This window comes from Salvelinus namaycush, chromosome 10 (assembly GCF_016432855.1).
Source record: "Salvelinus namaycush isolate Seneca chromosome 10, SaNama_1.0, whole genome shotgun sequence".
Taxonomy (NCBI): domain Eukaryota; kingdom Metazoa; phylum Chordata; class Actinopteri; order Salmoniformes; family Salmonidae; genus Salvelinus; species Salvelinus namaycush.
The window spans coordinates 33,702,981-33,991,338 of NC_052316.1; the positions used below are offsets into that span (position 1 = coordinate 33,702,981).

The following is a 288,358-nucleotide window of genomic DNA, read 5'->3' on the forward strand; positions in this document are numbered from 1 at the left end:
AGTGTGTGTGTGTAACCCTTTTTAGATCTAGGTTGAACTTTTTTGAGATCCATGTAAAACCCTTTCCACAGAGGGGTTCTACGTAGAATCCAAAAGGATTCTACCTGGAACCAAAAAGGGTTCTACCTGGAAAGGGTTCTCCTATGGGGACAGCCAAAGCACCCTTATGGAACCTTTTTTTCTAAGAGTATATGACTGACCTGGTAAAACAACCCATTTTACTGCACCTGTTCCGTGTACATTATGTGACAAAACTTTTTTTTATTTTTACAAAGAGACTATCATAATATTGATTTCATATTTGTGTTTGTACTCTGAGGTTGCTAGGCACTATGGATAAAGCGTTTCCTCCTGGTATACTAATCCCCCATCCCCAACACCACGGCTTCGCCTCAGTACTATTATCCTTTTTTTTAATCTAACCCTTATTTTACAGGTCCAGGTCTCCCTTGGAAAATAGGTATTTTGACCTCAGTGGTACAACACTGAGGTCAAACTACCTATTTTCCAAAGGAGACCTGGACCTGTTTGGTCATGCATGTCAGTAACAACGTCACCCCGTTTTCAAGTGTATAAAATGTTGCTATTGTCATCATTTGGTTTTGTGAATATCTGGCAGAAACTGTGCAGGTAAAATCTCCATTCTTGAGAAATAATCCAGTCAGAATGTTGTGGTACAGAGAGACAGGTCTGTAATGGCATCTTAGTGTGTTTGATGCCTTCTGTTGTTTCCCTGCAGAATGCCTGGAACAAAGTCAGCATCTTGTACACAAATGGAGGAGAGGAGGGCTCCCATGAGATCTCACTGTTAACAGACAGGCTCTCGCCTCTCACTCTCTCAATTTAATTCAATGGGCTTTACTAGCATGGGAAACATGTGTTTACATTGCCAAAGGAAGGGAAAAACACAAAAGTGAAATAAACCATCCAAAATGTACAGTAAACATTATATGCACAAACGTTTCAGAGGAATAGAGACATTTCAAATGTCATTTTATGGCTATGTACAGTGGTATAACGATGTGCAAATAGTTAATAAATAAACAATGGTGTTTGTTCTTCACTGGTGGCCATTTTCTTGTGTTAACAGGTCACACATATTGCTGCTGTGATAGCACACTGGTATTTCACCCAATAGATGTGAGTTTATCAAAATTGATTTGTTCTCAAATTCTTTGTGGGTTTGTGTAATCTGAGGGAAATGTGTGTCTCTAATATGGTCATACATTTGACAGGAGGTTAGGAAGTATAGCTCAGTTTCCACCTCATTTTGTGGGCAGTGTGCACATAGCCTGTCTTCTCTTGAGAACCAGGTCTGCCTACGGCGGCCTCTCTCAATAGCAAGGCTATGCTCACTGACTCTGTATAGTCAAAGCTTTCCTTAATTGTGCTTTCCTCCTCGAAGCCTACCATTGACAATGTAAAAAATAGATCAGGATCCTTTTCAGTAAATTTAGGCAACAACCGGAGATGGGTTGAGGTCAGTGATAAAGTAGTCTACAGTACTACTGCCAAGGAATGAGCTGTAGGTGTACCTACCATAGGAGTCTCCTCGAAGCCTACCATTGACTATGTACAGACCCAGCGTGCGACAGAGTTGCAGGAGTTTTTTTTCTTCTTTTTCCCCCCATAGTTGTGTCTAGGGGGGCATATTTGGGAGTGAATACTGTCATCTGTAGGTAGGTGAGTGTCAGATTCTTGTCCAGTTATGGCATTTAGGTCACCACAGACTAATACATGTCCCTGGGCCTGGAAATGGTTTATCTCCCCCTCTAGGATGGATAAGCTGTCATCGTTAAAGTATGGTGACAAGCAAGGGAGTCCACATGTTGGCAGTTAACTAACAAAGTATAAATCTACAAAGGAAAACTAACCTGTGAAGTGTGAAAGTGAGGGGTGTAATGGAGATGCATGGATGAAGGTAAAATGTGTGTAGGTGTTGAAGGGTGCACCTAATCAAAAAACATAATAAACCAGATCACAAAACAAAATGGTGCTTGTGGAGAGCACCAGGAACTTTTATCTCCTAGTTGATCCCAAACCCAGGTGCAACTTGTCACCTTAATGACCCAATCAGCTCCACCTGTCCCCAATCTGCAAATACAAGCACAAACATAGAGAAGGAGGCAGGGAGAGTGAGGGGGGGGGGTGTAACAATGGGGAGTCAAGGCCTCCCGAGTGTTGTAGCCGTCTACGGTATTGTAGTGCTTGAGGTATCACTACAGATCCGAGTTCGCACAATTGTCCCAGCGTTGTCTGGGTTAGGAGAGGGTTTGGCCGGTAGGGATGTCCTTGTCCCATCGCACTCTAGCGACTCCTGTGGCGGGCCGGGCGCATGCATGCTGACACGGTCGGCAGTTGTACGGTGTTTCCTCTGACTCATTGGTGCGGCTGGCTTCCGGGTTAAGCGAGCAGTCTGTCAAGAAGCAGTGCGGCTTGGCAGGGTCATGTTTAGGAGGACGCATGGCTCTCGACCTTCGCCTCTCTCGTGTCTGTATGGGAGTTCCAGCGATGGGACCAGACTATAACTACCAATTGGAGAAAAAGGGGTAAAAAAATATTTTTAAAAATAAACGTTTTGGGATTCTTTTGGGGGGCTATAGGTAGCATTTTTAGACATTTTTATCTGAGATAATTTCGTTATTCATTTCTAGCGAGATGTAAAATGTTTCTGTTTTGACTAATTTAATAGAGTGGGTTAAGTCTGCTCTATACCCAAATTAGCGTACCCCCTGAGTCTCTTCCCTGTTTCACACCTGGTAGTTTGGTGGATGGGACTATTAAGGCTGTGATAATTGTGTCCTAGAGGCTGTGATAAATGTAACCTAGAGAGAAACCAGTGGGTCCGTCTCCTCTATACCATGTTTCTTGTTGGATTACAATGTCTGTATTTCCAATTTCTTTGATGAAGTCTGGATTCCTGCTCTTTAGGCCGCTGGCAGATGACCTCAGACCTTGTATATTCCAGGATGAGATATACACTCTCTCTCTCTGTCTCTGTCTCTGTTGGTGCCTCAGCTCAGACATGCAGTTAGTTTTAGTGGAGGCAGCAGCAGCTGTCACACCCACCAGAGTTGACACAATTATCACAGCCTTAATGTGAGGAATAGTTCCCCAATAAAGATGCTCCTTAGTTAAGAGGAGTGGTACAGTAGTGATGATGTTTGTCTGAAGGAAATATATCTCACACTTTGGTATTGCACTCCTATGGATGTTAAAATCAAAAGTTTTAATATTTATTAAACTAGCCAAGTCAGTTAAGAACAAATTATTTTTTACAATGACGGCCTATCTCGGCCAAACCCTAACCTGGATGACACTGGGCTAATTGTGCGCCGCCCTATATGACTCCCAATCACGGCTGGTTGTGATACAGCCTTGAATCGAACCAGGGTCTGTAGTGAAACCTCTAGCACTGAGATGCAGTGCCTTAGACCGCTGCGCCACTCAGGAGTCCTTTTGCATATTGGGTTGTAGAATATACTTAAGCTGGGACTCAAACACATTCAGACATGACCTGTGCACTACAATTAACTTTTAAAAGTGATTTCTGCTGCTTTGTCACACACTTGAATAATACATTGTAACTGAGTCAAATAGTCCTGTATGAAGTCAAACTGTTACACTGAAATTATTTTTTAAAGGGTAAAGGAATGGACCACATTATCCTGGAAATGATTGTTTCTTTTCATTCATCCACTCTGTAGTTCACTCCATTTCATTTCAGACTCTATGTTCGTTCCTATCTACTCTGAACAATCAACAGGGGAACTTTTCCATGGCTGCACTGAACTCTCTTTCATTATCCATGGCTGCACTGAACTCTCTTTCATTATCCATGGCTGCACTGAACTCTCTTTCATTATCCATGGCTGCACTGAACTCTCTTTCATTATCCATGGCTGCACTGAACTCTCTTTCATTATCCATGGCTGCACTGAACTCTCTTTCATTATCCATGGCTGCACTGAACTCTCTTTCATTATCCATGGCTGCACTGAACTCTCTTTCATTTTCCATGGCTGCACTGAACTCTCTTTCATTTTCCATGGCTGCACTGAACTTTCTTTCATTTTCCATGGCTGCATGGGCCTGCAATCATAATGACATTGTCTGCATCCCAAATGGCACCTTATTCCCTATATATACATGTATTTGGTCAGAAATAGTTCACTATATAGGGAATAGGGTGCCATTTGGGATGCTGCCCCTGTCATGAACAATCCTTTGCTGAGTTTCCTGCAGGGGACTGTGTTGGATCTAGTACAGTTTATATGCTTTAAAATAAGGCCCGAGGGGGTGTGGTATATGGCCAATATACCACAGCTAAGGGCTGTTCTTAGGCACATTGCAATGCGGAGTGCCTGGACACAGCCCGTAGCCGTGGTATATTGGCCATATATCACAAACCCCCAAGGTACCTTATTGCTCTTATAAACTCGTTACAAACATAATTAGAGCAATAAAAATAAATGTTTTGTCATACATGTGGTATACGGTCAGATACCACGGCTGTCAGCCAATCAGCATTCAGGGATCGAAACACCCAGTTTATGATGTACTGACTTCACTGTGATGTGGCTAAATAACATGCAGATGTCCCAGCGGCATTGTGTTGTGTTGATGTGTGATGTTTTAATGAGAGAGAAAGAGAGAAAGAAAGATAGAGAGCTGCCTGGAAGGCCCTGCTGCCGTAGCGATGTGATGCTCAACACTGACTTTTCAGTGTTGCAAAATAAGAGACCCATTAATAATGCAGCTCATTAAAGTGTGTAATTAATCCGTGGCTGTGTAACAAGGAAAGACTGGGGCGCACCAGGGGAGAGGCAGGCAGGGAGCTAGAGTTGTGCTCTCCAAGGGTGCAAGAGAGGGAGGAGGGGGAGGCACAAGGGAGGAGACAGGAGCTGTGTAACAGGGAGAGACTGAAGCCTATCGGGAAGGAGGAGGCACAGGGAGGGAAGCACACCGGGGGAGACGGAAAATAGGTTCTGGGACATGTACTAGTCTGTGGCGACCTAAATGCCAGAACTGGACAAGAACCTGACACTCTCAGCACACAGGGGGACAAACACCTGCCTGGAGGTGACAGCATGTGCCCTCCTAGGTCACAACTCCTGCAGCTCTGTCGCACCCTGGGTATGTACATAGTCAATGGTAGGCTTCGAGGGGACTCCTATGGTAGGTACACCTATAGCTCATCTCTTGGCAGTAGTACTGTTGACTACTTTATCACTGACCTCAACCCAGAGTCTCTCAGAGCATTCACAGTCAGCCCACTGACACCCCTATCAGATCACAGCTAAATCCCAGTCTACTTGAACAGAGCAATACTCAATCATGAAGCATCAAAGCCAAAGGAACTGAATAATATTAAGAAATACTATAGATCAGTGGTTCCCAAACATTTTATAGTCCCGTACTCCTTCAAACATTCAACTTCCAGCTGCGTATCCCCTCTAGCACCAGGGACAGCGCACTCTTAAATGTTGTTTTTTTGCCATGATTGTAAGCCTGCCACACACACACTATACAATAGATTTATTAAACATAAGAATGAGTGTGAGTTTTTGTCACAACCCGGCTCGTGGGAAGTGACAAAGAGCTCTTATAGGACGAGGGCACAAATAATAATATAATAATAATCAATCATTTTGCTCATTATTTAACCATCTTACATATAGAACCTTATTTGTTCATTGAAAATTGTGAATAACTCACCACAGGTTAATGAGAAGGGTGTGCTTGAAAGGATGCACATAACTCTGCAGTGTTGGGTTGTATTTGCGAGAGTCTCATCATTAAATCATTTTCCACACACAGTCTGTGCCTGAGGGCCGAGAATCCACTCTCACATAGGTGCGTGGTTGCAAAGGGCATCAGTGTCTTAACAGCATGATTTGTCAAGGCAGTATACTCTGAACACAGCTCAATCCAGAAATCTGGCAGTGGCTTCTGATTAAATTCAATTTTCACAGAACCGCTTGTTGCAATTTTGATGAGGCTCTCTTGTTCAGATATCAGTAAGTGGACTGGAGGCAGGGAATAAAAGGGATAACGAATTCAGTTGTTTGTGTCATCCATTTCGGGAAAGTACCTGCGTAATTGCGCATCCAACTGACTCAGGTGCTTCGCTGTATCACATTTGACATTGTCCGTAAGCTTGAGTTCATTTGCACACAAAAAATCATACAATGATGGAAAGACCTGTGTGGTGTCCTTTTTAATGCAGACAGAGAAGAGCTCCAACTTCTTAATCATAGCCTCAATTTTGTCCTGCACATTGAATATAGTTGCGGAGAGTCCCTGTAATCCTAGATTCTGTTCATTCGGGTGAGAAAAACATCACACAGATAGGCCAGTCGTGGAAGAATCACGTCATCGTGCAAGCAGTCAGACAAGTAAAAATGATGGTCAGTAAAGAAAACTAAGCTCGTCTCTCAATTCAAAAAAACGTGTCAATACTTTGCCCCTTGATAAACAGCCCACTTCTGTATGTTGTAAAAGTGTTACATGGTCGCTGCCCATATCATTGCATAGTGCAGAAAATACATGAGAGTTCAGGGGCCTTGCTTTAACAAAGTTAACCATTTTCACTGTAGTGTCCAAAACGTATTTCAGGCTGTCAGGCATTCCCTTGGCAGCAAGAGCCTCTTGTGGATGCTGCAGTGTACACAAGTGGCGTCGGGAGCAACTGCTTGCACATGCGTTACCACTCCACTATATCTCCCTGTCATGGCTTTTGTGCCATCAGTACAGATACCAACATGAGCAGCAGCTATGTTTGGCAATATACGGACCATTAGTGGAATTCCCGAGAGAGAGTAACGGTTAATGTAATTGGATGTTAATTATTTGACTAGGCTACCTGTATTTGACATTGTGTTGTTATTTTGCTGAACACTAGATGGTTTCATTTTATTTTTGGCAGTGAAACAAGGCTACTCAGGCGAGAGAAAAAACTCACCCAAATGTATAGCCCGTTGGAAATTATAAATGGACTGTTTGAAAATGTGAAGGAAAATTTAAAATAAAAAAATATATATATATAGATTTAAAGAAAAAGTTAAACACATTTTTATTTGGCGTACCCCCAACGGCATTGCTCGTACCCCTGAAGGAATGTAGTGTGGAAACCTACCAAAAACAATTAGGCAACAATAAATTCAATCCCTTTTAGACAACTTCCTGAACAAAAAGTTCCACTGTAATAGTGAAGGTGTAAACTTGGCAGTAGAAAACCTAAACTGTGTATTTGACCTCTCAGCTTCCCTATTAAATGTAAAACTGTCAAACACAAAACTGAAGACAATTAACAACAATGACAAATGGTTTGATGAAGAATGCAAATACCCAAGAAAGAAATTGAGAAACCAAGAACTTAGAGACCCAGAAAACCTGAGTCTACGCCTTCGTAGTGAATCACTAAAACAATCCAGAAATACACTACGGAAAAAGAAGGAACAGCACGTCAGAAATCTGCTCAATATAATTGAAGAATCCATAGACTCTAACCACTTCTTGGAAAATTGGAAAACACTAAACAAACAACAACACAAAGAGTTATCTATCCAAAATGGAGATGTATGGGTAAACCACTTCTACAATCTTTTTGGCCCTATAACAAAGAACAGCTAAAACATGTACATGATCAAAGAAAAATCTTAGAATCAACTACTAAAGACTACCAGAACCCACTGGATTCTCCAATTACATTGAATGAACTACAGGACAAAATAAAAACCCTACAACCCAAAAAGGCCTGTGGAGTTGATGGTATCCTCAATGAAATGATCAAATATGCAGACAACAGTAAGACCAAAATAATGGTGTTCCAAAAAATGTCCAGTTGCCAGGGCCACAAATACAAATTCCATCTAGACACCGTTGCCCTAGAGCACACAAAAAACTATACATACCTCTTCCTGAACATCAGAGCCACAGGTAACTTTGTATTTCTATTTATTTAACTATGCAAGTCAGTTAAGAACAAATTCTTATTTACAATGACGGCCTACCCCGGCCAAACTTGGGGGAAATGTGCGCCACTCTATGGAACTCCTAATGGAACTCCTAATCGTTACAGCATTGTATATAGACATAATATGACATTTGAAATGTCTTTATTCTTTTGGAACTTCTGTGACTGTAATGTTTACTGTTCATTTGTATTGTTTATTTTACTTTTGTTTATTATCTACTTCACTTGCTTTGGCAATGTTAAATCATTCCAATAAAGCCCTTAAATTGAATTCAATTGAAATTTAAATAAAAAATAACAGGGGGAGGAGGGGGAGGAACAGGTGGAGCTCTACCAGTCTCAGATCTACTGATTAGTCTGCAGCTTGCCCAAGCACCATGCTGTGCACATTTACATACTCACTCTTAAGGGGACTCAGGTGTAGCATGAACAGAGACATCTTCAGGCATCACAGACAATCAAGAATGCAGCATGGGCACGACAGTGCAGAGAGCGAGAGGTGTGTTTGAAAGTCTGTGTGTGTGAATGCATGCATGTGCACGTGTATGTGTGTGTGTCCTTGTTCAATAATGAATGTGGGGGAACATGCTTTGCTGTGTCTGTTTGTAATGCATGCTGAAGGTCAGTATATCATTTATAATGTGGATATGGATTTAAAGTAGTTGGGTTAAGAAAATGGGATCTCTGATGTTTTCTCACTTTGGAATCTCTAGAGATATGCTCTCTTGGGACACACAATTACAACATGTTATGTATGTCCTCTGAGTGTACAAAACATCAGAAACATCTTCCTAATATTGAGTTGTACCCCGTTTTGCTCTCAGGACAGCCTCAATTCGTCAGACATGGACTCTATAAGGTGTCGAAAGTGTTCCACAGGGATGCTGGCCCATGTTGACTCCGATGCTTCCAACAGTTGTGTCAAGTTAGCTGGATGTCCTTGGGTGGTGGACCATTCTTGATACACATAGCAACCTGGTGTGCCTGGCACAAACTACTATAGGTGCCAGGAGGGAAGCAAAAGTCATTCCGCTACCTAAGAATGGTAAACCCCCTTAACTGGCTCAAATAGCCGACCAATCAACCTGTTACCAACCCGTAGTAAAGTTTTGGGAAAAATTGTGTTTGACCAGATACAATTTTATTTTACAGTAATCAATTGACAACAGACAGCACACTGATAGGGAAGGACATTCAACAAGCACAGCACTTACACAAATGACTGATGATTGGCTGAGAGAAATTGATGATAAAAAGATTGTGGTGGCTATTTTGTTAGACTTCAGTGCAGCTTTTGACAATATCGATCATAGTCTGCTGCTGGAATAATTGATGTGTTATGGCTTTACACCCTCTGCTATATTGTGGATAAAGAGTTACCTGTCTAACAGAACACAGAGGGTGTTCAACTTAATCCAGGTCTAATCAGGAATTCCCCAAGACAGCCGTCTAGGCCCCTTATTGTTTTCAATCTTTACTAATGACATGACACTGGCTTTGAGTAAAGCCAGAGTGTCTATGTATGCGGATGACTCAACACTATACACATCAGCTACTACAGCAACTGAAATGACTGCAACACTTAACAAAGAGCTGCAGCTCGTTTCAGAATGGGTGGCAAGGAATAAGTTAGTCCTAATATTGTTCTTAAAACTGCATTGTTGGTTAAGGCTTGTAAGTAAGCATTTCACGGTAAGGTCTACGCCTGCTGCATCCGGCGCATGTGACAAATAAAATGTGATTTGATTGATTTGATTTAGTGTATAGCCTATATATAGCTAGCAAGACAATGGGATTACCTAATGCCAAAAGCAATGTGTGTCTGATTGTGTTTGAGCATATACAGTATATACACGATAGCTCATCAATATGCAGCAACACTTCCTGTACCTGATAGGCTTCATTTCAGTAAAGGCTGCAGGCTAGCCGGACTCAGACAGCACCTTAGTTTCCCTCAACTCTTGGACTCAGTCAGCATCCTAGTCTGCCTCTACTCTTGGACTGAGACAGCATCCCAGCCTGCCTCTACTCTCGGACTCAGACAGCATCCCAGCCTGCCTCTACTCTTGGACTCAGACAGCATCCCAGCCTGCCTCTACTCTTGGACTCAGACAGCATCCCAGGCCTGCCTCTACTCTCGGACTGAGACAGCATCCTAGTGTGCCTCTACTCTTGGACTCAAACAGCATCCCAGCCTGCCTCTACTCTCTGACTCAGACAGCATCCCAGCCTGACTCTACTCTTGGACCCAGACAGCATCCCAGCCTGCCTCTACTCTTGGACTCAGACAGCCTCCCAGCCTGCCTCTACTCTCGGACTCAGACAGCATTCCAGCCTGCCTCTACTCTCGGACTGAGACAGCATCCTAGTGTGCCTCTACTCTCGGACTCAGACAGCATCTCAGCCTGCCTCTACTCTTGGGCTCAGACAGCATCCCAGGCTGCCTCTACTCTTGGACTCAGACAGCATCCCAGCCTGCCTCTACTCTCGGACTCAGACAGCATCCCAGCCTGCCTCTTCACTTGGACTCAGACAGCCTCCCAGCCTGCCTCTATTCTCAGACTCAGACAGTATCCCTGCCTGCCTCTACTCTCAGACTCAGACAGTATCCCTGCCTGCCTCTACTCTCAGACTCAGACAGTATCCCTGCCTGCCTCTACTCTCAGACTCAGTCAGCATTCCAGCCTGCCTCTACTCTCTCTCACTCTCACTCACAGGCCCTCATCTGCTCCAGATGTGGACTAATTTACTGCGACTTGGCTAATCATGGTGATTAAGGATTAATTACTGTTAATCACTTTTACATAAACTGGTTGGCAGTAAGAGAGCTGTGCTGGATGAGAAATGCCACCCAAGTGTACACATACTGTGTCCCAAATGGCACCCTATTCCCTTTATAGTGCAGTACTTTTGACCAGGGCCCATAGACATCTGGCAAAAGAATAGTGTACTATGTAACGGGAATAGGGTGCCATTTGGGACCTATCCACAGTCAGATATATGGAATGGTCTGGAACAGATGGAGGAGAGGCAGCCTTGCTCTGCCTGCTGCCGGCGTTTCAGAGAGAGGACGGCGTCTTGTTTCCACTTTACCCATGAACACTCCCCTCACACTCGTGTGACATCTAAAAGACCCTACCCCACACACTCAGGATACCCTTGTAAACGTTATAAGAACCCCCTTACCTTGTGCAGCAGCACTGTCAGTCTGTAAGATATTGGTAATTATTCTATATCATTAGTTGCCTTCAAACCATCTATGGTGTACTTCCTAGTATTCCTAAAGAAGGCTGATCCTTCAGTCTCTGTCATTTTGGGTGCCCAGGGTCAAAGAGACGTATACAGTGCAAGGTTTTGTGACCGTCCACTCACACTGAAGGACAGAGAGGAGAAAGAACCACTTGAGCTCCATTAACTCACACTGACAAGAGGATCACAGAGATCTGGTAGAGGCCAAACATTGGCTGAGTGCTGATCTCTCTGCTTGGTCTCTTTGCTCATGGTGGCAGTGTGCACAGTCACCTTTAGCTGTCTGGCCTGGTTTGGGGCATCAGTGACAGTGACAGTGACATGCTCGTCTGATCTCCTCAAGGAATGGCTTTAATAAGGGATGGCGGTTAGGGAGGGGTGGGGAGGCCAACATGAATGACATGGCCCAGTGACATGCCCCAGTCCTACTCAACACACCCCCTCAGGCCCTTAGATCAGGGCAGGCGCCCCAGTCTGGTGCATGCTCCCTGGACGCTAACGTGGACAACACTACAGAGAGTTGACTGACTGGCTCCTCTATTCACTGGCAACTGGGATATGTTGACATGTAGAAGAGATTTGTTGTATTATATAATCTGTCATCATCATCGTTTGGCTGCAGAACAGTCGACCAACTGTCAATATCAGCTATTATGACGAATAAAAAATAATTTTCTTGATGTTTTGAACAGCCCTTATTAAAGTGTACTGATCAGCCTTTAATTGCTTCTCACTCAAAACCAGTCAACAGGACTGATCAGATGGATAGAATAGATAGTGACTCCTTGCTATTCCCTTGTTTCCTGGACAACGTTGTCACTCTTAAACATCGCTCCATAGATGTTAACATAGCAGGACTCTCCATGAAGCCTCAGGCTTCTTCTTACACCATTAACTCAATCAGATCAGATCAAGCATCCTAAATCATATATTGAAAGCTTCTTCATAAAAGGAAGAGGAGGTAGACAGAACAAATGTATTTGGCCCAAGGCCAAATATATTGTCTCTCCTTTGAATAATGAACACCATTTTTCTTATGAATGCCTTTCACTTAAGATCCCTGCTCAGAGGAGCGGTGGGCCGAGTGTCTATCCACTGCAGCAGGGACATCATTACTACCCTCCCTTAGGCCTGGCTACGGCTACGACTACGGCTTGTACTGATTATAATTACCATTATTAGAGGTGGCTGGGCTGTAAGGAAAGAAGAGGGGGAGCGGTCGCCCCTAACAAAGTGTAGGAATGCATCCCAAATGGCACTCTATTCCCTATATAGTGCATGACCTTGGTCAAAAGAGGTGCTCTATATAGGGAATAGGGTGCCATTTGGGACGCTCACTAAGTATAGCTGGTGCTCGCTGCGATCCACTCACTTTGGAACTGCTGGTCACAAACTTGTGGGACCACACTAAAGGACAAGAAGGCATCAAAGCTAATGGTTAATGCGACGCCTGCCACCTTCTGAAGAGCACAGGGGATTATTCTTGTAATTCAGCCTTTATCTTATGGTACATATCACCGTTAGTTCAACACCTTTCGTGTGTCTGATCTAACATCTTCCTGGATGTGACTAATGGGCATTGAAGTTGCATGAGTAGGCTCTTTCTCTCACTGCTGTTACGTTAGGCCTACTGTACTGTATTTACAATTTAATAAAAGGTAGGCCTTTATGAATTTTAAATCAAATGTGGTACCCTGTAAAACAAATGCTATTGACTAAACATATTTGATCACGATCACGATCATAAATAGAAGTGTTTTATATGTCTGTGTATTTGTATTTTTCATGGATGTATTCTGACTAAATATACTGATGATTAATGTTTTATAAACTATTATCTGCATCACCCATGAGCTGCAGCCTCACCTCTGATAACTGGCTCAGTTTACATGCTTCAGCTTTGATAAAGGCACAGAGAGGGAACAGACCACACTACTAAAGGGTTGGCCTGGCCTGGTCATAACAGGCCTGTCGTTGTCCTCCCGGTGTGTGTTGGTTCCCTTTCCGTTCCACTACCCTCATGACTGAATAATGAATTATGCCGATGTTGAATTAGCATGTAGCTGTCGCTTCAGCTCTGCTGCCTTGTGACAGGCCCACCATAACACCCACTCCTCGCTGGCGTCGGGAGAGAGGGGGGGCTGCTGGAATTTATTAACTGTTAAAGCCACAATGAAGTGTGCCCACTGAATCACCAATGCAAACACATAGGGCACCAGTGGCGTGCCGTGGGCCTGGGGCCTGGGCCTTCAGTGAGGTCCTACACAGTCCCACCTGAATTAATCCACCTCTTATTACCATCATTATGATGCCATGGCTCTAGACACTATACATTTAGACAGAAACGCAATATAACCAGGCGTTGCGTCACCTTGAAATTGCCATTTTTATTCAGAGAATTGCAGGGGAAGAGTACAATACAGTACAGTTCAACTAATAGGCAAGAACACAATCAATGAGTCTTTTCAATATTTCCCTATTTTTCTTCACCTTTTCATTGTGCAGCTCCGTTGCCCTGCGCGCTTGTTCGTTGAGCTGTAGATCCACTCGGGTGTCCCCAAAAGTTTTCAAAAGCACCATTGCTTGTAAGGAGCCTGTGAGCCATCGTAGTTGGAACTTTGAAAGTGGCGAACGAACCCCTTTCCCGCCTGTGACAGGCTTTGTAGCGTCGGCGTCGGGCGACCTCTCCTTACAATGTCTAACTTTTCTTGAAAAGTTCGTCTTGAGAATGGCGTTATAATTATATCCTCGACCAAATCGATATCTTCTCCTCCTTCCGCCATTGTGGATTGAAAAAACAGCTTAGTAGTACGCGAATGAATTCGTTCATCAAATTCAGTTTCCTAGTTCTGAAGTTCTGCATAGACCTGCCCATAGGACCTGCCTCTCAATATTGGTAATCCAATCAAAAGACGTGCACGCACTACGCCTGCTAGCTGGCTCCTGTGTAACACTGGAGCCAGCCAGCAGGCGTACAATAGCCAACTCTAAAGCTGATTGGTTGACACTAAATGTTCATTTCCATTCACTTTAAGCTACAAGCGCCCGCACTGTTGATTCTGAAGGCCTGAGGGCAGATTTTAGACCCCTGGCAACACATGATGGCTGAATATGATTGGATAAAAGATCTAACATAAAGACCAGCCCTCCAAATCTCAACCTGGGGCTGGAAGCAGTGCAACCAAGAGGAAAGCTATGAAATGAAGAGTATAACTCTTACTCTGGGGAATAATTTAATACATATTTGTGGGGAAATCTATTTAAAAAAAAATTATATTCTGATGATGTTTAGGCCAGCAGAGAAGGCCTTGCTGGCCCTGACGGCCCACCACTGTAGGGCACAATGTTGTCACTGTAAATTAATCTAGACAGGCTCACCACACCACAGGCCGACCACACCACAGGCCGACCACACCACAGGCCGACCACACCACAGGCCGACCACACCATAGGCCGACCACACCACAGGCCCACCACACAACAGGCCGACCACACCACAGGCCCACCACACCACAGGCCGACCACACAACAGGCCGACCACACCACAGGCCGACCACACCACAGGCCCAACACACCACAGGCCCACCACACCACAGGCTCACTACACCAAAGGCCCACCACACCACAGGCCCCCAACCACAGGCCCACCACACCACAGGCCCACCACACCATAGGCCCACCACACCATAGGCCCACCACACCACAGGCCCACCACACCACAAAGGGTTAATTATGAAAAAGACCACCATGTTGTATTTAAAAAATATATATATATACTTGATGAAACAGTGATATTTTTATGAGTTGTCTTCAGGAGGGGGAGCAACATTAGGAAACATACACATTATGCCTGTCAATTAAACATTTTTTTATTTGATCCTACATATGCTTTTTTCAAAATGATGCTGACATTTTAAATATATTTTATATTTTTTTGATCTTATCTCTTTTAAACAATTAATATTATATATTATCAAATGGAAAAAATATTTACTCAAAATCATTTGCATATGCAGTACAGTATCACTAATGTGTATAAATTATGTGTATTTACTCTAGTGAACATGACCTGCTTCTTAAACACATCCTCACCCTGTTCTCATAATGCTATCCTCAGCGCTATGTATGCTAACTGTAATGTGCCATACTATGCCCTAATCATTATTCAGTGTGAGTGGCAGAGCAGAGCATAGTCAGTGTTAAGGCCAGACCAGATGAGTATACATACTGTATATGGGGGTGTGGGTGTGTTCAGTGCATGGTGACTAGTATGGGGCATATCTGGACCGGCCAGCCGACGGTCACCTGACTGGTGTTGGGTGTCAGTTCTGGCCGGCTCCCCATGCTGCCGACCCTGACGTAACACGCATATCATGTTACAGTATCTTTATGTAAAATGGAGAGGCTCCAAAGGTGTCTGTCAGTCTGTCATTCTGTCAGTCTGTCTGCCAGCTCATGCAGCTTGAGACCGCTGCACAGCGACTCATCATCTCTGTTAACAGAGGCACCCTGGTCCAGCTTGACCATGCTTCACTCTAACAGTGACTGAACGACCCAACATCATTAATTTAACATCAACGTTTCCCATATCATCAGACTGCCATGGCAGGCTTCCACGCCAACCTTCCCTGTTAACATGTCGGATAAATCTAGAATGGGATTACATATGGTAATAGCTTATGACAGCCCCGCTCGCTGTCATTGGTGTTGGTTTGTCTCCCTCACTTAATCCGATGGATACGATATCTGGACCGCGGATGGTGGTTGGCAGGCAGGCAGGCAGGCAGGCAGGCAGGCAGGCAGGCAGGCAGGCAGGCAGGCAGGCAGGCAGGCAGGCAGGCAGGCAGGCAGGCAGGCAGGCAGGCAGGCAGGCAGGCGCTGTCCTGGAAGAGAGCTAGCTAGAGCTTAATCCCCCTTCCAGAATGCTTTGATACACTCCCAAATATCGTCCAAACACTGACAGAAACAAAGCTAGTATATTTTTGGAGGATAGAAGTTATAACCTCTAATATTCATATGTATTATATTCCCCCAGTTTGTCTATGTTTTTCAATCGAACTATTTTGGATGTCTATTAACTGTTGTAACTGTGATAAAACATGTGAAGGATATTTATTTTGTCAATTAAACATACAGTGGCCTATAGAGTCAAGTAAATATTTCCCTTACTGTACTAGCTGCCTGGTTATACCCTGCCTCATATAGCCTCCCACAGCTGATCTCCTCCTGTCCTCTTCTCCCCTCCTCTCTGACACGCTTCAGTCTCTCAGAAAGAGGAGGGAGATGTGTTCCTTGTCCTTGTTCAATTAAGGCTGGCCCCAAACTCAGGGTTAAGCTGAAATGATCTACTGCTTCATTCTAGCAGTTCAATTTATATTTCAACATCCAACGATGGTGTCATCACAGAAATCCACTAGCCAGTCTGCACCTGGGTCATTTATTAATGGAAAATACGGTGTTCACAAACACAAACACACCCCACAGAGCCCCAAGACAGCAACACAATTAGACCAATCGAGAAAGGCCGCCGTAGGCAGACATGGCTCTCCAGAGAAGACAGGCTATGTGTACACTGCCCACAAAATGAGGTGGAAACTGAACTGCACTTCCTAACCTCCTGCCCAATGTATGACCATATTAGAGACACATATTTCCCTCAGATTACACAGATCCACAAAGAATTCGAAAACAAACCCGATTTTGATAAACTCCCATATCTACTGGGTGAAATAGCACAGTGTGCCATCACAGCAACAAGATTTTTGACCTGTTTCCACAAGAAAAGGTCAACCAGTGAAAAACAAACACCAATGTAAATACAACACATATTTATGCATATTTAGTTTCCCTCTTGTACATTAACCATTTGTACATCGTTACAACACTGTATATATACATAATATGACATTTGTAATGTCTTTATTCTTTTGAAACTTCTGTATGTGTAATGTTAACTGTTAATTTTTGTTTATTTCACTTTTGTATATTATCTACCTCACTTGCTTTGGCAATGTTAACATATGTTTCCCATGCCAATAAAGCCCCTTGAATTGAATTGATAGAGAGAGAGAGAGATAGAGAGAGAGAGATCTGTTTGCCCTCTAGGTTACAGAGAGCTGGTAGTCCCATCCACCAAATTACCAGGTGTGAAACAAGGAAGGGACTCGGGGGCTATACTAATTTTGTATAGAGCAGACCTACAGTTGAAGTCGGAAGTTTACATACACCTTAGCCAAATACATTTAAACTCAGTTTTTCACAATTCCTGACGTTTAATCCAAGTAGAAATTCCCTGTTTTAGGTCAGTTAGGATCACCACTTGATTTTAAGAATGTGAAATGTCAGAATAATAGAGAGAATGATTTATTTCAGCTTTTATTTATTTCATCACATTCCCAGTGGGCCAGAAGTTTACATACACTCAATTAGTATTTGGTAGCATTGCCTTTAAATTGATTACTTGGGTCAAATGTTTCGGGTAGCCTTCCACATGCTTCCCACAATAAGTTGGGGGAATTTTGGCCCATTCCTCCTGACAGAGCTGGTGTAACTGAGTAAGGTTTGTAGGCCTCCTTGCTCGCACATGCTTTTTCAGCTCTGCCCACAATTTTTTTTATAGGATTGAGGTCAGGGCTTTGTGATGGCCACTCCAATACCTTGACTTTGTTGTCCTTAAGCCATTTTGCACACAACTTTGGAAGTTTGCTTGGGGTCATTGTCCATTTGGAAGACCTATTTGCAACCAAGCTTTAACTTCCTGACTGATGTCTTGAGATGTTGCTTCAATATATTGTTATGAGAATTTTGTTATCAATGTTCATTAACTTCAATTAATCTACTCAGTCTGCAACCCAGAGTTTGTAAGATTCTGGTTGAATGATACAGACAAGAGTCCCAGTTTACAATAGTCAAAAATGTTTATTCACGTGAACGTTCTAACATCAAAAATGCAAACCCAGTCTTTATAACACACACAAACAAGTTCAAATCTTAAGCCATGCCTTGCTCAGACAGTCTGTGTTTTTCCACTACACAGATACATTGTTTAATCTGCAACATGTTTCATAATTTTCTGCAAGCCTAACAGTTTCTCCCCTCCATGGGTGAAGACAGAATGTCCTGTAAGGAACACAGTAGTACAACTTGTCTGTCGATAGCTCCTCTGATCATTTGTTTCCCACTTGCACCCTGCTTACATACTAAAAAGGAACAAAAGGTCCTTGTTCTAATTCTGACTAAAACTACACACATCATCAGATTATACACTGCTCAAAAAAATAAAGGGAACACTTAAACAACACAATGTAACTCCAAGTCAATCAAACTTCTGTGAAATCAAACTGTCCACTTAGGAAGCAACACTGATTGACAATAAATTTCACATGCTGTTGTGCAAATGGAATAGACAAAAGGTGGAAATTATAGGCAATTAGCAAGACACCCCCAATAAAAGAGTGATTCTGCAGGTGGTGACCACAGACCACTTCTCAGTTCCTATGCTTCCTGGCTGATGTTTTGGTCACTTTTGAATGCTGGCGGTGCTCTCACTCTAGTGGTAGCATGAGACGGAGTCTACAACCCACACAAGTGGCTCAGGTAGTGCAGCTCATCCAGGATGGCACATCAATGCGAGCTGTGGCAAGAAGGTTTGCTGTGTCTGTCAGCGTAGTGTCCAGAGCATGGAGGCGCTACCAGGAGACAGGCCAGTACATCAGGAGACGTGGAGGAGGCCGTAGGAGGTCAACAACCCAGCTGCAGGACCGCTACCTCCGCCTTTGAGCAGGAGGAGCACTGCCAGAGCCCTGCAAAATTATCTCCAGCAGGCCACAAATGTGCATGTGTCAGCATATGGTCTCACAAGGGCTCTGAGGATCTCATCTCGGTACCTAATGGCAGTCAGGCTACCTCTGGCGAGCACATGGAGGGCTGTGCGGCCCCACAAAGAAATGCCACCACACACCATGACTGACCCACCGCCAAACCGGTCATGCTGGAGGATGTTGCAGGCAGCAGAACGTTCTCCACGGCGTCTCCAGACTCTGTCACGTCTGTCACATGTGCTCATGTGCTCAGTGTGAACCTGCTTTCATCTGTGAAGAGCACAGGGCGCCAGTGGCGAATTTGCCAATCTTGGTGTTCTCTGGCAAATGCCAAACGTCTTGCACGGTGTTGGGCTGTAAGCACAACCCCACCTGTGGACGTCGGGCCCTCATACCACCCTCATGGAGTCTGTTTCTGACCGTTTGAGCAGACACATGCACATTTGTGGCCTGCTGGAGGTCATTTTGCAGGGCTCTGGCAGTGCTCCTCCTGCTCAAAGGCGGAGGTAGCGGTCCTGCTGCTGGGTTGTTGCCCTCCTACGGCCTCCTCCACGTCTCCTGATGTACTGGCCTGTCTCCTGGTAGCGCCTCCATGCTCTGGACACTACGCTGACAGACACAGCAAACCTTCTTGCCACAGCTCGCATTGATGTGCCATCCTGGATGAGCTGCACTACCTGAGCCACTTGTGTGGGTTGTAGACTCCGTCTCATGCTACCACTAGAGTGAGAGCACCGCCAGCATTCAAAAGTGACCAAAACATCAGCCAGGAAGCATAGGAACTGAGAAGTGGTCTGTGGTCACCACCTGCAGAATCACTCCTTTATTGGGGGTGTCTTGCTAATTGCCTATAATTTCCACCTTTTGTCTATTCCATTTGCACAACAGCATGTGAAATTTATAGTCAATCAGTGTTGCTTCCTAAGTGGACAGTTTGATTTCACAGAAGTGTGATTGACTTGGAGTTACATTGTGTTGTTTAAGTGTTCCCTTTATTTTTTTGAGCAGTGTAGTTTTATGATTCTAATAAATTTCATACAATTATATGGTTTCAGAGTGGAATTATTTAATCATTATCTTTAGACATATAAATTATTTTATCATATATCCACATAATTTTCCTTCCTCATGATGCCATCTATTTTGTGAAGTGCACTAGTGTCTCCTGCAGCAAAGCACCCCCACAACATGATGCTGCCACCCCTGTGCTTCACGGTTGGGATGGTGTTTTTCGGCTTGCAAGCCTCCCCCTTTTTCCTCTAAACATAACAATGGTCATTGTTGCCAAACAGTTCTATTTTTGTTTCATCAGACCAGAGGATATTTCTCCCAAAAGTACGATCTTTGTCCCCATGTGCAGTTGCAAACCGTAATCTGGCTTTTTTATGGCGGTTTTGGAGCAGTGGCTTCTTCCTTGCTGAGCGGCCTTTCTGTTTATGTCGATATAGGATTTGTTTTACTGTGGATATAGATACTTTTGTACCTGTTTCCTCCAGCATCTTCACAAGGTCCTTTGCTGTTGTGCTGGGATTGATTTGCACTTTTCGCACCAAAGTACGTTCATCTCTAGGAGACAGAACGCGTCTCCTTCCTGAGCGGTATGATGGCTGCGTGGTCCATGGTGTTTATACTTGCGTACTATTGTTTGTACAGATGAATGTGGTACCTTCAGGTGTTTGGAAATTGCTCCCAAGGATGAACCAGACTTGTGGAGGTATAGAATAATTTTTCTGAGTTTGAAGGTAGGCCTTGAAATACATCCACAGGTACACCTCCTATTGACTCAAATGATGTCAATTAGCCTGTCAGAAGCTTCTAAAGCCATGACACCATTTTCTGGAATTTTCCAAGCTGTTTAAAGGCACAGTCAACTTAGTGTATGTAAACTTCTGACCCACTGGAATTGTGATACAGTGAATTATAAGTGAAATAATCTGTCTGTAAACAATTGTTGGAAAAATTACTTGTGTCATGCACAAAGTAGATGTCCTAACCAACTTGCCAAAACTATAGTTTGTTAACAAGAAATATGTGGAGTGGTTGAAAAACGAGTTTTAGTGACTCCAACCTAAGTGTATGTAAACTTCCGACTGTAACTGGACTGAAATTGATTAAACTCTGGTCTAAGTGTTTATATATTCAAATTGGTTGAAAAACGAGTTTTAATGACTCCAACCTAAATGTATGTCAACTTCCGACTTCAACTGTAACTCACTCCATTAATTTAATCAAAACAAGAACATTTCATATTTGGCTAGAAATTCAAAAGGAAATGATCTTAACATAGAAAAATGTCCTCCTGTGTGCTACCTATATCCCCCCACTAGAATCCCCATACTTTAATGAAGACATCTTCTCCATCCTGGAGGGGGAAATCAATCATTTCCAGGCTCAGGGACATGTACTAGTCTATGGCGACCTAAATGCCAGAACCGGACAAGAACCTGACACCCTCAGCATACAGGGGGACAAACACCTGCCTGGACACTATATATATACATAATATGACATTTGTAATGTCTTTATTCTTTTGGAACTTCTGTGAATGTAATGTTTTCTGTTCATTTTTATTGTTTATTTCACTTTTGTATATTATCTACTTCACTTGCTTTGGCGATGTGAACATATGTTTCCCATGCCAATAAAGCCCCTTGAATTGAATTGAATGGACATTGAGAGAGAGGGCGATAGATAGATAGATACATAGATAGATACATAGATACATACATACATAGACAGGCAGAATATTATACTGTGCAGGTGTCACGTCCTGACCTTAGTTCCTTTTTTATGCCTGATAGGACTGTTTCGATTTTCGTTGTTTCACTTTTGTTATTTTGTATTCAGTGTTCAGTTGTAATAAATTTAACATGGACACGTACCACGCTGCAGTTTGGTCCGATCTTTCCTATTCCTCGTCAGAAGAAGAAGACGATCATTACAGAACTACCCACCACAAACGGACCAAGCAGCGTGGTAAAAATTTTGGGGGGCATCGGGGAGATTGGCGGAGTCAGGCGAGAGACCGTAGCCAACTCCCCGTGCTTACCGGAAGAAGCGTAGTACTGGTCAGGCACCGTGTTATGCGGTGAAGCGCACAGTGTCGCCAGTGCGCGCTCTTAGCCCGGAGCGCTATAGGCCAGCCCCCCGCAAGTGCCATGCAAGAGTGGGCATCCAGCCAGGGTATCCTGCGCCGGCTCTGCGTGCTGTGTCTCCGGGGCGCTGGGAGGGTGCAGTTCGCCCTATGCCTGCGCTCCGCCCGTGCCGGGCGAAAGTGGGCATTGAGCCTAAGGGAGAGGTGCGAGTGATATGCACCAGATCTCCAGTGCTCCCCCACAGCCCGGTTCATCCGGTGCCTCCTCCACGCACCATGCCTCCTGTAGGTCTCCCCAGCCTGGTGGGTCCTGTGGCAGCCCCACGCACCAGGCTGTCTCTCCGTCTCCTCCCTCCAGGTTCTCTCTCCAGTCCGGAGCTATCAGAGCCGCCCGTCAGTCCGGAGCTCCCAGAGCCGCCCGTCAGTCCGGAGCTACCAGAGCCGCCCGTCAGTCCGGAGCTGCCAGAGCCGCCCGCCTGTCCGGTGCTGCCAGAGTCTCCCGCCTGTCCGGCGCTGCCAGAGTCTCCCGCCTGTCCGGCGCTTCCAGAGTCTCCCGCCTGTCCGGCGCTTCCAGAGTCTCCCGCCTGTCCGGCGCTGTCAGAGTCTCCCGCCTGTCCGGCGCTGCCAGAGTCTCCCGCCTGTCGGGCGCTGCCAGAGTCTCCGGCCTGTCCGGCGCTGCCAGAGTCTCCCGCCTGTCCGGCGCTGCCAGAGTCTCCCTCCTATTCGGGGCCCACTGTAAGGGTCCCCAGTCCGGGGTCGGCGGCGAGGGTCGCCACTCCAGAGGCGCCACCTAAGTGGGCCAAGACTAAGGTGGAGTGGGGTCTACGTCACGCACCAGAGCCGCCACTGCGGTGAAATGCCTGCCCAGACCCTCCCCTATAGGTTCAGGTTTTGCGGCTGGAGTCCGCACCTTTGGGTGGGCGGAGGGTACTGTCACGTCCTGACCTTAGTTCCTTTTTTATGTCTCTATTTTGGTTTGGTCAGGGCGTGAGTTGCGGTGGCTATTCTATGTTTTTCATTCTATGTTTTGTTCTGTGTGTTGTATTTCTATGTGTTTGGCCTGGTATGGTTCCCAATCAGAGGCAGCTGTCAATCGTTGTCTCTGATTGAGAACCATTCTTAGGTAGCCTGTTCCCACCTGTGTTTATGGGTAGTTGTTTCCTGTTTTGTGTTGTGTGTCACCTGATAGGACTGTTTCGATTTTCGTTGTTTCACTTTTGTTATTTTGTATTCAGTGTTCAGTTGTAATAAATTTAACATGGACACGTACCACGCTGCAGTTTGGTCCGATCTTTCCTATTCCTCGTCAGAAGAATATGACGATCGTTACAGCAGGCATAAAGGGAGACGCCGGTGGAGAGGAATGCACACACACACACAGACAAACAAACAAACAAACAAACAAACAAACAAACAAACAAACAAACAAACACACACACACACACAAAAAAAAGAAGAAGGAGGAGGGGAGATAGAAGGAGGGGGGGCTAATTGTTTATCCCTCTGAGAACCCTCATTGGTGGCTAAGTAAGTTCAGCAGCACTATTGGACAGGGAGAGGACCCGGGTTCAAATGCTATTTGAAATCTTTCAAATACTTTTATTGTTTGCTTTAGCCTGCCGGGAATTAGCAGTTTTGTGTTGGTCTATTGCGCCTCACAAGCTCAATCATGCCCAGCTAAATTATTTCAAATAGTATTTTAACCCAGGTCTGAAGCAGAGCAGAACAGACCCATGGCTGGGAAACATTAGGATGAATCAATTAGCCTGCCATTAGCCAATAAAGTGGCTCTCATTGACTCGTGTAATTATAACCCACAGCAAAGACGGTTTTACAGAAGCATGTTGTTCCCCCTCCCTTCTTTCTTTTCTTTATTCATTTTATTTGTTTAAGATAATCCATTCCCTGGTTTTAATTATGTGCTTTAGGTTCAGGGCGGAATAAATAAATCACAATTTGCCTCCATCAGGGCAGCATCCTCTTCAGACCAGACAGATGCAGCCAGACACAAGGCATGTCCCAGCTCCCTGGTTCTGCCTGCTGCTCCTATGGGCTTCCTGTCTATGGAAACCAAATACCCAAAGAACTCCAATATTGTCAATTATATTACACATACCTAAATATACTCCAATATCCTTTGAGGCAGACACACACTGCAGCAGGTCCTTTGGTTCTGTCTATCATACTGCCTGATAATGCTCCTCTGGGGTTCCTGGCTGTGTTAACCAAATGGCTAAATAACTCCAAGGTGAAACCAGGAGACAGATATTAAGGGGGAATTAAGGGGTGGAACAGTGACAGTATCGTGTAGCTATTGTATTGCTCCAAAAACAATTATGTCTTTGTAGCTAAAGGAATGTTCAGATTATGCTAACTAAATTTCACATTTTGTATTTATTCATACAAAAATAGTATTATTCATGTCTCCCTAGCCTATAACCTTCCACAAATAAATACTTTCTACTACAGTATCAACTGCATCTTACATTTTTCTGGTGCGTTTTGTTGCCAGACCGTTTTCCTTAGTTCACTCTCTAAATGTGGATCAAGTATTTCCCCTCTATCTTTTTTTCTACGAACAAGATCTTAGAAGCTCTGACCTGCAGTGAAACGGTCGCTATCTTATAAGACTGATGGGGGAAGTACTTCAGGCCAAGTAAAATAAACACTGTGAATGTTAAGCTCGAGACTTGGCAGATGAGAATCGAATCATTGCGTGAACGCAGGAGGGAATTCTTGGTGTGTGTCCCAAATGGCCCCCTATTCCCTATATAGTACACTACTTGTTCTGGTCAAAAGTAGTGCAGTATAAAGTGAATAGGGTGTCATTTGGGACACAGCCTTTATGTTCCATTTTCATTTGACAGTCTAGACATTTTATGACTTTGGGAAGAAATCCGTGAGCCTTAGTTTTCAGCTGCAAACATCTGAGAAGTGGCAAGGAAAAGAGGTTCCTCCCTAGCTTTTGTGTGCTCTTTGAGTCCCGAAATGCTGTTAAATGTGTGATTTAGTGGGAACTCTTTATCCGTGTCCTTTAACCAAGGGACAGGGAGGATCATGTGAACTTGCAGTAAACAAAAGACTTGGTTTAGTCATCCGGGTTTACTCATATTCCAAAATGTATTTTACCTTGCACACAGTAAGTAGTAAAGTATCTATCTGTTCTCTGAATCTTTCACACTATTCCACAAATGTATTCCTGTGGTATGATCCTATGAACAATTATAGGTGACGATATGGTGCTACACATTTTTTCACCGGGTTATAATATTTTACAGTCTTTCAACCCTGTTTCACACTCACTTTACCGATTCAGTATTTATGAGGTGGTGGTAACCACAGGAAATGTGTTGCTCTAGTACACTCCTCAGTGTTACTGTAGTAGGGGAGAAGTACTTATGGTAGGGGAGTAGGACCTGTGGTAGAGGAGCAGGTCCTGTGGCAGGGGAACAGTCCCTGTGGTAGGGGAGCAGGACCTGTGGTAGGAGAACAGTCCCTGTGGTAGGGGAACAGGACCTGTGGTAGGGGAACAGGACCTGTGGTAGGGGAGTAGGACCTGTGGTAGGGGAACAGGACCTGTGGTAGGGGAGCAGGTCTTGTGGTGGGGGGCAGGTCTTGTGGTAGGGGAGCAGGCCCTGTGGTAGGGGAGCAGGTCTTGTGGTAGGGGAGCAGATCCTGTGGTAGGGGAGCAGGTATTGTGGTAGGGGAGCAGGTCCTGTGGTAGGGGAGCAGGTCTTGTGGTAGGGGAGCAGGTCCTGTGGTAGGGGAACAGTCCCTGTGGTAGGGGAGCAGGTCTTGTGGTAGGGGAGCAGGTCTTGTGGTAGGGGAGCAGGTCTTGTGGTAGGGGAGCAGGTCCTGTGGTAGGGGAGCAGGTCTTGTGGTAGGGGAGCAGGTCATGTGGTAGGGGAACAGTCCCTGTGGTAGGGGAGCAGGTCTTGTGGTGGTGGTGGGGGGGGGGGGGGGGGGTCCTGTGGTAGGGGAGCAGGTCTTGTGGTAGGGGAGCAGGTCCTGTGGTAGGGGAACAGTCCCTGTGGTAGGGGAGCAGGTCTTGTGGTAGGGGAGCAGGTCTTGTGGTAGGGGAGCAAGTCCTGTGGTAGGGGAACAGTCCCTGTGGTAGGGGAGCAGTCCCTGTGGTAGGGGAGCAGGTCTTGTGGTAGGGGAGCAGGTCTTGTGGTAGGGGAGCAGGTCTTGTGGTAGGGGAGCAGGTACTGTGGTAGGTGAGCAGGTCTTGTGGTAGGGGAGTAGGACCTGTGGTAGGAGAGCAGGACTTGTGGTAGGGGAGCAGGTCTTGTGGTAGGGGAGCAGGTCTTGTGGTAGGGGAGTAGGACCTGTCGTGGGGGAGCAGGTCCTGTGGTAGGGGAGCAGGCCCTGTGGTAGGGGAGCAGGTCCTGTGGTAGGGGAGTAATACCTGTGGTAGGGGAGCAGGTCTTGTGGTAGGGGAGCAGGCCCTGTGGTAGGGGAGTAGGACCTGTGGCAGGGGAGCAGGTCTTGTGGTAGGGGAGTAGGACCTGTGGTAGGGGAGTAGGTCCTGTGGTAGGGGAGCAGGTCTTGTGGTAGGGGAGCAGGTCTTGTGGTAGGGGAGTAGGACCTGTGGTAGGGGAGCAGGTCTTGTGGTAGGGGAGCAGGGCTTGTGGTAGGGGAGCAGGTCTTGTGGTAGGGGAGCAGGCCTTGTGGTAGAGGAGCAGGTACTGTGGTAGGGGAGTAGGACTTCTACATATATATTAACTAGTATGGACATGCCTATTAGAGTTTTGGATCACATCATTTGGCTTTAGAAATGCACCAGACAGGATCTGAAATGGTACGCTATTCCCTGTATAGTGCACTCCTTTTGACCAGGGCAATATGGTGCCATTCCAAATGCACACAACCAGGGGTTTCCCATTCCAGATCCCCCCCCCCCAGCCCCTAGACCAGCGCTTCCCAATGCTCCCCCATATACTTAATCTACTAGGCAACGCGACTCCATCTACCTCCCGCTGGGCCCACGGCCTGAACCCCTGACCTCTTCTTCTCTCTCCCACTCATCAACTATCACAGCATTTGCATTTCCAGTCTAGTTAAAGGGAGTGGGTGTAGGGGGGGGGGGGGGGGGGGGTGTAGGGAAGAGCGGCGGGGATACCCTCCCTCTGGCTGTACAGCCGGCCTCTTTCTCATCCCGCTGACACCCCACACAGCCCAGCCAGCCAGTCAGCTAGCCAGCCCATCCCAGGGCTGGGGCAGCGGTCTAGTCTGGGGTTAATGCACCAGGCTACTCCCATTGTCTCTGGATTAATGAAGTGTTCCCTGCCTGTCCCCTTTCATTCAGAGACAATGAGACATGTAAGGAGTGTTACATTTTAAATGGCAATCGACACACATTGGCCTTAAAGTCAGTAAGTCATATACACACACTGCATAAGTGGCTGTAGCCTTGGAAGTAATGACATTGTGTTTGCTGCTTTTGATGCACTTGTCTTCCCTGTTAACCATTTGAATTCATGGACAGTGAGAGAAGGTGTTTGTAATTGGAATGGATAGACTCATGGCTCTTGAATAGTAGGAGGACGTAGCATCTGTGTCATTTGTGAACATGGAAGGTTGGTCATGTCTACCCTAAAGAACAGCAAGGGAGACCTCTAGAGGAAGGAAAGAGAACAGCATGAATATACCTTGGCTCTGCCACTCCACACACACTGCCAAGTCCAGTGCTCTGTTTCTGACCTCTCACTGCCCACTATCGCTCAATGACAGGTTTCAGCTGTTGCCCAGATCCTTACACAACATCGCTGTTACGGTATTGTAAGAATAGTAACCTACCACCACTGTAAGAGCATTAATTAGTGTGTGTTTGCAACGTTACATTTACAGACTGAACTTGAAATCAAGTACAAAACCACCATTATCCACAGTTCATTGTGTCCCAATACTGACATATGGCGTCTAAGATACCAATGATGTCACCGACACAGAGTGTGTGTCCCACATGGCACCCTATTCCACAGGCGGCTGGTGGTACCTTAATTGGAGGGACGGTCTCGTAGTAATGGCTGGAACGGAATACATTAAATGTTATCGAACACATCAAACATGTGGTTTCCATGTGTTTGATACCATTCCATTCACTCCGGTCCAACCATTAGTATGAGCCGTCTTCCCCTCAGCAGCCTCCAGTGCCCTAGAACCTTATGGGCCCTAGCCAAAAGTAGTGCACTATAAAGTGAATGGGGTGCCATTTGGGATGCTATCTGAGTCCTCAGAGAAGATGCCTCATTCATTCTCAGAGGATAACCCCCAATTATAGTATTGGTTTATTTATTCCTCCAATATCACAAATAGTTTTATTACATACTTTATTGAACATCAAACAGTGTTGGCCTCTGCTCTGGTATTTATTATTGAAGTTGCATTTTAAGTTAATGAAATGATATAAATTGAGTTTTATTATGTGCAGTCTTGCCAGAGTCGTTAGCTACATAGCCTTTGTTCTGGCAGAGAGATGAGCCATAAAGAGGCAGGTGATTTATCAACTGGATGAACCCCGTTCAGACAGTGAGGTCCTACTGCCAGCTACACATCAGCTACACCACGTACCTCTACTGCAAGCTACACTACACACTGTACTTCAGTAGTCTCAGTCTGAGCCTGCTCTTTACCCGTTGCCACACATACTGCTGGCTTTTACAGTCCACATGGATGCACCACCAGGTGTTACTGTGGTGAAAAGAAAACCATTCTGCTGCACCGTTGCTCTTCAGGCCAGAGGAGGAGGATGTGTTAGGCGTGGTATGTGTGTGTTAGGCATGGTGTGTGTGTGTTAGGTGTGTTAGGCGTGTTAGGCATGGTGTGTGTGTGTGACAGGTGTGGAATCAGGCAGGGCGTGGAGCGCTGCCTACAGCCAGCAGCTTGTTACGGTGTTACGCTGCTGTGATTGGTGACCTGCGTGACTGACCTCTAACCTCTGACACCTTCTTGTTGTTTGTAGTGCTGAGTATCCGTGGCGCCCAGGAGGAGGAGCCTCCAGATGCCCAGCTCATGCGATTGGACAACATGTTGCTGGCGGAGGGCGTGTCTGGACCGGAGAAGGGGGGCGGTTCTGCAGCGGCAGCGGCTGCGGCTGCAGCCTCAGGAGGTGGGGCAGGAGCAGATAACTCAGCGGAACACTCGGACTACAGAGCCAAGCTCTCTCAGATCAGACAGATCTACCACACAGAACTGGAGAAATATGAGCAGGTGAGAGTGGACAGGATACACTCACCCCTCAGAGAACTACTGTCTTTGGTGCCTTTTACCATAATCACATACTCTAACCCTGTAACCCGAACACACCAGCTCCTCCATCACCATTCCCATCACAGTGATTATTTATTAACCTATGACTACCTGCCATCCACATTACTACTTCAGGCTAATGATCCTTTTAAACCCATCCAAGCTCTGCTAACCCCACTGCAACACAGTGTTGTAACCCACTGACTCATGCCCATTCATGTTGATGACACCTCACCAGTCAGAAACAATAGAAAAGCAACTTCATTTCTGATATTTACATAACAAATTAGGAGTCTTTCTACATTTATGGCATCCATCTAAAGATATATTTGACAGCTTTTCTCTCATCCCCATTGAATCCCCATGTAATGTGCAGTTTCCTTCTCTTCTCCTCCATGTCGTTATGTACCATGCCAATAAATCAGAGTGGATTTTACTGCATAGCGTTATGTCTACTTTCCAAACCAATATGCATACAGTCAAACACGAAGGCCCTGACTGGCTGGAATGAATGCATGCCCTGTTAGATGAAATGCAGATGTATTTTCCATATAGCCCTAGACACTGCTTACATTTTCATTCATATAAAAAAGCAAAGCCAGAGTGTTGTGATGTTAGTCTAGTCTATAGACAGGGTTGCCATCCTGAAACATACATACAGTGGAGTAGAGTGAAGTTCCCTCTAGACGCTGATCTTGGGTCAATTTGACATTTTCCTCACTATTCGTTAAGGTTAGGATTGGGGGAAGGAAGCGGATCCTAGATCTGTACCTAGGGGAAACTTCACCCTGGAGCCACATACAATAGGCAGGGCTGTAGCAGTCGGGAGTAGTGTGGGAAACAGTCCTGTGACTATGCCACCATCACATGCTGACAATGTACTATATAATAATATATCATATGTAATATATATGTAATATACTGTATTTAAGATGGTATCCCATGGCGGATGGAGGGGGGAGAGTTACACAGGGAGTCATGGCAACGGAAACAAGGTACTCCTCCACTGCAGACCACTGCCCTCCCATACACTAAAGAGATATACTATATTTTATAGTCATAATATTATTAATTTAACAACATTATTATTTTTTACTTTGGTTAGGTTGTTGTTTACCAAATAGACAAATTTTATTCAGGATGTCTTGAATCAAGTAAATTGTTTCACATCTGGCTAGTTTTAATAAAGTTGGATTAGTAGTAACTGAATCTATTCAGAATCCAATGTGAACTTGGCTCCTGTGATTTTATTTACAACCCAAGCTTTCAAAACTAGCACTTTATACCACACTTCCCTCCCTTTGCAATCTCAGCGATAGTGAACAGACTCCCACTGTCAGGGTCAGGATTAGAACTGGATGGCAACCCAGTCTTGTAAAGCAGTAGTGTTGCTTAGGGAGAAAAAATACTATAACTCACTCATGATTTATTACCACAATTTATTAGTAGCTTTGCTAACAGCTTTACCAGGTTTTTATTTTATTTTTTAAATTTATTTCAATAAGTTTATTTGTAATTTATGCAATGGGACAGGCCGTCAGGGGACAGAAAATGTCTGCAAGCTTTTAATACTTCCAGTAGAATCCCAAGCAGAACATTGTACAACCTCAACCATGTTTGCATGCGTTTTGTTTCAGATAAGGCCCACATACTGTACACATGAACCAGGATATACGTTTCTGTGCTAGGTCTGTGTGTGTGTTAACCAATGTTGTTATTGTGACGTACAGAGCCTTCAGAAAGTATTCACACCCCTTGACTTTTTCCACATTTTGTTGTGTTACGGCCTGGCCTACACACAATACCCCATAATGTCAAAGTGGATTTATGTTTTTTGACATTTTTACAAAAAAATGAAAGCCTGAAATAAGTATTCAACCCCTTTATTATGGCAAGCCTAAATAAGTTAAGGAGTACAATTTCACACAATAAGTTGCATAGACTCATGTGTGCAATAATAGTGTTTAACGTGATTTTTGAATGACTACCTCATCTCTCTACTCCACACATACAATTATCTGTACAGTCCTTCAATCGAGCAGTGAATTTCAAACACAGACTCAACTACAAATACCAGGGAGGTTTTCCATTGCTTCTCAAAGAGGGGCACCTATTGGTAGATGGGTAAAAAAAGCAGCCATTGAATATCCCTTTGAACATGGTGAAGTTATTAATTACACTTTGGATGGTGTATCAATACACCCAGTCATTACAAAGATACAGGCGTCCTTCCTAACTCAGTTGCCGGAGAGGAAGGAAACTGCTCAGGGATTTCACCATGAGGCCAATGGTGACTTTAAAACAGTTACAAATATTCCAAAACATGCATCCTGTTTGCAACAAGGCACTAAAGTAATATGCAAAAAAATGTCTCAAAGAAATGTACTTTTTGTCCTGAATACAAAGTGTTATGTTTGGGGCAAATCCAATACAACACATTACTGAGTACCAGCATATAGTAGTGGTGGCTGCATCATGTTATGGGTATGCTTATAATAGTTGAGGACTGGGGAGTTTTCAGGAAAAAAAAAAGAAACAATGGCGCTAAGCACAGGGAAAATCCTAGAGGAAATGTGGTTCAGTCTGCTTTCCACCAGACACTGAGAGATGAATTCACCTTTCAGCAGGACAATAACCTAAAACAAAAGGCCAAATCTACACTGGAGTTGCTAAGAAGACAGTGAATTACAGTTTTTACTTAAATCTGCTTGAAAATCTATGGCAAGACCTGAAAATGGTTATCTAGCAAGTATCAACAACCAAATTGACAGAGCTTGAAGAATTAAAAAAATTATAATGTGCAAATATTGTACAATCCAGATGTGGGAAAGCTCTTAGAGACTTACTCCAAAAAACTCACAGCTATCATCACTGCCAAGGGTGATTCTAACATGTATTGACTCAGGGGTTGAATACTTATCTAATCAACATATATTAGTGTTTTATTTGACAAATGTTATAATTTTTCTTCCACATTATTATGTGTCGATCGTTGACAAAAAAAATTACAATTAAATCAATTTGAATCCCACTTTGTAACACAACAGAATGTGGGAAAAAAGTGGTGTGAAAACTTTCTGAAGGCACTGTATGTCTCTAATCTATCTGGGGCTGTGCCAGATGGCTTCACTGTCATCCCCATACATCACTTTATGACACCATGACCACTCTGCACCTTACCTCTCATATCATAACCACCAATCACTGTCATTTACATTCATTGTACAGTCATTTTTGTGTTTATTGTCTCTCTTCATTCACATCCCTGCTGCATCTATTGCTTTCATGTCAATAAAGACCTTTGAGATGTGTAAAATGACAGACATATTGCATAGTGACAGGGACAGAGAGAAAGAGCGAGATAAAAAGAAAGAGAGCGGGAGAGAGCGATTAAAAGAAGGAGAATGAGAGAGACAAGGAAAGAGGGAGAGAGTTAGCGAGAAAGAGAAAAATACAGGGACCGAAAGAGGGAGAGAGACAGAGGGAGAGAGACAGAGGGAGAGAGACAGAGGGAGAGAGACAGAGGGAGAGAGAAAGAGGGAGACAGAGGTATACTGTAATATCATGTCAGGTTCACGCCTGGTGCCACACAGGAGGATGAGTATAACATCATGGCATGTTCATCTCTCAAGCCTCTCGGCTGCGGTGAGAAGAGAAGGTGTGCTGCTCCTCAGCAGGGACTAGCAGCTGTCAGTTCCCAATGTCTCCCTTTTTTTAAATAGACGACACTTACAGTTGCCATCGCCACTTCTGTTTAATATGAAAAATGTCACCACTTATATTCCTCCTTGGCTTCCCAACGTGGAAGCATTCCCCAGAACTGCATGCATTAAACACTGCTTGATTTCCATTTCATTTTTATTTTCTGTCTATGTGCAAGACATTGATTCATTTAGAATACCATGTATAATTTCACTCTGCATGCAGACACTGGCTTTAGTCTAACAGTAAAAGATATGGCAAGGTCTTACAATAGCCATGCAGTATTTCTCCACCATGGTGCTATGGGCACTCTCACCAACAACATTTATTTTGACTGTCTAGATAGAATAAACTGAAGTCACGCTGGATAACAGTGTCTGCTAATTGACTAAATGACCATTTATCTGTTCACCTTCTCTCTCTGTTTGTCTCTTCCCCCCTCTGCAGGCTTGTAACGAGTTCACAACCCATGTGATGAACCTGCTGAGGGAGCAGAGTCGCACGCGGCCCATCTCTCCCAAGGAGATCGAGCGCATGGTGGGGATCATCCACCGCAAGTTCAGCTCCATCCAGATGCAGCTCAAACAGAGCACCTGCGAAGCCGTCATGATCCTGCGCTCACGCTTCCTCGATGCCAGGTGTGTGTCTCTGTGTGTGTGTGTGCTTACAGCTGTACAAATGACCACATACAAAGTCACTGTACAACTGCAATGTTTTGTTGACTTGCTGTCACTCCCTGACCATAGAGAGCCCTTGGTTCTCTATGGTGTAGTAGGTCAGGGCGTGACTAGGGGGTATTCTAGGTTATATATTTCTATGTTGGTGCTCTTGGTATGGTTCCCAATTAGAGGCAGCTGATGTTCGTTGTCTCTAATTGGGGATCATACTTAAGGGTTCGCTGTTCCCACCTGCTTTGTGGGATATTGTTTTTGAGAGAGTGCATGTTGCACCTCAGTACTGCACGGTCGTTGTTTGTTTCTTGGTTTGTTTAAAGTTTCACTTAATAAAGATGTGGAACTCCAATCACGCTGCGCCTTGGTCCGTCTCTCCACACGATCGTGACACTTGCGTAGCTAGCCATGTCCCTACCTGTAACTGCAATATTCACAAAGTTTTTTTTATAGTAGCATACAGAAAACAAGTAATGTCCACAGCAGGTTTTTCTACAGCTTACCACCACTCTATACAACATCACAACATCACAACTGATCTTCCAAAATCTTCCAAGCCTTTGAGCCTACAGACAGTACATCTCTGGGAGCCATTTGGACCAGCACATACGAGGTTGCTGCTTGGACACTGACAATCCTCTCCTCTCTCAAGGCTCCATAACGCTAAATATTTCCCTTTTTTAAATATAATCGCTTGTTTCTTTTGATGCATGTTTTGGATTTGCATACATTTCTCCAAGGATAAATCTAACTCAGAGTCGGAGTCAGAGGCATAACATTTAAATTAGGCTTTTGCTCTTCTCACAAAGATCCTCAACTATTATTTTGTAAATGACTGTGGCTGTGGTGCTGGTGCAGCGAGGCAAGGGAAGGGCTTTAAGAGAGAGACAGGGAGAGAGAGACAGGGAGAGAGAGACAGGGAGAGAACCAGAACCCACTGGATTCTCCAATTACATTGAATGAGTTACAGGACAAAATAAAAACCCTCCAACCCAAAAAGGCCTGTGGTGTTGATGGTATCCTTAATGAAATGATCAAATATACAGACAACAAATTCCAATTGGCTATACTAAAACTCTTTAACATCGTCCTGAGCTCTGGCATCTTCCCCAATATTTGGAACCCAGGACTGATCACCCCAATCCACAAAAGTGGAGACAAATTTGACCCCAATAACTACCGTGGAATATGCGTCAACAGTAACCTTGGGAAAATACTCTGCATTATCATTAACAGCAGACTCGTACATTTCCTCAATGAAAACAATGTACTGAGCAAATGTCAAATTGGCTTTTTACCAAATTACCGTACAACAGACCATGTATTCACCCTACACACCCTAATTGACAACCAAACAAACCAAAACAAAGGCAAAGTCTTCTCATGCTTTGTTGATTTCAAAAAAGCCTTCGACTCAATTTGGCATGAGGGTCTGCTTTTCAAATTGATGGAAAGTGGTGTTGGGGGTAAAACATACGACATTATAAAATCCATGTACACAAACAACAAGTGTGTGGTTAAAATTGGCAAAAAACACACACATTTCTTCACACAGGGTCGTGGTGTGAGACAGGGATGCAGCTTAAGCCCCACCCTCTTCAACATATATATCAACGAATTGGCGCGGGCACTAGAACAGTCTGCAGCACCCGGCCTCACCCTACTAGAATCCGAAGTCAAATGTCTACTGTTCGCTGATGATCTGGTGCTTCTGTCACCAACCAAGGAGGGCCTACAGCAGCACCTAGATCTTCTGCACAGATTCTGTCAGACCTGGGCCCTGACAGTAAATCTCAGTAAGACCAAAATAATGGTGTTCCAAAAAAGGTCCAGTCGCCAAGACCACAAATTCCATCTAGACACTGTCGCGCTAGAGCACACAAAAAACTATACATACCTCGGCCTAAACATCAGCGCCACAGGTAACTTCCACAAAGCTGTGAACGATCTGAGAGACAAGGCAAGAAGGGCATTCTATGCCATCAAAAGGAACATAAATTTCAACATACCAATTAGGATCTGGCTAAAAATACTTGAATCAGTCATGAGCCCATCGCCCTTTATGGTTGTGAGGTCTGGGGTCCGCTCACCAACCAAGACTTCACAAAATGGGACAAACACCAAATTGAGACTCTGCATGCAGAATTCTGCAAAAATATCCTCCGTGTACAACGTAGAACACCAAATAATGCATGCAGAGCAGAATTAGGCCGATACCCACTAATTATCAAAATCCAGAAAAGAGCCGTTAAATTCTACAACCACCTAAAAGGAAGCGATTCCCAAACCTTCCATAACAAAGCCATCACCTACAGAGAGATGAACCTGGAGAAGAGTCCCCTAAGCAAGCTGGTCCTTGGGCTCTGTTCACAAACACAAACACACCCCACAGAGCCCCAGGACAACAGCACAGTTAGACCCAACCAAATCATGAGGAAACAAAAGGATAATTACTTGACACATTGGAAAGAATTAACAAAAAAACAGAGCAAACTAGAATGCTATTTGGCCCTAAACAGAGAGTACACAGTGGCAGAATACCTGACCACTGTGACTGACCCAAACTTAAGGAAAGCTTTGACTATGTACAGACTCAGTGAGCATAGCCTTGCTATTGAGAAAGGCCGCCGTAGGCAGACATGGCTCTCAAGAGAAGACAGGCTATGTGCACACTGCCCACAAAATGAGGTGGAAACTGAACTGCACTTCCTAACCTCCTGCCCAATGTATGACCATATTAGAGACACATATTTCCCTCAGATTACACAGATCCACAAAGAATTCGAAAACAAATCCAATTTTGATAAACTCCCATATCTACTGGGTGAAATTCCACAGTGTGCCATCACAGCAGCAAGATTTGTGACCTGTTGCCACAAGAAAAGGGCAACCAGTGAAGAACAAACACCATTGTAAATACAACCCATATTTATGCTTATTTATTTTCCCTTGTGTACTTTAACCATTTGTACATTGTTTTTATTGTTTTGAAACTTCTGTATGTGTAATGTTTACTGTTAATTTTTATTGTTTATTTCACTTTTGTATATTATCTACCTCACTTGCTTTGGCAATGTTAACACATGTTTCCCATGCCAATAAAGCCCCTTGAATTGAATTGAAAGAGAGAGACAACAAGAGAGAGAGAGAGACAAGAGAGAGAAACAGCGAGAGAGAGAGACAGCCAGAGAGAAAGAGAGAGAGCGAGAGAGAGAGGGGCACTGCTCTACCAGTCTCAGCTCTACTGATTAATCTGCAGCCTACCCTAACACCATGCTGTGCACATTTACATATTCTCATGCAGGCTTTTGGAGTGCGGGGTGGAGATTTCAGCACAAATCTCTCTAACCAGTCAGTTGATTCAATGCACGGAGTCAAACATTTTACAGGGTTCCCTTCCCAGCTTATGTAAAACTCTCATGAGATGTGGCACATGCAGACATAACCTAATAGAGGGTGGAGATGGAGGAAGAGATGGAGGAGTCAGTGAGCTGAACGGGTCATGTTTACAGCACATTGTCTATCTTTTAATAAGGCAGTGTAGCGTTGTGTTGTTTGTCAGGATTTGCAGGCAGTGTTCATTTCTATTTGTGAACCTCTGAGAACATCTTTCATACCATCTTAGGCAGCTGTATTGAATGTATTGTATTGAATTGGGTGGCAGTTGTATTGTTACTGTATGGGGTGCCCCAGTTTAGCTTTTTACCGCAAGTGGCTTTTACGTATTTACTGTATGCAGGCATTAGATTGACCAGGCCCTATGAACGGTATGTATTGTGCATGGTGTTTCTTCTGGTCCTAACTAACCAATCTCTATCATTCTCCTTGCAGACGGAAAAGACGGAACTTCAACAAGCAGGCGACAGAGATCCTGAATGAGTACTTCTACTCCCACCTGTCTAACCCCTACCCTAGTGAAGAGGCCAAGGAAGAGCTGGCCAAGAAGTGCTCCATCACAGTTTCACAGGTACAGTACAGTACAGCACCACCTATCTGCAGGAACACCACACTACACCTAGAACAGGACTAGAGACAGTAGTGGGTTATTTATTATTATTTTATTCATTCAAAGGATACATCGCAGGGACTACATTGATAGTGTAATATGATGATTGAAATTGCACTAACAATACCAAGGTAAACAGCAGTAATGTTCTGTGTTTTTCATCCATCCTTCGGAAATGGGTAATCTCCTCAAACGGTTTCATTAAGTTTATGCAAAATTATTTTGAGGATACATCTGGGCATCGTTTGATGAAAACAACGTGCTTCAGGGTCTGAATGATTAGTTGAGCTTTTGTCTGTGCCCCAAATTGCACCCTATAATGCACTGCTTTTGACCAGAGCCCTTTTTGACCAATGCCCATAGAGAATAGGGGTCCATTTGGGACACAACCTCTGTGTTCCTTGGTCTGTAATAAAATAACCTACCTTCTGTCTGCGTTCGTTTCAAACTTTGCAACAGGATTGATTATTTTTTTCATTTTAATGTTGTTTATCATTAGCGCTAGCTGGCTTATCCTGGTAGCTTCATCGGGGAGTCCATTAGCTGTAATGGGTGTTAGCTAGCGGGTGTTGACTGATTGGTGCTAGCGTGAGCTCTGATTATAGCTGCAGTCATACTGACATAATTAGACTGTTATTGGCAATCATTCCCTTCTGCCACTAATGTGGATTCACAGCACTGGTCTATGTAGCCAGCGGGAGCACTCACTACTACCTCAAAGGCTGTCCCAAATGGCACCCTTTTCCCTTTATACTGCACTACCTTTGACCAGGGCCCATTTGGGATGCAGGAAAAGTCTTCCTTCACTGTCATATATATGATATGCCAGACAGTGGAAGGCCACGCATGCAGAACTCATTCTGATTCTAATTTCACGCTCACAATTTGCTCATTAGACATGTGGGAAATTATTTGTGTAACAAAATAATTTACAATTTGCACATTGTTTGTACAGGTTTCCAACTGGTTTGGAAACAAAAGAATCAGATACAAGAAAAACATTGGAAAGTTCCAGGAAGAAGCCAATATGTATGCTGCCAAAACTGCAGTCAACGCGACCAACGTATCCTCACATGGAAGCCAGGCTAATTCGCCCTCCACCCCAAATTCTGCAGGTAAAGAACAATACCAATGGGTTACCATTTTACCGATAGGCTACAATATTTGGAAGGCTCTGAATAAACTCTCTATATCAGACAAGGATATTTTTCTTAAAAATAGAAAAAATAGGCTTTGTCCAAGAGTAGGATACCTGGGCCCCATATCAATGCTTTCTGCCATGTTGTTTTTCTTTTCAATTAACACAGCTTTTCTCCTATTTTATCTCAATACTCTTTTACACTGTCAGAACATTACATTTTTGTTGTACCATTTTCATTTACAAATTGAATTAATGAATTAATCTTGTTGACCATGAATAACATTTGTACAGAAACACTTAACATAACGCTAAGCATTTTGACTGTAGAAACATACTATCATTCTACTTTCATATTGACAAATGGGCACAACAACAACAACCACCCCTGATGTCGGTGCTTGACTCACCTTTGAACCGCCCCTGATGTCGGTGCTTGACTCACCTTTGAACCGCCCCTGATGTCAGTGCTTGACTCACCTTTGACTCGCCCCTGATGTCGGTGCTTGACTCGCCCCTGATGTCGGTGCTTGACTCACCTTTGACTCGCCCCTGATGTCGGTGCTTGACTCACCTTTGAACCGCCCCTGATGTCGGTGCTTGACTCACCTTTGACTCGCCCCTGATGTCGGTGCTTGACTCACCTTTGAACCGCCCCTGATGTCGGTGCTTGACTAACCTTTGACTCGCCCCTGATGTCGGTGCTTGACTCACCTTTGACTCGCCCCTGATGTCGGTGCTTGACTCACCTTTCCCTCAGCTTTATGCTGCCACTATCTAATCTGTCTGCTCACTTTGGCCCTAGCCCTAACTCTATATTCTAACTTTTTTAAATATATATATATTTTTTAATTTTACCCCCTTTTCTCCCCAATTTTCGTGGTATCCAATCGCTAGTAATTATTATCTTGTCTCATCGCTACATCTCCCGTACGGGCTCGGGAGAGACGAAGGTCGAAAGCCATGCGTCCTCCGAAGCACAACCCAACCAAGCCGCACTGCTTCTTAACACAGCGCGCCTCCAACCCGGAAGCCAGCCGCACCAATGTGTCGGAGGAAACACCGTGCACCTGGCCCCCTCGGTTAGCGCGCACTGCGCCCGGCCCGCCACAGGAGTCGCTGGAGCGCGATGAGACAAGGATATCCCTACCGGCCAAACCCTCCCTAACCCGGCCGACGCTAGGCCAATTGTGCGTCGCCCCACGGACCTCCCGGTCGCGGCCGGCTGCGACAGAGCCTGGGCGCGAACCCAGAGACTCTGGTGGCGCAGCTAGCGCTGCGATGCGATGCAGTGCCCTAGACCACTGCGCCACCCGGGAGGCCCTCTATATTCTAACTTTAGTTCTATATTCTAACTCTAGCTCTATATTCTAACTCAAGCTCTATATTCTAACTCTAGCTCTATATTCTAACTCTAGCTCTATATTCTAACTCTAGCTCTATATTCCAACTCTAGCTCTATATTCCAACTCTAGCTCTATATTCCAACTCTAGCTCTATATTCCAACTCTAGCTCTATATTCCAACTCTAGCTCTATATTCCAACTCTAGCTCTATATTCCAACTCTAGCTCTATATTCCAACTCCAGCTTTAGCTCTATTAACACTTTGCATGGTGCTTCTCCGGGTCTAACCCTGGACGGGGCCAAGTGGCTGAATCCTGCTCTGCTTGCTCCTCTTTCACTCTGCTCTGTGATTCCAGTGCTCCCTCTCTCCTCTTCCAGGTTCTGCTGGCTCTTTTAACATGTCAAACTCCGGCGACTTGTTCATGAGCGTGCAGTCTCTCAATGGGGACTCGTACCAAGGTGCTCAGGTTGGAGCCAACGTGCAGTCACAGGTAGGGCCCTATAACTAAGCAGTGCAGAAGACCCTATAGTGTCTATAGTGTCTCTATACTATAGAAACAGACCCAGACCCCCTTTCCGAAGAACAGGCCTTGTAATCTATCTTAATCGCACCACAGGAATCTCAGTACTGCTCTAGTGTGTGGATCACTTTGGGCTCCTAATACCACCACTACATAGGGTTTTCAAGGTATTGTTATCCACCATTGTTACTAAAACATGCTTACAGTGAGTGTAGTGATGAAAATAATGTAATATTCTCTTCAGCTCTTTTTATATGCCACTAGTTCATCCTTTCTACAGTCTTCTAAATACATAATAACATGTTTTGGTTATCTTGCTTTTTCTTGTCAATGGCTGGATGTAGTTCATGTGCATTTTCTCTGCCTGGACTGTATTATAATACTACTTTCCTTCTGGTCTTTCTGTTTGTCTTGTCTGCTCTGACCTTGCTTTGTCTGTGTTCCTGTGTTGTATTTCAGGTGGATACCCTTCGCCATGTTATCAGTCAGACAGGCGGATACAGTGAGGGCCTCACAGCCAGCCAGATGTACAGTCAACAGAGCATCAACGTCAGTAGAAAACAACTCTCTTCCCTACCAATTATTTCAAAGCCATAGGGCTCAGAATGACACTTAGTAGGATTTGTCTCAGCTCCACCACAGTCACCTAGTTGATTGCTTCTGTATCGGTCATGCCATGAGCAACGCGCTGGCCGGCAGAACGGCGTTGGGCTGGCCAGACACACACACACGGCACAGCCGCCTGAGCCTGTCACGTTCAATCAGCTCTCTCGCAGCACCTGCAGCCACTGACGGCCATGTAGCCGTGCAGGGACGGCACAAGCAGGTGACACCTTCTGCGACGCGCGGCTCGGGCGCCCCTCCCCCCTAACGCCCCCACCGACCACCTGACCCTGATTATCACTGCAGGTCCAGAGGCCCGGTTAAAATCCTATCAGAACAACCCCAGAGCAGTCACATTAAAAATAAAAATAAACAAACCGCTAACCCCTAGATAAAGCACTGGGGGCGTAACATGGGGGCATATTTCCATCATGTTATATTTCATTCTTATTTTTTAGGAGATGGGGAAGGCGAGTGTGTGTGTGTGTGTGTGTGTGTGTGTGTGTGTGTTTTGGTTGAGGGTGGGGGAAGAGGAGGTGAAGAAGGGGGAGGTTAGCTGGCGGCTGCAAACAGCAGGGAAATTCACAGCGACAAGCCGTGTCGTAAAAGGGGAAATCGATAAGACAGACACAAGAGAGCGGAGTGTGGACTTAGGACAGCAATCCAAGCGAATTGCTCAGATCATGCTCCCACCACTCTAATGGCCCTGACAGCAAGCTGCGGCGGCGTGCTGCGGTGAAAGCTACAACGAGGACGAGAGAGGACGGTCACAGTCACACACAGCCGCGCAGCTCGGCTGCTGGCTTCCTCTCCCGTCCCTAAGCCTCACTCGTCGTGCCTCAATGGCCGTATGATAATGAGATGAAATGTCTCCTGTGAAAAAAAACATGTATGTAGTGTATTCAAATCCCCCTCCCTGGCTCGCTCTCCGCTCATCTCCCTCCCACAGAACAGGCTGTGATAACCCTGAGAGAGCAGTACTAAAGTTTTCAAGCGCTGTTCTCAGACAGCACTCTGACCTCATGGATATCGTTATCCTTGGACTCCTGCTTGCTCCACTATATCCTAAAATGTTACAATATGTTATTTTCCACACATGTTCATAGCCTTAAAATAGCCTCTTACTGCATAATAAGAGAAGAATATCATCTTATCTGTAGGATAAGAGAAGGATATCATCTTATCTGGATGGTAAGAGCAGGATATCATCTTATCTGTATGATAAGAGAAGGATATCATCTTATCTGTATGATAAGAGAAGGATATCATCTTATCTGGATGGTAAGAGAAGGATAGCATCTTATCTGTATGATAAGAGAATGATATCATCTTATCTGTATGATAAGAGAAGGATATCTATCATCTTATCTGGATGGTAAAAGAGGGATATCATCTTAACTATATGATAAGAGAAGGATATCTATCATCTTATCTGGATGGTAAGCGAAGGATATCATCTTGTCTGTATGATAAGAGAAGGATATCTATCATCTTATCTGGATGGTAAGAGAAGGATATCAATCATCTTATCTGGATGGTAAGAGAAGGATATCATCATATCTGTATGATAAGAGAAGGATATCATCTTAACTGTATGATAAGAGAAGGATATCTATCATCTTATCTGGATGGTAAGAGAAGGATATCAATCATCTTATCTGGATGGTAAGAGAAGGATATCATCATATCTGTATGATAAGAGAAGGATATCATCTTAACTGTATGATAAGAGAAGGATATCATCTTATCTGTATGATAAGAGAAGGATATCATCTTATCTGTATGATAAGAGAAGGATATCATCTTATCTGGATGGTAAGAGAAGGATAGCATCTTATCTGTATGATAAGAGAATGATATCATCTTATCTGTATGATAAGAGAAGGATATCTATCATCTTATCTGGATGGTAAAAGAGGGATATCATCTTAACTATATGATAAGAGAAGGATATCTATCATCTTATCTGGATGGTAAGCGAAGGATATCATCTTGTCTGTATGATAAGAGAAGGATATCTATCATCTTATCTGGATGGTAAGAGAAGGATATCAATCATCTTATCTGGATGGTAAGAGAAGGATATCATCATATCTGTATGATAAGAGAAGGATATCATCTTAACTGTATGATAAGAGAAGGATATCTATCATCTTATCTGGATGGTAAGAGAAGGATATCAATCATCTTATCTGGATGGTAAGAGAAGGATATCATCATATCTGTATGATAAGAGAAGGATATCATCTTAACTGTATGATAAGAGAAGGATATCTATCAACTTATTTGGATGGTAAGAGAAGGATATCATCTTGTCTGTATGATAAGAGAAGGATATCTATCATCTTATCTGGATGGTAAGAGAAGGATATCAATCATCTTATCTGGATGGTAAGAGAAGGATATCATCATATCTGGATGCTAAGAGAAGGATATCATCTTATCTGAATGGTAAGCGGTTCTAACCAGTGATTTTTGGAATTAACATTTAAGAGCAGAGGACATTTTATATATATATATTTTTTCTTCTAATATAATAGCACATAAAATATGGTTCCCCGTTCTCAATATAGGATTTGGGGAGATATAATAAATTATTTACACATTTTAGTATTCTGGAGTGGGTTTGATTACTTGTTAGTTTATTTCCTTTGTCTCTCTGCAGCAATATACTTCAATAGTATTTGTGTTAAAAATGACAGATTTACCTCAGTATCAAAGCCATTCACAAAGCAAAGCCCAGGAAAGCTGTCAGCTTAGAAACAGTGAATGACCTTTGTGCTCGTCCAGCTTTACAGACGGAGAAGAGAGAGAAAGACACGAGAAAGAGAGGTCGGGAATATGTCCTATCTATCTGTTACACGATGAAAAGCCTCCCCTCTCTGTGTTGATAATGACTGAGCAGATGCATAATGTGATTTATGGTAGACTAGAGCAGTAATTACAGGTAGGAAATAGACAGTGTCACCAAAGTCAGACATTTTAAGACTTTAATTTGGTCCATTTTTTATTACAGACTTTCTTCTGCCTGAAATAACGGGGTTTTAAATGAAAGGCTGTCGAGAACCATTTCCATTTTTTCTGATGGCATGAAATTTGCTATTTATATCCCAAATGCTCTTTAGCGGGCTCGTCTCCAGGACTGGAAATGGCCTACAAGTATTTCATTGTGTTTTCATTCAATCTCCCAATTTCATAATTTGCTACCATTGATTCCTCTTAGGACTGTTTTGTGACTTTTGTTTTAAGGTCCTTTTCAGATGCTGTCACTGTTATTATGTGGCAGGCGTTTCTATCAATACCAGTGATACAAGATTGCAATCATATTGGTTTTGAAGTGAAGACAAAATGTTTTCATTATAATCATTTCAGCACACTGTATGTGATCTGATAGTGATATTTGTGATTTACAGAATTTTCAGTTGCTTCAAACAATTTTTATGACAATTTCGTTCTGAAATATGAGGTCTAGTTTACTGTAATTTGAGTGAAGTTGTAACGGTTGTCCTCCTCCTCTTCGTCCGAAGAGGAGGAGTAGGGATTGGACCAAAGCGCAGCGTTGTTATACGACATGATATTTATTAAACAAGACTAAAACTAAACACACTTGAGAATTTACAAAATAATAAACGAAGTCAACAGACCTGAACAAACGAACTTACATATACACGAAGAACGCATGAACAGGTACAGACGACACAAACGAACGAACAAACGAAACAGTCCCGTGTGGTGCACAGACACAGACACGGAAGACAACCACCCACAAACAAACAGTGTGAACAACCTACCTTAATATGGTTCTCAATCAGAGGAAACGTAAAACACCTGTCCCTGATTGAGAACCATATCAGGCTAAATGACAATGAAACACATAACATAGAATGCCCACCCCAACTCACGCCCTGACCAACTAAACACATACAAAAACAAGAGAAAACAGGTCAGGAACGTGACAGAAGTAGATGTTTGTCCAATGCAGATTTGGCTTGAGGCTGTAGGGGATTATAGGTTGAGTAGTTTAGGAGTTGTTCTAGCATTAGGACTAAAGCTCATACCGTAGTTACTACATGTGCTCTCAGGACTTCACAGATACAGCATTCAATGCTGCAGATTAGATGATATAATAATCTTATTGAACTGCATAATGAATATGTACTCTGAAAGAAAAGAGAAACAAAAGCATAGAAAACCTTTTTAATTTTTTTATATTTTTTAACTTGTCCCATCGCTGAAACTCTACGGACTCGGGAGAGGCAAAGGTCGAGAGCCATGCGTCCTCCGAAACACGATCCTGACACATTACTCGCTTAACCCGTAGCCAGAGAAAACCTATGTTATGGGTATATGCCTGTACTCATATTTCCTCTCTCCTTCTGTCTCTTTTGTCTCTCTCAGGCAAACGGAGGCTGGCAGGATGCAACCACCCCCTCATCAGTGACATCACCCACAGAAGGACCTGGAAGTGTTCACTCTGACACGTCCAACTGATCCCTCCACCCTCCACCACCATCCAGACACCCCCAACCTCCACCCTCGATCAGCCAGCCCCCAGTCAGCTCCCCGCCAGAACTGGAGGTGTCACTAGACTGGTCACAGAGCAAGAGACCTCTCTCTACAGGTGGGGACTACAGGATGAAACGCCATCATCACCACAGACAGTTCTTCATGTCTTATGTCCCGTCTCTACAACCAACTATGACACAGTCAGTCAGTAGCCTGAGTAGGGCTCTGTTCTCCCATTTATCTACGACCTCATTCACTGTCTGTACAGTTTTCTTCACCAGATATCCATGTTGCCTCTGTGTGATCATCTGACTTATAACACAGTAGGCAAATAGTTACAACACGTATACACAGTATTGCCCGTATCTTGTAGATTGAAATGCTTTTCTCACTACCTCTATTGAAAATAACAACAAAACAACAACTTCTAAAAAAGGATCGTTTTTTCCCCTTTGTAATTACTGACATTGACAGTAGCTCCCAATCTCCCTTGTCCTGTCTCAAGGCTTGTTTTGAGGACAGTTTTGCCTCTGTGACAAGTTTTACCCTATATAATTACTTCATTCCCAACATTTGTTTTGTCCATAGTGCCAAAGTTCAACACAGGAGGGGAATTTTTATAATATGACATTGTGCTTGTGGAAAAATACATATCCATCTGACGTTTCACATCACATACTGTAGCTTAATAACATTTCTTGTTAGTAGCTAACAATGGGCTGATTTGAAAGGAGAACCTTGAGATTCAAATGTTCCTCCTCATTTTAGGCATTCTGTTTCAGAGCTTCTACAATGGTCCATAAAACATGACACATTTTTAGTGCAACAATGGCGTGTGTTCTGTTCATACTGAATGAGTGGTCGACAATGCATAAGCAAAACACAAAAGAGTAACGGTATGCTCCAGAATGAATGGAAAGGATGGTTTGGAAGGTTATAAAGAAATGGATCATGGTGATTCTAGCTTCATGGTGATTCTATCTACTGGAATTCTAATGGATTTCCTGCACTTGACATATTGTTTGTAGTGTGGACTGAGTATCAGTTAAAAAAATGTATCCGGAACACTTCATCAGTGAGTACATTAGCATCAATTAAAATATGCCAATATAATGTCTTTAAGCACAGTCACTTCCAGTGATTACCCTACGAAGGGTAACATATGTATTTGTCAAAGAGAAGAACACAGTACAGAGAACACACATTAATAATATGCTTATATCATTTTCATATTTTGAACATATGGTGTGTGTACATACTGTACTGTGTTCTTCTCTTTGACAAATACATATGTTACCCTTCGTAGGGTAATCACTGGAAGTGACTGTGCTTAAAGACATTATATTGGCATATTTTAATTGATGCTAATACATACATACATACACTACCATGATCACTATCACTGTACATCAGTGTAATCAAAATAGCCAAATACTGCTGGTAACCAAAACCACTTGTGTAAGGTGTAAGTGCAAAAAAGGCATTTTAATGTAAATGTTCATTCTGATGTTGTGTAACCAGGTGGTAGTCATGGAATACACAACTAAACACAATTCTAAAATCTTTCTCAAAGTTACTCTTTTCCCTCATAATTTTTTCAGTAGTATATTTCTGTCCATTTATTATTGTCACTGAGTTTGAACATCTATCATATCATCCTCTTTTTACATTTTGGTTATCAAGGTTGGTCTCTACTCACTCTTATATTACAGCTTTCTCCTAGCATTTGACTTGAGTCTAAATTACGCAAAAAATCCAAAATGTGATATTAGATTCATTCATTTTGTTGTAGCTACAGTATTTGCTTACACACAATTACACATTGCCTTCTTGTGCAATTCAACATATCTACCCTACCATTCCCTTGATACCAAAAAATAACTGCAGAAGCTTCAGCTCTACAGATTGGATTCAGCTTAACCAATTTAGCTTTGTTTGTTTTGTAAAATGGTGTATTATCTGAAGTATTCATCTCATAGAAATGTTTAGGTACTCTCTCTGTACTACAAAACCAAAAATACACTAGTGTTTGTTTATAGATATGACATGGAAAAGACTAACCCTGATGGCACACAGACAGATACAGAAGATGTTGGGATATATTTTTATGTCCTCATGTTTTGAATAACTTGCATCATCATTTTTTTCTTTATCGTTTTGCTTTTATTTTGCGTGGTTACAGGATGTACAGTACGTCACATTGTATTTTCTTGCTAAAGGTATGCTCTATAGAGTATAAGTATATGTGCACCTTTATTCTGGTTTTACATTTTGGGGGGTAATTGGACAGTATCCGTTTTAAAACAACGCAGCTACAGTAGGCCGTCATTGTAAATAACAATTTGTTCTTTACCGACTTGCCTAGTTAAATAAAGGTTCAATTGAATTAAAAAGTCATGTTTGACAGACGCAGACCGATAGTAGGGAAGAGTTCCTCTCACATTACAGATATAATCCACTCACAGTTCACTTTGTACTTTCAGTCTAAAGCATTGACACACAAGCTTGCTTCTAAAATGTTTACTGTTTGTTAATTAAAGGTGATGTGAAAAGTTTGTGTCCAACCAAATCCGTATACCATGGTAACAGATATACATTATACAGTGTAACTACAATACCACACAGCTGAATCCACCATAGTCCTTCTTTCAGAAACAGTACATTTTATATTTGATATCATTTTTGGAGACGTGGACGTGTACTATGATGAGTGAAGCAAAATATTTTTTCAGTTGACGGACAACATGTGTATGAGTGGACTATGTTGGAGTGGTGTACCCTGGCCTTTCCATCCAGATGTTTGTTTTTTGTTGTTGATCATTTTAGCCATGTGGCCAGCAGAACAATAGCTTTTGTGATGCAGTGCCCCTAAAACAAAACATCACTCTACTTTTCACATTGCCTGTCCAATATCACCGTACTATTGAAAGCTTCATGTAATGATGCTTTACATTTTTGAATATAAAAGGAAAAAAATTACTATAAAAAGAAATAAGAAACTAAAATTTGTCAACATAAAATGTTTTCTTTGTTGCATGTATTTTGTTCTTTAATAAAATACCGTACTGCAGTGTTTTTGAATGTTACTTATTTTTTTATAAAAATTTCAGAGTGAAACCTTGGAGCCTTTTTCTTGACAGGTTTTAACTTTTAAGATCTCTGCAAATGTAAAAAAGGTATACAAATGGAAACCGCAAAACAATTGTCTTTTTAATTCCTATTTAAAACCGTTTTTCTGTGGAGAAAAAAAATAGCTAACAAGATGTAGGTTTTATGGTCTCTTTCTTTGTCCTAGTAATGCATATTCCAAATAAATTGTTTATTTTGCTGCATACTTTTGTATTGTCCTCATTGATTTTCCTTGTCACACAGATACTATGAAGATGTCCATACATTAAAGGCACAATCCTTAATTAATTTATCCTGCCCCATCCCTCAGCTTTATAGCAAAACCAAGTAGTGGGGCTGCAGCTGACCGAGAAACAAATCAAGGATTGTGGATTTAAGACATGTCAAGAAGAAAGTTAACTGTCTTTTTATTATGTTTTTGTGCAGTTTCTCCTCCAGACTTCAGTAACAGGGTCATGAGTTACTGTAGGACAAAAGTTTACACGTCTCAGACTTGTCAGTCATTCACCTCTAGATAGCATCGCACATCACACTTAAAAAACATGGTAAAGCATCGGGCATTTTCTCACTATTGACATAGCGTCAGAGCTGGGGTGAGCTAGAGAGCATGTGATGGGGACGTTTTCTCAGTTTTCTAAGTGAGTTTTCTAAAATCGGTGCGCTTACGGCCAGCAGACAGACACTCGCTCCCTTCTCTCCCCCCTCCACACATAGCAGAGGGAGCCTTCAAGGCATGGTTAATGTGCGTTCCCTGAGAGAGGCGGGGTGCTCACTTATCTCTCTCTTCCAGATAAATGAGACAGGATGTCTGATTCTACTCTTCCAATGCATCTGTTTCTTCTTCTAAATACTGAAAAAAGGAAAGAGAATCAACTTTTGGATTAGGAGCTAGGAAGGGTTTCCAAAACGATCAGAGAGAGCAGCCAAATCGCAGAGCGTGACAGAGACTGTGGGAGTGACATATGCAAACATGATCAAATATAATTACATATGGATGTCTCCTTGCTTCTATCAAAGGGTTTCTTGTAGGCTCTGTTAGCAGGATGAAAGAGAGGAACTGTTGGACGTGTACTGTATGCTTTAATATATTCACCATGGCTTTACAAACCTAAAAGGCATTGTGAGTTTAAGTAATTACTGTAGGTTCTCAGCAACCTCTTGAAAAGGCATAAATCCCATACTGAGTAGCAAATCGGTTGCCCTTTCTATTGAATCATTAGCAAATAGCCTGGTTAATGGTTTTCACCTGTACTAAGCCATCCATATATTTTTTTACATTTTCCTTTATTTAACTAGGCAAGTCAGTTAAGAACAAATTCTTATTTACAATGACAGCCTAGGAACAGTGGGTTAACTGCCTTGTTCAGGGGCAGAACAACAGATTTTTACCTTGTCAGCTCAGGGATTCGATCTAGCAATCTTTCGGTTACTGACCTAACACTCTAACCACTAGGCTACCTGCCGCCCCTGAACACTTCATTCATACACTTGTTGTGCAATAAAGTGTAGTGACTAAGCAAAGCCTACTGAATGAACCAGAGGTGCACTTGCCTTTACAATTTCTTATCAATATTCTTTATTCTAGTAAGAGTAACACTTCTTATAAATATTCAGTAGCATAATCCCCTTGAAGATCATTTGGTTTTCAGGTGGCAGACGCTTGTTCTGGTATCTTGGGCAAACTGAAGGGACATATAGTGTTAAAAGCCTGTCATTTCTCTAGTTCTGTCAATACTGTATATCCTGCTATTACCAGCTGCACTTCATGAATAAATTCCTTCTCAAACAAAAACTGTTTCCGCCATATTGGCTGTTTTTCTGGAAGGTCAGCAGCCAAGGGACTGGTGTCTGGGAAACATATTAAGTTAGGAAGAAGAACAATGCAAATGAAAGATGTGCTGTTAATTCAGAGATAACAAAATATTAATCTGGTGAGAAAACTGTGGTGACATCACAAAAGATGTTCCCAAAACACAAAAACTGTCCAGTTGTGCGAATGATTCTACAATGTTCCTTTTAGAGTGCAAAAAACATTCACCTGATGTTACAGGAATGTTCCCAGAACACTGTTCTTTAAAGGTTTCCAGAATGTTTAATTAGGTTTTGGTAACATTGTGGGGACATGACAATAAATATTTTGGCAAAACACAGAAACTGTCCAGTTGTGCTGACATTCAAATGATGTTTGTATCAGGGTGCACAAAACATTCCTTTTATGTTGCAAGAATGTTTACAGAACAGCCTTTCAAATATATTTAAAGGTTACCAGAACATGTAATTAGGTTGTGGGAACAGTGTGGTTACATTAGAAGAGATAGGTTCCCAAAACACAAAATATGCTCAGTTGCGATGGCATTCATGCAATGCTTAAGTTAAGTTGCACCGAACATTTCTTTAATGTTGTAAGAATTAAATACGTACATTTTTATGATGTTCAATATCATAGCTTATTTGTTTTAGGTTGAACATAATTTTCCATTGATGTTCACGCAATATACATTTTACCTTGTCTTGGAGGTCTTCAGAACATTTCAAGAACATTTAAAAATATATATATTTAAGTTTGACCTAATATTACCACAACATTCTCAGCATAGCAAATGAAAACAGATAAGAATACATCCCCACTATTTCTCTCCAGATTTAATGGCAATTCTTATTTGAGGACTGCATTGTAGGTGATATAGAAACACATGCCATTTTAATTTCATTTATAGGACATTTGAACAGCATTTACTCACACAAACACAGCCATATATTTTATGCTTCATATGTTGACAGTCTGCACATGTGGGGTTTAGAATCTGCAATGTTTGGGTCCCTAGCCAGGTCTTTTATCCTCTGCGCCGCCAGTGAAGCTTTTTTGCATATATATATATATATATATATATATATATAGCCATGGCAGTATGGTCAATAAGGAATTCCAGGATTCCTTTTTAGCCTTCTTAGACATACAATAACTAACCCAGGGAAATACTGGTAACTGGGTTATTCACCATCCTCTTTATATACTGAGTACTTCTGGGCCCATATTTACAACATATCCAAGACTATGAGTGCTGAGCAAGGATAACTTTTGCTTTTCAGATCATGAAAATTAAGCAAGAGAGGACCATATCAAGCGTCTTAAAATAGGAATTGAATCAGGTGCGTTTAAAAAAAAGTTGAACAGTCCATTTTTACACGTTTTTTTATTATTATTATTATTATTTTTACAGTTAGTCGAAATTCTGCATTTGTGACTGTATTTATACGTCTGGACAAAATAAAGACATCGTATCTTTTAGTAGATTTTTAATTAAAAAAATTCTAACAAAACATGGAACCCACTAAGGTCGATGTCCGCACAACGTGGAAATGAAATAGCATAATACAAAATCTTCATAAAAATTTGTCAATTTAAACTCGAGATATGTCCACCGCATCCGCCTAAAAACTTCTGCATTTGCAGTGAAAGGTGACAGAGCTAGAACTGTGTATTGTCAGACCACGAGACATCTCAAAAATCGGGCTTCTCACTAAATCATCTGTAGTGTCCGAAAGGTTTGGACTATAAATTATTATGACCCCTCTGGAAAGATGAGACTCTCATGAACACGATAGTGTCCTCTGAAGTCAGTACAGCCTCTCTGCCAACTTCTGTCTGTAGCGTCCGAACAGTTTGTGAAACACACTAATATGACCCCTGTGTGGAAAGGTGAGACTCTCAAGAACACATACACTATATATACAAAAGTATGTGGACACCCATTCAATTAGTGGATTCGGCTATTTCAGCCACACCCATTGCTGACAGGTGTATAAAATCGAGCATACAGCCATGCAATCTCCATAGACAAACATTGGCAGTAGAATGGCCTTTCTGAAGATCTCAGTGACTTTCAACATGGCACCATCATAGGATGCCACCTTTGCAACAAGTCAGTTCATAAAATTTCTGCCCTGCTAGAGCTGCCCCGGTCAACTGTAAAACTGCCAAACATTTTTTGCTTTGTCATTATGTGGTATTGTGTGTAGATTGAAGAGGAGAAAAAAACTATTGAATCCATTTCAGAATTATGCTGTAACGTAACAAAATGTGGAAAAAGGGGTCTGAATACTTCCAACATAGTATAATGCACGATGCACACAAATATCCCTTGCCAATGCCCACATTGACTGTCTCAATGGCAAAACAATAAACAATGCACACTCCTCATATCAAGGTTAGTGTTATTCAGAGTGCATATTGTGTGTTAACAAAACCCATGCCTGCCAGCACAATTGACATACACTGAATGAATACAATAACCATCGTACACCGTATGAAGGGCTGCAATGAAAGCCTGAGGGAATGGCTGAGGAAGCAGAGACATGGCAGGCTCTAAGGGGCTGCAGTCTGATTACATGGACTGAGGTGCTGAAGGGTTGTGGTCCTGGAAGGCAGGAGATAATAGAGCCCCTTTTTTTCTAGGAGAAGAGATCGCTAAGAGAATGGCCTCTCTCTGGGTCCTGCTGGGAAGGAGTTGATATGATGACGGGCAGTTGGAGATGGACACATCATGGTGAGGGAGATACTGCAGTGTTGACCAGGGTTGGGGTCGATGCCATTTTAATTCAGTCAATTTAGGAAAGAAACCATGATGTCAAGCAAAGAGGCACTGAGTTTGAAGGTAGGCCTTGAAATGCATCCACAGGTACACCTCCAATTGACTCAAATTATGTCAATTAGCCTATCAGAAGCTTCTAAAGCCATGACATATTTTTCTGGAATTTTCCAAGCTGTTTAAAGGCACAGTCAATTTAGTGTATTTAAACTTCTGACCCACTGGAATTGTGATACAGTGAATTATAAATGAAATAATCTGTCTGTAAACATTTGTTGGAAAAATTACTTGTGTCATGCACAAAGTAGATGTCCTAACCAACTTGCCAAAACTATAGTTTGTTAACAAGAAATATGTGGAGTGGTTGAAAAACGAGTTTTAGTGACTCCAACCTAAGTGTATGTAAACTTCCGACTGTAACTGGACTGAAATTGATTAAACTCTGGTCTAAGTGTTTATATATTCAAATTGGTTTAGGTCTACAGTTTTCATATTTGGAAACTGTTCAGTTTGGCAAAGGCACTAATTGTTGTTCGAAGGAATGCCTGCATCTTTCCTTTCCTTTCCCTCCCACATATCTGTAATAAATTCTTCTGATTCCTCTGGTACTCAAAGTTTCATAAAGGAGACATGTTTGTAAGCGTTTTAAATCAGATTTCACAGATCAGTGTGTCATCATGGTCTATCATGTGACTTAAACCTTATACTTTTGGCCCGTTTTCTGGTGTGGGAGTTTGATGTTGTACTGTAGGCTATAATGTTTCTTTATGATGCTAGCCTAAAGCTTTCTTAATGAGCCAGATATGGACCTTATCCTCTTCTTCAAAGAATGTAGAGTCTATATTTCCCTCAAACTGTGCCCAAAGAAATTATTTCAAGAGAAAATTCAAAGCCAAAATTCAAATCCAACCCACAAGAAAAACCATCAATCTTCTCTGGAACATAAATTCAAACTGAACTGAGAAATGCTAAACATTCTCCTCTCTAGATGATCAAGGACATAGATATACTGGCATTGCAATCACCTCGCAGACAAAGCCAGAACCAAGTGAGCATTGCGAGACTCTTGCTGGGCTAGCTACATACATTCACAAAAATGGCCTTTGTATCTACAGAGGTGTTTTCAGGGGAATCTGGGATTTTCAGAGAGGATCGTGGATATGGAGGAAGCTGTCACGTTAAGTATTCATGCACAAATCTCAGGGAGAAGAAATTTGTAATTATCATGTAACATATGTAAGTATCATGATAATTGTCAGAGAAAAGGCAACAAAATCTCTAAAATATCACAGTCACAGTGTATGTTTGGAACTTGCATCCTAAAGACTGAAGGATTTACTGTAGAATGTGGAATATTGTCACAAAAGACTCAGCTGTGAAACACTGCTGACCCCTCATGGTCAGTTCAAAGTTCAACACCATGTCTATGAAGACTAATCCAAAAGGAAGATGGCCTGACTGACACACCAGCGACGCCACATACATATTAGTAATTTAGTAGACGCTCTTATCCAGAGCGTTTTACAGGAGCAATTAGGATGAACTGTCTTGCTCAAGGGCACAACGGATCGGGGATTCGATCCAGTGATCTTTTGGTTACTGCTCCAACACTATTAACTGTTAGTCTACATGCCACTACCTAGAGATAATGGGTTTATGTTAGGTGGCATTCAATGACATCCTGAAGCTCATTGCATCCTAGAAAAGATGAAACACTTTCTCTTAAATGGAAATTGCAGATTTCACCCTATCATTAAAGATAAGAATCAATTATCGGAGGATGAATCCGAATCAGATTGAGCATGTGATTGAGGAAACACGAGCAAATTATGAATCTAAAAAACAATCAATAGGAGAATGATAAGAACAATGCACCCTCTCTCTAAATTCACCACATGACCATTTAATGGCTTATTTTCCACACGAAGGCACTTCTGGTGCACCATGCAATTAATCTTGTGACAAATGTTCCATACACATTATTACTGAAATATTTAACAGGAGAATTCATCTTTACACATATTATCCTCCAGTAAGTGCTAATTGAATGTGGGTAGAGGTCAGCCCAACCCTCAAACCCACTTCATTATCGCCACACTTCTCACGCTCTACTGGGACAAACAAAAAAAGGGAAAGTACAAAATATGTAATTTGACAAGGGACTCACATCTCTGGGAAACCATTTTTTTATTGTATAAAGAGTTGTAGCCCTAAATTTCTTTCACATAGAGGGAGCTGCAGTAGGGTGAAAACAAGGCAGTAACAGCCTGTTCAGGAGTCTCTCTCAGTTAGGCCAAATGGACACAGGCGGGACAATGTCCATCTGCCTATAGTCCATTGTTTATAAGACATGTATAGAAAGTCTGACCCTGTGCATCTTCTAGCTGTCTCAGCTGACTCTCCTTTCTTACCAGGGCATTGAGGCAGACACAGCGAGACGTCAGGCCGGCAGAGGACATTGTGTATGTAGGTCACCCAGCGACCTGTGTCGTATCGTGTGACAGCCACAGCGGTCACTGTCTCTGCGCTGTGGTGCCGGCCGCCCAGCGGGAGGTGGGATAGGGATTGGAGTGGACAGACCACGGTGGGGCAGAGCACAGAGGCCCCCAACACGTCAGCATGAACTTTCTCATTTCCTCCCTTAACGACTTTGACATTATCAGGCCAGGCAGTGCAATGTCCAGCCGCATTACTCTCACTGGGCCTACATTATTCATAATGGCCGGAATGGTGAAGGGATACTGTAAGAGGCAGTGCTAGGGTTCAGATGACTGGAGAGACAACATGGTAAAGGGATAGGAGGCAGTACTAGGGTTCAGATGACTGGAGAGACATGGTGAAGCAGTTGAAGTAGGTTTTAAATACACTGCTCAAAAAAATAAAGGGAACACTAAAATAACACATCCTAGATCTGAATGAATGAAATATTCTTATTAAATACTTTTTTCTTTACATAGTTGAATGTGCTGACAACAAAATCACACAAAAATTATCAATGAAAATCAAATTTATCAACCCATGGAGGTCTGGATTTGGAGTCACACTCAAAATTAAAGTGGAAAACCACACTACAGGCTGATCCAACTTTGATGTAATGTCCTTAAAACAAGTCAAAATGAGGCTCAGTAGTGTGTGTGGCCTCCACGTGCCTGTATGACCTCCCTACAACACCTGGGCATGCTCCTGATGAGGTGGCGGATGGTCTCCTGAGGGATCTCCTCCCAGACCTGGACTAAAGCATCCGCCAACTCCTGGACAGTCTGTGGTGCAACGTGGCATTGGTGGATGGAGCGAGACATGATGTCCCAGATGTGCTCAATTGGATTCAGGTCTGGGGAACGGGCGGTCCATAGCATCAATGCCTTCCTCTTGCAGGAACTGCTGACACACTCCAGCCACATGAGGTCTAGCATTGTCTTGCATTAGGAGGAACCCAGGGCCAACCGCACCAGCATATGGTCTCACAAGGGGTCTGAGGATCTCATCTCGGGTACCTAATGGCAGTCAGGCTACCTCTGGCGAGCACATGGAGGGCTGTGCAGCCCCCAAAGAAATGCCACCCCACACCATGACTGACCCACCGCCAAACCGGTCATGCTGGAGGATGTTGCAGGCAGCAGAACGTTCTCCACGGCGTCTCCAGACTCTGTCACATGTGCTCAGTGTGACCCTGCTTTCATCTGTGAAGAGCACAGGGCGCCAGTGGCGAATTTGCCAATCTTGGTGTTCTCTGGCAAGTGCCAAACGTCCTGCACGGTGTTGGGCTGTAAGCACAACCCCCGCCTGTGGACGTCGGGCCCTCATACCACCCTCATGGAGTCTGTTTCTGACCGTTTGAGCAGACACATGCACATTTGTGGCCTGCTGGAGGTCATTTTGCAGGGCTCTGGGAGTGCTCCTCCTGCTCCTCCTTGCACAAAGGCGGAGGTAGCGGTCCTGCTGCTGGGTTGTTGCCCTCCTACGGCCTCCTCCACGTCTCCTGATGTACTGGCCTGTCTCCTGGTAGCGCCTCCATGCTCTGGACACTACGCTGACAGACACAGCAAACCTTCTTGCCACAGCTCGCATTGATGTGCCATTCTGGATGAGCTGCACTACCTGAGCCACTTGTGTGGGTTGTAGACTCAGTCTCATGCTACCACTAGAGTGAAAGCACCGCCAGCATTCAAAAGTGACCAAAACATCAGCCAGGAAGCATAGGAACTGAGAAGTGGTCTGTGGTCACCACCTGCAGAACCACTCCTTTATTGGGGGTGTCTTGCTAATTGCCTATAATTTCCACCTGTTGTCTATTCCATTTGCACAACAGCATGTGAAATTTATTGTCAATCAGTGTTGCTTCCTAAGTGGACAGTTTGATTTCACAGAAGTGTGATTGACTTGGAGTTACATTGTGTTGTTTAAGTGTTCCCTTTATTTTTTTGAGCAGTGTATATTCCTTTTCTGACTGACACTAAACCCCACAAATGTATTATACATTTCTGAAAGACATAACATAATGCAGACTTGTTTACATTTTTGTTATTTAGCAGACACTCTTATCCAGAGCAACTTACATGAGGTATTAGGGCTAAGTGCCTTGCTCAAGTGCACAATGAGATTTTCACCTAGCCGGCTCGGGGATTCGAACCAGTGACCATTCCGTTACTGGGCCAACGCTCTTAGCCAGCAGATTTTCTGTGTGTGACAAATTAACATATATGGATAAAGAAATCTTAAAATAAAAGCTCTGATATGCCCTTTATTAAATACTAACATCAAATCTCATTTAAGTTTTCTGCAACAATGACCAAGTTCTCAAACTGTCTTTTCCCTTGAATATAAATGGAAAGACAGTGCTATCTAGTGTTCACAAATGGAAGCACATCTGACAAATTTCTGCACTTTCACAGTATGATACTTTCTTCTCAAAATGATGTATTTAATCAAAAGATAACATAGCATATATCATATGAATACTTGCATTGCTGTACATGGCTCACTCTGTAGGCTTCCTAAAGGCTTTCTATCAGAATGGGATAGAGAGGATCTTATCGGTTGTAAGGATGCATTGAGGAGGCAGCCTTGATGTTTGTCTTGATGTTGCATGGCATTTTCCCTGAAAAATGTAATAAACAAATCAGTTACAGACCAGTCTTTTTCTCAATACCTGAATGGCCTGGTACATTTAAAGTAACTTTTTGTCCAGCACTAGAAATAATCTGTGTCTGAGAAACCAACTGCCCTTATTATTCAGGTCTATAGAACCTTGAGTTATGGCCTTAAAGTGAATAAACCACTTAACTCTAGCAAAGCAAGACTCAGGTCTATATGACATTCAGGATCTTCATACCTGGCTGTCCTTGCTGCTGAGGAGCACCAGGCCCCATGCCTTGCTGCTGGCCTGAACCCCCACCGATGGTGACCTGCTGTAAGGTGGGACCTCCGCTCATTATGGGCCCTTGTCCTGTGTGTCCAGGGGCCACAGGACCAGGGGGCCTGCACTTCGAAAGCCCCTTCCCAAATCCCACCGCTGCCACCAGTGCATTGGTGTCAGCAGGGTTGAAAGATGGTTTGTTCTGCCGTATGGCTAAAACAGAGAGTAGAGCGCATAAGTATAAACTCCATACCATGGATTTTAGATTAGACCGCCTGTACATCTTGAGTACATAAGCATCAATACACTCCATAACAGTTCTTACTTAACTTATCTGTAAATGTTCTCAGGAAAAAAGGGAACCTTGGTTCAATCAGTGTACCTGCACTGTCTGCATCTCTGTCATCGCGAGGATTGTTCAGTTTCTCCAGTAGATTTGAACAGAGTTTGTTCAGTGTCTGGATTTGTTTCTGTTGGGAGAAAAACAAGGCATTATTTTGTTACTCATTGCTTCCAACTTGAGTTGTTGGATAGCTAGACTAAAATGTGCATGAGTGCATTACATGACAAGCACCATTTTACTTGGAATTGTGTCTTCCCACCACACAACATGAGGTTGTGTTCATTAGGGCATATGTAACAAACTGTTATAGTACCGTAACCTCACTCCACAGCTTGAAATGTACGCACATACGTTCACAAACAGTCACGTGTGTTTGAGAGGCAGATGACCCTGGTATGAGCCGTTGTACGGCCAGTGTGCCGAGAAAGGCAGGAAGCTCACCTGCTAAGCAAGCACAGTAACATCCGTCACGCTGGCTTGAAGTGGCTTCAATATTTTATTTATTCCTTTTCAGCAACGGGTGGATGTATAATTTCACTCAGTAGTATGAAAATTATACAGGTTTCCTTATGTGAACCAGGGAGCTGCTTTCCTCTCAAACTGCGGTATGATTAGATGAAGACCAAGTCGGTTTACCTGTGCCACCTCAGGTCCTATCCGGGCAGCTTCCGCACTCAGCTGTTTCTCCTGCTCCTCCACCTCAGGATCAGGCTTGGTGCGCAGGTGATCCGGCACAATCTCATGGCTGAACACAGGCACGCGTTGCTCTGTCAGTTTCTAGAGAGAGGGGGCAGTGTGTACGACGGTAAGCAAAGACTAGGGTATGTCACCACCGATAAATCCATGATAATCGAAAATTTCAATAAGCATTTCTCTACGGCTGGCCATGCTTTCCTCCTGGCTACCCCAACCCCGGCCAACAGCTCCGCACCCCTCGAAGCTACTTGCCCGAGCCTCCCCAGCTTCTCCTTCACCCAAATCCAGATCGCAGATGTTCTGAAAGAGCTGCAAAACCTGGACCCGTACAAATCAGCTGGGATAGACAATCTGGACCCTCTCTTTCTAAAATGATCCACCGCCATTGTTGCAACTCCTATTACCAGTCTGTTAAACCTCTCATTTCGTCCGAGATCCCTAAAGTTTGGAAAGCTGCCGCGATCATCCCCCTCTTCAAAGGGGATGACACTCTAGACCCAAACTGTTACAGACCTATATCCATCCTGCCCTGCCTTTCTAAAGTCTTTCAAAGCCAAGTTAATAAACAGATCACTGACCAATTCGAATCCCACCGTACCTTCTCCACTGTGCAATCCGGTTTCCGAGCTGGTCATGGGTGCACCTCAGCCACGCTCAAGGTACTAAACGATATCATAACCGCCATCGATAAAAGACAGTACTGTGCAGCCGTCTTCATCGACCTGGCCAAGGCTTTCGACTCTGTCAATCACCGTATTCTTATTGGCAGACTCAATAGCCTTGGTTCTGACTTCCGGCGCCGACCGATGGCCGCCTCGCTTCGCGTTCCTAGAAAACTATGCAGTATTTTGTTGTTTTATGTGTTATTCCTTACATTGGTACCCCAGGTAATCTTAGGTTTCATTACATACAGTCGGGAGGAACTACTGAATATAAGAGCAACGTCAACTCACCATCGTTACAACCAGGAATATGACTCTCCCGAAGCGGATCCTGTGTTTTGCCTTCCACCCAATACAATGGATCTGATCCCAGCCGGTGACCCTAAACAACCACCCTGTAAAAGGGGCAAACGAGGCGGTCTCCTGGTCAGGCTTCGGAGACGGGCACATCGCGCTCCACTCCCTAGCATACTACTCGCCAATGTCCAGTCTCTTGACAATAAGGTTGATGAAATCCGAGCACGGGTAACATTCCAGAGAGACATCAGGGATTGTAACGTTCTTTGCTTCACGGAAACATGGCTCACTCGAGAGACGCTAACGGAGTCGGTGCAGCCAGCTGGTTTCTTCACGCATCGCGCCGACAGAAACAAACATCTTTCTGGTAAGAAGAGGGGTGGGGGTGTATGCCTTATGATCAACGAGACGTGGTGTGATCATAACAACATACAGGACCTCAAGTCATTCTGTTCACCAGATTTAGAATTCCTCACAATCAAATGTCGACGGCATTATCTACCAAGGGAATTCTCTTCGATTATAATCACAGCCGTATATATTCCCCACCCTAGCAGACACATCGATGGCCCTGAACGAACTTTATCTGACTCTTTGTAAACTGGAAACCACACACCCTGAGGCTGCATTCATCGTAGCTGGGGATTTTAACAAGGCTAATCTGAAAACAAAACTCCCTAAATTCTATCAGCATATCGATTGTGCTACCAGGGCTGGTAAAACCTTGGATCATTGTTATACTAACTTCCGCGACACATATAAGGCCCTCCCCCGCCCTCCTTTCGGAAAAGCTGACCACGACTCCATTTTGTTGCTTCCAGCCTACAAACAGAAACTAAAACAGCAAGCTCCCGAGCTCAGGTCTGTTCAACGCTGGTCCGACCAAACTGATTCCACGCTTCAAGACTGCGTCAATCACGTGGATTGGGATATGTTCCGCATTGGGTCCAACAACAACATTGACGAATATGCTGATTCGGTGAGCGAGTTCATTAGAATGTGCATTGACGATGTCGTACCCGTGTAGGTCCCGTGTAGCTCAGTTGGTAGAGCATGGCGCTTGCAACGCCAGGGTTGTGGGTTCGATTCCCACGGGGGGCCAGTACAAAAAAAAGTAGGAATGTATGTACTTGTAAGTCGCTCTGGATAAGAGCGTCTGCTAAATGACTTAAATGTAAATGTACCCACAGCAACGATTAAAACATTCCCAAACCAGAAACCGTGGATTGATGGCAGCATTCGCGTGAAACTGAAAGCGCAAACCACTGCTTTTAACCAGGGCAAGGTGACCGGAAACATGACCGAATAAAAACAGTGTAGCTATTCCCTCCGCAAGGCAATCAAACAAGCTAAGTCCCAGTATAGAGACAAAGTAGAGTCGCAATTCAACAGCTCAGACACAAGAGGTATGTGGCAGGATCTACAGTCAATCACGGATTACAAAAAGAAAACCAGCCCCGTCGCGGACCAGGATGTCTTGCTCCCAGACAGACTAAATAACTTTTTTGCTCGCTTTGAGGACAATACAGTGCCACTGACACGGCCCGCTACCAAAACCTGCGGGCTCTCCTTCACTGCAGCCGAGGTGAGTAAAACATTTAAACGTGTTAACCCTCGCAAGGCTGCAGGCCCAGACGGCATTCCCAGCCGCGTCCTCAGAGCATGCGCAGACCAGCTGGCTGGTGTGTTTAAGGACATATTCAATCAACCCTTATCCCAGTCTGCTGTTCCCACATGCTTCAAGAGGGCCACCATTGTTCCTGTTCCCAAGAAAGCTAAGGTAACTGAGCTAAACAACTACCGCTCCGTAGCACTCACTTCCGTCATCATGAAGTGCTTTGAGAGACTAGTCAAGGACCATATTACCTCCACCCTACCTGACACCCTAGACCCACTCCAATTTGCTTACCGACCCAATAGGTCCACAGACGACGCAATCGCAACCACACTGCACACTGCCCTAACCCATCTGGACAAGAGGAATACCTATGTGAGAATGCTGTTCATCGACTACAGCTCAGCATTTAACACCATAGTACCCTCCAAACTCGTCATCAAGCTCGAGACCCTGGGTCTCGACCCCGCCCTGTGCAACTGGGTCCTGGACTTCCTGACGGGCCGCCCCCAGGTGGTGAGGGTAGGTAACAACATCTCCACCCCGCTGATCCTCAACACTGGGGCCCCACAAGGGTGCGTTCTGAGCCCTCTCCTGTACTCCCTGTTCACCCACGACTGCGTGGCCATGCACGCCTCCAACTCAATCATCAAGTTTGAGGACGACACTACAGTGGTAGGCTTGATTACCAACAACGACGAGAAGGCCTACAGGGAGGAGGTGAGGGCCCTCGGAGTGTGATGTCAGGAAAATAACCTCACACTCAACGTCAACAAAACAAAGGAGATGATTGTGGACTTCAGGAAACAGCAGAGGGAGCACCCCCCTATCCACATCGACGGGACAGTAGTGGAGAAGGTGGAAAGTTAAGTTCCTCGGTGTACACATCACGGAAAAACTGAATTGGTCCACCCACACAGACAGCGTTGTGAAGAAGGCGCAGTAGCGCCTCTTCAACCTCAGGAGGCTGAAGAAAGTCGGCTTGTCACCAAAAGCACTCACAAACTTCTACAGATGCACAATCGAGAGCATCCTGTCGGGCTGTATCACCGCCTGGTACGGCAACTGCTCCGCCCACAACCGTAAAACGCATCACCGGGGGCAAACTACCTGCCCTCCAGGACACCTACACACCACCCGATGTCACAGGAAGGCCATAAAGATCATCAAGGACAACAACCACCCGAGCCACTGCCTGTTCACCCCGCTATCATCCAGAAGGCGAGGTCAGTACAGGTGCATCAAAGCAGGTACCGAGAGACTGAAAAACAGCTTCTATCTCAAGGCCATCAGACTGTTAAACAGCCACCACTAACATTTAGTGGCCGCTGCCAACATACTGACTCAACTCCAGCCACTTTAATAATGGGAATTGATGGAAATTATGTAAAAATGTATCACTAGCCACTTTAAACAATGCCACTTAATATAATGTTTACATACCCTACATTACTCATCTCATATGTATATGTATATACTGTACTGTATATCATCCACTGCATCTTGCCATCTTTATGTAATACATGTATCACTAGCCACTTTAAACTATGCCACTTTATGTTTACATACTCTACATTACTCATCTCATATGTAGACTGTACCCTATACCATCTACTGCATCTTGCCTATGCCGTTCTGTACCATCACTCATTCATATATCTTTATGTACATATTCTTTATCCCTTTACACTTGTGTGTATTAGGTAGTAGTTGTGGAATTGTTAGGTTAGATTACTTGTTGGTTATTACTGCATTGTCGGAACTAGAAGCACAAGCATTTCGCTACACTCGCATTAACATCTGCTAACCATGTGTATGTGACAAATAACATTTGATTTGATTTGGTTTCTCAAATGACTGCCTCGCCTGGTTCACCAACTACTTCGCAGAAAGAGTTCAGTGTGTCAAATCAGAGGGCCTGTTGTCCGGACCTCTGGCAGTCTCTATGGGGGTGCCACAGGGTTCAATTCTCGGGCCGACTCTTTTCTCTATACATATCAACGATGTCGCTCTTGCTGCGGGTGATTCCCTGATCCACCTCTACGCAGATGACACCATTCTGTATACATCTGGCCCTTCTTTGGACACTGTGTTAACTAACCTCCAAACAAGCTTCAATGCCATATAACACTCCTTCCGTGGCCTCCAACTGCTCTTAAATGCTAGCAAAAATAAATGCATGCTTTTCAACCATTCGCTGCCCGCACCCACCCGCCCGCCCGACTAGCATCACTACTCTGGACGGTCACTACTCTGGACGGTTCTGACCTAGAATACGTGGACAACTACAAATACCTAGGTGTCTGGCTAGACTGTAAACTCTCCTTCCAAACTTATATCAAACATCTCCAATCCAAAGTTAAATCTAGAAATTGGCTTTCTATTTCGCAAACAAAGCCTCCTTCATTCACGCCGCCAAACTTACCCTAGTAAAACTGACTATCCTACCGATCCTTGACTTCGGCGATGTCATCTACAAAATAGCTTCCAATACTCTACTCAGCAAATTGGATGCAGTCTATCACAGTGCCATCCGTTTTGTTACCAAAGCGCCTTATACCACCCACCACTGCGACCTGTATGCTCTAGTCGGCTGCCCCTCGCTACATAATCATCGCAAAACCCACTGGCTCCAGGTCATCTACAAGTCTATCTCACTGGTCATCCCCAAAGCCAACACCTCCTTTGGCCGCCTTTCCTTCCAGTTCTCTGCTGCCAGTGACTGGAACAAATTGCAAAAATCGCTGAAGCTGGAGACTTACATTTCCCTCACCAACTTTAAACAACAGCCATCTGAGCAGCTAACCGATCGCTGCAGCTGTACATAGTCCATCTGTAAATAGCCCACCAAATCTACCTACCTCTTCCCTATATTGTTTTTATTTACTTTTCTGCTCTTTTGCACACCAGTATCACTACTTACACACCATCATCTGCTCATCATCATCTGCTCATCTATCACTCCAGTGTTAATCTGCAAAATTGTAATTACTTTGCTACTATGGCCTATTTATTGCCATAGGTCCTCATAGCATTTGCACACACTGTATATAGTAGAGGTCGACCGATGAATCGGAATGGCCGATTAATTAGGGCCGATTTCAAGTTATCATAACAATCGGAAATCGGTATTTTGGGACACCGATTTGGCCGATTATTTATTTTTTTACACCTTTATTTAATCTTTATTTAACTAGGCAAGTCAGTTAAGAACACATTCTTATTTTCAATGACGGCTTTATCTTGGCCAGGTCGCAGTTGCAAATGAGAACTTGTTCTCAACTAGCCTACCTGGTTAAATAAAGGTGAAATAAAAAAAATTAAAAAATTAATGTGTGTCTGAAAAACTATCCTCCTCTTGGCTGGTTAAACCAGACTCAATGCTGTTCTCACCATTGTTTCACTGCCTGAGTACAGCATTCAGTCTGGTTTAACCAGGCTAATCCTCATCCACAGAAAATATACTCACAGCTAGTTCTTCATCCCTGTCTGGAGACAACAGCAGGGGGATGATGATCTGCTGGCGGAAAGATGGCGTCTTCTCATTCCGCAACAGTTTATTGATGGTGTTCAACTGACCGGACAAGAGGGCAAAGTTGTCCAACACAGAGGGCCTATTGTCCAAGTATAGAGAGACAACAACTTCATGAATTAACTATTAGAGTACATTTATTTTCATACAATTATATTAATTTTTCCAAATAGGTAACCAAGTCTCGCAATTACTTTCAGCAATGCCATCCAAAAGCAACACTGGGACCTAGCTAGTTTACTCCAAATGTATCATATGCAATTTATTTACAAAGCCATTTTTACATCAGCCGATGTCACAAAGTGCTATACAGAAACCTAGTCTAAATACCCAAACAGCAAGCAATGCAGATGTAGAAGCACGGTGGTTAAAAAAACTCCCTAGAATGGAAGGAACCTAGGAAGAAACCAGGCAAGTATACGAACTAAAGTTAGCTAACGGCCAACTGCTTCCTTCTGGAAAATGTGAAGTCCAAGATGGACAAAGGGGGCGTTGTTGGGGCTGTGTTTCTGGACCTAAGGAAGGCTTTTGATACTGTTAACCATGAGATTCTCATCACAAAATTGTCCAAGTTCAACTTTTCCCCCGATGCCTTAAGATGGATGAAATCATACCTTGAAGGCAGAACTCAGTGTGTCAGAGTGAGCAATGAGCTGTCGCCCACTCTTAGCTATGATGTGGGCGTGCCTCAAGGGGCAATACTGGGGCCCCTCCTGTTCAGCCTGTACATGAATGATCTGCCTTCTGTCTGTACTGGGTCTGAAGTTCAAATGTATGCAGATGATACAGTGATATATGTGCATGCAATGAGCAAACAACAAGCTGCACAATAACTCACTACTGTAATGGTCCAGGTTACAAAGTGGCTCAGTGACTCGTGTTTGCATCTCAATGTGAAAAAAACTGTTTGCATGTTCTTCACAAAGAGGGCAACAGATGCTACTGAGACAGATGTCTATGTGTCAGGGGAGAAGCTCCAGGTGGTATCTGATTTTAAGTACCTTGGCATCATACTTGATTCCAGCCCCTCTTTTAAAAAGCATGTGAAAAAGGTAATTCAGATAATCAAATTCAACCTAGCTAATTTCCGATTTATACGAAATTGTTTGACTACAGAGGTAGCAAAACTGTACTTCAAATCTATGATACTCCCCCACTTAACATACTGCTTGCCTAGTTGGGCCCAAGCTGGCTGTACAACATTAAAACCTATTCAGTCTGTCTACAAACAGGCTCTCAAAGTGCTTGATAGGAAGCCCAATAGCCATCATCCCTGTTACATCCTCAGAAAGCATGAGCTCCTGAGTTGGGAAAATCTTGTGCAATACACCGACGCATGTCTTGTATTCAAGATCCTAAATGGCCTGGCTCCCCCTCCACTCAGTATTTTTGTTAAACAGAAAACCCAAACATATGGCAGCAGATCCACAAGGTCTGCCATGAGAGGTGACTGTATAGTTCCCTTAAGGAAAAGCACCTTTCGTAAATCCGCTTTCTCTGTGAGAGCTTCCCATGTCTGGAATACACTGCCATCAGACACACATAACTGCACCACATATCACACTTTCACAAAATGCATGAAGACATGGATAAAGGTCAATCAGATTTGTGAACATAATCCCTAGCTGTGTATTGCCGCTTTCCATGTTGTCTGTTGCTTTTGAGGTGTGGAAACACTTTTTTGCATTTATGAATTTTGCCTGGCTGCTTTTTGTTCTATGTTGCTCTATCTGTATGCTACGTCTTGCTTGTCCTATGTTGCTCTGTCTGTATGCTATGTCTTGCTTGTCCTATGTTGCTCTGCGTGTGCTCACTGCTCAATGATTGTCTATGTTGTAATTGGTTTTAATAACCTGCCCAGGGACTGCGGTTGAAAATCGGCACTTTTACTGAAACGTTGATTAATGTGCTTTGTCCCTGTAAAAATAAAATGAACTCAACTAACTAACGTTAGTGTTTAGCTCGTCACTTGCTAGGTAGCAGATTGTAACCGGCTAATGTGATGCTGTTAGCCATCTGGGAACAAAGCAGCTAATTGTCTGACAAGACGATAGCAGCTAAGTTGGTCACTTACCATGTCAGTCGTTCATACTCGTTTTCCAACTTGTAGATGAAACTGTGAAGAACGTTTTTTAGATGACCTACGCGGGAAATAAGCGATTCCACGGATGCGTCCAGCAATTTTTCTTCCCGTTGCTTGACAGAAACAAAAAGACAGATTTTATTAATAACGCGTTAACATTTAGCTCTTAGTAAGTCGCTAGCAGTAACTTGGGGCAACGTTAGCTGAATACAAATAAGCATGTCATGCGCTATGAGGAACTGTACTTCATTTAAGACAATTGACTGGTTCAGAATTTAACATTTTGTAGAAAAGTCACCTTACCTGCATTTTTAATAGGGTAGCGAACCTGCTGGCTAGCGAAATAAATATCTACCGGAAGTAAATAATGAGTGCAACAGTGAGCATGCTCCGCTCAGAATCATTTTGCTTTACGTTTTAAGTTCCAAACCTTTGTAATTAGCCAGACAACCGTGTGTTACTTTGAGTCGTTATGCCGTGAAATTCTCAATAAAATATGTTATACCACTTATCTGCACTCTCTTTCAGAAAGCTGGCATATTGGAATCAAAAGTAGAACTACAAAACCGTTGAAGGGCTATCTGTTGTACTCCGGTGGAGAGACGAAGACGGAAGCATCCAGGTCACGTGTGGTTTATAACTAAATAAACAAAATACAACAACGACGAGCCTGCAGTCGTGTATGAAAACGAAGTGAACAAGTCATATGTCAGCCGGTGCCTGCCGATATCCACGGACTGTCATAGAATCCGCTAACGTTGGTTATGCCATACAAGGCATGGCAGACAAACAGGACAATGAGGTAATTTACTGAGGTTCATGTGTTTGTAACTCTGAGTTGCCACTAGCTTGTTAAACTAACTAACTTCTCCAATTCATTTCAAACAGTCAGCAGAGTAGCTTGAGCTAGGGGTGTTGCAAAGCGCTCGCGCCTGAAATGACCTCGCAGACTAAACTACACTCCATGGTGAAGGAAGTGGAGTTTAGTCCGCTAGAAGTGAGCATACCAAAGATGTTCCCTGTATTTGCTGTCAAATACAAGGGACAATTACAACAACTAGCTAGCCATATCAAACGTATCTTATGCATTAGCTTGACAGGCCATATAAAGCTATAGACCGGTTGTTTTGCCAGTGTCATGCCGTGCGTCACATGAGTCGAATTGGGATCCGATTGCTGCTCATTTAGCTTTATGTCACCCATTTTATGGCATATGATACTGTCAGGAAGACTTCACACAGAATATGCAAATTGATTTAATGTATTTTAATGTGATTAAGACGTGTTGTGACAGAAGTCAAGTATCTTGCTAATATGTAGGCTATTAAATCACATTACTGAACAAAGGGCACAGAGTCCTTCCCTTGCAGACCAGATAATTGATTATTTTAGTTTCTGAGGATGTCAAAGTTCATCAATATGTTGGCAGAAGCAGGGTCCAGGACAACATCCTGACTCTTCTCAAAGGGCTCTGTCATTTTTTTCACGAGATAACACCAAATGTTCTAATTCTTTGTCTTCTTTTTCAGGTGGAGGAGGCAGACCAGGTGTACCTGCTAATGAAGGAGGAGTACCGTATCTCACGCAACGTACGTCTGGCCTGGTTCCTGGGCAAGCTCAATCAGGTCATCTGGCCGGTTCCAAAGTCTGAACTGGTGGGTTAACTAGCTCTACTGGAGGAGATGTAGCTAGACTTTTGTGCTGTCGCTCTAATGATAACGAATATAAGTGTTGTCAAAACAGCGTAAACAGATCTGCGACCAGCCCAGAAATCATGTAGTAACCAAAAAGCGTTAAACAAATCAAAATATATTTTATGAGATTCTTCAAAGTAGCCACACTTTGCCTTGATGACAGCTTTGCACACTCTTGGCATTCTCTCAGCCAGCTTCACCTGGAATGCTTTTCCTACAGTCTTGAATTGTTCCCACATATGCTGAGCACTTGGCTGCTTTTTCTTCACTCTGCGGTCCAACTCATCCCAAACCATCTCAATTGGGTTGAGGTCATGTGATTGTGGAGGCCAGGTCATCTGATGCAGCACTCCATCACCCTCCTTCTTGGTAAAATAGCCCTTACACAGCCTGGAGGTGTGTTGGGTCATTTTCCTGTTGACATTATTATTTTTTGTCCCACTAAGCGCAAACCAGATGGGATGAGGGATCGCTTCAGAATGCTGCGGAGCCATGCAGGATATGTGTGCCTTGAATTCTAAATAAATCACAGACAGTGTCACTAGCAAATCACCATCACACCTCCTCCTCCATGCTTCACGGTGGGAACCAGACATGCGGAGATCATCCGTTCACCTACTCTGTGTCTCACAAACACACGGCGGTTGCAACCAAAAATCTCAAATTTGCACTCATCAGACCAAAGGACAGATTTCCACCGGTCTAATGTCCATTGCTTGTGTTTCTTGGCCCAAGCAAGTCTCTTCTTCTTATTGGTGTCCTTTAGTAGTGGTTTCTTTGCAGCAATTTGACCATGAAGGCCTGATTCACGCAGTCTCTGAACAGTTGATGTTGAGATGTCTGTTACTTAAACTCTGAAGCATTTATTTGCGACTGCACTTGAAGAAACTTTTAAAGTTCTTGAAGTGTTCCTGATTGACTAACCTCCATGTCTTAAAGTAATGATGAACTGTCGTTTCTCTTTGCTTAATTGAGCTGTTATTGCCATAATATGGATTTGGTCTTTTACCAAATAGGGGTGGTATACAGAACTGGTACTGTATATATGCATATTGGCTCATAACTCCACCTATACAACAACAACAGGCCTAGCACTATACACCCTTTAAGCAGGGTTCATTAAGACAAGGGCATGTCAAATTCAAGGCCTTTCAGGGCCTTTTTCAATCACTTAATTGGACTCAGTGTTATACAATTTCATAATTTATATCATTGTACATATAGGACCTAATATAGACCCCCCCACACAAAAAAAAGAATGCAAAAAGTGTAAAAAAAAACATTCTAAAATACTGTATTTGAGAATTTTTAATTTTTAAATTTATTTTTATTTCACCTTTATTTAACCAGGTAGGCTAGTTGAGAACAAGTTCTCATTTGCAACTGCAACCTGGCCAAGATAAAGCATAGCAGTGTGAACAGACAACAACACAGAGTTACACATGGAGTAAACAATAAACAAGTCAATAACATAGTAGAAAAAAAAAAAAAAAAAAAAAAAAAAAGATTCTATATACAATGTGTGCAAAAGGCATGAGGAGGAATAATGTGGACTTGCCTGACTAAATACATTGGATGCATGCATGGTGAGTCTTCTGTAGCCCAAGTGGCCGACGCAGGCACACATAATAAAGCCATGAATAGCCGTAGCATTATTCTCACCATTTGAATCACACCATTGCTGTTTTTATAATCAGAAAGCAACCAAAAAAAGGTTATTTTTGTAATGGAAGGATTTGTATGGAAAGCGAAGTTGAAGCCTGCATTAGATATATTGTCGTTCTCATAATAACCGCATGCGGTTTTACCGCAACAGAGTAGCGGTGGGAAACAAACAAAAGTGGCCACATCTCACACAAAAACAGATAAATAATGAAATCACATAACTTAAAGTGAGCAGGAGAACTTATACATTGGCTACAATAATTACGACTTCTCAAGCACCAAATTGAGTAAATGTCTGATTTTCATTGTAAGCCTATTCCAGTACTTGAATTTCTGAGCTCAGTATTCAATTTCAAGAAGCCTACTTCAAGCCCCTTGTATTGTTTGAAATTGCAGGTGTAACCAGGGGTGAAAGTAAGGTGGTATGGTCCATTACAGCGTCCCTGCAAAATAAATAGTGGGGGTACACTGTACCGGTAAAACATGAGCCTATCACAATAATGAAAACAAAATGTCCAAAAACCTATAGGCTATTACACCACGATTTATCATTACCGCATGCCAGCGGCATGATGAATTTGCGAATGGACTTGAAAACGGGTGGTATAACCTACACACCAAAATGTGGTGGTTCGACGAGAACACTGACATTTTGCCAAGGCAGAGATGCGTGGTCGACAATGAGACGCGCGTGGACAGCAGTGGAGGCATAAGTACTGTGAAATATGTCACTTTCTATTCACCACTGTTTGGATATAGGAAATATGTTGCGAGTGGATGAATTTGCATGGGTAGCCTAGTAAAGGAGGCCTTTGAAGTGATTGTTTGACAATCAGATGAAAACATCATGACTGGTAGTGTTTATGTCACAATAAAAGGTAATACATTGAAAAAAAATGAAATTACAAATCTTTACGACTAGGTCCTATTGTATATGTCATTCTATGATTAGGCCCATAAAAAGAGTTGTACCGGGAAGAAATTCAATCTACTTTCACCCCTGGGTCTAACATAAAAACCAAATGTATGTGTCATGCTATTTCATTACCAGATAATATTGTGAACAAGTCCATTCGGGTATATGTAATTTGTTGTCATTATATCCAGAATAATTAATAGGAATAGTGTTGGGTGTTGCACAATAGTCTATCCTACACAATTGTGTACAGTAAACTCTGTGTCCAATCTGAGGCTAAAAAACATATGAAAACGTGAACTCATTACCTTGATGCTTTCTCTGTTAAATCTTGCGAGACCCTGCTGTAAATCAAGCAAACAATTGATGAACATCAATTCACAAGGAATATTAGATCCAACGTGGATCCAGGCACAACTGTCTTTACCGTCATAAAAAATGAGACACCAAAATATTCTAGACGTTCCTCACCAACACTTTTTTACAGCGCGTGGGCTGTTGTTGCATCGCTTGAGCGATCACAACAGCTGTTCTTCACTTGACTGTCATTCAGAAAATTCCTTCCTGGATCAGATGATGATGTGTGAAAATATGGCATAATTAAACAGCTCGACACCCAAATGCGCATCCAAAAAGTATAATGCATAATTATGTAAGAATCAATCAATCAAATGTATTTAAAGCCCTTTTTACATCAGCAGATGCTTATACAGAAACCCAGCCTAAAACCCCAAAGAGCAAGCAATGCAGATGTAGAAGCACGGTGACTAGGAAAAACTCCATAGAAAGGTAGGAACTTAGGAAGAAACCTAGAGAGGAACCAGGCTCTGAGGAGTGGCACTTCTGGCTGTCCCGGGTGGACATAAGAGTACGTGGCCATTAATGCCAGATTGTTTTTTAAAGATGTTCATAGATGACCAGCAGGGTCAAATAATGGTCAAAATGGTTGTAGAGGGTGCAACAGGTCAGCACCTCAGGAGTAAATGTCAGTTGGCTTTTCATAGCCAAGCATTCGGAGGTTGAGACGGCAGACACGGTGGAGGGAGAGAGAGTGTCGAAACAGCAGGTCCGGGACAAGTTAGCATGTCCGGTGAACAGGTCAGGGTTCCATAGCCGCAGGCAGAACAGCAGAAACTGGATCTGGGACGGTGACAGCCAGGAGTCGTCAGGCCATGTAGTCCTGAGGCATGGTCCTAGGGCTCTGGTCCTCCACGAGGGGAGAGAGCCAGAAAGAGATGGGAGAATTCGAGGGAGCATACTTGAGATCACACAGACACCAGACAAGACAGGAGAATTTCACCAGATAGGACAGATTGACCCCAGACTCCCAGCACATAGACTATTTCAGCATAGATACTGGAGGCTGAGACAGGGATGGTTGGGGGACACTGTGGCCCTGTTCGACGATACCCCCAGACAGGGCCAACCAGGCAGGATATAACCCCACCCACTTTGCCAAAGCATAGCCCCCACACCACCCGAGGGATATCAACAGACCACCAACTTACTACCCTGAGACAAGGTGGCGTATAGCCCACAAAGATCTCCATAAAAATGTAGCTCTATAGGAGAAAGTCCTTCCTCCAGTTGTTTGCTTAGAAATTCTAGGAACAATAAGGAAGCCTGCGTCTTGTTATCGTAGCGTACGTGTAGGTACAGTGCATTCGGAAAGTATTCCGGCGCCTTGACTTTTTTCACATTTTGTTACGTTACAGCCTTTTTCTAAAATGGATTAAATTAGTTTTTTCCCCTAATCAGTCTACACAATACCCCATAATGACAAAGCTAAAACAGGTTTTTAGAAAATGTTTGCAGCTGTATTACAAAAAATATATACCTTATTTACATAAGTATTCAGACCCTTTGCTATGAGACTCGAAATTGAGCCCAGATGAATTATTTTTCCATTGATTACCCTTGAGATGTTTCTACAACTTGATTGGAGTCCACCTGTGGTAAATTCAATTGATTGGACATGATTTGGAAAGGCACACACCTGTCTATATAAGGTCCCACAGTTGACAGTGCATGTCAGAGCAAATACTAAGCCGTGAGGTCGAAGGAATTGTTCTTAGGGCCTCGAGAGAGGAATGTGTTGAGGGACAGATCTGGGGAAGGGTACCAAAACATTTCTGCAGGATTTAAGGTCCGCAAGAACACAGTGTCCTCCATCATTCTTAAGTTTGAAGCCACCAAAACTTTGTCTTGAGCTGGCTGGCTGGCCGGCCAAACTGAGCAATCGGGGGAGAAGGGCCTTGGTCAGGGAGGTGACCAAGTACGCGAAGGTCACTCTGACAGAGCTCTAGAGTTCCTCTGTGGAGATGGGAGAACCTTCCAGAAGGACAACCATCTCTGCAGCAAATCCACCAATCAGGCTTTTATGGTAGAGTGGCCAGACGGAAGCCACTCCTCAGTAAAAGGCACATGACAGCTCACTTGGAGTTCGCCAAAAGGTATCTAAAGAACTCTCAGACCATGAGAAACAAGATTGAACTCTTTGGCCTGAATGCCAAGCGTCATGTCTGGAGGAAACCTGGTACCAACTCTACGTTGAAGAGGAGAGGATCTGCAGAGAGGAATGGGAGAAACTCCCCAAATACAGGTGTGTCAAGCTTGTAGCGTCATACCCAAGAATATTCTAGGCTGTAATCACTGCCAAAGGTGCTTCAACAAAGTACTGAGTAAAGGGTCTGAATACTTTTGTATATGTGATATTTCCGTTTTTTATTTGTAATACTTTTACAAACATTTAGAAAAAATCTGGATTTCTTTGTCATTATGGGCTATTGTGTGTAGATTGATGAGGGAAAAAACTATTTCATGCATTGTAGAATAAGGCTGTAACATCAAAGTGGAAAAAGTCAAGGGGTCTGAATACTTTCAGAATGCACTGTATGTACGGCAGGACCAAATTGGAGAGGTGGGTAGGAGCAAGTCCATCTAGGATAGCAGTAAACCTTGAATCAGCCCTAGCCTTAACATGAAGCCAGTGTAGAGAGGCTAGCACCGGAGTAATATGATCAAACTTTTTGGTTCTAGTCAAGAGTCTAGCAGCTGTATTTAGCACTAGCTGAAATGTATTTAGCGCTTTATCTGGGTAGCAGGAGAGTAGAGCATTGCAGTAGTCTAATCTAGAAGTGACAAAAGCATGGATGAGCTTTTCTGCATAATTTTGGGACAAAAAGTTAGAGATTTTTACGAAGGTGAAAAAAAGCTGTTATTGAAATATAATTTTTTCAATATAGTATGTTTGTCAAGAAGAGAGATCAGGGTGCAGACTAACACCGAGGTCCTTCAGTTTTATTTGAGATGGCTGTACAACCATTGAGATTAATTGTCAGATCGAACAGCACATCTCTTTGTTAAAAAGGTTTTAAATCAACTCGTGAATTTTATTGAATGCCTTATGTTCCCCCTTATATCTTAATGTAATGACATGAAAACAATTGGCAGATTATTATCAATGATTTATCAACGGCTGGAACAAGTTGTCCAGCACAGGAAATTCTCACTGTTACCCTAGTTTTTAATAAGTCCAACATACTGAATTTATGTGTCACTGGCAATGCTAACGATTTTTTAAGTTGCTTTGGATAAAATGTAGCATCTGTTAAATGACCATATTTCCATAGGGTTGTTGATGATTGTTGTGGTTCCACCTCCTGTGTAGCTGAACTCAGAGAATGAGCTGGACCTGCTCAGCATCCTGCCCAAGGGATGGCAGCCAGATTTCTCCCCCTCCACCCTGCCCTACCTGCTGGTACCCTCCACCCGTGTCACCTTCCTGTCCCGCAGGTACCGCTTCATCATCGAGCTGGACCTCAGCCCCTCCACTGGCATTGTGGTGAGTAAAGTGGCTTCTTCAGCAAGATATCTAGTACTACACAAGATACCTGGCCAAACAGTATCACCACCAGATTCTTGCACTAACTGTAAGTATCTCTGGATAAGAGCGTCTGCTAAATAACCAAAATATAAATGTAGCTCCAAATTATAATGTGTGCTTTTTAAGTATTTAACAATCTATGAATAAATACTTTTATTGTGTGGATACTTTTTTTTGGCAATAATTAGGCTAACAACGAGGAAGTTTACAATCCCTTGTGACAATCATGCGCTGCATATCACACTTTCATAACACTGCTATTTTGGTAGATTGTCAAGAGCAGACCAAACCAAGCTACTAATTGTTCTTCCTCCTGATCTGTTGTTTGATGTGTTATCTACAGCAGGCTAGTTTTGCCCATAGAAATCAAATTACTAGAAAAGACATCCCCAATGTTCAGTGATGGGTAGACATATTCAGTGATGGGTAGACATATTGAGTGTGCTCATGAGTGTTTAAGTTAAACTGGGGCTTCTTCCCTTATAGTAATTCCATGTACACTACCATTCAAAAGTTTGGGGTCACTTAGAAATGTCCTTGTTTTTAAAGAAAAGCATTTTTTTTTTGTCCATTTTAAAATAACATATAATTGATCAGAAATACAGTGTAGACATTGTTAATGTTGTAAATGACTATTGTAGCTGAAACGGCTGATTTTCTATGGAATATCTACAAAGGCGTACAGAGGCCCATTTTTAGCAACCATCACTCCTGTGTTCCAATGGCACGTTGTGTTAGCTAATCCAAGTTGATCATTTTAAAAGGCTAATTGATCATTAGAAAACCCTTTTGCAATTCTGTTACCACAGCTGAAAAGTGTTCTTCTGATTTAGAGGCAATAAAACAGGTTTTTAATGTTTTTTTTTGACTAGTTGGAGCATTTGTGGGTCAGAAACAAAGAAACTGAAGATGTCGTACAATGCTGTGTACTACTCCCTTCACAGAACAGCGCAAACTGGCTCTAATTAGAATAGAAAGAGGATTGGGAGGCCCATGTGCACAACTGAGCAAGAGGACAAGTACATTGGAGTGTCTAGTTTGAGAAAAAGATGCCTCACAAGTCCTCAACTGGCAGCTTCATAAAATAGTACAGCTGTGCTAACATAATTGCAAAAGGGTTTTCTAATGATCAATTAGCCTTTTAAAATTATCAACTTGGATTAGCTAACACAACGTGCCATTGGAACACAGGAGTGATGGTTGCTGATAATGGGCCTCTGTACGCCTATGTAGGTATTCCATTAAAAATCAGCCGTTTCCAGCTACAATAGTCATTTACAACATTAACAATGTCTACACTATTTCTGATACATTTTATGTTATTTTAATGGACAAAAACACTTTTTTTGTTTAAAAAACAAGGACATTTGTAAGTGAACCCAAACTTTTGAACAGTAGTGTATATTATTTCCCTTTGTTCACAGGATGACAGCACAGGGGAGATGATATTTGACGAGGTGTTCCATGCCTTGTCACGATGCTTAGCTGGACTGGTCCGACCCTTCAAAGTTCCAGGCACAGATCTATTATTTCAGCCTGAAATCTTCATCACTATCCTGGCTTATTCCTCCATCATCGGGCTCAATACACACCAGGTGATCATAATACTAGTGTTCATATCAATATTAATGTGTTTCTTGTTTAGTTAGTCTTCTTTGTCAAGCTTCTTATCTTATGTAGTGGATCTTAGACCATTCTTGTTGATTGAATGATGGAAAGACTATGGTCGCCTTCATGTGCAGTAGACAATGCCACCACATTGATGGTTGGACACTCACCGAGCAGTTGAAATAATAACAAAGCGTTCTCCATGTTTCTGTAAAAAATCTGAGGGGTGTGGCTGGAGAAATGCAACCACTCTCAAATGCATAGATGGCGCTATGGGTGCTAGGACTGACCATCTGTGTTTTCAGGCTATATATAGTGTTTGTTTATATTAACTTTGTGTTTTGATGGGGTATGACAGTTGAACTAAGCTCATGAGGAATGTATAAGTTATATTCTTCAAGAATCAATGGGTACATATCATTAATTTATAAGTCCAAAAATGGATATAGCAACTGCAGATTGTCCCTTTTAAAGGGAAAGGAAACTGTACTGTACATTCTAGTTATATGTGCCTCTAATCTAATGAGACTGTTGTGTCTGCTCTTCTGTGTAGGTGCTGGTGCAGGGTTGTCAGCTGGATCGTACAGACCTGGACAGTTTCCTACACCAGATCTATCAGCAGCTTCGGTCAGTGGAGAACAACATAGCAGAGGTCCTACAACAACATCACGGCCATCTTCAACAGCAGCATGACCAGGCAAGGGAACGCATGCTTATTACAGTACTGTGACCACCACTTGAACTAGTGACAACCTTTAGGTCATCTTTCAATCTTTTTACACTTGACCAGAACCAAACAGTGTCTTCAGAAAGCATTTACACCCCTTGACTTATTCCACATTTTGTTGTTACAGCCTGAATTTAACATCTATTAAATTGAGATTATTTGTCACTGGCCTACACACAATACCACATAATGTAAAAGTGGAATTATGTTTTTAGAAATGTATATTAATTAATCAAAAATGAAAAGCTGAAATGTCTTCAGTTAATAAGTATTGTTATGGCAAACCTAAATAAGTTCAGGAGTAAAAATTTGCTTAAAGTCACAAGTTGCATAGACTCACTCTGTGTGCAATAATAGTGTTCAACAGGATTTTTTAATGACTACCTCAACTCTGTACCCCACAAATACAATTATCTGTAAGGTCCCTCAGTCGAGCAGTGAATTACAAACACAGATTCAACCACAAAGACCAGGTAGGCTTTCTAATGCATCGCAAAGAAGGGCACCTATTGGTAAATGGGTAAAAAAAAGCAGACATTGAACATGGTGGAGTTATAAATAACACTTTGGATGGTGTATCAATAAACCCAGTCACTACCAAGATACAGGTGTCCTTCCCAACTCATTTTCCGGAGAGGAAGGAAACCGCTCGGGGATTTCACAATGAGGCCAATGGTGACTTTAAAAGGGTCACAAAATGTAATAGCTGTGACAGGAGAAAACTGAGGATGAATCAACAACATTGTAGTTACTCCACAATACTAACCTCATTAACAGAGTGAAAAGAAGGAAGCCTGTACAGAATACAAATATTCCAAAACATGCATCATGTTTGCAACAAGGCACTAAAGTAATATTGCAAAAAATGTGGCAAAGCAATGAACTTTTTGTCCTGAAATACAAAGTGTTATGTTTGGGGAAAATCCAATACAACACATTACTGAGTACCACTCTCCATATTTTCAAGCATAGTGGTGGCTGCATCATGTTATGGGTCTTGAAAAACAGGGGTAGGGTTGTAGAGAATTGAAAGACCATGAATGTAATAAGAAACCTTAGGTGCTAGCTTAAGACCGATAGTAACCACTACAGAATGTCAGGTCAGAACAAGGATTAGGTGGATGTCCAGTTTAAGGGAAGTTTAATGGAAGAAGATGTCCTCACACACACACACACATCTGACCACTCATGGTTCAGATAACTGAGAATCATATACAGTGAGAACTGACATTAACTATGTGGTTGTTTAGATGCACGCACAATTAAACATCAGACATACAGGGATTAAGTCCACAGGAGAAAAAGTTCAGCAGGAGGGAAACTGGGGAAGTGCTCATCAGGATGGGGAAAGCATGTTTTTGACCACACAGCATGCTGTGTCATAGACTAACTGAAACTGAAGTCCCGGGAATCAAGGCCACTGATGGGCTGAACGAGATGTGGTGATAAGTATTTGGCGTGACCTTGACCAATAAGACACTGACAAAAGTGGGGGTCCTCTGAATGGGAGCCTAAGCTGCCCGGCTAGAACTAACCAGAAGGGATGGCTAGAATCAGCTGGCTGCTTTAACAGGTATGCTAAAGCAAAGGAGAAAATCCTAGAGGAAAACCTGGTTCAGTCTGCTTTCCATCTGACACTGGGAGATGAATTCACCTTTTACCAGGACAATAATCTAAACACAAGGCCACATCTACACTGGAGTTGCTTACCAAGATGCCGACTTTCAGTTTTGACTTACATCTATGGCAAAACCTTGACATGGTTGTCTAGCAATGATCAACAACTAATTTGAGAGGTTGAAGAATAAAAAAATAAATAAATAGGCAAATATTGCACAATCCAGGTTAGAGACTTACCCAGAAAGACTCACAGCTGTAATCGCTGCCAGAGGTGCTTCTACAAAGTATTCACTCGGGTGTGAATACTTATGTAAATTAGATATTTCTGAATAAAATTTTCAATAAATTTGCAAACATTCCTAAAAATATGTTTTGACTTTGTCGTTATGGGGTATTAAGCAGTGCTTAATTTGAGCCGGATCCTGCTAGAACCAGATCCGGGACCTCTCTGAGTTGACTTTGTTCATTCAGACACCTTTCTCGGATCCGGTACCTCTCGCGGCATTATTTATAAATTATTTCACTGTTTGCAAATACATATATTTTATTTATTTTTTACTTTTTGCCCATTTTTCTCCTCAATTTCGTGATATCCAATTGGTAGTTAGTCTTGTCTCATCGCTGCAACTCCCATATGGACTTCGTTAGAGGTGAAAGTCAAAACACAACCCTGGCAAGCCGCTTTTTGACACTGCTTGCCTAACCCGGATGCCAGCCGCACCAATGTGTCAGAGGAACACCATACAACTGGCGACCGAAGTCAGCGTGCATGCGCCCGGCCGGCCACAAGGAGTCCGTTGGGACAAGGACATCCTGGCCGGCTAAACCTTACCCGGACAACTCTGGGCCAATTTTGCATCGCCTCATGGGTCTCCCGGTCACGGCCGGCTGCAACACAGCATGGGATCAAACCCGGGTCTGTAGTGACGCCTCAAGCACTGCGATGCAGTGCCTTAGACTGCTGCGCCACTCTTGAGGCCCTGTTCGCTTTTTTCCAAATGTTTGTAGTGCGAACAGTGAAACAATTAATAAATAATGCCGCAAGAGGTACTGTTAAATTAAGTTGGCTCCTCGTTATTTCTCCTGCCCCATCATCATGTAAAAGTGTGGTGATCCTTCTGTGTAATCATCCTATCCTGCCACACGGATTTAAACTAGCAAGAGAGTGGGTGGAATGTACAGTTACATCCTCTGCCTCAGTTGTAAAAAAGCAAAAAAAAAGAGCCTTCAGAAAAAAGGTTTTTGAACATGCTTGAACCAAGGCGCATTTGGTGTCAGCAAGCCTTGTAGACAAGGACACCCAGGTTATAGTTACTCTACAGACAATTTTTATCTTCCCAACCGCCTTAGGAGGCTAAACATCACAGCAACAGGACCGCTCATAGCTTTGAGCAAGAAATTGACTGTCAGGAGTTAAGTGGACTTGATACGGGGATAGTCATTGTGGGAGGTTAATGTGAATATGTGCATCATATTATCACATAGGCAGGAAGCCTATATATTCTTGTGTGTTCTGCTGTAGCCTATATTGATTTATTTGATTTGAAGTTATCTTCCGATATTGTGATATTTGTTCTACTGCTACATGATGTCTGGTAAGCCCCACAGCTGACTATGTGTGTATATGGCGGGTGTTCTGCAGTGATGTCTAAAAACGTTGCTGTACATTGATGTCTAGACAATTAGGCTATAAGAAATTCGGACTTGTGTAAGCCCTGCAGCTATACTCAAGTATGTGGGCAAAAATGCTTTGAATTAATCAGCACCTTGGAGAGTGCTGTCTGTTTCACCACCATAGATAGTAGGCTACTTGGCTCTTTACTCTGTCTGTTGTGCTGCTATGTTGTTTGACTTTTTTTTTTTTTCTCTCAATGTGTTCTGGTATCTCAGAGCTCCCCGGATACCCCCCCCCTCCATATTCAGGTTGATCTCAGTTGAACATTCATTTTCTCTCTCATAGTTTGATGGGCCAATCACGTGCCCTGGGTTCGGCAGTGACATGATCATGGAGGAGGTGCCTGTGAGGAAACATGGCGTTTCCATGGTGACTGCAGACGTAGGGCTGGTCAGCATGGTGCGACAGGGCATCCTAGCTCTACAGCTGTTGCCCCCCAACTCCATCGCAGGTTGGTTTAGACCGTCCATACTTACTGCATTTCTCTGTTCAATCGAAAAATCAAGGTTGGTTTTCCACACTGTGCCTATTTGTCTTTGAAAGCCTAGCTTTTTACCACTGCTCCCTAGGGAAGAATGCCATTTGTTTCAGTCAGTTTTACCTGCCTTAACCCGAGCTGATCCTGTTTTGTTGTAACCCATTAAACCAAACTCTCAATCAAACTTCTCCAGGTGTAATCATAATTACAGATGGGGTGACCAGTGTGCCTGACGTGGCTGTGTGTGAGACCCTTCTGAACCAGCTCAGGAGTGGAACCATCACCTGCTCCTTCATTCAGGTACTGAAACATGCCACAACATATTTTATTTTATTTTACCTTTGGGTCAAACTGCTGTGTATATTCAGTGTACATTACAACATACGGACACACCATGAGAGCTGCTGTTTACTGTGGATTATTGTTTCTTCTCAACTGAGGCAGACAACGAGCCTGGAATCCAAACTGAGTCCATGCTCTGTTTAACAAAGTGAAACTCAGCATGGATTCAGTTTGGATTTTAGGCCAGCAGGCAACTGCCCTTCAGAGAATCCAACTACTAAATACTGTCTATCTCTCATTCAGTAACACTATTTTTGTAATCAAAGATGGTTCTGAATAAATCTTTACATATTGTAGATAATCTATAGTTGTGGTTGGTTTCATATTTTGTTTTCGTTCTCTGTTGTCAGGTGGGCGGGGCCTACTCATACGACTGTAGTTTTGGGTACATCCCTAACGTTGAGCTGATGAAGTTCATCTCCTTGGCGACCTTTGGCTCCTACCTGTCTAGCTGTCCTGAGCCTGACCTGGCCAGTCAGGACATGAACACCTACCACAACGCCTTCCTCACATACTCTTTCCTCAAGACCAGCGAGTCCATGAACCCTGAGTACTACTGTGGTAAGAAAGAGTATGGTATTTTTTTATTTGTTAAAACTTTTTCACTGTTTGCCATTACAGTTTGGCTCAATATCCTGAGCCAAAACAGGATTTGAGTAGATCACTTTCATATTTTCAGATTTTTTTTCATATCCCACCATTAGCTTTTAAATTGCACAGCACATCATGATAATACAGGCATGTCATTACCCTTGTCACATTGTTATGCCGGCATTATGTCGGAAGTTAAACATAAGTCATTTGAATACTTTAGTTGGTGACATCCACTTAGTGGTCACTGATTATCAACTACAGATTGCGCTATGACTACGCTAATCCAGTGGTGCAAACAGGGCTGCCGCCAGGGATTTTGGGCCCCATGAAAGATATCACTTTGGGCCAACCACCACAGGCCACACCATCCTTGCGCAATTGCTGTAACCATACACCTCCAGAACCCAATCGACCCGTTCAAAGCTTTAAATAACTCTACCTTTGCAGGCTTGCAACTCTCTTGTAGTCCAATATTTACTGTACGATATTTACTGACAGTGAGCTGTGAAAATATAACGCTGTGCAGACATTCATGCAACACTCTGCATACAGTGGAATTCACTATTTGATGCAAGACTGATACCCTCTATAAGAAATGTGCTAAAGGACATATTTTACAGTCTAAATGTAATTTTAATGTTACAATTCTTGAATGTAAAATTCTCTTAACTTTAATGAATAACTTAAAATAAATATAACTTAAATATACATTAAGTAAAATTACTTTAAAGTACTACTTCAGTCGTTTTTGGGGTTATCTGTACTTTACTATTTATCTTTTTGACTACTTTTACTTCACTACATCCCTGAAGAAAATAACACCCCTAAAGAAAAGAACATACTTTTTACTCAATACATTTCCCCTGACACTCAAAAGTACTCATTACAATTTGAATGGCTAGCAGGACAGGAAAATTGTCCAATTCATGCATTTATCAAGTGAATATCCTTGGTCATCCCTATTGCCTCTGATCTGGGGGACTCATTAAACACTGCATCTTTTGTAAATTATGTCTGAGTGTTGGAGTGTGCCCCTGGTTATCCGAAAATGGTGCCATCTAGTTTGTTTAATATAGGGAATTTGAAATGATTTATACTTTTACTTTCAATACTTAAGTATATTTTATAAATTACATACACTTTTGATACTTAAGTATATTTTGTCTGTTTTTCTGCATACACACAAATCAACAGAAAAATTGAGAGCTGAGGACATTATTTGTTCTCTTTATTTAGTTTCCGGGACATATCTATGATCATTAGTTGGCTGTCGTCTGCTGTGTACCCAATCCCCATCAGAGTGCAATTTAGGCTGAAAGAAGTTATTTTATAGATAGTGTTCTTGATTGAACTCCTTAGCGCTCTCTGTGACAGTCCAAACACAGTGGCTTTTGTATGATTCTCTTGTCATTTCCAAACACCCCATCATTATCTGTGTGAATCATGATACACCCGCAGAGATGTCTGGCTGCTCTCTGAATAGAAGTCAATCTTTATAATGTGAGGTTTAACATAAAGAGATGCTGATGAAAGAACAGGCTTTAATGGCTGGCTAGACACCTAGACAAGATAAAATTGGTTGTCTTTTTGTCTGTTTCTGATGCTTTTCAAAGTGAGAGGTACCAGAGTTTTGGTTGAGCAAAGTTTGTCACAGTCGATATTGCAACAGGGGAAGTGAAAACACATGATTTTGATAATAGTACTTTCTTTACCTTGCTTCTCAATAATAGTATAAGCTACTGTATATTGAATCACACGTCAGGGCCTTCTTGTTGCTGTTTCTTTAACACTGTGAATTAATGCATGCATGAATTAATGAATTCAATTATTATTTATTTGTATGTGTGCTTCACAGTGTCTCAGCACAAGCTGTTCAATGAGCACCTGGTGTCAGCCCGTGGGAACCCTGCATTAGTGATGAGGAGGAAGAAGCACACAGAGAAGGAGGTGCACGCCCATCTGGTCAGTGTGGTGTCGGTCAGACTGAGAGAGGGATACACCATCAGGGAGATCAACCTTACCAAAGGTACAGGACTCTCTGACCAGTCACATTACCTCACAGCAGTACTGTAGTCGCGTCACTACACCTTGAGGTCGAGTCCCCTGTGCCCAAGTCCGAGTCCAGTCACGAGTCACTATGGCTGAAGGTAGAGTCTTAGTCTGAGTCAACAATGGTAGAGTCACGAGTCATCCATTTTTAATAGGTCTTATTCTTTTACCAAACAAATGTTCTATAGTTATAATGACTTTAGGGTCGGGGCTGGATAGTAGACCTTTAGGGTCGGGGCTGGATAGTAGACCTTTAGGGTCGGAGTTGGATTGTAGACCTTTAGGGTTGCAGATGCTTATGCAGTAAAACAGTTGCAGTGATGTGGATGCTAGATGGTGGCTTTGAGTTATCACTGGTTTAAGAGTGTACCTTTTTGAGGTACTGTGTGGCACTGGTGAGGTACTTTGAGCCAGTGTTGTAGTGCTCGAGTTCTGAACTCATGACTTTTGACTCAACTTGGGCTCGACCATTGGTAACTCGGACTCGCTTTCTCGTGACTTGGACTGGATAGGCTGCTATGATAAGCAGAATATTAGCAGCACTGGGTGCGCAGACCAGCGAGGGTTCTGTTCTCTAGCAGTGCGAAGGATTCCCCCTCCCGCACACACAGCCTACGCCAGCTGGTGAGCTGCAGGGGAGAAAGCGATGATTGTGGGCAGGCAGGCTCCGCTCTGCCTCCGATCACAGGCTACACATCGCACAAGTGACTCTCTTGCTTCCCTGTAACCACCAGTCATCAGGCTACCTGAGGTCGAGTCCTGGTTAAGAGACACAAACTGCTTTACGAAATTGAAAACAATACTAGTATTGAGTTTAATAGAAAAAAAACAGTCTAGCTATTTGACTCTCGCACAACAGAACAGTGTACTGTCTACACTTGGTTTGTTGTTTTTATTAAATTGTTTTTAATCATAGCTAAAGTTTTTATTGTTACTGTTTCCGCGACGCGGTTAGCCTTTTTACGGCTGGGAACGCAGGTTTGTGTTCCAAATTCCTGTTGTCGTGTCTCTGACTGATTTTAAATTATATGACAGGCTATTTTATCAAATTGATTACCTAACGTTTGATTGATTATGTGATTGAGTTAAACCATGCAAAAACGAACTTGTCAATAACCTGGGGCACCACGGAAGAGTGTTTTATAGAGCTGCTGTCTTCCGAATAAACTCTTAAAGATCTGAAGATCTTTTATATCAATAGCAGTCAATTATTAATCGTCACCTTATTCATACTCATCTGAAAGTCGTAAAATTCTTGGTTATCTTCACGAAGCCTGGCTAACAAGTTGAATCAGCAATACAAAAATTGGCTTATTTATTTACTAAATACCTAAATAATCACATAGAATTACATATAAACAGGATGGATCATACATCGATTACTAATCATGTCATATAAGAAAACACAATATGATGGCTGGTTACACAAAGGGGGCTGGGTTTGAATGAAGGCGCGGGAAGACTGAGGGACAAAGGGGATTGGGTCTCTATCGGACCTTGAGAAGCTATGCTACCATAAATACAGAATCTTATGCATTCTAATAACCGCCCATTCGGAAAATGCAAAATATATATTTACACTGAGCTAAGCTTCGATAGATGGGTCGAAGATGGAAGACTGGTTTGCCCAGCAGAGATCGCCCTTGTCCTTTGTAGAATATTTCTGGTCGTATTGTTGTAGAGCAGATACGTTGAAGTACCCTGTCTTCTCATAGGATTGTCTGTCCTTTCCTAGGCCACGTACGTTTATAGCCGCAGCTGATAACTCAACGCCTAGGATGTATCACTTCTTTAATGAATAAGAGTTCAAAGTTCATACCAAGTTGCCATATTCAGCTCGTGCTGTGTTCTGGCTGCTCTGGTTGAAATTCATCCTTCCAGCGTGGTGATCGTCACCTCCACGTTGAAATGGACACCAGTCCTCATGTCGTCGGGAACTAAGGTTGACTTCCATCAACGGGATTTTGTATTGGGGGAGGGAAGGGCGTGTTTCATAGTTCTCAACCAATGTCTGTTCACTTGGGAGTGGCTGAGTGAGCGTAGTTTACTTATGAAAACAATTCTCTCATTTAGAAGCTAAAATTACATTTCATCTTTTCACAAACAGTTTCATATTTAAACATTTAAATTGCACAACAATTCCATGTGAATCTGATAACTAGAATGTGTAGACTTTCCAAGATATATAATTTATGTCGTTCTATCAGATATAATGTCCCAGACACCAATTGATCTGACATCATATTCTTTAAGTACCAACGGACACTTTCAACTGGTTGGATTACAGAAATATTGTATTTATGGGGATCATAAACCTCATACAACGTCATGATAATGTTAAGTAGTAGTTAGCTGCCAGCCGTCATGAAAACGGAGCAGGCTAATGCTAGCAGTGCTAGCCCACCGGTGTTTTTATCCACGGCTGGGCACAAATGCTTTAGGTGTGAGATTCTTTCCACACAATCACAAGATGAAGATAAGCTGGAACTGAAAAATGGACAGGGATTTGTCTTCCCTAAATGCACCACCATCAAGCAGCTTAGGGAATAGGTCCTCCTGGCTGCTCGCTCGGCTGTGAGAAAACGATAACCTGCTTTCTAAGTACAACGACTTTGCTGTAGCCCAGGCAAACTGAATCTTACTTATGGTCTGGTAGTGCTCCAGTTCTCCCTGTCAGAATAAGCAACAGAGGACTTGGAAATCATATCAACTCCTGTAGAAATGGCACTATGGTTATTGTGAGTAACTTCATTTATGTATCTCTAACTCTGGCTTCTAGTGAGTTTATACAAACTGTCATATCCTACCATTCTGATAGATTGAAGACTGTCCAAAGATGTGGTTGCAACATTAATAATTTGGTTGTTATTCCATTGGTTACCTCGAGGCAGATGCCCCAGGGGCAGAGTGGCACACAGTAATTTAATATGGTGCTTTTAAATGTTAGAGCAATCACTGGTAAAACCTTTCTCGTGAATGACCTCCTTACTGAGCACAAAGTTGAAAAAGCCACATCCAAACGGAGCGCCCCTTGGAGTAGTGAGGAAATAAATAAATTGCAGAAAGGCAGAGCGGAAGTTGCAGGTCCATTATGATATTCTGAGGCAGCAAATGTAACAAGTCAGAATATTTTGAGAGTGCTCTTCTCGACCATTGATGGCCTGATAAATCCTACCCCCGCAAACCTCATCTAAATGTGATGAGTTTGCAGCATATTTTTCAGAGATAAGATAACAAACATTAGGCTAGGTGTCAGTCAAGCAAGACCTGATGAGAAGTTTGATATGTTCCGTAGCCTTCCATGCAAAGGCACTATGGAGTTATTTTCCCTAGTTGATACAGACATGCTCAGGAAAGTGATATCACAACTTAAGCCTTCTACCTGCCTTCTCAATCCTATCCCCACCAACTTCTTCAAAACAGTTACTTGCATATCTGAAGAAGTGTAAGCTATTGTTAACCACTCCCTGTTTACAGGCACTTTCCTCACTGCACTAAGAATAATATAGATTCTTCAGCATTAGCAATTTTCGACCAATCTCTAATCTTCCATACTTCAGAAAAATTTGGGAGAAACTGTTTTTCAAACATCTAAAATATTTTTGGGGATGTGCCAACTGTATTTCTGAAAATTCCGATCTGATTTTCATGCACACCTCATCACAGATGTTAAAGTGGTAAATTATCTTCGAGCCAACAGATGCCAAACTCTTGGATTTAAGTGCTGCATTCGACACTGTTGACCATGATGTCCTTCTGGACAGACTGGAGAGATGGGTTGACCTTTCCGGTCCTGTTCTAAATTTGTTTAGGACCTATTTAACCGGTCAATAGTTTTGTCACCCTTGGTGAACATAGCTCAGAGAAAATAGATATCACAAGTGGCTTTCCACAAGGTTCGATTTTGGGTCCGGTACTGTTTCATTTATAAATGTTACCCCTTGGTAGTGTTATCAGAAAGCACAGCATTGATTTTCACTGCTATGTAGACGATACACAACTTTACATTTCTGAGTCACCAGAGGAGTTTAGGTTCACAGATACATTATTTGACTGTATTAGTGATTGAAATACTTGGATGGCCTCCAGCTAAATCAAGACAAGACCGAGGTACTTATTATTGGAGCCAAAGCACAGAGAGAATCTGTCCGCACATTTTAATTAATGGTCAATAAAGGTTAAACACCTTGGTGTCATTTTAGATTCTGAACTCAATTTCGAACCAAAATGGCTTTTTACCACCTGAGGAGCATTGCCAACATGTGGACGTTTCTGTCTCAGGCTGATACTCATCCATGCTTTTATTATAAGCACGCTTGACTACTGTAATGCTGTCTTGTCCTGTCTAATAAAGCATGCCATTGGTCAACTACAAAACATATAGAATGCTGCAGCTCAGGTACTGACCAAGACCAGATGGAGAGCACTGACTGCCTGTGAGTTTTAGAATTCATTTGAAGTTTATTCTATTGGTTTTTAAATCAATCCACTATTGTGCACCCCAATACATATCAGACATGCTGAAAACACCTTTTTAACTTTCCTTAACCTTATGGTCCTTTTTGAGTCTTTCTATTTTTGTTATTCTTTAGTTTTTGTAACCTCTTATGTTTGTGTAGTAGTAAATATTTCTTCTTTTTTCATTGTTTTTAAGTATTTTTTTCCCTGTAAAGCGCTTTGCGTTGCATTCATGTTTGCAATGTGCTATGTAAATGAAGTTTGATTGAGGGCAAAATGTGTAGTAGGAATACCGCTGGTAGTCATTGTGCATGTTGCTCTCAGGAACTTAATTGGCAGCTTGCGAAAATATATATATTTTTTAGTAGGGGTCCTCACCCAGGGGCTCATAACATTTGGGGGTCCTTGATGTTAAAAAGTTTGAAAACCCCTATACTATCCAGCCCCAAGTAACCTCAAGTTATCTACTATTCACGTAAAACCCTCCATATAGATCTGTTTTACTGCAGAAGCATTCACTAGGCCCAGTCTTCCAGACTAACTGTATACATTTCTATAAATGCTGTGTTTCAGTGTCTGTTCTGCTCCCTTTCCCACTAGGTGGGACCCAGCTGGAGGTGAAGCTGGTGTTGCTATGGAAACACAACATGCAAATAGAGTACCTAGCGGTGGCCCAGTGGCCCCTGGACCCTGTCAAGAGGACCACCTGGGTAGAGGTCACCATGGAGGGAAGCTACGACATCCTCCATGATATCAGCTGTACTCTGAGGAAACCCATCACCTCTCCATACCGCACCTCTGTCATACGACGATTTTGGAACACACTGCAGAGGTCAATAGAATAGATACTCTATTGGCAATTTTGTGAGTGTGAGAAATGAGATTTGTCTTCTGCTTATCTCAACCCTCAACTACACACGTTGAGAGGTACAGGGTCAGCCACGGAGTAGTACCTCAGGATAGAGGGTTGTTTAAAGTGCCTTGCTTCAAACAATTTTGTGAGCGTATACTGTGCATTTCTCTTGTTAACACCCATGTTATTCTGCCCTCTGTAGTATAAACCAGACGGATCAGATGCTGGTCCACTTGCAGTCCTTTAACTCTCTCCCAGAGAATTACACCATACCTGAGAGCACCAAGAACGGAGTTCCTCTCTTCTACATCCCCCCTGGATCCACCATGCCGGTATCTACTCTGTCTGGCTTTCATACAATGTATTTTCACCATTAGGGACTGAGCCTAGTTTGTTTATTTAGCCTTTATTTTACCAGTTTGGAGGTACTCTGCCTGCTCTAAGTAACATTGATTCAGCAAATAGAGGCTATTTTGAATGTTTTACTTGCAAATATTGTCATCGTGATTTTCTGTACTGTGTTGTCACAAGCCACACCGTCTCTATTTACCTCAGGACACATAGTCACAGCCTGTATCCCAAATGCCACCCTATTCCCTACATAGTGCACTACTTTTGACTAGAGCCCTGTTTTGTCCTCCAGGTTCTCTCCCTACAGCACAGTTGCTCTAAAGACTCCTCCCAGTCCCAGTTTGCCTCATACTGGAAGCCCATCCTGTTCATGGATGCACACTTCTGGCAGAGATGGCTTCACATGCACCGCATCACCATCATCCTGGAGCACGACATGTGAGAGATGCCTTACAGTTATTGTACCTTTTTTTTTAGATTTCAATAGAGTTGTCAATTTATCAATATCATCGCTGGGAGCAGTCTTTACAGTCCTCTCCCAGTCAATAGTAGAGAGAGAGAACTGTGGACCTTCTCTTGTTCCGCTACTGACTGTTTCAGGTCTACGCACCAACCATTGTATAGTGGTTGCTCCACTAAAAGTTTTGTGATCATGCTGCGATACTTAGAGGTAATTTGTGGTTTAGTACGGTACCCTGCGTCACCACTTCATTGCTCCAGACCAGCGCAAGGGGGAGTTAGAGCACTGATTATGATTTTGGGTCCTACTGTGTCTCTAACTGACAATTAATGGGCGACCTAAATAGAAACTGATAATTGTGCAGACTTCAGTATTACTTACTAAAACTGTTGTTACACTAAGGTTTTTATTATTCTATTTTGTTAGGATTATCTTGCTCTTACTGTAGTACTGTAGGCCACTGCCAACCGGTCACATTGTACAGCGCCTGAGTGGAACAACGGTCTAAGACACTGCATAGCAGTGCAAGCTGTGTTGCTACAGATGCTGGTTCAATACCTGTGCCGGCCTCGACTGGGAGACCCATGAGATGACTAGGTTTTTGTATTTTCTCCCTCTAAAAACAGAAATCAATAATTCTAAATAACAAACTGGCTTTATTTACAAATTAGTAACAATGTCTCACCGCATGTTCAAGAATAGCCTTTTTCTCACTCATTTTAAGTTTGAAAATGAAATCATCTCCAAAATATTGTTATTTTTTAAACAAAGACGTTGTTATTATTATTATTAATTTAGAATTATATAAAAGCCCTTTGGATATTCTCAGATATATTATTAACAAGACAATACATATTGGTCATGGATCCCGAGTGGCGCACAATGGGACTGCCTTGCAGTTCTCCAGCTGTATCCACTGAAAGCGCGCAAGGTTCAAGGCATGAGAGCAGGGGGCATGGGATGGACCGCAGAGCCGCGCGCAGAAGAGCGACCTAGCCCATGGGGAGGGGGAGGACCCCCACCCCGCCACACTGGCAAAACTTTAAGTGGCATTGCACTAATAATGGAGCTGACTAGGGAAACGTTCCCGCTGTTCTGTTCTTAGTGCCAGTCTGCATGTTCAAACTGAAACAATGTAACTAATAATGGCATCTTTATGCTTTCATTAATAAAATAATGATAAAAATACTCTTTCAAAATGCAGATGTTTGTTTAGTTATGGATCCATAACAAATTAATATGGCAATAAATATCACTGAATTACAGAAATATCCTCCAATCCTCTGTATTTAATTATTGGCAGAGAGTCACGTCATACTTTTTGATATACTGTAGGCCTACCGTAAGCGACATGGGCCTCACTAGTGTTGAGTAATGTGCTGTTAATAGTGGTGTAGGTCTTATTTATTTAAAGAGCATATTGAAGTTAGAAGCAATAGGATTTGAAGTAATAGCCTACGACTATTTTAGCACCGCTTCGCGCTGCTCTGATACAAGCATGGGGACTGGTCTTGATAATTCAATGAGATTTTTATTTTCACTGAATCTCAGTTTGGGTATTGGTTAGACTAGAATTTGAAAATTAGGGTGTAGAAATGTTATGCTCTTAGTGAAACCTTTATTTAACTAGGCAAGTCAGTTAAGAACACATTCTTATTTACAAGGACAGCCTACTCCTTCCTCCCCATCTGGGAATTGTCTCCCGTGTGCCCGCAGGACACTGGATTCTTTAACTATATAGCCTAGTACTGTACACCCGACCGTCAAGTTGTACAGCGCTATGTTTTTCCTTCCATCCTAGCACAAACTGAGGTTTTTTGTTTTTTCTTGGAATAGAAACACCATAATATTTATCAAATTAATTAACCAACTACCAGTCAATAGTTTGGACACACCTACTCATTCCAGTTTTTTTTTTATATATTTTTTTTTTTACTATTTTCTACATTATAAAATAATAGTAAAGATATCACAACTATGAATTAACACATATGGAATCAGTTAAGAAGAAATTCTTATTTACTATTTACAAGGACAGCCTACTCCTTCCTCCCCGTCGGGGAATTGAACCCTGGTCTCCCGCATGCCCACATTCTCTAGTGCAGACATTATTGAAGGCTTTCCAATGCTTCTCAAAGATGCCCTCTGGTGGTCAAACTAGCACTAACTAGCTTTAATGGTACCGGTGGTTCAAACTGAAATACGTGCCATAGAATTCTGCGGCACCATGCAAGCTGCGCCGCGGTACGCTGCAACTTTTAAAGGAGGAACCACTGTGGGCAGCAGCGTAGCCTAGTGGTTAGAGCATTGGACTAGTAACCGAAAGGTTGCAAGATCGAATCCCCGAGCTGACAAGGTACAAATCTGTTGTTCTGCCCCTGAACAAGGCAGTTAACCCACTGTTCCTAGGCCGTCATTGAAAATAAGAATTTGTTCTTAACTGACTTGCCTAGTTAAATAAAGGTAAAATAAAAAATACTGAACAAAAATATAATCGCAATATATAAAGTGTTGGTTTCATGAGATAAAATAAAAGATCCCAGAAATGTTCCATACGCAAAAAAAACGTATTTCTCTCAAATGTTGTGCACAATTTTTTTTACATCCCTGTTGCCAGATAATTTAATGTTAATTTCTCTACCATAAGCCGCCTCCAACATCGTTTTAAAGAATTTGACAGTACGTCCAACCAGCCTCACAACCGCAGATCACGTGTACCCACGCCAGCCCAGGACCTCCACATCTGTCTTTTTCACCTGCGGGATCATCTGAGACCAGCCACCTGGACAGCTGATGAAACTGTGGGTTTGTACAAGCGAAGAACTTCTGCACAAACTGTCAGAAACCGTCTCAAGGAAGCTCATCTGTGTCCTCATCATCCTCACCAGGGTCTTGACCTGACTGTAGTTTGGGGTTGTAAATGACTTCAGTTGGCAAATGCTCACCTTCAGTGGTCACTAGCACACTGGAGAAGTGTGCACTTCACAGATGAATCCCTGTTTCAACTGTACCGGGCAGATGATGGCAGACAGCATGTATGGCGTTGTGTGGGCGAGCGGTTTGCTGATGTCAACGTTGTGAACAGAGTGCCCCATGGTTGTGGTGGGGTTATGGTATGGGCAGGCATAAGCTACGGTCAACGAACACAATTGCATTTTATCGATGGCAATTTGAATGCACAGAGATACCGTGACGAGATCCTGAGAATCATTGTCGTGCCATACATCCACTGCCATCCCCTCATGCTTCAGCATGATAATGCACAGCGCCATGTCGCAAGGATCTACACAGTTCCTGGAAGCTGAAAATGTGCCAGTTCTTCCATGGCCTGCATACTCACCAGACGTTGATCATGTATGGGATGCTCTTGAGTGATGTGTACGACAGCGTGTTCCAGTTTCCGCCAATATCCAGCAACTTCACAGCCATTGAATGGGACAACATTCCACAGGCCACAATCCACAGCCTGATCAACTCTATGCGAAGAGTTATGTCTATGTCACACTGCATGAGGCAAATGGTGGTAGCACCAGATACTGACTGGTTTTCTGATCCACACCCCTACCTTTAAAATAAAAATCATGTTCTCTGTGTCTAGGGCTGTGGCGGTCATAGAATTTTGTCAGAAGTTATTGTCATGCTTAGCATCTCCAGGCCTACCCACATACAAGCCATTAATGCGCACCTTTTGGATCATCTACATTTAAAAAGTTGAATAAATCAGTTTAATATACATACCATCACAATAAATCCATTATTTATTGCTATGCGCCATGCCATAGGCCAGAGTTCCCCAACTGGCGGCCCAGTTATTATTTTACATTTTCTATCTGTTTGGGCTTCTTGCGGTCAATTTGCAGTCTACAAATGATTTGTAATTATGTTCCGGTCCCCCGACCATCCACTCAAGTTAAACTTGTCCCGCGCCTGAATCTAGTCGATGATCCCTGCTGTAGACTTGTTCATTTAGCTCACAAGATATGCTTATATGTATGAGTCCTGTGACATTTTATTTTATAGTAAGAATAATATAATTGTACTTAGCTGAATAAAATAGGATATTTTTCCCATTACAGAGCAAGTGTGCATATGAACATTTTGAAACATGTCCTATATGCTAGATGTAGAGTTATTTGGCAACTTCAGTTGTGAATGATACAAACCTTAGAATGTCTTAGAAATCAAAACATATATGGCCTGCATGATGTGACTATAGACTATTGATGATTTGAGAAAGTATCAAAAAAAGCTTGTGCTCTGTTCCTTGCCCCAGACTGCATAGCTGTTCTCTCAAGTGATAATATTTTCACCCATCAAACTATTCTCAATTTAATCTTTACTAATATGTCAAATTAGTTTAGATTTAGAATGGCCCATTATCAAATGGGCAGGAACAGGGGCAGGAACAGGGGCAGGGGAAAAAAGACACGTCCTCTGTATGCACCCCAATAGCGAATTGAGCCCGCACGCTTTCCCACCGTTCTGTTTAGCTCTAGCTGCCCGACAGGTGATATTCCGCGCAAACTATGTATGCCATGGGCTCTCCAACATTGTTCATGCAGCTACCAGTCCTTAATTTGGGACAACAATTTAAATTTGTTAAGGAACATCGATAGTAACATGTTTTCGCAACGAAACATACTTTTGGCCATGTAGTGTGTGTGGACACCCGTTTCAAATGAGTGAATTCGGCTATTTCAGCCACATCCGTTTCTGACGGGTGTATAAAATCGAGTACACAGCCATGCAATCTCCCTAGACAAACATTGGGAGTAGAATGGCCTTACCGAAGAGCTCAGTGACTTTTAACATGGCACCGTTATAGGATGCCACCTTTCCAACAAGACAGTTTGTCACATTTCTGGCCTGCTAGAGCTGCCCCGGTCAACTGTAAGTACTATTATTGTGCAGTGGAAAAGTCTAGAAGCAACAATGGCTCAGCCGCGAAGTGGTAGGCTACACAAGCTAACAGAATCGGAGCGCTGAAGTGCGCGGCGCGTAAAAATAGTCTGTCCTCGGTTGCAAGACTCACTAAAGAGTTCTGAACTGCCTCTGGAAGCAATGCCAGCACAAGAACTGTTTGTTGGGAGCTTCATGAAATGGGTTTCAACGGCAGAGCAGCCATACACAAGCCTAAGATCACCATGCGCAATGCCAAGCATTGGCTGGAGTGGTGTAAAGCTTGCCGCCATTAGATTCTGGAGCAGTGGAAACGCGATCTCTGGAGTGATGAAATATGCTTCACCATCTGGCAGTCCGACAGATGAATCTGGGTTTGGCGGATGCCAGGAGAACGCTACCTGCCCGACTGCATTGTGCCAACTGTAAAGTTTGGTGGAGAGGAATAATAGTCTATGGCTGTTTTTCATGGTTCGGGCTAGGCGCCTTAGTTCCAGTGAAGGGAAATCTTAACGTTACAGCATGCAATGACATTCTAGATTATTCTGTGCTTCCAACTTTGTGGAAACAGTTTGGGGAAAGCCCTTTCCTGTTTCAGCTTGACAATGCCCCTGTGCACCAAGTGAGGTCCATACAGAAATGGTTTGTTGATCGGTGTGGAAGAACTTGACTGGCCTGCACAGAGCCCTGACCTCAACCCCATCGAACACCTTTGGGATGAATTGGAATGCTGACTGCAAGCCTGGCCTAATCGCCTAACATCAGTGCCGACCTCACTAATGCTCTTGTGGCTCAATGGAAACAAGTCCCCGCAGCAATGTTCCAACAGCTAGTAGAATGCCTTCCCAGAAGAGTGGAGGCTTTTATAGTAGCAAAGGGGGGACCAACTCCATATTAATGCCCATGATTTTGGAATGAAATGTTCGATGCCATGTAGTGTATTTCCCTAAACTGTTGACAGCCCGTCTGCACGCTCGAGAAAGTAGTAAAGGATAGAGAGGAGGAGATGGAAACGCATGGTGGTTAGATATTCTGTATAGCTAAAAGTAATGTCACCCAATTGCTTATTAAAATATTTTTTTAAATCCCAATTACTAGGCTATTCAATATACATATATATTCAAATACAATTCACTATTTGTAGACTAACTGTAAGCCACCCTGCACAATCAATGAACCAACAGCATCACCTAGGGCTGTACGTTCTCTCCCAGACTCATGGATAGACATTTTGGAGCATAAGATAACCAGTCGATCCAGTATGCATAATAATACAGTCCACTCTCAAAGGCTATTACTCGACTTTGTGTAATTTTGGAGTATAGGCTAGACCAATTAAGACCAAAGACATCTTAAATCAGTTTTTTCTATGTTTTTCTGCCATGTGTAATATGCCTTAGGCAATACAGTGCATTCCGAAAGTATTCAGGCCCCTTCCCTTTTTCGACATGTTATAGTCTTGATCAAAAATTGATGAAATAAAACATGTGCTCATCAATCTACACACCATACCAAATAATGACCAAGCAAAAACTTTTTTTCTTCTTTTATTTTGCAGGGAAAAAATAAATAGACCCTTTGTTATGAGACTCGAAGTGCATCCTGTTTCCATTGATCATCCTTGATGTTTCTACAACTTGATTGTATAAGGTCTCACAGTTGACAGTGCATGTCAGAGCAAAAACCAAGCCATGAGGTCAAAGGAATTGTCCGTCCGCTCCGAGACAGGGTTGCGTCGAGGCACAGATCTGATGAAGGGTACCAAAAAACGTCTGCAGCATTGAAGGTCCCCAATAACACAGTGGCCTCCATCATTCTTAAATGGAATATGTTTTGAACCACCGAGACTCTTCCTAAAGCTGGCCGCCCGGCCAAACTGAGCAATCGGGGGAGAAGGGCCTTGGTCAGGGAGGTGACCAAGAACCCGATGGTCACTCTGACAGAAGTCCAGAGTTCCTCTGTGGAGATGGGAGAACCTTCCAAAAGGACAACCATCTCTGCAGCATTCCACCAATCAATCCTTTATTGTAGAGTGGCAGCCTGCTTGAAGTTTGCCAGAAGGCACCTAAAGGACTCTCAGACCATGAGAAACCAGATTATCTGATCTGATGAAACCAAGATTGAACTCTTTGGCCTGAATGCCAAGTGTCACATCTGGAGGAAACCTGGTAAAGTGTGGTGGTGGTAGCAGCATCATGCTGTGGGGATGTTTTTCAGTGGCAGGGACTTGGAGACTATTCAGGATCGAGGGAAAGATGAACGCAGCAAAGTACAGAGAGATCCTTCATGAAAACTTGCTCCAGAGTGCATAGGACCTCAGACTGGGTTGAAGGTTCACATTCCAACAGGACAATTACCCTAAGCACACAGCCAAGACAACACAGGAGTGGCTTTGAATGTCCTTGAGCGGCCCAGCCAGAGCCTGGACTTGAACCTGATTTGAACATCTCTGGAGAGACTTGAAAATAGCTGTGCAGCGACGCTCCCCATCCAACCTGACAAAGCTTGAGAAGATCTGCAGAGAAGAGTGGGAGAAACTCCCCAAATACAGGTGTGCCAAGCTTGTAGCGTCATACCCATGAAGACTTGAGGCTGTAATTGCTGCCAAAGGTGCTTCAACAAATTACTGAGTAAAGGGTCTGAATACTTAATATATGTACATGTGTTTCTTCAAAAATAAAAAACCTGTTTTTGTTTTGTCATTATGGGGTATTGTGTATAGATTGACGATGAAAAAAATAATTTTAATCAATTTTCGAATAAGTTTGTAACGTAACAAAATGTGGAAAAAGGGAAGGGGTCTGAATACTTTCCGAATGCACTGTATATTGCATAACGGCACAATCATAATTTTAATTCATAATCATAAAAAAAAAAATCGGGCTTGGGCTCATAAGCCTATGCATAAGCTCTAATATGCATATTCAAGTTTTTAATTGATCATCACCTGCGAAAAAGCTGTCTTTTGTTGCGTTAGACTTTGAAACAACACCCACAATGATCATGTCTTACACTGTTTCAACCTGCTGTTGAACTTTGTTCTTCAAATTCATCATCACAGTGTGGTGGCCTGCTGGAGGTCATTTTGCAGGGCTCTGGTAGTGCTCCTCCTTGCACAAAAGCGGAGGTAGCGGTCCTGCTGCTGGGTTGTTGCCCTCCTACGGCCTCCTCCACGTCTCCTGATGTACTGGCCTGTCTCCTGGTAGCGCCTCCATGCTCTGGACACTACGCTGACAGACACAGCAAACCTTCTTGCCACAGCTCGCATTGATGTGCCATCCTGGATGAGCTGCACTACCTGAGCCACTTGTGTGGGTTGTAGACTCCGTCTCATGCTACCACTAGAGTGAGAGCACCGCCAGCATTCAAAAGTGACCAAAACATCAGCCAGGAAGCATAGGAACTGAGAGGTGGTCTGTGGTCACCACCTGCAGAATCACTCCTTTATTGGGGGTGTCTTGCTAATTGCCTATAATTTCCACCTTTTGTCTATTCCATTTGCACAACAGCATGTGAAATTTATTGTCAATCAGTGTTGCTTCCTAAGTGGACAGTTTGATTTCACAGAAGTGTGATTGACTTGGAGTTACATTGTGTTGTTTAAGTGTTCCCTTTATTTTTTTGAGCAGTGTATGTTTGTTCAGTGTAGAATACTATATGTAGGGATTTTACCTTCCTTTTTTTCTCACAGTCAGTATCAAAGTGGTCTTTTCTCTCTGCAGGCCTTTGCCCAAGCACCTTCACACTGCCGGTAGTAACGGGCGGTTTGGCACCATCCAGTGTCGTATCTCTCACTCAGCCCTCACCTCCCTACTGAGGGACTGGAGCAGCTTCGTTCTGGTGGAGGGATACTCATACGTCAAGCTCATATACAGGTAAGGAGGAATAGAGACTCATGGTAAATAGTTCACAATGTGGAATGAGACAGACCTGAGTTCAAATAGTATTATTCTTTTCTTTCAAATTCTTAAAGGGATACGTCAAGTTTTTGGCAATAAAGATCTTTAGCTACTTCCCCAGAGTCGGCTAAACTCATGGATACTATTTTTATGTCTCTGCTTGCAGTTTGAAGGAAGTTGCTAACTAGCGTTAGCGCAATTTCTAACTAGCGTTAGCGCAATGACTGAGAATCTACAGCATTGGCACGCAAAACTGCCACTAACTTCTGTACAACCCTTGAAATATCTATAGTACCAGTCCAAAGTTTGGACACACCTACTCATTCAAGGGTTTTTCTTTATTTGTACTATTTTCTACATTGTAGAATAATATTGAAGACATCAAAACTATGAAATAACACATATGGAATCATGTAATAACTAAAAAAGTGAAGAATCTCAAATATAAAATATATTTTGATTTGTTTAACAAAGTACCCACCCTTTGCCTTGATGACAGCTTTGCACACTCTTGGCATTCTGTCAACCACCAGCTTCATGAGGTAGTCACCTGGAATGCATTTCAATTTACAGGTGTGCCTTGTTAAAGTTAATTTGTGGAATTTCTTTCCTTAATGCGTTTGTGACAAGGTAGGGGTGGTATACAGAAGATAGCCCTATTTGGTAAAAGACCAAGTCCATATTATGGCAAGAACAGCTCAAATAAGCAAAGATAAACGACAGTCCATCATTACTTTAAGACATGAAGGTCAGTCAATGTGGAACATTTCAAGAACTTTGAAAGTTTCTTGTGCAGTCGCAAAAACCATCTGTCTATGATGAAACTGGCTCTCATCAGGCCTTCATGGTCAAATTGCTGCAAAGAAACCACTACTAAAGGACATCAATAAGAAGAAGAGACTTGCTTGGGCCAAGAAACATGAGCAATGGACATTAGACCATTGGAAATCTGTCCTTTGGTCTGATGAGTCCAAATTTTAGATTTTTGGTTGCAACCGCCATGTGTTTGTGAAACGCAGAGTAGGTGAATGGATGATCTCTGCATGTGTGGTTCCCACCGTGAAGCATGATGGTGTGGGGGTGCTTTGCTGGTGACCCTGTCTGTGATTTATTTAGAATTCAAGGCACACTTAACCAGCATGGCTACCACAGCATTCTGCAGCGATACGCCATCCTATTGTGTTTGCACCTAGAGGGACTATCATTTGTGTTTCAACAGGACAATGACCCAACACACCTCCAGGTTGTGTAAGGGATATTTGACCAAGAACGAGAGTGATGTTGTGCTGCATCAGATGACCTGGCCTCCACAATCACCTGACCTCAACTGAATTGAGATGGTTTGGGATGAGTTGGACTGCAGAGTGAAGGAAAAGCAGCCAATAAGTGCTCAGGCTATGTGGGAACTCCTTCAAGAGTGCTGGAAAAGCATTCCTCATTAAGCTGGTTGAGAGAATGCCGAGAGTGTGAAAAGCTGTCATCAAGGCAAAGGGTGGCTACTTTGAAGAATCTAAAATATATTTTCAGTTTAACACTTTTTTTTGTTTACTACATGATTCCATAGTTGTTATTTCATAGTTTTGATGTCTTCACTATTATTCTACAATGTAGAAAATAGTAACTTGAAGGAGCTGGTACAGTTTTGCCTTGAAGAATGGGCAAAAATCCCAGTGACAAGCTTATAGAGACATACCCCAGGAGACGTTCAGCCGTAATTGCTGCAAAAGGTGGCTCTGCAAAGTATTGACTTTCGGGGGGGGGGAATCCGTTTTTTTTGGTCTTATTTCTTGTTTGTTTCACAATAAAACATATTTTGCATCTTCAAAGTAGTAGGCATGTTGTGTAAATCAAATTATACAAACCCCCAACAAATCTGTTTTAGTTCCAGGTTAAGGCAACAAAATAGGAAAAATGGTAAGGGGGTGAATACTTTCGCAACCCACTATAGATAAAGGGCTTCGTTGCCCTTTAAGTATTTAAAAGGAAATATATATACTATTTGAACCTAGGTCTGTCTCACTCCTTCATTGCTAAAATCTCAATTCATCCCTTTTAAACTGTGATTGAATGAACCAATGGAAAAGTCTCAAAGGCAAAACCACTTGAAGCATATTCAATCACATGCACAAAGTATTTGAAAGAAAACATTCTATTTAAACACTTGTCAGGATTGAGATACAGTACATGACTTGAGTAAGATTTTAATGAATGTCCTGTCCCCAGTGCCTCTGACCAGCCCCCCAACTCCTTCTATCTGGTGCGTCTGATCTCCAAGCTCCCATGTATGGTTCTGAGGCTGGGCTTTCCTATCGGCACCCTGGCCCACACCAGGAACAAGGTACTGGACATGGTCTACACACCAAAAATACTTTTAACAATTTTTGAATAGATGATATATTTTTAATCTCGAGCTGTTCTTATTTCTCCTCACTGTATATGGTACTAACAAGCAGAGAGAAGTGTTTAGTACAAACTTGTGTGACTAGTAAAATATGTCACTCACTTGGTGAAAACATGACACCTTTTTCTCAGAATGCTGCAGACATCTGTTGGTATGACCTTTTGTTGCCATTTGTGTCAATGTTGTTTGTTAACTCATGGCTGAAGATGCTAGACTAATTCCTGAAATGCTAATTAAGGTAAGTGAACTAAACAGCTGTCTGTGAGGGAACTAACCTATCCTATTCTTCAGCTCAACCTTTTCTCTGCCCTCCATCTTCTAGATAGTGGATGAGTTGCGGGAGCAGATCCTGAGGCTTCGCTTCCCTCAGCGCATCCGGAACAAGGAGGCTACGCCCAAGAGGAAGATTCTGGGGCACGCCTCCCGCTCCAATTCCCCTCCTCTCCCTACTTCCAAACCTGCGTTGTCTGACCGGCCATGTATGGTTGTCCTCAACAAACCTCTGGAGAAACTGCTCATCAGGTCAATGGAATGTATTCAGATTTGTGCCTTGAGCATGGAAGTTACCCAGCAGGCACAACTGATTTGAAATAATGCTGGTTAACTTGCCATACCAAAGCAATTGGATGGTAGCATTTCAATTTACAGTCCTGTTTTCAAAGAAACAAACAAGTTTATTGATTTACTTATTGCTGTGTAATTACCATTTTATAATGTAATTTCTTAGGAAATATCTGGTTTCTGTACTGTAAAATTAAGTGATTCCAATTTATGTTTTCTTTCACGCTTTTTACTGTAGATTACAATTATTGAGGTCAAGAGACATAAAGCATCAGATTTGTTTGCATTATGAGTGCTCTGAATCTAACAGTGTCCAATCTCCCCCTGTAGCTACGATAAGCTCCCGTCAGACTTCCGGATGCCCTTCATTCTGAACATGGAGAACTTCACCCAGCTCCCCAGAATGACCGCGCCCCTCAGTATGGCAGCCAATCGCGCAGCCTCGTCCACCCTAGCGTCTCTTTCGCGCTACTTTCTCCACCAGCGCTGGGTCTGGACGGTGCAGGGCGGCCTTGGATCTACCGTTCCCCTGCAGGCTGTGGCTCATATACTGTCCATGCTGTCTGAGTGAGTCTCCCTGGCATATTTAATGTTACCTGTATCATGCACTATGTATGTAATGTTTTTGATGTGCTTTACACCCGTTTACCTGAATATATATATATGCTGGCATGCTTTATGACACAGAAATACTTTCCTGATGGATACAAGTCATCATTGTCATATCAGGGAGCTGTTAGGAAGTTCTTAGGGGTACTAACGTCTTGTGACTTGTTACCTGAAAGTGTGTTTTGATGTTCCTCCAGGATTCGCCTCTCTGAGGGCTTTCATTTTGCTGCCAGTGGAGATGGCGTAGTCAACATGGTGACTGAACTGCCAATGAAGGTGAGAGTAGAATGCTGACTGGCACTTAGAGACAAAGTATTTACTGAACTCATTACAAAAACAGTCCTTCAAGCCGATATGAACAGTTTGTACACACATTTTACAGAATGAAGTAAAATTGTTCAATCTAAACCAAACAAAACTCATGTATCATTATCTACATTAACACTGCAAAGATTAGGCCACACACATACACATATTCTTATCTGGACATATTGAGGCCAGACAGTTTACTGCACAGTGTTTGCATTGAATTCCTATACAAATCTCATGGTAAGAATGACTTGTGATGCTGTGCCTGTAGGGGATGCCAGAGGCGGTGGACGGAGAGAGTCACACCTGTATTGTCCAGTATATCCTGTTTCCACCTCACTCCACCTCTACCAAGGACAGGTGAGACTGAATTCTATTAAGTATTTAGCCACTGGTTCTATTGCTTTATTCCACACGTTCCACAATTTCAACACGTTCTCCAACATTATCTTCATATATTATCCAACAGTTGCATTTCTAAGAACAGTTACTTTTATTTCTAAGAACACTTTATAAGAACACTTTTGTTTCTGAGAACACTTTTATTTATGAGAACTATTACTTTTATTTATGAGAACTATTACTTTTATAAGGACTATAACCTTTATTTATAAGAACACTTATTTTTATTTATGAGAACACTTTTATTTATGAGAACACTATTTATGAGAACACTTTGAGAACACTATTTTTAACAACTGTAACCTTTATTTATAAGAACTGGGTTTTTTTACCGTTTGAATGCTTTGGTGCACGTTGCCATTGGGTATATTTCGCTGGTTATTTAGTCAGTTAATTGTGCTATTGCTGAATAAGCTTCCGTATGTCTCCTCCTGTCCTGACCCCTTGTCTTCTATCATGGGTCTCCAGTTTCTCCACAGACGATGACAATGATACAGAGGTGGAGGCCATCGATGTGGACACAGGGCTCAACCTGGTGACCGAGTGTTGGGTTGAGCCTCAGAGTAGGACAGTATGGAGCCCCAGAGACCAACACAGACACTTCCAGGAGCTCACCTACCAGGAGATACCCCAGGCGGTCAGTACCAATCGATCAATCAATGAAATTGGTCTTCTTATATTAGCAGTTGTCAGCTGTTGTCAAAGGTAGCTAGCTATTCAGTAGTAAAATCGCTGGGAGTTCCAATTCATGCGTTTGTATAGTATTACAATACTTATGAAGAGATGAGGTAAAGTTGAAATGTGTGTACAGATACGGCCAGAGGAGGAACGACTCTACGTCTGGATCCTCTCATCATTTGATTGTAAAAGTGAGTTAACTTTGTCCACAGATTTTCCCCCGGGATCTGGCCTCTGTGTCCACCATGATGACGTTTGAGTACCTGAGCCAGCTGTGCCAGAACAAGGAGCAGGTGTACCCTCCCGTCGGGGCAGGGGACCCCCCACCCTCTGAGGACTGCATCCACACCATTCCCTTCCAGTTTGACCTCATTGAGCTGCTGCCCAAGTGCCAACAGATAGAGATCTTCTTCCTCACTCTCAGCAGAGGTGAATGTTATAATGTCCTCAAGATCAAAATTTTTTCCAACATGAATTGATAAATTGTGGCAAATTTTGGTAATAGCCCAAATATGGGTCCCTCCTACTCTTCGTCCAACACCTTAGCCATTTATACCCGAAGAGGTCCAAACGTCTTGACGTGGTCACTACGTGTTGTCGCTACAATATTATGAAGATGAAAAGTAATGAAAATGTATTTGTTTGTATTGCAGTGGAGAATGAGGTGTCCCAGGGTGCCCCCTACCTGCCCAACGAGCTCCTGCTTAGTCTGTTCCACAGCAGCTTGCAAAACGAGCTCAGTGACCGGGAGATCACATTGGTTGACCATGAGAACGTCACCTTCATGCATCACATCTTAGACAGGGAACGAGACGGACATATTGCACCCTTCTCTCTACCTGTCATCAGAGGTAGGCATTCTAAATGTATGCTTCTGCTGTAAATTTGCTTGCTCTTTGGAGTCTAGACTGAGTTAATGTAAAGCACTTTATAAACACATGTTGACTGACTGAAAACAACAAAATCCTGCTCATGATTGTTTTAATTATGTAACATTTTATACTCCTGCACAAAATGACTTTTCTTTGTTACCTTCTCTTGACAGAGGAGTGCCTGAAACCTCCAGAGAGACAGGACACGGTGATGTCATTCCAAACTATAGAGAACAGTAAAGAAGTGACTGGATCCACCAGTACCCTGCAGGTAATCAATCAATCAAATTGAATTTAGAAAGCCCTTCTGACATCAGCTGATGTCACAAAGTGCTGTACAGAAACCCAGCCTAAAATCCCAAACGGCAAGCAATGTAGGTGTAGAAGCATGGTGCATCCTGGTAACGCACGTGTCCAGATGGAATTTGTGTTTGTGGCCCTGGCAACTGGACCTTTTTTAGAACACAATTATTTTGGTCTTACTGAGATTTACTGTCAGGGCCCAGGTCTGACAGAATATGTGCAGAAGATCTAGGTGCTGTTGTAGGCCCTCCTAGGTAGGTGATAGACGCACCAGATCATCAGCAAACAGTAAACTTTTGACTTTAGATTCTAGTAGGGTGAGACCGGGTGCTGCAAACTGTTTTAGTGCCCTCGCGAATTCGTTGATATATATGTTAAAGAAGGTGGGGCTTAAGCTGCATCCCTGTCTCACCCCACGGCCCTGTGGAAAGAAATTTGTGTTTTTTTGCCTATTTTAACCGCACACTTGTTGCTTGTGTACATGTATCTTATAATGTCGTATGTTTTTCCCCCAACACCACTTTCCATCAATTTGTATAGCAGACCCTCATGCCAACTTGAGTCAAAGGCTTTTTTGAAATCAATAAAGCATGAGAAGACTTTTGTTTTTGTTTTGTTTGTTTTTCAATTTGGGTGTGCAGGGTGAAGGCGCATATCCCACGGTAGTAATTGGGGTCAAATTTGTCTCCACTTTTGTGGATTGGGGTGATCAGTCCTTGGTTCCAAATATTGGGGACAATGCCAGAGCTAAGGATGATGTTAAAGAGTTTTAGTATAGCCAATTGGAATTTGTTGTCTGCATATTTGATCATTTCATTGAGGATACCATCAACTCCACAGGCCTTTTTGGGTTTTTATTTTGTCCTGTAGTTCATTCAATGTAATTGGAGAATCCAGTGGGTTCTGGTAGTCTTTAGTAGTTGATTCTAAGATTTTTCTTTGATCATGTACATGTTTTAGCTGTTCTTTGTTATAGGGCCAAAAAGATTGTAGAAGTGGTTTACCCATACATCTCCATTTTGGATAGATAACTCTTTGTGTTGTTGTTTAGTGTTTCCAATATTTCAAGAAGTGGTTAGAGTCTATGGATTCTTCAATTACATTGAGCTGATTTCTGTGCTGTTCTTTTTCCGTAGTGTATTTCTGTATTGTTTAAGTGATTCACCATAGCGAAGGCGTAGACTCAGGTTTTCTGGGTCTTTAAGTTTTTGGTTGGACAGGTTTCTCAATTTCTTTCTTAGATATTTGCATTCTTTCAAACCATTTATCATTGTTAATTTTCTTCGGTTTTGTGTTTGACAGTTTTAGATTTGATAGAGAAGCTGAGAGGTCAAATACACAGTTTAGGTTTTCTACTGCCAAGTTTACACCTTCACTATTACAGTGGAACTTTTTGTTCAGGAAGTTGTCTAAAAGGGATTGAATTTATTGTTGCCTAATTGTTTTTGGTAGGTTTCCACACTAAATTCCTTCAGGGGAACGAGCAATGCCGTTGGTTCACAAATGTGGTTCACATTTTTATATATATATTTTTTGTACTTTTTTTCCCCTTCACATTTTCAAACAGTCCATTTATATTTTCCAATGGGGCTATACATTTGGGTGAGTTTTTTTTCTCGTCTGAGTAGCCTTGTTTCACTGCCAAAAATAAAATTAAACCATCTAGTGTTCAGCAAAATAACAACACAATGTCAAATACAGATAGCCTAGTCAAATAATTAACATCCAATTACATTAACCTTTACTCTCTCTCGGGAATTCCACTAAAGGTCCGTATGTAGCCAAACATAGCTGCTGCTCATGTTGGTATCTGTACTGATGGCACAAAAGCCATGACAGGGAGATATAGTGGAGTGGTAACGCATGTGCAAGCAGTTGCTCCCGACGCCACTTGTGTACACTGCAGCATCCACAAGAGGCTCTTGCTGCCAAGGGAATGCCTGACAGCCTGAAATACGTTTTGGACACTACAGTGAAAATGGTTAACTTTGTTAAAGCAAGGCCCCTGAACTCTCATGTATTTTCTGCACTATGCAATGATATGGGCAGCGACCATGTAACACTTTTACAACATACAGAAGTGGGCTGTTTATCAAGGGGCAAAGTATTGACACGTTTTTTTGAATTGAGAGAAGATCTTAAAGTTTTCTTTACTGACCATAATTTTTACTTGTCTGACTGCTTGCATGATGACGTTATTCTTCCACGACTGGCCTATCTGGGTGATGTTTTTCTCACCCGAATGAACAGAATCTAGGATTACAGGGACTCTCCGCAACTATATTCAATGTGCAGGACAAAATTGAGGCTATGATTAAGAAGTTGGAGCTCTTCTCTGTCTGCATTAAAAAGGACAACACACAGGTCTTTCCATCATTGTATGATTTTTTGTGTGCAAATGAACTCAAGCTTACGGACAATGTCAAATGTGATACAGTGAAGCACCTGAGTGAGTTGGATGCGTAATTACGCAGGTACTTTCCCGAAATGGATGACACAAACAACTGAATTCGTTATCCCTTTTATTCCCTGCCTCCAGTCCACTTACCGATATCTGAACAAGAGAGCCTCATCAAAATTGCAACAAGCGGTTCTGTGAAAATTGAATTTAATCAGAAACCTAGAGAGGAACTAGGCTATGAGGTGTGGCCAGTCCTCTTCTGGTTGTGCCGGGTGGAGATTATAACAAAACATGGCCAAGATGTTCAAATGTTCACAGTGGTTGTAGAGGATGCAACAGGTCAGGTTATTAACCTGCACCCTTCAGGTTATTAACCTGCACCCTTCAGGTTATTAACTTGTACCCTTCAGGTAGTAACTTGTACCCTTCAGGTAAACCTTTTAACCAGTCTGCCTTCTCTCTTTGAGGAGAGAAATCCAGAAGGTTCCTCCTTGGCGTTGAGATCAGTTTTATGAAACGCAAAAACAATGTAAAACCACCAATGGGTCACAGGTTCTGCTTTTGGTGTCCAGGCATGTTTTACACTACCCTCTTCTTCCTCTCATTATTGAAGCTTTGTCCTCCTTGGGAAATACTCCTTTTGTCTATTCTATTTTGTAACACTTGTCATCTCTGTGCGTTTGTCCCCTCTTTCGCTCAGAGTTTCAGCAATGCAGACCTGGTGGACGAGGAGTCAGTCCCAGTGGAGAGGGATGGGTCTACCCCTCAGTGGAAGTGTTACGCCAAGTACATCAGCCCCCAACAGATCCTCCTCACCTTCCTCCCTGACACCTTCACAGGTAGGCCTGGTATGCTATACCCCCTGTTCCTTTCTGGGAACTGGTCTAGTCACAGGTAGATAAAATCCACTTCTGTGCTCTGCTGTATTTGTCTGATGTGCAAATAGGACAGAATTACAACTCTTTCTACTCATTACTCAAGTGGGGGCTCTGCTCTAGTCATAGGAATCCTATGTATTTAGGCTAGCTACCAGCCTAGTATCATGTGCTAGTTTTAACCCGCTTATCACCAGAAAGTGGTATTGCTACAGTGCCGTGTGTTTTATAGATGTTAGTAACATTACCGTGTCAATAAAGCTCTGAGCGTTGTTGTTTTCTCTGCAGATGTCCAGATGTTGATGTCATCTGGGCTGGATACAGAGCCCCAGGGTAATGGAGAAGATGATGACACCCTGATTATCAGCAACAAATCACAGGCCGATTCTCACGCTGTCTCCACCAATGGGCTGGATGGTGGGTTGACTGGCGAGCTGATGTCCCCTCTGCTTTCCCCTGGTGGTGGTGGTCCTGTGGGACCCCGGTCGCGCCTGCTCTCCCCTGGATCTGGGAGCTCCACGATGGAGCATGACAACTGGGAGAGCCGGCCCTCTGAGCCAGAAAATGGCACTAAAGGTGCATTTATATTATTCTTAGTCTGTTGCTTCCAACATACATACCTCTTCACCAACCCCATCTCTACCCCTCTCTCTCTCCCTCTCCCTCTCCCTCTCCCTCTCCCTCTCCCTCTCCCTCTACCTCTACCTCTACCTCTACCTCTACCTCTACCTCTACCTCTCCCTCCCTCTACCTCAGCAATAACATAATATTACTGTTGTGGAAGGGAAAGGATGGGGCTCCCAGAACAAATTGTGTTTATTTTGCTTTCTGGCGTCACGCTGAAATGAATCCCCCCTCTCTAGTTGTAGCTGTAAATGATTCTCTCTCTACCCCTCTCTCCACTTCTCTCTCTTTCTCCCTCCTTTCTCGCTCTCTCTATCCCTCCCTCTCTCAGGTGTGGATGAGAGGGATGGGGTGCAGTTTGCTGAGCCCCAGAAGGGAGACTTCCACATCACGTTCAGTAGCCAGGTGTCCCAGCAGAGCTCAGGGGACCTGTCTCATCCGTGCTGCCCTGTATACGTCTATAACTGTTCCCTGGACTCTCTGAAGGACCAGCTAGTCCATCCCCACTTCAACAGGCAGCCAAGGGACATCTTCTTCAGGTATCCAGTAACACACACACTTGGGCTACTGATGGGAAGCACATCTGTGTTCAATAGTATTTGTTTTCTTTCAAGTACTTTATCTGCACTTGATTGAGCTTGCCTGACACCATGGAACTAATGGAATATTCTCAGCAGTGGAAATATAGCAATCTGGGACACTGGGCAGGCTCAATCGAAATCTCCAAGTATTATGAGGAACAAATAGAATTTCAACCCAGGTCCGGGGAATCGGAATAGGCCAGATCCAAGGCACTGTGTATGCCATCACTCATATGTGACTGACTCTTGAAACTCTCTGTCAAAGGTCCTACCATGTCATACCTGATTATACCCTTCATAAGTTTACCCTTCACTCAACATTGGTTGCCAGCAAGGTCATTGTGGTTACCTGAGCCCCATGCTGATGTTGTTTTCCTTTACTATGGTGATAAATAGACCTCAAGACGCTGACTCCTAGGAGATGCATCAGCAGATGAAGTTCAGGTAGCACAACACTGCTAGCTTACTGCTGCTTCCATCATCCTTCCTGTCTCCTCATCTGGTGAGATCCATCTCAATTCATCTGTCCTCAATTCCTTGCATCTTTGCTTTGAGGGCATAGGGGATGGGACCAATACGGTTGAGAAGGAGGTGAGGGGAAAGGATGCAAGGAGTCATGGAAAGATTAACTGAGCTGTGGTATTTCGGATCGGTGCCTGTGGGAGGAGCTTAGGCCTAATCACATGCTCCCATCTCTGTTTTCAGACCAGGGAGAGGCTCCTGGGGTTGAGTAAATCACTATCTCACTCCAGGCTTGTGTTGCTATGGGGATGTTGGTATCTACCTCCAGAGAAGACTGTCGCCTCTAGACATACTTGAAGGCTTGACTCCACAAAGCATGACCCTTATATTTGCTGGAGCTCCTAGCTTCTTTTAGGAGGCCGTCTCTCTGTCTACAGTCATGTACTAATGGGTAGAACTGCCAAAAGTCAACATGTCTGCTGTGTGAACTGGCAATATCTTACTTATTGTAGGTTCCCAGGTTCTTGCAGTTAGGGTCGTTTTGTCTGAGATTTGCAGACCCTACTAGCATTGTGCTATGACAATCTCTCCTCTTAGCCTATGATAAAAACTTTTTTTTTAATGGATAAACAAGTTTCTTTGTACTCTTTTTTTTTTGTCATCTGTGAAATCTGGGAATTATACACTTGTGTATCATGGTACATGTTTGACTGTGTTGACCTCCGATGAACATTAGACACAAAGTATTGCCATATTGGATACATTTTCTTAACTGCTTATTTCCCCACTTAAAAAGCATTCTTTGGAGCTCTAATGTTGTGGAGTGTCCCCTTAACCTCAAGTGAATAGACTTTAACAGCAGCCTCTTCACCTCAATGCATAATGCAGCATTATATGGAGCTGGACTGTGTGTTTTTTTTTCTAACGGAGATTAAAGATCAGAGATTTGTGTTTTTTATGACTTGTGATTAGAGACTGTGTTTGTAAGGAGATATGCAGCGTGTTAAAATAACTGTTATATTTAATGATTAGGCTATGCTCCCTCCTTTCTACGGCTTGTATGGTTCTCTGACAGATTTACTACTGGGCTTCCTGATTCTGAGTGTGCTTCTCTTCCTCTTATTCTGTAACAGTGTTGGTGTGGTTGTGTGTGTGTGTCTCTGTCTGTCTGATGTCTGTCCCCTTCCCTCCCAACAGGTCTCTATCTCAGGAACGCAGCAGCACCTCCTCCTGGACAGACCTGATGTCGCAGCCTCATAAACACAAGGAACTGGCCAACTACTGCAGCCTGCTACAGGAGCACTACAACCACAGCTACGTCAAAGGTAATGCACTACCACCACAGCTACGTCAAAGGCAATGCACTACCACCACAGCTACGTCAAAGGCAATGCACTACCACCACAGCTACGTCAAAGGCAATGCACTACCACCACAGCTACGTCAAAGGCAATGCACTACCACCACAGCTACGTCAAAGGCAATGCACTACCACCACAGCTACGTCAAAGGCAATGCACTACCACCACAGCTACGTCAAAGGCAATGCACTACCACCACAGCTACGTCAAAGGCAATGCACTACCACCACAGCTACGTCAAAGGCAATGCACTACCACCACAGCTACGTCAAAGGCAATGCACTACCACCACAGCTACGTCAAAGGCAATGCACTACCACCACAGCTACGTCAAAGGCAATGCACTACCACCACAGCTACGTCAAAGGTCATCTCAGAACCAATAATTAAATCTTGATTTGAACCAATTCTATATTAAAATCTTTGATTCTGGGGGTGGAAGTTTTCAAATTTGAACTAAAGGGAACAGGAAAGGAAGTCTCCATCCCTCTCAAAGCCTCTGCCAAAGACTGTCGCCAGTGCCTTCCTTGGCCCCTATGTCAGATTATGCAAGTATCGCTGACAGACGTTAACATTTATGGTAAACATCCTGTCATGAGAGTCTACGTCAAAGGTGACTAGTCCAGTCTGACTGCTTAATCATTCTGTGTAGCTAGTATTTGACCAGACGTCACAAAACCCTTAACTGCTCAGGAAATGAAATGCTGTGCTTCTCTGCTCTGGCTCGTAAATGACTGAGGCATTGAGGAGACCAATGATACTTTTCCCTGCTTTATGACACTAAAGGGAAATGAGATGGGAGGAGAGGTGTGCATGGGGGTCCTGTGTGGCTCAGTTGGTAGAGCATGGCCTTGCAACGCCAAGGTTGTGGGGTTCGATTCCAAGGGGGACCAGTAACAAAGGAAGTATGTATGCACTCACTACTGTAAGTTGCTCTAAATGAGAGCATCTGCTAAATGACCAAAATGTAAAAAAGATGATTATTGGCTCGTAGCTGACTATCTCTGCGGGTCCCAAATGGCACCATATTCCCTATATAGTGCGTTACTTTTGACAAGAGCCCTATATGCCTGTGACTTCTTGATACACATACAGGCAGGCCCTTCAATAGCACCTCCACTTTTACCGAGACGTGTTTAGGGCACGTGTTTAAGCTGTCATTTCAGGAGTGGCTATTCAGAAGCGTCTGTAAACACACACACACACACACACACACTAGAAGACTTACATTGGTGCACGTTTCCGGTGCTGACTGTCTGTCATGCAGATATAGTGATGCCATGGCAGCATCTCTTCTCTCACTGCTGAGTCGAGAGGTTAACCCAAAATCTATACCCTGTGGTACTGAAAATGCATCATTAATTTTATTTGGATGTAGTTTATAAAAAATGTATTGACTAATTTGTTAGGGTTTATTTCCTTTTTTTATTGATCTTGTCTCATCGCTGAAACTCCCCAACGGGCTCAGTAGAGGCGACGGTGGATTCATGCATCCTCCGAAACATGACCTGTCTAACCGCGCTCCTTAACACCCGCCAGCTTAACCCAGAAGCCAGCCACACCAATGTGTCGGAGGAAACACCGTACAACTGGCGCCCAGGGTCAACCTGCAGGTGCCCGGCTCGCCACATGGAGGCGCTAGAGCCAAGTAAAGCCCCCGTGGCCAAACCCTCCCCTAACCAGGATGACGCTAGGCCAATTGTGCGCTGTCCTATGGGACTCCCGGCCACGGCCGGTTGTGGCACAGCCCGGGAATGAACCTGGGTCTGTAGTAACTCCTCTAGCGGACCGCTGCGCCCACTCGGCCCTTATTTCCTAATTTTTTTAATAAAATATAGACGTGGTAGATTTATTGTGCTGTACTTGGCTGATCTAAACGTAGAATAGTTTGTCAGATTCGTATTTGAGAATGTAGGGGAAGGTTGTGATGATGTAGTAGCTCAGTGTGGGGCTCTTTCTCAATTAATCTTTCCTCACATCCTGTCTCATCACCTCCTATTCAGATCATATTGGAAGAGGTCCACTTGTAAGTTCTCCTTTAATGCAGTTGAGAAGGAGGCGAAGAGATAAGACGTGAGGAATCGTGGAAAGATTAATTAAGACACAGCAGGCGTGTATTTGAAGTGTGTGAGTGTGTTTTCTCTCCATTCCTGAGGTGTGTACCGCAGCCTACAGCAGTCCTACAACATCAGTTCCCAGGACGTGTTGACAGCCATGTACTACTGTGAGGAGTCTCTCCAGGAGATAGACATCACTTCCTTCCTCCAGACACTCTGCGGACACATCCGGGAGTTCCAGGAGAGCCATGGAGACGGAGGGGTAAGGGTTCACAGCAGCACCCCTTCCACCTTCACCATCGGAGATGCAGAGGAGGACCGGGTTGCCAAGAGGGGACCCATGGCCTCCTCATCCAGGTACTACTGGGACCTACAGAGCTGTTATCCGTTTAAAAAAGTTGAAATACTTGACTGGTATGTTGTGTGCTTGACTGGTATGTTGTCTCCGGCTGGAGCAGCCTTGTAATTACCAAATAAATTCCATCAATCAAACAATCTGGAGTTTGCACTTTTAGGACTGTCCTTGACAAGTTAAAACCAAGGTCAGTTGACGTATTTAAAATATTTGATATAGCTATTTGACCCCGGTCTGCTACAAAATGATCTGCATGGACACATGGGGAAAGAGCATGTTATCTGACCTTGGTCAAGAGCTGAATTCACACAGAGTGGGTCCCTTCAAGACCTTTGGGACACAAACAAACATTTTGTTTTGGTTTGGTTGGTTGGTTTGTTTTGGTACATGTTGGGTTCAGGCCATTGATTGCCAGTAGTGAATGGTGCTCTAAGTAAACATGATGACCTTGTATCTGCAAGTATTGAGATGGAGGACGTGAGTGAGGCAGAGTCCAGAGGGAAGACTTTGGCCCCCACCTCCTGGCTAGGCCTGGACGAACCCCCCAGGACCACCAGGATACCAGAGTTCCCTCTGTCCCTCCTCTACCTGCAGCAGAAGTGTGAGGTCTTCCCTGACCTGCACAAAATCATACAGGTAAACAACTGAAGGATAGAGGATGTAGAAATGGATTGTTACAATTTGATATTCTTGTTATAGAACAGTTTTAAAGATAGCTAATGCCTGTATTCAACAGGACAAATTCATGGAAATTAGTGCTCAGTACTTCAAGACCGTACCTTCTCATCCCCACTACTTCTACTACTGCCCAGCATCATCGAAGAAAGAGGTATGTGTATGTTATAGTGTTGTCACGATACCAACATTTTACTAATGATACGATACCAGGTCAAGTATCATGATAACCAGTAGTGTCGCAATACCACGAGTGGAAAAAATTCAGTGGCCTAGCATCCTGTTTGCCCTGTCATCCGAACACTTGTTCCCGTTTTCTAAACGTTATGCGCATGTGCTATGCAAAAAACCTGTCAATGATCTTCACACTTCTACTCAATACAACACATATTGAATTAACTTGACACTGTTCACTGTATCATAGAATACTACATGGTGGCTGATTTGCTCATATTTACAAAGGCCTACCTGTGATTTGGCTGGAGGAATTGGAGCAAGGAATATATACTGGACATGCATAATGATCTGCATGTCAATGTGAAAACACTGCATGAAACCTTCTTTACTCTTCAGTTAACCCTCCCTCCCTCTCATAAACACACTCGCTCTCCCACAAACACATACACAAATGTTAGGCACCCAACAGAATTTAAGGAGCACCAGAAGGAGTATTCCCCCGCCCCCAAAAATAAAAACTTTCCTGAACCAACACTTGCACTTGACCCCCTCACTCCCCTTTCTAGCTCTGACTTTGCTGATAGCTACTTTGAGGAGAAGTGTACTTAGTATTCCAGTGACATGTGCTTGTCCCACCTAGCTATCTTAAGATGAATGCACTAACTGAGCGTCTGGTAATTGACTAAAATGTCAAATGTAAAACGATGTGGTTTAGACTTACATTTGGCCCGTATGAATCCTACCTTTTTAAAGCACATCTCATGAGTAGCAGACCCTTTTCCTTTCTTCTGGTGCCAATCAAATGTGCCTTAACCTACTGTCAAGTTACCAGGTTGTTAGCTAGCTAGGTAACATGGCTGAACAACGCTGTTTGTTATCAAAACAATTTAGTTACCCAGGGTTAGTTTAAAACAGCCTACGACATGGTTTGTGAAGTTATATAAAATTCGCTCAGGAATAAAAATGGTAGCTCTGGTAATGCACTCAGTATACTAAACATTAGGAACACTTTCCTAACATTGAGTTGGCTGGATGTTCTTTGGGTGGACAATTCTTGATACACACAGGAAACTATTGAGCTTTAAAAATCCAGCAGCATTTCTTGACACAAACCGGTACGCCTGGCACCTACCATACCCCGTTCAAAGGCACTTAAAAATAAATCTTGCCCATTCATCCTCTGAATGGCACATATACACAATCCATTTCTCAATTGTCTCAAGGCTTGAAAATCCTTATTTTACCTGTCTCATCCCCTTCATTGACACTGATTTTGAAGTGGATTTAACAAGTGACATCAATAAGGGATCATAGCTTTCACCTGGTCAGTCTGTCATGGAAGGAGCAGGTACAGTTGAAGTCGGAAATGTACATACACCTTAGCCAAAAACATTTAAACTCAGTTTTTCACAATTCCTGACATTTTAATACAAATTCCCTGTCTTAGGTCAGTTAGGATCACCACTTGATTTTAAGAATGTGAAATGTCAGAATAATAGTAGAGAGAATTATTTCAGCTTTTATTTCTTTCATCACATTCCCAGTGGGTCAGAAGTTTACATACACTCAATTAGTATTTGGAAGCATTGCCTTTTAAATTGTGTAATTCAGGTAGCCTTTCACAAGCTTCCCACATTAAGTTGGGTGAATTTTGGCCCATTCCTCCTTACAGAGCTGGTGTACCAGAGTCAGGTTTGTAGGCCTCCTTGCTCGCACACGCTTTTTCCGTTCTGCCCACACATTTTGTATAGGATTGAGGTCAGGGCTTTGTGATGGCCACTCCAATAACTTGACTTTGTTGTCCTTAAGCCATTTTGCCACAACTTTGGATGTATGCTTGGGGTCATTGTCCATTTGGAAGACCCATTTGCGACCGAGGTTTATCTTCCTGACTGATGTCTTGAGATATTGCTTCAATATATCCACATCATTTTCATTCTCATGATGCGATCTATTTTGTGAAGTGCACCAGGCCCTCCTGCAGCAAAGCACCCCCACAACATGATGCTACCACCCCTGTGCATCATGGTTGGGATGGTGTTCTTTGGCTTGCAAGCCTCCCCCTTTTCCTTCAAACATAACAATGGTCATTATGGCCAAACAGTTATTTTTGTTTCATCAGACCAGAGGACATTTTTCCAAAAAGTACGATCTTTGTCCCCATGTGCAGCTGCAAACCGTAGTCTGGCTTTTTTATGGTGGTTTTGGAGCAGTGGCTTCTTCCTTGCTGAGCGGCCTTTCAGGTTGTGTTGATATAGGACTCGTTTTACTGTGGATATAGATAGTTTTGTACCTGTTTCCTCCAGCATCTTCACAAGGTCCTTTGCTGTTGTTCTGGGATTGATTTGCACTTTTCCCACCAAAGTACATTCATCTCTAGGAGACAGAACACGTCTTCTTCCTGAGCGTTATGATGGCTGCGTGGTCCCATGGTGTTTATAATTGCATAATATTGTTTGTACAGATGAATGTGGTACCCTGAGGCGTTTGGAAATTGCTCGTAAGGATGAACCAGACTTGTGGAGGTCTACAATTGTTTTTCTGAGGTCTTGGCTGATTTCTTTTGATTTTCTCATGATGTCAGGCAAGGAGGCACTGAGTTTGACGGTAGGCCTTGAAATACATCCACAGGTACACCTCCAATGATGTCAATTAGCCTATCAGAAGCTTCTAAAGCCATGACATCATTTTCTGGAATTTTCCAAGCTGTTTAAAGCCACAGTCAACTTAGTGTATGTAAACTTCTGACCCACTGGAATTGTGATACAGTGAATTATAAGTGAAATAATCTGCCTGTTAACAATTGTTGGAAAAATGACTTGTGTCATGCACAAAGTAGATGTCCTAACTGACTTGCCAAAACTATAGTTTGTTAACTTCTTACGGCTGAAATCTTTAACGGGATCGATATGACAACAGCCAGTGAAAGTGCAGGGCGCCAAATTCAAACAAATCTCATAATTAAAATTCCTCAAACATACAAGTATTATACACCATTTTAAAGATAAACTTGTTGTTAATCCCACCACAGTGTCCGATTTTCAAAAAGGCTTTACGACGAAAGCATACCATGCGATTATGTTAGGTCAGCATCTAGTCACAGAAAAACACAGCCATTTTTTCAGCCAAAGAGAGTCACAAAAAGCAGAAATAGAGATAAAATTAATCACTAACCTTTGATGATCTTCATCAGATGACACTCATAGAACTTGATGTTACACAATACATGTATGTTTAGTTCGATAAAGGTCATATTTATATCCAAAAATCTCAGTTTACATTGGCGCGTTATGTTCAGTAATGTTTTGCTTCCAAAACATCCCGTGATTTTACAGAGAGCCACATCAATTTCCAGAAATACTCATAATAAACATTGATAAAAGATACAAGTGTTTGACATGGAACTTTAGATAAACTTCTCCTTAATGCAACCGCTGTCAGATTTCAAAAAAGCTTTACGGAAAAAGCACACCATGCAATAATCTGAGTACAGCGCTCAGAGACCAAAACAAGCCATACAGATACCCGCCATGTTGTGGAGTCAACAGAAGTCAGAAATAGCATTATAAATATTCACTTACCTTTGATGATCTTCATCAGAGTGCACTCCTATGAATCCCAGTTCCACAATAAATGTTTGTTTTGTTCGATAAAGTCCATCATTTATGTCCAAATACCTCCTTTTTGTTCGCGCGTTTAGTTCACAAATTAGTTCACAAATCCAAATTCACATGGCGCAGGCACTTAGTTCAGACGACAGTTCCATTACAGTTCGTAGAAACATATCAAACGATGTATAGAATCAATCTTTAGGATGTTTTTATCATAAATCTTCAATAATATTCCAACCGGACAATTCCTTTGTCTTTAGAGAGGAAAAGGAACGCAGCTAACTCTTACGGGTGTGCGCCTGACTGAGCTCATGGCATTCTGCCAGACACCTGATTGAAACAGCTCTTATTCTCCCCCCCTTCACAGTAGAAGCCTGAAACAAGGTTCTAAAGACTGTTGACATCAAGTGGAAGCCTTAGGAAGTGCAATCGGACCAAATTTTACACTGTATATTGGATAGGCAAAGACTTGAAAACCTACAAACCTCAGATTCCCCACTTCCTGGTTTGATTTTTTTCTCAGGTTTTTGACTGCCATATGAGTTCTGTTATACTCACAGACATCAATCAAACAGTTTTAGAAACTTCAGAGTGTTTTCTATCCAAATCTACTAATAATATGCATATCTTAGCTTCTGGGCCTGAGTAGCAGGCAGTTTACTCTGGGCACCTTATTCATCCAAGCTACTCAATCCTGCCCCCCAGCCATAAGAAGTTAACAAGAAATGTGTGGAGTGGTTGAAAAACGAGTTTGAATGACTCCAACCTAAATGTATGTAAACTTCCGACTTCAACTGTATTGCTAATGTTTTGAATACTCGGTGTATGTCACTCAGAGGCTTGCGATTGCAAAGCCTGCTCAAACTGTTCTGTGCTCTTGGTTATGCCAGGTGATGATGAAATTATACAATATATCAGCATTTCTCGCTCTGCGTGCTGCTCCTATGTAACAAATGTTCTCAGAGTCTGCATCCCGGCTCGCCATCACGGCTGAATTTAGATTTTAAAAACTGAGGAATGGATGCGCAGGAAGAGCGGATGGAGAGAAGCAGGTGGATGAGGGCTGGTAGGGGATGCTGAGAGATGCAGGTGGGTGAGGGCTGGTAGGGGATACTGAGAGAAGCAGGTGGGTGAGGGCTGGTAGGGGATGCAGGTGCGTGAGGACTGGTAGGGGATGCTGAGAGATGCTGAGAGAAGCAGGTGGGTGAGGGCTGGTAGGGGATGCTGAGAGAAGCAGGTGGGTGAGGGCTGGTAGGGGATGCTGAGAGAAGCAGGTGGGTGAGGGCTGGTAGGGGATGCTGAGAGAAGCAGGTGGGTGAGGGCTGGTAGGGGATGCTGAGAGAAGCAGGTGGGTGAGGGCTGGTAGGGGATGCTGAGAGATGCAGGTGGGTGAGGGCTGGTAGGGGATACGGCAGGATGATTAAAGCTGCCACACGTCAGATGCGCATGAAAGTGGATATTATTGGACTGGGGTATCCAAGAGACTAGTTGCTGTTGCTTAAAATATGCAAGTGAATTTATAAACAAAACTGACTGTATAAACAGGCACCAGCTGGTTATTTAGAACTGTAGGGCTGAAGAATGTGGTAGTGTCGTATTCTAAAATGTTGGTATCATGACATTTTTGTACGGTGACGTTACCGTGGTACTGGTATACCGTGCAACACTAGTATGTTATTTCCTATCAGTTGCTCTGTCTTTGCAGTAGTTGTGTATCCACACTCCAGGACAGGGAAGAAAACACTTGGTGCCGACACATTGGTTCAACAATAAATAACGGGGTCTGGGAATAACACAGTGCCCTTCCTCCTTTTATTTTTTGTTCTCCTCATGAGTACTCTGATGGGGAAGAGAAGAGACAACCTAGTGAAGAGCATGTGTCAGAGGCTGTGCCTGCTACAGAGGACGGTGAGGATCCTTGTATTTTATATTATCTATTTCACAATACATCAACTACTCATCCTCTGGACCATAGAGAACATGTAGTTCGTCATAAGGATACGTCATAAATCCTGTGTACTATCTCACCGTTATGTGGGCAGCAGGTAGCCTAGCGGTTGGGCCAGTAACCAAAGGTCATTGGTTTGATTCTCAGAGCTGACTAGCTGAAAAATGTGCCCTTGAGCAATGCACTAATTGCACCTGTAAGTTGCTCTGGATAAGAGCAGCTGCTAAATTACATGTTTTTTACATTTTATTTTGATGTAAAAACGTAAATCCACCTGTGTACCTCAGAGTACATGTCGGGATGTTGCATTGTGACGGAGAGCGACACAGACCTGGAGGTGGAGTACCAGGAGAGGGCTGGAGGCCGGAGATCCCTAGGGGCAGACAGAGAGGGGGAGGCAGGGGGAGAGTGGGAGGATGAGTCCCTGTCTGACTCCAACACAGTGAACCAGGACGATGTCTCCTTCAGAATCCTAGAGGGAGACAGCCTGTTGGAGCCAGAGGGGCCACAGCCTGAGATGCCCCCACTGTTCATCCACCTCACCTGCTCTGTTAACATGAAGAGTTGCCACGGATCCATGCCCATAACCACGCTACCCACCTGCCTGGGTGAGTACACACTGCCTCTGCTCTGTACCTGGCACCCCTCACAGAATAGACTCAAGTCAATAGACAGTATGTGAATCAGACCTGGGTTGAAATAGCTGCACTTTGAGTGTCTGGCACAATGGAACCAGAGGACTAGTTCCTAAAGTGCTAACCCTTCCATCTGGCACTATAGGCAGGCTCACTCCTACACTCAAAGTATTTGAAAGACAACAAATAATATTTGAACTCAGGTCTGGTGTGACATTTTTTTAATGATATTTAATGCCCTACTGTTTATGTTGATGTGTACTGTGTTATTGCAGGTGAGGTGATCACGTGTCTGGAGAATGCAGAGGCCCTGCAGGCTGTGAATCTGAATAATCTGTCTGTCACACTGGACATCTTTGTTCTCACCTTACCCCTGGAGATAGAGGACATGCAATCAGACTTTAGACACAACAGGTTAGATCCTACTTTAATAAAACTATGTGGAACGAAAATAGCCCTTTACACTCATACCCATATGCGGGTTGAAAATGACAGATTTGGCCAATGATAAGCGCATAAATTGGAACACAGTGGCTGAACAGTAACATACTATGAATGATGTCAGAGCATGAATGGTTTTGGATTGCGTAAACAACAACAGTAGCTGTGTGATTTGATGGGGATGCAGGGCTGTGTTCCAAAGAAAACAACTACAAGTGTGCTTGCTTTAGTTCCTCAACAGCACAGCTAGGAGAGCTCAAAAAAACAACTTATAGTTTGACTGTTCTTTGAGTCATAAAAGTGCATTGAAATGACTTAGGAACTGTGTACACTTTGGAGAGGTGTGTGGTCACTTGGAGCCACCAGTTAGTCCTCTCACTCAAACCCTTGTCATTTTTGTGTTATGTTGCACCTACCCCACATATTTTCAGATTTTGTTATCAACAAATGCAGCAAAAAGTACAGTAAATGTAAAATGCACATAAAATCAAGTGTAAAAAGTCTTGTCAGGTGAACTGTTGTCCTCAATTTTGGTCTAATAATTTTCACATCATCCCCAAACAGTTCCCTCTCAATTGCTACCATGCATATGCATTTCATATTTATTTTGTGAGAAACATTTAAATTTAGTCCTATCCATATAGGCCAAGTCCCATGAGTGTGTAAACGGTTAAATGACAAACTCCCCCCAAAATATTTTAGCTCTTGGATTAATTAGTGTTCATGGGGTAAGGTGCTCTTTGGTTCCCCAGGTATGTGAATAAAATAAACTTGTAGGATATCACTCATCCAAACACACACAGGCACTCTTCCTGGACACATTATCATTGGATTGATAAGGTGCAATGTGGTTGAGCCCTGTGGTGTATATGTTCATCAAACTGCATTTCTTTCACAATAAGGTGATCATGTTAACTAACAGCCTGCACTCTCTCTAGGTACACGTCAGAGAGCAGTGTGTCTCTGAACCGTTCTCCAGATCAGCCCTCTTCCTACCGCTCTGATGAGGATGTGATGGGCAACCTGGACAGAGTAGTAGAGGTCGACGGGTGAGTCATTGGGAAGGATGAGAAGCGGAGAAGTCTTGTCCTATATCTGTTTGTGCTGCATAGCCGTTGTCAGTTGGCTTTACAGCACAAACAGATCTGGGAGCAGGCTAAAGGAGGAGGTGTTAATGGGTGATTGATCTTGATTTTACTGGACTGCTGGTACCTGCATCTGATGGTCATGGTGCTTTCAAGACAACTGGGAACTCTGGAAAAAAAATTAGGTCAAATCATGACGTCAGTGATCTTCAGGTCTGAAAGTCAGAGGTGTGAGTTGGATGACCGTTCAAAACGATTTTCCCTGTCGGATCTCATTTTTTTCCGACTTCCCAGTTGTCTTAAATGTACTAAGTCGGAAGTCAGAGATTTCCTAGTTCCCAGTTGTTTTCAACACGGCATTAATCTTCCTGCTCTCTCCTTCCTTTCCTCCGGTGCAACTGACCAGAGAAAGGGGACACCCTCTTTCACCTCATGGCAAAACTCGAGTCGCACAGCATCTGCCTCATACACAAATTCATGTTGTTCCTATGACCAGAGAAATATTTTTTTTGTCGTCGATATTAAAATGGACACGACGAGCTGCTTATAATAAAGTGTTGACAGTGCTGAATATAAAATGTAATATAGCTCTTAGTTATATTCTTTGACAGTCTCTCTGTGGTCATGGTTTTATTAAATCTTATGTAAGTTAGTATCGAACTTTGCTGTGACCAGTGTCATGGAAGCTCTGTACAGTAGGCACGGTGATTTGAGCTATCCGATTGGCCAGTACAGTAGGTGCACATGATTTGACCACAGATCTCCTGGTCCGCCGGGTAGGCGGAGTTTGTCTTTTCACACAAATTAAATTCTTAAAATGGGAACACTTTACTTAACCGCTGCGCATGGCTTCTGAATCAAGTGCACCTACCGCCAACAGCGCAACGAATTAAACAAAAAGGAGTACAAGCCTTTATCATTGGCTTTTCTACAGAATTGTTAGGTGTTCCACTAGGAATGACTTGAAGATGGACCAGTCAATCGCCATCGACTGGTTGGTGACCACTGATTCTAAAGGGTAGATAAAAGCATGTTGAGGAGGGTTTGGCTGATGATGACATTTGTCAGCCTGCATGATTTCTATGACCTTGCAGTAGTTCATTATTTCTTTATTTCAACAGGGTTGGAGGAGACTCTTTGTCCAAACTCCCAATTCCCCACAAACTAGCCGTGTTAGCCGCCATGGAGGAGGTAAATTCAGTCTCTGTAATCTCGAGCTTGATATGATTTGAGCTAGTCGATCCACTATATAGCCGGAATTCCTCTGTCACCGAGGTACATATTTCAGGCACATTCACTCAGATTTCCCTGTTGCCTCTGGCTGTAGATCCGTTGGCTCCTAGAGGATGAGATTGTGTCAGCTCTGCGTCACTCCCGGGTCATCAGCTCGTCCACGCTACAGAAGGTGGCGGGTCACGTGCTTCGCTCAGGCGGGCGACCACGCTGCCACTTTGAGGTCGTTCCCTTGCAGTTTGTCTTCGGCCCTGAGCAGTCCCTGGAAAAGTTCAAAGAGGTGGGCTGGGATGATGACCAGGAGGGGTGACAAGTTTCTGTCCTTTTTTCTAGTGGGGTCAATATGTTTTTCCCATCGTTAGGAACCTTGCATGGTTGTTGCACACCCAAGTTCTACTCTGTCAATTGCTTTTAAATGAGGAAAATTGGTATTGGAATTTCAGTTCTTCCTGGATTGAGATGGAACTGACCCTAACCCTTGAATCTTACCCTCAACAGGAGTTCCGTAGGATGTCATTCTCAGGTTACTTGCTGAAAGGAGAGCAGGACAACTTCCACTACATGTCTCTGAGTAGACTCCACCCACAGCGCATCCAGGCTTCTATGAGGCTGTCTGAGAGCACTGTTAACACTGAGGGGGCGGGACAGGCCACCCAAACCAACAATCACTGTGCTGATGTGGACGACAGTGCCAGGGCTCCGTCCCATCATGGTGCACCAGGAAGAAGACCTGACCACGGAACAGAGGTGGAGAGGGTGGAGCTAGACTGTGAGGTTTGTCAAACTTTTGGGGGGGGATTTCAACCTGACCAACTAGTTTATTTCCATCCTCTTTCATGGTCCTTTGAGTCGAATTAAGGTTTCCTACCTTTTGAATGTTTTTTTCTGAATAAATGCAATTTATATGAATGTATGGATGAATGTGTATGAATTTGAACTGAATGAATTATTCTATATGTTACATTCTTTCCCTCCAGGTGCAGGGAGAAGAGAAGAAGCCTGCTGTCGGGGATGTTAGTGATTATGGTAGTGACCTAGCCCAGGACCCCTGCAACCCTCCAGCCAAACCCACCCGGGATGACTCCGAGGAGGGCCCCAGACCTCGGTTGAGCTCAGCCGGTGCAACCTCCACAGCCGCTGGGGATGGACCTCGGGAGAGTTCTGTTGGTGTCTCCACCGGCCGACCCCGACTGAGCTCTGTGGGCAGAGGAGGAGAGGTGATAGGACCTCAGCTGAGCTCTGTAGGCTCCTCCTTCACGGCCATGAGGGATCAAGGCCAACCCAGCACCCCTCACCTCAAGCCCAGCACCAGCACCGACCGCTCCTCAGAAAACACCAAGACCCCATCCGCAGTCAGCCTGGCCGAGTCGGTGCATTCCACCACCCACAGTGAGTGTCCCTGTACCCCAGAGCCCAGACCCAGACAACATCTAGGACCTTAAGTGATGAGACGTTACAGCTACACTACTTGGGTGATATTCCATTTTTTTTTTTTTTTTTTTTAACAAAGTGCAACAAGGATGCTCGCTGTGTTTGCAACGCTGTGAAACTTAATACAAACCTGTGGTGTATAATGACAGAAGCCATTCACATGGTAGCTTCCTACAGTCCTGTATGTTTGCCCATACTGTTTTTTTTTATGGAACCATGCTGTGACCTGCCATATCTCCCAGCAGAGGAGAGATTACTAGTTCAGATCTTTATCTGTGTGTCTATACAGTGCATTCGGAAAGTATTCAGACCCCTTCCCCTTTTCCACATTTTGTTACGTTACAGCCTTATTTTAAAATGGATTAAATATTTTTTTCCCCTCATCAATCTACACACAATACCCCATAATGACAAAGCGAAAACATAAATACCGTATTTACATAAGTATTCAGACCCTTTGCTATGATACTGGAAATTGAGCTCAGGTGCATCCTGTTTCCATTGATCATCTTTGATGTTTCTACAACTTGATTGGAGTCCACCTGTGGTAAATTCAATTGATTGGACATGAAGGCTCACACCTGTCTATATAAGGTCCCACAGTTGACAGCACGTCAGAGCAAAAACAAAGCCATGAGGTCGAAGGAGTTGTCCGTAGACCCCCGAGAGAGGATTGTGTTGAGGCACAGATCTGGGGATAGGTACCAAAAAATGTCTGCAGCATTGAATGTCCCCAAGAACACAGTGGCCTCATCATTCTTTTTTTTATTTTATTTTATCCCCTTTTCTCCCCAATTTTCGTGGTATCCAATCGCTAGTAATTACTATCTTGTCTCATCGCTACAACTCCCGTACGGGCTCGGGAGAGACAAAGGTCAAAAGCCACGCGTCCTCCGAAGCACAACCCAACCAAGCCGCACTGCTTCTTAACACAGCGCGCCTCCAACCCGGAAGCCAGCCGCACCAATGTGTCGGAGGAAACACCGTGCACCTGGCCCCCTTGGTTAGCGCGCACTGCGCTGCCCGCCACAGGAGTCGCTGGAGCGAGATGAGACAAGGATATCCCTACCGGCCAAACCCTCCCTAACCCGGACGACGCTAGGCCAATTGTGCGTCGCCCCACGGACCTCCCGGTCGCGGCCGGCTGCGACAGAGCCTGGGCGCGAACCCAGAGACTCTGGTGGCGCAGCTAGCACTGCGATGCAGTGCCCTAGACCACTGCGCCACCCGGGAGGCCCCGCCTCCATCATTCTTAAATGGAAGAAGTTTGGAACCACCAAGACTCTTTTAGAGTTGGCCACCCGGCCAAACTGAGCAATCGGGGAGAAGTGCCTTGGTCAGGGAAGTGACCAAGAACCCAATGGCACATGAAAGCCCGCTTGAAGTTTGCCAAAAGGGACCTAAAAACTCTCAGACCGTGAGAAACAAGATTCTCTGGTCTGATGAAACAAAGTTGAACTCTTTGGCTTGAATGCCAAGCGTCATGTCTGGAGGAAACCTGGCACCATCCCTACGGTGAAGCATGGTGGTGGCAGCATCATGCTGTGAGGATGTTATTCAGCGGCAGGGACTGGGAGACTAGTCAGGATCAAGGAAAATATGAATGGAGCAAAGTACAGAGAGATCCTTGATGAAACCTGCTCCAGAGCACTCAGGACCTCAGACTGGGGGCGAAGGTTCACCTTCCAACAGGACAACGAACCTAAGCACACAACCAAGACAACACAGGAGTTGCTTCGGGACAAGTCTTTGAATGTTCTTGAGTGGCCCAGCCAGAGCCTGGACTTGAACCAGATCGAACATCTCTGGAGAGACCTGAAAATAGCTGTGCAGCAACGCTCCCCATCCAACCTGACCAGAGCTTGAGAGGATCTGCAGAGAAGAGTGGGAGAAACTCTCCAAATACAGGTGTTGCCAAGCTTGTAGCGTCATACCCAAGAAGACTCGAGGCTGTAATTGCTGCCAAAGGTGCTTCAACAAAGTACTGAGTAAAGGGTCTGAACACTTAATTAAGTAAATGTGATATTTCCATTTCTTTTTATTTTTTATAAAAAACAGTTTTTGCTTTGTCATTATGGGGTATTGTGTGTAGATTGATGAGAAGAAATAAACTATTTAATCAATTTTAGAATAAGGCTGTAATGTAACAAAATGTGGAAAAAGTCAAGGGGTCTGAATACTTTCCAAATGCACTGTATGCGTGTGTCTGTGTGGATTGTCTCTTGCGAGGCTGGCTGTGTGACACCAATGAGGAGAGTAGGAGTGAGTGAATCTTCGGCAGTACTAACAGCACAAGTCTCTTAAGTCTGTTGACTGAGCTGGCAGCTTTACCGCGTTTCCGCCCTTAAGGCTGTTTTCTCCCTCTCCCTCTCCATTCCCAAATCAACAGGCAGCAGCACTCCGCTCTGAGCTGACAGACAGAATATTACATGAGATGACCCCCCCCACACACACACTTCTCTCTGGAATACATGTTCCAACATTGAGGTGGGGAGACTCCTAGGGCTTGTCAGTGTAGAGGCGGAGGGAGGAGGAGAAATCCCTGAGGGTCTTAGTCATGTCTCTGACAGTCTAAGATAGTGGGCTTCTGGAGATTAATCTCTGCTACCTCAGGTGAATGTGGTGTAAAACTGTAAAACTTGTCTCCTCCTCAGGTAGTGGCAAGCTGAGGCCCAGCAGAGTACAGAGTGTGGTCTCCAGTCAAGGAAGCCTGGACTCTGACATGCTGGGTAAGAGATGGACATTATAATGATTATGATAGTGTTGCTCATAACGATGATAATGATGATCATGATCTTTATCACGATGATGATAACGACGGTGGTGACGATCATGATGATGATGCTGCTAATGAAAGCTAATGAAACATTTTTAGCTGTATATTTTTAGGTTATGATGGTGGCAGCATTGACTCTGAATGTGAGAGCCCCACTATAGAAGAACAGGAGTCCCAGTCCCCCCTGCTGCCTGACTTCTGGCTCATCGTTAAGGTCCACCAGGACAAAGTAGAGGTGTACTCCCACTCCAGGTGAGAGAGGGCAGGGGCTTAGGGAGGACACGGATGCAGCTCATAACTGCTGCTCACCTTCAGCCATTTAGAATGTTCAGTGTGCCATCTTACATGACACAATTGTTACATAACGATTCCATTATTTAATTATACAGGTTATTCTCATTGAGATAAAAATCTCAAAAGAGACCTGTAAGATATAAATTCGTCATGGAATATTGTTTGCAGGAGCTTCAACGAAGGGAAGGAGGACGGAGTAGGGGAGGAGGAGGAGGTGCCAGAGTACTTACAGTTGCGTCAGATGGTGGTGAGGAAGATTGGGGAGATCTGCCGTATAGTCAATCAGGTAGGTTACACTCCTTTGTGTGATTGTGATCCTCTGTTTGTTTGACGTTAATAGACATTTTCAATTGTTCGAAATAGGTAGGTTACACTCTCTCCCATTAAGACATTTCTGACACTTCAATGCTTATACAGTTGAAGTCGGAAGTTTACATACAGTTAGGTTGGAGTCATTAAAACTCGTTTTTCAACCACTCCACACATTTCTTGTTAACAAACTATAGTTTTGACAAGTCGGTTAGGACATCTACTTTGTGCATGACACAAGTAATTTTTCCAACAATTGTTTACAGACAGATTATTTCACTTATAATTCACTGTATCACAATTCCAGTGGGTCAGAAGTTTACTAAGTTGACTGTGGCTTTAAACAGCTTAGAAAATTCCAGAAAATGATGTTATGGCTTTAGAAGCTCCTGATAGGCTAATTGACATAATTTGAGTCAATTGGAGGTGTACCTGTGGATGTATTTCAAGGCCGACCTTCAAACTCAGTGCCTCTTTGCTTGACATATTGGAAAAATCAAAAGAAATCAGCCAAGACCTCAGAAAAACAATTGTAGACCTCCACAAGTCTGGTTCATCCTTAGAAGCAATTTCCAAATGCCTGAAGGTACCACGTTCATCTGTACAAACAATAGTACGCAAGTATAAACACCATGGGACCACGCAGCCGCCATACCGCTCAGGAAGGAGACGCGTTCTGTCTCCTAGAGATGAATGTACTTTGGTGGGAAAAGTGCATATCAATCCCAGAACAACAGCAAAAGACTTTGTGAAGATGCTGGAGGAAACCGGTACAAAAGTGTCTATATCCACAGTAAAACGAGTCCTATATCGACATAACCTGAAAGGCCGCTCAGCAAGGAAGAAGCCACTGCTCCAAAACCACCATAAAAAAGCCAGACTACGGTTTGCATCTGCACATGGGGACAAAGATCGTACTTTTTGGAGAAATGTCCTCTGGTCTGATGAAACAAAAATATAACTGTTTGGCCATAATGACCATTGTTATGTTTGAAGGAAAAGGGGGAGGCTTGCAAGCCAAAGAACACCATCCCAACCGTGATGCACGGGGGTGGCAGCATCATGTTGTGTTGGTGCTTTGCTGCAGGAGGGCCTGGTGCACTTCACAAAATAGATGGCATCATGAGCCAGGAAAATTATGTAGATATATTGAAGCAACATCTCAAGACATCAGTCAGGACGTTAAAGCTTGGTCGCAAATGGGTCTTCCAAATGGACAATGACCCCAAGCATACTTCCAAAGTTGTGGCAAAATGGCTTAAGAACAACAAAGTCAAGATATTGGAGTGGCCATCACAAAGCCCTGACCTCAATGTTATAGAAAATTTGTGGGCAGAACTGAAAAAGCGTGTGCGAGCAAGGAGGCCTACAAACCTGACTCCGTTACACCAGCTCTGTCAGGAGGAATGGGCCAAAATTCACCCAACTTATTGTGGGAAGCTTGTGGAAGGCTCCAGAAACGTTTGACCCAAGTTAAACAATTTAAAGGCAATGCTACCAAATACTAATTGAGTGTATATAAAATTCTAACCCACTGGGAATGTGATGAAAGAAATAAAAGCTGAAATAAATCATTCTCTCTACTATTATTCTGACAATTCACATTCTTAAAATCAAGTGGTGATCCTAACTGACCTAAGACAGGGAATTTTTATTAGGATTAATTTTCAGGAATTGTGAACAACTGAGTTTAAATGTATTTGGCTAAGGTGTATGTAAACTTCCGACTTCAACTGTATATAGAGTGTTCACCCATTCTGGTTATTGGTTGAAAATGCGTTTGGTGATGAGATTTTACTTCCTTATGTTATCAAATACATTTTACCAAGACAAATATGATTCTTCATGTTCTGAATCGTTCAGTGGGGTCCTTCTCTAACATATCATTATCGGATTTCATAACCTAATGCATCCGATAATAAGCACCGAACTCGGTTGACATAGCGGTGCAGGTTTCTCGTAAAATCTTTTGAGGATTTTACATCTTGTGGTCGTCGTCTTCAAAGTTATTCCGTGGGTCGCAAAAAGCTAAATTAGCATGACACAAGCTGAATTAAATAAAACTGATTTGAAAATAAAAAGCTGGGTATATGCTCTGTGCTCCGTTGACATTTCACAGAGATACGTTTGTTTTTGTGAGAAATCTTTCAACTAAATATGAACGTGTATACTAAAATATGAAAATACAAAATTTCATGTCTCAAATCGATATCCATCTTACCTCCTATATTGTTTTATTTCCTGTGGATTCGAGAAGGATGATGAGTTCAACGGGAAAGTGAGCCTGTCAGCTAGCCATGTAGCCTTAATTCTTGCAGTGAATCCACCTAGCTGATGCGATGCCATTTTTCAGATTTTTGAACACTTTTTTTTCTCCTCTGGCCTCCATTGATTTAGTCACCCTGATTCTGGCCACCCTACAAGGGTAAATACACCCCTCTCTCTGTCTAGTTGGTGCTGTTCAACCTCTAAGGCTACGTTCAAATATCCACGGTAGCATACCACTTATAACAAAGCAATTACATTCTAAGTAGTATGGTAGTGTGGATATTGGAACAGGAACGAACTCCCTCTGTCTGGTCTCTCATCTCTCCTCTGTCTGGTCTCTCCTCTCCTCTGTCTGGTCTCTCATCTCTCCTCTGTCTGGTCTCTCATCTCTCCTCTGTCTGGTCTCTCATCTCTCCTCTGTCTGGTCTCTCATCTCTCCTCTGTCTGGTCTCTCCTCTTCTTTACTCTGTTTCTCCACAGCGTCTGCTACTCCAGGACCTCAATGACAGCCACGTGTGTAACTCTCTTCTGGTGGCAGAGAGTGAAGAGGATATCTGGAAGAACGAGTCCCTGTACAGACAGAGACTGGCCAACTCTGATGGTTAGTCAGTCAACACTCACGATCACTATCATCTGCACACACTTATACACATGCTACAGGCAGACACTTGCCATATATTTTCAAATAACTGTATTTTTCTGTCTCGCAAATTGCTTTTAACTAACAATTCGTTCCCGAAAAATAATCTGTGCAGGCCTCTGCTGAATTCTTTTATCCTCGAGCCAAAATGTTTGCCCATCCTTGCTTTAGAAGGGCTCTCCAATAGATTTTTGCAAACACCATAAACGTAATGTACATCATATATACGCCCTTGATGACACTGAGTTTGTCATTGTACAGTACACAAGTTAATAATGCATTGCACTTTCTTGGCCCTGTGAGCTCCCAACTGTCACAGTGATGATGGAGCACAATCAATACAGGGCCAAGGAGAAGGAAACACACACTCTCTCTTTCTCTAATGTATGCAAGGTTACAGGGAAGAGCATCAGTGACAGGCCAGTGAAGTATGCTTGGAGAGGGAACCAGTGGGAACGCTCATGAGATTAACTTTGTATTTTATGGAAGCTGTTAAAACAGAATTACCAACTGTAATTTCCTAATATTGCTGTTTGTTTTGCTCCAGTGTGTGTAAATGAATTGGATCCTGGAGAGGGGATAGACATCAGAGAGGGCTTGTTGTTTGTGACTGCAGTGCAGTAACATAATGTTACTGGGGAAGGGAAAAGGCTCCCATAGCAAATTGTGTTGTTTCTTTTCCTGGCTGGCGTCACACTGAAATGCATCTCCCCTCTCTCTCTGCAGTTGTGGTTGTAAATTATTTTCTCTTTTCTGTCTCTCTCTGTCTCACTCACCCACCCACCCTCTCTCTCTCCCATCTTATTCACCCCCTTCACCCACCAACAGATTACAATGCTGAGAACTACCAGCCGCGGGACTACCTTGCTGCCACCATGCAGTTCATCCCAGGTCACTTTGCCTGTGAGGTGGTGTGGAGCACCGTCATCCACATCCACCCTCGCCTCAAAGTGGGACCCAACGTAGGTGTGTCCAGGGGTGAGTCAGTGCCACTGGCAAAATACAGAACAAAAATGTTTTCCGAACATGCAGAGAAATAAAGACCACTGACAGAGTAGGACTTCATGTCTTCATGACCATTAACAATAACATCTTGATCCTGAATTAAATATGCCAATATTAACAAACATCTGACAATTATGTGAAAATGATGATGATGAATAGGAAAATGAATGACTTCCTTTATTTAAAGGAGCAGTGCAGTCAAAACATGATTTTTCTGTGTTTTATTTATATTTCCACACTATGAAAGTTGGAATAATACTGTGAAATTGTAAAAATGATGATAATGCCCTTTTAGTGTAAGAGCTGTTTGAAAAGGCCTCCTGAAATGTCAGTTTGTTTGCATGGGTGCGGGTTTTGAACGGCCTGGTGACATCACCAGGCAATATAAATGAATAGACCAATAACAAAGAGTTTGCCCTCCTCTCTTCAAATAACAGATCGTTTTCACGTTACATATCCCTCACATTAGGCCCCTAACTCAGGCCACTCCCAGACAGTCCTAGCAACATTTTTGCTTGAGAAATTTCTTTTGCTAAGAAGATATTTTTATTTATTTTTGACAATTTTTTTAATTGAGAAAATCTTAATTGTTACCCAGAAATTATTTGATATTGAAATAAAAACTGCTGCATTGGCCTTTAAAAAATATTTAACATTTTAATATGATGGATTCAATACAATCAGTGTCAGTATAATTGAGATGGTTTGCTCAGTATCTTTATTTGTGTTGAAAGACTCTCTTCTCTCCATATCCCAGCTATCCAGGCTCTGCAGTCAGTGCTCAACGCCTTGTGTGTGGTCAACAGGAAGAGCATGTTTGTCTATCAGGAGCGCACTACCAAATCAGTCTTCTACCTGAGGTTAGCCCTGTTGCCCCCCTTATTCTTATTCTTGCCTCCCCTCATTGTAGAACAGTCCCACCTCTTCATAGGCACTTCTCTCTGCTGCATCCAACCAGAGACTTGTTGAAGGAATTGAGTTGAGCATGCCAGTTCTTGATTATGCATTTTAAAGTTCCCTTACCCCCAACATATTCCCATGATCTCTGTTCTTCCCAGACTTTGTGAGACATCTCAAACAGGGAAGTACTCTGACCTGGATGGCAGCCTACAGCCCATGTCTCGCTGTGTTGGTCTCGCCCGGAGCCAGGAGCCCCTCTTCTCTGAGGAGTTCACGGTACAGTAGCACACTTACAGAGGGCTTCTCTATTGCTCAACAAGCAACTGTGGCCCTGAAGAACCATTAGGGCTGTATACTCTGAGGATCCCATAGTACAGTAGCAAGCTCATAGTTGATTTCTCTATTGAAGTGCAGGCAACTGTGGCGCTGAGAAACCATTAGGGCTCTGAAGTTGTGTCACCACTAGTTGATTTATCTGCTGTTCCCAGAACTGTGGTAACGTGCCCTTGGGTTAGAGATGATTTTGGGTTGTAATGTCAAATATCTGCAGTGGTCTGACGTGTGTGTGTGTCGGCATGTGTGTCTTTCTGTGTGTGTATGTTTTACTCCATCTATCTGCAGGGCTCCCGGTCATCTCTGGAAGGTCCCCGTCCAGTAGGACAGGTGGACAAACACATCCTGTTGCTGGTGCATGGAGTGGGAACTGCTGGTAAGATAGGGATTTGGAGAGCAAGGGCAAGAGAGGGGCTCATGGGGATTGGGGAACATTGGGACAGAATTCTGCAGTGTATGGATTGTGAGCAGAGGTAGCATAATGAAAGATGGGCTGAGCCTGCAGTTAAAAACTGAAGTTAGGACTAAGAAACCTCTGTGCACCTCTGTGTCACCTCTCAGTGCATTCCCACTCTGAGATAAATGTGCCCACACTACTGTCCTCATGGCTAACTTAAGAGTAACAAATGAAATCGCTGATTCATTGTTGGTGTCAAATAGTGTGAACATTCTGTACGCTGTGCTGCAGTACCTCTAACACCCTTCTAGATGGCACTGTTGATCTTGCTCCATTTAACTCTGCCCAGGCTCCATCTATGATGTCAGCTATTTCTCTCCGAAAGTCTTTCTGGGCTTCAACAACAAGAGTGACTTATTAAAATCTTCCCAAGTTTTTTTTTCCTTCTCCCCGACAACTGTTCATACAGCTCAACTTCTTTATTTATGAATTCCTTTGTTTACAGAGGGTTTAAGTTTTCTTGAAGTGTGTGTATGTGTTTCAATTCATTGTTTGTTTCTAAGGCTCAAAACAACTCACTGAGCATTGATTTGCATAAATATATCAGAGCGAGAGAGACACCACTAGGGTTGCACATTTTGGGGAATATTCAGAGGTGGAAACTTTCCGTGGGAATATATGGGAATTAAAGGAAATATATGCAAATTAATATTAATACCATTTAAATGTAGATGTTTTTTGCATTGGATATATTTACCATATCATATGGATACAGAAACATGAACCTTTTACCTTATCATAAGTAGACATAATTTAAAATTAATAAATCCTTTTCAATATAAATTTTAAAAAACAATTTAGTTCCGAATTGAACTTTAATTAAATGACTGACTCTTCACATGGGATGATTTCACTGAACAACAAAAGAAAGGGAATATTAAATGATCCCCAATGATCCATCGCATCTCCCAAAAAGGTTTTCAACATACATCTGTAAAATGATAGTCTAGAAACTAAAGCTTTGGTTGTCTTCCTCTCAGGCTTCCATGTCTTCTCCCTGGACCTCCTCAATGTCCACCTCTTGGACATCAAACTGTGAAGCCTCATCTTCACTGTCACTTTCCAACCTAGTTGAGGATGGCTCATTGTCAGGCTCAAAAAGCCTCAAATTTGCCCGGATGGCCACTAATTTTCAACCCTTGTATTGGTCAGCCTTTTGCATGCTTTGGTGTGTGTGTTCCCAAACAAGGACCAGTTGCACTCTGAGGCGGCTAATGTTGGTGGGATTTGGAGGATGATGGAGGCAATAGGGGAAAAAGCCTCAGATCCACAAATTCCCTTCCACCAGGTGGCTGATGAGATATGTTGGCACGACTGCAATATTGCATCTCCATCCCAAAGCCCTTGTTTGGAAGTGTACTTCGCCAGACTGCTTCGCCAGACTGCCAAGAACCTTGCACTCATCCAGGCCAAGGTGCAGAGACACGGTAATGATGACACCATAGGCCTTGTTGATCACTGCACCAGACAGGATGCTCTTGCCAGCATACTCTGGGTCCAACATGTACGGTGCGGCGTGTATGGGCAGAAGTCTTAACACTTTTTGCTTTCAGAACTGCAGTTTTCTCTGCTTGGAGCAACAGTGAAAACAGTGAAGTGGGCAGGGCAGTATGGATTTCTTCTCTTACATCTGCAAGCAGAGTCTGAACGTCAGACAGGATGGCATTGTCTCCCTCAATCCGTGCAATGGCTACTGCTGTAGGTTTCAGAAGTTTCAGGCTGCTTACCACTCTCTCCCAAAATACATTATCCAGGAGGATCCTCTTGATGGGGCTGTCCATATCGGCAGACTGTGATATGGCCATTTTTGGAGACTCCTTCCCCTCCAGGAGACTGTCAAACATGATGACAACACCACCCCAATGGGTGTTGCTGGGCAGCTTCAATGTGGTGCTCTTATTCTTATCACTTTGCTTGGTGAGGTAGATTGCTGCTATAACTTGATGACCCTTCACATACCTAACCATTTCCTTGGCTCTGTTGTAGAGTGTATCCATTGTTTTCAGTGCCATGATGTCATTGAGGAGCAGATTCAATGCATGAGCAGCACAGCCGATGGGTGTGATGTAAGGTTAGGACTCCTCCACTTTAGACCAAGCAGCCTTCATGTTCGCAGCATTGTCAGTCACCAGTGCAAATGCCTTCTGTGGTCCAAGGTCATTGATGATTGCCTTCAGCTCATCTGCAATGTAGAGGCCGGTGTGTCTGTTGTCCCTTGTGCCTGTGCTCTTGTAGAATACTGGTTGATGGGTGGAGAAGATGTAGTTAATTATTTCTTGCCCACGAACATTCAACCACCCATCAGAGAGGATTGCAATACAGTCTGCTTTCTCTATGATTGGCTTGACCTTCACGTGAACTCTGTTGAACTCTGCATCCAACAAATGAGTAGATAAAGCATTCTTCACATATGATTTGGCACAGTATTTGCAAATGTACTTAGCTTTTTCTTCTACATTAGCTGCAGTGAAATGTCTCCACACATCAGATAGTGCCCGTGGCATTTTCATGTAAAGATTAGGGGAAAAAATGTAAAAAAACAACAAATACAATTCCATGTACAGATAAATAGTTAAGCAGTTAGATGTAACAACTCCTTTGTAAGGTAAATGAACACTCTTCAGTTAGCAGGCTCAAGCAAGCTAAAACCCACATGGTAGCAAAAACTAACTAGCAGAAATTGTTAACAAGTTAGAAATGATTTAAACACACTTTGCTGTAGGCTACTACTTACTAGTTAACAAAACATCATGAATGTCATATAAAATATATTCACCCCACCCAGTATTGTAATCAGAACTGACCAGAAAGCATGTAGTCCTTGGCTCAGATGGTGTAGTAGTGTGGGCTCAATAGCATCTCATTAGTGTGCAAGATCTTGAGAATCAGCTGAACATGTGATGGAAGAATGCACTGTGCATGCAGAGGGTTGAAATTCCATTGAATTGGGGAGAGTTTAACAAAAATATGCCACAAGACCTAGAATTGTCTTAAGTGTATCCCACAAAAAAGGTTCACTGTTATAAGCTAACTTTTTTGGTTGAAATTTCCAAAATTCCCGGGCTTCACTTCCCATGGAAAATTTCCGTGAAATTTCCAACCATTTGCAACCCTAGACACCACTGAGGTATCCTCTGTCAACACTACGGGAAGTCAAATATACGCATTTAAAGGGATACTTGGGGATTTTGACAATGAGGCCCTCTACTTCCCCAGGGTGACATGGGCTCTATTTCCATTGCTTAAAAATCTGTCCTCTCCTCGTCTCCTCCCAATCATCTGCACTGATGTGAAAAAGACTGGACAGGTGAAAACGGTATGGTGGATGCTCATCATTAGACTGACTTTCACCTGGTCAGTTTTTTTCTGGTCATAGCAATGAAGGAGAGGAGGTGAGGAGAGGATGGATTTTTTGGGGGGGCAATTGGGAAAGAGCCATGGTCTGCCTGGTCTGCAACACAGGTCCAGAGATCACAGATGAGCTGGTGAAGGTTCTGAGGAAGCGTCTGGATGAGACCACCCTGGACATCATCACCATCATGCTGGGCAGGAACTGCAAACTCACCCCCGCTGACGTGGAGGTAAATTATGTGATGCGTTAGCGCCACTTATTCCTTTGATGAATCAAGTTTGGGTCATTCTGTAGTGGGGAGGGGCTAGTTCAGACAACATAGCATTACACAGTATTTAGTTGGAATTGTTCTCTCCTCAGTTTATCCAGCCATCAGGCTCTCCAGCCACAGAGGTGATGGAGTTTACTCTGCCGCAGTGCTTCATGCCCTGGACCCCTGCTGTGGCCCACTACCTCAGGCAGAACCTGCTGATCTTCCTCCACATCCCCAAGTACACAGACAGCTACGTAGAACACCACTTCAAGGTAGGCTAGACCACTAGTATACTACACTGCACTGGTACACAGACAGCTACGTAGAACACTACCTCAAGGTAGGCTAGACCACTAGTATACTACACTGCACTGGTACACAGACAGCTACGTAGAACACTACCTCAAGGTAGGCTACACCACTAGTACACTACACTGCACTGGTACACAGACAGCTACGTAGAACACTACCTCAAGGTAGGCTACACCACTAGTATACTACACTGGTACACAGACATCTACGTAGAACACCACTTCAAGGTAGGCTACACCACTAGTACACTACACTGGTACACAGACAGCTATGTAGAACACTACCTCAAGGTAGGCTACACCACTAGTATACTACACTGGTACACAGACATCTACGTAGAACACCACTTCAAGGTAGGCTACACCACTAGTACACTACACTGGTACACAGACAGCTATGTAGAACACTACCTCAAGGTAGGCTACACCACTAGTACACTACACTGCACTGGTACACAGACAGCTACGTAGAACACTACCTCAAGGTAGGCTACACCACTAGTATACTACACTGCACTGGTACACAGACAGCTACGTAGAACACTACCTCAAGGTAGGCTACACCACTAGTATACTACACTGCACTGGTACACAGACAGCTACGTAGAACACCACTTCAAGGTAGGCTACACCACTAGTATACTACACTGCACTGGTACACAGACAGCTACTTCGAGCACTACCTCAAGGTAGGCTACAGCCAAGCCTACAGACACTAGGGGCAACATCCAGAAGTGAAAGTCTGTATATAATGTCCCACCTCATTCTAACCCGACTTCTGTCCCTCCAACATTTTCTGGTGGGCTCTAGTTGGCTGGGCGAAGCAGAACACCTCGCCAGATTCAGAGAAAATAGAGCAGTGTTTTATTTTTCACTGCTTTTGTGGCCAGAGTAGGAATGGCCACTTGCCATGGTAGTCGACGCAGATTCCGCCGCTGTAATAAGCGCGACTGGAATAGTGTGGCATGTTCAGTTCCCTATGAACTTGTGACAACATTTACTTTGAAGTTTCATTTTGGTGTATGAAATCAGCTCTTCACAAAATATTCTGACTTCTTCCTTCACTTTTGTTTTGTTGCTAATTATCTGTCTCTGTCTCTCTCTCTGTCTCTCTCTCTGTCTCTGTGTCTCGCTCTCTCTCTCTGTCTCTGTGTCTCGCTCTCTCTCTCTGTCTCTGTGTCTCGCTCTCTCTCTCTGTCTCTGTGTCTCGCTCTCTCTCTCTGTCTCTGTGTCTCGCTCTCTCTCTCTGGCTCGCTCGCTCTCTCTCTCTGGCTCGCTCGCTCGCTCTCTCTCTCTGGCTCGCTCGCTCGCTCTCTCTCTCTGGCTCGCTCGCTCTCTCTCTCTCTCTGGCTCGCTCGCTCTCTCTCTCTCTCTGGCTCGCTCGCTCTCTCTCTCTCTCTCTGGCTCGCTCGCTCTCTCTCTCTCTCTCTGGCTCGCTCGCTCTCTCTCTCTCTCTCTGGCTCGCTCGCTCTCTCTCTCTCTCTCTGGCTCGCTCGCTCTCTCTCTCTCTCTCTGGCTCGCTCGCTCTCTCTCTCTCTGGCTCGCTCGCTCTCTCTCTCTCTCTGGCTCGCTCGCTCGCTCTCTCTCTGGCTCGCTCGCTCGCTCTCTCTCTGGCTCGCTCGCTCGCTCTCTCTCTGGCTCGCTCGCTCGCTCTCTCTCTGGCTCGCTCGCTCTCTCTCTCTCTCTGGCTCGCTCGCTCTCTCTCTCTCTGGCTCGCTCGCTCTCTCTCTCTCTGGCTCGCTCGCTCTCTCTCTCTCTGGCTCGCTCGCTCGCTCTCTCTCTGGCTCGCTCGCTCGCTCTCTCTCTGGCTCGCTCGCTCTCTCTCTCTCTGGCTCGCTCGCTCTCTCTCTCTCTGGCTCGCTCGCTCTCTCTCTCTCTGGCTCGCTCGCTCTCTCTCTCTCTGGCTCGCTCGCTCTCTCTCTCTCTGGCTCGCTCGCTCTCTCTCTCTCTGGCTCGCTCGCTCTCTCTCTCTCTGGCTCGCTCGCTCTCTCTCTCTCTGGCTCGCTCGCTCTCTCTCTCTCTGGCTCGCTCGCTCTCTCTCTCTCTGGCTCGCTCGCTCTCTCTCTGGCTCGCTCGCTCTCTCTCTGGCTCGCTCGCTCTCTCTCTGGCTCGCTCGCTCTCTCTCTGGCTCGCTCGCTCTCTCTCTGGCTCGCTCGCTCTCTCTCTGGCTCGCTCGCTCGCTCTCTCTCTGGCTCGCTCGCTCGCTCTCTCTCTGGCTCGCTCGCTCTCTCTCTCTCTCTGGCTCGCTCGCTCTCTCTCTCTCTCTCTGGCTCGCTCGCTCGCTCTCTCTCTGGCTCGCTCGCTCGCTCTCTCTCTGGCTCGCTCGCTCGCTCTCTCTCTGGCTCGCTCGCTCGCTCTCTCTCTGGCTCGCTCGCTCGCTCTCTCTCTGGCTCGCTCGCTCGCTCTCTCTCTGGCTCGCTCGCTCGCTCTCTCTCTGGCTCGCTCGCTCGCTCTCTCTCTGGCTCGCTCGCTCGCTCTCTCTCTGGCTCGCTCGCTCGCTCTCTCTCTGGCTCGCTCTCTCTCTGGCTCGCTCTCTCGCTCGCTCTCTCTCTGGCTCGCTCGCTCGCTCGCTCTCTCTCTGGCTCGCTCGCTCGCTCGCTCTCTCTCTGGCTCGCTCGCTCGCTCTCTCTCTCTGGCTCGCTCGCTCGCTCTCTCTGTCTCGCTCGCTCGCTCTCTCTGTCTCGCTCGCTCGCTCTCTCTGTCTCGCTCGCTCGCTCTCTCTGTCTCGCTCGCTCGCTCTCTCTGTCTCGCTCGCTCGCTCTCTCTGTCTCGCTCGCTCGCTCTCTCTGTCTCGCTCGCTCGCTCTCTCTGTCTCGCTCGCTCTCTCTCTGTCTCGCTCGCTCGCTCTCTGTCTCGCTCGCTCGCTCTCTGTCTCGCTCGATTGCTCTCTGGCTCGCTCGCTCGCTCTCTGGCTCGCTCGCTCGCTCTCTGGCTCGCTCGCTCGCTCTCTCTCTGGCTCGCTCGCTCTCTCTCTCTCTGGCTCGCTCGCTCTCTCTCTCTCTGGCTCGCTCGCTCTCTCTCTCTCTGGCTCGCTCGCTCTCTCTCTCTCTGGCTCGCTCGCTCTCTCTCTCTCTGGCTCGCTCGCTCTCTCTCTCTCTGGCTCGCTCGCTCTCTCTCTCTCTGGCTCGCTCGCTCTCTCTCTCTCTGGCTCGCTCGCTCTCTCTCTCTCTGGCTCGCTCGCTCTCTCTCTCTCTGGCTCGCTCGCTCTCTCTCTCTCTGGCTCGCTCGCTCTCTCTCTCTCTGGCTCGCTCGCTCTCTCTCTCTCTGGCTCGCTCGCTCTCTCTCTCTCTGGCTCGCTCGCTCGCTCTCTCTCTCTGGCTCGCTCGCTCGCTCGCTCTCTGGCTCGCTCGCTCGCTCTCTCTCTGGCTCGCTCGCTCGCTCTCTCTGGCTCGCTCGCTCGCTCTCTCTCTCCCTGTCTCGCTCGCTCGCTCTCTCTCTCCCTGTCTCGCTCGCTCTCTCTCTCTCTCTCTCTCTCGCTCGCTCGCTCTCTCTGTCTCGCTCGCTCGCTCTCTCTCTCTGTCTCGCTCGCTCTCTCTCTCTCTCTGTCTCGCTCGCTCGCTCTCTCTGTCTCGCTCGCTCTCTCTGGCTCGCTCGCTCTCTCTGGCTCGCTCGCTCTCTCTCTCTCTGTCTCGCTCGCTCTCTCTCTCTCTGTCTCGCTCGCTCGCTCTCTCTGTCTCGCTCGCTCGCTCTCTCTGTCTCGCTCGCTCTCTCTGTCTCGCTCGCTCGCTCTCTCTCTGTCTCGCTCGCTCTCTCTCTCTCTCTCTCTGTCTCGCTCGCTCTCTCTGTCTCGCTCGCTCTCTCATGGTGTGTGTCTGTCTGTCTCTCTCTCTCTCTAAGCACTACTTCTGTCAGAGCAGAGAGCTTCCTGACTCTGATATCTACCTCTACAATAAGCCTGGGGGCCAGGGGACCGGAGGGAAAGGTAATGACGTTCTCACTCTCCATGTTTTCAGTGTGTGTGCGTGCGTACTCGTGTGTGCACATGTTTTTTTAAGCTGCTGACTTAGAGGGCGTGATATCACGGGTTGTGCTGACAGCCTCTTTCCATATTTATACCTCCCACCACATAAAAAAATGCACAGCAAATGATCACAGCACTGCCTTGCCTTGCATAGCTAAAAAACACTAATCTGATTTCTCCTGTTCTGCTACGATGCTACTGGTTAGTGCTACACTCATTCTTCAAGTGACTGGACTGTCACTCTCCAGCTTCCGTATGCGATGTGTGGTGGTAACTTTTCTGAATTTGAATGATCACCTGTTGTTTTGCATTACTCTGTTTGAGGTTCAGGTATTATTTATCTGTTGACAGGCACATACTATTGTCGTGTGTGGTGATGGGTGGGTGAGTGTGCAATATGGCCACCTGTCAGTTATGATTAGCCTATAGTAAGACAGTACTCCGGTTATGATTAGCCTATAGTAAGACAGTACTCCGGTTATGATTAGCCTATAGTAAGACAGTACTCCGGTTATGATTAGCCTATAGTAAGACAGTACTCCGGTTGTGATTAGCCTATAGTAAGACAGTACTCCGGTTATGATTAGCCTATAGTAAGACAGTACTCCGGTTATGATTAGCCTATAGTAAGACAGTACTCCGGTTGTGATTAGCCGAAAGTAAGACAGTACTCCGGTTGTGATTAGCCGAAAGTAAGACAGTTGTCCTGTTCATTATATAGTGTGTTGACAGCTACATTGTAATGAATTGTTTTTGACTTATATTATCCCCATAGCATTCCTGTTGTCATAAATCATGTTTTAAACCAGTGGAATTTAATAGCTGCTGATATCTCACTTAATCTGACCTCTTTCTGTAGTGTCAGAATCAAAGTACCAAGGCTGATGTTTGTTCGAGGCTTTTTTCTCTCCATAATGTGTCCCAAATGGCAACATATTTCCTATAAAGTGCACTACTTTTGACCAGAGCCCATCAAAACTAGTGCACTATAATTGGAATAGGGTGCCATTTGGGATGTACACAACCCAGGCCTTGCATTCATTTCCCATACAGTCTAACTTCTTTTTAATTGCTGTGAAGGGAAGCTCTGATTTCATCTCATTAATTTGAAGACTTGCAAAACAAGGTGCTTAAGTTATTTGAATTACTTGATCCCTGCCCAGCGTGACATAATTATGTCAGGTGCAGACTGCTACTCAGACAGTTAGAGAAGTTTTTTGGCAGAGCTGGAAGGTGGTAAGTCTTGCACTGTTGTATTCCATTGCCAGCTAATTAAGAAACTGTTTGCCACATTAATCTTGTCAAACTCAGAGCCTAAAATACACATGTCTACTGTGCTTGAATACCAAGGACTGCTTCAGTGATTCCATCTCAGAGAGCTAATAGACAGAGTTTTAATGCAGAATGCAGAAAGAGACATTTTCCTCTTACTAATAGCTGTGCACAAAGGCCCTGTGACAAATAAAGCATATTATAACTCATACTGTATGTGCTAAAATAGTAGCAATGGCCGTGGATAAAGGGAGTTAAGGAGTTGGAGTGCCAGGCTAGCTCTGGAGTGCCAGGGCATAAGTGTTGGCTCGTTAACGCTGAGCCTTTCTTCAAGCCTCACTAACACCCTGGACCAGAGCTACGGTAGTGGAGGCCCAGCAGAGGGTCTTCTGGACATTTTAGTTAAATTGTAGATCAATTAGAGCTAGGGTTGTAAAAAAAAACAGGGAATCTGAAATCCTCTTTGCAGTATTTGTGGAAAACCTGTGAATTTTGGGAAAGTTAGTGGAACCCTTTGCGACCCTAATTAGAGATGATGTTATGATGCTGTTCCACTGACTCCCCTCACTCCTCAGCAGTTTCTTCAGTTTAAAATACTTAGTACACAGTTTGCAAATTACCATACATTTCATTAGCAGCTGATGCACCATCTGGCATTCAGAAGGAGCTGATAAGAAACACCTCTCATAGCATACAGTGCCTTCAGAAAGTATTCACACCCCTTAACTTTTTCCACATTTTGTTGCATTAAAGGGATTTTGTCACTGGCCTACACACAATACCCCATAATGTCAAAGTGGAATTATGTTTTTAGAAATGGATACTAATTAATAAAAAAATTAAAGCTGAAATGTCTTGTGTCAATAATTATTCAACCACTTTTTTATGGCAAACCTAAATAAGTTCAGGAGTAAAATGTGCTTAACATGTAGGGGCGGCAGGTAGCCTAGTGGTTAGAGCATTGGACTAGTAACCGGAAGGTTGCAAGATCGAATCCCCGAACTGACAAGGTAAAAATCTATAACCTGAAAGGCCGCTCAGCAAGGAAGAAGCCACTGCTCCATAACCTCCATTAAAAAAGCCAGACTACTGTTTGCAACTGCACATGGGGACAAAGATTGTACTTTTTGGAGAAATGTCCTCTGGTCTGATGAAACAAAAATAGAACTGTTTGGCCATATTGACCATCGTTATGTTTGGAGGAAAAAGGGGTACGTTTGCAAGCCGAAGAACACCATCCCAACCGTGAAGCACGGGGGTGGCAGCATCATGTTGTGGGGGTGCTTTGCTGCAGGAGGAACTGGTGCCCTTCACAAAATAGATGGCATCATTAGGGAGGAAAATGATGTGGAAGCAATATCTCAAGACATCAGTCAGGAAGTTAAAGCTTGGTCGCAAATGGGTCTTCCAAATGGACAATGACCCCAAGCATACTTCCAAAGTTGTGGCAAAATGGCTTAAGGACAGCAGTCAAGGTATTGGAGTGGCCATCGCGAAGCCCTGACCTCAATCCATTGAAAATTTGTGGGCAGAACTGAAAAAGCGTGTGCGAGCAAGGAGGCCTACAAACCTGACTCCGTTACACCAGCTCTGTCAGGAGGAATGGGCCAAAATTCACCCAACTTATTGTGGGAAGCTTGTGGAAGGCTACCTGAAACGTTTGACCCAAGTGAAACAATTTTAAGGCAATGCTACCAAATACTAATTGAGTGTATGTAAATTTCTGACCCACTGGGAATGTGATGAAAGAAATAAAAGCTGAAAAATCATTCTCTCTATTATTCTGACATTTCACATTCTTCAAATAAAGTGGTGATCCTAACTGACCTAAGATATGGGATTTTTACGAGGATTACATGTCAGGAATTGTAAAAAAAAACTGAGTTTAAATGTATTTGGCTAAGGTGTATGTAAACTTCCAACTTCAACTGTATATCTATCCTACCCTGCCTTTCCAAGGTCTTTGAAAGCCAAGTTAAACAGATTACAGACCATTTCGAATCCCACCGTACCTTCTCCGCTATGCAATCTGGTTTCAGAGCTGGTCATGGGTGCACGTCAGCCACGCTCAAGGTCCTAAACGATATCATAACCGCCATCGATAAGAGACATTACTGTGCAGCTGTATTCATCGACCTGGCCAAGGCTTTTGACTCTGTCAATCACCACATTCTTATTGGCAAACTAAACAGCCTTGGTTTCTCAAATTACTGCCTCGCCTGGTTCACCAACTTCTTCTCTGATAGAGTTGTGTGTCAAATCGGAGGGCCTGTTGTCTGGACCTCTGGCAGACTCTATGGGGGTGCCACAGGGTTAAATTCTCGGGCCGACTCTCTTCTCTCTATACATCAATGATGTCGCTCTTGCTGCTGGTGATTCTCTGATCCACCTCTACGCAGACGACACCATTCTGTATACTTCTGGCCCTTCTTTGGACACTGTTAACAACCCTCCAGACGAGCTTCAATGCCATACAACTCTCCTTCCATTGCCGCCAACTGCTCTTAAATGCAAGTAAAACTAAATGCATGCTCTTCAAACCGATCGCTGCCCGCCCGTCCAGCATCACTAGTCTGGACGGTTCTGACTTAGAATATGTGGACAAATAGAAATACCTAGGTGTCTGGTTAGACTGTAAACTCTCCTTCCAGACTCACATTATGCATCTCCAATCCAAAATTAAATCTAGAATCTGCTTCCTATTTCGCAACAAAGAATCCTTCACGCATGCTGCCAAACATACCCTCGTAAAACTGACTATCCTACCGATCCTCGACTTCGGCGATGTCATTTACAAAATAGCCTCCAACACTCTACTTAACAAATTGGATGCAGTCTATCACAGTGCCATGCGTTTTGTCAACAAAGCCCCATATACTACCCACCATTGCGACTTGTACGCTCTCGTTTGCTGGCTCTCGCTTCATACTCATCGCCAAACCCACTGGCTCCAGGTCATCTACAAGTCTCTGCTAGGTAAAGCCCCGCCTTATCTCAGCTCACTGGTCACCATAGCAGCACCCACCTGTAGCACGCGCTCCAGCAGGTATATCTCACTGGTCACCCCCAAAGCCAATTCTTCCTTTGGCCGCCTTTCCTTCCAGTTCTCTGCTGCCAATGACTGGAACAAACTGCAAAAATCGCTGAAGACTCATTTCTCCCTCTAGCTTTAAGCACCAGCTGTCAGAGCAGCTCACAGATCGCTGCACCCGTACATAGCCCATCTGTAATATAACCCATCCAACTACCTCATCCCCATACTGTATTTAATTATTTATCTTGCTCCTTTGCACTCCAGTATCTCTACTTGCACGTTCATCGTCTGCACATCAATCACTCCAGTGTTTAATTGGTATATTGTAATTACTTCGCCAACATGGCCTATTTATTGCCTTACTTCCTTAGATTTTTTTTCTACTGTATTATTGACTGTATGTTTGTTTATTCCATGTGTAACTCTGTGTTGTTGTATGTGTCGAACTGCTTTGTTTTAGTCTTGACCAGGTCGCAGTTGTAAATGAGAACTTGTTCTCAACTAGACTACCTGGTTAAATAAAAAATAAAAAAACTATCCTAGAGGAAAACCTGGTTCAGTATGCTTTCCACCAGACACTTGGAGATTTGTTCTCCTTTCGGCAGGACAATAACCTACACTGGAGTTGCTTACCAAGAAGGCAGTGAAAATGATCAACAACCAATTTCAGAGCTTGAAGAATTTTTAAAAGATAATGTGCAAAAGTTGCACAATCCATGTGTGGAAAGCTCTTAGGCCCCGATTCCGATTTAGGAAATTACGCCTTTCTTACGCACGCCTTTCCTATGCATTTATCAGTAGATGGTATTCAGACTTACCGTATGAAGGTGTGTAACGGGCTTTGCCGGCGTGGTTCCCTTGCGCACGGTGAACAAATGTAATTTAACCACTGAAAAAACCTTCCCACTTGCTGGCCAACAGATTTTTTTTCGTGGAGTTTTCATTCAAAAGGGTTTTCAGTACATTTATCTTAAGCCAACCCTTTAATAAATACTGTGTACCTTTTTAGTTTGAATTTTATCAACTGTCTCAATAAAATATATCTCGAGAACCGGTTCAGAATATTAGGCATCAATTAAAGAAACCCATCTAAATATATGGATTTTCGTGTCCCTTTCAGCACCAATTGGTAGATGTAAAAAATACTATGATCTTGAAGATTATTTAGTGTTAGAAAAATATTTTTGAATCATAAACAGGTTTGAGAGCCTTTACGCATGGAAGAAAGAAAACGGTGGATTGATTCATTCTGAAAATTGCCACATTCAGTTCTTCAACCCATGGTAATGTTGTAAGATTTAGTGTACATATATAATTATAATAGGGAGAATAGTGTACAATAGTAGGCTATACCCTCATCTATTGCCTGCACTAACCATGTAACTGTGTGACGAAACAGCCAAGTATTTCACCATGTGTCGTGTTCAAACTGTTATTGCTTGGTCTGTGCTCCGCTCTGTAACGATTGAATTAGTCTACAGGTTATTTTTATATTATCAACTGTCAATGTTCCTCAGCATCAACCACATGGCTGTGACGGCGTTTACAGATGAAGCAAATTAAGGTAAACTAAACAATGGAATTAAATGGAATGATAATGTAGGTTATACCAACTGAAGGGAGCTAACAGTAAATTGTCAGTTGAATAATGTGTTGTTATTAGGCCTACTGACAGTCAATGCTGATATTGGATAATATTGACCATGAAAGTGACGGGAGAGAGTAAGTCTGGGTAGCCTATAATTAAGACATTCGAGAGTGCCCATCCCTGCAAGTTAAAAAGCTATACAATTTAAATTCTGCGTAATGGCACAGCATTTCATGAACTTTACTGTGGGAAAGTTGATGTGAATCAGTTTGCTGCCATATGGCTGGTTTCACCTTTGTCTCCAGCAATGATAAGGTGACATATTTCTAAAACAAGTAATTTATATTTGCAATTCCCTTATCCAAACGGATTAGTCATTTACCTAGCTCTTATCAAGTTGTAAATGACAGTGCATGGAGAATGGTGTTATTTATATCGGAAAAAATTAAGTAGATGCTTTTTCCTCTTGGAGCCGGTAGGGTCACTAGATCTTATTCATGGTTTCCTTGCGCATAAAGGTGGTTGACTTATGAGGGAATTAAGTCAAGGTCAGAATACATCATATCTGTAGACACACCTCTGCCATACCTTCATTTATTCAATCTCCACCCAAAACGAATAGCAAGTGAATAGCACGCTATTCTCATGCTTAAGTTTGTCAGAATATGTATAGAGAGAAGTGTATAAAAAGGGAATTACATTCCATTTACGCACGCTTCACTCAGGTCATAATCGTGCTCTTGGAGACTTACCCAGAAAGACTCACAGCTGTAATATGCTGCTTTAGGCGCTTCTACAAAGTATTGACTTGGGGGTGTGAATACTTATGTAAATTAGATATTTCTGTTTAATTTTCAGTGAATCAGATTTTTTCTTTTAAAAACATATTTTTTCTTTGTCATTATGGGGTTAGAAAATGTAATCTATTTAATCGAAATGTGAAATAAGTCAAGGGGTATGAATACTTTCTGAAGGCACTGTATCTGATAGCAGAAGGTAATGTATTAAGGGTATGTCTGTCTGTCTCTGCCTGTCTGTCTGTTGACTCAGGTACCATGTCGGACCTCATTCAGCACCTCTTCCCACCCTCTCAGTTCCAAGGTATCAGGTGTCATATAGCTACCTTTGATCCCACTCTGCAGCCTGTCCTGTGCACAATAGTGCCATCTACTGGCCTGGCTGGCTGGGTGTGCTTCTTGCTCTTGCATCATCTTACTGTACCTATTGTTTCATTTGGCAGTGCTTTACTCTTTAGGTAGATTGTCTCTTTGTAAGTAAATTGGCTGTACTTCAACAGCAGTAGTCTTTAATGTGGACCGGAATGTTATTTCCAGTAACCCTATGCTCCTTGCATTACTTTTTAAGTGGCATGCAGAGTGACTTGTGTGTGTCTCTCTTCCCCCCCCCCCCCCCCCCCACACACACACACACACTTCAGCTAGGTGGGCTCAGGCTGTGTTGCATGGTCTTTCTTTCATGTAGTTCAGTAGTAGTATGTTGCTGCATTAAAGCTTCAATGTGTGTGTTTAACTGTCTTTGGTCTCGGTTATAATGGCTTCTCTAGCCTATCAAGAGATGCTGCTCTATAAGAAATGGAATTGAAAATAATCAAGCAAAATAATGTGTGCATTCGTTTTAATAGCATCCAGTTAATTTAGTGGTTTCCCGATTAGGCAGTGATATTTACGGCTGATGAGACTTGTCCCATGAGAGATATAGGTTAACTAAACACAGAGTTACTGCAATGTACTCATGCATAGTGGAATAATTCTGTTGAGCAGAGTTAAGAATGGTCTAGTCTTATATTAACCTTTCTTTAGGAAATATGGGTATCTTTCGAACTGTGGAGTTCTATTCGTTCTGAAAAGTACCCCCTCATGGATTTTACCAGTAGGCCTATGGTCTTATGAGTCTAATCAAGTACCACTTGTGGGCAGCCGTCACGGAAACTGGACACCTTGTCAGAGGCTGCATTCCAAATGGAACCCTATATACAGTTGAAGTCGGAAGTTTACATACACCTTCGCCAAATACATTTAAACTCAGTTTTTCACAATTCCTGACATTTAATCGTGGTGAAAATTCCCTGTCTTAGGTCCGTTAGGATCACCACTTTATTTTAAGAATGTGAAATATCAGAATAATTGTAGAGTGATTTATTTCAGCTTTTATTTCTTTCATCACAGTCCCAGTAGGTCAGAAGTTTACATACACTCAATTATTGTTTGGTAGCATTGCCTTTAAATTGTTTAGCTTGGGTCAAATGTTTCGGGTAGCCTTCCACAAGCTTCCCACAATAAGTTGGGTGAATTGTGGCCCATTCCTAATGACAGAGCTGGTGTAACGGAGTCAGGTTTGTAGACCTCCTTGCTCGCACACACTTTTCAGTTCTGCCCACAGATTTTAAATAGGATTGAGGTCAGGGCTTTGTGATGGCCACTCCAATACCTTGACTTTGTTGTCCTTAAGCCATTTTGCCACAACTTTGGAAGTATGCTTGGAGTCATTGTCCATTTGGAAGACCCATTTGAGACCAAGCTTTAACTTCCTGACTGATGTTGCTTCAATATATCCACATAATTTTCCTCCCTCATGATGCCATCTATTTTGTGAAGTGCACCAGGCCCTCCTGCAGCAAAGCACCCCCACAACATGATGCTGCCACCCCCGTGCTTCACGGTTGAGATAGTGTTCTTTGGCTTGCAAGCATCCCCCTTTTTCCTCCAAACATAACGATGGTCATTATGGCCAAAATGTAATTTTTTTGTTTCATCAGACCAGAGGACATTTCTCCAAAAAGTATGATCTTTGTCCCCAAGTGCAGTTGCAAACCGTAGTCTGGCTTTTTTAATGGAGGTTATGGACCAGTGGCTTCTTCCTTGCTGAGCGGCCTTTCAGGTTATGTCGATATAGGACTCGTTTTACTGTGGATATAGATACTTTTGTACCGGTTTCCTCCAGCATCTTCACAAGATCCTTTGCTGTTGTTCTGGGATTGATTTGCACTGTTCACACAAGTACGTTCATCTCTAGGAGACAGAACGTGTCTCCTTCCTGAGTGGTATGATGGCTGCGTGGTCCCATGGTGTTTATACTTGCATACTATTGTTTGTACAGATGAACGTGGTACCTTCAGGCGTTTGGAAATTGCTCCCAAGGATCAACCAGACTTGTGGCGGTCTACAATTATTTTTCTGAGGTCTTGGCTGATTTCTTTTGATTTTTCCATGATGTCAAGCAAAGAGGCACTGAGTTTGAAGGTAGGCCTTGAAATACATCCACAGGTACACCTCCAATTGACTCAAATGATGTCAATTAGCCTATCAGAAGCTTCTAAAGCCATGACATCATTTTCTGGAATTTTCCAAGCTGTTTAAAGGCACAGTCAACTTACTGTTGTGTATGTAAACTTCTAACCCACTGGAATTGTGATACAAGGAACTATAAGTGAAATAATCTCTGAACATTTGTTGGAAAAATGACTTGTGTCATGCACAAAGTAGATGTCCTAACAGACTTGCCAAAACTATAGTTAACAAGAAATGTGTGGAGTAGTTGAAAAACGAGTTTTAATGACTCCAACCTAAGTGTATGTAAACTTCCGACTTCAACTGTACAGTACATTCAGAAAGTATTCAAACCCCTTGACTTTTTCCACAAATAAAATGGATTAAATAGTTTTTTCCCCCTCATCAATCTACACAATACCCTATAATGATAACGCAAAAACAGGTTTTTAGAAATGTTAGCAAATGTATAAAACATACTAAACTGAAATATCACATTTACATAAGTTTTTAGTCCCTTTACTCAGTACTTTGTTGACGCACCTTGGGCAGCGATTACAGCCTTAATTCTTCTTGGGTATGACACTACAAGCTTGGCACACCTGTATTTGGGGAGTTTCTCTGATTCTTCTCTGCAGATCCTCTCAAGCTCTGTCAGGTTGGATGGGGAGTGTAGCTGCACAGCTATTTTCAAGTCTCTCCAGAGATATTAGATCGGGTTCAAGTCCGGGCTCTGGCTGGGCCCCTGAAGGACATTTAGGGCCTTGTCCCGAAGCCACTCCTGCGTTGTCTTGGCTGTGTGCTTAGGGTCGTTTTCCTGTTGGAAGGTGAACCTTCACCCCAGTCTGAGGTCCTGAGTGCTCTGAAGTAGGTTTTCATCAAGAATCTCTCTGTACTTTGTCCCGCTCATCTTTCCTTCGATCCTGACTAGTCTTCCAGTCCCTGCTGCTTCCAATCCCCACAGCATGATGCCGCCACCATCATGCTTCACCGTAGGGATGGTGCCAGGTTTCCTCCAGACGTGATGCTTGGCATTCAGGCCAAAGAGTTCAATCTTGGTTTCATCAGACCAGAGAATCTTGTTTCTCATGGTCTGAGAGTCTTTAGGTTCCTTTTGGCAGACTCCAAGCAGGCGGTCATGTGCCTTTTACTGAGGAGTGGCTTCTGTCTGGCCAGTCTACCATAAAGGCTTTATTGGTGGAGTGCTGCAGAGATGGTTGTCCTTCTGGAAGGTTCTCCCATCTCCACAGAGGAACTTTGGAGCTCTGTCAGTGACCATTGAGTTCTTGGTCACCTCCCTGACCAATGTCCTTCTCCCTCGATTGCTCAGGTTGTCTGGGCAGCCAGCTCTGGGAAGAGTCTTGGTGGTTCCAAACTTCTTCCATTTAAGAATGATGGAGGCCACTGTGTTCTTGGGGAACTTCATTGCTGCAGACATTTTTTGGTACCCTTCCCCAGATCTGTGCCTCGACACAATCCTGTCTCGGAACTCTACGCACAATTCCTTTGACCTCATGGCTTGGTTTTTGCTCTGACATGCACTGTCAGCTGTGGGACCCTTTTATAGACTGGTGTGTGCCTTTTCAAATCATGTCCAATCAATTGAATTTACCACAGGTGGACTCCAAGTTGTGGAAACATCTCAAGGATGATCAATGGAAACAGGATGCACCTGAACTCAATTTCGAGTCTCATAGCAAAAGGCTCTGAATACTTATTTAAATAAGGTATGTCTTTTATTTTTAATACATTTTTTTTGCTTTTGTCATTGTGGGGTATTGTGTGTAGATTGATGTGGGAAAAACATGTATTTAATCTCTTTTTAGAATAAGGCTGTAACGTAACAAAATGTGGAAAAAGTCAAGGGGTCTGAAAACTTTCAGAATGTACTGTAGTGCACTACTTTCTACCAGAGCCCTATGGGCCATTTGGGGGACAGCCTGTCAGAGTAAAGCCACTGCGATGGTACGGATGGAGAGACTCCTGAGCCCAAATGGACTCTTGCTGAGGGGTGTGTGTGTGAGAGAGAGAGAGAGAGAGACTCGCAAGCGACGGCCTGTCAGACCCTGCTAAAGTAACCAAAGCAAAACACAAAGGACAAACACATCAAGTCCCTCGCTCCGACGGACTCTTTCAGTCATCAGAAGGCACAAACACATAGTATTACCAGTAGCCAAACCTTCTGGAGAGAAACAGTAACATGATAAGTGGGTTTAGTGGTTTGAGAATGACATGTGGTGGCTTTGTTGACTGGCTGACTGCAATAGGCAGATACGCAGGCAGTGTGAAGCTCAGCCCAGCACAGGGGGTTGTAGAAGAGATGGCTGTGTGTCTGTTTTGCTGATTTATTCCAGGGGATTTCTGTAATGCATGTCTGTCTTCAGCACGCCAGGCTTCTAGGTACACCAGCACATCACAATACCATGCATGCCTCTATCCCCACTAATGGTGCATGCTCATAGCCATATCAAACCAAACATGGGCCGGGCAGATCAACTGTAATATTATTTAACACCGGTGTCCTGTGTGGGTGAGGAATGCCTGCCTGTATGGTGCAGGATTAATGAGGTGAGGCTGAAGCATGGCTTTGGTGAGAATCCGAAGACAAGGTGGTCTGGGTTTATGTGTTGGGATGGAACATCAACTTACTTGTAGTAGGAAGGTCATGGTTTGTCTATTTGGATTTATACTGTTTATCTGTTGATGCAGAACAATATCAGACAGAATCTATGGAGAATCTTTCTATGTTTTATAATGGCGCACACAATCACTGTCGTTTCAAAACTGCACTTAATTACACTTGAACTTATTTTTTTGAGTTTAGATAAAAACATAATCAAGGTTATTGTTAATGAAAACAAATTACTATCTGTCTCGAAGGACCATGAAACAGAGCACCACCTTGTAGTTGGAGGACTCATGTCTTTATTCATCCTGTAGTAAGTATATTACGCTGTCCTACACATTTCACCTGTTCCCTTCAGGTATTGCCTGTATCGCGCTGTCGTTCGTAGACGCTGAAGGATGCCCCCTGCAGGTTCCTGCCCACAACTGCACCACACCACCCAGAGGAGATCCCTCCAGCATCCTCCTACAGCCAGAACAGTTTGACACCCTGACAACTGTCATTAAGGTGGACTCCAACTACCTCAGCTCAGGTAAAGCCCGGTAGGTTTTCTCTAGAGGTCAGGGTCCTGTTCATTAGGGCACATTGTAGCAAAATGTTTTGCAACGGAAATTGAAAAGTATTGTTTCTTAAAAGACTTTCAGATAATACCTCTCTGTTTAGTGCCGATGAACATGACTCTGCCAGGGTAGCCAGAGAAACCATTGGAGTTGTTGCTGTGTATTTTTCTTGTTGAACAGTGTCATAAAATTGGATTTCTATTATGTGCTGCATTGTCGATTTCTTCTATTAAAAGTGCACTACGCAGTAATCGCTCCGCCGTTTCCTGGTTGCTAAAATTCTAATTGTTCGCCTAATTTCAGTTTATGTGACAAAGCAAGCAAGTATAGTGTAGAGAATCATTGTACCATCTAAACTGCTGTGAAATATATTTTCCATAACCAAAAATATAGTATTATCAGCTGTTTGAAGATGGTGTACAAAAACGAAAGTAAAAGGCGCAAAAACTAAACTTCGGGAAGCATAGAATTAGTGCACATTCTTAGACTTTCAATGAGAATAACAGATCTATAACTCTTCTGTGAATTTTGTCAGGTTGCCAAAAAAGTTACACTTTAAGCGTTTTTTATTAAATCAATTGTTGACAAACTCAAACTTCTTAATAAAGCACCATTTCACAATATGGATTTGTTAATAAACAGCAATAAGTCCTAGTAATGGTCTCAGTCCGGAGTAGGACAGTTACATCTGTCTGCATAATGATGGTCATTGTGGAATGTTACAAAGAGTTTTAATTCCCTCTTTTGATACAGGGATGTTTTTTGTCAATGTGACATTGAATACATTTAAATGAAACTTTTTTTTGAAGAAGAAGAACTTCAACAAAATAATTCAGTCCTTAAAACATTTATTATTTGCATATAGCTAACAACTTTAATTGGCAAATATAATTTCTGCTTCCTAGTTTGTTTGAGAAAATGTAATGAGTTCAGAGAGTAGCCTCCTCTCTCGTGTGGTAATCTAGTGAATCATTATGTATTTATGTAGGGTTAGCAATCAGAGGCCCACTACCTGAACTGTTTAAATCTGCTGGGCCTTGCTCTACAGGACTGTCATCATTAATCAGGTGTGTTCTGCAGTCTGCACTAGCCTGGTCCCAGATCTGTTTGTGCTGTATAGCCAACTCCTATGGTCATAGTCACAATGTGCTCATTGCCAAGACAGCAAAAACAGAATTGGGACCAGGCTAGTTCAATGACCATAGGAGTTGGCAAGATGACACAAAGATCTGGGACAAGCAATGTCCTGGCTTGACATTGTCACATGACAATGACCATAGGAGTTGGCAAAACAGCACAAACAGATCTGGGACCAGGCTAGTTCTACACATGCTCAGTGCTATGTTCATCAGTCAGTTGATCATCTGTTCTTCCTGACAGGGTCAGAGATGAGGGTACGTTTTGACATTTGGGAGCAAGGTAACGTTTCCCCCCTGCAGCTGACTGACAAACTGCGAGGAGCCCTGCGCCACACCCTCTGTGATGTCATCATGGAACTGAGGGTCCTGCCCAATCCGCTGTGTCTGGAGACGTTCCTTACCACACCTGGGAGAGGTCAGAGAGAAGACACAACTAACGGTGAGGAAATACTACTATTACAGTACCTGAACTGCAAATGCTTTATTGGTCCTCTTAGAAAGTGAATTCAGATTGTTGTTTAAAATGGTAGACTATGTTATCAATCAAATTCAGATTTGTTTTAAAATCAATCAATGTTATCAGGTTCATCCCTTGTCTATCTCCACATCTTCTCTTTAGGTCATTTAAGTTCTCCATTGGAAGTGAAGGAATTTAAGGACAGCTTGATGTCTTGTAGTGGCTCTAGGAGTGTTAAGAACAGCCCCTCCCCCATCACTCTGATCCCTCCCCCCTCTGGGACCAGCCCCAACACTGGACCAAGCACCCCCGAGTCTACCACACCCACTGGCAAGACCACCCGCCGAAGCTTCTGGGAAATACTGGTGAGTTCTCTTTCATTGAAAGTGTGACGTGTTGTAAAAGTGGATTGTGTCCAAAATGGCACCCTATTCCCTAATAAACAACTTTTCTATTTCTGGTAGTAGTGTACTGTATAGAGAATAGAGTACTATTTCAGAATATTTCATCAAACAGTTCTATGTCTCAACTGAGTTGGTTCTGTCAGTGCTACATCCATCTGAGATCAACATTATATCGATATTTGGATTAGGAACAACCACGTTGCTGTTTGATTCACTAGTAAAGAGTGATGACGAAATGTTGATTCTCCCTGCAGAGCAAGCCAGACTCATCTGAGCTGGGGATCCCTAAGACGACAGACGACATCGTTCAGGAGAAGGGGGAGGAGGGTCGGACACGTAGGAGACACAAGACGGAGAACGTGAAGCAGCAGTGGAGCCAGGAGAGGTCCATGGCTGTAGAACTGGAGCAGGCCCAGAGGTTAGCATATACACAGGCTGGATTTAGATCTGGGTTAAGAGGATCTGTTTTCCTCTAAATAATTTGAGTGTTTTATTTGGGCAGAGTTTTAACTATTCTGTTGGTTTCATTGCGACAGGCAAGCTCAATCAAGTGCAGCTAAAGTATTTGAAAGACAGAAAATACCACTTGAAACAAAGTCTGGTCACCACTGTTAAATGTGGAGTTTGTCAGCAGTATTGCACTGTTTAATGGGTGTGTATGTTCCAACAGGAGACATGTCTCCCAGCTAGAGGTGGGGAACGTTGGGACCCTACACCCTCTGTATCAGGTCACCTGTCAGCCCTGGATCACCTTCATGGCTAAAGTTGGTGAGTGGCTCCTCTGCCCTCTCCTTACCCCTCTCCTTATTTCTGCTGGAGTGGAAAGGAGACAGGAGAGGAGGTAATATAAAAGATGATCTGCTTCCCAAACCGATTGTCTGTTTTGCTTGATGGGCTCTGGTCTAAAGTAGTGCACTGTAAAGGGAATAGGGTGCCGTTTGGGATGAAGCCATCGTCTCCTATCTCTTCTCTGTGAGAGACTCTCATTTTCTGTTTCTTCTCCTTTTCTCTCACTCTGTCTCTGGTGTAAATAGGATGCCCGTCCATTCAGCAGTGCACCGCTGAGATTGCCTCCCAGTTCCTGCTTCCTCCCATCCTGACAGAGATTGGCAATCTGGTCACCTCCCTGGCCAGTGACACCACAGTCAAGGTGTTCGAGAGGACGAGGTGGGTCATTTGAAAGAATCAAGTCAATCGCTAGAAAGACACAATCACTGGAAATAATCAAGCATTTGAATATGTGTTAATTATTTTAAATGCTTCCAGCTAGTTTGGAAAGAGTATATATCAGGAACGCATGTATATACATACATAAGCTTACAAACACATTTCACAAACTTCATCTTTCAAGACAGTTTTGAAAGGATATTTTTTTTATATATAATGACTTTATCATTTGTGTTTTTGTTTGGTCCCCTAGTTGTCCCCAAGGAGACATCTTTGTTCCCATGCCCCTGATCCAACACCTCAGCCAACCACCTGCCACCTCTAGAACCTTCATCCTCATTGGAAGGAACTTCCACCAGTGGCATTGCTGCACAGAGCAAGGTACCTGCTATAGCCAGAGTTCTATTATCTCTGTGCTCTGAAAGAAGTCACTGTTTGCTTGACCCATGATTTTGTTTTCTTATTTGATTCATGGAGTTAAATATAATCATTGGCCTTTATAAGTATGTGATGCTCATTTTATTCACCTCAAATGATGCCCCATTTCCTATTATTTTTGAGAAATAAAAAAATGTGGAGGTACCCTTTTCCCCTGAGGTACCTTTTTTCTCTCCAACTTTGGAATGTGTAGTTAAATATCTGGATTGTGTGGTCAAACATACTTTACTAAATGACTTAATGAAAGTAATAATACATCAGCATAATAGAGAGATATTATTATGATGCTAACGGGCAGAACTGGGCACAAACCCAAATACTAAATTCTAACTCAACCTGGAACATTTCTAGCAATTTCCCAATGTCTCATCGCAACTCTTTTCTCTCCACTTCAGAAACAGCATGCCTTTTATGGCATAGTTCTAATAACTATTGCTAATGATTAACTGTAGATGAGTGTAGACGTGCATTATATACACACAGGCAGCATTGTTTCTAAGCTTAGTATGACATGCTTTCTCTGCTACTGTTCTGTACTTGGGTTCTCTCTCTCCTCTGTCACTATGACAATCAAAGCAACCCTTTTCAAACTTTAACTGCCTAACATTTCTTTATTTATTTCTTTTGAAACAATCTCTGTGTCTGTAGCTTTTAGCTTAGTGTCTCTGTGTAGCTAGCTCCTATAGAGCTGTCTGTTGCCAGTGCCTGCATCCTGCCAGTGCCTGCATCCTGCCAGTGCCTGCATCCTGCCAGTGCCTGCATCCTGCCAGTGCCTGCATCCTGCCAATGCCTGCATCCTGCCAATGCCATGCTGTTTGTTTGTGCTCATCTCTATTTGCCCACAGAAGACAGTTCAGATGATGAGAACACCCCTGTGCTTAGTAAGTTCACATGTAAGTCTGACTCTGCCTCTCCTCCTCATAGTAGGTTGACAGGTGAGTCTGACTCTGCCCTCCTCCTCATAGTAGGTTGACAGGTAAGTCTGACTCTGCCCTCCTCCTCATAGTAGGTTGACAGGTAAGTCTGACTCTGCCCTCCTCCTCATAGTAGGTTGACAGGTAAGTCTGACTCTGCCCTCCTCCTCATAGTAGGTTGACAGGTAAGTCTGACTCTGCCCTCCTCCTCATAGTAGGTTGACAGGTGAGTCTGACTCTGCCCTCCTCCTCATAGTAGGTTGACAGGTAAGTCTGACTCTGCCCCCCTCTTCGTAGTAGGTTGACAGGTAAGTCTGACTCTGCCCCCCTCTTCATAGTAGGTTGACAGGTAAGTTTACCTGCAGCCAGCCCAACCAAGCAACACTATCTCTAGCCTGTTTTGGTTTCATTCAGATTTCTTAATTCATATGGAATTCTATTTACCTGTTGAGCCTGATAATATTTGTCCAAAAAATAATGGTGAAAAAACTGAATCTCTGTTGCCTTCAGAAAGTATTCGTACCCCTTGACTTACTCCACATTTTGTTGTGTTACAGCCTGAATTCAAAATTGATAATTTTTTTTGTTTGTTTTCTCTCACCCACATCCACATACAATACCCCATAATGACAAAGTGAAAATGTATTTTTTTAGATTTTATTTCAAATGTTTTGAAAATTAAATGGACATGTGAATTACATAAGTATTCACACCCCTTTTCTATTACACTCCAATTTGAGCTCCGGTGCATCCAATTGCCTTTGATAATCCTTCATGTCACTAAAATTTGATTGAAGTCCACCTGTGGCCAATTCAATTGTTTGGACATGATTTAGAAAGAAACACACCTGTTTATATAAGGTCCCACAGTTGACAGTGCATGTCAGAGCAGAAACTATACCATGAAGTCCAAGGAACTGTCCGTAGATCTCCGAGAATTATGATGAGTGTATCTACCTGAGAAAGGGTATAAAGCCATTTCTAGTGTTGAAAGTTTCCAAGAGCACAGTGGAACTACCCAGACTGCCTAGAACTGGCCGTCCAACCAAACTGGGCAAGAAGGAGCTTGGTTAGGGAGGTGACCAAGAACCCAATGACCACACTGACAGAACTACAGAGTTCCTTGGCTGAGTTGTGAGAACCTGCCAGAAGGACAACAGTCTTTACAGCACTTCACCAATCTGGGCTTTATGGGAGAGTGGCCAGACGGAAGCCATTCCAGAGAAAAGGGCACATGACAGGACGACTGGTGTTGCAAAAAGGCACGTGAAAGACTGAGAGCATAAGGCAAAAGATTCTGTGGTTTGATGAGACAGAAAACCAGGCACAGCTCATCACCCATCTAACACCATCCCTACTGTGAAGCATGGTTGTGGCAGCATCATGCTATGGGGATGCTTTTCAGTGGCAGGGACTGGGAGACTGGTAAGGATAGAGGGAACAATGAATGGAGCCAAATACAGGCAAATCCTTGATGAGAACCTGCTTCAGAGTGCAAATGACCTTAGACAATGACCCCAAGCATACAGCCAAAGCAACACTGGAATGGCTTCAGGACAAAGTCCTTGAGTGACCCAGCCAAAGCCCAGACTTGAATCCCATTGATAAACTGTGGAAAGACTTGAAGATTGCTGTTCACTGCTGCTCCCCTTCTAACTTAAGAGCTTGAGAAAATCTACAAGGAAAAATGGGAGAGAATCCCCAAATACAGACATACCGAAGATGATGAAAGCTGTAATCGCCGCCAAAGGTGCTTCTACAAAGTATTGACTCAGGGGTGTGAATACTTATTTAAATGAGTTCTGTATTTCATTTTCAATAAATTAGCAAAAATGTATTAGAACTTGTTTTCACTTTGTCATAATGGGGTATTGTGTGTAGACGGGTGAGAAAAATAATCAATTTAATCCGTTTTGAATTCAGGCTGTAACACAACAAAATGTGGAATAAGTCAAGAGGTATGAATACTTTCTGAAGACACTAAGTAATTTTTGGAATGTAAAGCTTTGTACTCAATGCTTAGGTGTATGCATGGTTATGAGCTGTGCATCATATCATGTTGCTTAATAAGGATGACCTTATATCTGTGAATATGAAGAGTTCACAGTTTCCTCTGTCTCGTCTCCCTCAAACTGACTTCAAATTTCAATTCCAAATATCGAATCTCACTATTTCTACTTTCATAAATGGTTGCAATTTCTGTTAAAGCTTAAGTCTCTGGCTGTCAGGAAATGTACCTTTTCCAGTGATGCTAAGTCTATTTCTTAGAAAAGGAAAGGGTTTTCTTTTTCTCCTGCTCTAAAAGCAGTAGCAGACTAGCCTCATGCACGCCTCTCAGGATGGCTCTGTGAATCATTTCATGCAACTGGCCCTGGGGGCTTAGAAAACCTTACTGAGATATTTTGCTGGTTATGTCCTAAATTACATACTATTCCTTACCTAGTACACTAGTTTTGACCACAGCCCATAGCCTATGTCTGCTAGGATGTAATGAGAACCGTTTATGATTGAATTTTAATAGCTTCATATTTAAAATTCACTTTCCCACAATAGGGTAGCTGACTATCCGTTTAGTCATATACTCTATGGTAAATAAGAGATTAAATATTCTGGTCCAAGAAATTTAAGGTCCCCTAGTTAAATTGATTCAGCCTACCCTACCATGTCTTATCTTAGAGACAGGGTTTGGCTCCACTCAGGTCTCTCCTGTCTTCTGTCTGTCTGCTCCAGTGTTGGTTATGGTCAAATATATTGAAATTCAGAAGTTAAACTGAAATTGCAGTTCCAGTTGTCCTCATTGCTTTTCAATGAAGAACATTCAGAATTGAAATGTAATTAACCCCAACCCTGGTCATCGTCCCCCCTTGTGGCCCACTCTCACTGTCTTCCCTCCCTATATGTCCAATCAGCTCATAAAGGCTTCCAGCGCTTCGAGGCCTTGGAGCAGTCTGATTGGTTCAGCCCAGGGCAGTCCTGGAGGGGTGTGGCCCCAAGGCAGAGGTTTCTCCTCATACACATCCTGAAGAAGAAGGTGGGGATAAGAGGAGTGTGTTGTTATTATAAAAATAAGACAAATTATTTGGAAGCAGCAGCTATTCTTCCTGGTGTGTGTATTCCTGGTGCGGCGTGCGTGCGTGCGTGCGCACGGGAGTTGCCTATAACAAGAGATGGCAAAATTTATCGGGATGTTGCTCCATTTTCACTCAAAGGCTGTATGGGGTGGGTTGATCTCTCTCTCTCCTCTCTCCCCTCTCTCCCCTCTCTCCCCTCTCCAGGTGACCCTGTACACCTATAACTGGTCAGTGGACCTTGGAGCCTCTCTGAACCGTGGGCTGGTGAGGCTGGTCCAGTGGCAGAATGCCAGGGCCCACGTTGTCCACTGTCTCCTCAACCAGAAGATGGGTCTCTTCCACCACTGCTGCTTCTCTGACACACCGGCCCACGCAGACCTCAAACAGGTAAACGTTTCTCACTCACCAAGTTCATATACATGTACCAGAAAATCCACAGACAATCTCACACAACCATCATACTTGTATGAGTGTTAGATTATAACCACACACCAAGACCATTACTGAGGTCTTTAAATCAGACACACCTGCCCAAGACCTGAAAAGGTAAACGCTCAGTCTCACGCACGGCACAGCAGTCTGCTTTAATTCATCACAGTCTAACACCCTTTGATGCAACATAACTGTGGCCTATAAGTATACATTATATTAAAGATATGTCACACACAATCTACGAATAGTACAATGTTAGGATTGGGACCATTGTCCTGGTGGCTTATATAAAGTTTGGGTCAGTCAGGGGGAATCAGTCTGTTAGTTTGTGGTGCATGATATAGGATTTACCCCAGTGTTTTAATCAAAAGGCTCAGTCTTTTCTGTTTCCTTCTACGCGGGCCAGTACCCTTGTCTCACTGGACCATGGCTCCTGCTTTCACCTGGGGCCAAAGCAAGGCCACTGGTACTTTTTAGATGGCATTTACATAACAATGTCACACGTGTAATGGTAACACAATTATACTAGAGTTTACATGAACATCAAACACTGGCATCGAGGTAAGTCTCCATGGAAATGCGGTATTAGTGTTAGTGGAGCATCTGGTGGTACAGCAGGTATAGGCCAGGCCACTCCCGAGACAGGTTACATACATCTGTCAGCTCCTGAGGGTGGGACGTGGATTCTTTCCACACTAGCAGGTCCTGTACCTCCTCATTGCTTTTCTTTTATGTCCCCCTCTCACTCTCCTCTGCTTTGTCACTTCTCTTAGTTAAAGCTGGGAGGCTGGGTGTCTTCTCGTCACTAAATCCCCTCCTTAATATCTGTTTCTCTCTGAGGTTTAAACCGCAGTAGTTTAAAACATCTGCTATCAACAGCTCTGTCACTTCTTTACTTTGTCCTTTACATTCAGTTCTTTCAGCCCTCATTGGAATTGCATTGCAAGGAGCTGCATTGTTAAGCTAAATGGTGTAACTACAGTTACAATATGTGCAATATCATATACTTGGAATCTCCAAGACTTATGCATCTGATCTTCCTGAATCCATTTGCACTGTTTTAAAATTCATAGTTCACTACTTTTGACCGGAGGCCTTTGATCCCTGGTTAAAAGTAGTGCACTAAATAGGGAATTGAGTGCCATTTGGGATGTACGCTTTGTCTGTTAGTTGTACTAAGTAGATTCCCCTTGGTCTTTAATACAGAACATCACCATGACCTCTTTTCCCCCCTCTCTCTGATCATCTCCGTCCTTCTTTTTCCCTCCCTCCCTCCCTAGGTATGGCATGTCAGCACTGAGGCCTTCATTCCTTCTTCTAGTCCTCTTTTTCACCTTTTCAGTCAACATCCCCGTCAGCCTCTTTGTATCTCTGAATCCTTTTGATAAGCTCCCGGAGAGGAGCGGAGAGAATGACTGTGTCCCAAATAAATCAAATCAAATGTTATTTGTCACATGCTCCGAATACAACAGGTGTAGGTAGACCTTACCGTGAAATGCTTGCTTACAAGGCCTTAACCAAAAATGCAGTTCAAGAAATAGTTAAGAAAATATTTGCTAAATAAACTAAAGTAAAACATTTTAATTGAAGTAACACACTAAGATTACATAACAATAACGAGGCTGTATACAGGGGCTACCGGTAACGAGTCAATGTGGGGGGGGTACAGGTTAGTTCAGGTAACTTGTACATGTAGTTAGGGGTTAAGTGACTATGCATAGATAATAAACAGTGAATAGCAGGAGTGTAAAAACAAAGGGGGGGTGTCAATGTAAATAGTCCGGGTGGCCATATGATTAATTGTTCAGCAGTCTTATGGCTTGGGGGTAGAAGCTGTTAAGTAGTCTTTTGGACCTCTGGTACCACTTGCCGTGGCTGTATTCTTTGACCATTTTTGGGCCTTCCTCTGACACGCCTAGTATATAGATCCTGGATGGCAGGAAGCTTGGACCCAGTGATATATTGGGTAGTGCGCACTACCCTCTGTAGTACCATACAGTCAGATGCCAAGCAGTTGCCATAACAGGCGGTGATGCAACCAGTCAGGATGTCAAATCATTTCAGTCTCCTGAGGGGTAAAATGACTGTTTTGGTGTGTTTGGACCATGACACTTTGTTGGTGATGTGGGCACCAAGGAACTTGAAACTCTTGACCCGCTCCACTACAGCCCAGTTGATGAGAATGGGGGCCTGTTCGGCCCTTCTTTTCCTGTAGTCCACGATCAGCTCCTTTGTGTTGCTCACATTGAGAGAGAGAGGTTGTTGTCCTGGCACCACACTATGTAGTGGAATAGCACCCTATTCCCCTATGTAGTGCACTGCTTTTGACCGGGTGCCATTTGGGACACAGCTGAGGAGTGTAGAGAATCATTCAGCTCTCCGACTTCACGGCCCGTGTTTTTAGTTCCGTAGCTCTCCGACACAAAGAATGCCTATAATTTCTGAGCAGTCTGCCTGAATGCTTGACTACAAGAGAGGAAAGAGAGAGGTATTTTTAGGTGCTTTTAGATGATTTTGCTAAAACAATAGGCACTGTTTTACTCGTTGCTTTTCCCTTGGAACTTAAGAGGATACACATATTGCGTTTTTGTTTAAGTGTTTTTGAGGTCATAACTGTGATAAATGGGACAAACATCCTCCTAACATTTTGTCAGTAAATAAGTGCAATGCCATTGCCCCCAGTGTCATCGCAAGTCAACCAATTACAGTGCAAAAAAGTCAACATAAAAGAAAGGAAATGTCCCAAACTTTTTCTCTATTTCGTTCTGGATGCCCTCTTAATCGCCTCTACACTAATGAATGAGGACAGAAGGCAGAGTCAAAGCGGCAGAAAATTTGCCCGCGCAGACCGTCATCTGTCACTGTCCTGATGAGGAGCACAGTGGGCACCAGTGCCCAGTTCAACCCCCTTCACCCCCTGGGCATGAGACAGACACTGGACAGAGGGCTCTGCCCATAGAGATCCTATTAAATTATTATTCTAATTTATAATTCTATGGCTTTGCCACACTGGGGCATCTGGGCCCTCCCCGTCCTCCTCTTCCTCCTCATCCATTGCCCCGGTCCTGCCCAGCAGCCATTAAGCTGCTCTCTTGAGCTAACTTCCCCAAAAGTTCCTTTTAGTAGGGGGGGGGGGGGTGTTGAGGGCATATAAGCTGTGCAGTGTAAATCAGGGCATGCTGTCCATGCACCATCTCCAAAGCTTCAGCACTCCTTTGGGTTGACTATAATCCCTGCTACAGTTTGAGTCAAGGGCTCAGTCCAGTTGTATTAGGCTTTTAAAGTAGATCATGGTTTCAGCCCTACCAGAGTTGGTCTGTACATTTGTCTATAAACAGATACTGTAGTTTATGAAAATATGGGTTTCTGAAGAGTTATTCTACCGTTTAGGTTTATCTAATATGTCAAATAAAATCGAATTGTGTTGGTCACATACACGTGTTTAGCAGATGTTGTTGCGGGGGTAGCGAAATGCTTGTGTTCCTAGCTCCAACAGTGCAGTAGTATCTAACAAGTAATATCTAACAATTTCACAACAATACACACAAATCTAAGTAAAGGAATGGAATTAAGAATATATAAATATATAGACGAGCAATGTCAGAGCGGCATAAACTAAGATACAGTAGAATAGAATACAGTATATGAGATGAGATGAGTAATGCAAAATATGTGAACATTATTAAAGTGACTAGTGTTGCATTATTAACGTGGCCAGTGATTTCAAGTCTATGTATATAGGCAGCAGCCTCTAATGTGCCGGTGATGTGATGGCTATTTAACATTCTGATGGTCTTGAGATAGAATCTGTTTTTCATTCTCCTAGTCCTGGCTTTGATGCACCTCTACTGACCTCGCCTTCTGGATGATACCAGGGTGAACAGGCAGTGGCTCAGGTGGTTGTTGTCCTTGATTATCTTTTTGGCCTTCCTGTGACATCGGGTGCTGTAGGTGTCCTGGAGCACCACCCTCTGGGGAGAGCCCTGCGGTTGCAGGCGGTACAGTTGCCATACCAGGCGGTGATACAGCCCGACAGGATGCTCTCAATTGTGCATCTGTAAAAGTTTGAGGGTTTTAAGTGCCACGCCAAATTTCTTCAGCCTCCTGAGGTTGGGTGGATGGACCATTTCAGTTTGTCAGTGATGTTTACGCCGAGGAACTTGAAGCTTTCCACCTTCTCCACTGCGGTCCAGTCGATGTGGATAGGGGGGTGCTCCCTCTGCTGTTTCCTGAAGTCCACGATCAGCTCGTTTTGTTGACGTTGAGTGAGACGTTATTTTCCAGGCACCACACTCCCAGAGCACTGACCTCCTCCCTGTAGGCTGTCATGTCATTGTTGGTAATCAAGCCTACTACTGTTGTGTCGAGGCGTGCGTGGCCACGCAGTCATGGGTGAACAGGGAGTACAGGAGGGGGCTGAGCACGCACCCTTGTGGGGCCCCAGTGTTGAGGATCAGCGAAGTGGAGATGTTGAACAACATTCTTACATACAGTGGGGCAAAAAAGTATTTAGTCAGCCACCAATTGTGCAAGTTCTCCCACTTAAAAAGATGAGAGGCCTGCAATTTTCATCATAGGTACACTTCAACTATGACAGACAAAATGAGAGAAAAAAATCCAGAAAATCACATTGTAGGATTTTTAATGAATTTTTTTGCAAATTATGGTTGAAAATAAGTATTTGGTCACCTACAAACAAGCAAGATTTCTGGCTCTCACAGACCTGTAACTTCTTCTTTAAGAGGCTCCTCTGTCCTCCACTTGTTACCTGTATTAATGGCACCTGTTTGAACTTGTTATCAGTATAAAAGACACCTGTCCACAACCTCAAACAGTCACACTCCAAACTCCACTATGGCCAAGACCAAAGAGCTGTCAAAGGACACCAGAAACAAAATTGTAGACCTGCACCAGGCTGGGAAGACTGAACCTGCAATATAGGTAAGCAGCTTGGTTTGAAGAAATCAACTGTGGGAGCAATTATTAGGAAATGGAAGACATACAAGACCACTGATAATCTCCCTCGATCTGGGGCTCCACGCAAGATCTCACCCCGTGGGGTCAAAATGATCACAAGAACGGTGAGCAAAAATCCCAGACCTAGTGAATGACCTGCAGAGAGCTGGGACCAAAGTAATAAAGCCTACCATCAGTAACACACTACGCCGCCAGGGACTCAAATCCTGCAGTGCCAGACGTGTCCCCCTGCTTAAGCCAGTACATGTCCAGGCCCGTCTGAAGTTTGCTAGAGAGCATTTGGATGATCCAGAAGAAGATTGGGAGAATGTCATGTGGTCAGATGAAACCAAAATAGAACTTTTTGGTAAAAACTCAACTCGTCGTGTTTGGAGGACAAAGAATGCTGAGTTGCATCCAAAGAACACCATACCTACTGTGAAGCATGGGGGTGGAAACATAATGCTTTGGGGATGTTTTTCTGCAAAGGAACCAGGACGACTGATCCGTGTAAAGGAAAGAATGAATGGGGCCATGTATCGTGAGATTTTGAGTGAAAACCTCCTTCCATCAGCAAGGGCATTGAAGATGAAACGTGGCTGGGTCTTTCAGCATGACAATGATCCCAAACACACCGCCCGGGCAACGAAGGAGTGGCTTCGTAAGAAGCATTTCAAGGTCCTGGAGTGGCCTAGCCAGTCTCCAGATCTCAACCCCATAGAAAATCTTTGGAGGGAGTTGAAAGTCCGTGTTGCCCAGCAACAGCCCCAAAACATCACTGATATAGAGGAGATCTGCATGGAGGAATGGGCCAAAATACCAGCAACAGTGTGTGAAAACCTTGTGAAGACTTACAGAAAACGTTTGACCTCTGTCATTGCCAACAAAGGGTATATTACAAAGTATTGAGAAACTTTTGTTATTGACCAAATACTTATTTTCCACCGTAATTTGCAAATAAATTCGTTAAAAATCCTACAATGTGATTTTCTGGATTTTCTTTCTCTCATAGTTGAAGTGTACCTATGATGAAAATTACAGGCCTCTCATCTTTTTAAGTGGGAGAACTTGCACAATTGGTGGCTGACTAAATACTTTTTTGCCCCACTATAGGTATTCCTCTTGTCCAGATGGGATAGGGCAGTACGATGGCTTTCGTCTGTGGATCTATTGGGGCGGTAAGCAAATCTAAGTGGGTCTTGGGTGGCAGGTAGAGGTGATATGATCCTTGACTAGTCTCTCAAAGCACTTCATGATGACAGAAGTGAGTGCTATGGGGCGATAGTCTTTTAATTCAGTTACCTTTGTTCCTGTACCCAAGAAAGCAATGGTTCCATCTTGAAGCATGTGGGGACAGCAGCATGGGATAGGGAGAAATTGAATATGTCCGTAAACACTCCAGCCAGCTGGTCTGCGCATGCTCTGAGGATGCGGCTAGGGATGCCGTCTGTGCCGGCATCCTTGTGAGGGTTAACACGCTTAGTCTTACTCACGTCAGCTACGGACACGGAGAGCCCACAGTCCTTGGTAGCGGGCCACGTCGGTGGCACTGTGTTATCCTGAAAGCGTGCGAAGGGGTTTAGATTGTCTGAAGCAAGACGTTGGTGTCCGTAAACACGACGTCGCTGGTTTTCCTTTTGTAATCCGTGATTGTCCGTAGACCCTGCCATATACAGTTGAAGTCGGAATTTTACATACACTTATGTTGGTGTCATTAAAACTTGTTTTTGAACCACTCAACAAATGTCTTGTTAACAAACTATAGCTATTGACAAGTCGGTTAGGTCATCTACTTTGTGCATGACACAAGTAATTTTTCCAACAATTGTTTACAGACAGATTATTTCACTTATAATTCACTGTATCACAATTCCAGGTGGTCAGAAGTTTACATGCACTAAGTTGACTCAGCCTTTAAAACTTCTTATGGCTGCATCCCGCTACCGGGATTGATATGACAACAGCCAGTGAAAGTGCAGGGCGCCAAATTCAAACAACAGAAATCTCATAATTAAAATTCCTCAAACATACATGTGTTTTATATCATTTTAAAGGTAATCTTGTTGTTAATCCCACCAAAGTGTCCGATTTCAAATATGCTTTTCAGCGAAAGCACTACAAACGATTGTGTTAGGTCACCACCAAACCACAATAAGCACAGCCATTTTTCCAGCGAAAGATAGCTTTCACAAAAAGCAGAAATAGAGATAAAATTAATCACTAACCTTTGATTATCTTCATCAGATGACACTCATAGGACTTCATGTTACACAATACATGCATGTTTTGTTTGATAAAGTTCATATTTATAACAAAAAATCTGAGTTTACATTGGCGCGTTACATTCACTAGTTCCAAAAACATCAAGTGATTTTGCATAGCCACATCGTTTCAACAGAAATACTCATCATAAATGTAGATGATAATACAAGTTATACACGTGGAATTATAGATATACCTCTCCTTAATGCAACCGCTGTGTCAGATTTCAAAAAAACTTTACGGAAAAAGGAAATCATGCAATAACCTGAGACGGAGCTCAGAACAATAGCCAAATTAGCCGCCATGTTGGGGTCAACAGAAACCAAAAAATACATGATAAATGTTTCCTTACCTTTGATGAACTTCATCAGAATGCATTCCTAGGAATCCCAGGTCCACAATAAATGCTTGATTTGTTCGATTAATGTCTGTTATTTATGTCCAATTAGCTACTTTGGTTAGCGCTTTTGGTAAACAATTCCAAAGTCACAAAGCGCGTCCACTATAACATGACGAAATGTCCAAAAGTTCCGTAACAGTCAGTAGAAACATGTCAAACGATGTACTGAATCAATCTTTAGAATGTTGTTAACATACATCTTGAATAACGTTCCAACCGGAGAATTAGATTGACTTCAGAAGAGCGGTGGAACGGAGGTCCTCATGCGCATGTGAAAGCATGGTCAGCTCGTGGCAGACCTGACTAATTCCGGTCCCTTCACATTAGAGTCATCAGACAAAGTTCTGTTGACTGTTGACATCTAGTGGAAGCCGTAGGAAGTGAAAACTCATCAATATCTCGCTGTAATTTCAATGAGAGCTTGGTTGAAAATCTGCCACCTCAGAAAAAATTCGAACAGGAAGTGGAACTTCTCAGGATTTTGCCTGCCATATGAGTTCTGTTATACTCACACATAATTCAAACAGTTTTACAAACTTCAGAGTGTTTTCTATCCAATACGAATAATAATATGCATATATTAGCAACTGGGACTGAGGAGCAGGCAATTTACTATGGGCACCTTTCATCCAAGCTACTCAATACTGCCCCTGCAGCCATAAGAAGTTTTAAACAGCTTGGAAAATTCCATAAAGTGATGTCATGGCTTTAGAAGCTTCTGATAGACTAATTGACATAATTTGAGTCAATTGGAGGTGTACCTGTGGATATATTTCAAGACCTACCTTCAAACTCAGTGCCCTTTGCTTGACATCATGGGAAAATCTAAAGAAATCAGCCAAGACCTCAGAAGAAAAAATTGGAGACCTCCACAAGTCTGGTTCATCCTTAGGAGCAATTTCCAAACGCCTGAAGGTACCACGTTCATCTGTACAAACAATAGTACGCAAGTATAAACACCATGGGACCACACAGCCGTCATACCGCTCAGGAAGGAGACACGTTCTGTCTCCTAGAGATGAATGTACTTTGGTGCGAAAAGTTCAAATCAATCCCAGAACAGCAGCAAAGGACCTTGTGAAGATGCTGGAGGAAACAGGTACAAAAGTATCTATATCCACAGTAAAATGAGTCTTATATCGCCATAACCTGAAAGGCCGCTCAGCAAGGAAGAAGCCACTGCTCCATAACCGCCATAAAAAAGCCAAACTACGGTTTGCTGCTGCACATGGAGACAAAGATCCTACGTTTTGGTCTGATGAAACAAAAATAGAACTGTTTGACCATAATGACCATCGTTATGTTTAGAGAAAAAAGGGGGATGCTTGCAAGCCAAAGAACACCATCCCAACCGTGATGGACGGGGGTGGCAGCATCATGTTGTGGGGGTGCTTTGCTGCAGGAAGGACTGGTGCCCTTCACAAAATAGATGGTGTTATGTGGATATATTGAAGCAACATCTCAAGACAAATGGGTCTTCCAAATGGACAATGACCCCAAGCATAGGTCCAAAGTTGTGGCAAAATGGCTTGAGGACAACGAAGTCAAGGTATTGGAGTGGCCATCACAAAGCCCTGACCTCAATCCTATAGAACATTTGTGGGCAGAACTGAAAAAGTGTCTGCGAGCAAGGAGGCCTACAAACCTGACTCGGTTACACCAGCTCTGTCAGGAGGAATGGGCCAAAATTCACCCAACTTATTGTGGGAAGCTTGTGGAAGGCTACCTGAAACGTTTGACCCAAGTGAAACAATTTAAAGGCAATGCTACCAAATACTAATTGAGTGTATGTGAACTTCTGACCCACTGGGAATGTGATGGAAAAAATTAAAGCTGAAATAAATCATTCTCTCTACTATTATTCTGACATGTCACAATCTTAAAATAAAGTGGTGATCCTAACTGACCTAAAACAGGGAGTTTTTTTACTAGGATTAAATGTCAGTAGTTGTGAAAAACTGAGTTTAAATGTATTTGTCTAAGGTGTATGTAAACGTCCTACTTTAACTGTACGTCTCATGTCTGAGCCGTTTAATTACGACTCCACTTTGTCTCTATACTGACGTTTTGCCTGTTTAATTGATTTACTGAGGGAATAACTACACTGTTTGTATTCGGCCATATTCCCAGTCACCTTGCCATGTGTGTACAACTTGTCTTCAATTAGTTAATTTATTACAGAGGAATATTGAGTTGGAATTCTGATTTGTCAGATATGAGTTTCAAACCCAATGGCTTTGGCTTGTTTGAGGTACATCATTCATGTGTGTTTAATAAAAAAAATATTGTCATGGTATGTTCACCAGAAAGTTACTTGTTTAGTAACTTCGAGAAAACCTCACAGCTTCTCCGCCTCCCTCACTCATTCATCTCTCATTTCAACTCTCATTTTCCTCTTTCTCTGTCACTCCCCCTCTAATCTCCTCCTTCTTTCCTTCAATTCCTCTCAGTTTCTCTCCCTCTCACCAGCTACAGTATCTCTCTCCAGCATCTCTCACCAGCTACAGTATCTCTCTCCAGCATCTCTCTCCAGCTACAGTATCTCTCTCCAGCATCTCTCTCCAGCTACAGTATCTCTCTCCAGCTACAGTATCTCTCTCCAGCTACAGTATCTCTCTCCAGCTACAGTATCTCTCTCCAGCTACAGTATCTCTCTGCTTCTCTTCCTCTTTCCTTTCTCTCTGCTTCTCTTTACATCTCCCTCTCATCTACTTCCTCCCTCTCTCTCCCAGCAGGAGTCCAACCCGTTCATCAACCCGACCATTGAGGCCGATGCACTGCTGAGGAGCCCGGTGCCCGGCAAGGACCAGGGCAAGCTGTCTAGCTCTGGCCGCTCCCTGGCCCCCCTCCACTTCCCCTCGGAGCTGGTGCCCTTTGACGAGGCCCTCAGGGACTTGGGGACGGGCCGACCCCTGGCCAGCACTCAGGACGGGGCTGACGTGGTGGCTCGGCACGGGACCCAGCTACTGGAGGTCAAGGCTGCAGAACGCAGAGGTCAGATAGTCTCTGTATATGAACACTCTAATCATGTGTATGAGGTCAGATCCACTTCATACCCATCTTACCTCTCTGAATAGTACAGTTGAAGTCGGAAGTTTACATACACCTTAGCCAAATACATTTAAACTCAGTTTTTCACAATTCCTGACATTTAATCCTAGTAAAAATCCCCTGTCTTAGGTCAGTTAGGATCACCACTTTATTTTAAGACTGTGAAATGTCAGGAAAGTAGTAAAGAGAATGATTTCTTTCTTTCATCACATTCCCAGTGGGTCAGAAGTTTACAAACACTCAATTAGTATTTGGTAGCATTGCCTTTAAATTGTTTCACATTGTCCATTTGGAAGACCCATTTGCGACTAAGCTTCAACTTCCTGACTGATGTCTTGAGATGTTGCTTCAACATAGCCACATCATTTTCCTTCCTCATGATGCCATCTGTTTTGTGAAGGGCACCAGTCCCTCCTGCAGCAAAGCACCCCCACAACATGATGCTGCCACCGCCGTGCTTCACAGTTGGGATGGTGTTCTTCGGCTTGCAAGCCTCCCCCTTTTTCCTCCAAACATAACAATGGTCATTATGGCCAAACAGTTCTATTTTTGTTTCATCAGACTAGAGGACATTTCTCCAAAAAGTATGACCTTTGTCCCCATGTGCAGTTGCAAACCATAGTCTGGCTATTTTATGGTGGTTTTGGAGCAGTGGCTTCTTCCTTGCTGAGCGGCCTTTCAGGTTATGTCGATATAGGACTCGTTTTACTGTGGATATAGATACTTTTGTACCTGTTTCCTCCAGCATCTTCACAAGGTCCTTTGCTGTTGTTCTGGGATTGATTTGCACGTTTCGCACCAAAGTACGTTCATCTCTAGGAGACAGAATGCGTCTCCTTCCTGAGCAGTATGACGGCTGCGTGGTCCCATGGCGTACCATTGTTTGTACAGATGAACGTGGTACCTTAATGCATTTGTAAATTGCTCCCTAGGATGAACCAGACTTGTGGAGGTCTCCAATTATTTCTTCTGAGGTCTTGGCTTATTTCTTTAGATTTTCCCATGATGTCAAGCAAAGAGGCACTGAGTTTGAAGGTAGGCCTTGAAATACATCCACAGGTACACCTCCAATGATGTCAATTAGCCTATCAGAAGCTTCTAAAGCCATGACATAATTTTCTGGAATTTTCCAAGCTGTTTAAAGGCACAGTCAACTTAGTGTATGTAAACTTCTGACCCACTGGAATTGTGATACCGTGAAATAATCTGTCTGTAAACAATTGTTGGAAAATTACTTGTGTCATGCACAAAGTAGAAGTCCTAACCGACTTGCCAAAACTATAGTTTGTTAACAAGAAATTGAAGTTGAAAAACGAGTTTTAATGACTCCAACCTAGGTGTATGTAAACTTTCGACTTCAACTGTACATACTGTACTGTCTATTGAATTATAATGTACATTATAATGTAGTATATTGATTTGTTTGTAATGGTTGTCTTGTGTGTGTGTGCCATTTTTTTACAGTTTCGTTAATGATATATTTATTTGTGAACTAAGGGGATTTTTAAAGCAATGTTTTTTTAACACCCAATGTCAATGTGTTGTAAAAGGTTTAAAGAGGGTGTTTAAATTACAAGATGCTCTAGCTATGTTCATTTGATACAAGGTGAGCCAGTCCATCCGCAGGCAGTAACCGAGATGAAGTAGCCAGCTTTACTTATTGAGGAGATGTGGGTAGTCAGTCCTTGGCCCTAACAGAGACAGACAGTGCCATGCAGATCCAGGCAGGAGGCTCAAGGCCTGGCTGATAGCTGTTAGCTGCTGGCGCTGAGCTGTGAGGGATGGTTAACACGTGATACATGGCCCTGGGAACACTAGGGTGTCCTAAATGGTACCCTATTCCCTTTATAGTGCACTACATTTGACCAGAGCCCTATGTGTAGTACCATATAAGGAATAGGGTGCCTTTTGTGACGCATACTTACTTCTCCCCATTCCCCACCGCTGTGCTGTGTGACTAAAGAGTGTTTGTGTGGGTTAATCTCCATGTTGACAGAGATGGAGAAGCAGATGAAGATTGAGAACCTGTTTGTGACTTGGCAGCAGAGGTCAGCGCAGTCCAACATGCCCATCTCAGTAAGTACCACAGCCGTTTTAGACACACCAGAGTGCCACAGCCGTTTTAGACACACCAGAGTGCCACAGCCGTTTTAGACACACCAGAGTGCCACAGCCGTTTTAGACACACCAGAGTGCCACAGCCGTTTTAGACACACCAGAGTGCCACAGCCGTTTTAGACACACCAGAGTGCCACAGTCATTTCCCTCCACATCAAACGCCTGTGGACATACACAGCGACTCTCATTCAAATCTCAGAAAATGGCATCTCTCCATCTGAAACACATTTACACACATTTGCATGTGGGCGCAAGTGCTTGTGTGAAATTTGTAAGATTCATCCAAGAGCTGCTATGCTGTCAGGAAGATGGGAGTTTTATGCACTGTAGCTAATTGATGTATATTTAACTCTTGCCATGTTTTACTTGTCTGGGACTTTGGCACAGAGAAATAAATATAATATTATTTATAAGTAGTCCCCTTTTAAATATTACCACTAATTCACAAAGGTTACAAGCTGGCAAGGAACATTTAAAGAGCTTTAAAGGTGAGATGTTAACTCTTAAATTGAAATTACAGCAGGCATCATGGGACTGTAGAGTTGATATTACAGCAGGCATCGTGGGACTGTAGAGTTGATATTACAGCAGGCATCATGGGACTGTAGAGTTGATATTACAGCAGGCGTCGTGGGACTGTAGAGTTGATATTACAGCAGGCGTCATGGGACTGTAGAGTTGATATTACAGCAGGCGTCGTGGGACTGTAGAGTTGATATTACAGCAGGCATCATGGGACTGTAGAGTTGATATTACAGCAGGCGTCATGGGACTGTAGAGTTGATATTACAGCAGGCATCATGGGACTGTAGAGTTGATATTACAGCAGGCATCATGGGACTGTAGAGTTGATATTACAGCAGGCGTCGTGGGACTGTAGAGTTGATTTTAAAGCAGGCATCATGGGACATTACAGCAGGCATCATGGGACTGTAGAGTTGATATTACAGCAGGCATCATGGGACTGTAGAGTTGATATTACAGCAGGCGTCATGGGACTGTAGAGTTGATATTACAGCAGGCATCATGGGACTGTAGAGTTGATATTACAGCAGGCATCATGGGACTGTAGAGTTGATATTACAGCAGGCGTCATGGGACTGTAGAGTTGATATTACAGCAGGCATCATGGGACTGTAGAGTTGATATTACAGCAGGCATCATGGGACTGTAGAGTTGATATTACAGCAGGCGTCATGGGACTGTAGAGTTGATATTACAGCAGGCATCATGGGACTGTAGAGTTGATATTACAGCAGGCATCATGGGATTGTAGAGTTGATTTTAAAGCAGGCATCATGGGACTGTAGAGTTGATATTACAGCAGGCATCATGGGACATTACAGCAGGCATCATGGGACTGTAGAGTTGAAATTACAGCAGGCGTCGTGGGACTCAGAAGTTTCACCAGAGGCACTGCAGCTGTAGATGTTTTTGAAACACTACATTCATTTCACCAAAAATGCAATGCCTACCTTCATCACACAAAAAAAGATTGATGAAAACAACGGTCTCTTTCATGCTTAAATAACCACTGGTTACAGTATAGACTCCTCAAACTCAACCCTGGACCTCGAAGCCAGTTCCACTGCGTTTTGTTCATTATTGCTCTCTAATCAGGGGGACACCAGGTGGATGCAATTCATTATCAGATTGAACCGACAACCAGCAGGCTACGGACCTCGTAGTGGTGAATAGCCCTGGTATAGACAGTCAGGAGAACACCACCAGTAGGCCTCATAAGTTACATTCTGTCAGTCCCACTGACTCAGTCTAATGAGCTGGTGGCGGATGATGACATCATCTGTGCTCCACGTGTGTGCTCCCTCTCTCAGTATGTCACCACTCACCAGAGCAGGCTTATCCATTACTGGCCAGTTAGATGACTGTCTGGCTGCCTGACTTGGCCCCTCCACAGTGGGGGACCCCTCTTCCTTCACTGGCCCCTCAGGTCCCCAAGCATTATGGCCCTTGATCAGCCTTCCTGTGGATCCCTGACTTTATCCCTGACTTGTGATGGATTAGATATGAGAGGAGATCACATCAGCACAGCAGAGAGTGTTGTGTTCTGTCTCCCACTCCCTCGTCTAACACACACAGTCGTATCTACATCTCTCTGCCTGTCTATCTCCAGGCTGCACAGGGATGATAGATGATAGATGTGTCAATAAGAATGATTTTATAAGAGAGCAACAGATTAAAGCCCAGATGAGATGAGCCATAACACTGAATTAGTCATTTTACTCTGTAGTATGCCCTGTCTGTAGTGTTTAGTACACGGTTTGATTGTGGGATTAGGAAACTGGTCATTAATTCTCAGTGGGTGGGTGGGTGGGTGTATTTACATGCTGGTACTTTTGGTATCATTAACTAGAAGAATTCACATTCGGCTCTAAGGACCATGAAATAAAAATAGAGATGTTTCCTTACTTTCCACAGGCAGTGGACTTGGACACTCTGAAGCAGTCGTCCAGACTAGTGCACTACTGCGCCACCCCTCTGCTCTTTGACCCCGTGTTCAGGAAGCAGATCCAGGAAGAGCAGATTGTCCAAACTCAACAGGTCAAGGTCAGAGTCCATGGCTGCTTTCCCTTGGGGCTTAACTCAACAAAGCTTTCTTAGTCTCCAACAAGCTTTCTCTGCCCTTAACCTTGTTCTGAACACCTCCAAAACAAAGGTCATGTGTTTTGGTAAGAAGAATGCCCCTCTCCCCACCGGTGTGATTACTACCTCTGAGGGTTTAGAGCTTGAGGTAGTCACCCCTTTCAAGTACTTGGGAGTATGGCTAGACGGTACACTGTCCTTCTCTCAGCACATATTAAAGCTGCAGCCTAAGGTTAAATCTAGACTTGGTTTCCTCTATCGTAATCACTCCTCTTTCACCCCAGCTGCCAAATTAACCCTGATTCAGATGACCATCCTACCCATGCTAGATTACGGAGACGTAATTTATAGATCGGCAGGCAAGGGTGCTCTCGAGCAGCTAGATGTTCTTTACCATTCGACCGTCAGATTTGCCACCAATGCTCCTTATAGGACACATCACTGCACTCCTCTGTAAACTGGTCATCTCTGTATACCCATCACAAGACCCAATGGTTGATGCTTATTTATAAAACTCTCTTAGGCCTCACTCCCCCCTATCTGAGATACTTACTGCAGCCCTCATCCTCCACATACAATACCCGTTCTGACAGTCACATTCTGTTAAAGGTCCCCAAAGCACACACATCACTGGGTTGCTCGTCTTTTCAGTTCGCTGCAGCTAGCGACTGGAACAAGCTTTAAAAAACACTCAAACTGGACAGTTTTATCTCCATCTCTTCATTCAAAGACTCAGTCATGGACGCTCTTACTGACAGTTGTGGCTGCTTCGCGTGATGTATTGTTGTCTCTACCTTCTTGCCTTTGTGCTGTTGTCTGTGTCCAATAATGTTTGTACTATGTTGTGCTGCTGTCATGTTGTGTTGCTACCATGTTGTTGTTGTGTTATGTTGCTGCCATGCTTTGTTGTTGTCTTAGGCCTCTCTTTATGTAGTGTTGTGGTGTCTCTTGCCGTGATGTATGTGGTGTCCTATATTTTACTTTTAATCCCAGCCCCCGGCCCCGCAGGATGCCTTTTGCCTTTTGGAAGGACATCATTGTAAATAAGAATTTGTTCTTAACTGACTTCCCTAGTTAAATAAAATAAATATATATATATAAAACTCAAGCATCTCCTCAAATGGTTGTTCACTTCTCTCTTACTTAGAAAGATGCCCTTAGTTCCAAATCTTGGAAAGCATCCCAAACTTCCCAAGTGTTTAGAAAAATCCTGGAAGGAGAATTTCCGGAATCAGGATGGAACAATCAGCAATCTTCCAACAGTCTTTCAGCCAGAACCTCTGAAAATCCTGGGAACTTTGTAAAAGTTTTATGTATTTAGCAAATTTAGACAAAGGTGGTCACAGTCTGATGAAACAGTTCACCTCTCCACTCCCACTCTCCTCTCCCCTCATCCTCTCCAGAAGCGTCATCACTCCAGTGACTCCATGGCGTCTGGCAGGAACCGTAGCTACAGCACAGACTCAGTTGACAAACTGCCCAGCCGGCTGAGAGAGGGGCCCTGGTTGCAGGACATCTCTAACACCTTCCTCCAGCAGTATGTCCAGTACCTCCAGAGTATGGGCTTCATCCTGGTCCAGGTCCGGCCACAGTCCCCAGCGCGCAGGTACGTCTTTCTGACAGTCCAGTGGTCCTCAACTCTCTGAACTATACTAGTAACCTATCTTTCTACACCATACTAGTTCAAGTTTATTTACCACGTGCAATGAATACATTGGAAATCTAACTCACCCGATCTCTCAACCCAAAAAAACACAATGAAAACACAATACAACTCAGGGCAAATGTCCTCTTTCTCTGAGTTTCCCTCCTATGATCCTTTATGTGACTGTGAGCAGAACTATGAGCACTATTCATCCATTAGTCATCAGATGTGTTGTGATCCCCTCCAAGCCTCCAATAGCCACACCCCTCTGGTCATGCATGTGATATAACTACAGTAGACACTTGGCAGACACACACACACACACACACACACGGGCGGATGGACAGACGGACAGACACACACAGTACACTCTCTCTCTGTTTTTTTCCCCATCCCTGCTTAACCTCTAACCCTGCCTGTCTCTCTCTCTCTCTCTCTCCTCTCTCCATGTAGCATCCCCAGGGCCCGGGCAGCCATGTTCAGCTCATTGTCGTCAGAGAGGCAGTCCTTCTCCTATAACAAAACCAGGAGTGAGGACAGCCCTAAGGTAAGTAGTGCTGATGCAAGCGCTCAGGATATTCCCACACGTACACTGGCTAAAAGGCACACAGGGATATATTGACTCTGACGCCCTCTTCCTCTCTCTCTGACAAACATGCTCTCTCTCTCTAACGCTCACTCTATTCACACACACACACACACACAAACACACACCGCTTCATCATCAACTCTTGAGGTAATGTTGTTTTTCTCCGCAGAGCACAGGGTCGGATATTACCGCGTACTACCTCCAGAGGGCGCTGCCAGGGGGCATTGTATTGATGGAGCTTGCCTTTCAGGTGAATCTTTCTCTCTCGCTCTCTCTCTCTTTCAAAGGGGTTTATTGGCATGGGGAAAATGTTGCCAAAGGAGTGAAATAAACACAAGTGAGTATACACAAAACAACACAAACAGAAAACTATACAAATTTAACTGTAAATATGGCACTCAAAAGGTAACATTTTAAGTGTTATATCAGCTATGTGCAGTGTTTAAATAAAAAAAAAAGGTTATTCTTTGGGGGGGGTAGATCAGCTTTAATACTGCAGATAGATTATAGCTTCCATCAATGTAATTGTCTGCATCATTTCCAATCCCCCATATTTTTTTATATATACACTGCTCAAAAAAATAAAGGGAACACTTAAACAACACAATGTAACTCCAAGTCAATCACACTTCTGTGAAATCAAACTGTCCACTTAGGAAGCAACACTGATTGACAATAAATTTCACATGCTGTTGTACAAATGGAATAGACAAAAGGTGGAAATTATAGGCAATTAGCAAGAAAAAATAAATAAATAATAAAAAATAAAAAATAAAGGAGTGGTTCTGCAGGTGGTGACCACAGACCACTTCTCAGTTCCTATGCTTCCTGGCTGATGTTTTGGTCACTTTTGAATGCTGGCGGTGCTTTCACTCTAGTGGTAGCATGAGACGGAGTCTACAACCCACACAAGTGGCTCAGGTAGTGCAGCTCATCCAGGAGGGCACGTCAATGCGAGCTGTGGCAAGAAGGTTTGCTGTGTCTGTCAGCGTAGTGTGCAGAGCATGGAGGCGCTACCAGGAGACCGTCCAGTACATCAGGAGACGTGGAGGAGGCCGTAGGAGGGCAACAACCCAGCAGCAGGACCGCTACCTCCGCCTTTGTGCAAGGAGGAGCAGGTGGAGCACTGCCAGAGCCCTGCAAAATGACCTCCAGCAGGCCACAAATGTGCATGTGTATGATCAAACGGTCAGAAACAGACTCCATGAGGGTGGTATGAGGGCCCGATGTCCACAGGTGGGGGTTGTGCTTACAGCCCAACACCGTGCAGGACGTTTGGCATTTGCCAGAGAACACCAAGATTGGCAAATTCGCCACTGGCGCCCTGTGCCCTTCACAGATGAAAGCAGGTTCACACTGAGCACATGAGCACATGTGACAGACGTGACAGAGTCTGGAGACGCCGTGGAGAACGTTCTGCTGCTTGCAACATCCTCCAGCATGACCGGTTTGGCGGTGGGTCAGTCATGGTGTGGGGTGGCATTTCTTTGGGGGGCCGCACAGCCCTCCATGGGCTCGCCAGAGGTAGCCTGACTGCCATTAGGTACCGAGATGAGATCCTCAGACCCCTTGTGAGACCATATGCTGGTGCGGTTGGCCCTGGGTTCCTCCTAATGCAAGACAATGCTAGACCTCATGTGGCTGGAGTGTGTCAGCAGTTCCTGCAAGAGGAAGGCATTGATGCTATGGACTGGCCCGCCCGTTCCCCAGACCTGAATCCAATTGAGCACATCTGGGACATCATGTCTCGCTCCATCCACCAACGCCACGTTGCACCACAGACTGTCCAGGAGTTGGCGGATGCTTTAGTCCAGGTCTGGGAGGAGATCCCTCAGGAGACCATCCGCCACCTCATCAGGAGCATGCCCAGGCGTTGTAGGGAGGTCATACAGGCACATGGAGGCCACACACACTACTGAGCCTCATTTTGACTTGTTTTAAGGACATTACATCAAAGTTGGATCAGCCTGTAGTGTGGTTTTCCACTTTAATTTTGAGTGTGACTCCAAATCCAGACCTCCATGGGTTGATAAATTTGATTTCCATTGATCATTTTTGTGTGATTTTGTTGTCAGCACATTCAACTATGTAAAGAAAAAAGTATTTAATAAGAATATTTCATTCATTCAGATCTAGGATGTGTTATTTTAGTGTTCCCTTTATTTTTTTGAGCAGTGTATATACTACTGTTCTACTTGGTCAGAAATGTCCTTGTTTTTGAAAGAAAAGCAAGTTTTTTGTCAAACACCAGTCTCAAAGTCAACAGTGAAGAGGCGACTCCGTGATGCTGGCCTTCTAGGCAGAGTTGCATAGAAAAAGCCATATCTCAACCTGGCCAATAAAAAGAAAAGATGGGCAAAAGAACACAGACACTGGACAGAGGAACTCTGCCTAGAAGGCTAGCATCCCGGAGTCGCCTCTTCACTTTTGACGTTGAGACTGGTGTTTTGCGGGTACTATTTAAAGAAGCTTAGAGTTGATGACTTGTGAGGAGTCTGTTTCTCAAACTAGACACTGTAATGTACTTGTCCTCTTGCTCAGTTGTGCACCGGGGCCTTCCACTCCTCTTTCTATTCTGGTTAGGGCCATTTTGTGCTGTTCTGTGAAGGGAGTAGTACACAAAGTTGTACGAAATCTTCAGTTTCTTGGCAATTTCTCACATGGAATAGCCTTCATTTCTCAGATCAAGAATAGACTGACGAGTTTCAGAAGAAAGTTCTTAGTTTCTGGCCATTTTGAGCCTGTAAACGAATCCACAAATGCTGATGCTCCAGATATTAAATCAAATTTTATTTGTCACATACACATGGTTAGCAGATGTTAATGCGAGTGTAGCGAAATGCTTGTGCTTCTAGTCCGACAATGCAGTAATAACCAACGAGTAATCTAACCTAACAATTCCACAACTACTACCTTATACACACACAAGTGTAAAGGGATAAAGAATATGTACATAAAGATATATGAATGAGGGATGGTACTCTGCTCTTTGACCCCGTGTTCAGGAAGCAGATCCAGGAAGAGCAGATTGTCCAAACTCAACAGGTCAAGGTCAGAGTCCATGGCTGCTTTCCCTTGGGGCTTAACTCAACAAAGCTTTCTTAGTCTCCAACAAGCTTTCTCTGCCCTTAACCTTGTTCTGAACACCTCCAAAACAAAGGTCATGTGTTTTGGTAAGAAGAATGCCCCTCTCCCCACCGGTGTGATTACTACCTCTGAGGGTTTAGAGCTTGAGGTAGTCACCCCTTTCAAGTACTTGGGAGTATGGCTAGACGGTACACTGTCCTTCTCTCAGCACATATTAAAGCTGCAGCCTAAGGTTAAATCTAGACTTGGTTTCCTCTATCGTAATCACTCCTCTTTCACCCCAGCTGCCAAATTAACCCTGATTCAGATGACCATCCTACCCATGCTAGATTACGGAGACGTAATTTATAGATCGGCAGGCAAGGGTGCTCTCGAGCAGCTAGATGTTCTTTACCATTCGACCGTCAGATTTGCCACCAATGCTCCTTATAGGACACATCACTGCACTCCTCTGTAAACTGGTCATCTCTGTATACCCATCACAAGACCCAATGGTTGATGCTTATTTATAAAACTCTCTTAGGCCTCACTCCCCCCTATCTGAGATACTTACTGCAGCCCTCATCCTCCACATACAATACCCGTTCTGACAGTCACATTCTGTTAAAGGTCCCCAAAGCACACACATCACTGGGTTGCTCGTCTTTTCAGTTCGCTGCAGCTAGCGACTGGAACAAGCTTTAAAAAACACTCAAACTGGACAGTTTTATCTCCATCTCTTCATTCAAAGACTCAGTCATGGACGCTCTTACTGACAGTTGTGGCTGCTTCGCGTGATGTATTGTTGTCTCTACCTTCTTGCCTTTGTGCTGTTGTCTGTGTCCAATAATGTTTGTACTATGTTGTGCTGCTGTCATGTTGTGTTGCTACCATGTTGTTGTTGTGTTATGTTGCTGCCATGCTTTGTTGTTGTCTTAGGCCTCTCTTTATGTAGTGTTGTGGTGTCTCTTGCCGTGATGTATGTGGTGTCCTATATTTTACTTTTAATCCCAGCCCCCGGCCCCGCAGGATGCCTTTTGCCTTTTGGAAGGACATCATTGTAAATAAGAATTTGTTCTTAACTGACTTCCCTAGTTAAATAAAATAAATATATATATATAAAACTCAAGCATCTCCTCAAATGGTTGTTCACTTCTCTCTTACTTAGAAAGATGCCCTTAGTTCCAAATCTTGGAAAGCATCCCAAACTTCCCAAGTGTTTAGAAAAATCCTGGAAGGAGAATTTCCGGAATCAGGATGGAACAATCAGCAATCTTCCAACAGTCTTTCAGCCAGAACCTCTGAAAATCCTGGGAACTTTGTAAAAGTTTTATGTATTTAGCAAATTTAGACAAAGGTGGTCACAGTCTGATGAAACAGTTCACCTCTCCACTCCCACTCTCCTCTCCCCTCATCCTCTCCAGAAGCGTCATCACTCCAGTGACTCCATGGCGTCTGGCAGGAACCGTAGCTACAGCACAGACTCAGTTGACAAACTGCCCAGCCGGCTGAGAGAGGGGCCCTGGTTGCAGGACATCTCTAACACCTTCCTCCAGCAGTATGTCCAGTACCTCCAGAGTATGGGCTTCATCCTGGTCCAGGTCCGGCCACAGTCCCCAGCGCGCAGGTACGTCTTTCTGACAGTCCAGTGGTCCTCAACTCTCTGAACTATACTAGTAACCTATCTTTCTACACCATACTAGTTCAAGTTTATTTACCACGTGCAATGAATACATTGGAAATCTAACTCACCCGATCTCTCAACCCAAAAAAACACAATGAAAACACAATACAACTCAGGGCAAATGTCCTCTTTCTCTGAGTTTCCCTCCTATGATCCTTTATGTGACTGTGAGCAGAACTATGAGCACTATTCATCCATTAGTCATCAGATGTGTTGTGATCCCCTCCAAGCCTCCAATAGCCACACCCCTCTGGTCATGCATGTGATATAACTACAGTAGACACTTGGCAGACACACACACACACACACACACACGGGCGGATGGACAGACGGACAGACACACACAGTACACTCTCTCTCTGTTTTTTTCCCCATCCCTGCTTAACCTCTAACCCTGCCTGTCTCTCTCTCTCTCTCTCTCCTCTCTCCATGTAGCATCCCCAGGGCCCGGGCAGCCATGTTCAGCTCATTGTCGTCAGAGAGGCAGTCCTTCTCCTATAACAAAACCAGGAGTGAGGACAGCCCTAAGGTAAGTAGTGCTGATGCAAGCGCTCAGGATATTCCCACACGTACACTGGCTAAAAGGCACACAGGGATATATTGACTCTGACGCCCTCTTCCTCTCTCTCTGACAAACATGCTCTCTCTCTCTAACGCTCACTCTATTCACACACACACACACACACAAACACACACCGCTTCATCATCAACTCTTGAGGTAATGTTGTTTTTCTCCGCAGAGCACAGGGTCGGATATTACCGCGTACTACCTCCAGAGGGCGCTGCCAGGGGGCATTGTATTGATGGAGCTTGCCTTTCAGGTGAATCTTTCTCTCTCGCTCTCTCTCTCTTTCAAAGGGGTTTATTGGCATGGGGAAAATGTTGCCAAAGGAGTGAAATAAACACAAGTGAGTATACACAAAACAACACAAACAGAAAACTATACAAATTTAACTGTAAATATGGCACTCAAAAGGTAACATTTTAAGTGTTATATCAGCTATGTGCAGTGTTTAAATAAAAAAAAAAGGTTATTCTTTGGGGGGGGTAGATCAGCTTTAATACTGCAGATAGATTATAGCTTCCATCAATGTAATTGTCTGCATCATTTCCAATCCCCCATATTTTTTTATATATACACTGCTCAAAAAAATAAAGGGAACACTTAAACAACACAATGTAACTCCAAGTCAATCACACTTCTGTGAAATCAAACTGTCCACTTAGGAAGCAACACTGATTGACAATAAATTTCACATGCTGTTGTACAAATGGAATAGACAAAAGGTGGAAATTATAGGCAATTAGCAAGAAAAAATAAATAAATAATAAAAAATAAAAAATAAAGGAGTGGTTCTGCAGGTGGTGACCACAGACCACTTCTCAGTTCCTATGCTTCCTGGCTGATGTTTTGGTCACTTTTGAATGCTGGCGGTGCTTTCACTCTAGTGGTAGCATGAGACGGAGTCTACAACCCACACAAGTGGCTCAGGTAGTGCAGCTCATCCAGGAGGGCACGTCAATGCGAGCTGTGGCAAGAAGGTTTGCTGTGTCTGTCAGCGTAGTGTGCAGAGCATGGAGGCGCTACCAGGAGACCGTCCAGTACATCAGGAGACGTGGAGGAGGCCGTAGGAGGGCAACAACCCAGCAGCAGGACCGCTACCTCCGCCTTTGTGCAAGGAGGAGCAGGTGGAGCACTGCCAGAGCCCTGCAAAATGACCTCCAGCAGGCCACAAATGTGCATGTGTATGATCAAACGGTCAGAAACAGACTCCATGAGGGTGGTATGAGGGCCCGATGTCCACAGGTGGGGGTTGTGCTTACAGCCCAACACCGTGCAGGACGTTTGGCATTTGCCAGAGAACACCAAGATTGGCAAATTCGCCACTGGCGCCCTGTGCCCTTCACAGATGAAAGCAGGTTCACACTGAGCACATGAGCACATGTGACAGACGTGACAGAGTCTGGAGACGCCGTGGAGAACGTTCTGCTGCTTGCAACATCCTCCAGCATGACCGGTTTGGCGGTGGGTCAGTCATGGTGTGGGGTGGCATTTCTTTGGGGGGCCGCACAGCCCTCCATGGGCTCGCCAGAGGTAGCCTGACTGCCATTAGGTACCGAGATGAGATCCTCAGACCCCTTGTGAGACCATATGCTGGTGCGGTTGGCCCTGGGTTCCTCCTAATGCAAGACAATGCTAGACCTCATGTGGCTGGAGTGTGTCAGCAGTTCCTGCAAGAGGAAGGCATTGATGCTATGGACTGGCCCGCCCGTTCCCCAGACCTGAATCCAATTGAGCACATCTGGGACATCATGTCTCGCTCCATCCACCAACGCCACGTTGCACCACAGACTGTCCAGGAGTTGGCGGATGCTTTAGTCCAGGTCTGGGAGGAGATCCCTCAGGAGACCATCCGCCACCTCATCAGGAGCATGCCCAGGCGTTGTAGGGAGGTCATACAGGCACATGGAGGCCACACACACTACTGAGCCTCATTTTGACTTGTTTTAAGGACATTACATCAAAGTTGGATCAGCCTGTAGTGTGGTTTTCCACTTTAATTTTGAGTGTGACTCCAAATCCAGACCTCCATGGGTTGATAAATTTGATTTCCATTGATCATTTTTGTGTGATTTTGTTGTCAGCACATTCAACTATGTAAAGAAAAAAGTATTTAATAAGAATATTTCATTCATTCAGATCTAGGATGTGTTATTTTAGTGTTCCCTTTATTTTTTTGAGCAGTGTATATACTACTGTTCTACTTGGTCAGAAATGTCCTTGTTTTTGAAAGAAAAGCAAGTTTTTTGTCAAACACCAGTCTCAAAGTCAACAGTGAAGAGGCGACTCCGTGATGCTGGCCTTCTAGGCAGAGTTGCATAGAAAAAGCCATATCTCAACCTGGCCAATAAAAAGAAAAGATGGGCAAAAGAACACAGACACTGGACAGAGGAACTCTGCCTAGAAGGCTAGCATCCCGGAGTCGCCTCTTCACTTTTGACGTTGAGACTGGTGTTTTGCGGGTACTATTTAAAGAAGCTTAGAGTTGATGACTTGTGAGGAGTCTGTTTCTCAAACTAGACACTGTAATGTACTTGTCCTCTTGCTCAGTTGTGCACCGGGGCCTTCCACTCCTCTTTCTATTCTGGTTAGGGCCATTTTGTGCTGTTCTGTGAAGGGAGTAGTACACAAAGTTGTACGAAATCTTCAGTTTCTTGGCAATTTCTCACATGGAATAGCCTTCATTTCTCAGATCAAGAATAGACTGACGAGTTTCAGAAGAAAGTTCTTAGTTTCTGGCCATTTTGAGCCTGTAAACGAATCCACAAATGCTGATGCTCCAGATATTAAATCAAATTTTATTTGTCACATACACATGGTTAGCAGATGTTAATGCGAGTGTAGCGAAATGCTTGTGCTTCTAGTCCGACAATGCAGTAATAACCAACGAGTAATCTAACCTAACAATTCCACAACTACTACCTTATACACACACAAGTGTAAAGGGATAAAGAATATGTACATAAAGATATATGAATGAGGGATGGTACAGAATGGCATAGGCAAGATGCAGTAGATGGTATCGAGTACAGTATATACATATGAGATGAGTAATGTAGGGTATGTAAACATAAAAGTGCATAGTTTAAAGTGGCTAGTGATACATGTATTACATAAAGATGGCAAGATGCAGTAGATTATATAGAGTACAGTATATACATTATATTAAGTGGCATTGTTTAAAGTGGCTAGTGATACATTTTTGATCAATTTCCATTATTAAAGTGAGCTGGAGTTGAGTCAGCCACTCGATGTTAGTGGTGGCTGTTTAACAGTCTGATGGCCTTGAGATAGAAGCTGTTTTTCAGTCTCTCGGTCTCTGCTTTGATGCACATGTACTGACCTCGCCTTCTGGATGATAGCGGGGTGAACAGGCAGTGGCTCGGGTGGTTGTTGTCCTTGATGATCTTTATGGCCTTCCTGTGACATCGGGTGGTGTAGGTGTCCTGGAGGGCAGGTAGTTTGCCCCCAGTGATGCGTTGTGCAGACCTCACTACCCTCTGGAGAGCCTTACGGTTGTGGGTGGAGCAGTTGCCGTACCAGGCGGTGATACAGCCCGACAGGATGCTCTCGATTGTGCATCTGTAGAAGTTTGTGAGTGCTTTTGGTGACAAGCTGAATTTCTTCAGGCTCCTGAGGTTGAAGAGGCGCTGCTGCGCCTTCTTCACAACGCTGTCTGTGTGGGTGGACCATACCAGTTTGTCTGTGATGTGTACGCCGAGGAACTTAACTTACTACCCTCTCCACTACTGTCCCGTCGATGTGGATAGGGGGGTGGTCCCTCTGCTGTTTCCTGAAGTCCACAATCATCTCCTTTGTATTGTTGATGTTGAGTGTGAGGTTATTTTCCTGACACCACACTCCGAGGGCCCTCACCTCCTCCCTGTAGGCCGTCTCGTCGTTGTTGGTGATCAAGCCTACCACTGTAGTGTCGTCCGCAAACTTGATGATTGAGTTGGAGGCGTGCATGGCCATACAGTCGTGGGTTAACAGGGAGTACAGGAGAGGGCTCAGAACGCACCCTTGTGGGGCCCCAGTGTTGAGGATCAGCGGGGTGGAGATGTTGTTACCTACCCTCACCACCTGGGGGCGGCCCGTCAGGAAGTCCAGTACCCAGACCCAGGGTCTCGAGCTTGATGACGAGTTTGGAGGGTACTATGGTGTTAAATGCTGAGCTGTAGTCGATGAACAGCATTCTCACATAGGTATTCCTCTTGTCCAGATGGGTTAGGGCAGTGTGGTTGCGATTGCGTCGTCTGTGGACCTATTGGGGCGGTAAGCAAATTGGAGTGGGTCTAGGGTGTCAGGTAGGGTGGAGGTGATATGGTCCTTGACTAGTCTCTCAAAGCACTTCATGATGACGGAAGTGAGTGCTACGGGGCGGTAGTCGTTTAGCTCAGTTACCTTAGCTTTCTTGGGAACAGGAACAATGGTGGCCCTCTTGAAGCATGTGGGAACAGCAGACTGGGATAAGGATTGATTGAATATGTCCGTAAACACACCAGCCAGCTGGTCTTCGCATGCTATGAGGACGCGGCTGGGGATGCCGTCTGGGCCTGCAGCCTTGCGAGGGTTAACACGTTTAAATATTTTACTCACGTCGGCTGCAGGTTTTGGTTGGGGGCCGTGTCAGTGGCACTGTATTGTCCTCAAAGCGAGCAAAGAAGTTATTTAGTCTGTCTGGGAGCAAGACATCCTGGTCCGCGACGGGGCTGGTTTTCTTTTTGTAATCCGTGATTGACTGTAGACCCTGCCACATACCTCTTGTGTCTGAGCCGTTGAAATGCAACAGATACTCAACTAGTCTAAAGAAGGCCAGTTTTATTGCTTCTTTAATCAGAACAACAGGTTTCAGCTGTGCTAACATAATTGCAAAAGGGTTTTCTAGCCTTTTTAAAATGATTAACTTGTATTAGCTAACACAATGTGCCATTGGAACACAGGAGTGATGGTTGCTGATAATGGGCCTCTGTATGCCTATGTAGATATTCCATAAAAAATCTGTTTCCAGCTACAATAGTCATTTACAACATTAACAATGTCTACACTGTATTGCTGATCATTTTTATATTATTTTATTGACAAAAAAAAATGCTGCTTTTTCAAAAACAAGGACATTTCTAAGTGACCCCAAACCTTTGAACGATAGTGTATATACACAGTACCAGTCAAAAGTTTGGACACACCTACTCATTCCAAGGTTTTTCTTTATTTTTACTATTTTCTACATCGTAGAATAATAGTGAACACATCAAAACTATGAAATAACATGGAATCATGTCGTAACCAAAAAAGTGTTAAACAAATAAAATATATTTTAGATTCTTCAAAGTAGCCAACCTTTGCCTTGATGACAGCTTTGCACACTCTTGGCATTCTCTCAACCAGTTTCATGAGGTAGTCATCTGGAATGCATTTCAATTAACAGGTGTGCCTTGTTAAAAGTACATTTGTGGAATTTCTTTCCTTCATAATGCATTTGAGCCAATCAGTTGTGTTGTGACAAGGTAGGGTTGGTATAGAGAAGATAGCCCTATTTGGTAAAAGACCAAGCCCATATTATGGCAAAAACAGCTCAAATAAGCAAAGAGAAATGACAGTCCATCATTGCTTTAAGACATGAAGGTCAGTCAATCTGGAAAATTTCAAGAACTTTGAAAGTTTCTTCAAGTGCAGTCGCAAAAACCATCAAGCGCTATGATAAAACTAGCTGTCATGAGGACCGCCAAAGGAAAGGAAGACCCAGAGTTACCTCTGTTGCAGGATACGTTCATTAGAGTTAACGGCACCTCCAATTGCAGCCCAAATAAAAACTTCACAGAGTTCAAGTAATAGACACATCTCAACATCAACTGTTCAGAGGAGACTGTGTGAATCAGGCCTTCATGGTTGAATTGCTGCCAAGAAACCACTACTAAACGACACCAATAAGAAGAAGAGACTTGCTTGTGCCAAGAAACACGAGCAATGGGCATTAGAACGTTGGAAATCTGTACTTTTGGTCTGATGAGTCTTAATCTATGTTTGGTTCCAACCGCCGTGTCTTTGTGAGACACAGGGTAGGTGAACGGATGATCTCTGCATGTGTTGTTCCCGCCGTGAAGCATGGAGGAGGATTTGTGATGGTGTGGTGGTGCTTTGCTGGTGACACTGTCAGTTATTTAGAATTCAAGGCAGACTTAACCAGCATGGCTGCCACAGCATTCTTCAGCGATGCACCATCCTATCTGGTTTGTGCTTATTGGGACTATCATTTGTTCTTCAACAGGACAATGTCCCAAAACACACCTCCATGCTGTGTTAGGGCAATCTGATGACCTGGCCTCCACAATCACCTGACCTCAACCCGTTTAGTTATTTCATTTTCAAATAACCGAAAGTGATAGGTTGTAATCTGAATAAAGGGAAAAAGGCCATTCTTGAACATTGGGTGAGACATTCTTACATCCGAACTGGTTCTCCAGAAAATTAGTAAGTATTCCTTTTGTATGACTGAAGCCTTTAGTCAGAGGTCTAATGCTTTAATATTTCATAATTTCTGCTCCTCAAATTCATATTCATTATATAAATAGGCCCGTTTAATTTTGTTTGACTTGCCTTTTCAAATAAAATGGAATCTTTTTTGCTTATACAGTGCATTCAGAAAGTATTCAGACCCCTTCACTTTTTCCACATTTTGTTACGTTACAGCCTTATTCTAAAATGGATTAAATACATCCACATCAATCTACCGGTACACACAATGCCCCATAAGGACAAAAAGGAAAAAGGTTTTAAGACATTTTTGCAAATGTATTAAAAATCTACAATTGAATACCTTATTTTCAGACCCTCTGCTACGAGACTCGGAATTGAGCTCAGTTGCATCCTGTATCCATTGGTCATCCTTGATGTTTCTACAACTTGATTGAACATGATTTGGAAAGGCACACACCTGTCTATATAAGGTCCCACAGTTGACAGTGCATGTCAGAGCAAAAACCAAGCCATGAGGTTGAAGGAATTGTCCACAGAGCTCCGAGACAGTATTGTGTCAAGGCACAGATCTGGGGAAGGGTGCCCCAAAATTTCTGCAGTGTTGAAGGTTCCCAAGAACACAGTGGCCTCCATCATTCTTAAATGGAAGAAGTTTGGAACCACCAAGACTCTTCCTAGAGCTGGCTGCCTGGCCGAACTGAGCAATCGGGGGAGAAGGGCCTTCGTCAGGGAGGTGACCAAGAATCCGATGGTCAGAGTTCCTCTGTGGAGATGGGAGAACCTTCCAGAAGGACAACCATCTCTGCAGTACTCCACCATTCAGGCCTTTTCTGGTAAAGTGGCAAGCCGGAAGCCACTCCTCAGAAGAAGGCACATGACAGCCCGCTTGGGGTTTGCCAAAAGGCATGTTTTTTAGCGGAAGGGACTGTGAGACAAGTCAGGATCGAGTGGAAGATGAACGGAGCAAAGTACAGAGAGATCCTTGATGAAAACCTGCTCCAGAGCGCTCAGGACCTCAGACTGGGGTGAAGCTTCACCTTCTATCAGGACAACGACCCTAAGCACACATCCAAGACAACACAGGAGTGGCTTCGGGACAAGTGATCCAGCCAGAGCCCGGAGTTGAACCCGATCGAACATTGAGAGGCCTGAAAATAGCTGTGCAGCGACGCTCCCTTTCCAACCGGACAGAGCTTGAGAGGTTCTGCAGAGAAGAATGGGAGAAACTCCCCAAATACAGGTGTGCCAAGCTTGTAGCGTCATACCGAAGAAGACTCAAGGCTGTAATCGCTGCCAAAGGTGGTTCAACCAAGTACTGAGTAAAGGGTCTGAATACTTTGTAAATGTACTATTTCAGTTGTATTTTTTTACACATTTGCAAACATTTCTAAAAACCTGTTTTTGCCTGGTCATTATCGGGTATTGTGTAGATTGACGAGGAAAAAACTAGTTAATCAATTTTAGAATAAGGCTGTAACGTAACAAAATGTGTAAAAAATGAATGGGTCTGAATACTTTCCAAATGCACTGTATAATAAAAATAACTGGTTGCTTGGTATAGGCTAGGCCATAAGCCAATTGGTAAACTGGGATATGACTAAAGAGTTAATCAGGGTGATTTTTCAATAAAAAGACAGGTTTATTCCTTTCCATGGTAGCAAGATATCTAGTTTTGTGAACTTTCTATTAAAATGTATTTTAGTGAGATCATATGATATGAACACCAGCATCACCGTCAGACCATTTTATTGCTAAACTACACTGTAATGTAAAAGTTGTATTTTTTGTGATCCAATACATAATATAGTACACTTGTATGAATTTGGTTGTAACCCAGAGAAGTTAGAAAAAGTAACTGGATCCTCTGAGGTTGTGAAAGGATTCAAATTGTGGATTTAAATTAACATGAATCATCAGCGTACAATGACACCTTTGTTTTTAAGTCCTGGATTTACAGTGTTTTAGCAATGTGCAAATAGTTGTAGTACGAATAACAGGAGAAGATAAATAAACAGATAAATATTGGTGATATTTACAATGTTTGTGCTACCTGTGGTGTTGACGTTTAGTTAGATATAGTTATTTATGTGTTCTAGGGCAGCAGTGTCTGGCTACTGGAACTTTTTAGGAACAGTCTGACAGAATCTGTGCAGAAGATCTAGGTGCTGCTGTAGGTCCTCCTTTGTTGGGGATAGAAGCACCAGATCATCTGCAAACAGTATACATTTGAGTCCAGTAGGGTGAGGCCGGGTGCTGCACACTATTCTAGTGCCCTCGCCAATTCATTGATATTTATGGGGCTCAAGCTTGCATCCCTGTCACCCCACGGCCCTGGGGTCTCTCTCTTTCACTCTATATTACACCTCCAGCGCTCGCGGCACGCGCGCTCTCTCTACCGCTTTCTCTACTGCTCTCTCTCCTTCTCTCTCGCTCTCTCTCTCTTGCAGTGCATGCTGGGGGTTTGAGTGTTTGGTGTGGAGGGCTCTGTCCTAACTTTTTTTCTGGATTCTGTTTTGGTCTTTTCTTTACATTTTATTTTCTATGGTGGACGGTTAATGCACTATTTGTTTTAGCGGTATCCACAGGTTTTTTCAAAGTTAGGGTGGAAGAGGACAGAGTTCGTTTCCTGGGGTTTGAAAGGTGTGGTGTGCCCGATGGCTTCTCAGCCTAGTGCGGAGGAGACTCTGTCGTTACGGCATGAATTCAGGTGTGTTCCTGAGAATGGAGTTAAGGTGGTAGAATATTTTGTATGGGGTGTGTTTGTGCCAATTTCGCCTCTTTCTACCCTTTCGACAAGGGTGGTAGTTGCAAATTTGCCTCTGTTTATTACGGTTGATCAAATCAGGAAAGAGCGGAGTGGTTTTGGTAAGTTTGCTAGCGGTTTTCGTGTACTGTCGGCAGGTTTTCAGGCAGATGCTGTTAAGCATGTTGTTTTGTTCCGGAGGCAAGTGTTCATGTTTCTGAATAACAATGAGAAACAGCTAAATGTGCATTTTAAAGTGAGTCATGGGGAGGGGCTCTACGCAGGGTTTTCCAGCACAGATAGTCTACGGTGTTTGGAGTGTGGGGATTTGGGGCATAACAGCTTTGCGTGCCCACATAAAGGCTGTAGACAAGGTGAGGGTACAAGTGGGGGAAATCAAGGAAATCAAGGTCAACGTGCAGGGGGCAATGAGACGCAGACAGAAGGGGCTGGGCCTAGTCATGCCAGGGATGGTCGTGTAGATGAGGCTGGGCCTAGTCATGCCAGAGATGGTGGGGTAGCTGAGGCTGGGTCTAGTCACGTTATGCTAGTGGATGAGGAGAGTATAGTGTGTAAGAGACTAGGGGGGAGGAGGAGGGTGTCAAGCGGAAAAGGAAAAAGGGGGAGAAGAATGGAGGTGGAAGGGGAGATGCTGGTGTGGTCAAAGGAACCTTTGCCTGGTGCTGGGGGGAGGCCCTGACCGGAGAGGAAGGGCAGGTGGTTAGGATGGGAGATGGAGATGAGGAGGAAAGTGAGTCTGAGGAAGAGGATGATGAGGAGGCCTTTTTTTCAGACTCCTCTTCAATGGGTCCGGAGCTGACAGCCAGTCAAGCAGAGGGGTCAAAGTACACGTTGAGGGAACTGACAAAGTTCCTGAATGAGACCACGGGGAAAAAAGTTAATCTTGAGGCTTTTTTTTTCTGATCCGAGAATGTTTGGAAGATCAGTACAACATGCTATGAAAAATGAGGGGCATGGTGTCCTCTCACCCAGGAAACAGTTTAGGTTGAGGAAGTGTGTTACAACAGTGCGTAAGGGTCTAACTTCAGACACTGTTTAGATTAATAGTTTCTTTCTGACACTGTTTTTTTTAGCTTTGCTATTGGTGTCTTTCTTTGCTGGATTTTCTCCCAATTCTTATGGAGACTCTACGGATAGGCTCGCTCAATATAAATGGCACCAGAGATGTGGGAAAGAGGAGTATGTTGGGTGAATATGTAAAACAAATAAAGTACAGGTGTTGTTTCTGCAAGAGACGCGTAGTGATGTGGTGAATGAAGTCGATTGGGGGCTCTGGTGGGAAGGGGCAAGTGTGTTGAGCCATGGGACAAATTTTAGAGCAGGGGTGGCAGTCCTTTTTGTACCGGGTCTGTCTGTAAAAATTTGCTCCTCAAAGGAGGTGTGTAGGGGTAGGCTGCTTGTTGTAAAAGCAGAAATTAACAACATGGGTTTTGTCTTTATAAATGTGTATGCGCCTAACACAGGGAGAGAGAGGGGGATTCTATTTGTGTGTCTTAGACAGGAACTCTCACAGGTAGCGCCTGAGGAGACGCTGGTGGTCGGTGGGGACTAGAACTGTACAATGGATTTTACGAAAGACTGAAATGGGGGAGAGCCTCATTCAGTGTCAGTGGGAGTGTTAAGGGACATCATTAACCAGTTTGACCTAGTGGATGTTTGGAGAACTAAACAGCCCAACACAAGACAGTATACATGGGTGAAGGTTTTTGGGGCTAGGGTGAGTGCAGCCCGACTTGATCGTTTTTACCTATCCAGGAATCGGAGCAATAGGCTGTTGGGCACTACCTTTCTCCTGGTGGGGTTTTCGGATCATCACATAACCATGGCTCGGCTGTCTATTTCACCAGGGCCTCGGCAGGCATCCTATTGGAAGTTTAATGTAAAGCTCTTACAAGACGCCACTTTTTGCTCAGGTTTCCAGACTTTTTGGGAAAGGTGGGGGCAGCGAAGAGAGGAGTGTGAGTCTCTGAGTCAATGAAGGGATGTGGGGAAAGTCCAAATTCTGCTTTTCTGTCAACAGTATACAGCTCTCTCATCCTCAGAGGCTAGGATAGTATTGGGGGAACTGGAGCGTAGTATTAGTGAGATGGAGGTAGAGGGGCAAGGCAATGTAGGCCTCCAGGCTAATTTAGCTGAATTACGTAGGGACCTGGGCAGTTTTTTCCAGTTTAAAGCAAAGGGAGCACTTGTAAGAGCTAGGTTCTCAATGCCGAAGGAGATGGATGCTCCCAGCTCCTCCTCCTTTGGTTTGTAAAGACAGAGCAGTGAAGCCAAGGGTATGCATTGTCTACGGCTGTCTGATGGGCGGGTGACCTCTGTGGTGGGGGAGATGCGGGAGCGAACTGTGGAGTTGTATAGGGAAGAAATGTGTGATCATATGTGTGCGCAGGTCTTGTTCGCAGAACTCCCTAAGCTCTCTCTGGCACAGCAAGATGAAATGGACATTCCTCTGTTGTCCCATGAACTGGCAGAGACCGTAACCCAGATGTCCCCCGCCCATGCACCGGGGGTCGATGGACTCCCAGCGGAGTTTTATAGAAAATTCTGGGGAATAATTGGACTGGACTTCTTTTGCGTGTTGCGTGAATGCGTCGGGGTAGGAGAGTTGCCGATGAGCTGCCGTCGGGCGGCTCTGACTCTCCTGCCCTAATAAGGGGACTTGTGTGAACTTAAGAACTGGAGGCCTGTGGCATTGCTCTGTGCGAACTACAAGATATTTGCCAAAGTCTTACCTAACAGACTGAAGTCCCATCTAGGATAGTACATAAGGACCAAACATATTGTGTACCGGGACGCTCAATCACGGACAACTTGTTCTTAATCAGGGACATGTTGGAATTGTCGAGAGGTTCTAATGTGAACTTTGGACTGGTCTCTTTAGATCAAGAGAAGGCTGTTGATAGAGTGGACCATGAATATCTGTTTATTGTGATTTTGGGGTTTGTGGAAAAGTTTTTGACCTTTGTGAAGGTCAGTAGGCCAGTCTGTGTGAGATGCGGCATTCGACAAGGATGCCCTCTATTGGGGCAGTTATATACACTAGCCATTGAGCCTTTTTTGGGCCTGCTACGCAAGAGACTGCAGGGAGTGTGCTGGACAGGCATGGGTGTGGTGACAGGCATAGCAGTGTCAGCGTATGCAGATGGCGTTTCTGTGATGATCAGGATATGCAGGCACTAGAGACTAGTCTGAAGGTGTACGAGGAAGCTTCGTCAGCTAAGGTAAACTGGGGCAAGAGCAAAGCTCTGTTATGGGGGGATAGGACCCCTCTGCTTCCAGGGGGTTTGCAGTGAGGTTGTGAATGGCTTTAAATGTTGGGGGTGTACATGGGCTCAGAGAGGTGGGTCAGGAAGAACTGGGAGGGGCTGTCACAGGCAGTGGTGTCAAGACTGGCCAGGTGGAGGTGGCTCCTGTCCCAAGTGTCATATAGAGGGAGGGTGCTGATAATCAACAACCTGGTGGCATCTTCCCTGTGGCATAAACTGGCTGTCCTCAACCCCCCCGCCGGTCTGCTCGCAGACCTGCAACGCAAGCTGGTGGACTTTTTCTGGTCGGGCCATCACTGGCTGAGGGTTGCAGTGTTGTACATGACCGTCCACGAAGGAGGACAGAGCCTGGTGGAACTGGAGAGTAGAGTGGCTTCTTTCGGACTAAAGGTGGTGCAGAGACTGCTGTACCATACTGATGTCGGCTGGAGGGAACCAGCATGCGCGCTGCTGAGGAGAGCTGGCAGATTAGGGTTGGACCGGCAGCTATTCCTCATGAGGCTGGAGGGGCTAAGTACCACAGGTCTCTCTGATTTTTACTCTGCAGTGCTGAGGGCCTGGCAGCTGCTAAGGCCCCCACGAGAAGGGGGTGTGGAGCCTGGGCTGTGGGTGTGGGAGGAGCCTATCTTCCACAACCCAGCCATCCCTTTGAGATCGGTTCAGTCGGCGGATGGCAGCGGGTTTATAAAGGCTGGGTGACCTGCGACTGCTGGGAGAGGAAGGGTGGAAAACCCCGGAAGTCCTGGCACAACAAACAGGAATAAATTCTCTTAGGATGCTGAAGAGATTTCCTGGAGGAGGTCCAGGAGGCACTGTCTGAGCCGGTAAGAGGGGTTTTTGAGCTGCCAAAGGGGAGGGGCCACCAATGTTTCCGCCACTATAGGTGACAGCAGAGACTGGAAACTGGCGAGGGGGTCTGGAGGACTTGTTAGATTGTAATACTCTGAGCCTGGGGGAGTTTGAAGGGGTGGGAGGTAAAGTCCTTTATAACCTCTGCGTTAAAGTGAGGAACGTTAGGAGCCTAACAGGAGTGAAGACACATCAGTGGCAGGGGATATGTGGGGTGGAGAGTATGGTGGGTTTTAGATGGAGGGGACCTCCAGTGGAGGGTTCTACATGGAGCCCTGGTCACTAACAGCTAGTTGGCATGGGTTGAACCGGGAGTCGGGCAGGGGTGTCCTTTCTGTGATTCATGTGTTTTCTGTTTGCGCCAAAGTTAATGCCTCTGTAATGTCTGTGTGAGAGGTTGAGGGTGTTTTTTTACTGTTGGGGTGTTTATAATGGGGTACGCTCTCTCTCTCTCTCTTTCGCGCTCTCTCGCTAGCCCGCGCGCCCTCTCTCTCGCGCCCTCTCTCTCGCGCCCTCTCTCTCGCGCCCTCTCTCTCGCGCCCTCTCTCTCGCGCCCTCTCTCTCGCGCCCTCTCTCTCGCGCCCTCTCTCTCGCGCCCTCTCTCTCGCTCTCTCTCTCGCTCTCTCTCTCGCGCGCTCGCTCTCTCTTGCGCGCTCTCTCTCTAGCCCGCGCGCCCTCTCTCTCTCGCTCTCTCTCTCTCGCGCTCTCTCTCGCGCTCTCTCTCGTGCTCTCTCTCTGTCTATGTGTGTGTGTCTCTTACTCCATATTACACATTCACCCCTCCTACTCCATTAGCTTAACATGGGCCTCAGGTTTAGATTATGTGCCATCATTATGTGCAATTTGACTCAAGGCCTTAAAGACAGAAGAGTTTAGTTTAAATGGGTCTTTCCTACTGAGTATTTTATGCATTATTCTCACACTGTAGGAGATGTGTTTAGAACTGTTTGTCATTGTAACCACACACCCACCACATAATTCATGAGAAATGATATCTGTTGAGCCCTGAGTAGTATAGTAGCACAGTGTATGATATTCTATCCAGTATATCATCTCTCTCCTTCTTCTCTCCTTCTCTGTCTCTGTCTCTCTCAGGGTTGTTACTTCTGTGTGAAGCAGTATGCTCTGGAGTGTTCACGCATCCCCATGGGACAGACCGTCAACTCTCAGGTAACATTATGGTATCTCTATCTCTGGTGCTGTAAGTTAGACCACAGAGCCGGGCCCAAGAAACCCGGCCATAGCCTCCTCTAGGTATGTATGGGGCTGAGAAAAGAAGGATGATGAAAGAGAGAGACAGATAAGATATTGTAATCAGCTTGGTTCCACACATCTTTCTGTATCATCATGGTGACTTTACACCTCCCTGGCTATGGTGTGATTCACTTGAATCGCTCTTCCTCCCTCCCTTCCCCTCTCTCCATCCATCCATCCTCCCTCTCTTTATCGCTATCTCCTGGGACTCAGTTGTCTCTGTCTCTCTCTCTCTCTCGCTCTTTCTCTGTCTCTCTCGCTCTTTCTCTGTCTCTCTCTCTCTCTGTCTGTCTGTAACGCTGGAGTGTGTCCAGGTTTTGCTCTAAATGAGGTGTAATTCAGTGTAAAGATGTGTAAACGACTGCTGTGTGTTTGCTGAGCGTCTCCAGATGTTGTATCTCAGCTGGGAGGGAGGGTAAGCTCCCACAGATGCCTAACTCTCATCAGCATCTGGCCATCTACAACTATAAAGCCATCTGAAGTATTTTTTGTTATTGTTGCCATTTGTTTGTTTGTAAATGTGTGTGCTAGAAGCCAATTTTATTGTCTGACTCTTTCAGTTGTAACATTTCTGTTGAAATGACATACAACTAGATTGCCAAGAGAGATTTGAAACAGCCTTTCCACCATTTCCTTCTCAAGCCAAACTGTCTTATTATATGAAAGAAATCCATGGACTCACTTTGCAAAGCATTCTTTTCTCCTCTTTTATTACAGTTTTTCATAAGGATTGCCTGGCATACTGTATGTGGTATTCTAATCGACAAAAAAACATTATTGTACTCCTAACCCATATATTTCATGCTGGTAATTGCTTTGCCATGTAAACTATTAGGCAGAGTGTAGTGTGTGGGGTGAGTGATTAGCTACAGCAGCAGTCTGCCCACTCTTTGAACATAGCTAATGGACTGTGGTGTGGACTAGGGAGATGGCGAGATGGAGCTTGCAGCGGTACGTCTGGTCTGAACTCTAATGTACTAGACTAATGGCTGTGCTCAGCACTGCATACAGTGTACAGACTGACCCTGTGTTGTTAGAGAGAGCTGTTCACCATGTAGCCTCTCTCTGGCTCTGGCTAGCTCGGTCTTTCTCGCTCCCTATATTTCTTTCTCCTCTCTTTTTCTTTCTTTCTTCATCTTACTCCCTTTCTTGCTCTCATTTTCCTCTTTCTTTCTCTCATCTCTCCTCCTTGTGACGAATCAGTTTTCAGGTTGTGAGATGACTGTTATTTAATAGGATGCAGACAGGCAGGCAGAGAACAAGGTGTCACTGTGATGCTCACCGTTTCCCCTCAACGTGTTGGTAACTGCCTCAAAGTGACGTATGTTAGTCTGAGCAGACAGAGCAAGAGAGCGTTCTCTTTAATCACAGTGATTAGAGTTTGAGATGAGCCATTGCGGTTGCAGAGTCCATCTCGATGCACAGCAGGGTGGTAGACATGTCTGTTAAGCTCTGGAGTAGATGAGTGAGTGAAGCGAGAGATGGTGTGTGTGTGTGTGTGTGTGTGTGTGTGTGTGGTTTATAATTGGACTCTGTCAGCCTCAGTTCCCCTCAGTGTTGACTGTTGTCTTCGTGGCCTGTCTGACCTGCTCACGCTTGGTGCTCACACACACTAGTTTGTCACCTCTCTGTTCTAGATCATTCTAATCGTATTAATGTGAGTGTGTAGCAACACAATGAGTTTTTACGTGTCTTTGCATGTGGAATAGAGCGTATTTTTATAGGCACTAACTCCGCCATGGCTCTTTGGCCTATGGGGAAATTCATGTTTTTGGGGGGATGAAATGGTCTTATTTATTTATTTATTTCACCTTTATTTAACCAGGTAGGCAAGTTGGGAACACGTTCTCATTTACAATTGCGACCTGGCCAAGATAAAGCAAAGCAGTTCGACACATACAACAACACAGAGTTACACATGGAGTAACACAAACATACAGTCAATAATATAGTAGAACAATAAGTCTATATACAATGTGAGCAAATGAGGTGAGATAAGGGAGGTAAAGGCAAAAAAAGGCCATGGTGGCGAAGTAAATACAATATAACAAGTAAAACACTGGAATGGTTGATTTGCAGTGGAAGAATGTGCAAAGTAGAGATAGAAATAATGGGGTGCAAAGGAGCAAAATAAATAAATACAGTAGGGGGGATGTAGTTGTTTGGGCTAAATTTATAGATGGGCTATGTACAGGTGCAGTAATCTATGAGCTGCTCTGACAGCTGGTGCTTAAAGCTAGTGAGGGAGATAAGTGTTTCCAGTTTCAGAGATTTTTGTAGTTCGTTCCAGTCATTGGCAGCAGAGAACTAGAAGGAGAGGCGGCCAAAGGAAGAATTGGTTTTGGGGGTGACCAGAGAGATATACCTGCTGGAGCGCGTGCTACAGGTAGGTGCTGCTATGGTGACCAGCGAGCTGAGATAAGGGGGGACTTTACCTAGCAGGGTTTTGTAGATGACCTGGAGCCAGTGGGTTTGGCGACGAGTATGAAGCGAGGGCCAGCCAACGAGAGTGTACAGGTCGCAGTGGTGGGTAGTATATGGGGCTTTGGTGACAAAACGGACGTCACTGTGATAGACTGCATCCAATTTATTGAGTAGGGTATTGGAGGCTATTTTGTAAATGACATCACCGAAGTCGAGGATTGGTAGGATGGTCAGTTTTACAAGGGTATGTTTGGCAGCATGAGTGAAGGATGCTTTGTTGCGGAATAGGAAGCCAATTCTAGATTTAACTTTGGATTGGAGATGTTTGATGTGAGTCTGGAAGGAGAGTTTACAGTCTAACCAGACACCTAGGTATTTGTAGTTGTCCACATATTCTAAGTCAGAGCCGTCCAGAGTAGTGATGTTGGACAGGCGGGCAGGTGCAGGCAGCGATCGGTTGAAGAGCATGCATTTAGTTTTACTTGTATTTAAGAGCAATTGGAGGCCACGGAAGGAGAGTTGTAGGGCATTGAAGCTCGCCTGGAGGGTTGTTAACACAGTGTCCAAAGAAGGGCCAGAAGTATACAGAATGGTGTCGTCTGCGTAGAGGTGGATCAGAGACTCACCAGCAGCAAGAGCGACATCATTGATGTATACAGAGAAGAGAGTCAGTCCAAGAATTGAACCCTGTGGCACCCCCATAGAGACTGTCAGAGGCCCGGACAACAGACCCTCAGATTTGACACACTGAACTCGATCAGAGAAGTAGTTGGTGAACCAGGCGAGGCAATCATTTGAGAAACCAAGGCTGTCGAGTCTGCCGATGAGGATGTGGTGATTGACAGAGTCGAAAGCCTTGGCCAGGTCAATGAATACGGCTGCACAGTATTGTTTCTTATCGATGGCGGTTAAGATATCGTTTAGGACCTTGAGTGTGGCTGAGGTGCACCCATGACCAGCTCTGAAACCAGATTGCACAATCTGTTTGTTGACTTGGCTTTCGAAGACCTTAGAAAGGCAGGGTAGGATAGATATAGGTCTGAGGCAGTTTGGGTCAAGAGTGTCCCCCCCTTTGAAGAGGGGGATGACCGCAGCTGCTTTCCAATATTTGGGAATCTCAGACGACACGAAAGAGAGGTTGAACAGGCTAGTAATAGGGGTGGCAACAATTTCAGCAGATAATTTTAGAAAGAAAGGGTCCAGATTATCTAGCCCGGCTGATTTGTAGGGGTCCAGATTTTGCAGCTCTTTCAGAACATCAGCTGACTGGATTTGGGAGAAGGAGAAATGGGGAAGGCTTGGGCGAGTAGCTATGGGGTGTGCAGTGCTGTTGACCGGGGTAGGGGTAGCCAGGTGGAAAGCATGGCCAGCCGTAGAAAAATGCTTATTGAAATTCTCAATTATAGTGGATTTGTCGGTGGTGACAGTGTTTCCTATCTTCAGTGTAGTGGGCAGCTGGGAGGAGATGTTCTTATTCTCCATGGACTTTACAGTGTCCCAGAACTTTTTGGGGAGCAAATTTCTGCTTGAAAAAGCTAGCCTTGGCTTTTCTAACTGCCTGTGTATATTGGTTTCTAGCTTCTCTGAAAAGTTGCATATCACGGGGGCTGTTCGATGCTAATGCAGAACGCCATAGGATGTTTTTGTGTTGGTTAAGGGCAGTCAGGTCTGGAGAGAACCAAGGGCTATATCTGTTCCTGGTTCTAAATTTCTTGAATGGGGCATGCTTATTTAAGATGGTGAGGAAGGCATTTAAAAAAAATAACCAGGCATCCTCTACTGACGGGATGAGATCAATATCCTTCCAGGATACCCCGGCCAGGTCGATTAAAAAGGCCTGCTCGCTGAAGTGTTTCAGGGAGCGTTTGACAGTGATGAGTGGAGGTCGTTTGACCGCTGACCCATTACGGATGCAGGCAATGAGGCAGTGATCGCTGAGATCTTGGTTGAAAACAGCAGAGGTGTATTTAGAGGGCAAGTTGGTTAGGATGATATCTATGAGGGTGCCCGTGTTTACGGCTTTGGGGTGGTACCTGGTAGGTTCATTGATAATTTGTGTGAGATTGAGGGCACCAAGCTTAGATTGTAGGATGGCAGGGGTGTTAAGCATGTTCCAGTTTAGGTCGCCTAGCAGCACGAGCTCTGAAGATAGATGGGGGGCAATCAGTTCACATATGGTGTCCAGAGCACAGCTGTGGGCAGAGGGTGGTCTATAGCAGGCGGCAATGGTGAGAGACTTGTTTTTAGAGAGGTGGATTTTTATAAGTAGAAGTTCAAATTGTTTGTGTACAGACCTGGATAGTAGGACAGAACTCTGCAGGCTATCTTTGCAGTAGATTGCAACACTGCCCCCTTTGGCCATTCTATCTTGTCTGAAAATGTTGTAGTTAGGGATGAAAGTGTCAGAATTTTTGGTGGTCTTCCTAAGCCAGGATTCAGACACGGCTAAAACATCCGGGTTGGCAGAGTGTGCTAAAGCAGTGAATAAAACAAACTTAGGGAGGAGGCTTCTAATGTTAACATGCATGAAACCAAGGCTATTACGGTTACAGAAGTCATCAAAAGAGAGCGCCTGGGGAATAGGAGTGGAGCTAGGCACTGCAGGGCCTGGATTCACCTCTACATCACCAGAGGAACAGAGGAGGAATAGGATAAGGGTACGGCTAAAAGCTATGAGAATTGGTCGTCTAGAACGTCTGGAACAGAGAGTAAAAGGAAGTTTCTGGGGGCGATAAAATAGTTTCAAGATATAATGTACAGACAAAGGTATGGTAGGATGTGAATACAGTGGAGGTAAACCTAGGTATTGAGTGATGATGAGAGAGATATTGTCTCTAGAAACATCATTGAAACCAGGTGATGTCATCGCATATGTGGGTGGTGGAACTGAAAGGTTGGATAAGGTCTAGTGAGCAGGGCTAGAGGCTCTTCAGTGAAATAAGCCAATAAACACTAACCAGAACAGCAATGGACAAGGCATATTGACATTAAGGAGAGGCATGTTTAGTCGAGTGATCGTAAGGGTCCAGTGAGTAGAGGTTGGTTGGGATCACGGCGATTCAGACAGCTAGCCGGGCTATCGGTAGCAAGCTAGCATAGGATGGAGGTCTGTTTTTAGCCGCCTCGTGCGTTTCCGTCGGTAGATTAGTGGGGTTCCGTGTGATAGAGGGGATCAATCAAATTGGCAAAATAGATATAGTTATAGTGACCCAAGAAAAAATTGTCCGATAGACTTATTCAGATAGCAGCCGATAAGACAGCTAACGGTTAGCGGGCCCCAGATGAGCGTTCAGGTAACGTCGCGACGGAGGTGCAAGTTGGATAACTCCCTCGGGCAGATAACGTCGGTAGTCAGTCGTGAAGGCCCGGTGGGGCTCCGCATTGGCAGTAAAACGGGTCCGGATAGGTGATTGTAGCCCAGGAGTGGCTGATGGAACTCTTCAGCTGGCTAGCTCCGGAATAATTGATGTTTTCTCCGGGATCGACGTAAGCCAATAGACACACGGGTAGCAGCTAGCTAGCTGCGAAATCAAGGTTTAAATGTCCAGAGCTTGCAGTTGAAATCCGGGGATATGGAGAAAAATAGGTCCGGTATGTTCTGGTCTGAGTCGCGTTGTACAAAAGTGGCGATAGATTAACGAGCTAAAGGAATAGCTGTTGACCACAAACCGTGGTTAGCTGAAATACTAACGTTAGCCAGTAAACTGGCTAGCTTCAGGTTAGCTTCAGGTTAGCTTCAGGTTAGCTTCAGGTTAGCTTCAGGTTAGCTTCAGGTTAGCTTCAGGTTAGCTTCAGGCTAGCTTCAGGCTAGCTTCAGGCTAGCTTCTGGCTAGCTTCTGGCTAGCTTCGGGCTAGCTTCTGGCTAGCTTCAGGTTAGCTTCAGGTTAGCTTCTGGGTAACTACTATTGTGGATTTTCAGATTTGAGGTAAATAATATTTTTTTTTTGTAATTGGTGAGGTGGGTTGCAGGAAAGCGTTTTGAAGTTGAGTTTTTGGAAAATAAAATATATAAAAGATATGCAAAGAAAGGTGTAAATATATATATATATATATATATATATATATATATACGGGACACGACAAGACGAGGACAAAATGACGTCTGACTGCTATGCCATCTTGGAAGAGAAAGAACATACAAAACGTATCAGATCTCTTAAGCCTGTGTTAACCTCAGAACTTATTTTATGTGTTTATCCCAAAACCCCATTATTTCCCCATCCATTTCCCCATAGGGATGACCAACGAACCAGAGGTAACTCATTTCCGTTTTTTAGGACTACAAGCTTGGGAGCTCTATTCTGACAATTGTCTTTTGCATGTCTCATGTTCTTTGTTTGTCCATTTCCTTTCGTTCTGTGTGTGTCTGTGTCTGTCTAGTCCCATTTCATGTCCTCTCTCCATCAGGGCTCCCTCCTCACCTCAAAACCTTTCCGTCTCAAGCTATTCCCTGATGCCACACCAGTCTCTGACTCTGCAGTATGTCACAGAACTAGGGGCGTGGTGTCTCCCCCCTCTCTGCTTGCTGCAATGTCCCCTGATCCCTCTATCTACTTTATCTTTCGCTCTCTCTCTCTTTTTCTCTTTGAATCTATCATCATTCCTCAGAAAGAGAGAATCAGACAGAGGAAGCCATCTTCAGTGCAGCCTGGTGGAGCTCTGGGCTCCAATGTCATACTTCCCTACATGTTCTGTTCTGCTGTGACTTTTGCATTCATCTCAATCCTTTGTCTCAGTCTACATCTTCATCTTGCTGCTGGGCCAAACTGGCCAGAATGATGCTGAGCTTTGATTCGCTGTGGGTCATTGTGACCCTCTCTCCAAGCTCTTCCTGTATCAGTCTGTGTTTGTCATGCAGCTGGTGAATAAACTAGCCTAAATGCTACTCTTTTTGCAGAATACTTACTGTTACTGTCTTTCCCTGTGTTTTTCTTTGCAGCTCAAATCTGGAATGAGCAAACTTCTGACTTCCCCTGTCTTATTCAAGCATCTGTCTGTGATTTCTTTAGTACATTTATGAGTTCAAACTTTGTCACCTGTTCTGGGGTCTTGTGAGTTGGTGACCCATTGGTCCAAGGATTTGGGATCTTCTTCAAGCCTTCTGATATGCTCTAATCATGTCCGTGTCTGGCCCCGCCTTCCTTTCTCTCCCGCTCTACTCTAATCAACTCGTATGTGTTTTTTCTGCTTCCTGGATGGCCTCTGATTAAGAATCCTCCGTAGTATCGATTTTTGCAGCTCTAATCCACTGTCATCCTCTGTCGTTGTTGTAATATAAAGTGTCTCTCTTTTTTTCAAATGTACTTTTTAACAAAGTTATATATGTTTAACCTCCTCTTTGCTAGCACCTGTGAACAGTTTGAAAAGTTTAGCATGAACATTAGTACGTTCAAGTAAGTTTGAAAGGTATAACCAAAATAGTTTTTAGGTCCGAATGGCAGTTGGTAAATGCCTGAGCAATCACAGTGTTGACCCAGCAGTTAACAGGTCCCTAATACATGTTGGATTAAATAGTAACATAATTATATAGTATTATTAATAGTGTATCTCTGTGGCTTCAATGCTAAAGGGCAGTTTGTACCCCTAATCGCTTCAGTGGTCTTGTGGGCTCAGGAGTCAGAGGTTTCAGTTAATTAGGCTCCAGATCTCTCAATATCCGCTGGGGAACACTGACCAACAGAACCATTAAACCACTTTGTACCAGCCTGTTCCGACTTCTGACATTACACTACTACAATGTTCTTGCCTTCAATCTCTTCTACAGTCTATACCACTGGATAAATGTACTCTCTGTTTTCTGTGCTTTTATTTTATTGAAGGTGTCTGCCCTAGCGCAAACTAAAATGGCTAAGTCTGGTACAAAACGTTCACTTCTTCAGAGAGGTGGTGAAAGGTTCAACTCGTTACGTTGACTTTAAAAGGAAAGGAAAATAACTTTTTCTTGATGTGTAATGAATGCCACTTGACTAGTACTGGCATTAAATGAACACTGTTATATTGTTTTTTCGCTGACTCTTTGATTTGATAAGACCTATTTGCATTTGTTCCAGGCAAATGGTCAAGATGAAAGCAGCCGCAGTAATAGCATTTACCCTCCATCCCCCTCCAAACACCCCTCTCCCCTCCAAACACCCCTCTCCGAACCGCAGTTCTTCGTATTGTGTTGTAATCACTGCATGCTCCAGTCTTTCACCTCAATCATTAGCATTTTGCTGTTAATGCTTTTGTAAGCCTCCGCTTTGATGTTGGATTTAATTAAATAAGATACAATTATGAAGTTGATTGATATCACAGTTGCTTACAAAAGCCTCTCACAAAGGAGGGGTGGTAGTAGAGGAGTAGAAGCACTTTAAGTGGATGCCGCCACAGATTGGGTGGATACAAACAGACAGACAATGGGCTCTGAGAACGGCTGAAACAGCAGGGAGGTGTAGACGACTTTAATGGGTCTGCTATTACCATTAGACACTAGATGGATAGCAATGCAGAGAGAGAGAGAGGAGCTAGGCCTAACTTCACAAACATTTATTATTAAACATTGAATTGTGCATATGATACTGCCAATACTGGCTTGATATTAATTCAGATGATTGTGTGAATGGTAGGTCATGAGATCCTCTTCCTCTGGATGAGGTGTGTGTGTGTCCGATCCCATTCCCACAGCCCTTACAGAAATCTGTAGTGAGTGTCTACACTGTGTCGCCCTCTCTCCTCCAGCTCTCCATGCTCTTCACGGAGGAGTGTGATAAGGTGATTGGCCTGATGCATGTGCATTCGTTCAGCTATGACTTCCACCTACGGGTGGTTCACCAGTCCCTGGTGGGCTGTCACATGACCCTGCAGCAGGGATACCGGCTGACCAGCTTCCTGGAGGACTTCATAGCTCATCACCCTGACATCCCCAAGTTCAGACGAAACCACGTCTTCCAGGGTGAGTCTGACTCAACCCACCTGAACAACTAAATCCTGAAAAGAGTCCCAGCAGTATGTATAAGGCCAGAATTAAAACCAACACAGATCAACAACCGGTGCTTTGCGGTTGACTTTTAAATGTGATTTCTGCTTGAGCCGAACAGTTAGCATGATCTCCATTGACAACTGGGAAATTGTATCATGGCGCCGGAGAAGATGGCTGACGTTTTGTGCTCCTAACCAAACGTGTTTTTTGTTAGTTTTTTTTGCGTTGTTTGTAACTTATTTTTTTTACTTATTCTGTACATAATGTTGCTGCTACTGTCTCTTTTGACTGAAAATAACTTCTGGACATCAGAACAGCGATTACTCACCACAAACTGGCAGAAGCTTTTTTTCTTTCTTTAAGGAGTCCGACGAGCCCGACGTGAAGAGCATACTGCTTTCCCGGGAACAGGCCCAAATCCCCGTTATTTGCGTGAAAAGAGGACGGAGGTTGGGTTGCCTTCTGAGAATTCATAGGCGATCGAATTAACCCCCACTGCCTTCCATTTTACTAGCTAACATGCAATCATTGGAAAATAAAATAGACAACATACGAGGAAGATTAAACTACCAACGGGACATTGAAAAGTGTAATATCTTATGCTTCTGAGTCGTGGCTGAACGACGACATTATCAACATAAATCTGGGTGGTTATATGCTGTACCGGCAGGATAGGACAGCGGCGTCTGGTAAGACAAGGGGGGGTGGACTATGTATATATGTAAACAACAGCTGGTGCAGAATATCTAAGGAAGTCTTGAGGTTTTGCTCACCTGAGGTAGAGTATCTCATGATAAGCTGTAGACCACACTATCTACCTAGAGAGTTTTCATCTGTATTTTTTGTAGCTGTCTACATACCACCACAAACTGATGCTGGCACTAAGAACGCACTCAATTAACTGTATTCCGCAATAAGCAAACAGGAAAACACTCATCCAGAGGTGTCACGCCTAGTGGCCGGGGACTTTAATGCAGGGAAACTTAAATCGTCTTACCAAATTTCTATTAGCATGTTAAATGTGCAACCAGAGGGGGAAAAAACTCTAGACCACCTTTATGCCACACACAGAGATGCATACAAAGCTCTCCCTTGCCCTCCATTTGGCAAATCTGACCATAATTCTATCCAACTGATTCCTGCTTACAAGCTAAATTAAAGCAGGAAGCCCCAGTGACTCGGTCAATTAAAAAGTGTTCAGATAAAGCAGATGCTAAGCTACAGGACTGTTTTGCTAGCACAGACTGGAATATGTTCCGGGATTCTTCCGATGTCATTGAGGAGTACACCACATCAGTCATTGGCTTCATCAATAAGTGCATCGATGACGTCGTCCCCACAGTGACCGTACATACATACCCCAACCAGAAGCCATGGATTACAGACAACATCCACACTGAGGTAAAGGCTAGAGCTGCCACTTTCAAGGAGCGGGACTCTAATCCGGAAGCTTATAAAAAATACCGCTATGCCCTCCAACGAACCATCAAACAGGAAAAGCCTCAATACAGGACTAAGGTCGAATCGTACCACACCGGCTCCGACGCTCGTCGGATGTGGCAGGGCTTGCAAACCATTACAGACTACAAAGGGAAGCACAGCCGAGAGCTGCCTAGTGACAGAAGCCTACCAGACGAGCTAAACTACTTCTATGCTCGCTTCGAAAACATGCACTGAAACATGCATGAGAGCACCAGCTGTTCCGTACTACTGTGTGATCACACTCTCCGCAGCCGATGTGAGTAAGACCTTTAAACAGGTCAACATTCACAAGGCCGCAGGGCTAGACGGATTATCAGGACGTGTACTGCGAGCACGCACTGACCAACTGGCAAGTGTCTTCACTGACATTTTCAACCTCTCCATGTCAGTCTGTAATACAAACATGTTTCAAGCAGACCGTCATAGTCCCTGTGCCCAAGAACACCAAGGTAACCTGCTTAAATGACTACCGACTCATAGCACTCAAGTCTGTAGCCATGAAGTGCTTTGAAAGGCTGATCATCGCTCACATCAACACCATTATCCCAGAAACCCTAGACCCACTCCAATTTGCATACCGCCCTAACAGATCCACAGATGATGCAATCTATATTGCACTCCACACTGCCCTTTCTCACCTGGACAAAAGGATTGTGGACAAAAAACCTGGACAAAAGGAATGTGAGATTCTCACCTATGTGAGAATGCTATTCATTAACTACATCTCAGCGTTCAACACCATAGTGCTCTCAAAGCTCATCAATAAGCTAAGGACCCTGGGACTAAATACCTCCCTCTGCAACTGGATCCTGGACTTCCTGAAAGTCTATCGCTGTGCGTAGGCCGCTAATTTGTGTTGGGTTGAATCCAGGCCTATGTCCTGTCGGTAAACTCATGCTTCTGTCTGTTTGTCTGTCCATCAGGGAGTTTCTCCATCTCTACGGGGATGATCACAGCTCACCAGCTGTATAACTACATTACTGACCATGCTGTCACCTACGGCATGAAGCCCCTTCGCATGTCCAAGGCTGCAATGACCAGCGATGGCAAGAAGGGGGCACCACCCAGCAGTGACCTGCATGAGTACGGTCTGGTTGCACTGTGGAACAGGTAGGCTATGGACACACACACACCTCCGTGAATTAAACACATTATGCATGACCTGTTCTTCTCATCTAGCTCGGGCTCTTACAAGGACCTTGAAGGCCTGCGTCACCATGACGATTTTGACGTGTCCCTGCTGGTGTGTCACAATGCCGCTCCGTTTGAGGAGCAGTCGGAGGGAGAGAGACATCTGCTGAGGTACAGAGAGATGAAAGGAGGGATTATATATCGCACAATGGAAGGTGGAAATCATTTTGGGAAAGGTTACAATTTCAGACAGTAGGTTGCTATTGAAAACAATATAGGATAGTGTTCTGTACAGTAGGTTACATTAAAATGAAACTGTGCTGTACCAATAACTCTGTATGAAGTTGCATTGCAATAACATTGACTTGTCTGTCTTCTCAATCTGTGTGTGTGACGTGTCCTTGCGTGTTTATGTTTCAGGCTGCGTTACTACGTGATAATGACCAGCCAGAGAGAGCTGTTCCCCCGGCTGACGGCTGACATGCGTCGCTTCAAAAAGCTTTCCCAGATACACTGTGAGGTCAGCGACCTGGCAGGAAGGGTTCCCCCTGAGAGAGGTACAGGACCAGGCGGGGTATTGGACCTTGAACTGGACCTCTGGGAGGAGACCCCCCCTGCAGCCTCAGCCCCAGACACCTTCATCTCTACCCCCAGCGTTGGGAACGAGTTTTATCCCCTGACTGGTCCCCAAGGGTCTGGGGCCCAGGGTCTCCTCTACCCCTCTCATCTGTTCCCCCTGCTCAACCAGGAGGTAGGGTTCTCCAGGACCGCTAAGACTTCATTGTGTTTTTAACTTTTTAGTGCGTGTATTGATGTATTCACATGGATGAGGCAATTGTAGGTTACCATTTCTATACAATAGGTTACTATGTTAGTATTGCAAATTAAATCAGCTTACCTATATCTTTATGTAGGAGTTATTGCATATATATTAAATTATAGGCTGTGTATTTTAAATTGGTCAAATAAATGTATTGATTCAATCATCAATCCAGGTGGGCTGTGCGCAGAGCCAGATCCAGGCGAGCGTGGAACAGGCCATGGGCCACTGTCGCAGGGACAACCTGTGGAGGAGGCTGTTCCATGGAGAACACCAGCACCTGGCCATGGACAAGCTCAAGCTGAGCAAACTTTCCTTCAGCGAACTGGAGGAGCTCCTCAACGCAGTGCAGAGTCAATCTGTAGGGGAGATCGACCCCCAGCTGGTAAAGAACACACTCTACCCTACTCTACTACAGACCACATCACCTCATCCCACTACTTCAGGCCACCTCATCCCACTACTTCAGGCCACCTCATCCCACTACTTCAGGCCACCTCATCCCACTACTTCAGGCCACCTCATCCCACTACTTCAGGCCACCTCATCCCACTACTTCAGGCCACCTCATCCCACTACTTCAGGCCACCTCATCCCACTACTTCAGGCCACCTCATCCCACTACTTCAGGCCACCTCATCCCACTACTTCAGGCCACCTCATCCCACTACTTCAGGCCACCTCATCCCACTACTTCAGGCCACCTCATCCCACTACTTCAGGCCACCTCATCCCACTACTTCAGGCCACCTCATCCCACTACTTCAGGCCAACTCACCTCACCACTACATACCAGGCCACCTCATCCCACTACTTCATACCACACCAACTCACTACTTCATACCACACCAACTCACCTCACCAATACATACCACACCACCTCACTACTTCATACCACACCAACTCACCTCACCAATACATACCACACCACCTCACTACTTCATACCACACCAACTCACCTCACTACTTCATACCACACCAACTCACCTCACCAATACATACCACACCAACTCACCTCACCAATACATACCACACCAACTCACCTCACCAATACATACCACACCACACCACCTCACTACTTCATACCACACCAACTCACCTCACCAATACATACCACACCAACTCACCTCACTACTTCATACCACACCAACTCACCTCACCAATACATACCACACCAACTCACCTCACTACTTCATACCACACCAACTCACCTCACCAATACATACCACACCAACTCACCTCACTACTTCATACCACACCAACTCACCTCACTACTTCATACCACACCAACTCACCTCACCAATACATACCACACCAACTCACCTCACCAATACATACCACACCAACTCACCTCACTACTTCATACCACACCACCTCACTATTACAGACCACACCACCTCATCTCACTACTGCAGGCCAACTCACCTCACTACTACATACCACCTCTTCTCAGCCTGCTGCTGTGTTGATTTGGCAGCAGGCACCTCTATAGCATGCTGCTCTGTTCGCTGGTCTCTCTGTTGAGGAATAATCTCAAAAGCCAATCAACACACTCTACTGTACACATACAGCATAACTATTGAGCCTACTACACCTATTATTAAAACACATCCGGTCGTTGATTGGATTGTGCCTCCATTCAGAGAGATTGGATGGTTCCAGTCAGATGTACACGTATTAGATGCAATAGCCTAATTTCCAGTATCATGCCATGTCTGTATTAGGTTATTGTGTTCCAGTCGTGATTGGATTTGGATAGGTACCTCTGCAGGTAGATAATCATGTATTGTGTCAGTGCTGTAGCCTTGACTAGAGTTTCCTGTTAGTCTTGTATCCTTTTAAATGACTACCCATTAAAGTTGTGCTTGTTAGATGGATACATTTGATTTAGTTAACAGTAGTAAGTCACTGAGAACAGATGATCCCTTCTACAATAATTAAACAACACTTCAATCCAGAGAATCATGAGAAGGGCTTATCAAGAAAAAGTTTAAAAGGACTAATTCCAGTTAGAAAGGAGTTGGAGCACTCAACAAAGTAAAATAGATCAAACTCCCTTTTACCTGGAATTAGTCTTTTGGAAGTTTTTCTTGGTAAGCCATTCTCATGATTGTTGTCGTTGTTGAGCACCCATCCTTTCCTTTGTTTCCTGCAGAGTGGAGGCCCACCTGAACTCTGGCCACTTCAATTCAATAGTTAGTTACTGATGCTACCCATATAGCCTCCACTTGTTGGTTTTGTAAAATAAAGATCCCTATGGCCTTTCTTGAGAGCTCCAATCATTTCAATTATTCTTCATTATACTCAGTTTAAAGTACCCTGCTCCAATTACACGATGGTTGGAGCAACTATGCGTCTGTGATTTTCCAAATGTCTTGTGGGCGGGTGGCTTCTCGTGGAGATGGTATTCAAGGTTAATGCCCTCTTAGTCAGTAGAGAAGGAGGGTGGGCCAGGCCTGCTCAATCCTGCCTACTCGAGGAGACCGAGAGCCTCATAATCACAGAGGCTTGCATCTGTGTGTGTTGGAGAGGAGAGAAACAAAGCATCCTTGGACGACGGTGATAATCACAGAGGTGTGCGTGCATGTGCACATTTGTTGTTGGAGAGGAGAGAAACGCGGCTCGTCATCCATGGAGAAAGGAATCATGATAATCACAAGCTCTCTCTAAAAGCCCTTATACCTTCCCCTGAGCCAGTGGTTGTGGGCTCCTGGGCTGCTCACTCTGTGACTGACAGCTCCTCCAGGTCTAACAGCCTTCCCACTGTGCACTGCAGCAGCTCATCCCTTATGGTGCGGCAGGTAGAGAATAGAGCCGTATCCTCCCTATAATAACCACACAGGCGTTATCCTGACATCAACATAAGGATAGTGGTGCCGTCGTATCCCCCAGCACAGCTGGGAAACGCCTATGCATACAGTATATCTGAATTGTGATGATGTGTAGTAGGATTTGGCTATGTGCAGTATGAGGTGTTACATAGATATGTGTTGTGTGTGGTTCGATTGGGTTTTTCTTGATCCTCTGTCATATCTCTGTTGTTGTGAGTCCCCACAGAGCTGCAGGATTTGCATCAGTCCTGCTGAAGACTGAATGTAGATGCTTTATTTTGATGATTCCCATAGGTTTCATCCATAACAAACTGTCGCGTCATCCACTCCATTTCTAGCTTGAAATCATCTTCTGAAGGCGATAGATACGTACCTCTGTGCTACCTACTCTGCTGTGCTACCTACTCTGCTGTGCTACCTACTCTGCTGTGCTACCTACTCTGCTGTCCTACCTACTCTGCGGTGCTGTGCTACCCCGCCGTGCCAATGTCTTGTTACTGTATATCTATTCTGTGGTTACATCCCTATTCCCTATACAGTGCACTACTTTTGACCATGGCCCATAGGCTATGATCAAAAGTAGTGCACTATGTAGGGAATAGGGTACCATTTTGGATGCGGCCTGTGAGTTAGTTCCATACCCCTAACCCCTCTGGGCATGTCAGAAGTCTACATGCTGCTCACACCAAGGGGATAACACTCCGCTCCCAGAGGTCTACTCTGCCTACATGTGATAAGCAAATCTAGAAAATCCACAGCATCAAATCAATTTCAAACCAAATTGAACTACATATGGAATATACAATGTGTCTGATGATACCCTTTGTTAGTGACTATTCCTTTAAATGATTTCTCTTTCATTATTAAATAAAAAATGATCTAATCTACCATGAGGTTGAAGCTTCTCAAAGTGCAGAAGGTATTTTATTCTTCGTAGGATCCTAGCATGGATACTTCCCAAAATGGTGCCCTATTTCCTATATAGTGCACTACTTTTTAACAGTGCCCATAGGGCTGTGATCAAAAGTAGTACACTATATAGGGAATAGGGTACCATGTGGGATACAGCTGTAGCTAAACGCTGCTTTGGTTCACAACATTTCTCAGTGGTCTTCCAATGTTTGGAAATTCAAGAACAAGTAAAGGACGGCAGTTACTATTGAGAATTAATATTGAGATGAATTTTAAAGCAAGAGTGCTTAGAAGCAAAGATCAGAAAGCTCCAACATTAGGCTACATATATAGGAAAAAAGGTGCCATTTGGGACAAGACAATGGTTTATAGTAGAGAGCTACCCGTTTTCTTTATTTTAGTGTGGAGGTATAGCTACAGTAGAGAGCTGCCCTCTTCAAAGAGATAGTTATGTATCTTAATCAACGCTGTGCTCTTCAAACTAGCTGTGTCTTTCCCACAGGGATCTCGGCATTTATCAACAGAAAAGTCCTAATTAAAAACCCAAACATCCTATTTATATGTCCATGTTAAAGAAGAAGTGGAATGGAAACTTCACAGTCAGTGATCTGAACACAGATTAAGAATGTAGTGAAGTATGGACTGTGAGAACTGAGTAGGCTCTGCAGCATTGCAGAGGTCGCCGTTGGAAAGCTCCCTACAGCTCACCCGCTGCCTCGTCTTCCCTTCCGATCCTCTTCTCTACTAATTTTCTGCTATTCATAGATGTATGCCAGGGAATCACTGATCATTGTCAGCCAAGCAATGTTTTATAAATGTTAGATTCAAAGCCAATTGAGTAATTGGCGTATACTGTTTGGCCATGTTTTAATTTGCAAGGGAATATCTAGAAGAAGATTTTGAAAGATCTTAACTTAATTCCTGATGTATCCTTTTCTCAGTGTGTAGGCTCATTGTTCCTCCAATAGTAGGTCTTATGTAGCTGGTGCTGGTTTGAATTTGGGTGGTAACTGGTCAGTGTCAAGCATTTGTTTGTACAAACATTGTACAATCAAACTTTGTGTGTTTTCAGCAATGTGCGGCCCATCATTCTTTCAAGGCTTCCTCTCCTCTGTTCCTATAGGGTCAAAACGTTGCGCAATAACACTGAGAGCATTCAGCACTGTGTGACCCAGGCCTCCATCTTTCTTTCAAGGCTTTGTGTCCTCTCTCTGTTCCCATAGGGTTGTTTCTTGACCATGAGTCCCAGCTGGTACCAGAGTCTGATCAAAGTGCTGCTGACTCGCTTCCCTCAGAGCTGCCGACACTTTGACCAGAGTGGCATTCAGTATCTGGTAAGAACAAAACCACTAATATAACATATATACAGATATAAACACTACAAAAACATATATACTGAACAAAAATATAAATTCAAAATGCTACAATTTCAAATATTTTACTGAGTTAGTTCATATAAGGAAATCAGTCAATTTAAATAAATTCATTAGGCCTAATCTATGGATTTCACGACTGGGAATACCGATATGCATCTGTTGGTCACAGATACCTTAACAAAAGGTTGGGGCGTGGATCAGAAAACGCATAGAGTTGATCAAGCTGTTGATTGTGGCCTGTGGAATGTTGTCCCACTCCTCAATGGCTGTGCGAAGTTGCGGGAACTGGAACACGCTGTCGTACACGTCGATCCAGGGCATCCCAAACATGCTCAATGGGTGACATGTCTGGTGAGTATGCAGGCCATGGAGAACTGGGAAATGTTCAGCTTCCATGAATTGTGTACTGATCCTTGCATCATGGGGCCATGCATTATCATGCTGAAACATGAGGTGACGGCGGCGGATGAATGGCACGACAATGGGCCTCAGGATCTCGTCACAGTATCTCTGTGCATTCAAATTGCAATCAATAAAATGCTATTGTTCGTTGTCCGTAGCTTATATCTACCCATACCATAATCCCACCGCCACCATGAGGCACTCTGTTCACAACATTGACATCAGCAAACCGCTGATCAGCAAATCACACAACACCATACACGTGGTCTGCAGTTGAGGCCGGTTGGACGTAGTGCCAATTTCTCTAAAACGACATTGGAGGTGGCTTATAGTAAAGAAATTAACATTTAATTATCTGGCAACAGTTCTATTGGACATTCCTGCAGTTGCATGCTCCCTCAAACCTTGAGATATCTGTGGTATTGTGTTGTGTGACAAAACTGCACATTTTAGAGTGGTCTTTTATTGTCCCCAGCACAAGGTGCACGTGTGTAATGATCATGCTGTTTAATCAGCTTCTTGATATGCCACACCTGTCAGGTGGATAGATTAACTTGGCAAAGGAGAAATGCTCACCAACAGGGATGTAAACAAAATTTGAGAGAAATAAGCTTTTTGTGCATATGGAAAATGTCTGGTATCTTTTCTTTCAGTTCATGAAACATGGGGCCAACACTTTACATGTTGCGTTTATATTTTTGTTCAGCGTAAAAACTACAACTCCCCACAGCACTTTGTCCACAATTACACTACAATTAAAATTGCTCGTCAAAATGGGTTCCAGAGTGCGGCTTTCAGAGCTCAACCACCACTAAATCAAGGTCATGTTCAGTAGAGCACACGTAACAAAATCTGCAATGGAAAATGTAGCAAAACCTTTCTCCCTACTGAACACTACCATTCCAGTAAATTAAGAGGTGCTTTGTTCACTTAACTAGAGCTGTCCTCTTCATATGGAGTATGTACACACTTGCATACATAGGAATACAGCAGAGCACCACCAGCTGCTGTACCTCCAGCAGAATATAATGTAGAGAAACAGGGGAAAGCACCCCGCTAAGCAAATTAATTATCCCGTTTTCTCCTTCACATTCATTGTGATTTCATCCGCTTCAAGTCAAACTGTATCTTGACACTGCATGCAACAACATCAAAACTATCTCCTTGAGCTGCAGACGTTGTTATTAGCATGGGTGCCTGTATCAAAGTTCCTATAGCTCTGTCATTGGACTCCACTGTTTATATACGATATGTATTCAAGAAATATACTTTATCACTCTGTGTAATATCCTATAATGAATTCCATCCCCTATTTGATTTCAATGAATTTTGGAGGTGATCTTGTTAAGTTCTTATGGACTAATCCGCTATCAGGAACTGCCTCAAGTACCCTTGAACTTTTCTAAAGTTTCTCTCAGGCTTCTAACTTTTATTTGTGACAGGGGAAACCAAGAACAATTTGAATGTGATGAAGGAAAAAATGTGTATATTAAAAAATCTAAAATTGAGAGACCTCTGCAGTTTGGAAGAAGGGTTTTAGCGTTGTGTAAAAATGTGAAATGCGGCTCTCAAGGGAGATTATGGGAGTCTTATGGGGAATGATTGTCGGTGTCAAGAGGTTAGTCACTACTTAGTTTGGTAATTGAGAGACTTGAGATCAAAAGAACATCCCCCTCACTACTTCTCTTCTGAAGATGTTCTGCCCTAGTACTGTAGATGGTGACATAAACTCAACCTGCCCTTCTCTCCCTAGCAAACATCAGTCACACACTATTCCTTTTTTGTCCCAGAGAGCAAAATACTATAAATAGTTCAAACACAAGATCCCATTAACTGTAGTCAGTCACCTATTTTTGTTCAAAGTTATACTGTGGGGAATAGGGGGGATGGAATTGTAAGTCATTATAGCTTGAAATGAACAGCTGTTCTGCCGTTCCCTTCTTTCAGGCTGTCCTGAACCAGAAATTCACTGACTGCTTTGTTCTGGTCTTGCTTGAAAATCAGGCAGGAAAAACGGTGAGTCATTGTGATGTCTTCCCCTTGTTATGCTCTTTATAGCATTCTATAGCTACACTATATGAATTCCTTATACGCTATAAGGTGAGATGACATTGTTTTCAATTGAACTTTATTTTGCCTCCTCCCTCCCTCCAGAGCCTCAAGGTTGTATTTAGGGAGCCATTGCCATCCCAACCGCAGCCTAGGAACAGCCCCTCGCCTCAGCTGGTGTCCATGTACCATCACCTGGAGTCTGTGATCAACACAGCCTGCTACAACTTGTGGACAGGCCTGCTGTAGGCCTGGAAGGCCAATCAGGGCCAGGTGGGCCACAGAGAAACAGGCTGCTGGGAGGTGTAGTTCCAGACAGGCGGCTTCATTTATAGGCCGTCTTGGCATGTGGGACACAAAAAAGGATGTTATTGTTGAAAAGTGCTAAATCAGCGAATCAAAGAGTTCACATGTCAAAGCTTCCTGTGCAATGTATCAGTGTTTTATTCATTCTACCACTGGGAGAAAAGATACACACTATTGTTAAAGGGATAGTGCAAGATTTTGGCAATGAAGCTGTACCTGTAGACTTCCAGTCATTGCGCTAACACTAGTTAGGCTCGCAAAACTACCTTCAACTTCCTTCAAACTGCACGCAGAGACATAGAAATGGCATCTGACATTGCAAAAATCTTGCACCATCCCTTTAAAGATATGACCTTACCGGCTTGTGTCACCCGGCCTGTGTTTTGGTAAAAAGCTGAGGGATGTGCCTGGAAAAATTGGTATCAAAATTATAGTTTTAACTTGTTTTGAGGGTGTACAGTGTTTGTTTACATTTACATTGTTTACATACATTGGAGTAAAATAAGATTATATTTGTGGTTCTGATAGAGTACCGCAGTTGAATTAAGTTATATTCTTTAAGAATCAATGGGTATACATCATTAATTTAGATGTCCCAAAATTGATGTAGCAACGAACTAGCTTTAAAGCACATGAAGGGCTCTATTAAATCAGATCCGCTTTAGCCGACATCCACATAGCTGTTGTTTTGGTGGTGTCGGAGGTGAAACAGCGTTAGAGCTGTCAAATTCACAAGCGGCTCATGGCATTATACAGTGCCTTCGAGAAGGATTCAGACCCCATGACTTTTTCCACATTGTCATATGTTACAACCTTATTCTAAAATGTATTAAATCGTTTTTTCCCCCTCATCAATCTACACACAATACCCCATAATGACAAAGCAAAAACAAGTTTGTAGAAATGTTTGCTAATTTATTTAAAAAAATGTCAAACTGAAATATCACATTTACGTAAGTATTCAGACCCTTTACTCATTACTTTGAGTAGTGAGTACTGGCAGTGATTACAGCACCGAGTCTTCTTGGGGATGACGCTACAAGCTTGGCACACCTGTATTTGGGGAGTTCCTCCCATTCTTCACTGCAGATCCTCTCAAGGTCTGTCAGGTTGGATGGGGAGCGTTGCTGCACAGCTATTTTCAGATCTCTCCAGAGATGTTCGATCGGGTTCAAGTCCGGGCTCTGGCTGGGCCACTCAAGGACATTGAGACTTGTCTTGAAGCCACTCCTGCGTTGTCTTGGCTGTGTGCTTAGGGTCGTTGTCCTGTTGGAAGGTGAACCTTCGCCCCAGTCTGAGGTCCTAACCTGCTCCAGAGCGCTTTTCGTCAAGAATCTGTACTTTGAGCCGTTCATCTTTGCCTCAATTCTGACTAGTCTCCCAGTTCTTGCTGCTGAAAAACATCCCCACAGCATGATGCTGCCACCACCATACTTCACCGTAGGGATGGTGCCAGGTTTCCTCCAGATGTGACGCTTGGCATTCAGGCCAAAGAGTTCAATCTTGGTTTTATCAGACCAGACAATCTTGTTCAGAGAATCCTTTTGGCAGACACCATGCAGGCTGTCATGTGCCTTTTACTGAGGAGTGGCTTCCGTCTGGCCACTCTACCATAAAGGCCTGATTGGTGGAGTGCTGCAGATATGGTTGTCCTTTTGGAAGGTTCTCCCTTCTCCACAGAGGATCTCTAGAGCTCTGTCAGTGACCATCGGTTCTTGGTCACCTCCCTGACCTAGGCCCTTCTCCCCTGATTGCTCAGTGTGGCTGGGCGGCCACCTCTAGGAAGGGTCTTGGTGGTTCAAACTAGTTCCATTTAAGATTGATTGAGGCCACTGTGTTCTTGGGGACCTTCAAAGCTGCAGAAATGTTTTAGTACCCTTCCCCAGATCTGTGCCTCGACACAATCCTGTCTCGGAGCTCTACGGACAATTCCTTCGACCTCATGGCTTGGTTTTTGCTCTGACATGCACTGTCAACTGTGGGACATTATATAGACAGGTGTGCGCCTTTTCAAATCATGCCCAATCAATTGAATTTACCACAGGTGGACTCCAATCAAGTTGTAGAAACATCAAGGGTGATCATAGGGCGATAGCATAGGGTCTGAATACTTATGTAAATATGGTAATTTATTTTTAATACATTAGCAAACTTTTCTAGAAACTTGTTTTCTGTACCTGTACCTAAAGTGGACTTTGCAATTGGCTGCACGACATTGCATTGAGAAATTCCATGGAGCCTTGTTTACAAGTTTGAACATAAGAATGTGAGATGTAAAATACACCTTGATTAGGCTGATAAGAATACTCATTGTTTAGGTGAATGATTTTCAAATTGAGCGCCATTATTTCTATGTAGCCTAAACTTTTTCGTTCTGAACTTCTAACTTGAGTGCTACGGGTGTGGATTCGTGACAATGATCAAGAACAGCTGCTCACCGATTTTGACAGCTCCAACGTACGCAGTTACACTTCTGACGCCGCTAAAACATCAGCTATGCTGGTGTCGGCTATCGCCGGTTAAATCAACAACAAAAAAGTAAGATATGAAAAACAAATAATTAGAGCAGCAGTAAATAACAATAGTGGGGCTATATACAGGGGGTACTGGTACTGTCAATGTGCAGGGGCACCGGTGTCAAGGTATTTGAGATAATTATGTACATGCAGGTAGGGTTGCCTCCTGCAGCGCCTTCTGCAGTGGACATTGGTCCTCACAGACAGAGGGCACCTACTGTAACAATGCTATTTAGCTGTCACTACTTCATAATGATAGAATTGAACTGAAGAAGACATGCTTTTTGCACTGAACAGTGCTCCAGAGATTATGCAATTTGCCCCAATTTTCAATGGCAACATGAGCCTATTACTCATTGACTTGGAGGTTAGTGGTGGTATGGTAGAATGAAAAGGGGGTGAGACTTTCAGGCTAGTATGATCTAATGCCATAGTACTGTATGTACTATGGCACAACATTTTTGTAATTTAGCAGGCTTTTATCCAGAGTGACTTAGGGTTAAATGCCTTGCTCAAGGGCACATCAGCAGATTTTGTCACCTAGTCTGCTTGGGGATTTGAACTACTGACGGTTCAGTTACTGGCCCAATGCTCTTAACCGCTAGGCTACATTCCCATTCAGCTGATACCTCTTTACTTCAGATCAGAGATCATCCACCATACATGTACATTAGAAATCTTACCTGAAGTGGATCTCATTCCCCAACCTGTGAATTGGACTGTAAACAAGTCACTATTGTGCAAAAGTGTTAAATTTAGACCCTATTCTCCAACTCGTAAACCATTTAGATATGTAGGTGTTCAAATCATAGTAATTAAGATGTTTCTTGGATACTGTGCCTTGCCAAAGTCTAGGAATAGATTCTCAAGATCACCACAGCACACAATTCAGTCTCAAGTATTCTGCAGAGGGGAAAGATTGCTGCCGTTTCAGCAATATTGGGTAATTGATTTTTTTTCTTCCCATTGTGTCCTATAAGTGTCAAACCCGCTACTCAATTTGCCCAACTGCCATATCTTCATCCTAAAGTGCCTTAGTTTGCCCTGATCGCATCATTAAGAAATAAAAGTGTTATTATTGCAATTGGACTGACTAGCTACATTCTGACAGGGTTGAGTGTATAGCTGGTCTGTTTACAGATTGGGCATAGGATCCAGCTTGTGTACAACATTGTAATAACACACCCACGCATCAGTTTAGCGATGTCATTACAATACCGTAAGACTTAAGTTTGCACACATTTAAAATTAAGGAAACCAAGTATTGTATGAAGTTCCTTATTAAAAAGTAATGAAGGATTTGGATATTTATAATGGATTTAGAAATGTTTTTGTTTTGAAGGTAAGAACACTGGATATTGCATGATGTCAACAGTATAGGCATTCTGAAACGTGTGCATATGAAATGCTACAATAAACCTTAGTGTATTCTAGTGTGTTAACTAACTTGACAGATGTGAGTATGGTACTACTGTATACATGTGGGTGTTGTGCAACATTGGGAGTGGAGAGAGAGTGTGGGTACAACACAGGACTTTATTGGATAAAGACAACTGCAAACAAATGATCTAATCATACTACTTCTCACCACATTCTTAGTCGAAACATCAATGTCAGTCAAGTGTTTAGGCTGCTGTTTAATAAGCCCATTTCACAATAATGAACTGTTTATCTGAGTTCAAATAAAGTGGAAGACTCATCAGCGATGACTGTTGCCTCTATGGAAAGGCTGGTACTGGCAACTGTTTGCATGCGTGGTCCTCTCTCTTGTTGCGCTTCAAGTAATCTTTCACCCAACCAAGACCTTCATTTGTAGAGCCTGAAATAAGTATCAACTGTTAACACACAATGCCATTATCATGAAGATTAAACTGGTTCTTGCCTCACTTCAATCTATAATGTAACAGTGAGTTGAACTGTAGGCTGTATTTAAACAGCCAGCCCTTTTTTTCACTAATTGGTATTTTGACCAATCAGGTCAGCATTGGGCTGCCTGTGTAAACGCAACCTAAAGGTAGTTCAGAGTCCCAAATGGTATATTCCCTACATTGTGCACTACTTTTGACTAGGGCCCTGGTCAAGAATAGTGTGCAATTTGGGATGGATCCCACCTAGTGGTTTGTATTCACAGCCGATGTATCCCTGGTAACCCAACTCCTCCAGTAGACTGAAGAGATATGGGAAGTTAAGTTCTCCTGCACTGTCGGGCTCGTTCCTGCTGGGCACCTGGGCTATCTGGATGTGACCTGTAAAAGAGAATGAAAATGGATATTTCATCACCATTAAAGTAATAACATTTTCTACAACTATCATAGGTCAATCATGTGGACATGGATACCGTCTGATGTGCCCGATTTGCTGCTGATGGTATGGACTAGTATGTTTGTTTCCTGTGTAACTAGTATCACAAACAACACCACTTACCGATGAGAGGGAAATATTTGTGTATGTTCTGTGTCAAGTTGCTGTCCATTATCTGCCAGTGGAAGACATCCTGCAGCACACAGAGGGACACAAGATGGCTTCTGTCAGTAAGATTTAAGCAGTAGAATATAGAGGGATTTGAAGAACCTCTCCATATTACAAACTGCCTTAAAGCTGAGGGAATTCTCAGGTTACTGAATACAAACTAGGATAGGTTCTTCCAAGAGACAGACACTTTTTGCAACAGCCAAGTCACTTCCTAGAACAAAATACTGTATGTCTAGTGGGACACAAACAAACAAGATGTTTTGTTGTTCTGTCTTCTGGCTGTATGTTTGTCTGGCTCAGCCACTGCCTAAAAGTTTGACTCAATAATTGCTCGGTGTGTATCTAAACCATTAGTTCCAAACAGAGAGAAAGATCTGTTTAGCCATCATGCCAACTCCTTGTTACACCAAACAATGATAAGAACACAAAGAGATCTTGGACCACTGGCCAGGCTAGGATCTGATGGCAGTAGACTAAGTAATAAAATATTACCTAGCCCTATTAATGGCACTGTTCATCATCAAGATAAACTGACGAATGTACTACTTACCATCTGTAGTTTAATATTTGGGTGGCCAACTTTCTGCAGGATTGCAGCCGCTAGGGTGAAAGATTAAACAGTATAAGTAAAACAATTACACTTGTGCAGTGAATGTTGACATTGGTTCACAAATACACATTTAAATACTGTAAGTCTTCATTTTGATTGCTTGTCTTTATAGGGCTATGCCTAAAGCCTGGGAATGATGCTATGTTTCAATAAGTTTTGATTCCCAGGCTACCTTGCCATGGAAAAGCATCACTAGCGTTACCCTGATGTGGACTGTCCAGGAAATATCTGGGATCTGTTATCCGTGTGTTGATGGGCTCAATCAGGCCAGTGATGCCCTCCTGAGAGAAAAAAGCACAACACAAAACGGGACTCCTTATTACAAATACTATGGGCCAGACACATATTAAACTTAGTTCTGGACTATAAAGCCCCTTGAATGGAGATTCACATTTGAGAGGACATCGGCAGCATGTTTAAGGTTTTGTACAAAGGTGTCCTCCATTTCCACGGCAATGGTAGCTCGGTCCGCACCCACAGGTACCCTCCCAGCCATCAAGTGGATCCTGAGGAAACATTTAATTTATGAAAGGTTATAAATACCAACACTTTACTTTCTGGCAGGATCCTCTAATAGTCGGCCCACTTAAGAAAAATATAAATCGCAACATGCAAAAATGTCTGACTTTATATGAACTAACTCTGTAAAGGAAAACAGTCAATTTAAATACATTTATTTGGCCCTATGGATTTCACGACTGGGCAGGAGCGCAACCATGGGTGGGCCTGGGAGGGCATAGGCCCACCCACTTGAGAGACAGTTTGAGCCAGGCCCAGTCAATCAAAATATGATTTTCCCCACAAAAGGGCTTTATTACAGACAAAAATACTCCTTAGGTCCATTAGCTGTCCTGGTAGCTGGTTTCAGATGATCCCGCAGGTGAAGATGTGGAGGTCCAAGGCTGGAGTGGTTACATGTGGTCTGTGGTTGTGAGGCCGGTTGGACAAAATTGCATATTTTAGAGTGTCCTTTTATTGTCCCCCAGCACAAGGTGCACCTGTGTAGTGATCATGCTGTTTAATCATATTTTTGATATGCCACACCTGTCAGGTGGATGGATTATCTTGTCAAAGGACAAATGCTCACTAACAGGGATGTAAACAAATGTGAGAAAAAGCTTCTTTTTTTTTTTGCATATGGAACATTTCTGGGATCTTTTTGCCGGCTCATGAAACATGGGACCAACACTTTACATGTTGCATATAGATATATAGTGCATTTGGAAATTATTCAGACCCCTTGACTTTTCTACATTTAGCCTTATTCTAAAATTGATTAAATCGTCGTCCCCCTCAATCTACACACAATACCCCATAATGACAAAGCAAAACCAGGTTTAGACTATTTTTGCAAATGTATTAAATAAAAACTGAAAAATCACATTTAAATAATTATTCAGACCCTTTACTCAATACTTTGTTAAAGCACCTTGGGCAGCGATTACAGACTCGACGCTACATGCTTGGCACACCTTTATTTGGGGATTTCTCCCATTCTTCTCTGCAGATCCTCTCAAGCTGTGACAGGTTGGAAGGGGAGCATCGCTACACAGCTATTTTCAGGTTTCTACAGAGATGTTCGATCGGGTTCAAGTCCGGGCTTTGTCTGGGCCACTCAAGGACATTCAGAGACTTGTCCCAAAGCCACTCCTGTGTTGTATAGTTGCCTACGCGTTTTGTGGTGTACAGTATCTTAAGTCACATGGTGTACAGCAGGGCTATTCAACTACACTGAGTATACCAAACATTAGGAAATCCTTCCTAATATTGAGTTGCACCCTCCCTTTGGCCCTCTGAACAGCCTCAATTTGTGGAGGCATGGACTCTACAAGGTGTTGAAAGCGTTCCACAGGGATGCAGGACCATGTTGACTACAAGGCCTCCCACAGTTGTGTCAAGTTGGCTGTATATCCTTTGTGTACTGGACCATTCATGACACACAAGGGAAACTGTTGAACGTGAAAAACCCAGCAGCGTTGCAGTTCTTGACACAAACCGGTGCGCCTGGCATGTCCTACCATACCCGGTTCAAAGGCACAAATCTTGTCTTTCCCATTCACCCTCTGAATGGCACACATACACAATCCATGTCTCAAGGCTTAAAAAATCCTTCTTTAACCTGTCTCCTCCCCTTCATCTACACTGATTGAAGTAGATTTAACAAGTGACATCAATAAGGGATCATAGCTTTCACCTGGTCAGTCTGTCATGGAAAGAGCAGGTGTTCCTAATGCTTTGTATAATCAGCGTATATTCTTACGGGGGCCAGATTTGAAAAAGGCAATTTATTTACAGTGGGGCCAGACATTTTCTACATGGGATTACTCTTCCTAAAACTGGTATAAAAAACAATGCAAACAATTAAAATGTTATAAAGCACTTTTATAACAATTAAATGTTGCTAAAAGTTCATTTAAGTACTTTAAGATTCAGTGCATCAAATTGTTTAAATAATGGAACACATTTGTACTTAACACAGCTGATCTGCATCATATTAATACATTTCTACTTTCCTGTCCAAACATAACACTGTATTCAGTACAAAAAGTGAATTGCTTTGCCACATATTTTTGCAGTATTACTTTAGTGCCTTGTTGCAAACAGGATGCATGTTTAGGAATATTTAACTCTGTACAGGCTTCCTTTTCATTCTGTCAATTAGGTTATTATTGTGGAGTAACTACAATGATGATCCATCCTCAGTTTTCTACTATCACAGCCATTAAACTCCAACTATTTTAAAGTCACCATAGGTATCATGGTGAAATCCCTGCCTTTCTCTCCGGCAACTGAGTTAGGAAAGATGCCTGTATCTTTGCAGTGACTGGGTGTATTGATACACCATACAAAGTGTAATTAATAACTTCACCATGCTCAAAGGCATATTAAATGTCTGCTTTTTTGTTACCCCTGCACCAGTAGGTGCCCTTCTTTGCGAGGCATTGGAAAACCTCCCTGGTCTTTGTGATTGAATCTGTGTTTGAAATGCACTGATTGAATGAGGGACCTTACAGATAATTGTATGTGTGGGGTAAAGAGATGAGGCAGTCATTCAAAAATCATGTGTAATACTATTATTGCAGACCGAGTGAGTCCATGAAACTTATTTTGTGACTTGTTAAGCAAATGTTTACTCCTGAACTTATTTAGGCTTGCCATAAAAGGGGTTGAATACTTACATTTCACCTTTTCATTTTTAATTAATTTGTAAATTATGTCTAAAAACATAATTCCACTGACATTATGGGGTATTATGTGTAGGCCAGTGACAAAAATGCGAATTTAATCCATTTTAAGAGTAACAAAATGTGGAAAGAGGGGTTTGATTCCTTTCTGAAGGCTCTGTACCGGTTGGCTTTCTTGTGGCGGAAATCGCAGAGAAAAGCAACCATCTCCACCCTAAGCTCACATACTGGCTGCCCTCTTGAGAGCATTATTACCCTTGCTTAGCCACCGAACATCATTATGCAAAAGTAGATCATGATGCTCAGCAGACTACGAAGCAAGCGTTGTTGCAGGCTAGATGTTGATCAGATAAAGTTTGATAGCCATAACTGAGTCCATTAACTTATCGCTGAGTTAAGAGCAAAGCACACTCTGTATCAGGTAGTGTAGTGATCTCATCTGCAGTGAACGCGCAGATAGGCGGGCAAACAGACCCTGTACCCCTGTTAGCAGCTCTGATTGGCTATAACTGGTATGTTGGGTGACATTGATTAACAGCACTTAATGGGCAGGACTACAGGAAAACAGATTCTCCCATTGGAGAATATTGAACGAGTGCTCCCTTTGACACTAAACATCACATTTCTGCATTTTTTTTTCTTCTTCAGAATTGATCAAAGGGCCATTCTACAGTTGATAAACTGGCCGGATCTAGCCCACAGGACGCCAGTTGAATAGCCCTGGTGTACAGTGAAGCTGTTTCAGTCACCTGATGCATAGTGCAGTGGGCTTCAGATGAGCTGTGCTCTCAATCAATGTGTGTGTGTCGCTCTCACCTCCTGCAGTCCAGAGCCTTGGCGTACTGCATAGCCAGATCCAGACCCTTTCTGAAGTCCTCCTCTCTGCCAGGAACAGCACCCAGACCAAGATCACCTGCCTTAGCATCTCCTACAAAACACAGTTGTCAAGTCAATGTTCAGAATAAATAGTGGCACATTCTTGTGGAACAGTAGGAGGCATATTTTTACATATAGGTAACGTTAGGTTGAGTTTCCTTCCAAATGTCAAAAAATGTATTTATTTTGTGTCATGTATATAGCTAGTACTAGTACAGTAGCCTGGGCTGCTGTCAACACTAACATAATAATAGCTAGCTGGCTACACCAGTAACCCTTCTCTGTCTTACCAAGGGGTGTGTTAATCAGCACCACATCAACCCCAGTAGCATTCTTGACTCTCTGGAGCTCCTGTAAATCAGAGTCATACAACCATGCCGCCTCCACAGCCTGAAACCCAGCCGATACAGCAGCATAGATTCTCTGGGTAAACTCTGGCAGATCCGTAAACAACCACGAAAGATTCGCGCAGAATTTTAATGGGGGCATGTTTCTTGTGGGGTGGGCTGGCAAGCTAACGTTAGTCCGCTTGCTAATGTTCAATGGGACAAACGCTCTAAATAGCTAGCTAGAATAGCAGGATTAAAACTCAAGGTCCATTGTCTCAGCTGTCACCTGATGTTGTTTGTTTCTCATGTGATGTCAAATATTGATATAACCGAGCTGCCAGACTGGAGTGCTAGCTAGCTAGTAAAGTTCATTCTTCTCTGTACTGCGACTCATATGTTGCACATGCGCACAACGAAACAAATTGTTTGAGAACACAACGCGCGTGCACTTCCGTGGCCAATTATCAAATCAGTGATTTTGATTGACAGCTATGTTTGCCATGTTCGCAGTTTTCCAGTGAATTGTGCTACTTTGAAAACTTTGTCGCTATTTAGACTGTCATTATGGTGATACCTATTTCCAACCCTTTTTCCATAAAACATATTAATGCATTAGCACTGTTGTACATCAAGCTATAACGGTGACTGTGCTGCCATCCTGTTAGAAGGTAACAGATTATTTTATTACAAATGGTTAAAATGGATTTTCATTGTGTTCCATGGTGTTATTTGCCCCCTAGTGGAGCTTTCTGGTACTTAGAATGTACGCAAACAGGAAGTAGAGAATTCGTTCTGCACGCATAGAAGCAGCTAAAAACAACGCTACGGTGCAAGTCTTTCAGTGTAGTTATTTCTTGTCACGCTTCAGCCTTGGAAAATATTTGTTTTTTTATTATTCTGCCCTTGAGTTGCGTTCCCATGCAAATCAAGGGCAGAATAGTAAAAAAAGATCATCACGGCGGGCTCAAGCTCAAGAATAACCACACACGGTGGTTTGTTTCTACATTCATCAGCCAACAAAGCCTCTGTTCCTATGGAAGACCAGCAGTCTACGGTACAACAACCAGAGCCAAGAGTTCGACAGAGAGAGATGGAGGAGCCGCTTCAGCACACTGGGACCAAGTCTCAATCTACAAGATCAAGGTCATCAAAACAGTCATGCAGATCTTCAACGGCGAGTTCTGCAGCCATCAAAGCACGAGCCAAGGCAGACGCAGCGCGTGCACAAGTCTCCTATGCTGAGAAGGAAGCTTCTGTGATGAAGCAAAAAGCTGACCTCGAGGCAAGTTTATATGTTCTCCAATTTGAGAGAACAGCTGCTGCTGCATTGGCTGAAGCTGCAGCCTTTGAAGAAGCTGTAGAATCAGAACACAGAGAACTTCGCAAAGAACTAGACACAGGGACACAGCCCTTAAGTCCAGTCCAGCGTACTTGTGAGTATGTGCAACAACATGCTAGGCCCTACTTTGCTGAACTTCCATTTGAAGTGGAGAAACAAGAGCTTAGTGTTGACCCAGCTACATGCCATAATCCAGAAAGTAGCAAACAACAGAGCATGAGCAGAGACTCTCCGTTCAAAAGAAATGAACAGCAGCATGGTGTAAATGGGAAACAAGCCCACTTCCAGTCACACACACAAAGCGTCCCTGAGTCACAAGTGGCACCAGACCTCATCAAGTACTTCCTACGCCGTGAGATGGTGAGTTCCGGACTCCTGAAGTTTGATGATCGCCCTGAAAATTATTGGGCATGGAAAGCATCCTTTCTCAATGCGATCAGAGACTTGAATTTATCAGCCAGGGAAGAGTTAGATCTAATTACCAAGTGGCTAGGGGCAGAGTCGTCTGAGCAAGCAAACAGAATTAGATCTGTCCATATTTTCAACGCAACAGCAGGGCTTAACATGGACTGGCAACGACTAGAAGAGTGCTATGGTACACCCGAAGTGATCGAGAATGCACTGTTGAAGAAAATTGATGATTTTCCAAAACTGGCTAACAAAGACAATCACAAACTAAGAGAACTAGGTGACATTCTTCTCGAACTGGAGTGTGCTAAAGTAGAAGGGTACCTTCCAGGCCTCGCTTATCTGGACACATCTCGGGGGGTAAACCCTATAGTAGAGAAACTTCCATTCAGTTTACAAGAAAAATGGATTGCACAGGGATCCAAATACAAGGAGGACTATCGGGTAGCATTCCCACCATTCTCGTTCTTCTCAAGATTCATCAGGAACCAGGCGAAAACTAGAAACGACCCCAGTTTCACCCTCTACACCTCAACTAACCAGGTGTCTATGAAAAGTGAGAAACCTGCCAGGTACAGCAGCAAGACACCTGTGACTGTATACAAAACCGATGTGTCATCTGAGCCCTCAGACCACCAAACCAAACCCAGTAAGACAAAGATTGAAAACCCTGACCATCACTGCCCGATACATAACAAACCTCATCCTCTTAAAAAGTGTCGTGGGTTTAGATACAAAACTCTAGATGAGCGCAAATCATATCTCAAAGAGAATGGAATTTGTTTCCGATGTTGTGGGTCAACTCAGCACAGAGCTAAAGACTGTAAGGTGTCAATCAAGTGCTCTGAGTGCGACAGCGACAGACATCTTGCTGCTCTGCATCCAGGCCCAGCCCTTTCAAATACAGACACTGCTACAGCAGAGAAAGAGCATGGCGGGGAGCAAGGTGACGATGCTCTTCTATCTGTCACCTCAAAGTGTACGGAGATCTGTGGTGAGGCAGTTAATCCAAGATCATGTTCAAAAATATGCCTAGTTAAAGCTTATCCGGCTGGGAAAAGAGAGAAAGCTGTCAAAATGTATGTAGTGCTTGATGAACAGAGTAACAAATCTCTGGCCAAGACAGAGTTTTTCAATCTCTTCAACATCAATGACAACTCTGCTCCATACACCATGAAGACCTGTTCTGGGGTAACAGAGACTTCAGGCAGGAGAGCCGTCAACTTCATGGTGGAGTCTATAGACGGACACATGCAGCTATCTCTCCCTACTCTGATAGTGTGATATGATGCCAGACGATAGGACGGAGATTCCCTCCCCCGACATTGCGTATCATCATCCCCATCTGCAACCAGTTATGGACAAAATTCCAGCTGTGGACCCAGACGCTCCCATCCTCCTGCTCTTAGGACGAGACATCTTAAGGGTACACAAGGTACGAAAGCAAATCAATGGGCCTCACGACACTCCTTATGCACAGCGACTCGACCTCGGGTGGGTCATCGTGGGTGAGGTCTGTCTGGGAACGGCTCACCGACCAGCCAATGTTAACGTGTTCAGGACAAACATACTTCAAAATGGTCGCACATCCTATCTGAGCCCTTGCCCTGACATCATCCAGGTAAAAGAGAACTACAACAGCGTAGCTCAGAAACACATCTCTCCCTCTACAGTGCACTCGAGAGATCCGAGCACAACTGTGAACACAGACAGCCTGGGATGTTCCGTGTTCGACAAAACACAAGACGATGATAAATCAGCACCATCAGTGGAGGACAAAGCCTTCTTGGACATTATGGACAAACAGGTTTTCCAGGATGATGGAAACAACTGGGTGGCTCCACTACCCTTTCGCCCTACTCGACGTCGCCTTCCTAATAACAGGGAGCAGGCCATAAACCGTCTCACATCACTTCGCAGGACTTTAGACAAAAAGCCTGACATGAAGCGTCATTTTATTGACTTCATGCAAAAGATGCTGGATAACGACCAAGCCGAACCTTCACCGCCACTAGAGGGAGACAAAGAATGTTGGTATCTACCCATATTTGGTGTTTACCATCCACAAAAGCCTGATCAAATAAGAGTAGTATTTGACTCCAGTGCTAAGTGTCAAGGCGTGTCACTTAACGATGTTCTGCTCAGTGGTCCAGACTTAAACAACACACTCTTGGGTGTCCTAATGCGCTTCCGCAAGGATTGCATTGCACTAACAGCAGATGTGCAACAAATGTTTTACTGTTTTGGTGTACGTGAAGATCACAGAGATTACTTAAGGTTTCTCTGGTATGAAGACAACAATCCAGATAGAAACATAACTGAGTACAGGATGAAAGTCCATGTATTTGGGAACAGCCCTTCACCAGCCGTAGCCATCTACTGCATGAGACGAGCAGCGCTACAGGGTGAGAAGGAACACGGATCAGAACCCAAGCAATATGTAGTGAGGAACTTCTACGTCGATGATGGGCTGACATCAGTAGCTACTACAGAAGAAGCTATCAACATTCTAAGAAAAACACAAGCAATGTTGGCGGAGTCCAACATGAAACTACACAAGATTGCATCCAATAGCAAAACAGTTATGGAAGCCTTCCCTATGGAGGACCGTGCAAAAGACTTAAAAGATCTGGACCTAGGAGTGGATCCTCTCCCCTTTCAACGGAGTCTGGGACTTTCCTGGAACCTGGAAACAGACAGCTTCTCATTCCAGGTGTCCCACAATGAGAAGCCTTTTACGCGGAGAGGCATCCTGTCCACAGTGAATAGTCTTTATGACCCCCTTGGGTTCGTGGCTCCAATAATCAATGCGAGACCCCTAGTGTCAGTGTCAACCGACCCTGACATGCCTGCCATTCTCACACCCTCAATGTTACTGACACAAAAGACCAGCGCTACCTCAGCCCCTTCTGGATACTTCAGCATGAACGACCTTCATGGAAAACAGTGGAAGCAAGTCCAGTGTCTCGCTGACACCTTTTGGAAAAGGTGGAGACAGGAGTACCTGACAACGCTGCAGAGACGCAGAAAATGGACAGCAGAAAAGCCAAATGTAAAAGTGGGAGACGTTGTCTTATTGAAAGACAGTCAGGCACACAGAAATGTCTGGCCAGTCGGGCTTGTGGTCAAAACCTTTCCCAGTACTGACAAAAAGGTTAGGAAAGTAGAACTAAAAATTGTCAAGCAAGGAGCTGCTAAGGTGTTTCTGAGACCAATCTCAGAGATTGTTGTTCTTCTTTCTGAAGCATCCTAGAGACAAAAGATACAAATAGAAAGGACATTATTTGTTTCTTGATATGTTTTATTTCATAGTGGCACAATTTCATTATACCAGGCGGGGAGTGTGCTGCCATCCTGTTAGAAGGTAACAGATTATTTTATTACAAATGGTTAAGATGGATTTTCATTGTGTTCCATGGTGTTATTTGCCCCCTAGTGGAGCTTTCTGGTACTTAGAATGTACGCAAACAGGAAGTAGAGAATTCGTTCTGCACGCATAGAAGCAGCTAAAAACAACGCTACGGTGCAAGTCTTTCAGTGTAGTTATTTCTTGTCACGCTTCAGCCTTGGAAAATATTTGTTTTTTTACTATTCTGCCCTTGAGTTGCGTTCCCATGCAAATCAAGGGCAGAATAGTGACAAAGCACAGGAAAACGACTTTAGGCGCTCTAGAGCGCATTAGATCAATTCGGTCAGAGGTAGGTGGTTTAAACTGCATTCCATTGTCTACTTTGCTTATGGAAAACAATACCAAGCGAAGTGTTTTACTCATGTTCAGTTCTTAGGTCTCGAGCGCTGCGCAAGTGGACATTTGAAATGAAAGTTATGGAACTCCCTCGTGTACTTCTGTTATGGGGAAAAGACCACAGTGAAACTGACAGTACATTTTGAGAATGATACATTTGCGTCTGTTGGCCATCAATTAGCCTATTGATTTCTATGCCTTTTTATATGTTGAAATTACGATATCACTGGAGTCATTGCAAATCAATTTGTGCCACTTCTGTAGCCTACCTACCTGGAGCTGGCAAACGGATTTAATAAATAGCCTATTTTTTATTGTTGTTGTAGCCATGTGTTATTATGCAATTATTAATGGCCATATTTAGTTAATGAAATTTGAAGTTATTGTGATCATGGTCACAGTTCTATCGCAATTGCCGACAGACACTTCAGAACAAACTTCCTTTAGATTTTTTGGGGGGGACTATCTGTTCCATGTAGTGAATATGTTTTTCAATGTGTTTGTATGCGCTAATTATCAAATAATTGTTTTAAATATTTTTTTTTACTTCAAGGGATCTTAAAAATCAAAATCAAATAGCTAAATGATTCTTGGTATGACCTTAAAACAATTCCATAAGCTTAGTAGAAGCACTTCTTACCTCGAAATAGCCTCACTGTTCATGTTGAATAAAAATGTGTCCGTCAATTTGAATTTAGCGAGCTGCTAAATTGTTCATCTTACATCTTGCCTAGGCTACTGTAGGCTATATGAAATTAGATGTAGGCCTGTCAGGGGCTATAGGCTACCTGCTTCTAGCTAACCAAACCATGGCAAAGTTTAATTACAATCATAAACCCAGATTTTAGTCATTAGGCCTAGCCTATATCTATTGAAATGACAAGTCAATCTCGCAAATAGGCCATTATAGCGGTTTGTAGTCTTAACATCTGGTACATAATAATGGCACAATTGCCATAAAAGTCTTCGTTTTTTAATGTTTAGTATAAGGGCGAATTATCTTTTCACTTGCGACATATTCAAATTCCTTTATTAGTCACATTATCTGGCAATAATTATTTAGCTTCTTAGGTCATTAGAAGTTAAGTTTCATTTTTAATTTGCTTAATAACGTTATTGGAAAAGAGTTTATTAGCTAAATGTGGGAACTCTTCTCTTTTCTGCGATAAAAAAACATTAGGCCAGTTTTCAGGCCTTGTGGGTGGGTTTTCAGGAGTCAACTGGGTTGGCAAGGCCTGACAACCCTGTTGACAGCAGTAGTTTTCACCAATAAATATGTGTCGCTCACTACGAATTGTACTTGGCTATACACTGTGACAACAATTGTCAGACTTTTTTTCTATAATAACTTATTTGAGTCTTGATTGCTTTTGCATCAGCAGCATCCCTTTCCCTCAAATGGTGGGATCCACTGTGGTCTATGAAGTGGCTAGGGATGCTATGCTATGAGGTAGAGCGAGGCTTGAGTAAATCTCTCTATTTTCATCTCAAGTGGTGTGAAGTAGCTCGCGGGTCTGCGTACCCACATCCACACCAGTCAGAGCTGGCCCTAGCCATTTTAGAGCCACCACTCTTGACAGCGGATACATTTCCTGCAATTACCCAAAATATTGCCATGGGTCTTCGAGAAAATGTCGCAGTTTTAAAGATGCACTATGCAGAAAATCTCTCTGCCATCGCCTGATTGCTAAAATTGTAATTGTTCACTTAATTTCAGTTTGTGACAAAACAAGCAAGTATAATGTAGAGAATCATCTAAACCGCTTTGAAATGTACTTTCCATAACCCCAAATATTGTATTTTCAGCTCTTTGAAGCAGAAGCTGGTGTGCAAAACCAAAAGTAAAAGATGCAAAAACTAAACTTAAGAACGGGAAGCATAGAAATACCCATATAGAACAGATGCTTCTTAGACTTGCTTTCAATGACAATGACAGATCTATGACAAAGTTTTTTATGTGAATTTGGTCGGGTTCACAAAGGTTACATATTCCAATTTTAAAGTAAGTTTGCTGCAATTCTACACATTTTGCCATGGGCGGACAGAAGATTTAGCAATTTTAATATGCAATTCTGCACAATTTGCCACGGGGTGGAAATACATTTTTTAAGTTGTACAGTTAATTTCCTGGATTCGACAAATTTTGCCATAGGGTGAAGAGAAATGTTTGACGTTTTTAATTAATATGATATCTAAGTGAGAGTGACTAACATAGTCAATGGGGGGCCCAGGTTGGTAATTCGACCATGATTACTACAAGTTTAAATAGCCGGCTAGACTAATTTACCAATCTAAAACATTTTAGCTGACATGGGCTAACTGAGAGACTGTCACTGACTGACATAACAAAAGAAAACTGCTGATTCACAACCAAATGTAGAAACACACTTTGCATTGACCTGTTCTACTGTACACAGTGAATGCAATAAACTTGATTCATTTTTCCCAGTCAGGTCAAATTGCCCTGATCTGTTTCACCTGTCCTTGTGCTTGTCTCCACCCCCCTCCAGGTGTCACCCATCTTCCCAATTATCCCCTGTGTATTTATACCTGTGTTCTCTGTCTGTTTGTTCGTCTTGTTCGTTCAAGCTTACCAGTGTTTTTTCTGTCAGCTCCTATTGTTTCCCAGCTTCTCTTTGCTAGTCCTCCCGGTTTGACCTTTGCCTGTCCTGAACCTCTACCCGCCCACCTGACCTCTCTGCCTGACCCTGAGCCTGCCTGCCATCCTGTACCTTTGCTCCACCTCTGGATTACTGAATCCTGCCTGACCCTGAGTCCGCCTGCCGTCCTGTACCATTGCCTTACCCTGGATTTTTGACCCCTGCCTGCCTTGACCTGTCTTTGCCTGCTCCTGTTGCTATAATAAACAGTGTTACTTCGACAGTCTGCATCTGGGTATTACCTTGATTCCTGATACTCTCAGTCCCCTCTGTGGCTTCGTCAGTCAGTCCAGTCCCTCTGATCTCTAGCCTCTGTTTTCTCTCTGTCATCCATTTAGCACTATAGTGGCAGCAGGGTTTGTTGCTAAGCAATAGAATCTGCTTCCTAATTGCAGACATTGTTATGCTCCACAACTGTGCCTTTGTTTGTTTCCCCTCTCTAAAGGCTTGACTGGTGGAATTGGCAGAGGTGCTGACTTCTTCTGACATTGAAAAGCTGCATTTAAATTAGAAACACCCTTCTTCACTTTGCCAGACACCCTGGGCATTATTCTACAGCCTGATTGCACAAAGAAGGTAACTTACATTGATATTTTAGTCATTTAGCAGACGCTCTTATCCAGAGCGACTTACAATTAGTGCGTTCATATAGCTAGGTCAGACAACCGCATATCACAGTCTTATTTATTTAGTCCCTCAATAAAGTAGTTATCAGCAAAGTCAGTACTATTAGGAAAAGGTTAAAAAAAAAATGGGCAGACTCAGCTCGTAGGGCAGACTAATTTCCTATTGTCCTGGCTGGTTCATATTGCTGGATTATCATTTGAATTACAAGTAAAATCTGGTAAATAGAAAATCTAGAACATTCTCCTTCAGAACATACCTTACATGTACAGCGACGACGACTTCATACATTTGAGGCCATCTGACCCATTGACTTTGTTGACTTGCAGATACCATAGCCCTAAAGCAGGGGTGTCAAACTCATTCCACAGAGGGCCTAGTGTCTGCAGGTTTTTGGTTTTTCCTTTCAATAAAGCCCTAGACAACCAGGTGTGGGGAGTTCCTAACTAATTAGTGATGTTAATTCATCAATCAAGTACAAGGGAGGAGCGAAAACCCGCAGACACTCGGCCCCCCGTGGAATGAGTTTGACACCTGTGCCCTAAAGGATTCTGTTAATTTCTTACAGACCAGCTGAAGCACAGTGTTTTTTGGTTAAACCCATACGCCCCAGTGACGGAGCCATTCTATGGCCACTGCCACCTTAGGCTGTAGGTAGCCTAAAAAACAGACCTCCTCCCAAGATGGCTTTAATGAAACCACCTCCATCTGCATCCCAAATGGCACCCTATTCTCTACATATTGCATTAAGGGCCCTGGTCAAAAGTAGTGCAGTATATAGGGAAAGGATACCATTTGGGATGCTGCCGCAGAAAAGAGGTGGAGCGCTGCCCTGAGCCCTGGGCCCTGGGCCCGGGGGGGGGGGGGGGGGGCACTGGTACAGGAAACTGACAAGCGGACCACACAGACCTCATACGTCCTAGCACTAAGAAGCCTACTTTGGAGTGACAAAAAGAAACCTAAGGCCTTTATTGATTTCATTCTTCAGGCTGATGTTTCTAACGGTGAGAGATGTTTACAACATTACTGCTGCAGTGGAGAGAGGGGAGAGGGGGAGGGTTTAGGGTTCAGGTAGAGAGAGGAATGTACAGCTGTATTATGTTGATTAGCTTCTATATGTAGCCTACGAGATCTTCTCTTGTCCCTTGCTTTTGTTAGGTGGCCTATGTTAAGCATAGGCTATTGTTCACATGTTCCAAGTAAGACTAAATGCACATGCATTATCATTTGGAGTGTTCATGACAATCTGGGTTTGGGGTACTTACAAGGCTTATTCTGTAGATTTGTGGATCATTTGTTGCCACATCACATGCTTAGGGAGTATGCTAATTTGGGACTTAGGGACTTCTGCTAATCTCGCTATCCTACGATACAATCCAGATTTCATCAATTAATGCATCCTTTCATGGATGTGTGGTTTTATTGATGGAAAACCTTTGTTACATTTTCAGGGAATTGGATTACTTTTTCATTCAAAATAACACTGGTATTACACCTGTGCTCTGCTGTTAGTAATAGCATCCCATATTTCACATTCATTGTTGTTCCATGAACACCTTCTGTGGTTTGTAATACAACAATGCATTGTGCTCCCAGTGAGCACCTGATCATTCATAATAAGGCAGCCTTCAAATGATATTTCCGTCAGTGGAGCTGTTGGAAAAGAAAATCCTCTCCCATCTTATTACATTCAGGGTCTGCAGAGAGAGAGAGAGTACATGAGTTACCTTCCTAGGCTGAATCCCCAAAAGCACCCTTTTTCCTACATAGTGCAGAAAAGGCTGGTCAATAGTAGTGCACTATATAGGGAATAGGGTGGCAATAGGGATGCAGCAGACATAACAGCCCTTCCTGCTGCAACCTAACCTGAATTATAAACAGGGCTAAGGAACTCCGCCACCGACGGAACCAAATAGGTGAATAATAATATCCCAAGCAACATTAAAATTAATCATGGTAGGAAATGGATTTGCCCTGTAGGGGGGGTGGTGGGGGTGAAGCTAATCCTGGGCCATATTTGATACATGGCAAATGTCACCAGGAGCGAGACAACAGGAGCAGAAATAGAATTGTCCCTCATTGCATTTGATAGGGGAACAATCTGCCCCTTGCCAGTTATGTAAAACACTGTGTCTAAAGATGAGGTGTTCATATTCATTTTGGTTACTAATGATGATTATTATTGCCAAAGGTCATTCAATGTTCAGCTTGTGTCACGATCATCGAAATAACATTCGGGCCAAGGCGCAGCGTGATATGGGTTCCACATCTTTTTATTCGTTAAATGCACAAAACAATTATAAAAAACAGCAAACGATACGTGAAGCTATGGAGTGCTCACAGGCACCTACACATAAACAAAAATCCAGTGGGGAAATGGCTGCCTAAATATGAACCCCAATCAAAGACAACGCTAAACAGCTGCCTCTGATTGGGAACCATACCAGGCCAACATAGAAATAAAACAACCTAGATTACCCACCCTAGTCACACCCCGACCTAACCAAAATAGAGAATAAAAAAGGCTCTCTATGGTCAGGGTGTGACAGCTTGTTGCTTTGCAAATGTCATTCTATCCTAGGTCACTAGTTCTGTAAAGTGTGAATGATTACAGATCCAAATCGATTTATTTTGATTAACAAAAGCAGATAATATCCTTTTTGGTAGCACTTATAAGTACTATTATGTTTTATAAATCAACTGTTAATGTGTTAGACGTGTAAAAAAAAAAAAAAAAAATCTTTGCCATTGTCACGCCATGACCTTAGAGATCCTTTTTATGTCTCTATTTTGGTTGGTCAGGGCGTGAGTTTGGGTGGGCATTCTATGTCTGGTGTTCTATGTTGTCCTTGTTTTGTATTTCTATGTGTTTGGCCTAGTATGGTTCCCAATCAGAGGCAGCTGTATATCGTTGTCTCTGATTGAGAACCATACTTAGGTAGCCTGTTCCCACCTGTGTTTGTGGGTAGTTATTTTCTGTTTAGTGTTTGTTGCACCTTTCAGAACTGTTCGTTGGTCGTTTTGTTGTTTTGTCAAGTGTTCGTATTTTATTAAATGTAATATGAACACTTACCACGCTGCACCTTGGTCCTCTTCTTCTTCTCCCGACGACGTTCGTTACAGAACTACCCACCACCAAAGGACCAAGCAGCGTGGAAGGATGGACTCCTGGACATGGGAGGAAATATTGGACGGCAAGGGACCCTGGGCACAGCCGGGGGAGTATCGCCGTCCGAAAGAGGAGCTGGAGGCAGCTAGAGCGGAGCGGCGACACTACGAGGAATTGGCTCGAGGTAACGGGCACGAGAGGCAGCCCCAGAATTTTTTTGGGGGGGTGGCACACGGGGAGATTTGCGGACTCAGGTAGGAGACCTGAGCCAACTTCCCGTGCTTACCGTGGCGAGAGAGTGACTGGGCAGGCACCGTGTTATGCGGTGAAGTGCACGGTGTCCCCAGTGGGCATCGACCCAGGAGGGATGATGCCGGCTCAGCGCATCTGGTCTCCAGTGCGTCTCCTCGGCCGGGGGTATAGTGCACCAGCCCTACGCACGGTATCCCTGGTTCGCCAGCACAGCCCAGTGCGGCCTGTTCCAACTCCCCGCACTTGCCGGGCTACAGGAGGATCCAGCCAGGACGAGTTGTGCTAGCTCTGCGCTCGAGACCGCCAGTGCGCCTCCACGGTCCAGTGCATCCGGTGCCTCGGCCAAGGACAAGGCCTCCTGCATGTCTCCCCAGCCTGGTGAGTTCTGTGCCTGTGCTAAGCCCTAACCCTCCTGCATGTCTCCCCAGCCTGGTGAGTCCTGTGCCTTCTCCCAGAGCCAGGCCTCCTGTGTGTCTCTCCATTCCAGTGATGATCCATGGCAAGAAGCCTCCAGTAATGATCCATGGCACGAAGCCTCCAGTGATGATCCATGGCAAGAAGCCTCCAGTGGTGATCCATGGCACGAAGCCTCCAGTGATGATCCATGGCAAGAAGCCTCCAGTGATGATCCATGGCAAGAAGCCTCCAGTGATGATCCATGGCATGAGACCTCCAGTGAGGATCCATGGCACGAAGCCTCCAGTGAGGATCCATGGCACAAAGCCTCCAGTGATGATCCATGGCACGAAGCCTCCAGTGATGATCCATGGCACGAAGCCTCCTGTGATGATCCATGGCACGAAGCCTCCAGTGATGATCCATGGCACGAAGCCTCCAGTGAGGATCCATGGCACGAAGCCTCCAGTGAGGATCCATGGCACGAAGCCTCCAGTAAGGATCCATGGCACGAAACCTCCAGTGAGGAGTTATGGCACGAGGCCTCCAACGAAGGACGTCAGTCCGGAGCCTCCAGCAACGCCTTCTAGTCCGGAGCTTCCAGTGACGCCCTCTAGTCCGGATCCTCCGGCGTCGCCCTCTAGTCCGGATCCTCCGGCGTCGCCCTCTAGTCCGGATCCTCCGGCGTCGCCCTCTAGTCCGGATCCTCCGGCGTCGCCCTCTAGTCCGGAGCCTCCGGCGTCGCCCTCTAGTCCGGAGCCTCCGACGACGCCCTCTAGTCCGGAGCCTCCGGCGACGGGCTTCAGTCAGGAGCAGCCAGAGTCTCCCTCCTGTCCGGAGCAGCCAGAGTCTCCCTCCTGTCCGGAGCAGCCAGAGTCTCCCTCCTGTCCGGAGCAGCCAGAGTCTCCCTCCTGTCCGGAGCAGCCAGAGTCTCCCTCCTGTCCGGAGCAGCCAGAGTCTCCCTCCTGTCCGGAGCAGCCAGAGTCTCCCTCCTGTCCGGAGCAGCCAGAGTCTCCCTCCTGTCCGGAGCAGCCAGAGTCTCCCTCCTGTCCGGAGCAGCCAGAGTCTCCCTCCTGTCCGGAGCAGCCAGAGTCCCCCTCCTGTCCGGAGCAGCCAGAGTCCCCCTCCTGTCCGGAGCAGCCAGAGTCCCCCTCCTGTCCGGAGCAGCCAGAGTCCCCCTCCTGTCCGGAGCAGCCAGAGTCCCCCTCCTGTCCGGAGCAGCCAGAGTCCCCCTCCTGTCCGGAGCAGCCAGAGTCCCCCTCCTGTCCGGAGCAGCCAGAGTCCCCCTCCTGTCCGGAGCAGCCAGAGTCCCCCTCCTGTCCGGAGCAGCCAGAGTCCCCCTCCTGTCCGGAGCAGCCAGAGTCCCCCTCCTGTCCGGAGCAGCCAGAGTCCCCCTCCTGTCCGGAGCAGCCAGAGTCCCCCTCCTGTCCGGAGCAGCCAGAGTCCCCCTCCTGTCCGGAGCAGCCAGAGTCCCCCTCCTGTCCGGAGCAGCCAGAGTCCCCCTCCTGTCCGGAGCAGCCAGAGTCCCCCTCCTGTCCGGAGCAGCCAGAGTCCCCCTCCTGTCCGGAGCAGCCAGAGTCCCCCTCCTGTCCGGAGCAGCCAGAGTCCCCCTCCTGTCCGGAGCAGCCAGAGTCCCCCTCCTGTCCGGAGCAGCCAGAGTCCCCCTCCTGTCCGGAGCAGCCAGAGTCCCCCTCCTGTCCGGAGCAGCCAGAGTCCCCCTCCTGTCCGGAGCAGCCAGAGTCCCCCTCCTGTCCGGAGCAGCCAGAGTCCCCCTCCTGTCCGGAGCAGCCAGAGTCCCCCTCCTGTCCGGAGCAGCCAGAGTCCCCCTCCTGTCCGGAGCAGCCAGAGTCCCCCTCCTGTCCGGAGCAGCCAGAGTCCCCCTCCTGTCCGGAGCAGCCAGAGTCCCCCTCCTGTCCGGAGCAGCCAGAGTCCCCCTCCTGTCCGGAGCAGCCAGAGTCCCCCTCCTGTCCGGAGCAGCCAGAGTCCCCCTCCTGTCCGGAGCAGCCAGAGTCCCCCTCCTGTCCGGAGCAGCCAGAGTCGCCCTCCTGTCCGGGGTCGGCAGTAAGGGTCCACGTCCCGCACCAGAGCCGCCACCGCGGTGAAATGCCCACCCAGACCCTCCCCTATAGGTTCAGGTTTTGCGGTCGGAGTCCGCACCTTTGGGGGGGGGGTACTGTCACGCCCTGACCTTAGAGATCCTTTTTATGTCTCTATTTTGGTTGGTCAGGGCGTGAGTTTGGGTGGGCATTCTATGTCTGGTGTTCTATTTTGTCCTTGTTTTGTATTTCTATGTGTTTGGCCTGGTATGGTTCCCAATCAGAGGCAGCTGTATATCGTTGTCTCTGATTGAGAACCATACTTAGGTAGCCTGTTCCCACCTGTGTTTGTGGGTAGTTATTTTTCTAGTGTTTGTTGCACCTTTCAGAACTGTTCGTTGGTCGTTTTGTTGTTTTGTCAAGTGTTCGTATTTTATTAAAAGTAATATGAACACTTACCACGCTGCACCTTGGTCCTCTTCTCCTTCTCCCGACGACGTTCGTTACAGCCATGCACTCTACCAATTATCCAAGCATATTGTCAACACCACCTACTGTATGAAGCCTATTATTGATGCTCCACACTGTAAAATCCTCAGATGTAAATTATATAGTGATGAGGTCACAGAAGGAGGTAATAGCAGGTGAGACACTAGACAAAATTGCATGTATCAATGAGTGTCTCATTTCATCAGCCATTTTGGCTCTCAGCACAGATTAAATCCCAAATGGCATCCTATTCCCTATATAGTGCACTACTTTGGGCCCATAGGGGTCTGGTCAAAATTAGTGCACTATATAGGGAATAGCATGCCATTTGGAAAGAAGTCTCATCTGTGATTCATCACTAACAATGACTTGATTTAGAATGAGCACAGCTGTGTTGGGACCACCTTCAATCCTCCTGGGCTTGCTGGTTTCTCTGAACACCCTGATAGGGTTAGGCTGTCTTAGCATAGTGTGTTTTCATTAGTGAGACTCACATAGAGATCCTTGCAGAGAATGACTGGATGATTTCACATTATCCACGAACGGAGTGTTCAATAACATCCTGGTACATAATTTACCAGGTAGTGAATGGTAGCCTACAATAGTAATTACAATGTAATAACCTAATACTCATTAAACAAGCATTAAACAAAGTGCAAACATCCTTCTTTATTGCTGCCAGAGCATTTTGTAAAGTCATTTTATGATTTCACAATGTTGACAGAGTCACCAACAAATGTGAGTTGACAATAGCATGTCTGTCTGCTGTGGCTAGGGTCTTTCCAGGTGACATGTTTCCAACTACTGTCAGGTAGGGCAAATGATTGCTTCAGGCTGAACCGCTGTTGAATAAGTTGTTTGATGGAAATTCAAAAGGTTAGTCAGTCTGATGTCAGCAAGGTGACTCGTTTCAAGTTTCTTAGAATTCCTCTCCCAGCTTTACACTCTCTCTCCCCCCCCCCCCCCCCCCCCCTGCATTTACAGGTGCTTGGTTAGGCTGATCTCATAGTCCTTCTGCCTTCATTATCTCTGAGGAGACAGACAGCTGTGCTGAGGTAAATAAATGCTAATACTAACATGTCTGCCCCTCTGACAACAGATGATAATAACAGTGTCACTGGGCTGTGGCACTTACATAGCAACCTGAACCTGCAGCTGAGGTAGAAAACCTCTGAACTACTTTAGGTATGGTTCTCTCTGCAGACAGAAATACAGTGCATTCAGACGTATTCAGACCCCTTAACTTTTTCCACATTTTGTTACGTTACAGCCTTATTCTAAAATGTATTAAATACTTTTTTTCCCTCATCAAACTATACTGTCACGTTCTGACCTTTATTTCCTTTGTTTTGTCTTTATTTAGTATGGTCAGGGCGTGAGTTGGGGTGGGCAGTCTATGTTTGTATTTCTATGTTTTGCTATTTCTGTGTTTGGCCTGATATGGTTCTCAATCAGAGGCAGCTGTCAATCGTTGTCCCTGATTGGGAACCATATTTAGGTAGCCTGTTTTGTGTTGGGTTTTGTGGGTGGTTGTTTTCAGTCTTTGTGTGTCTGCACCAGATAGAACTGTTTCGGTTGTCTTGTTTTGTATTTTGAGTGTTCACCTTTATTAAAGTAAGATGAACAATTACCACGCTGCGCATTGGTCCTCCGATCCTTCTAACTTATCCTCCTCAGACGAGGAAGACGACAGCCGTTACATATACACAATACCCCATAATGACAAAGCGAAAACAGATTTGTAGAAATGTTTGCATATTTATTTATTTAAAAAAAAAAATGTATAAAAAACAAACGGAAATATCACATTTACATAAGTATTCAGACCCTTTGCTATGAGACTCGAAATTGAGCTCAGGTGCATCCTGTTTCCATTGATTATCCTTGAGATGTTTGTTTCTACAACTTGATTGGAGTCCACCTGTGGTAAATTCAATTGATTGGACATGATTTGGAAAGGCACACACCTGTCTATATAAGGTCCCACAGTTGACAGTGCATTTCAGAGCAAAAACCAAGCCATAAGGTCAAAGGAATTGTCCGTAGAGCTCCGAGACAGGATTGTGTCATACCAAAACATTTATGCAGCATTGAAGGTCCCCAAGAACACAGTGGCCTCCATCATTCTTAAATGGAAGAAGTTTGTAACCTCCAAGATTCTTCTTAGAGCTGGCCGCCTGGTCAAACTGAGCAATCGGGGTAGAAGGGCCTTGGCCAGGGAGGTGACAAACCCGATGGTCACGCTGACAGAGCTCCAGAGTTCCTCTGTGGAGATGGGAGAACCTTCCAGAAAGACAACGGAGCAAAGAACAGAGAGATCCTTGATAAAAACCTGCTCCAGAGCGCTCAGGACCTCAGACTGGGGCGAAGGTTCACCTTCAAACAGGACAACAACCCTAAGCACACAGCCAAACCAACGCAGGAGTGGTTTCGGGACAAGTTTCTGAATTTCCTTGAGTGGCCCAGCCAGAACCCAGACTTGAACCTGATCGAACCAGAAACTCCCCAAATACAGGTGGGCCAAGCTTGTAGCGTCATACCCAAGAAGACTCAAGGCTGTAATCGCTGCCAAAGGTGCTTCAACAAAGTAAAGGGTCTGAATACTTTGTAAATGTGATATTTCAGTTTAGCATTTTTATACATTTGCTAAATGTTCTAAAAAACTGTTTTTGCTTTGTCATTATGGGGTATTCTGTGTAGATTGATGAGGGGTGGGAAAAAATAATTAATCAATTTTAGAATAAGGCTGTAATATAACAAAATGTGGAAAAAGTCAAGGGGTCTGAATACTTTCCGAATGCATTGTATAATATGTTTTAAATATTTAAATGTGTTATTCTTATTACCCTTGTGCCGTTATGTGCTCTAAGAATGATGGTGTAAAATAAAGGCTTATATGTATTAACAGAATGAAATAAGTTTAGCATATTCCCACTAATTCTCATGGTGCATGAAGAGTATGGGGAATGAATGGATCCGTCTGACTCCAATATTATATAGACCCTTTAACCTCTTTGACGGGATTTTTTTTTTTCAACTGAAAAATCATAAGGGAAGAGCTCCCCACCCTATGATCAGAGGAACCATCCCACCCAGACCCTGTCTAACACACACACACACACACACACACACACACACACACACACACACACACACACACACACACACACACACACAAGGATCAGAGAGGAACCGTCCTACCCAGATTCAGGCTGGGGGATTATTATTCTGGTGACAAACCAAGTTGTCGTTGTACCACCCAAACAACCCTTACATCTCTCTTTCACCCACTGGCTTTTACATGGGATAGAAATGACATGTGAATCTCGCAGCAAGCATTGTGGCCTCCCTCCCTGCTCGGGTCCCTCTGCAGGGAAACAGTGGTGACAGCTTAACTTTAATGAATTAGGCCTAGTGATGATCTGAGAAACAGTCCTCTTCTTATGATGTTTCTCTGTTCCAATCCCCATTCTGTTTTCGTCCCTATCATAAAAGTCTCTTGATAATGTTGAGTGTAAAGTACAGTTTTACTATCTGGGCTGTGGTTCATCGTAGAATATCTTTGTTTTCTGTTTGCGAGTACTGATCAGTGCTGGGCTGTTTTTTGTTGCTGTTGTCCTGCTAAAATGATTGTTGTATTGTCAGCCTATATCAAGGGAGGACAGAAAAGCCTGTTACAGTAGTAATCATTCTAACCTCATTCCTATACTTCTGTATAATGTCAAGTATATTTGTCCTGAGCAGTCAAAATAATGTCTTGAATATCTCTTATTTGACACCCAAACTATTTGCTTCTAAATGGCAGTATTACTTTTTGCGGATCAGAGGTGGGTGAAGGGAAAAATAGTGTGTTCTGTCTCTGCAAAGAACAGAGTGAGGTTTTCATGGGTTGCTTTGAATTCGACTTGATCCTTCAGATGTGTGTGTAGGCTACGTGCGTGCATGTGTGTGTGTGTGTGTGTGTGTGTGTGTGTGTGTGTGTGTGTGTGTGTGTGTGTGTGTGCGTGTTGCAAACTTCAGATCAATGGGTATGGTGTTGAAAGGAAGCAGCTGCTGTTTTCTCATTAGCCACTTAAGAAAAACAGTGCACATCTGGCTGGCCAACACACACAAACACACACATCATGGCTGCCCAGATCTCTCTAGTCCAAAGTGAAGTGTAATTTGTGTAGCATTTTCAGCAACATAAATCAGACCGTCAGAGAAGATTTCCAGTGTGATTCTGATTTGAAGAGGCAACATTACTCTCTTGGTAACCATTATCTATTGAAGTGCAGAACAAGCTGTCACCTTGTAGCTGATCCCATTTCTATCTGAATCACAGCAGATGTGCACACAGACAGAGGATAGCTAACAGAGGGAAACACTCCCAACACTAGAAAAACAGATCCTCTCTTTTACTGAAGGTGATGCGAATCTACAACTATACATACACAAACACACACAGTTACCACCAACACAATGAAACCATAGCGAAACACCTCATTGTGTATCAGTAACCTCAGTTTTTCACAATTCCTGATATTTAATCTAAGTAAAACTTCCCTGTCTAAGGTCAGCTAGGATAACCACTTTATTTTAAGACTGTGAAATGTAAGAATAATAGTAGAGAGAATGATTTATTTCAGCTTTTATTTCTTTCATCACATTCCCAGTGGGTCAGAAGTTTACATACACTCAATTAGTATTTGGTAGCATTGCCTTTAAATTGATTAACTTGGGTCAAACGTTTCTGGTAGCCTTCCATGAGCTTCCCACAATAAGTTGGGTGAATTTTGGCCCATTCCTCCTGACAGAGGAACTGGTGTAACTGAGTCAGGTTTGTAGGCTTGTAGGATTGAGGTCAGGGCTTTGTGATGGCCACTCCAATACCTTGACTTTGTTGTCCTTAAGCCATTTTGCTACAACTTTGGAAGTATGCTTGGGGTCATTGTCCATTTGGAAGACCCATGTGTGACCAAGCTTTAACTTCCTGACTGATGTCTTGAGATTTTGCTTCAATATATCCACATCATTTTCCTGCCTCATGATGCCATCTATTTTGTGATGTGCACCAGTCCCTCCTGCAGCAAAGCACCCCCACAACATGATGCTGCCACCACCGTGCTTCACGGTTGGGATGGTGTTCTTCAGCTTGCAAGCATCCCCCTTTTTCCTCCAAGCATAACGATGGTCATTATGGCCAAACAGTTGTATTTTTGTTTCATCAGACCAGAGGACATTTCTCCAAAAAGTATGATCTTTGTCCCCATGTGCAGTTGCAAAACGTAGTCTGGCTTTTTTATGGCGGTTTTGGGGCAGTGGCTTCTTCCTTGCTGTGCAGCCTTTCAGGTTATGGCGATATCGGACTCATTTTACTGTGGATATTGTCACGCCCTGGCCTTAGTTATCTTTGTTTTCTTTATTATTTTAGTTAGGTCAGGGTGTGACATGGGGGATGTTTGTGTGTTTTTGTCTCGTCTAGGGTGTTTGTATTGTCTAGGGGGTGTTTGTAGAGTTCATGGGGTTGTGTTCATTGTAGGTGTTTATGTAAGTCCATGGTTGCCTAGATTGGTTCTCAATTAGAGACAGCTGTCTATCGTTGTCTCTGATTGGGAGCCATATTTAGGCAGCCATAGTCATTAGGTAGGTTGTGGGTGATTGTCTATGTCTATGTGTAAATTGCCAGTGTCTGCACTTATTTGTTTTGTATAGCTTCACGTTCGTCGGTTTGTTTTGTAGTTTTGTTTAAGTGTTCTTCAGTACGTCGCTTAAATAAATAGATTATGTATTTACTTCACGCTGCGCCTTGGTCCTCTTCTCTTTCACGTTACGACGATCGTGACAGAATCACCCACCACACTTGGACCAAGCAGCGTGGTAAGCGGCAGCAGCAGCAGGAGCAGCGAACACAGGATTCATGGACTTGGGAAGAAATACTGGACGGTAAGGGACCTTGGGTTCAAGCTGGAGAGTACCGCCGCCCTCGTGAAGAGCTGGAGGCAGCTAGAGCCGAGAGGCGGTGGTATGAGGAGGCAGCACGGAAGCGAGGCTGGAAGCCTGAGAGTCAGCCCCAAAAATGTCTTGGGGGGGAGGCTAAGAGGGAGTGTGGCGAAGTCAGATAGGAGACCTGCGCCAACTCCCCGTGCTTACCGTGGAGAGCGAGTGTACGGGCAGACACCAGGTTATGCGGAAGAGCGCACGGTGTCTCCTGTACGTGTGCTTAGCCCGCTGCGGTACATTCCAGCTCCACGTATCGGCCGGGCTAGAGTGGGCATCGAGCCAGGTGCCATGAAGCCGGCTCAACGTATCTGGCCTCCAATACGTCTCCTCGGGCCGGCATACATGGCACCAGCCTTACGCATGGTGTCCCCGGTTCGCCAACACAGCCCAGTGCGGGTTATTCCACCTTCCCGCACTGGTCGGGCTACGGGGAGCATTCAACCAGGTAAGGTTGGGCAGGCTCGGTGTTCAAGGAAGCCAGTATGCCTGCACGGTCCGGTATATCCGGCGCCACCTCCCCGCCCCAGCCCAGTACCACCAGTGCCAACACCACGCACCAGGCTTCCAGTGTGTCTCCAGAGCCCTGTTCCTCCTCCACGCACTCGCCCTGTGGTGCGTGTCTCCAGCCCGGTACGACCAGTTCCGGCACCACGCACCAGGCCTACTGTGCGCCTCAGCCGGCCAGAGTCTGCCGTCTGCCCAGCGCCGTCTACGCTGTCCGTCTGCCCAGCGCCGTTTGAGCTGCCTGCCTGCCCAGCGCTATCTGAGCTGTCCGTCTGCCCAGCGCCATCTGAGCTGTCCGTCTGCCCAGCGCCATCTGAGCTGTCCGTCTGCCCAGCGCCATCTGAGCTGTCCGTCTGCCCAGCGCCATCTGAGCTGCCTGCCTGCCCAGCGCCATCTGAGCTGCCTGCCTGCCCAGCGCCATCTGAGCCGTCCGTCTGTCCCGAGCCGTCCGTCAGTCAGGAGCCGCTAGAGCCGTCCGTCAGTCAGGAGCTGCCAGAGCCGCCCGCCAGACAGGAGCTGCCAGAGCCGCCCGCCAGTCAGGAGCTGCCAGAGCCGCCCTCCAGTCATGAGCTGCCCGCCAGTCATGAGCTGTCCTCCAGCCATGAGCTGCCCTCCAGTCATGAGCTGCCCTCCAGTCCGGAGCTGCCCTCCAGTCCGGAGCTGCCCTTCAGTCCGGAGCTGCCCCTCAGTCCGGAGCTGCCCCTCAGTCCGGAGCTGCCCCTCAGTCCGGAGTTGCCCCTCAGTCCAGAGTTGCCCCTCAGTCCGGAGCTACCACTCAGTCCGGAGCTGCCCCTCCGTCCAGTGGCGCCCTCTACGATGGTCTTCAGTCCGGGACTCGCTGCAAGGGTCCTCGTTCCTGGGAAGCCACCTAAGCGGGTATTGACTATGGTGGAGTGGGGTCCACGTCCCGCACCCGAGCCACCGCCGTAGGAAGGCCCACCCGGACCCCCCCCTTCTGTGTCAGGTTTTGCGGCCGGAGTCCGCACCTTTGGGGGGGGGGTACTGTCACGCCCTGGCCTTAGTTATCTTTGTTTTCTTTATTATTTTAGTTAGGTCAGGGTGTGACATGGGGGATGTTTGTGTGTTTTTGTCTCGTCTAGGGTGTTTGTATTGTCTAGGGGGTGTTTGTAGAGTTCATGGGGTTGTGTTCATTGTAGGTGTTTATGTAAGTCTATGGTTGCCTAGATTGGTTCTCAATTAGAGACAGCTGTCTATCGTTGTCTCTGATTGGGAGCCATATTTAGGCAGCCATAGTCATTAGGTAGGTTGTGGGTGATTGTCTATGTCTATGTGTAAATTGCCAGTGTCTGCACTTATTTGTTTTGTATAGCTTCACGTTCGTCGGCTTGTTTTGTAGTTTTGTTTAAGTGTTCTTCAGTACGTCGCTTAAATAAATAGATTATGTATTTACTTCACGCTGCGCCTTGGTCCTCTTCTCTTTCACGTTACGACGATCGTGACAGATATATATTATTTTGTACCTGTTTCCTCCAGCATCTTCACAAGGTCCTTTGCTGTTGTTCTGGGATGGATTTGCACTTTTCGCACCAAAGTACGTTCATCTCTAGGAGACAGAACGCGTCTCCTTCCTGAGCGGTATGACGAATGCGTGGCCCAATGGTGTTTATACTTGCATACTACTGTTTGTACAGATGAACGTGGATCCTTCAGGCGTTTGGAAATTGCTCCGAAGGATGAACCAGACTTGTGGAGGTCTACAATTTATTTTCTGAGGTCTTGGCTGATTTCTTTTGATTTTCACATGTCAAGCAAAGAGACACTAAGTTTGAAGGTAGGCCTTGAAATACCTCCACAGGTACACCTCCAATTGACTCAAATGATGTCAATTAGCCTATCAGAAGCTTCTAAAGCCATGACATAATTTTCTGGAATTTTCCAAGCTGATTAAAGGCACAGTCAACTTACTGTAGTGTATGTAAACTTCTGACCCACTGGAATTGTGATACAGTGAAATAATCTGTCTGTAAACAATTGTTGCACAAAGTAGATGTCCTAACCGACTTGCCAAAACTATAGTTTGTTAACAAGACATTTGTGGAGTGGTTGAAAAACGAGTTTTAATGACTCCAACCTAAGTGTATGTAAACTTCCAACTTCAACTGTACTTGCGATTGTCTGGGGACCAAATTAGTAACAAATACGCTATACTCGAGGCTATCTCCAACCTGATTACGTTCTGCGTGAATCTACAGAATGATTGGCTGATGCTGCAGGCCCTTTGGCATGTTGTAACTGTAGTGTGATTAATCGATGGTGCTGGCCAATTTACCCATTGATTTCTAAGTTAAAGGTTGTCCATAGCACTCACATCTGTAGCTTTCAAAATGCTTTGAAAGGCTGGTCATGGCTCACATCCACACCAACATCCCAGACACCCTGTACCTACTCCAAATTTGCATACCTCCCCAACAAATCCTTATTCGACGCAATCTTTATTGCACTCAACACTGCCCTCGCCCACCTGGACAAGAGGAACACCTATGTGAGAATGCTGTTCATTGACTACAGCTCAGCATTCAACACCATAAGCTAAGGACCCTGGGACTGAACACCTCCTTCTGCAACTGGATCATGGACTTCTTGACGGACCAGCCCCAGGTGATGAGGCTAGGCAACAACACATCCATTACGCTGACCCTCAACACGGGGGCCCCTCAGGGGTGCGTGCTTAATAACCTTCTGTACTCTTTGTTCACCCACGACTCGGTGGCCGTGCACGACTCCAACACCATCATATATTTTTCTGATGACACAACGGTGGTAGGCCTGGTCACCGACAACGATGAGACAGCCTATAGCGAGGAGGTCAGAAACCTAGCAGTGTGATGCCAGGACAACAACCTCTCCCTCAATGTCAGCAAGACAAAGGAGCTGATCGTGGACTACAGGAAACGGAGTGCCAATCTCGCCCCATTCACATCAACAGGGCTGTAGTGGAGTGTGTATAGAGCATCAAGATCCTCAGTGTCCACATCACTTAGGCTCTATCATGGTCCACACACACCAACGCAGTCGTGAAAAGGGCACAACAACATCTCTTCCCCCTCAGGAAGCTGAAAAGATTTGGCATGGGCTCTCAGATCCTCAAAGTTCACAGCTGCACCATTGAGAGCATCTTGACTGGCTGCATCACCACTTGATATGGCCACTGCTTGGCATCCGACCGCCAGGCGCTACAGAGGGTAGTGCGTACATCACTGCGGCCGAGCTCCCTGACTTCTAGGACCTCTATACCAGGCAGTGTCAGATGAAGGCCCTAAACATTTTCAAAGACTCCAGCCACCCAAGTCATAGACTGTTCTCTCTGCTACCGCACGGCAACAGGTACCGATGCACCACGTCTGTAACCAACAGGACCCTGAAAAGCTTCTACTCTCAAGCCATAAGACTGATCAATAGTTAACCAAAAAGCTACCCAGACTATCTGCATTGACCACTTCTGTACAATTATTTTGGGGGGGGGACTCATCACATATTCTGCTGCTACTGTTTTTGATCTATCCTGCTGCTTAGTCGCTTTATTCCTAGTTATATGTACATATCTACCTCAATTACTTACTTACCACTGCACATCGACTCTGTACTTGTACCCAGTGTATATAGCCAAGTTATCGTTACTCATTGTGTATTTATTATTACTTTTACGTGTTATTATTTTTCTATTATTTCACTGTTGTCTTTCTCTCTGTATCGTTGGGAAGGGCCCGTAAGTAAGCATTTCATTGTTAGTCTACACCTGTTGTTTACAAAGCATGTGACAAATAAAATTTGATTTGATTTAATTTGGTCTATTGCAACAAATACGAACTCTGGTCAATACTGATTTGTTTATAACAATTAGAAATCCCATCGATACTGTAAACAGGTTGATGTAAGTTCACGTAAGATTGTCAGGCACTTATGAAAGCAAGAAAAGAAAAACAGTAAGAAAGTTCAGAAAAAAAGTGTACAAATAGAACAACCGGCTACGAAAAGCTGATATGCAGTGAAACTGGGACCACCTCAGACAGCAGACACCCTAACTCTAGTCTCTCGCTAGCTAATAAACCGCACCAGGGACCACCTCAGACAGCAGACACCCTAACTCTAGTCTCTCGCTAGCTAATAAACCGCACCAGGGACCACCTCAGACAGCAGACACCCTAACTCTAGTCTCTCGCTAGCTAATAAACCGCACCTGGGACCACCTCAGACAGCAGACACCCTAACTCTAGTCTCTCGCTAGCTAATAAACCGCACCAGGGACCACCTCAGACAGCAGACACCCTAACTCTAGTCTCTCGCTAGCTAATAAACCGCACCAGGGACCACCACAGACAGCAGACACCCTAACTCTAGTCTCTCGCTAGCTAATAAACCGCACCAGCATGCTTTTGGAAAACCCATGAAACCCTGTATCATGTTCTGTTATTTTATATATGTCATAATTTTGCTATATTATGACAATGACACAGTGAAAGGTGAAACTATGTAATCATTCTAATAAGTCTTTACTTACACGTGGGACCGTCCTCAGGGTGGGCATCAATGAACCGTTCTGGACAAAACATGATGTAGTCTAGTAACTGTAGCTAGCGAGGAGGGGAGGCCACCTTGACGTGTCATTTTTAATTAGGCCAGATCAAAGGGTCCATAAATTCTAATTGCAGTTCCTGGGCCCCGCTGGCTCCATTCCCAGAGCAGCTGTATAGTCATACAGTACAACTACTACAATTGCAATAACAGAATCCAAACCAGGTTCTGAGAAATCAATATTATAATAATCAGACCACTAGCCAGCCAGCCCAGAGAGGAAGCCAGGAAGGATACTTGTGGTTGTAACAATATTCTCTGACAGAGAACAGTGAACCGTTTGTTCAGGATGGTGTTGCTATAAGTCTTCTGGAGATCATAGTGTCTCATTTTGGAATCCTGAGTCCTGTGTGGTGGTGTTGCGTTTGGGATTTTAAAAACCTCTGGTTGATGACAATAGCATCAAAGGATGTCTTTGTAGTTTAGAAGGGAGGTGACATCATGTGCATTATTATAGTATGTTGAAAGTGTAGGATGATATTACAGAATGTCTTGATAAAAAGATATTCAGTCACTGGTAGGACAATGGAAGCTTCCATCCCAAAAATATATTTTCTTATTAAAATGCTTTCATCAAGGTCTTACTGGATGTAATACTGTTCTTGTTGTTAGTGCCAGAGCGATGACTTATTTTTCTGTCTGAAAGACCTCCCATAATGTCTGAAATGGATCTGTGTATTATCCATCTGTTTTTCCCTGTTTTATCTATAGTATCAGTACTGATGTCATTGCTTTGTTTTTTGTGTCCTCCAGCTCTGTACACTTTGTTACTGTCACGCCCTGACTTTAGTTATTTGTTTTCTTTATTTTTTGGTTAGGTCAGGGTGTGACAAGGGTGGTTTGTTTAGTTTTTGTATTGTCTAGGGGTTTGGTCTTGTCTAGGGTTTTTGTTTATCTATGGGGATTTTGTATGTATGTTCTAAGGGTTTGTAGGTTTATGGTGGCCGAAATTGGTTCCCAATCAGAGACAGCTTTTTCTCGTTGTCTCTGACTGGGGAGCCTATTTGGGTTGCCATTTTCCATGTTGGTTTTGTGGGTAGTTGTTTTGTGTTGTAGCACCTGTTTCGATTTTCATTTATTCACTTTGTTATTTTGTATTTAGTGTTCAGTTTTTTTCAATAAAGCATGAACACTTACCGAGCTGCGTTTTGGTCCGATCCTTCCTGTTCATCAGACGAAGAAGATCGTTACAGTTGCCAAAGGGATTCACAGACAATCAGCATCATGGCTCAGGCAAAAATGTATTTATGCCTCTATTGAATGAAAGGTTCTGTAGATGAAGTATGTCAACATTACCATTCCTGATATTATTATTTGTCCACTTTGGTACGAACCCAACAATTAACAGTCAGTATTGGATGGCTTTCCATGTATGAGCACAATGGTTTGAAATGTCATTATCGTCTTCCGCAGGGCTGCATCTCAAATGGCACCCTATTCCCTACATATGGAGATACAGTGCCCTTGCAACACCAGGCAGGTATTGTGTTATTTCATAGGGCTCTCCTCTCCTATCATAGAAGGCACTGCACTGCCAAGGGAGCTTGAGAAAACATTAATTGGGAGCCTGTCAGTGTGAGCTAGAGAAAAAGTCAGTCTACTATTCTATCACTGCATTATCAACCAGAAGGACGGAAGATTTGTCTGAGGCCTGTCATTGGAATAGGCTCTGTTTTTTATTAAAGATTGTTGTGTGCTATATCTCATGGTCTAGTCAATGGCAGCAGAGACATGAAATGAAAAGATCCTCCTGGCCCATCTTAAACCTTCCTCTCTCTGCAGTATAAGGTGAACATCATGCATCATCCATAGGCTGCTGTGTGCCAAATGGCACCCTATTCCCTATATATAGTGCATTACTTTTGACCAGAGCCCTGGTCAAAAGTAGTGCACTATATAGGGAATAGGGTCAAAAGTAGTGCACTATATAGGGAATAGGGTGCCATTTGGGAACCAGACCTGGAGGTGGAGCTCTGGCCCTACCCTGCATGTCATCAGGAGAGCTCAGCTGGAACCATCTGTGTTTCACATCACTGGGTTTTACCAAATTAAATTACCTTTACATTTTAACACAGATCTTCCGCGATACTTCTGCAATACGGATTGTATCCAGCCCTTACAGTGAGCTCACACTATTCAGCTGCATCGCTCAGTGAAATATCGGAAGCCATTGGGCGTGTTTGAGCGGATCACTTTTGTCAAGTCAGTGACCAATCATCGTTGGTCACCGCCTTTCAAAGTGTGTTGCATTATGAAGAAATACATTTTCCGACTAGTGCCTACGTATATGTCGATTGCATGAACTTTACAAAAATAATTTGATCAAAGGTCATGAAGTTTTGTCTGCTGTTGACTGCAAGTTTCTGCAGTTGCTCTTCACCAAGTTTATACTCTTTATTTTATATTATTTTATTGTACAAATAATACAATTGAACAACAATTGAACAAAGCTAAATAAAAGCAGGTAACAAAGAAATAGGTACTCCGATATTCTTAATTTAGAGATGAATCTAACTTTAGTTGTTCTACAAACATTGGGCTATATGTTTTGATTTTTAATACATTATAAGGCTGCATAATGCGACTCTAATGATGATTTGAAAAAATTTGCTTGAGAAGGCATGAGCTCTGCTTTGTTTTTCTGCGTAGGCTGTACATACTTCATTAGTCTCTCATTCACAATTTGACAAGCACTTGATAATGCCTCAAATTTCACGGCGGCATCCCCTTTGTGGCTGTTGTGCACCTTGGCCGGCAGTGCTGCGGTGTGCCCTTCTCCCTGAGTACTGCGCAACCCGAAGCGCCTCTGACTCACATGGCTCTCCATCTTGTGATTAGGTCTTTCTCAGAGGCGACAAGTGAAGACATCGTGGACTCAGCTGCGCGCGTCCTTATTCAATTCCAAGGTGCATATTGTGGATATTGGAAGAACTGTCCACATTTACACTACTGTTCAAAAGTTTGGGGTCACTTAGAAATGTCCTTGTTTTTTAAAGAAACGCACATTTTTCATCAATTAAAATAACATCAAATTGATTATAAATACAGTGTAGACATTGTTAATGTTGTAAATGACTATTGTAGCTGGAAACGACAGATTTTTTATGGATTATATATATCGGGGTACAGAGGCCCATTATCAGCAACCATCACTCCTGTGTTCCAATGGCTCGTTGTGTTAGCTAATCCAGGTTTATCATTTTAAAAGGCTGATTGATCATTTGAAAACCCTTTTGCAATTATGTTAGTGTCACGCCCTGACCTTAGATATCTCTGTTTTTATATATATTTTGGTTAGGTCAGGGTGTGACTACGGTGGGTACGCTAGTTTGTATGTCTAGGGTTTTTGTATGTCTAGGGTTTTTGTATGTCTAGGGGTTTTGTATGTCTATGTTGGCCTGATATGGTTTATCGTTGTTTCTGATTGGGGATCATATTTAGGTAGCCTTTTTCCTCGTTTGTGTTGTGGGATCTTGTCTACGTATAGTTGCCTTAGTGCACATCTGTAGCGACACGTTTTGTTTGTGCTTTTTGTTGTTTTGTTCATGAGTTTCTCTTTATTAAATATGTGGAACTCTACTCACGCTGCGCCTTGGTCTCATCATTATGACGAACGTGACAGTTAGTTTAGCTGAAAACTGTTGTTCTGATTAAAGAAGCAATAAAACTGGCCTTCTTTAGACTAGTTGAGTATCTGGAGCATCAACATTTGTGGGTTCAATTATAGGCTCAAAATGGCTAGAAACAAATACCTTTCTGCTGAAACTCGGCAGTCTGTTCTTGTTCTGAGAAATTAAGGCTATTCCATGCAAGAAATTGCCAAGAAACTGAAGATCTTGTACAACTTTATGTACTACTCCCTTCACAGAACAGCGCAAACTGGCTCTAACCAGATTAGAAAGAGGAGTGGGAGGCCCCGGTGCACAACTGAGCAAGAGGAAAAGTACATTAGAGTGGCTAGTTTGAGAAACAGACGCTTCACAAGTCCTCAACTGGCAGCTTCATTAAATAGTACCCACAAAACACCAGTCTCAACGTTAACTGTGAAGCGGCGACTCCGGGATGCTGGCCTTCTAGGCAGAGTTGCAAAGTTGTACAAGATCTTCAGTGTCTTGGCATTTTCCCGCATGGAATAGCCTTAATTTCTCAGAACAAGGATGGACTGACAAGTTTCAGAAGAAAGTTCTTTGTTTCTGGTCATTTTGAGCCTGTAATCGAATCCACAAATGCTGATGCTCCAGATACTCAAGTAGTCTAAAGAAGGCCAGTTTTATTGCTTCTTTAGTCAGGACAACAGTTTTCATCTGTGATAACATAATTGCAAAAGGGTTTTCTAATGATCAATTAGCATTTTGAAATGATTAACTTGGATTAGCTAACACAACATACCATTGGAACACTGGAGAGATGGTTGCTGATAATGGGCCTCCATACGCCTATGTAGATATTCCATAAAAAATCTGCCGTTTCCAGCTACAATAGTCATTTACAACATTAAAAATGTCTACACTGTATTTCTGATTCTGTTATTTAAATCTACTTTTTTTCCCCCTTTCAAAAACAAGGATATTTCTAAGTGACCCCAAACTTTTGAACGGTAGTGTACTTTTCATCAGCCAACTAGATGAGTAGACCTAACGAACATCAAAAGCACTAGCCTATTTCAATCTACTATCCCCCATAGTACAACAGTTGACCTATTCTATTCTATGATAGAAATAAATATTCCAAACATAGTCTGGGACAGTTGTGGGATTCAAAGATCCCGAATTAATACAACCACTATCATCAAAAAAATATGTTTTTACACAATGTGGCTGACGCAACAGATCAGAACATTTAGCTTAAAATGTTTATAAACTATTAGGCTATTTCGTCACATTATAAGCTCAGCAATGTGCACATGGCAGTAGGCTATAAGTGTGAATGTTCCATTATCGGGAAAACACCATTATCAAAAGTGACCGCAGATGCGATTATGCATGTAATGCTTTAATTATCAAAGTGCATTTTTATGGTGAAGATTATCTTCCTCAAACTTGAAACTCATGCGCTGCTTATGTATGCCAGTTAGGCTCTAAACCCCTTGTAAAGCAGATTAATACTCTTAAAACCTCTCTTGGGTACGTGAGATGTTAGCGTCCCACCTCTTCAACAGCCAGTGAAACTGCTGGGCGCCAAATTCAAATACAGAAATACTCATGATAAAAATTCAGAAAACAAAACATATTTTACATATGTTTAAAGATTAAAAAAAAAAAAAATCACTTCCGGGTTAGATTTCCTCAGGTTTTCGCCTGCAGAATCAGTTTTGTTATACTCACAGACATTATTTTGACAGTTTTGGAAACATTGGAGTGTTTTCTATCCGTATCTGTAAATTATATGCATATTCTACGATCTGGACCTGAGAACTAGTCCGTTTACCTTGGGAACGTTATTTAAAAAAAAAAAAAAACATCTTACACCTAGCGTCATTAATGGCTGGGATAGGACAAAACTAAGGATGGATAAAAAACATTGTAGTTACTCCACAATACTAACCTAATTGACAGAGTGAAAAGGAGGAAGCCTGTACAGATATATTCCAAAACATGCACCCTGTTTGCAACAAGGCACTAATGTAATAATGCAAAAAATGTGGCACAGCTAGGGCTGTTGCGGTGACCGTATTACTGCCACACCAACGGTCGCGAGTCATGAAGGCAGTCAAAATCCACTTGACCGTTTAGTCACGGTAATTAGGCTTCTCCAAGCTCTGATGCTGCTGATTGTCATTAGTAGCCTACCAAACTTGCTAACTGCCTGGTACTCAGCACTCCATTGTCTCTCTAATCACTCTGACATCAACGCAAATGTATTCGAAAATCTAATCAAACACTTCATGAGAGCCCATGAGCTCATGTTGCATAACATTTCTATAGGCTATGCAATTGCACGAGAAAACAGAGAAATGGCCTCTAATAAAAAGAGGAGGATCCCATCAGCTTTCTACAGACTAGGTCTACTATATATTTTTTCTCAACTTTCCTAACATTAAGCACATTGCTTATCTTTACAACAGGAGTATAGCCTACCTGGCTGGCATGAAAATGAACCACAGGAAAAGCGTCCTCCATTCGTTATTTAAGTGGATAGATAACATGTATTTTTCCTGCTGCCCCTGTTTCGAGACAGGTGCATGATAATGGTCCATTCTAAATGAAAACAAATTTAACACATATATTATTTAGTATATGAAAATATTAAATCAAGAATAGTCCGATGGGTGACATTATTAGCCTATCACTTGTGAATTATATATTATCACTTGTGAATGATGCCCAGCATAAGAAACTACCTTTTTTTTGCAACTTTTTCCGAATCATAGTCGCACACCTCATGTAGCCTAGCCCATAGGCCTATACGTTTTGATAAGGTTTGTATCACAACTAAAGTGGCCAAATAACTTCTTAAAATTAACTTCTCTAGGGTAGGGGGCAGCATTCGGAATTTTGGATGAAATGCATGCCCAAATTAAACTGCCTGCTTCTCGGGCCCAGAAGATATGATATGCATATAACTATATTTGGATAGAAAACACTCTAAAGTTTCCAAAACTGTTAAAATAGTGTCTGTGAGTATAACAGAACTGATTTGGCAGGCGAAAACCTGAGAAAAATCCATTCAGGAAGTAGTTTATTTTGGTTTTGTAGTTTTCTATTCAATGCCATTACAGTATCCATTGACTTGGGACTCAAATTGCAGTTTCTATGCCTTCCACTAGATGTCAACAGTCTTTAGAAATTGTTTCAGGCTTGTATTCTGAAAAATTAGGAAGTAAGAGCAGTCTGAATGAGTGGACCCAAAAGTGTCACAGAGCTTTTTATGCGCGAGACCGAGAGAGTTGTTCTTGTTTACCTTTTAAATTGACGACATTATTGTCCGGTTGAAATATTATCGATTATTTAGGCTAAAAACAACCTGAGGATTGAATATAAACATCGTTTGACATGTTTCTATGAACTTTACGGATACAATTTGGATTTTCTGTCTGCCTGTTTTGACTGCGTTTGAGCCTGTGGATTACTGAAGAAAACGCGCAAACAAAACATAGGTTTTTGGATATAAAGAGACTTTATCGAACAAAAGGAACATATATTGAGTAAATGAATGTCTGCTGAGTGCAACCATATGAAGATCATCAAAGGTAAGGGATTAATTTTATCTCTATTTCTGACTTGTGTAACTGTTCTACTTGGCTGGTTACTGTTTGTAATGAATTGTCTGCTGGGCTATGTTCTCAAATAATCGTAAGGTATGCTTTCGCCGTAAAGCTTTTTTTAAATCTGACACCGTGGTTGGATTCACAAGAAGTTAACTTCTTATGGCTGCAATCCCGGTAACGGGATCGATATGACAAAAACAAAAAAAAGTGCAGGGCGCCAAATTAAAAAAACAGAAATCTCATAATTAAAATTCCTCAGACAATCATGTGTCTTATATCATTTTAAAGGTAATCTTATTGTTAATCCCACCAAAGTGTCCGATTTCAAATAAGCTTTTCAGCGAAAGCACTACAAACGATTATGTTAGGTCACCACAAAACCACAATAAGCACAGCTATTTTTTCCAGCGAAAGATAGCTTTCACAAAACCCAGAAATAGAGATAAAATTAATCACTAACCTTTGATTATTTTCATCAGATGACACTCATAGGACTTCATGTTACACAATACATGCATGTTTTGTTTGATTAAGTTCATATTTATATAAAAAAATCTGAGTTTACATTGACGCGTTAGATTCACTAGTTGCAAAAACATCAAGTGACTTTGCATAGCCACATCGTTTCAACAGAAATACTCATCATAAATATAGATGATAATACAAGTTATACACATGGAATTATAGATATACCTCTCCTTAATGCAACCGCTGTGTCAGATTTCAAAAAAACTTTACGGAAGAATAAAGCATTCAATAATCTGAGACGGAGCTCAGAACAATAGCCAATAGCCAATAGCCAATAGCCAGTCCTAGGAATCACAGGTCCACAATAAATGCTTGATTTGTTCGTTAATGTCCGTTATTTTATGTCAAATTAGCTACTTTGGTTCGCGCCTTCGGTAAACAATTCCAAAGCCAGAAAGCGCCTCCAAATGTCCAATAGTTCCGTAACAGTCAGTAGAAACATGTCAAACGTTGTACTGAATCAATCTTTAGAATGTTGTTAACATACATCTTGAATAACGTTCCAACCGGAAAATTAAATTGACTTCAGAAGAGCGGTGGAACGGAGGTCCTCCTCATGTGAAGGCGCATGGTGAATGCGTGATCAGCCCGTGGAAGTGATTACTCATTCCTGTCTCCTTCGACCCCCCTTCACATTAGATTCATCAGACAAAGTTCTGTTGACTGTTGACATCTAGTGGCCTGCCATGTGAGTTCTGTTATACTCACAGACATAATTCAAACAGTTTTAGAAACTTCAGAGTGTTTTCTATCCAATATGAATAATAATATGCATATATTAGCAACTGGGAATGAGGAGCAGGCCGTTTAATATGGGCACCTCTGTGCACCTTTCATCCAAGCTACTCAATACTGCCCCTTCAGCCATAAGAAGTTAAATCTATGTTTCCTTGCCCGTCTTTCTTCCATTTAAAGCGGTATCAACCAGATTCATTTTCCAATGGCTTCCTCAGGCTGTGACCAGGCTTTAGACATAGTTTCAGGCTTTTATTTTGAAAAATGAGCAAGATTTTTCAAAAGTAGTCAGGTGTCCTTTGATTAGTTCCTGCGCGCGAGAGGGGTAGCTCTCCATTTTCTTTCTCTCTTTTATTGAATAGGTTACGGTTCGGTTGAAATATTATCGATTATGTTTGTTAAAAACAACCTGAGGATGGATTATAAAAAACATTTGACATGTTTCTACGAACATTACGGATACTGTTTAGAATTTTTGTCGAATGGAACGAGGCTTTGGTTTTCTGAACATAACGCGCAACCCAAATGGCGTTTTTTTTGTTATAAAAGTAATATTTATCGAATAAAAAGAACATTTATTGTGTAACTGGGAGTCTCGTGAGTGCAAACATCCGAAGATTATCAAAGGTAAGCGATTAATTTTATTGCTTTTCTGACTTTCGTGACCATGCTAATTTGGGGCTAACTGTTCTAGCATTGATTGATACACTCACAAAAGCTTGGATTTCTTTCGCTGTAAAGCATATTTTCAAAATCTGACACGATAGATGGATTAACAACAAGCTAAGCTGTGTTTTGGTATATTTCACTTGTGATTGCATGATTATAAATATTTGTAGTAATATTTTGCGCCCTGAAATTCAGCGGTTGTTTAGGAAAATGATCCCGCTAAAGGGATCCGTAGCGCAGAGAAGTTAAACTGTTTTAAAGTCACCATTAGCCTCATGGTGGAATCCGTGAGCGGTTTTGTTCCTCTTCGGCAACTGAGTTAGGAAAGACGCCTGTATCTTTGTAGTGGTTGGGTGTATTGATACCCCATCCAAAGTGTATTAACTTCACCATGCTCAAAGGAATATTCAATGTCTGTTTTTTTTTACCCATCTACCAATAGGTGCCCTTCTTTGCGAGGCATTGGAAAAGCTCTCTGGTCTTTGTAGTTGAATCTGTGTTTGAAATGTACTACTCGACTGAGGGACGTTACAGATAATTGTACATTGCATGTACAAAACATTAAGAACAACTTCCTAATATTGAGTTGCCACTTTTGCCCTCAGAACAGCCTCAATTAAATGCAATTACAGCTGCAAGTCTCTTGGGGTATTTCTCTATTAGCTTGGCGCATCTAGCCACTGGGATTTTTGCCCATTCTTCACGGCAAAACTGCTCCAGCTCCTTCAAGTTAGATGGGTTCTGCTGGTGTACAGCAATCTTTAAGTCATACCACAGATTCTCAATTGGATTGAGGTCTGGGCTTTGACTAGGCCATTCCAAGACATTTTAATTTTTCCTCTTAAACCACTCAAGTGTTGCTTTAGCAGTATGCTAAAGGTCATTGTCCTGCTGGAAGGTGAACCTCCGTCCCAGTCTCAAATCTCTGGAAGACTGAAACATGTTTCCCTCAAGAATTTCCCTGTATTTAGTGCCATTCATCATTCCTTCAATTCTGACCAGTTTCCCAGTCCCTGCAATGACAAACATCCCACAGCATGATGCTGCCACCACCATGCTTCACTGTGGGGATGGTATTCTCGGGGTGATGAGAGGTGTTGGGTTTGCGCCAGACATAGCATTTTCCTTGATGGCCAAAAATCTCAATTTTAGTCTCATCTGACCAGAGTACCTTCTTCCATATGTTTGGGGAGTCTCCCACATGCCTTTTGGCAAACACCAAACGTGTTTGCTTATTTTTTTCTTTAAGCAACAGCTTTATTTCTGGCCACTCTTCCGGAAAGCCCAGCTCTGTGGAGTGTGTGGCTTAAAGTGGTCCTATGGACAGATACTCCAATCTCCGCTGTGGAGCTTTGCAGCTCCTTCAGGGTTATCTTTGGTCTCTTTGTTGCCTCTCTGATTAATGCCCTCCTTGCTTGGTCCGTGAGTTTTGGTGGGCGGCCCTCTCTTGGCAGGTTTGTTGTGGTGCCATATTCTTTCCATTTTCTAATGGATATAATGGTGCTCCGTGGGATGTTCAAAGTTTCTGATATTTTTTATAACTCAACCCTGATCTGTACTTCTTCACAACTTTGTCCCTGACCTGTTTGGAGAGTTCCTTCGTCTTCATGGTGCCTCTTGTTTGGTGGTGCCCCTTGCTTAGTGGTGTTGCAACCTCTGGGGCCTTTCAGAACAGGTGTATATATACTGAGATCATGAGACACTTAGATTGCACACAGTTGGACTTTATTTAACTAATTATGTTTATTTTATTTTTTATTTCACCTTTATTTAACCAAGTAGGCCAGTTGAGAACAAGTTCTCATTTACAACTGTGACCTGGCCAAGATAAAGCAAAGCAGTGCGACAAAACAACAACACAGAGTTACACATAAACAAATGTACAGTCAGTAACACAATAGAAAAATATATGTACAGTGTTTGCAAATGTAGAAGAGTAGGGAGGTAAGGCAATAAATAGGCCATAGAGGCAAAATAATTACAATTTAGCATTAATCACTGAAGTGATAGATGTGCAGATGATGATGTGCAAGTAGAGATACTGGGGTGCAAAAGAGCAAAAAGATCAATAACAATATGGGGATGAGGTAGTTGGGTGTGCTATTTACAGAATGGCTGTGTGCAGGTACAGTGATCGGTAAGCTGCTCTGACAGCTGATGCTTAAAGGTAGAGAGGGAGATATAAGACTCCAGCTCCAGAGATTTTTGCAATTCGTTCCAGTCATTGGCAGCAGAGAACAGGAAGGAAAGGCGGCCAAAGGAAGCTTTGGGGATGACCAGTGAAATATATCTGCTGGAGCGTGTGCTACGGGTGGGTGTTGCTATGGTGACCAGTGAGCTGAGATAAGGTGGGGCTGTACCTAGCAAAGACTTATAGATGAGCATACAACGAGAGCATACAGGTCGCAGTGGTGGGTAGTATATGGGGCTTTGGTGACAAAACGGATGGCACTGTGATAGACTACATCCAGTTTTCTGAGTAGAGTGTTGGAGGCTATTTTGTAAATGACATCGCCGAAGTCAAGGATCGGTAGTATAGTCAGTTTTACGAGGGTATGTTTGGCAGCATGAGTGAAGGAGGCTTTGTTGCGAAATGGGAAGCCGATTCTAGATTTGATTTTGGATTGGAGATGCTCAATGTGAGTCTGGAAGAAGAGTTTACAGTATAACCAGACACCTAGGTATTTGTATTTGTCCACATATTTTAAGTCAGAACCGTCCAGAGTAGTGATGCTAGTCGGGCGGGAGGGTGCAGGCAGCGATCGATTGAAGAACATGCACTTAGTTTTACTTGCATTTAAAAGCAGTTTGAGGCCACGGAGGGAGTGTTGTATGGCATTGAAGCTTGTTTGTAGGTTCGTTAGCACAGTGTCCAAAGAAGGGCCAGCGTTGTCCGGATTAGGGGAGGGTTTGGCTGGCCGGGATGTCCTTGTCCCATCACGCTCTAGCGACTCCTTGTGGCGGGCCGGGTGCATGCACGCTGACTTTGGTCGCCAGTGTTTCCTCCGACACATTGGTGGGGCTGGCTTCCGGGTTAAGCGAACAATGTGTCAAGAAGCTGTGCGGCTTGGCAGGGTAGTGTTTCGGAGGACGCATGGCTCTCGACCTTTGCCTCTCCAAAATCCGTATGGGAGTTGCAGCGGTGGACAAGACTATAACTACCGATTGGATATCAGGGGGGGGGGGGGAAATCTGTTTTTAATTAAGGGGAGTGTTCTGTTGTACAAACCTCTCATCACTGTTCATTTTTAGGCCCCATTAATTTTTTGCCGTGTATTTCCCATAGAGTGCATTACTTTTGACCTGTGACCTTTGCAGATGATTTAGCTTTCTTGTCATCTAGTTGTTTTGAGGCCTTTTCTATTAATTTGTTTGATGTTTTGTTTCAAGCCAAAGGTGTATTTGTGATAATAGTTGATTCCGGTATTACTTGAATATTCTGACTGTGTGTAAGGTAAGGTAAGACAATAGAAAATATATCAGAGTTCTATATCTATGGGTAAGATAGAGTATTTCCTTGAATTTGGTCTTTTACATGGGTCTCAGAGGAATCAACAGTTAGTGGTACTGCCTGTTCCTGTGTTTGAAGTTTAACATAAGCAACAGAGGAGGGAGGGAGAGCTAAATCGAGCCGTCATGTTTAAAGGTTGCAGATGCTCGCTATCTGAGATTACATCTTTTTCTGTTACAAATGGTTTTACCACCGTGCACCTGTCAGTCCTATACCTGCACAAAACCTTGATGTCTGTCTTCTGGGAATAATGACTTGATGTCTAAGCTGTTACTCACTGGTAACACATGCAGCCTTGTACACAAAAGTATGTGGACACCCCTTCAAATGAGTGGATTCGGCTATTTAAGCCACACCTGTTGCTGACAGGTGTATAAAATCGAGCACACAGCCATGCAATCTCCAAAGACAAACACTGGCAGTAGAATGGCCTTACTGAAGAGCTCAGTGACTTTCAACGTGGCACCGTCATAGGGTGCCACCTTTCCATTCAGTCTATATTTTCATTCCTTGCTGCTGTTTGAATGGACTTCTTCCCTTGTCTCACTTCCTTGGCCGCTCTCTCTAGAACCTCAAGGGGGGCTAGACCCCTTCTTGTTTTGTATACACAGGGCATGATGATGTCTGCTGTGAAACAATAATAATCTTGAGCTCATATACATGACACCTTGCTAAAATAATATGCATATTATGCATACAACCGACAAAATATAATCATCATTTGTATAGGTTATGGTGGCCGTACTTACCCCATGGCCATTGTCTCAACTTACTCCAAGGCAAACATTTTTACTATATTAGCCCACACAGCTACAAGGAAGAACTTTCATGTTAGGTTTAGGACCTCATATTGTAGATTATAGAGACCCCAACTGATGGATACAACAATATTTAAACTATTTACTTAGATACAAGCATCATGATACCTCTAACATAATACATTAATTTGACTTTGTGAAAATCAGTTTGTTGGATCTGACTTGCTTACCACTTTTTCCATGTTGTTTCTTCCTTCACAGTCTCCATGAAATAATGACCTCTTCCTAAATATTTAGTCACAGGATACATTTTGTGTATGGTTTCTGAGAAACAAGGGGTGGGTCAACTATCCCTTTGGCTAAACTTACTCCACACTCCCTTACAGCATGGGATAAGACAGGCAGCTAACTGAGAAACCTGGGTATTGTTGCTCCGATCTTATAACACTTGATGGATTTGACCTATATTGACCTTCGAGTTATATTGGCAAATTTTCCCTCTAGTATCAGAAAAGTAGAATGTATTATGAGCTCTCTTTCGGTCTCGCATCATGCCTGTGTGCGCAGCCCCTACTGTATTCCTACTTCTCTAGTTTCTCTTTCACATGCATTTGACAAAAGACAAGACTCAAAAGTGGTTACAGTACATGGCTCCTGATCGGCCTCCCTTTGTCTCAATCACAGGAGGCTGCTGAGGGGAAAACGGCTCATAATAATGGCTGGAATGGAACAAATGCAATGGCATCAAACACTTGGAAACCATGTATCCCTAAATCATAGTTTTTAATCCCAGTGATGAGTTAATGTGAATGATGAAGCTACAGTAACCAAGGTGATAATGGCTAGGGTCATTTTTGCTTGTTTTTGCTGTTCTCTAAATACCATTTTAGAATTTTTAAATGGTATAGAAATGCAGTAAATGAGCTTTAACTTTCTTAAAATTAACTGGGTAGGTCACTTATAAAATAATACATCTTGTACTCTGTGCGAGCCCTGAGAGAGAAAAAAATCCATTAGGATGAGGAGATTCACATCTGTGCTCACAACACATTACACCTAAATAATTAAAGGGGTCTATGTGGAGCTCAGAGGCAAAGCCCAGGTAGGACATGGCTGGGCAGAGGCCCTGCCAGATTCAACACTGGCTCACCCAATCAGGCTGGTTGTATTGTCTCTTGAGTAATCAGAACTGTTAAAAATTATGTAGGAGGTTCCTGGGATCTAATTGGTTATTTCGCAATCATATGGTAAATCACAAGTGCATAGACTCTGGGTCTCAATGAGCTTTTCCTGGTTAAATAAAGGTTAAATAAAAAATAAAAAATAGTATATAGCCTGCAATTTGGGAAGCCCGCGTACGGCAAATATGAAATAGCTGATTGTCGAGTTGCAACTGTCCATGAAAAGCATCTAAAATATTCAATTGATTACACGTTTTCTTTTACTGTACACTATGATGACACACCAATTGCATTTGATGGATCGTAGGAAAAGAACAGTAGGCTTTGTCTTCTAGTGCAAGCTATGTCTTCCAATGGTGAGACTAGTAGTAAAAGTTTGGGAAAAATTGTGTTTGACCTGAAACAATGCTATTTGATTGACCAAATACAATGCCACCGGTTCCGAGTATATTAGTCGCTAATGTCCAGTCTCTAGATAACAAGGTAGACGAAATTAGGGAAAGGGTTGCTTTCCAGAGAGACATCAGAGGTTGTAACATACTCTGTTTCACGGAAACATGGCTCTCTCGGAATATGCGTTTGGAGTCAGTACAGCCACCTGGATTCTTTGTGCGTCGCGCCGACAGGAATAAACAGGAAAGGCAAGAAGAAGGGTGGGGGGTGTATGTTTCATGATTAACGTCTCATGGTGTAATTGTAACAGCATACAGGAACTCAAGTCCTTTTGTTCACCTGACCTAGAATTCCTCACAATCAAATGCCGACTGTATTATCACCCAAGGGAATTCTCCTCGGTTATTGTCACAGCTGTGTATATTCCCCCTCAAACCGATACCACGACGGTCCTCAAGGAACTTCACTGGACTTTATGCAAACTGGAAACCATATATCCCAAGAATGCATTTGTTGTAGCTGGGGATTTTAACAAAGCAAATTTGATACAAGGCTACTTAAATTCTATCAGCATATTGACTGTAGCACTTGCGCTGGTAAAACACTGGATCACTGCTGCTCTAACTTCCGCAATGCATACAAGGCCCTCCCCCGTCCTCCTTTCAGCAAATCTGACCATGACTCCATTTTGCTCCTCCCTCCCTGTAGGCAGAAACTCAAACAGGATGTACCCGTGCTAAGGACTATTCAATGCTGGTCTGACCAATCGGAATCCACGCTTCGAGATTGTTTTGATCACGCGGACTGGGACATGTTCCGGTTAGCCTCAGAGAATAATATTGACGTATACGCTGATTCGTTGAGTGAGTTTATAAGGAAGTGTATTGGAGATGTTGTACCTACTGTGACTATTAAAACCTACCCTAACCAGAAACCGTGGATAGATTGCGGAATTCGCACATAACTGAACGCGTGAACCATGGAAAGGTGACTGGGAATATGGCCGAATACAAACAGGGTAGTTATTCCCTCTGCAAGGCAATCAAACAAGCAAAATGTCAGTATAGAGACAATATGGCAGGGTCTACAGACAATCACGGACTACAAAAGGAAAACCAGCCACGTCACGGACACCGATGTCTTGCTCCAAGAGAAACTAAACACCTTCTTTGCCCACTTTGAGGATAATACAGTGCCACCGACATGGCCCGCTACCAAGGACTGTGGGCTCTCCTTCTCCGTGGCCGACGTGAGTAAGTCATTTAAACGTGTTAACCCTCGCAAGGCTGCCGGCCCAGACAGCATCCCTAGCCGCGTACTCAGAGCATGCGCAGACCAGCTGGCTGGTGTGTTTACGGACATATTCAATCTCTCCATATCCCAGTCTGCTGTTCCCACATGCTTCAAGATGGCCACCATTGTTCCTGTACCCAAGAAGGCAAAGGTAACTGAACTAAATGACTATCGCCCCGTAACACTCATTTCTGTCATCATGAAGTGCTCCTAGTCAAGGATCATATCACCTCCACCCTACCTGTCACCCTAGACCCACTTCAATTTGCTTACCGCTCCAATAGGTCCACAGACGATGCAATCGCCATCACACTGCACACTGCCCTATCCCATCTGGACAAGAGGAATACCTATGTAAGAATGCTGTTCATTGACTGTAGCTCAGCATTCAACACCATAGTACCCTCCAAGCTGATCATTAAGCTTGAGGCCCTGGGTATCATCCCCGCCCTGTGCAATTGGGTCCTGGACTTCCTGACGGGCCGCTCCCAGGTGGTGAAGGTAGGAAACAAACACCTCCACTTTGCTGATCCTCAACACTGGAGCCCCGCAAGGGTGCGTGCTCAGGCCCCTCCTGTACTCCCTGTTCACCCATGACTGCCTGGCCATGCACACCACCAACTCAGTCATCAAGTTTGCAGATGACACAACAGTGGGTCTTGATTACCAACAACGACAAGACAGCCTACAGGGAGCAGGTGAGGGCACACAGAGTGTGGTGTCAGGAAAACAACCTCTCGCGCAACGTCAACAAAACAAAGGAAATGTTTAAGTTCCTCGGCGTACACATTCGGGACAAACTGAAATGATCCACCCACACAGACAGTGTGGTGAAGTAGGCGCAACACCTAAAACGCTCACAAAATTTTACAGATCCATAACCGCCTGGTACGGCAACTGCACCATCCACAACCGCAAAGCTCTCCAGAGGGTGGTGCGGTCTGCACAACGCATCTCCGGGGGAAAATTACCTGCCCTCCAGGACACCTACAGCACCCGATGTCACAGGAAGGCCAAAATGATCATGAAGGACAAAAACCACCCGAGCCACTGCCTGTTCACCCCGTTACCATCCAGAAGGCGAGGTCAGTACAGGTGCATCAAAGCTGGGACCAAGAGACTGAAAAAACAGCTTCTATCTCAAGGACATCACTGACACAGAGAGGCTGCTGCCTACATACAGACTTGAAATCATTGACCACTTTAATAAATGGATTACTAGTCACTTTAATAATGCAACTTTAAAAATGTTTACATATCTTGCATTACTAATCTCATTTGTATATACTGTATTTTATACCATCTATTGCATCTTGCCTATGCCGCTCTGTCATTGCTTATCCATATATTTATATGTATATATTCTTATTCCATTCCTTTACTTAGATTTGTGTGTATTAGGTAGTTGTTGTGGAATTGTAAGATTACATGTTAGGTATTGCTGCACTGTCGGAACTAGAAGCACAAACATTTCGCTACACTCGCAATAACATCATGTGTATGTGACCAATACAATTGGATTTATTTTACGGTAAACAAATTGACAAGAGACTTTCAATACGCTTATAGGGAAGGACATTCAACAAGCATTTACACAAATGACTGATGATTGGCTGATTTGTTAGACTTCAGCGTGGCTTTTGACATTAGCGATCCTACTCTGTTGCTGGATAAACGTATGTGTTATTGCTTTACACCCTTTACAAACTTATGCAGTGCCTTAGAACGCTGCTCCACTCGGGAGGCCCCAATTAAACCCGTTTTGACAGAATGTGAAGCACAATACCACAGAGGAGTTTAGAAGGGAGGAACTTCCTCAAACCTGTATTCCATCGGCTGGGATCTGCACTATGCAGCTGTTGCAAGAGTGCATTTTTCACTGGCTGTCCACGGTTCGCAAAAACAATGATTTATAGGCAGCTTACACTTCTTCAATTCAACCATTATTGGGTTAAAATACACCTCTACATTTGTGAACAGCCTTCCACAACAACCACAATGAGTAAAGGGAGAATAATTGAGAGAGCAGCAGTCTGTTTTACATCATTGCTATGTCGATATCAATAATAGGCCTAAGTATTTGTGTTTGCCAAGGCAGCCGCTACTCTTCCTGGGGTCCAGCAAAATTAAGGCAATTATACATTTTAAAAACATTACAATACATTCATAACAGATTTCACAACATATTAAGTGTGTGCCCTCAGGCCTCTACTCTACTACCACATAAGAGAGAATAAAGTAGATGTCACGCGTCAAAATGTTGATTGATGACCCTATGTCCTGCTGATGTCACGCGTCAAAATGTTGATTGATGACCCTATGTCCTGCTGACGTGTGCAGTCAAAATGTTGATTGATGACCCTATGTCCTGCTGACGTGTGCATGCCCATATTTGGGCTTCCTGTCCTGACCCCCTGTTGGTTTGAGGGGGGGGCGTGGTTTATGACCCTATGAATGGTGCTCCTGTTTCTCACGGCTTAGAGTGTGTAAAAGAGTTTTATGCTGTTTTTGAATTTGTCATGCTGTTTGATGTCTAGTGTCCTGTTTGGGGGGTTGTGTGTGTGCTGAACATTTCAAAGAGTAAGGCCTATTTTATTGCTTATAGCCCTCCGGGGTTGTTGTCTAGGAAACACGAATGTCAGGGGGTATTGGGCTTTGCAGCAGCCTTATAAAGCCCCTGAACAATCCATGTTTAAGACTGTACAAGATCTTAAGAATAACCATGGATTTTGGGATCAGTGACAAAGCAGTGATGACTGTAACAACTGAAGAGGGCCTTAGGGTTGCCCATAGAGCAAGGGCCAAGTATCAACCCGCAATATATGATGCGCCAAAAAAACGTTTTTTAAATGTGTATAGAACCCAAATACCGCCAGCAAATGCGCTGAAAGATCAAGTGTTGATGTCTAATGGCCAGCTGTGGGGGTATCGGTTTGATTACCTGGCCTGTAGAGTGACCCTCTATACGGTAGCTGAAGGAGAAGAATATACAGACCAGACTGTAGGCTTGGAATATGGTGTTGAAGACTGGTCGGTTTTTCGCAAGGTTGTGTGTCCTGAACTGGGCCTTATCACCAAGGGGTATAGTGTGTTCACGGGCCACGAGACCCGTTGGGAAGGTACCCCTGACTCCTCAGGACGAATATTTCACAGGGTGAAAATACAAAGACAGAATGGACGTCCGTGCGGCTGCGTGGAGTTCTATATCGGCACCGAGGAAATCCGAAACCAAAACATTAGGGAGGGTGGCCTGACTGGTGATTCCAGACTGCGTATGCTTATTCCTTTTAAAAGTTGGGATGTAATGGAATTGAACATGTTGCAGGCGTTGGATGCTCTCTTTGTACAGAGCCAACAGCGGCAGAGCCTTGTTCATTTAAAGAAGTGCATAATATATACGAATCGTAAAGATTACGATTCAAAAGAGCCTCAAGAAGATACAGCGTCAGAAGAAAACTAAGTAAGCGGATGCTTTAACCACGCCCAGATACCCAAAGGCCTGGTTCTACAATAAAAAGAAAAAAAGCAGCCAGTTCTTCATTTCATCATACACCATGGATATCCAGACCATCTACGAGGACTCCGCTACGTTATGGGGGCCCGACACTAAGGACTCAATGCCACGAAGCCCTACACGCTACTCCCCCCTGGCAAGACCCGAGACACCCCCTACATTTACACAGCCTGAGGATGTGTTTGATGGGGTGGCCAGTACTATTTTTGTGGATACCATCAAGGCCTCTGTAGCTACACTTTTAGACGTGGTGATTGGTGAATATATACGAGAAAAATGCATCGGCTGTGAGATCAATCATCCCAGCCAGCGTCGTCATCCTTGCCTATACGACCCTCCTAGATACTACTTTTTCAATCATTTTGAGGAGCTGGTGAAAAGACTGTGGTCCTGCCGGTTTATACCAGCGCTGGTCATCGCCCTGGAGTCTATGGGTCTTGTGCCGTCTATCCCTAGAGTTTACGGGGTAACCGAAGCCTTCCTACATGAACTGAAGGAGGCCATCTTCATCCACGAGAAACTCAAAGAAATCCGACACACCCTGGTGGACGACAACAAATACAGGGAAGCTGTGGTGGCTGATGTGATGCTTTTCTGGCTCAATAAATCCCAAGAGACCGAGTGACATTTTGTTATTTAGACGTAAAGCTATGGGTAACTATGTGTCTACGATGTTGATAAATACATACATAAATAAATAAATTTTTTCTTTTGAGAGACCTTACAAATGTTATGCAGCAGATTATTGAAAATAAAGTGAACAATGTATCGTTCTACACGACACACAATACCTGGGCTAATGTAGAGCGTTTGCTGAAAATGGAACAAATCATGAATCATGTACGACATACGGGGGAGAGTATGCAATGGACACAAATGGTATCAAGAATTGTTGATGATTCTGAAGAACTAGAAATAACTTTGGCTAAGATTTTACATTATTTGTTTGAACCACCATTTAATGTGAACGTGTATCATATTTGTTGTTTATATACTTATATATCCGACGTGTGTGTTTTAAAAATTCAGCGACACAAACCTGTAAATCTAAACCAAATATATAGGTTGTTGCATGCTGTGATTGTTGAGAAAACTGGGACGTGTATCTTGCAACAAATCCTGAATTGGCTGTATACGTAATACAAGGTGTTAAAAAATAAAAATTCTCAAACTGAAATGTTGTCGTTATTTGAAAGTGGCTCATTAACGTTATTGGCCCTCAGAGAGGCAAGAAGGATGGCTGAGCAGCTGTTGAAAAACATTTATTATAATCCCGCTAACCCCGGGTCTTATGGGGGTAAAGAGCGTTTACAGAGAGCTATAGTCGAAGAAACAGGTAGTCTGTTAAGCGATGCTAAAGTGAATGAGTGGTTATCCGAGCAGGATGCCTATACTCTCCATAAACCTGTAAGAAAACAATTTCCAAGAAATAGAGTTTTTTCTACGCATCCCTTATCCCAATTTCAGGCGGATCTATGTGACATGCAGTCCCTTGCCGATAAAAATGATGGAAATCGCTACATGCTAACGGTTATAGATATTTTCTCTAAAGTAGCCTTTGTAAGGGTGTTAAAAAATAAGAGCGGGGCCGAGGTAACCCGGGCCTTTGACTCGATCTTGAAGGCAGGAGGCGCACCCAAGATTGTGCAGACTGATGGAGGAAAATAATTTTTTAATAATACATTTCAGAAACTCATGAAGAAGCATAATATAATACATTTTGCTACAGGCTCGGATTTGAAAGCTTCAGTTGTTGAACGCTTTAACAGAACTTTGAAGGAGCGGATGTGGAGATATTTTACAGCTCACAACACACATAGATATATCGATATAGTTCCTGATTTAGTACAGGGTTACAACAACAGCTACCATAAGAGTATACGTATGAAGCCTTCGCAGGTGTCTTCTGAAAACTCTTTTCAAGTCTTTAAAAATCTGTATGGTTTGTTCCCCCTTCGCCGTAAGAAAAAAATTAACTTTAAATTCAACGTGGGTGACTTGGTGCGTATATCTAAGTTGAGGGGTGTTTTCGACAAAAAATATGAGCAAGGTTACAGCGATGAGTTGTTTACCGTTACAGAATGTCTGCCACGCATACCCCCGGTCTACAAGTTAAAAGATTATGACGGGGAGCTTATAGAGGGATCTTTTTATGAGAAGGAATTACAGAAGGTCCAGTTGGGTAAAGACAAAGTCTTTCACGTGGAGGAGATTCTAGATCAGAAGAGAGAAAAGGGTAAAAAATGGTTGCTGGTCCGCTGGAAAAACTGGCCCCAAAAGTTCAACAGTTGGGTATTGGAGCACGATATGTTTGAGGCAACTGGGGTTAACTTAAACCCTAATGCATGATAACTAGCTCATCATTCTCGTGTACACAGGAGTGCATCATGGAACACAGCGGCTTCTACCTGACTCTCCCCAGTAATGCGTCTGCACATATATATCATAATAATCAGAGTTCGAATTATACAACCAATTTTCCAAAGCCTATAGAGTTATCAGAGGCTTGGGAAGTAGGTCTCAGCGAGATTACATATCCCCATAGTTGGTATAATATCAAAGATAAGGACCATGATTTTTATTGCAAAAAGTTATCGGAACCTGCGAAACTTATTAAGCTTAAAAAAGGTTTCTATAGAACCGTCGACAGGATCGTCTCAGAGTTGAATGAACACCTAACCCTGAACAGGATGGAAATATTCCTATTCTACAACCCTATCCATAAAAGGATCCAAATCTCAGGGCCTGCTAACGGGGGTATAAAGACCAGCGGTAATTTAGCCTACATGTTGGGGATGGGTCCCAATAAATGGACGTATGTGAACGATAAATTATTCCCATTCCCTGCGGATATACATGCAGGATTTTACAACATATTTGTGTATACCGACATCATAACCTATCAAAGGGTCGGAGACACATGTGTGCCCCTCCTGCGAACAGTTCATATAGACGGAAAGGATGGGGACATCGTCACTGTCAATTATGACAAGCCGCACTACGTACATGTCAGCAAGAAATATATTGAAAACATTCTGGTTGAGCTTAAAACGGATCAGAACGAAAACATTGAATTTACTTATGGTAAAACGATTGTAAAACTCCACTTTAGACCCACCAAAACCTCTCTACATATATAATATTTGTATTATATTTATAAACATAATACAAATAAAAGGGTTATGGAGCACCATCAGCTCGACCCTAACCCGTTATGTTTCATACTATGTGGATCAAGTTGGTAATGGACTACCAGGATATCATGGAGCACCGACAATGTACGGTGCGGGGATAGGGGGTATATTTCGTAACCTCTTTAGGATGGTTTTACCGTTTATGAAGAGAGGCTTCAGCATAGCCAAACCACATTTAAAATCAGCGGCTAAAAATATAGTAAGTGAGGTTGTAGCCAATGCTATGACCCGAAGGGCGTCACCAGATGTGGAGCATCAAGAAGGCTCGGGGCTTATGATATTGTCTCGAAGGCCAAAAAAGAGACCCCCAGGTTTAAGACGCAGGCCGGCACCTAAAAAGCGGAGGTTAACTGTTAAAAGAACCTCAGTAAGTCAAAGACGTGGTAAAGGGAGGAGGTCTGGACCAAAAACGACAAAAAGAATACTAGGAAGTATTTTCTAAAAGAATAATTGACATGGCTCTTTTACACCGAATGTCCTCTGAAGCTATAAAGACAGAACTCGATCTTTTCACGGCACCGTTAACGCAGCATTCAATAGACAGGTCCAGTTATGTGGAGATAGCCCCCCTCTCGGCTATTACCGATAACGGGCCTATCGAATTTTTCATACCAGGCCACGGTGACAACTATCTGGACCTCAACAACACCTTGGTGCATTTACGTCTAAAAGTGACCAAAAGAGATGGCACAAATATTGCAGGCGATGCCAAAGTGAGTCTCATTAATTACCCCTTGGCCACCATCTTCTCCCAAGTGGACGTGACTTTGGGTGAACGCCTAATCAGTCAAAGCAGCGCCACATACCCTTATAGAGCCATCATGGAGTGTTTGCTAAACTACTCCGAAGACACTCTCAAAACACAATTTAGCGCCGGGTTGTTTAGCAAGGGTACTGCAGGAGCCGCTATGGAATCGACAGACCCTTCCACCGGTGCAAACAAAGGACTGGCGGCACGCGCTCGCTACTGCGCCGAATCTCGAGAGTTTCATTTGCTAGGCCCTATACACTCTGACATTTTCTTTCAAGAACGGTTACTCTTAAATTCGGTTGATTTAAGATTAAAATTAACCAGGGCCAAGGATGAGTTTTGCCTGATGTCTCCCCAAGACGGGGATTTTAGTTTGAAAGTGTTGGGGGCCACCCTTTTTATTAAAAAAGTGTCTGTATCTCCGGCAGTACGTCTGGGTCACTCCCATGCTTTGATGAAAGGAAATGCCCTTTACCCTCTCCAAAGAATTACCATGAAAACCTTTAGCATACCTGTGGGCAGTAGAATCTGCAGTCAAGAAAACCTATTTCTAGGCCCTTTACCTAGATATGTGGTTATAGGTCTGGTTGATCACGCCTCTAATACGGGCAGTTTAGATAAAAAAAACTTTAATTTTCAACACTTCAATGGAGAGTATGTAGCTCTCTGTCAGGACGGACGTCAGGTCCCTGCTAAGGCTTTCCAACCACAATTTAATAACAACATATCTGTGCGAGAATTTTACAATCTATTCCTGGCTACAGGGCGACATCTCAAAGATCTCTCTTTGCCTATAGACAGAAATGATTTTGCAGAGGGTTACACATTGTATGCTTTCAATTTATCACCTGACGATGACACCTCAGGAAATCTGTCTGTGTTGTCCCAAGGTAACCTCAGGCTTGAAATGCGTTTCCGTACACCTTTAGCCTGTACAGTTAGCATGATTGTTTACGCATGCTCTGATTCAATCTTGGAAGTGAATGCCCGAAGACAGGTCTTAGTGGATTATTATTAAGGACCTTTGAGCAAAGACATGAATACCCAAGAGTTGGACGGGCTCATGAGCCGCTTGATTGGAAAACAATTTTCTGGAGTGTTGGCTTGTGATGAATTACCTATTGAGAAATGGCCTGAGAGGCCGGCCATGTTTATTGTCAATACCCATCCTAAACACATGCCTGGTGAACATTGGCTAGCTATGACCTTAGAAGAGGAAGGTGGAAGAAAAATCTCAACTTTTTTTGATTCCTACGGCTTTCCCCCCGGTTTTTCACATTTCCCTAAATCTATTAAAGATTTTTTGACCTTAAACGGTTCAAAGATCTACTACAGCATCAAACAAGTGCAAGATAGCCTTTCCACTACATGCGGTCAACACTGTGTATTCTATCTGTGCCAAAGAGCCCGGGGAGTTTCTTTTGACGATGTTATGTCTCTTTATAAGGATGATTTAAGAAGTAATGATACCCTGGTATCTTGTTTTGTTAGAAAATATCAAAAGTGTTCAAATGTGTGTCCTTTAAGACCGTGTAATCAAGGCGTATGCTCACGTCATATGTTTCAAGAATGCCACAAATGTTAAATTGTTTATTTTTCAAATAAAAATTTATTGAATTTAATCATAGTCATTCAAAAATCTTTTTCAAAAGTCTAACCACACCGAGAGATCGGGATTAGGAAAAGGTCCTGAGACGTTCATGGGAGTAAATGAGTTATCATCATCCCTTTCATAGGGGGTCGGGGTCGTTGTGTGATCTTTAGGGGTGCTGTATCTCGTTGAAGGTTTTTGTTTTAAAGCTTGAATCTGTTGACGAAGCTTATGGTTGGGTACACCCGAGAGGGGAATGTTGAGGATTGCCAGGGCCTTAAGAAACTGACGCCAGCCGGGAGGCCTTCTGTCATCAGCAACCTTGTGGGCAGCCGTGGTACTTTTAAGCAAGTCAAGCATATGTGAACCCCGGACAACAGAGCCCTGAAGGATAAACTCTCCAGAGTCGTTCCAAGCAGCTATCCCCTTTGAGTCTTTTATCTTGTTCATAATGTATTTAACATTCTTCCTGTTACGTAACGGAACATGTGTCAGGAGGTCATGCATAACTTTATCTTCAAATGGCATTTGAGCTTCAACAGACATATGATCTTCAATAGGCACGATCGCAGGTACAGGCCTTACAGGGGCCTGGCTATCGCTAGGTTCGACATCTGTTAAAGGGTCCGGTAGGGAAAGTGTTAAATGGTTAGTCTCTCTAGCCCCTTGTTTTACCAGAGTCAAATACCTTTGCATTAGGTTTGTGTATTTTTGAATCTTATCATAGGGGTTCAAGCCTTTTCGGTTCAAAATATCCTTCATGGCCGTATCCAAATCATTTTCAGCTGTTTGTCGGATATCTTCAGGACCATGCATTTGTTTTTTAAGTCTATCCAACTCTTGTTGAGGCACCAAGTACATTTTATTGGCCATCACAACCGGTGTTCAACCCCCACGTCGGGCCGCAATAAGGCTGGTGATGAAGGGCACGGCTATACTTAGTAAAGGCAACAGAAAACCCCCAGACTGTTGTATGCTATGTCTTTTCTTTTGAAGACTGGCCCTTTTATTGGCAAAGAGTTTGATCGAGGTCTTTTGTCTCTTTAATTTTTTCAGTTGGTTCAGGGTGAGTGGAATGCGTCCTTTGAGAAGATTCAAAGCAATCTCACATAGGGCTAATATGAGATCTGAAGAACAGCGACCCAAGATGGCCTTCCGTTCTTTAGCTGTAGACCCAACTAGCCTTCTCAAGAGGGGCAGGTTTCTTTTTAAACGCAGAGACATAGCGTTTACTTTTTAGGAAGGTATGCAGCAGGCCACTCCCACGGAAACAGACCTGTACGTAGCCTAAGGTGTTCTGGAGTATTTGCTTTTAAATCCACGATTAAATAAGAAAATGGCTCTTTGGTAGCGTCCTCATAGCTCTCCATAAAGTAAGATTTCCTTCCAGGGTACATCTGCTGAGCTAGAGTGCTAATTTGCAGTTTGTCTCTAGGATTTTTAAACAATACCATGTAGTTGGCGTTCAAGCTAATGGTACGGCTATTTTTACCTTGGTGAAACACATTCTGGACCAAGTAAAGCACGGACAGGTTTCTATGATGAGTATATTGGGTAAAAGCTCGTGCAATTTCGGGGTGTTCGCTACCAGCAAATAGCATATCGTCCAAAACAAGCAGATTGCTTTTATGTGGGGGGAGAAGTTCATCATCAGACAGAGAATCGGGTATTCCTTCAACAAACTTGATTTTTATTGTCTTCAATAATTCATCATACAGAGGTTGGTAACAGGAATAACACCATACAATATTGTCAGGCTTTTGAGATAACACATGTTCAGAATTCTCTAAAATACTTTTTACAAAAAAAGTTTTACCACTGTTTGAGGGGCCTGCAATTAAGGCCGAAAAGGGCAGTTTTAAACGTGGGTCAAAATCCTCGACAGCCGTCATTATATCTTAAGCTTTAAGACACACTGGGGCTTGTATCATAAGTCAGTAGCCAAAGGGCAATGTGGTACCGTCAGGCATTAGCCGTCTCTTGTCATAGACGACCCTGAATCTTTTAGTGAGTGGGGCGTTTCTTAGATGGAACCCCTTTTTATCCCTCACTATTTTGCTGTAGGAGCTCAAAATCTCCAAGTCACTATTCCTGTCATTTACGAAACCATCGACCAAGCGCGTGATTGATTCCAAGTTTACACGCGGGGCATTTTCGTAGTTTTGAGTCACGCCTTTGGCTTTCAAAACCACGTGATTGGCTTTAGTCTTAAAAGCATAGCTTTTGGGGCCACATGAGGACCATTCTGTGATATGGTCACCCTCTTCGAGTTCACTCGTTAAACCCCCAAGATAGTTGCTAAGTGGGGGGTTCCAATCCCCCGGCTTGCTTACATAGACCACAGAGTCTGTGTCGTGGTAAAGAACCCGCCGCTGAAGCTGTTCCATGAGGGTGTACAGTTCAAGTCGGCCATAGGCTGTGGTAAATGCTGCAAGAAACACATTTACATTACCTGGGGGTAGAACCCACTTTTTGTGGCGCCGCCATTGCACCAATGCAATGTCTTGACTCAAGAATGAAAAATGTGAAATTTCGTATTGGTCCGAAAAAACAAATTCCAAAAATTCTTCCGGGTCTTTAATGATCGAAGTTGTTAGCATATTGCATCTCTGCGCTAATTTCCCCCAAAGGGAGTTCAAGTACAATTTCGAAACATTTCTTTTGGTTTTGTTGACCTCTATTCTGTCAGGGTCAAGAAGTATGCCTTCTCTGTCATGGTAGTCTTGAATGTACTTGTCTTTGCTCTCTTGATCTGTGACCGATGCCGGATAGCCTGAAGCCATCTGCTTGCATCTCAAGAAGGTCTTGATGTACTCTTTAAAAAGTGTGTCTGATTTCCTGGAAAAGTTCCACACTTCAAAGATTTTGGCCACACGATACCCCTTCTCTAAAGCCTTAGAGAATTCAACGGTGACCCATACACCGGTCAGGGCTCTTTCTTGATCTGAGTGATCACAAGGGTTTTCCTGGTTGTTGTTTTCACTGCATGTGCGACAAAGGGGAAAGAAAAGTTTTCCTTTAGGCCCCTTGTAAGGCAACACAGGTATAAAAAGGCCCCTAGGAGGGTAGACAGTCGCTTTGATTAAACCAAAATAATTTTGAGGTATGTCAAAGTCTCGGTGAATAATTTCCGGATGCCCTATAGGATAGCATGAGGAACTCATTACATGTGGATAAAGGGATGTAAAATCTACATATCCTATTGTCTCGTCTGGTTGAGCTACATAACGCAATGTCAAAGCATTGGTCCGGCCTCCAAACAAGGCCTGTCTCGGTTCCAGGGGCTCTGGAGGGTCATATTGGGTAAGGAAGGCCTGAACATGAGGATCGGCCTTTTTGAGGGCTGTCCATTCGTGCTCCCACAAAACCACAACTTTTAACCCGTAAGTAGCCTGTAAAGAATTCAATTTGTCTTGAAACTCTTGGTACATTTCCCCAAAAGTCTTTTGGGTTAGGACACACATGGCCTGGGGAACAAAGCATAATTTACAACCGTGGAAGAAACAACCGTTGTACTCATACACTGTCTCAACCCCGTCAATCTGTGTGTATCCATCTACATGGTAAGAGCCAAACGACTTCTCACCCCGATTCAAAGCATGTTGGATAAAAATATCTTTATCCTGGGCCAAGTACTCCAACCATTGAATGGAACCACTAGAGTAGGCCTTGAATTGGCGTCGGTAGTTGTCTGGCGATGGGATAGCTATAGATGCTGGAGTTAGATAGTGTGTACGATAGGTTTTCATGCACGCGGATGCAATAGTTGTACAGCTCCAGGGGTCAATGCCCGCATCTTTGATTACCTCTTCTCTGAATCTGAGGCATCCTTCACGAAGTATAACCACGTCATTGTCACAGTATGATTCCATCTCTTTATGGAAATCAAAAGTGCCGTGTCTTACTGTCTCGTACCACGTCATGAATTTCTCACGCTCTTTGGGAGACATTTGATCACACCCGTACATTTCGGGGGAGGGATAAGAGCCTATATAATGTAGATTCGCCTCAGATGTGAAGAAGTGGGGGAAATAGCCTTTGACAGAGTTTTCAAAACCCAAGGCCTCTGGCATTTGAGCCAATCTCATGGGTAAGAAGCTTAAGCTGTCAATGTATCTCTGTTTGAAGGCGGGGTCAACAAAACATAAGATTTTACTCCCTTGAGCAATGACACTGGGCGCAACGCCTTGCTGTATTAAGGGGTTCAGAAGAAGGTAGGAGTCATAGGCTCGTGCATTGTGAGCTATAAACGTGAAGTTTCTGTACTGGGCCTTTCTAAAATGTTTTAGAAAGAGCCGGGCACAATTGGGCCCCTCGGCCGACCACTTTTCACCGGTGAAAGTCATGGTAGATACAAAAATAGGCAAGTGAACCCCTGATTGCTGATTTGTCTCAAAATCATAAAAAACATATTTCTCTGTATGTTCATCTTCAGCCAAGGGCTGAATGTAACACTCATGTGGTACTTCTTGAACCACTTCTGCGTCTCTGCTTTTCAAAGGCCCTTTACATATTGGGCAATGTAGAATTCCACAAACATGGGGTTTAGTGCTATCTATTTTAAGGTTGTAATTGCAATGACCTTTTGGACATTTCTTGTTAATGTCACAACTGCTTACAGATTTACAGGCCTTGGGGTGCCATGTTTCAGTTTTGTGTTTTTCGTAACAGTAAACCGAGCGACAGGTCCTATGACAATCCTCACAGGGTGTCAAGTTTAGCGGTTGCATAGGGCATTGTTTATCCAGACATACTGAACAGTTATAACGGCACGAGTGCCCCCCCCAGGCGGGTGTAGCCGGTATGACATGCTGGACAAACATATGGGGCGCCTAAAAACGCTGTGATGTTAGTTATGGCATAGTAATGCTCATTTTGCACATAAAAGTACATAGTCTGAGGCTGTGGTTCTTGTATATTTTGGAATTTCAAGAGAGCGTCATTAGCCCTACTGTGGTACAAAACCACAATCTT

At 43.7% G+C, this 288,358-nt stretch overlaps 4 protein-coding genes across 7 annotated transcripts in view; 2 read left to right on the forward strand and 2 right to left on the reverse strand.

Moving 5' to 3' along the window:
* Positions 1 to 46,975, forward strand: part of LOC120054545 (pre-B-cell leukemia transcription factor 1) — a 92,674-nt gene extending 45,699 nt beyond the window's left edge. The window contains exons 3-9 of one of the 3 annotated variants that reach the window (XM_039001987.1): positions 29,106 to 29,353; positions 33,542 to 33,732; positions 37,597 to 37,732; positions 38,727 to 38,886; positions 40,634 to 40,746; positions 41,236 to 41,325; positions 45,778 to 46,975. In XM_039001987.1, the coding sequence (XP_038857915.1) occupies positions 29,106 to 29,353; positions 33,542 to 33,732; positions 37,597 to 37,732; positions 38,727 to 38,886; positions 40,634 to 40,746; positions 41,236 to 41,325; positions 45,778 to 45,870 (1,031 nt within the window). In that variant the 3' untranslated portion in view covers positions 45,871 to 46,975. Of the gene's footprint in view, positions 1 to 29,105; positions 29,354 to 33,541; positions 33,733 to 37,596; positions 37,733 to 38,726; positions 38,887 to 40,633; positions 40,747 to 41,235; positions 41,326 to 45,777 lie in introns of those variants that run through there. The other 2 variants (XM_039001988.1, XM_039001989.1) reach the window with 2 other exon arrangements.
* An 11,343-nt stretch (positions 46,976 to 58,318) lies between these two features.
* On the reverse strand, positions 58,319 to 68,577 carry LOC120054546 (mediator of RNA polymerase II transcription subunit 8-like). The gene is made up of 7 exons (XM_039001990.1): positions 68,491 to 68,577; positions 68,179 to 68,300; positions 66,042 to 66,186; positions 59,939 to 60,079; positions 59,342 to 59,429; positions 58,936 to 59,172; positions 58,319 to 58,701 (listed from the first exon to the last, which is right to left on the reverse strand). Exons 1-7 carry the CDS (start codon positions 68,494 to 68,496, stop codon positions 58,634 to 58,636), a joined length of 807 nt encoding a protein of 268 aa, XP_038857918.1. The 5' UTR covers positions 68,497 to 68,577; the 3' UTR covers positions 58,319 to 58,633.
* A 286-nt stretch (positions 68,578 to 68,863) lies between these two features.
* On the forward strand, positions 68,864 to 222,379 carry LOC120054317 (KICSTOR complex protein SZT2-like). Its single transcript, XM_039001731.1, has 75 exons — positions 68,864 to 68,989; positions 69,717 to 69,842; positions 76,133 to 76,306; positions 77,773 to 77,943; positions 78,510 to 78,663; positions 79,994 to 80,012; positions 82,329 to 82,429; positions 82,650 to 82,756; positions 83,149 to 83,359; positions 85,248 to 85,418; positions 90,500 to 90,731; positions 90,955 to 91,084; positions 91,396 to 91,541; positions 100,185 to 100,337; positions 102,585 to 102,699; positions 103,085 to 103,284; positions 103,654 to 103,890; positions 104,130 to 104,208; positions 104,513 to 104,601; positions 105,112 to 105,280; positions 105,534 to 105,750; positions 105,975 to 106,172; positions 106,367 to 106,464; positions 109,598 to 109,736; positions 110,061 to 110,348; positions 110,728 to 110,935; positions 112,637 to 112,764; positions 114,956 to 115,319; positions 115,674 to 115,848; positions 121,511 to 121,583; positions 121,911 to 122,231; positions 122,534 to 122,672; positions 123,638 to 123,748; positions 124,906 to 124,975; positions 125,112 to 125,297; positions 125,516 to 125,791; positions 125,995 to 126,406; positions 129,103 to 129,177; positions 129,338 to 129,476; positions 129,687 to 129,804; positions 132,576 to 132,696; positions 133,564 to 133,713; positions 134,498 to 134,600; positions 134,799 to 134,916; positions 135,262 to 135,349; positions 138,893 to 139,011; positions 139,143 to 139,307; positions 143,184 to 143,268; positions 155,473 to 155,646; positions 157,055 to 157,252; positions 157,433 to 157,635; positions 157,929 to 158,092; positions 158,345 to 158,442; positions 158,709 to 158,841; positions 159,095 to 159,222; positions 163,103 to 163,224; positions 163,469 to 163,651; positions 174,050 to 174,308; positions 176,362 to 176,441; positions 178,923 to 179,051; positions 180,491 to 180,693; positions 181,186 to 181,279; positions 181,491 to 181,571; positions 185,812 to 186,014; positions 186,507 to 186,600; positions 186,812 to 186,892; positions 201,085 to 201,159; positions 210,385 to 210,598; positions 213,031 to 213,217; positions 213,287 to 213,409; positions 213,659 to 213,989; positions 214,234 to 214,443; positions 219,025 to 219,135; positions 221,527 to 221,595; positions 221,734 to 222,379. Exons 1-75 carry the CDS (start codon positions 68,894 to 68,896, stop codon positions 221,875 to 221,877), a joined length of 11,655 nt encoding a protein of 3,884 aa, XP_038857659.1. The 5' UTR covers positions 68,864 to 68,893; the 3' UTR covers positions 221,878 to 222,379.
* A 3,587-nt stretch (positions 222,380 to 225,966) lies between these two features.
* On the reverse strand, positions 225,967 to 232,291 carry hyi (hydroxypyruvate isomerase). 2 transcript variants are annotated; one of them, XM_039002763.1, is made up of 8 exons: positions 231,884 to 232,291; positions 231,534 to 231,645; positions 227,924 to 228,038; positions 227,705 to 227,813; positions 227,473 to 227,522; positions 226,875 to 226,944; positions 226,562 to 226,696; positions 225,967 to 226,269 (listed from the first exon to the last, which is right to left on the reverse strand). In XM_039002763.1, exons 1-8 carry the CDS (start codon positions 232,080 to 232,082, stop codon positions 226,169 to 226,171), a joined length of 891 nt encoding a protein of 296 aa, XP_038858691.1. In that variant the 5' UTR covers positions 232,083 to 232,291; the 3' UTR covers positions 225,967 to 226,168. The 2 variants fall into 2 exon arrangements, with proteins under 2 accessions (XP_038858691.1, XP_038858692.1); XM_039002764.1 differs by having other exon boundaries at positions 227,735 to 227,813; positions 231,884 to 232,287.
* Positions 232,292 to 288,358: the final 56,067 nt, after the last annotated feature.

What these genes read in the sequence shown, in the direction of transcription:
- hyi (XM_039002763.1), bottom strand. Translation starts at nt 232,082, where the DNA reads ATGCCCCCATTAAAATTCTGCGCGAATCTTTCGTGGTTGTTTACGGAT. An exon ending in TGATGCTTTTCCATGGCAAG is followed by an intron (nt 227,523 to 227,704) that starts GTAGCCTGGGAA and finishes CTTTCACCCTAG; the next exon opens with CGGCTGCAATCCTGCAGAAA. An exon ending in CTGTGAATACAAACCACTAG is followed by an intron (nt 226,270 to 226,561) that starts GTGGGATCCATC and finishes TACTTATTTCAG; the next exon opens with GCTCTACAAATGAAGGTCTT.
- LOC120054546 (XM_039001990.1), bottom strand. An exon ending in ACAGGGATGAAGAACTAGCT is followed by an intron (nt 60,080 to 66,041) that starts GTGAGTATATTT and finishes CCCTCTCTCTAG; the next exon opens with AAACTGACAGAGCAACGCGT. An exon ending in CAGAGATGCAGACAGTGCAG is followed by an intron (nt 59,173 to 59,341) that starts GTACACTGATTG and finishes TCTCTGTTTTAG; the next exon opens with CCATACGGCAGAACAAACCA.
- LOC120054317 (XM_039001731.1), top strand. Translation starts at nt 68,894, where the DNA reads ATGTCAGCCGGTGCCTGCCGATATCCACGGACTGTCATAGAATCCGCT. An exon ending in GCCAGAAAATGGCACTAAAG is followed by an intron (nt 110,349 to 110,727) that starts GTGCATTTATAT and finishes TCCCTCTCTCAG; the next exon opens with GTGTGGATGAGAGGGATGGG. An exon ending in CCAGGGGACCGGAGGGAAAG is followed by an intron (nt 143,269 to 155,472) that starts GTAATGACGTTC and finishes TGTTCCCTTCAG; the next exon opens with GTATTGCCTGTATCGCGCTG.